This window comes from Rana temporaria, chromosome 6, assembly GCF_905171775.1.
Source record: "Rana temporaria chromosome 6, aRanTem1.1, whole genome shotgun sequence".
In the NCBI taxonomy this organism is placed as follows: domain Eukaryota; kingdom Metazoa; phylum Chordata; class Amphibia; order Anura; family Ranidae; genus Rana; species Rana temporaria.
Window position 1 is genome coordinate 104,263,376 of NC_053494.1, and position 288,358 is coordinate 104,551,733.

At 44.6% G+C, this 288,358-nt stretch overlaps 1 protein-coding gene across 3 annotated transcripts; it reads left to right on the plus strand.

The window, feature by feature from the left end:
* The first annotated feature begins 8,711 nt into the window (after positions 1–8,711).
* On the plus strand, positions 8,712–224,748 carry VPS16 (VPS16 core subunit of CORVET and HOPS complexes). Of its 3 annotated transcripts, XM_040357099.1 has the most exons (24): positions 8,713–8,887; positions 26,473–26,561; positions 28,340–28,437; positions 29,269–29,397; positions 32,212–32,356; positions 32,447–32,562; positions 35,124–35,246; positions 49,213–49,268; positions 52,199–52,288; positions 53,496–53,590; positions 59,681–59,757; positions 68,146–68,277; positions 69,054–69,181; positions 72,068–72,103; positions 72,361–72,469; positions 72,547–72,681; positions 97,036–97,144; positions 117,402–117,499; positions 120,520–120,627; positions 134,497–134,574; positions 165,153–165,322; positions 191,511–191,607; positions 211,602–211,705; positions 224,536–224,748. In XM_040357099.1, exons 1-24 carry the CDS (start codon positions 8,838–8,840, stop codon positions 224,678–224,680), a joined length of 2,517 nt encoding a protein of 838 aa, XP_040213033.1. In that variant the 5' UTR covers positions 8,713–8,837; the 3' UTR covers positions 224,681–224,748. The 3 variants fall into 3 exon arrangements, with proteins under 3 accessions (XP_040213035.1, XP_040213033.1, XP_040213034.1); XM_040357101.1 differs by lacking the exon at positions 211,602–211,705 and having other exon boundaries at positions 8,712–8,887; positions 224,536–224,651; XM_040357100.1 differs by lacking the exon at positions 26,473–26,561.
* Positions 224,749–288,358: the final 63,610 nt, after the last annotated feature.

The following is a 288,358-nucleotide window of genomic DNA, read 5'->3' on the forward strand; positions in this document are numbered from 1 at the left end:
TTTTCACCTTAATGCATCCTATCCTATGCATTAAGATGAAAAAACTTCTGACAGTGCCCGGCCCCGCACCCTCCCCCCCCCCCCACGTTTTACTCACCTGAGCCCGTTTGTTCCCTCGATGGAGACGCACTGTACCTCTATGCCTGGCGCTTCTCCTAGGGGGTTTACTAATTTGCCTAGAAGACGATGAGCGGGGCCACGCTGTGCGAAACGAACTGCACAGTAGAGGGAAGTATGATATGTTTGTTATTTAAAAAACAAACAAGGGTTTACAAACCCTTTAAGTTTTCTGCCTGCCTTGTTTTGAAAATGTTTTCTCCCCAGCAAGCGTGCCAGATCTGGGGTCAAAATGCACTGTATAAGCTCTGCGACAGGGCAACAGGCTATACATGTAGTTTCCTGGTTTACAAGGGAAAAAGATAGCAGCGTGGAGCCTCCCCGACTGCCCTGACTACACAGGGAGCTGCGGCAAGATTGTTTGCCACTTGGTGTCACCCTTATTCTGAAAGGGGTACCATTTATTAGTGAATTTTTATACAAGCGTGCCACTTTTTAGACACCTCTTTCAATTAGGAATTGGCGCATGTGGCACTGTACACCCCCAACGGCTTGTAAATATCCGACTTAGATGGGGGAGAGAGCCTGCTTGAGGTCCAGTGAATTGCTTGCAGTGAGATGGAAGGATAAACTGAACAATTTCGGTCTGTCTTCCATTCACGCAGAGACGGCAGTACAAACTGTAACAGGGACTGGTGTTGTTGAGAAGCCCCTCTGTGTCCACGAATACAACCTTAAAATGGGAGAGGTGGACTTGAACGACCATACTTAATTGCCCGTAAGGCCAGACTCCGGTCAAAAAAGTGTCTGTATACTTATTCCAATTGGCTTATGTACTATACAAAGCGTTAGGAAGAAGTGGATCCTTCCTAAAATTCCAGGAAGAGATCATCACAGCCCTTTTGTATCCAGAAGGTACTGTGGCCCAATTTCTCAATCAAGATGCAGTGAGCCAGCTGCATGAGAGGCCTTTTCCGGATGTCCTCTCTGCTACCTCTACCCAAAGAGCACCCCAAAGAAGATGTCGTGTGTGTGGAAAGCGCGGACATAGGTGTGACACATGTTATTTTTGTCCCTTCTGTCCTCGCCAACCTGGTCTCTCCATCTGGGACTGTTTCCGTCGCTACCACACACTAGTGGAATATTAGTATAGAGTACAACATGGCACAGTCTAGGGCACACTTTCACACAGGGTCTTGAAAAATGTTAGATGGCCATCGCATTTTGAGAGACCCTAAGCTGGAATGTTTATAGTTACAATAAAAGTGTAAACAAAAGAAAAAATAAATATAAAAAATAATTTAAAAAAAAGGCCGAAAATAGTTGTCGTTTTATTGAGTTAAAGGGGTTGTAAAGACAAAAATATTTCCCCCTTAAATTAAAGTCTGACAGTAGCTGATGAAGTAAAAAGTAATGTTTTGCATTATAATTAGTTTGATACCTGTTGAAATCGAGCTGTTTTATTCACCTCCGTCACTCCTGAATCATTATTCTCACTGACTTCCTGGTTTGCGGTGCGCATTCATTCTTGCTACATCACGGCCTAATGGGAACTACAGTTCCCATTAGGCTTAGCCTCTATGCCTGTGAGGGATAAGAGAGCATCTTCACGCAGGGCTGTAGTCATAGGGAGGGAGTGAGCACATTCTGCTTTCCACCATGCAAAACGGCTCAGATGCTGGTGGAAAGCAAGAAGAGGAGTGACAGGAAATGGCATTTTCAAACCTGGATTACTGTATTTTGGTGCAGCGAGTAGCACTTTCGCCTAGCAGCAAAAGGGTCGCTGGTTCGAATCCCGACCACGACACCATCTGCCTGGAGTTTGCATGTTCTCCCTGTGCATGCGTGGGTTTCCTCCGGGTCCTCCGGTTTCCTCCCACACTCCAAAGACATGCTGGTAGGTAAATTGGATCTTGTCCAAATTGGCCCAGTATATATGTATATCTGTGTGTATGACTGTGTGTCCCAATGCGTGTCACGATCCTACGGGGTAAAATGACTGCACCAGCCAAGCAGACTCTGGCTGGAAAAAGCGCCCAGAGGCGATTCAGTTTGCATGAGTTGCGCTATATAAGTCATTCATTCATTCATTCATTCAAAGGGAAAACAAGGTAATTGATATTTAAATGCTCTAGCTTACAGCAATCAATCTAATAAAAAACAAACCTTTAGTGTTCCTTCAATGTTCTGTTCTTACTGTTTTTTTACTTTATACTGCACTGTAATGTTTTATTGTTACTTTTGTTAACCATGTTTTGCTTTGCAGATACGCCATTTTACTGTACTGTATACTATTATATTGTAATGCTTTATTGTTACTGTGTTTTATTGTTAACAATTTTTTGCTTTGCAGGTACGCTATTCAGCTGCAGCACTGATTTGTTTATTTTGACAGCAACTGGGTTTGCTCTCACAATACGTAAAATCTGCGACTCCAGCACTGCAGGAGGTGATTTCACCACCACAGTTAAAAAAAAATCATATATGGCGAAGCATAGGGGCTTGGTTTGGCTATCAGCCCCTATGCTTCGCCATATACAGTCACATCAATAAATATTGGGACATCGACACAATTCTAATCTTTTTGGCGCTATACACCACCACAATGGATTTGAAATGAAATGAACAAGATGTGCTATAACTGCAGACTTTCAGCTTTAATTTGAGGGTATTTATATAAAAATCAGGTAAACGGTGTAGGAATTACAACAGTTTGTATATGTGCCTCACACTTTTTAAGGGACCAAAAGAAATGGGACAATTGGCTGCTCAGCTGTTCCATGGCCAGGTGTGTGTTATTCCCTCATTATCCCATTTACAAGGAGCAGATAAAAGGTCCAGAGTTCATTTCAAGTGTGCTATTTGCATTTGGAATCTGTTGCTGTCAACTCTCAATATGAGATCCAAAGAGCTGTCACTATCAGTGAAGCAAGCCATCATTAGGCTAAAAAACAAAACAAACCCATCAGAGAGATAGCAAAAACATCAGGTGTGGCCAAATCGACTGTTGGAACATCCTTAAATAGAAAGAACGCACCAGTGAGCTCAGCAACACCAAAAGACCCGGAAGACCACGGGAAACAACTGTGGTGGATGACAGAAGAATGTTGGCCAGATCAAGAACACTCTCCAGGAGGTAGGTGTATGTGTGTAAAAGTCAACAATCAAGAGAAGACTTCACCAGAGTGAATACAGAGGGTTCACCACAAGATGTAAACCATTGGTAAACCTCAAAAACAGGAAGGTCAGATTAGAGTTTGCCAAACAACATCTAAAAAAACCTTCACAGTTCTGGAACAACATCCCATGGACATATGAGACCAAGATCAAATTGTACCAGATAATGGGAAGAGAAGAGTATGGAGAAGGAAAGGAACTGCTCATGATCCAAAGTATATCATGGTGGTGGTAGTGTCGTGGCGTAGGCATGTATGGCTGCCATTGGAACTGGTTCTATCATATTTATTGATGATGTGACTGCTGACAAAAGCAGCAGGATGAATTCTGAAGTGTTTTTCACAGTGGAGATGGACAATGACCCGAAGCAAACTGCGAAAGCAACCAAAGAGTTTAAGGGAAAGAAGTGGAATGTTATGCAATGGCCAAGTCAATCACCTGACCTGAATCCGACTGAGCATGCATTTTAGTTGCTGAAGACAAAACTGAAGGGAAAATGCCCCAAGAACAAGCAGGAACTGAAGATAGTTGCAGTAGAGGCCTGGCAGAGCATCACCCAGCGTCTGGTGATGTCTATGCATTCCAGACTTCAGGCTGTAATTCACTGCAAAGAATTTGCAACCAAGTATTAAAAAATGAAAGTTTGATTTATGATTGTTAATCTGTTCCATTACTTGTGGTCCCTTAAAAAGTGGGAGGCACATATACAAACTGTTTGGATGTAAATACCTTTAAATTAAAGCTGTAAGTCTGCAGTTAAAACACATCTTGTTTTTTTTATTTCAAATCTATTGTGGTGGTGTATAGAGCCAAAAAGATTAGAATTGTGTCGATGTCCCAATATTTATGGACCTGACTGTATTTTTTACTCTTTTTTTGGCACAGATTGCAATAAAAAAAAAGCTGTTTTATTGAGTTAGTGTTTTATTGATACTGTGTCTTATTGTTAACCATTGTTTGCTTTGGAGGTACGTCATTCAGCCGCAGCACTGATTTGTTTATTCTGACACCAACAGGGTTTTATCTCATGGGCGGATCACCCCTATGCTTTGGCATATATTTTTATTCACTTTTCTTGGCAGACATTTCTTCATCCACATTGATTGATGTGAATGTAGGAATCCGTTACTTTTTTTCGTTCAGCCCATTGGAAAAATTAAAGCACCCCTGTCCCCCGGTGCTCGTGCACAAAGGCAAAACACAAGCATTGGTGTCATGCCAAGCTATTTGCTGAGAGACATGGTGAGTATTTTGCAGATCTCGCTTTTTGTCACAAAGTTTTGAAAATTGAAAAAAAGAAAAGAAAATGAGAGCGGACCGATGCTACAGTAACATGTTACACTCTGAATGTGGGTGTAACATGTTAGGGGAGGTGAACTTATTCTTCAAAATTTTAATGCATTCACCAATGCCCTATTCACACTGTGCTCAAAGACAACCCATTACTAAAGGATTCTTACCCGCCTGTTCACAATATTTCTGACATTGTACACTGAGCTGTGCGAGTGCTGCTCAGTATAACATTTTGGGATATGCCAGGGGGAATTAACGTGCAAGGGAGTCATGTCACTCAACTGTGGCCAATCAAGATGGCCAAAAATCCAAAACCCAGAAAACTAGGTGAGGATGTTGGTGCTAGTGTGGAAACTGCATGTTTTGCACTGCTGGAGTGAAGGTCAAAATAGTTTTGCTTTACGGTGCTATTAAACCCAAAACCAAACATTTATTATATTTCAGCTTTCTTATGCCGGGTACTGACAGGCAAACATGTACGATGAAACCGGTCCGTCGGACCGTTTTCACCGTACATGTCTGCCCGGGGATTTCTGTATGGTGGCTGTACTCACCATCATACAGAAATCTGCGCGTAAACAATACGCGGGGCGTGTCCGCACCGTCGCCGCGACGATGACGCGGCGACGTGGGCGGGCCTGCCAGTTAAATGCTTCCACGCATGCGTCAAAGTCATTCGACGCATGCGAGGGATGGCGGGCGCTCGGACATGTACGGTAGGTCTGTACAGACGACCGAACATGCCCGAGAGGACAGGATTCCAGCGGGCTGTTTTAAAACAAGCCCGGAAATATTTGCCCGCTGGGAAAAGGCCTGGCGGGCAAATGTTTGCTGGAATCCTGCCCGCTCGGGCCTACACACGACCGAACATGTATGCTGAAACTGGTCCGCGGACCAGTTTCAGCAGACATGTTCGGTCGTCTGTACGGGGCCTTACAGTACCTCATTCATGACTATATGTGTCTCATTCTTGCCCATATGTGCCTCATCTATGCCCATCTGGGCCTCATCCATGCCACATCTGTACCTCAATAATGCCACATCTGTGCCTCAATAATGCCACATCTGTTCCTCATCCATGCCACATCTGTTCCTCATCCATGCCACATCTGTGCCTCATCCATGCCACATCTGTGCCTCATCCATGCCACATCTGTGCCTCATCCATGCCACATCTGTGCCTCATCCATGCCACATCTGTGCCTCATAAGTGCTGATCAGTGCTCATCAATGCCTCATCAGTGCTCATCAATGCCTCATCAGTGCTCATCAATGCCACATCAGTGCTCATCAATGCCACATCAGTGCTCATCAATGCCACATCCATGCATCTGTGCCACATCAGTGCTCATTCATGACACATCAGTGCTCATTTATGCCACATTAGTGTCACTACAGTGCTTATCAGTGCCCTACATTTCCTCACAAAGTGTAAAAGGTAGTCAGGAAATGTGATTTGTAATTTCATGTCCCTTGAGAATCTGACTGTGCCCCTTGTATGTTGGGCCTTTGTATGTGGCCAGGCTGTGTTAAAGTCTCACACATGTGGTTTCGCCATACTGTATAATGTATTTTTTTTTGGGGGGGGGGGATTTTGCTATGTACATGGTATGTTTTAGAAATATCTTAGGCGTTTTCATTGTCCTGGTGCTCCAGGGCCTTCAAAAGTGCGATAGGTTGTCAGGAAATGATATGTGTAATTTCTGCTCCTAGAATGCCTGGAGGTGCTACTTGCATGTTGGCTTTCTGTATGTGGCCAGGCTGTGTAAAAGTTTCTGGAGGAGTAGCAGAATGTGTTTTGGAGTGTAGTTGCAAGTATGCCTATACAGTTTGTGAGAAATAACTTGGTAATATGACAATGTTGTGAAAAAAATATAAAAAAATATTAATATTGCAAAAAAAAAAACCATAGCTTCAAAAAACGTACCATGCCTCTTACTAAATACATTGGAGTGTCTACTTTCCAAAAAGGGATCTTTTGGGGGGTATTTGTACTTTCCTGGGTTTTAGTGTCTCAAGAAATAAGATACATTGTGATAAATTTTCAGTGATTGCCAACATAGCTTGTAGACTCTCTAACTTTCACAAAGACCAAATAATATACACTGATTTGGGATATTTTTACCAAAGATATGTAGCAATATAACTTTTGGTCCAAATTTATAAAGAAGAATTACTAATTTGCTAAATTTTATAACCGAAACAAAGAAAATGCATTTTTTTTTAACAAAATGTTTGGTCTTTTTTCATTTATAGCGCAAAAAAAGCCCACAGGTGATTAAATACCACCAAAAGAAAGCTCTATTTGTGTAAAAAAAGGACCAAAATTTGGGTACAGTGTTGCATTACTGAGTAATTGTCATTCAAAATGTGAAAGTGCTGAAAGCTGAAAATTGGCCTGGCTAGGAAGGGCGTATAAGTGCCCAGTGGGTAAATGGTTAAAGGCTATAATTTTCTCTTCTTTAACCCTTTTAAGACAGGGCACTTCCCCTTCCTGCCCAGGTAAGTTTTCAGCTTTCAGCACTGTCGAATTTTAAATGACAATTGCGCATTCATGCAACAAGGTACCTAAACAAATTTTTGATCATTTTGTTCCCACAAATAGAGCTTCCTTTTGTGGTATTTGATCATCACTCTGGTTTTAATTTTTTGCTAAACAAATAAAAAAAACAACAGAAAATTTTGAAAAAAATATAAAGTTTTGTAAATTTTGTAAATAAGTATGTATTTTTCTTAACTGATGAGGTGGCACTAATTATGAGGCACCAATATGCAGCACTGATAGGCTGTGTTTCGTCACATATGGCGACCCATCACATTTGGCTACCCGCTGGAGTGTGCATGCGCGACGCCGCCATATGCGTTCAAACACTTTTACAAATGCTAAATTCTCATCGAAAAGCAATTACTAAAACGTTCAAAAAACTCCTTTTAGCTAAATTCTCTAGCTATATTGTTCGGCTACCCATCACATTTGTAAAAGTGTTGGAACGCATATGGCGGCGTCGGGCATGCGCACTCCAGCGGGTAGCCAAATATGATGGGTAGCCATATGTGACAAAACAGCAGCACTGATGGGCACTCATAGGCGGCACCGATTGGCTCTCATAGGTGGCACTGATAGATGCTCTGATATGCAGCACTGATGAGGAGGCACTGGCAGGCATTACTGATGGGCAACTCTAATGGGTACTGATTGGCACTTATAATGGGCACTGATTGGCAACCCTGATGGTCATGTGTGGGCATCCTTGCAGGAGGGCTACGCTGATAGTTAATTAGCGCAGACCCCCCGTCAGGAGAGCAGCTGATCGGTTCTCCTCTACTCGCATCTGTCAGCGTGCGTGGAAGAAAACTAATACACGGCGCTTCCTGTTTACGCTGTGATCAGACACATGGTAAAGAGTCTATATGAGAGGCTTTTTACTGAGATCGGTGATGCGCTGTGTCAGACTGACACACCACACCAACGATCGCTGCGCGCCCCCGCGGCTTATACTGCTGGATGTCATATGACGGAAGCAGGAAGTGGTTAAATTACAAACATGTTATACTTACCAGCTCTGTGCAGTGGTTTTGCACAGAACAGCCCAGATTCTCCTCTTCTCGGGTCCCTCGCCGGGGGCACCTGGCCCCTCCCTCCTGCCAAGTGCCCCCACAGCAAGCAGCTTGCAATGGGGGCACCTGGGGAGGTGCACTGCCGAGCCTTTGCCCTTCATGTCTATTCACACAGAGCTGTGACTTGGCCCCATCTCCTCTCTTTTCCCATTGGTTTGCAAGGTGGTGATTGATAGCAGCGGGAGCTATTGGCTCGGCTCTCGTGCACATCACTGGATTACGATGGGGCTCAGGAAACAATTGAAGGGGCTGTTGCAGAGAAGAGGAGGATCTATTGTGGCTGCTCTGTGCAAAACCTCTGCACATAACAGGTGAATATGACGTTTATTTGTAAATAAAGTCTTTAATATCACTTGTAACTCAAGTCCTGAGTGCTTTTCATGGGGAAGGGGCTGCACCAAAATCTTGTGCTTTCATTATATATGATTCCGATATCCACCAGGAATCTACGCTATGGTACTAAATACTTCCCATTTTATATACACAATGAATAATTTCCACGTGCACAGACGCTGCACATTGTAAACACCAATGACTTTCCCCGCCCTTCCCTCACAAGGCGGAAGTGTCCTCCTGTCACCTGAGCGGACGACTTCCGGGTTGCTCCGTGTCACATGACAGCTAGAGCATCTGCAGGATTGAATGCTGCACAACGATTTGATGTAAATCTGTGAAAGCTGGTGTCACCAGACATGGATTTCTGTACCGCTAACTGGTACCCTCTGGGGGACGTGTATTACCGGTCAGTATATGTGGCATTTGTTTAGAGACAACTGAACCTTTGTTACTGAAATACAGCTAGGCGTTTTGTACAGTAAGATACAGGAGTCTGTTTTACACTGCCAAGTGCTGCAGCGAGGCTTGAAGGCTAGGTGGGCATTTGTGGAAATTTTTCATGTTACACTCATATTTAGGGAGAAATATGGTCAGAGTCTACGGCCTCCCTACCTACCAGAATCGTGGGGTACTTCTCCTCATAGTATTTTGTAATCTTTGCAAATGGAATATCTGGGAGTAGCCACAAGTCCTATCTGCAACCACAGCAGAGGGACTCAAAGGAGCACAAGAGTGGCGATGTCTCCACACTCCAAGCACATTGGTTCTTTTCAATGATGTCGCCACATTTGAAGTCCATTGATTACTTCCCTATTGACATCACCACACTTGAACTCCATTAATTACTTCTTCTGGTGACATCACAGTATTTGTAGTCTATTGATTATTTCCTCCGGTGATATCACTGCACTTGTAGACCATTGAGTACTGTCTCTGGTGACATCATTATGTAGCGCTTGGTTGCTACTAGTAACTAACATCCACCATATCACCCCGCTGCCAGACCCCCATCTATCACCTCAGAAACAATGCGCAGTCATTTGCATTGTTTTGTTTTTGTTTATTGGATGCCCATAGAACATGTTGCCATTGTATTTAGTGAACATTGGTAAATTGGTTTAGCCTTGAAGAACTGATGTACTTCTAACATTTACAGTCTCTTCCCCTGCATATCACCATGCAGACTATTGCTCATCCTCCTCTGCATTAACTCCTGCAGACTGTTGCTCCCAGGACTTCTCTCCTCCTGCACAGACTTCCACTGTAAAACTATTAGATCCAGTCCCATCATCTTCATTATGACTAAAGAGACCACTCTGAATAATCCCAGATGCTGGCTGTATTTGCTGAGTGATCACTAGGCCAGAGGTCTCCAGTACCCCTTCCCGGAGGCCTAGTGAATAAACAACTTGTACTAGTTGGTGGACTACTGATCCCAGGTAGCCTGGCTTGCAAATCCTGCACCCTCAGGCCACATCAATTTGACACAATTCCCCACAGCCTCTCCTCTGTTCCAGGACTCCCCATCAATGACTGTGTAAAGATAAGGACTTCATCCATGACCATGCAAGGATGAAGTTCCCTCCCAGACTTCCTGGCATGCCTCAACATCCAGAACTCCACTGTGGTAAACTCGCTGACCTTTTCCTGCCCCAAGTCAGTGATGGAGAACAGCCTCTCTGCTTCAGGACTCATTTATGACCGTGTAAGGATGAAGTAGTTCCCTCACAGCTCTCCCGGGCTCCTCCGTGCTCGGCGCACTCCCCCCCTGATGGGGGCTGCCACTTCCCACGGCCAGCAACTCCTTCCCAGTGAGCTGCTACCTCAGCTTGTATGGGAGGCCCGTCCCCTACCAATACCAAGTGGGGATTGGTCAGGGCTCCTCACATAAGCTTCCTGTCACTCCGGCCCTGCCCCTCTTCCAGGACAATCCATTGAAAGCAAGGGAAGCGCCCAATTACTGAAGCACAGGCGGTCACACCCACTTCCTGCCCCCAGATCAAAACAAGCAGGCCTAGCCTGAAGTATAGGCCTACCTAAATTTACCTGCGCTAACAGTTTTACCTCACAAAAATTCTACACTAGCACCTACCTATAGTAGAGGGTGCTACAAATACATTTGCAGTCAATTGATTTCTTCCTCCAGTGATGTTACTGTACTTGTATTCCATTTATTATTTCCTCTGGTGACGTCACCGCACTTGAAGACCATTGATTACTTAATCTGGTGACATCACCACACTTGCAGTCTATTGATTTTTCTCCTCCAGTGACATCACCACATTTGTAGTCTTATTGATTTGTTCCTTCAGTGATGTCACTGCACTTGTAGTTAATTGATTATTTCCTTCTGTGATGTCATCGCACTCCAAGACCATTGATTACTTTCTCTTGTGACATATCTGCACTTGTAGTTCATTGCTTTCTTTCTCTGGTGACATCACTGCACTTGTCATCCATTGATTTCTTCCTCTAGTAACACCACTGCAGTTTTAGTTCATTGATTTTTTTCCTCTGGTGACATCACCGCACTTGTAGTTCATTGATTACTTTCTCTTGTGATTAATTTCTTTCTGTGACATCACCATTGATTACTTTCTCTTGTAACACTGCTGCACTTGTAGTCCATTGATTTTTTCCTCTAGTGACATCACCACACTTGTAGTTTATTGATTTCTTCCTTCAGTGATGTCATTGCACTTGTAGTCCATTGATTATTTCCTCCGGTGGCATCATCGCACTTGTAGTCCATTGAATTCTTGTGGTGACATCACCAAACTTATAGTTCATTGATTTCTTCCTTCTGTGATATCACTGCACTTGTAGTCTGTGGATTACCTCCCTACCCAGTAATGGTAGGTATGTGCACCCATACAGACATGGAGCTAGGGGAAGACTATTTAGGAGTCTGTACATTGCACCCACGATGAACTGATTGTGGTTGCAATGCTCTGCAGGCTCCAATGCAAAAAACAAATAAATGCACATTTTGTCTTTTCTCAACATGGGTGCATTTTATTAACTTTTACTAAAAGGTGAGATGTGCCTCTAAAATACTCCAGCACATAGGAGAGTCGGACTGTGACTCTTCCACACAACACAGTAGCCTGGCTCTCCAGGGGTGTATCATGCACTCTTCCCCCAACACTGCTCCAGTCAACAGCACCTCTTATGGCGAGAGATCGCTGTTGATTAGAGCAGTATTCAGGGAGTTTGGGGTGGTCCTGCTAAGTGACAGAGATCCGGGCTGCTGCTTTGTTTGAGAGAGCCTCAGTTTGACCCTCCTAAGTGCTGGCAGCATGGGCTGTTGTAAGCTTTGCTGCGGCACCTAGCATTGTTAAAACAAAAAACAAAAGAAAAACCTGCATTCCAGAAATAATGTGGGTTCAAGAGGGCTTAAACCCTTCCATACAGGGCATTTTCACCCCCTTCCTGCCCAGACCAATTTTTAGTTTTCATCGCTGTTGCACTTTGAATGACAATTGCGTGGTCATGCAACACTGTACCCAAATTAAATCTTTATGCTTTTCCCCCCCACAAATTAGAGCTTTCGTTTGTTGGTATATGATCGTCTTTGTGGTTTTTATTTTTTGCGCTATAAACAAAGAGCGACAATAAAAATAAAAAAAACACAATATTTTTTACTTTTTGATTTAATAAATATAAATAAAAAAAAAAATGTTTTTCCTCAGTTTAGACCGATACGTATTCTTCTACATATTTTTGGTAAAAAAAATCGCAATAAGCGTATATTTATTGGTTTGCGCAAAAGTTATAGCGTCTACAAAATAGGTGATAGATTTATGGCATTTTTATATATTTATCTTTTTACTAGTAATGGCGGCAATCTGCGATTTTTATTGTGACCGTGACATTGCGGTGGACACATCGGACACTTTTGACATGTTTTTTGGACCATTCACATTTATACAGTGATTAGTGCTATAAAACTGCACTGATTACTGTGTAAATGTGACTGGTGGGAAAGGGGTTAACACTAGGGGGCGCTGAAGGGGTTAATATGTTCCCTAAAGTGTGTTCTAACTGTAGGGGGGAGGGGACTTACAAGGGGAGGAGACCGATGTGTGTTCCTCTGTACTGGGAACACAGCATCGGTCTCCTCACCTCTGACAGGAGGTGGATCTGTGTGTTTACACTCACAGATGCACACTCCTGCCGTAATCACCGGCAATTGCGGGTGCCCGGCGGACATCGCTCGCCGGGTCACGAGCGGTGCCGCAGGCGCGTGCGCGCGCACCCTAGATTACCGGGAAGAAAGGACGTCATATGACGTCCGCCTGGATCTAGGGAGGGTTCCTGCCGGCGTCATTTTATAATGGCCCGGTAAGGAAGGGGTTAGAGTGGATGTAAACCAAAAAAAAAAAAATAATTTGGATGTCACAATTTTGGGTATAAGATTTCCTATTATCTGTGCCTAGTCTTGCCACACAGAGTTAATCCAGCTCTGAGCAATCCTCTTTTATTGTTCAGTAAAATAAGACGGTTTAAAAAAAAAAAAAACCTTAGTCCGTTCCGCCCCCTTGCTGTGAGTGACAGGTTATTTACATATCTCATGCACTAGCCTGAGACAGAGGCACATCCTGTGTAAAAAGTTCACAATTCACATCCTTCTCCCTTCCAGCTCTCCCAGGATTGGCTGCATTTACTGTGTTTTGACTGGATGTTTCTCATCATGGGGTGTGATCCACTGTTCAGTGTGTCGAGGAAATGCATGTATATTGCAGTGAAAACACAGAACAGAAAGCAGAATATACACAGACAAGTGATCTGATTTAGGTTAGATGTATCTAGTGAGAGCTGATGATTGTTATATTGCAGTGTGTGTGTCTGAGGTCACCTGATCACAGTTGCAACATCAGGTTATTTACATATCTCATGCACTAGCCTGGAGACAGGCATTATTTTTTAAATTCCCACACCCACTCCTTTTCTGAAGTCATGTGGTTACTTTTCTGGATTTTGACTGGATGTTGGGGATCATAGCAGAATTCAGTGTAAGGAATACACAAGAGAAAATGCATGTTGACAAGGGGAGTGTAGAGGTGGTCTACTGGCATCACGACTCCAGACAACAGACCCACCCACAGGATCTTCAGTTTTTCGGGTCTCATAACAGACAGAGGGGAGACATTTGACAGGTAAGGATACATGTAGGAGGCATCTATATCCTTATAGATCAGCACTATGGCAGTAGGATGAGAGTGGCTTTACATCCACTTTAATGTTCTAATCAAATTAATCCATTTTTTTTGCACAAGATAGGTAGTACAGTGAGCCTTATTCAGTTCATGGGTACCCCACCTTTTTAATGGGATCATGCATAAGAGTAATCTGACACAGGTTTGTAATGCATTTCTGAAGAATTTAGAAGGCATTGTTTGAATTGTGAATGGGATCTTTTACAGTTGTATACTTTTTGCAAATGACTCCTATGAGAATGCCAGGTGATGCAGAAACAATGCTTACAGTTACAGGGAGTTTACCTTCATATTACATTTTGATTGTTCAATGATCTTAATGTAAACCTTTACCAAGATTTACACAACGCGTTACAGACACACACATATATATATATATTACATTCACATCAGTCCTTTCCCTCAAGGAGCTTACAAACTAAGGTGTCTTAAGCCCCATACACACGGGCAGAATTTTGGGAGACATTTGCCATTTAACCACTTCCCGACGGCCGTACGACTATTGACGGCCGCAGGGTGGTTCTAAATCTCTGAGCCGCCGTCAATTGACGGCAGCTCATTTCCGCGTTCCCCGCGCGCGCTCCCGAGCGTGCAGCGGGGAACTGCTGTGCTGGCCGTGTCCCTTGGACACAGCCAATCACAGATCGCCGTGAACGGCCAATCGGAGCGGCCGTTTCCTAGGCGATCTGTGCGGCCAATGAGAGATGATCTCATATGTTTACATATGAGATCATCTCTCATTCCCGGCTCTCGCAGACAGCGGTGCTGTCAGGGGAGAGAGGAGACGGATCTGTGTCTCTTGTACATAGAGACACAGATCGGTCACCCCCCCAGTCACCCCCCTTCCCCCACAGTTAGAACACTAATTAGGGAACACACATTTAACCCCTTCCTCACCCCCTAGTGTTAACCCCTTCCCTGCCAGTCACATTTATACAGTAATTAGTGCATATTTATATCACTGATTGCAGTATAAATGTGAATGGCGCCAAAAATGTGTCAAAGTGTCCGATGTGTCCGCCATAATGTCGCAGTCGCAATAAAAATCGCAGATCACCGCCATTGCTAGTAAAAAAAAATAAAAAAAAAATAATTCTGTCCCTTATTTTGTAGGCGCTATAACTTTTGCGCAAACCAGTCGCTTATTGCGATTTTTTTTTTTTTTTTTTTTTTACTAAAAATTTGTAGAATATGTATAGACTGAGGATAAAAAATGATTTTTTTTTAAAAATTGAGCCATTTATTACAGCAACAATTAAAAAATTTTAATTTTTTTTTTTAAATTGTCGCTCTATTTTTGTTTATAGCGCAAAAAATAAAAACCGCAGAGGTGATCAAATACCACCAAAAGAAAGCTCTATTTGTGGGAAAAAAAGGACGTCAATTTTGTTTGGGAGCCACGTCGCACGACCGCGCAATTGTCAGTTAAAGCGACGCAGTGCCGAATCGCAAAAAGTCCTCTGGGCAGGAAGGGGGTTTAAGTGCCCAGTAAGGAAGTGGTTAAAGAAAAAACGGCTGACATTCTACCCGTGTGTATGTTCTGTCGGACGTGCAATGCTGGAAAACCATCAGCCAACCAAATCCCGATCAGCGCTATTGGTGGAGAGCGCTGATTGGAGTGTTCTGGCAGGGGGCCGTCCCCTGTCAAACACTATAGCTCAGCAGGGGGATTGCTGGACTAAGATTGCATGGTTAGTACATTGGCGCTGACCGAAGCTGACAGTTCAGGTTGCATGAAAAAAACCTGTAGTGTGTACTGGCTTAAAGCGGATGTGTCACTAAAAAAAAATATTAAAAGCCAGCAGCTACAAATACTGCAGCTGCTGACTTTTAATATAAGGACACTTACCTGTCCTGGAGTCCAGCGCCGTCCGCAGCAGAGGGCTCGTCTCTGCGCCTCCCCCCGCCATCCTCAGTGAGGGAACCAGGAAGTGAAGCGCTCCGGCTTCACTACCCGGTTCACTACGGCGCATGCGCGAGTTGCGCTGCGCCGCTGATTGGCTCCCGCTGTGCTCTGGGAGCCGAGTGTTCCCAGAGCACAACGGGAGGTGACGTCATGCCCGGAGAAAACCCGAAGCTCTGTGGCCGGAAGTGGGTGCAAATACCAGTCTTTAGACAGGTATCTGCACCCCCCTCCCCCAAGAAAGATGTCAAATGTGACACCGGAGGGGGGGGGGGGGTTCCGATCAGCGCGAGTTCCACTTTAGGGTGGAGCTCCGCTTTAACTCCCTTCATACATACCAAGTGGCGGCGCGGGGCCAATTTAGATAAGGGAGCTGCCATTGCTGATCTGCTTCAGAAATTCTAAAGACTTGCAAATTATTTAATGTAAACAGAATTAGAATGCAGAGCCGTTTATAGCATCTTCATGGGCCCCCTGGAGTCTGGGTCACTGGGCAGCTATCCTTTCTGCTCTTATTATAATTCCCCACTGGCTTTACTCCACTTTTCCTGTGTTCCTCTGTGTTAAAGGGGAGTTCCAGCCTTTTTTTAAATTTATTAAAAGTCAGCAACTACAAAAAGTGCAGCTGCTGGCTTTTAATAAACAGACACTTACCCGCTCCACGGTTCCAGCGATGCGCCGGCCGGTGCTCCGCTTCTCGCCCCCCCTCGCCGGCCGGCGTCTTCATTCCTAGTGTGGGCACCCGGCAGTGACAGCTTTCGGCTTCACAGCCGGGCACCCACTGAGCATGCGCGGGCGGCACTGCGCATGCGCGAGCGGCGCCGTCCGATTGGACAGGCGCTCGCCTACAGGGAGGGGCTGCAATAAGGCGATTAAGCTATTCGCCTTACCAGCCCCTCGGCGGAAGGAGGAAGTGGGACAGGAAGTCCCACTCCTCCTGAAGCCCCCACCCCCCCCCCCCCAAAAAAAAATTACATGCCAAATGTGACATGTAAGGGTGCAAGGAGTGGATTAAGCGGAAGTTCAATTTTTAGGTGGAACTCCGCTTTAAGAGACATTGGCTGCTAAAACTAGGTCATTGGTTGCTTTCATGTCTTGTTTTATTGTGTTGGAGTTGCACAGTGATGTAAATATTAGGATATTAACCACTTAAGACCCGGACCAAAATGCAGGTAAAGGACCAGGCCCTTTTTGCAATTCGGCACTACGTCGCTTTAACTGACAATTGCGTGGTCGTCCGACGTGGCTCCCAAACAAAATTGGCGTCCTTTTTTTCCCACAAATAGAGCTTTCTTTTGGTGGTATTTGATCACCTCTGCAGTTTTTATAAACCTCAGTTTAGGCCGATACGTATTCTACCTATTTTTGGTAAAAAATATCGAAATAAGCGTTTATCGATTTGGTTTGCGCAAAATTTATAGCGTTTACAAAATAGGGGATCGTTTTATTGCATTTTTATTAATTATTTTTTTTACTACTAATGGCGGCGATCAGCATTTTTTTTTTCCAGACTGCGACATTATGGCGGACACTTCGGACAATTTTGACACATTTTTGGGACCATTATCATTTTCACAGCAAAAAATGCATTAAAAATGCATTGTTTACTGTGAAAATGACAATTGCAGTTTGGGAGTTAACCACAAAAGGGCGCTGAAGAGGTTAAGTGTGACCTCATCTGTGTTTCTAACTGTAGGGGGTGTGGCTGAAGGTGTGACGTCATTGATTGTGGTTCCCTATATTAGGGAACACACGATCGATGACCGCGCCACAGTGAAGAACGGGGAAGCTGTGTTTACACACAGCTCTCCCCTTTTTCAGCTCCGGGGACCGATCGCGGGGCTCCAGCGGCGATCGGGTCCGCGGTCACGGAGCTTCGGACCGGGTCGCAGGCGCGCGCCCGTAACCCATGGCTGGGCATTTAACAATCACGTACAGATACGTGATTGTGCCCAGCCGTGCCATTCTGCCGACGTATATCGGCGTTAGGCGGTCCTTAAGTGGTTAATATGTATTTATTTGAGGTACTTGTATAGCGCTGGCAATTTACACAGTGCTTTACACATAGACAGTATATTGTACATTCACAACAGTTCGGCCCTCAGGTGATTTGAACATGAGCTCATTAACCTACTGACATGTCTTTGGAGTACTCGAAGGAAACCCGCACAGGGAGAACATACAAACTCCTTGCAGGTAGTGTCATGGTTGGGATTCAAACCAATAATCCTATTGCTGCCAGACAGAGGTGCTAATCACTAAGCCACTGTGCTACCCTTATTTCATGTATGACTTTAAAAAAAAAAAATTTATTATTTCACTTGCACGTGATTTTGTATTTTAAAGCGGAGGTTCACCTGAAATTTTTTTTTTAAAAAGCCAACAGCTACAAATACTGCAGCTGCTAACTTAAAAAAAATGGACACTTACCTGTCCAGGTCGCCCACTACGTCGGCAGCCGCAGCTGAGCTACCTCTCGGCTCTTGGCTTCCCCCGCCACCATCCTCGGTCAGGGAATCGCGAAGTCAAGCGCTGCGGCTTCGCTGCCTGGTTCCCTACTGCGCATGTGTGAGTTGCGCTACGCCGTTCCCACTGGTCCCCACTGTGTTCTGGGAGCCGTGTGTTCTCCAGAGCACAATGGGGGGGGGGGGGGGTTTGATGCGGTGGGGCGCCGGAGTCTATACCAGGAAGTGGTGCAAATACCTGTTTTATACAGGTATCTGCACCCCTTCCCCCCCTCAAAGGTGTCAAATGTGACACCGGAGGGGGGGGGGGGGGAGGCTTCCGAAAAGCATAGGTTCATTTTTGGGTGAACCTCCGCTTTAAGTGAATTTATTGGGTGAAGATTTTCAACACTTTTAGTAAATCAGAACAAAGTACAGTTAGGTCCATAATATATATTTGGGCACAATTTTCATACTTTTGGCTCTGTATGTCACCAGATTAAAATGAAAACAAAACAATCCAAATGAATTTGAAGTGCAGCCTTTCAGCTTTAATTCAAGTGGTTGAACATAAATATCAAGTACAAATTTTAGGAACGGCAACCATTTTTATACACAGTCCCCCCCCCCCCCATTTTCAGGGGCTCAAATGACTGGTCAAATGAATATAATCATTTAAATGTTCATCTTTAACCACTTGCTTACTGGGCACTTAAACACCCCTCCTGCCCAGAGCAATTTTCAGCTTTCAGCGCTGTCACACTTTGAATGACAATTACTCAGTCATGCAACACTGTACCCAAATTATTTTTTTGTCTTTTTTTTCCCACAAATAGAGCTTTCTTTTGGTGGTATTTGATCACCTCTGGGTTTTTTATTTTTTGCGCTATTAATGAAAAAGACCGAAAATTTGGAAAAAAAATGATTTTTTCTTAGTTTCTGTGATAACATTTTGCAAATTATTAATATTTCTTCATAAATTTTGGCCACAATTTATACTGCTACATGTCTTTGATAAAAATAACCCCAAATTTTTGGAAATTATTTGGTCTGTGTGAAAGTTTTAGAGTCTACAAGCTATAGTGCAAATCATAAAAAATTGTCACATCTGATCACACCTGATGTACTGAAGGCCTATCTCATTTCTTGGGACCCTAACAAGCCAGGAAAGTACAAATGCCCCCAAAATAACCCCTTTTTGGAAAGTAGACATTCCAAGGTATTTATTAAGAGGCATGGTGAGTTATTTGAAGTTGTGTTTTTTTCCCACAATACTTTGCAAAATTAAGATTTTTATTTTTCATTTAAATTTTTTTTCAAAATTGTCATTGTAATAGCTTATTTCTCTCACATGGCATGTGCATACCACAAATGACACCCCAAAATACATTCTGCTACTCCTCCTGAGTAAAACGATACCCCATGTGTGAGACTTTTTCACTGCCTGGCCACATACAGAGGCCCAACATGCAGGAAGCGCCATCAGGGGTTTTAGGAGCATAAATTGCACATCTAACTAGTTGACTACCTATTACACTTTTGAAGGCCCTGGAACACCAGGACAATGGAATTACCAACAAAGTGACCCCATTTTGGAAATCTAATACCCCAACGTATAATCTATGAGGCATAATGAGTCTTTTGAACGGTTTATTTTTTTCCAGCAGTTTTTGGAAAATGTGGAAAAAAAATGAAAACGCATTTTTTTTACACAAAGTTGTCCATTGATAAGATATTTCCAACACATAGCATGTACATACCACAAATGACACCCCAAAATACATTCTGCTACTCCTCCTGAGTAAAACGATACCCCATGTGTGAGACTTTTTCACTGCCTGGCCACATACGGAGGCCCAACATGCAGGAAGCGCCATCAGGGGTTTTAGGAGCATACATTGCACATCTAACTAGTTGACTACCTATTACACTTTTGAAGGCCCTGGAACACCAGGACAATGGAATTACCCACAAAATGACCCCATTTTGGAAAGCGAACACCCCAACGTATAATCTATGAGGCATAATGAGTCTTTTGAATGGTTCATTTTTTTTCCAGAAGTTTTTGGAACATGTGGAAGAAAAATGAAAACGCATTTTTTTTACAAAAAGTTGTATGTTTCTAAGATATTTCCAACACATAGCATTTAGATAGCAAAAATTACACCCCAAAATACATTCTGCTACTCCTCCTGAGTACAACAATACCACGTGTGAGACTTCTACATAGCCTGACCACATACAGAGATCCAACATGCAAGGAACACCGTCAGGTGTTCCAGAGACACATAGTATGCACATACCAAGAATTACACCTCAAAATACATTATGCTGAGCAAAGCGTAAACAAAAGATTACCTGTGGTAATAGTAGCGCAGTTCTACAGCAGGATAGCACTGGTCCAGGCAGCAGGCAGGGACTTGGTCAGCAACGTCCAGGCAGGGATACTGTCCCGTCAGGGTTAGTGCAGGTGGTCAGTTTATGCAACAGGCAGAGGCATGATGGCATAGGTCCTACAGGCAGCAGGCAGAAGTAGGGCCTCGTTCAGGACAGAATGGGGACAGGGGTAGAGGCTTCTCCCACCCAAATCTCTTTGAAGCCTCCGGGCAACCAGACCCTAATCTAGGATGAGAAAACAAAAAAGTTTTCTTCATCCAGAAAAACTTTTCTGGCGCTCCTCACATATGTGAGACCCCTGTGTTCCCACTAGTTCAGTAGCAGGGTACAAGATCAGTCCATGAGGCAGGCAAAAACATGGTCAAACAGTCCGAGGTCAGTTCCAGATCAGGCAGAGGCAGTACAGAATCGTTAGGCAGAAGAATGGTCGAAAAAACAGTCCAGGGTCAATTCCAAATCGGGCAGAGGCATTACAAAATCGTTAGGCAGAATCGTGGTCAAAAAACAAGCCGGGGTCAGTTACAGAGCAGGCGGTGGCATAAGGGGTGTGAAGGTGTGTGAAGGCAGGAACGGAGGATTAATACTTTAGTTTGGTGTGGTAACGGCGAAAACAGTCAATTATACAGAGGCCTGGTTGGGAAGGACAATCCACACAATGGAAAGATGTGTCTCGTCTGACTCCATCACTGGCGCATACCTTGCATTTTTTTTTTACGTCGTCGGCCTGTTTCTGTGGGAGGGATTTTATCGGGAAAATGACGTTCGGCGAGACGACTTAAAACATCAGATCGGATGGTTTGGGGTGGGCCGTTCGGGAAAATAAGGGCAGTGATAAGGTCCTCTTGGTAGCCAAGGAACTGTTTGGGGTTTTGGGTGGAGTTGCTGTAAATTACATAAGAATTGTATATGGCCAATTGAAAAAAATAAATGGCAACTTTTTTGTACCAATGGTACGTTCTTCTTGTAGCAAGATGGGGTTCAAGCATCTGGTCGTTGAAGTCGACCCCCCCCATAAACAAATTATAGTCCTGGATGCAAGTGGGCTTTCGGATGGTGGTGCCACGCCTTCTGCGGGTTTCAACGACGGTATCATTATGGATGGAAGATAGCATGTACACGTCTCTTCTGTCCTTCCACTTCACCGCCAGAACCGCATTGTTACGCAGACTTGCTGATTCTCCTCTTTTCAGCTTTGTATTCACCAGGCTTTGAGGAAAGCCTTTCCTGTTGTTTCGGATGGTGCCACAAGCCGGGGTCTGCTTCCGGTGCAGGTTGTGGAACAGGGGAAGAGAGGTGTAGAAATTATCTACGTATAGATGATAGCCTTTTTCCAATAGGGGGTTAATGAGTTCCCAAACAATTTTGCCACTTGATCCCAAGTAGTCTGGGCAATTAGGGGGATTGAGCTGGGTGTCCTTGCCTTCGTATACTCTGTAGGCATACAGGTATCCTGTGACTCGGTCACACAATTTGTAGACCTTCACGCCATAGCGGGCTCTTTTGCTGGGGATGAATTGCTTTATTTGTAGTCTGCCACTAAATTTAACAAGCGACTCATCCACACAGATGTGTTGGTCCGGGGTATATAATTGGGGGAATTTTTCTGAAAAATAATTCAGTAAGGGCCGAATTTTGAAAAGTCTGTCATGTTCTGCATGATTTCGGGGATGGCTCTGGGTATTGTCGTTGAAATGTAGGAATCTCATTATGGCAAAGTATCGGGATCTGGGCATTACGCTGGAGAAGATGGGCATGTGGTAGATCGGGTTTTTGGACCAAAAGGCACGGTAAGTGTTTTTTGGGTTGAGTCCCATACAAAATGTTAGGCCTAAAAAATTTTTAAACTCCTCCACCGTAAGGTCTCTCCACTGGAAGGGACGGGCATGGTATGACGTGGGATTATTTTCAATAAATTGCTGTGCAAATAGGTTGCACTGGGCCACAATTTCGGATAGCATGTCCTCTGTAAACATGAGGTTAAAATAATTGATTGGTGAAAAATTCTCTGTGTCCACTTGGATTCCTGGCTGGGCCGTGAAAGGGGGAATGTTGGCTTCTCCTGAATTAGGAGGAAGCCACAAGGGGTTCTGAAGGGCATAGGGAAGGCTGGCATGGGTCCTGGAAGTTTGTTGCCGAGGCACTGCGGTGCTGGCGGATGGCCCTGCAGTGCTGGCGGATGGCCCTGCAGTGCTGGCGGATGGCCCTGCAGTGCTGGCGGATGGCACTGCGGTGCTGGTGGATGGCACTGCCTCCTCACTAGAACGCCTTCGTTTAGCCGGCCGGCTATCTTCCTCCTCTGAGTCACTCAGTGTTCCGCTACTGAGGGCGGGCTCATAATTGACGTCCAACTCAGAATTTGAATTTGAAAGGGACTCTGAATGAGAGAGCTCCCCGTTGCTCTCGTCGGGGGCAGAAATGATTTGGAATGCCTCCTGAAGGGAATAGGACCTTTTGGACATGGTTGCTGATGCAACTGCACAGGTGTGTGCTAAGCCTTCACTGATGGGCACTGATGAGGTGGAGAAGATCGGCACTGATGAGGTGGAGCAGATGGGCACTGATTGGCGGAGCAGATGGGCACTGATGAGACGGCACAGATGTGCACTGATAATGCTGCACAGATGTGCACTTATAATGCTACACAGATGGGCACTGATTGGCACAGGTGGGCACTGAGGTGGCACTGATGTGGCGGCACAGGTGGGCACTGATGTGGCGGCACAGGTGGGCACTGATGTGGCGGCACAGGTGGGCACTGATGTGGCGGCACAGGTGGGCACTGATGTGGCGGCACAGGTGGGCACTGATGTGGCGGCACAGGTGGGCACTGATGTGGCGGCACAGGTGGGCACTGATTGGCAGCACAGGTAGGCACTGATAATGCTGCACAGATGTGCACTAATAATGCTGAACAGATGTGCACTGATAATGCTGCACAAATGGGCACTGATTGGCACAGGTGGGCACTGATGTGGCGGCACAGGTGGGCACTGATGTGGCGGCACAGGTGGGCACTGATGTGGCGGCACAGGTGGGCACTGATGTGGCGGCACAGGTGGGCACTGATTGGCAGCACAGGTAGGCACTGATAATGCTGCACAGATGTGCACTAATAATGCTGAACAGATGTGCACTGATAATGCTGCACAAATGGGCACTGATTGGCACAGGTGGGCACTGATGTGGCGGCACAGGTGGGCACTGATGTGGCGGCACAGGTGGGCACTGATGTGGCGGCACAGGTGGGCACTGATGTGGCGGCACAGGTGGGCACTGATGTGGCGGCACAGGTGGGCACTGATGTGGCGGCACAGATGTGCACTGATGTGGCGGCACAGGTGGGCACTGATGTGGCGGCACAGGTGGGCACTGATGTGGCGGCACAGGTGGGCACTGATGTGGCGGCACAGGTGGGCACTGATGTGGCGGCACAGGTGGGCACTGATGTGGCGGCACAGGTGGGCACTGATGTGGCGGCACAGGTGGGCACTGATTGGCGGCACAGGTAGCAACTGATTGGCGGCACAGGTGGGCACTGATTGGCACTGATGAGGTGGCAAAGGGATGGCACTGTATGTTCAACACGGATGGCACTGGGATGGCACTGGGATGGGCACTGGGATGGGCACTATAAACGGGCACTTTTCACAGTAATTCACAGTAATCACAGTAATCAGACCTTCTCTCTCCTCACACGCGCTGTCTGTGTGAGGAGGGAGAGGCGGCAATGAGAGATGATCTCATATGTTTACATTTGAGATCATCTCTCATTGGCCACACAGATCGCATCGCAAACGGCCACTCTGATTGGCCGTTTGCGGCGATCTGTAATTGGCTGTGTCCAGGGGACACGGCCAACACAGAATTTCCCCGCAGCGCGCTCGGGGAACGAACAAAGAGGAGGACGTCAAATGACGTCCTCTTGGATTTTGAGGTCCGCGCTGAAGCCGTCATTCGGCTATAGCGCAGGCCTGAAGAGGTTAATATTTTGTTGGGAATGAATGCCTGAAATCTGGAACCCATGGACATTATCAAATACTGGGTTTCCTCCTTTCTGATGATTAGTTAGGCTCTATTTGCAGTAGGGGTGCAACGGATCAAAAAACTCATGGTTCGGATCGTTCCTCGGATCAGAGTCATGGATCGGATTATTTTTTGGATCAGCAAAAAAAAATAAAAAATCAAATGCCGCCATCTTGCTATACCCCACACTCCTGCACAGTAATGATAGCGTGAGAAGGTGCAAGCGGACATCTTGTTACACCCACCGGAGTTTTATATTTCACAGTTAATTTCAACACAAAACTGAGATTTTATGCTTAAATACAGTATTTGTAAATCCGACGGACTGTTTAAATGTGAAAATCAGAGGTGTTCTGTCACATTAGCAACCATGGAAGGTCAGCAGGTTTGCTGCTGCTTTTAAAAGTTAACATCTAAACTAGGGTTGTCCCGATACCGATTCCGAGTATTTGCGGGAGTACTTGTACTCCCGCAAATACCCCCGATGCCTGGCCGAATACTCACCCGCCGCTACGCCGCATCCCCGCTGCCGCCGCTGCCGCCGCTTGGTTAATACGAGCGGGGAACATTACAGCTTTCATTTGAATAGCTGTAGTGTTTCCCGCCGCGCCGCGTATAGACACTTCCCCTTGCTCGGGTGAACTGTCCAATCCCGAGCAAGGGGGAGTGTCTATACGCAGCGTGGCGCGAAACACTACAGCTATTCAAATGAAAGCTGTAATGTTCCCCACCCGTATTAACCAAGTGGCGGCGCGGCAGCATGTAGGTAAGGGGGACATGGCTTCATATTTGGGGGGGACATGGCTGCATATGGGGGGGACATGGCTGCATATGGGGGGGACATGGCTGGATATGGGGGGGACATGGCTGGATATGGGGGGGACATGGCTGGATATGGGGGGGACATGGCTGGATATGGGGGGACATGGCTGCATCTGTGGGGGGACATGGCTGCATCTGTCTTGGGACATGGCTGCATTTGGGGACACATTTAAAAAAAAGTATCGTTATTCGGTATCGGCGAGTACTTGAAAAAAAGTATCGGTACTTGTACTCAGTCCTATAAAAGTGGTATCGGGACAACCCTAATCTAAACAGTCCGTCGGATTTCCAAATACTGTATTTAATAAATACAGTATTTGGAAATCCGACTGACTGCAAAGGGGTGGGTGGCTATTCTTTAGAGCTGTAATTCCTAAACCCTTCCTCCGATTTGGATGTACATACCCTTAAATTAAACCCGAGAGTGTGCACTTTTAGCCCATATCTATTATATAACTATAGCTTGAATATGTATTGGTAAATACCTGAAAAAAATTAAACTGTTCTTGTGCCAAAGTGCTCATTTATACTTGCTTCGGCTTCAACAGACATTAACGGCTAGTTTGCACTTCCTTCAAAACAAGGCTTCAGGCAGGCTTTGTTAAAGCTCTCTGGACTCTAGTCAAAGCTCCTGTCGCCCAATATAATAGTTTGCTTACAGTTCTGTTTACACCTTGCTTTTGCTTCAAAAATTATACCCCATGTAGCTTTAGTAGTGCTTCAAAGTGTCTTCAAAGCCTCCATAGAAGTCTATGACAAAGCCTCATTGAAGCTCCACCAAAGCCTCATTGAAGCTCCACAAGCAAAAGCAAGGTGTAAACAGGACTGTAAGCTAACCATTTTATTTAGTGACGGGAGCTTTGACTGGCATTCAGAGAGCTTTAACAAAGTGTGTCCGAAGCCATGTTTTGAAGCACGTGTAAACTAGCTCTAACTGTATCTCCTAAGTGGGTCCCATGTCAGAGGTTTTACCCTTTGTGTCTTTCAATATACTTTAATGCCACTGACTTAATGGGATAGTGTTTAGTCCTATAGCCTAAGATTCAAATATAAATACTATGCACAACTGTTAAACTAGCTTTATAACCTGACAGAACTACCTTTTTAAAATGTAAAGGTTGAAAATATAAATTGTTCTTAGAATATTGGTAATTTGAATGTATTGTTTGTTTTTTGCCTGCAGTAAGTTTGAATTGTATCAAATGGAATGGAATGTCAGAGAAGAATTTAAAGATTGTCTTGTGGCAGTTGGTCCATATGGAGGATCAATAGGTATATATATATATATTTCTTACTTTTGATATACGGAGAGGGGAAAAAAGTATTTGATCCCCCTTCTGATTTTGTATGTTTGCCCACTGACAAATTATCAGTCTATTATTTTAGTGGTAATTTATTTTAACAGCGAGAGACAGAATAACAACAAAAAATGCATAAAAATGCATAAAAATAAAAAAAAACATATAAATTGATATGCATTATAATGAGTGAAATAAATATTTGATCCCCTATCAGCAAGATTTCTGTCTCCCAGATGATCTGAGATTGGGGCACTCTCTAAAGCAGGGGTCTTCAAACTACGGCCCTCCAGGTGTTCAGGAACTACAGTTCCCATCATGCCTAGTCATGTCTGTGAATGTCAGAGTTTTGCAATGCCTCATGGGATTTGTAGTTCCGCAACAGCTGGAGGGCCGTAGTTTGAGGATCCCTTCTCTAAAGGCTGGGTATACACTGATACGACACGACAGATGTACCACTATCATCCCACTTTGCCCTGCTACATCTGTCCTACATCGGTCCCACATTGGTCCTACTTCCATCCGACTTGAATGAACAAGATAAGATTTTGCTCCTACTTTGAGATAGTACGACTTGTCCTTTGACCAATCAAATCAATCCAAGAGTGACATAAATTCCTTTTAGGCTGTGTTCACACTGGTACGACACAACAGTCATATTACTTTGGATCCCACTTTGCCCTGCGACTTGTATCCGACTTTAATGAACAGGGATCCGTCTTTGATCCCCAACAATACCGGGCACTGTGTCTGGTATGAATCTTTAGGAAGATCTCCACGCCAAATAAAAAAAAAACGGCATGGGTTCCCTCTTTGGTCTGGTATGGATTTTATGGGGAAGCCCCTACGCCCAAAAAAACGGCATGGGGTCCCCCCAGGGGCGTACCTAGTGTATTTGGCACCCGGGGGAAGATCATATATCTGGCACCCCCCACCCTCAAATGTAAAAACACCCCACTGTGCCCCCTGCATACCTCTGCATCCTTAAATATCTCTGTCACTATCATGTACATTACACAGCACCCTGCACCTCTAGACCCCTTTACATTACACAGCACCTCTAGACCCCTTTACATTACACAGCACCCTACACCCCTTTACATTACACAGCACCCTGCACCTCTAGACCCCTTTACACTACACAGCACCTCCAGACCCCTTTACATTACACAGCACCCTGGACTCCTTTACATTACACAGCACCCTGAACCCCTTTACATTACACAGCACCCCACACCTCTGGACCCCTTTACATTACACAGCACCCACAGGTTTTTGACTGCCTCAAAGCTAAGTGGGGGGGTCTTCCATGCTCTCGCAAATTGTCAACCGAGCTGCAGTAAAAAGATGCTGGACACAGTAATTCCATGATAGGCTTACCAAGGAGAGCTACATAAGGGTCCCTTTTAATGTTAATCTGAAATAGATTACGAAGGAGAGTGTATACCCTAATCCACAGTAAAATTTAGGATTTTCTTTTACTTTTGGTGATAACGGAGGCACAAACAGCCTTATGGGTGTTCTAATGTCTCTCTATCCAAAAATTCAAAAAGTTTTGCTGTTATTTATACTTATTATATGAAGTCCCTTACAATTGTCAATAGTAATATGAAGCTTAGAGTGCATGATACTAGATAAGACAAATAAAAGCTTGATCTGACAATAGACCGTGCAATACATTCATTTGTCACAATTCTGCAAAGGCTGATTTATTACTAATGAGTATTTGTTTTTATCTAACTTTTTATCTAGCCTTGATGAAAAACTATTTGACAAAAGAGAAACCGAGCAGTTCACGTCCCATTTTAGAAACGTACTCCGCATCTGGTGTTCTTTTAGCCACAATTCCGGTGAGTGATAAATGGCACACACAGTTTTGTTGGATTTTATTGTTAAAAAAACATGAGAATGGAACAAAGTAGGCCATAGTAGAGTAGTTGGAACCAGGATTAAATAGACATTTTTTGTATTATCAGCAGTTCAGTGTTGGTTTTTCTTAGCTCAATGCAAGTTTACTATTGTGTTTTATTGCTGTTGTATCCTTTCCAGCAGAGTGTGTGACACATTGTGCTTTTTGATAATAATCTTTTTATGATGTTCGCTGTTGTACTGCATCCTTTTTATTTGCTGTTACACATGGTGATTGATGTTTAGGAGAATTGCTGGTTTATCTTTTTTTTTCTTTGCTTTATATTTCATTGCAGATTTGTATGATCTGTACAAAAAAATGCAGATTTTGAATTAATTTAGTATTTGATGAATGGGCTGCATGATTTCCTGATCATAGGACAAATCTTTATACATAAAATTCAGAGAAATAAAAAAAAAAAAAACGGTTTCTGTACATGCAGTAATAATGTTGTGGCCAAAAGATAGAACCACTGGGTGCAATAGAGGATGCAGGAATCTGTCACTAAAGGAAGGGGCAGATGTGAAGACTGTCTGTAGGCTGAAGCTGCTAAATAGGACCAAGATCCAGGGGACGGGAGGTGGGATAGGTACTGAAAGCTGTTTTTGTAGGGTTTTTTTTTTTTTTTTTAAATTGGTGACAGGGTTATTTTCAAGTGGCTTTTCGTGTTACATGATTACATTTGTATTGTTTTATTTAACATCTATATTTGTAGATGTCCACTAATCTACAAATTGTACAACATTGTGCTTGGTATTCTTTTTAATTGTAGTGGAAGAGTGGACAAGTGGTGCACCTGGGATGGACAGTATCTGAAGATCTAATGTGTATTCAGGAAGATGGAACTGTATTAATATACGACATCTTTTGTGTATATAAACGCTCTTTTAGCCTGGGAAATGTAAGTATGTGATTTACACTTTAATTGTATGTCACTGTGTTCACATCAGAAAAGTACAGTAGACCTTTTTTATGTAAAATAACTTGGTGCATTATTTCTGCAGTGAAAATGTGGGAAACGCAATCTGGCACAAAGATCCCCTTATCTGGTATACGTTTAACCACTGATAAAGATAAATGTTTACAATACAATGGAAAAAAGCAATGTCCGAGGCTGGCCATCAATATCAAAGAGGATGGGGGTTAGATGTACAGGAATGATCCAGTCATCCTCTGGGTTTCCACTTGATTGTTATGTCCATAAGTGTGCTTCCTTGTTTTTGACTGAGTGGGCACTCATAGGCGGCACTGATGGGTATTTATGGGTGGCACTGATAGGTGGCTCTGATGGGTGGCATTGCTGGGCATCACTGATTTTGTGTGCCATAATGATGCCAATCAGTGCCCATTTGTGGGCACTGATTGGCATATGTTGGGCAATAATTTGCACATGTGGATGGCCATGGGGGATGTACCTGGCCATCCACATGTTGGGTGCTTCCCTGGTGGTCCTGGCGGCTTCCCTGGTGGTCCAGTGTGGGCATCTGAGGGGGGCTGCGCTGATAAACAATCAGCACAGACCCCCCCTGTCAGGAGAGCCACCGATCGGCTCTCCTCTACTCGTGTCTGTCAGACGTGAGTGAGGAAAAGTCGATTAACGGATCTTCCTGTTTACATCATGATCAGCAGTGATTGGACATGGCTAATCATGTGGTAAAGAGCCTCCTCGTGTCAGAGTGATGCACCGCTCCACCGATCGCCGCGATGCGTGCCCCCAGGGGCGCGCGGCGGCTGTTATCCTGATGGACGTCGTATGTCCAGTCAGGATAACCCAACCACCACCCGGCTGTCATTTTGCTATAGGTCGGGCGGTAAGTGGTTAAGGAGGTATATTCCGATGCAATAGAGGAGGTCTTAAGCCCCAAATATTTGGCAGTGCGAGTCCATCGCAATGGCAAATCTGGGTCAGCCAGAGCCCCCGCCTCTCATTAAATTGGCAAAATAAGGGACTTGTCCCAGTTGACTCTTCTACCCAAAAAAGTGGAATATGAGGAAATTAAGGCCAGCGCTTCCTTAAGGGAAGTACCTGGGTCATTCAACAAAAGAATCATGTCATTATAACGCTACTTTTTCAACAATGGGACCAAACGTTCTACCTTTAATAAGTGGGGCGTTAAGTATGGCTTGGGCGATGGGTTCCCTCATTAGTGCAAATAAAGCTGGAGACAACGGGCACCCTTGCCTAATCCCCCCTACCAATGGAAAATGGTGCAGATAGCTAACCCCCCCCCCCCCCCCCAATTTAATCTGTGCTAAGGGAGCTTTGTAAAGGACCTTATTCTAATTACAGAAACGTGCCCCAAAGCCCAGTACCTCCAACACAGTGGACATGTATAACCAATCGACTGAGTCAAAAGCTTTAACTACATCTAGCAGGATAAAACCCGGGAAGCAGACTCATTTAGGGGGAGCTGCAAGTGTGTAAAAACCATGCGAAGGTGAAAGTCTACTTTTTGATGAAGGGGGGAAAAAAAACTGAACTCTCCATGTATGTTGTATACATTACAAGGTTTATAACGAATGCCTTCCTTTGCAGGAACTAAAACATTTGCTTTCATTTCCTTAGACTGTTAAGTAGGGTGGTCTGTCTTCTAAAATGTATATTTGTTTCTAGGTGCTGAAAAAGAGAAATGTATGCATTCCTATAAATGTGCAATACCCTTGCCCAGTATATCGGCAAGAATGCAAGGCTTACTGTAGCGAACCTAAAGAAGTTAGAAATGACTGGCATTTGACTTCCTCTCTTCATACTTCAGGGCAAATCAATGAGCCAGTCGCACAAGTAGGATGTAAAATTTGTGGGAGAATTTTGTATGGAGTTTGCAGGACATCCCCAGTGTTGTCATGGTGGCAAGAAAGCAACATATGATTTCAGCTTGCTGGTAAAAAGAGGTTATTTTTATTAAAGCGGAGCTCCACCCTAAAGTGGAACTTCCGCTCATCGGAACCCTCCCCCCTCCAGTGTCACATTTGACACCTTTCAGGGGGGAGGGGGGTGCAGATACCTGTCTAAGACAGGTATTTGTACCCACTACCAGCCACACAGTCTGCGGGTAGACTGCGGGCAGAACGTCAGATCGCCCCCCCCCCCCCCATTGTGTTCTGGGAAACACAAGGCTCCCAGAACACAGCGGGGACCAGTGAGCATGGCGCAGCGCGACTCGTGCATGCGCCTTAGGGAACCGAGCGCTTTACTTCCTGGTTCCCTCACCGAGGATGGCGGTGGGGGCAGCAGAGTGACGAGTGATTGCTCGTCTTCTGCTGCCAACGTTGCTGGACTCCAGGACAGGTAAGTGTCCTAATATTAAAAGTCAGCAGCTGCAGTATTTGTAGCTGCTGGCTTTTAATATTTTTTGTACGGCGGAGATCCGCTTTAAATGACAAAATGATGTGTTACTGTTTATGTATGTTTTTTATACATTTTATTTGCAAGAATTTTAAATTTTTCTTTTACTGTGCATTTTGTGGCTATATATTTGGACTTTAGAAGAAGGGGCTATACCCTGAAAATTTGGCCTGAAAAATATAGCTGTTAGTAAAAATTTAAAAAAGGCAAAGACCGTAATCAATTATGATGTAATTTTTTAAAAGTGTCAGAATTATTTTAATAATCATAAATTGTTTACCAATTGGTTTGAGCTTCATGTTGATCATTAGATGTGGAAGTGGGAAGTTACATATTTTGGCTTGTAATAATATGTCTGTCTCTTTACAGGAAATTAAACAGAACCAGATTCTGGAAGCCAAGGTGTTTCATTCTGAATATAGAACTGGAATTGCAGTATTAACGGGAGCTTTGAACTTTACTCTGACTTCAAATATTGATGACGTAAAACTGCGCCGGATGCCAGAAATGCCAAGTAATGTGCAGCTGTGTGAGCATTTTTACTGATCAGTCTTTTATATGCATTGGGAAAGTATTTACATTGTTTATTTTGTCTGTTTTGCAGATCCTAAAGTTCTACCATCATGTTGGACTATTCTTTTTCAGGACAGAATAACATTAATTTTGCTAGCTATAGGCAATGATTTGTACCTGCTGGATAACACGGCATGCTCTCTTGTAGTAAGTAAAACCATTTTTTTTAAATCAATATAACCTTTTACTTGCAACTTATCAAGTTGCCATTGGTTCTTCATTATCCTACCACAAATTGAGGCATGTTGTATTGCTTAAACTGCAGGGGAATAAAAAAAAGATTCTATTTCAAATATTCAAACGTTTTTTATTCAAAGTGTTTATAATGCTGAAAGAAACATGGAGGCTCCACCAATAATTTATCATCCTTGGGCCCCATGCACACGGGACGCTGTTAAACTCGCGTTCAGAGGCAGTTGGACACTTTTTTTTCAACTGCCCCTGAACTCATTTAATGTTATCCTATGTGTCCATGTACACAGTTTTGTTTATTGACGTTTATATGCAGTTGTGTTTAACCTAGTTTTTCTGAAAGCAAAAAAATGGGTTCAGACATAAATTTGCCACGATTTCGTTTATAAGCATTTTTAAAGGTGACCTATTTATTTATTTTTTTTACATGGGAAATTTCTAAAATAATGACACATGATGAAAAACCATTAAAAAAATCCACAACTTGTGGCAAGTGGACAATCCACAACTTGTGGCCAGGTGATGTGGCAAGTGGACAATCCACAACTTGTGGCAAGTGGACAATCCACAACTTGTGGCCAGGTGATGTGGCAAGTGGACAATCCACAACTTGTGGCAAGTGGACAATCCACAACTTGTGGCAAGTGGACAATCCACAACTTGTGGCAAGTGGACAATCCACAACTTGTGGCCAGGTGACGTGGCAAGTGGACAATCCACAAGTTGTGGCCAGGTGACGTGGCAAGTGGACAATCCACAAGTTGTGGCCAGGTGACGTGGCAAGTGGACAATCCACAAGTTGTGGCAACGTGACAATCCACAATTTGTGGCCAGGTGATGTGGCAAGTGCAGAATTCACAACTTGTGGCAGGTGACTTGGCCAGGTGACATGGCAAGTGGACAATCCACAGCTTGTGGCAGGTGATGTGGCAAGTGACACGCTAAATACAAGTACACTGCTGCTCTCTCAGCTGCTACTCACTCTGGTCTCACAAAATGGCTGAAATAGTTGAATAATACTTTATTTTTATTTTTTTGAGCTTGGGGAGGGTCTTATGATGTTTCTTAACTAAACACTTGTAGACTAAAACGCTGCTAAAATCACAGCAAAACGGGCGTTTCTAAATGCCGGTTTTAGCCTTTAAAAACATGCGTTCAGCAGAGTTTGCACCGGCGTCCCCTGTGCACGGGGCCTTAAAATGCTGGTTGCATGGCAGTGACGCTTTCCCTGTGTCTTCAAAACGTTGTGCCTTTTGAGCCCAGAACAAATATAATAAGCATTTTTGACCTTTCTGATACGCCAAAATTGTTTTGGGACAGTGACCCAAATAGTGATTCAGAAAGTATTGAATGAAAAAAGTCAGCAACTTTCTCACAACTCCTAGTATTTTCAGAGGAGTTCTTGGTTTGAATCCCAACCACTGCACTACTTGTGCCTGCGTGGGTTTCCTCTGGATACTCTGGTTTCCTTCCACACTCCAAAGACATGCTAGTAGGTTAACTGGATCCTCTCTAAATTGGCCCTAGTATTTGTATGTATCAATGTGAGTTACGGAGCTTAGATTGTAAGCTCCATGTGGCCAGGGACTTAAGTGAATGTACAGTATACTGTATATGTAAAGCGCTGTGTAAATTGTCAGTGCTATATAAATACCTGTAAGAAATAGATAATAAATAAATGGTAGCACAGAGGTGAAGGGCGAAATTGGCATTTTGTATTGTTTTCTCAAAATCGGAGCAGCTTAAAGGGTTTGTAAAGGAATTTTTTTTTTTATCTTAATGGCTTCCTTTACCTTAATGCAGTGCTGTTTTCACGTCCTCATTGTTCGTTTTTGCTCTCAAGTTGCTGTAATTCTTCTCTGATCTCCACACTTCCTGGTTGTCTGTTTCCTGATGACCACAGTGCTGGGAGCTTTCTCTCTGTGGTCACTAACTTCAAGGAGGTGTGATTACTGTGTGTCTAGTTTCTAGCTTCGTTTTTCAAACCATCACTGCTCTATGGCTCTGTATGCTCTGTAAGGCAGAGAGGCAGGAAACATGCAAAAACGAAACTAGAAACTACAGGTACATTATATAATAGATTTTTATCTATTTTTAATCGTTTTTAAAAGGAATCAGTTAACTATTATGTCTCTATACGCTGTAAACGGTCATTTCAGCAAAAAACATTTTTTTTTATTTACAACCCCTTTTAAGAGGTGGACATTTTTGTCTTTTTCAACCTCCTACTTTTTGTTCCAAATCAGCATTTGTGTTTGCATTTTTCCAAAAATATGCCACATTCTGTCAGTACTATTAAAAGGCAGGTCACCATTTTTTTAGCACAGCAGTTAGCAGGCATTTTAAATGTGCCAGAAATTGGTTGTCGTTTAAGTTCATAAATGTAGCACATTGCAGCGGACCATTTTTTTTCTTTTTTTTTTTTTTTTTCTTTTATTAATATGCAATAAATGTATGCTGGTCCATGGCATCCTAAAGAAAGTTTCAGATGACTCTTTTTTTTTTTTTTTCAACAGACTCTTCCTGGAATGAGCCCAATGTGTGGAGCATATCTTAATTTTTCTGTTTCTTTTCATCATAAGTATCTTGCAGTCTTTACAGATAGTGGATACATTTGGATGGGAATGTCTTCACTCAAGGTGAGAACAGTATTTGGAAAAAAATTATAGCAATGTTTATATTATGAAAGATTTTTCTGTTATGTGGTAAATGATTAAAGCCCAACTATGTGTTTGGATTTCCTGCAACCAATATTCACCCTTTAGCTTTCCCACTGGAGCACTCCAGCACCATTTTATTTTTATTTTTTATTTATTTTTCTTGCATAACAAACAAACAAAAACCAAAATCAAAACACTGATCTAAACAGTAACAACATCAATACATTAAATGCGTCAACATATAAATGAGCCCAAGACATTCACAAATACATAAAAGATATTCAGAAAAATTCTGCCATTTTCAGGAATATTCAGTACCCAGAAGCACCCATAGGCACGTAAAGGCGCTCAGAGGCACTCAGAATGGCCCAGATGTACTCAAAAGCACTCCAAAGCACTAAAAAGTACCCTGAATCACCCAAAAACAGAAACCCTCAAAAATAATTAGAAATACCCCAAAATACTGCGGAGCAGCTGGTATATAAATCTTTTAACAGGTCTCCCCCCACCCCCCCCCCCAAAAAAAAAAACACCCCTAGTATTAAACAAGGTATCAAATTGAAGTTAGAATGGAGATTGACATTTTCTCCAAATCCTTTCAAATTTCCAGAAGGTGTTGCGAAGAAAAAGTGTGTTTTTCAAACAAACCCCTGCACTATTTAAAACATGCATACATACCTTTTACAGGTGTCTTTGGTCAGGTAACATCACAGATCCTTTTTGCCCTCCATTACTACAGTGGTGGACAGATCCTAAATGCTGAAGACAGGAGCGCCACACATTCTCCTACGAGTCCAGGAAAGGAGTGCACCCTTGATTCCCTGGACTCTTATAAAGTGGGCTAAATGATACTGGGAACACTATCTTGTGGGTCTGGCCTGTAATGTTTACTTTGGGCACTGGATTCTACGTTCGGTGTTCAGCTTTTGCTTCTAGTTCAGTGTGTGTAATTGACTGCAGGGGGCTCTATAGGTCCAGGGCCATTTCCTATCATTTATAAGCACATTATGCGGTTTTAAAGGCAGGGGATTTTGATGTTCTTCACTTTATTGTACCCCTTGTCATTTTGTTTCTAACGTTTCTTGGCACAAGCAATTTAAACTTGGCATCTTTTTTTCGTCCTGGGGGATGAGGTAACTGCATAGTACCTAGCAGATAATGCCCCCCCCCCGTTTTTTTCACCCAAAATGCACAGAGCACGTTGCTGCACTCCTGGGGTTGGATGTGTTCCATAGATGGCCTGCCCTACAAGAAACTGTAACCTCTACTCGGGGTGATAATGTCTGTTCCATTGTCCCAGAGTATTTTCCTATTATAACTCTGCTCCCATTATCTGACTTCGACTCACTTTCAAGCATGCAATATGTGGCCTGTCTGACAAAAGTAGAATTCTCTGCAACTATGTTTTAATTCTTTTGAATCTGCACCTCTAGAACCTTTGGTTTTCTGAGACCAGAAACTCCAACGTCCTCTATGCCCCCTGATCCTGTTGAAGGAAAGTATTGAGGACTCTTAAAAGCAGGGATTGCAGAGGATTTCCCCTCCCCTGCATCTTATGAGGTACAAGCCTCATGCTTAAATGCTTTCTACTCTTGACATCGATTGACACGGAGTACACTAATCTTAGCCTAACAGTACCTGACTCTACACAGCCTAAACAAGCTCATATGGGCACTCAAAAACTGTCTCAAACTTTATACACACACATTGAGGACTGGCCCAATCCTGGAAGGGTATTCACTCCTTCTAAGATTTTTGCTGAGATTTATTCTATTAAAAATAAATTGACTTTTTCAGTGGTGGGTCCTGATCCTGCCATTTTAATTCTTAATTAACATCTTACAGTTCTTTTCAAGGATCTTCCTTCCTTTAAGAATTATGTTGCTAGGGGTCTGGAAGCCCTGATAAATGTCTTCTTTTGTCCTTCTAAATCTTGCTCTGCTTCCAGCAATTGCTGCTATTTGGCAGACTACTGTTAACCGGACATGACATCAGAATGCACAACATGAACTTGTCTTTGAGGAACTTGTTTTCCTAGAACATTTATAGCTGATGACCTCAGCATTCTTGTTTTGTGTTGATGCTGTAGAGCAGTGGTTCTCAACCTTTCTAGTGCCGTGACCCCTTCATAAAATTTCCCAAGTTGTGGGGACCCCTAACAGTAAAATCATTTTCGGAGCGTGGGTTGTAGGCACCCGGGGGAAGACAAGTAATTTGTGCCCCCCAGCCCACAGACATTTAGCGCTCCCTGAGTCCCTTTCACTCATACAGTATTCAAACCCCTTATGGTATATTTTACGATGTACCACTCTTTGTTCCCCTTTCTTTCCCTTTTATCTCTCTCTATCCTAATTTTTTGCTTTTTTTCCCCCCATCCCTCGCTCTAGTCTTTCTTGTTCTGTCTCTTATCTCTTATTCTTTCTCCCCCTTTTTCTTTGCTCCTCTCCCTCTTTTCCTCTCCTATCCATGTATTCTCTAATTGTATTCCTTTTTTCACTCCTTGGTGGGTGGGGGGGGGGGGATTGGTGGCATTGCTGCCACAGAGTTCGGACAAGTGGCTGGGGGGGGGGGAGTTCTGATCAGCCAACTTAGTTGCTCTTGATCAAGGTTATCTGCTAATCTGAGAACTGTGGGGACTTTTAATGGCAACTTTAATCACGGGTAGTGTTACTCACTGTGTCTCTGACTTTGTGGTGTCTCGTAACAGTGCCACCTATGCCAAAATCAGGAGATAGGGTCTCTTCCAGTCCCTCCCACTTCACAATCCTCACCAGTCAGCTGACTTCTGGTCTCTGCCCCCCACCCATGCCGTGAACTGAATGGGCAGCTGAAAAGAGGCTGAGTGGGTGGCCACGGGCTCCAGGAACAGCCCAGCTGGACTTCCGCAGGCTCCAGGGACAGCCCTGCTGGGCAGCCGCAAAAAGGTTGGGAGAGTGGTGCGGGCTTCAGAAACAGCCTAGCATTCGGTGACCCCTGGCAAATCGTCATTCGACCCCCAAGGGGGTCCCGACCCCCAGGTTGAGAACCACTGCTGTAGAGTATGGGATCGGCCAAGTCTCTAAAATGTCCCTTATGTTTTTGCATATACAGGATTTTGTGGCTAAAAGTTGAGTCTGCTAAAAGAGTCTTGTACTTTAAGAGGTATAGTGAGCCTTTTGAAGACTCAATTTTTTGCCTCAAATTTTTGGAAATTGCGGAAAGCGTGATCAAGGAATATAGGTTAGTGTAACGTCTCCTATAGCAGTCCCAGTTCCTATAAGCCAAACAAACCTAAACTACTGGTATGTGGCTGCCCCCAGGGATGCCATGTTCACTGACCAGGAAGTACAGGTGATGGGGGGGGAGAACAACAAAAGCATTGTTGCTGTAGTTCCAGGAGTGCAGTTGTCCGCAGGGGATGGTTTGGACAGGTATCCCGCAGGATGTGCAGATGGGCCAGTGCAGGCAGAGACATGGTCAGCAAACCGACAAAGGATCAGTCCCAGGCAGATGATCAGAGAACAGTGACTGGTTGCACTATTAGGGCTTGCTCACATGTGAGATTAGGGTTGCCACCTCATCCCTTTTAACCTGGACACACATGAATTACACAGGTTCTGAGGCTAATTTAATGCAGATGAGGCTCCAAGTGAGTTTAATTACCACCTTAATCAGCCACAGAACCTGTGTAATTCATATGTGTTCGGGTTTAAAGGGATCAGGTGGCAACTTTTTTTTTTTTTTTTTTTTTACTTATCTTTTATTTTTATTTTCTCCAACGAATACCATACAGTTGACTTAAATGACTTCTTCCAATAATATTACATTTTCAAATACATAATTCACATAAACTATCCTACTCCAGATCCTTATCTATACAGTATTCATTCCTATTACTCCCTATTTCCCCACAACCCCCCCCCCCCCCCTCCCCCAAAAAAAAAAAAAAAAAAAAAAAAGAGGGAAAAACCCCCTCCCTCCTTCCCTCCCGTCCTCTATGAATCCTCTCCATTCCCCTCCATAAGCCTCTTTCCTTCTTCAGATCTCGTGAATGTATTCCATCCTGACCAAGTATCGTTATACTGTGTCCTCCTATTCTGCGCTGAGAGCACCAAATCTTCCATTGCTCCTACCTCTTGGATCCTATTGAGCCACCCTGAAATACAGGGTGTCCTTGTATCCCTCCACCTCAACGTGACTTCTGCCCATGCTGCATTTATCATGTGGCACACCACTGATTTTCTATATTTTTTCCAAGATATTTGTGAACTATGCAGTAAAAAGAAAGCGGGGTCATCCGGTATCGAATCTTCAATACATTTTTGACTTATTCTTCGTACCTCCTCCCAATAATGCCTCATTTTATTACAGGACCAAAAAATATGTAAAAGTGTACCCTGTTCTCTACCACATCTCCAGCAATTTCCATCTACCTGTTTGTCAAATTGGTGTAACCTTTCTGGAGTGTAGTACCATTGTGTTAAGAGCTTATAGTTCGCTTCTTGCGTCTTTGAACACACCGAAGAATTGACTGCCATAAAGATTATCTGTTTATGTTGGGTTGGGTTGGGGTGAAAATTCTCCCCAGATCCCTCTCCCATTTCCGAATACTTGGCATCACAAAATCTTCTGGAGGTGCGTTCAAAAACCCATACATTTTCGACAACACTCCAGATAATGGTTCTACTTCATTACAACATCTCTCCAATAATGTCAATTGTCTTTGAAATTCCCCTATCCGTCCCAAAGATCTTAGAAAATGGCTTACCTGCAGTGCCTGCCACAGTGCAAGTTCATATGCACCTCCTATTTCTGTTAAATCTCTGATTGAGGACCACTCACTTGATTTTGTAAAGTCTAACACCTGACTAAGGCCCTTTCTTCTGAACTTTTCACCTATAGCCTGCTCCAACCCTGGAGTAAAATTAGGGTTTCCTATTACCGGTATCAATGGTGATTTACCTGGTGTGTATTTCTTATCTCCACATATTTTAGCTGAGATTTGCAATGTTGGACCTATTATAGGATGTCTCTTTAGATATCTAGGGAGTGCCGGATAGCACCATGCTGCTCTAGATAACGGGATCGGGCTTACATATTGCTCTATATTTACCCACCTTTTGAATTCTCCATGTCTACACCAGTCTATCAATCTGGTCAGGTGAGATGCTCTGTAGTAATTTATTATATTTGGGATTGCCATCCCTCCCACCTTTTTAGGCATTCTCAATAGTTCCCTTTTAATTCTAGGTTTTTTCCCTGCCCATATAAATCTCATAAACAAAGTATTTACCTGTCTTAAAAAAGTTATCGGTATAGAAATTGGCAGGGCCTGGATCATATACAGCATTTTTGGTAGGATACACATTTTTACTATGCTTCCTCTCCCAAACCATGAATGCATTCCTTGTCCCCATTTATCTAGCAGTAATTTCATTGCATTATATAGTGGAGAGAAATTCAGGGCAAAGATGTTCTTGATATTTGATGTTATATATGTGCCTAAGTATTTTAGTACTGACACCCATTTAAACCTAAAGTTCTGTTTTATTGTATCTCCTATTACTCCCCGACTCTCTACACTCATCGCTTCTGATTTGGTATTGTTAATCTTCATATTTGAAACTTTCCCATACTGCTCAATTTCTCGTAGAAGGTTGGGGAGTGACATATGGGGATTAGTTACTGAGAAAAGCAGGTCATCCGCATATGCTGCAATTTTATGTACCTGTCTTCCCATCTGTATTCCCTGAATGTCTACATTTTGTCGAATTCTGTTTAGTAAGGGCTCTACTGTGAGGACGAACAACAGGGGCGACAGTGGACATCCCTGTCTTGTACCATTTTTAATTTTAAAGGGAGATGAAAGTACTCCATTAACCCTTACTGAGGCCCGTGGGTTTGTATATACACTCATAATCCATCTGATCATGCAATTTCCCAAACCCACCTGTCTCAGTACTTCCTCTAAAAACCGCCAGCTCACCCGGTCAAAAGCTTTTTCTGCATCGGTATTAAGAAATACACATGGAATTTTCTTTTCTCCTACATAATGTACCAGGTTAAGGATTTTGATCGTATTGTCTTTAGCCTCCCTCCCCGGCACAAATCCCACCTGATCCATATCTACCAGCTGCGCTATCCATGGTTGAAGCCTAGATGCTATTATTTTTGAAAAAAACTTAAGTCTGCGTTTAACAGTGAAATAGGTCTGTAACTACCGCAGTCCGCCGGGTCCTTCCCCTCTTTTGGGATCACGGTAATATGTGCCAGAAGGGCTTCCGGAGGGAATGCCGCCGTACCCCCCAGTGCATTAAAAAACTTTGCCATCTGTCCGTTCAATAGCCCGGAGAATTCTCTGTAGTAACTCACCGAGAATCCATCCGGGCCTGGGGATTTCCCTAACTTAACTTTTTTTAGGATTTCCCCTACTTCTTGCGTAGATATAGGTAACTCTAATTTCTTTCGGGCCAGTGAAGGTAATCTGGGCATACCTGCTCCCAGCAGATATTCCTCTATCCCCGACTGTGTGTCCCCTTCTGATGACAGGTTATATAGGGCTGAATAATATTCCTCAAACGTCTGCGCTATCTCTCTTGGTTTTTTTAACAGTTTCCCCTCTTTCCCTTTAATTTGAGGGACATAAATTGTTCTACTCTTCTCTTTCAATTTCCCTGCCAGCAGCTTACTGCATTTGCCCCCCATCTCATATTTAGCCTTCCTCCCTCTCTGTATACTTGCTTTAGCTTTAAATCGCATAATCTCTGATATCTGCCTCCTCAATTGTCCTAATTCCCTCCCTACCTCCGCTGATAGTTTTTCCTTATGTTGAGTTTCTAATCTCTGAATTTCTTCCAGTATCTCCTTAATCTGTTTCTCACGTTTTTTCTTCAGGTAGGACCCATGTTTTATCAGGATCCCCCTGATCACAGTTTTATGTGCCTCCCACACTATTCCTGGATCGCTACCTGGTATATCGTTGACCTGGAAGTATGCCGCAATCTCCCTAGTTACATCCTCCTTAACTTCTGGATTTTGCAGCAGGCTCTCATTCAGCCGCCATCTTCTATCTTGGGCAAATACCGTGTTAGATAGGGAGAGGCACATACTAATCGGGGCGTGGTCTGACCAAGTTATATTTCCAATTGTAATTTCAGATACTGAAGTAATCAGATAATGAGGGACAATAAACATGTCTATGCGTGTATATACCTGATGTGGAACCGAAAAAAAAGTATAGTCCTTTTCATCTGCATGAAAAGTCCTCCACACATCCACTAATTGTACCTCGCATAGTTTCTTTATTATCCCCCTTCTGACTCTTCCTGGAATCGACGAGACCTCTGAGGATGCGTCCATTTTGGGCTCTAAAGTAATATTGAAATCTCCTCCCAAAATTAATTTCCCCTCTGAAAATTCAACCAGATCTGTGAGCACTTTCTTGATGAATACGTCTTGTTTAATATTTGGTGCGTACAGCGTAGCCAGGGTTACCTTGACCCCTCCTATACTCCCCTTTAGGAAAAGGAACCTGCCATTAGGATCTAAACGTTTTTCTTGTAAAGTCCACGCTATTCGATTAGAGATCAAAACTGATACTCCCTTAGACTTCGCCTCCTGATTCATCGCATGATATACGCATGGGAAGAATCTGTTCTGTAGGAATGGCAGGCTCCCTCCCCTAAAATGGGTTTCCTGTACAAAAGCCACATCTGTCCCCCATCTACTTAGGTCCTTTAACATCATTTTCCGTTTTTCTGGAATATTAAGTCCCTTAGCATTCAGGGAGGTTACCTTTATTGTCCCCATCTCAATATTACTTAAGGGGACAAATAGAGGAAAGGGAGGGAAGAGAGGGAGACCGCGAGGAAAGGAGAGGAAAAAAAATAAAATAAAAAAAATTCCCCACTAGAAAAAGGGGGGATAAAATTTAACCCCAAAAAAAAGAAAAACTACCCTGGTACCTCTGTACCTACCTCCACCCCCCTTTCTATGCCCCTAAGGGAGAAACCACCCAAGGCTGGATCCTTCTCCAGCGATCACCGTGGGTGTGTACTACTATAGGGGGATTTGACGGAATGGTCAAGTGGCTCCCACCCAGCTCCCCTCCGCCCCCCCCCCGACCCTCTTTGTCCTGTTTTTCTATCTCTTTTTCTTTCTTTCTTCCCCATTCCATTCTCCCCTTCCCTTTCCTTCCCTCCCCCGTCTCTCCTACCAGTTATTCTTATTTTGCCTTTTCTCTCACTTCATTACTTTCTCAGTCTTTCACACTTTCCGGTCAACTTAACTCCAAATTATCCTTATTTATTTATTTTAGTACTACTAAACTCCAAAGGTCCTATGTCCTCCTCTTCGAGGGGATCCCCCCTCCTTTCCTTACCCCATTGACCAATAAAGCTGACCACTAAAACTTACTCATACTGGTAAGGTGAGGCGGGGGCTCATTTCAGGGAAAGCATAAACTTAAAAAACTGTACGCATAAACGGCAATGGGGAAGAAAATCAAAAATAAAAACCACCTTCCTCCTGCCATCCTATCAACCGCTACGGCCTAGCTATCTTCACTATCTTCACTACCCCTACCCCTCACCCTGGCCACTTCCCCCTTATCTTATTATCTTTGTTACCATGTACCCAACATATATCAAACCGGGAACCCAGAAAAACCGCCTATCCCCCGGGCGTTGCCCCTCCCCTCTGTTCTCTCTCCACCCCCTCCCTCCCTCGGCCCTCCATGTTTAGTGAGAGAGAAAAAAAAATTGTGCTTATCAATCTCTACTGTCCAATTTCCTATACACAAGTTCTCTTAACTCAAACCTATGCATTCCTGTGTATACTGTGACTCAGTGGCATTTTGTGACATTTTTGTGCAAAAAAAAAAAAAAAGACCATAAACATACAAAAAACCTACTACATTTTACCCCATGGTTCTATTCCCATGGGGCCTAAAAAAAACACTGCAAATTTTCCCCCAGAGGATCCCCGCTGCTCCCTCCCAAAGGGGCGCAGGGGGGAAAATATATACCCCCACAATCTACTACCCCATAATATACAACCCCCCCCCCCCCCCAAAAAAAAAATAATAATTTAAAAATTCAGTGTTCGTCTCGTGTCTCGGACCCTTAGTTCTAATCTTCTTCTTATCTCAATTTTTATCTTCATTTCTAGTCCTGTGAATTGTGCTATTGTGTCCCAAAAAAAAAAAAACTCCCTCCAGTGAGAGAGAGAATAAATAAAAAAATAAAAAAAGCAATTTGGTGGGCCAACCAGTGGGTAGGGGACGAAACAACTTCCAAAACCTGGGAAAAAAAGAAAAAAAGGAGGTGTATTTCCTCCCTTCCCCTCCTCTCTTCTCCTTTGGAGGGGGCCCCACCCGGGGAGAAAAAAAAAAAAAAGAACGGGGGTCTCTTCTTCTGATACTCCTCAATCTTTATCTTCCCTGATTTTCTTAGTCTGGGTAACCCCGGTAATTGCTGTAGCCAATCTGGTACCTCCATAGGTTCCATTCCCAAAAACTTGAACAGGGCTGGGAGGTCCTTATGCTGCTGTAAAGGGAAAGACTCCATCCCCTTTCTAATTGATACCGATATTGGGTACCCCCATCTATAACTCCCCCCCAGCCCTTTTACTTTGTCCAATAAAGGGCGCAACATGGCCCTTCGTTGCAACGTTGCCTTAGATAGATCAGGGAGGATTTTTATTTGCACCCCTTCAAACACAATCTCGCCGGCTTCCCATGCTGCTCTGCTGACCATCTCTTTATGAGCATATCTATGGAAGCACCCAATTATGTCCCTAGGCCTGTCCAGGTTCACTGAACGGGGACCCAGTGCTCTATGGAGTCTTTCAAATTCAAACCCTTGAGGGGGAGGGGATCGCACCAACTGGTTACATAGGCCATTTATCATTGTCTGCAGAGTCTCCTTCTCCACCGTCTCAGGGACCCCTCTAAATCTTAAATTCCTTCGTCTGCTCCGGTCCTCCATTTCCTCCAACTTCAGCTGCATGTCGTCAACTTTTAACATATATGTCTGTTCTATAACTGAGACCCGTGCATCTATGTTTGCCAACAACTGTTCATCTCTATCCAATTTATCTGATATCTGCATTACTTCTTCTCGGACCACCTCCATATCCTTTCGGTGGGCTTCCTCCATGCGCTTCACCAGGGTCTCCATATCAATCTTAGTCGGCATAGCCAATAACATAGCTTTCAGCTCTTTCAGCTCTGACCCCTGGTCTCCTAGTGAGGAGTTTGTGTTAACTGTCCCGCCCAGGTCTCTCTGAGCCTGCAGGTTTTCACCTCCTCCTCCGCTCCCCCTTACCTCTCCTCCTCCGGTCAGCAGCATCACCGTCCCCCCTGTCGGCTTCGTAGAAAGAACCGCCGCGGGCTTGAGCGTCTCCTCACACGTCACGACTACACATGACCCGGTCTCGCGATGCCTGTTTGCAGCCGACCTTGTCAGCGGGAAGTAGCGCTGGATCTCCGGCTGAGACAGGGGGATCTGCTTAGGCTGTCTACCCGATTCGGACGGCTCGAGTGTCTGCGGCTCCAAGGACGGCTCCTTATTCCGCTCCTCTCCAGGTGATTCAATAGCCTCCTTTTTCCTCCTCATTACCCGATCTCCCGTTCGTGCCTGATCCCCCGGTACCCTCTATCCAGGAGGGTCTCTTGAGAGGTGCGATATTCACTGTCCGTATCGCCGTAGCATGCAGCAAATTTTCGGGTATTTTTCAGGATTTCCAGGTGTTGTGGGATAGACACTTCATCTAGTCCTGGTCAGGGGTGGAGGAGCGTGGCTGTAGCTGTGGAGCGTGTCTGTCTCTACTCCACCATCTTCCGGTCACACCCCCCGATACACAAATTCCGTGCAGGTGGCAACTCTATGTGAGATTGGGGGGTGTCAAAACCTTGTGGTTGAGCTGCGGTTTAACAGCCCTTAACCACTACCCCCTTTAGCTGCAGAGGCAGTGGTTGGCGGTGTACACATGCCTCGGCTATGCTGCTGTGTGCCACAGCTGCGGCAGGCATTCTACCCAGTGTATGCCCACCAATCATAACCCATTTAAAGTGATTGTAAAGTCATAAGTTTTTTTTTATCTTTATGCATTAGGATAAAAAGCCTTCTGTGTGCCGCAGCCCCCCCCCCCCCCAACTTACCTGAGCCCATCTTTGTTCAGCGATGTCCATGATCAGGGATACTGGGAGTGGTGTGGCTGTGACCAGGGACACTGGGAGTGGTGTGGCTGTGACCAGGGATACTGGGAGTGGTGTGGTTGTGATCAGGGACACTGGGAGTGGTGTGGTTGTGATCAGGGACACTGGGAGTGGTGTGGCTGTGATCAGGGACACTGGGAGTGGTGTGGTTGTGATCGGGGACATTGGGACTAGTGTGGCAGTGATCAGGGACACTGGGAGTGGTGTGGCTGTGACCAGGGATACTGGGAGTGGTGTGGCTTTGATCAGGGACACTGGGAGTGGTGTGGTTGTGACCAGGGATACTGGGAGTGGTGTGGTTGTGATCAGGGATACTGGGAGTGGTGTGGCTGTGACCAGGGATACTGGGAGTGGTGTGGCTGTGATCAGGGACACTGGGAGTGGTGTGGCTGTGATCAGGGACACTGGGAGTGGTGTGGCTGTGACCAGGGATACTGGGAGTGGTGTGGCTGTGACCAGGGATACTGGGAGTGGTGTGGCTGTGACCAGGGATACTGGGAGTGGTGTGGCTGTGACCAGGGATACTGGGAGTGGTGTGGTTGTGATCAGGGATACTGGGAGTGGTGTGGCTGTGACCAGGGATACTGGGAGTGGTGTGGCTGTGACCAGGGATACTGGGAGTGGTGTGGCTGTGACCAGGGATACTGGGAGTGGTGTGGCTGTGACCAGGGACACTGGGAGTGGTGTGGCTGTGACCAGGGACACTGGGAGTGGTGTGGTTGTGATCAGGGACACTGGGAGTGGTGTGGTTGTGATCGGGGATACTGGGAGTGGTGTGGCTGTGATCGGGGATACTGGGAGTGGTGTGGCTGTGATCGGGGATACTGGGAGTGGTGTGGCTGTGATCGGGGATACTGGGAGTGGTGTGGTTGTGATCGGGGACACTGGGAGTGGTGTGGTTGTGACCGGGGACACTGGGAGTGGTGTGGTTGTGACCGGGGATACTGGGAGTGGTGTGGCTGTGATCAGGGACACTGCGAGTGGTGTGGCAGTAATCGCGTATACTGTAACAATTGTGGTGGTGATTAGTGACAATATAACTGGTGTAGAGGTGATCAGGGTCGCTGGGACTAGTGTGGTGGTGATTAGGGATACTGACTGTCAACATTGGTCTGGTGTGTGTGTAAAATATATATATATAAAATTTGTGTGTATTGGGTTGGACCCCCTTTTGCCTTCAGAACTGCCTTAATTCTTCATGGCATAGATTTAACAAGGTATTGGAACATATTGAATTGATGGCATCACGCAGTTGCTGCAGATTTGTTGGCTGCACATCCATGATGCCATCCATGATCTCCTGTTCCACCACATCCCAAATGTGTTCTATTGAATTGAGAACTTGTGACTGTGGAGGCCATTGGAGTACAGTGAACTCATTGTCTTGTTAAAGAAACTAGAGCTTTGTGACATGGTGCATTATACTGCTGAAATAGCCATCAGAAGATGGGTACACTGTAGTCATAAAGGGATGGACATGGTCAACAACAATACTCAGGTAGCCGTGGGATTTAAACAATGCTCAATTGGTACTAAGGGGCCCAAAGTGTGCCAAGAAAAAATCCTCCACACCATTACACCACCACAACCAGCCTGAACCATTAATACATGGCAGGGTGGATCCATACTTTCATGTTTGCGCCAAATTCTGACCCTAACATCTGAATGTCTTCACTGAAATCCAGACGCCTCAGCTTGGGAAACTTTTTTTCAATCCTTCTATTTTCCAATTTTGGTGAACCTGCACGAATTGCAGCCTTAGTTTCCTAAATATAGCTGGCAGGAGTGGCACTCTGTGTGGTCTTCAGCTGCTGTAGCCCATCTGCTTCAAGGTTCAATGTGTTGTGCATTCAGAGATGGTAATCTGCATATATTTTGTTGTAACCACTTGTGGTTATTTGAGTTACTGTTGCCTTTCTATCATCTCAAACCGGTCTTGCCATTCTCCTCTGACCTCAGCACTGCATTTTCGTCCACACAACTGTAGCTCGCTGGATATATTCTCTTATTCGGACCATTCTCTGTAAACCCTAGAGATGGTTGTGCGAGGAAAATCCCAATAGATCAGCAGTTTTTTTTAAATACTCAGACCAGCCTGTCTGCCCCCAACAACCATGTTCAAAGTCACTTTTTAAATCCTCTTTATTCCCCATTCTGATGCTCAGTTTGAGCTCCAGCAAGTCGTCTTCCCCTCGTCTAGATGCCTAAATGCATTAAGTTGCTGCCGTGTGATTGGCTGATTAGCAATTTGTGTTACCAAGCAATTGAACTGGTGTACCTAATAAAGTGGCTGGTGAGTGTATATTCTAGGCGGGAATCTGTGCACAAGAAACAAAAGACTCTTCTTCTTTACTTTCTATTAAATGGAGTCCAGTAGAAATGTTGCAGCACACTTCAAAGGTGTATTTTAATTTAACTAGTATCATGTAATTGCACAAGAGTTTTGGGCAGATCATGCCCTTTAATCATTTCATGCAGGCCTTTGCTTTAACCGTTCTGGGCAAACTTTGCCCTTTGACCCTTTCGGGCAGACCTTGTCCTTCAACCTCTTGAGGCCATGTCCTCTGTTTTCAGGCATAGCCAATGATGTATACCGTGATAAAAAATATTTTGTCAGTCACCTGCAGTCTTGGGTAAACAGTCATGTTGTTTGTGCAGGTTTCTTTCAAAGCAAATGTATGCTAAGCATTTTGAGTTCTAAAGTCAGTCTTGTTAATGTCAAACTGAATTCCCTTTTATTTATTTTAGGAAAAACTTTGGGAGTTTACTTCAGACACTCGGCAGGCACCCAAGCAAATGGCCTGGTAAATGCATCTCTATATATTTTATTTAGTGTTTTGTGTAATAATATACCTAACAGCCATCTAGGGTTGTAAAGGTAGAATCTATGCATTATTATAAAAAGCTTTGTGTGTGCAGCAGCCCACCTGAGGTCCAGCGATGTCCACAAGTGTCTCAGCTGTCTGAGATTCTCCTTCCCGACTGGCTGAGACACAGCAGCGGCGCCATTGGTGCCCACTGCTGTCAATCAAAGTCAGCTAGCCAATCAGGGGAGAGAGGGGGAAGGGCCATTCCGTGTCTGAATGGTCACACAGAGCTGTGATTCAGCTTGGGTGCACTGAACGGGGGAGAGGGGTCAGGATCACAGAAGAGGGACCAGAGAAGAGGAGGATCTGGGCTGCTTTGTGGCAAATCCACTGCAACAAAGCAGGTAAGTATAACATGTTTGTTATTTTTGCAGGGGAAAAAAAGCGAGACTTTACAATCGCTTTAAATGTCCATGTATTAAAAATAAATAAAAAAAAATCCTTATTTTGTATATGCAGCTGCAATGCTTTGCAGACTCTCCAGTGGATCGCAGGTGCAGTGCACAGGCTCCTACAGCCACTGGTCTGTTAACAAAAGTAGAGTTAGTCTTTGAACAGAAGCTAATATGAGCTTTCTATCTTATCGTACAGGACACAGGCTTGATATTCATGGACCCTAGGTTATAGGCTAGCACCTCCAAGAGGAAGTAAACCCCTCTTTGTTCCCTGCAAAGTAAAAGCATAATGGGCTACTATGCACCGCATAGTAGCCCATTATGTGCCACTTGCGTGCAGAAGAAGCCCACAATGTCAGTGATGGTCCTCTCTCTCAACACATCCATCTTCAACCCCTCGGCCGTGGACTACGGCTCTGCTATTGGCCGGAGTCGCGGGAGCTGAAGGTCACGGCACGGGCCCTATAGAAACGGCACCGATCGTGCCGTCTCTTTAGTGTGCATGCGCCGACTATGTCGGTGTCGGCTTCTATGGCGATTATCTCCTAAACCATAGAGGTTTAAGAGGTATTTCTAGTACCTACAGGTAAGCCTTATTACAGGGTGTACAACCACTTTAACCATTATAAAAGCAAACCGGAAATGGCGCTTTGAAATTTTCACCTCCTGAAGATGCCAAGTACGGTGAAATGTACGTCGGAGCGGGGATTTATCACTACCAAAATCCCATGTGACCTCTACCCAGGCCCAGCATTAAGAACGAGGCATTTACACATATTTCATCCGCACGTGCTGTAGGATGGGCAATTGCCAGGACGGGCACTAATGCATGTGAGTGCAACATCTTTTTAAGCTTGTTTTATACCATTTTCAATAAACATACTACACTATAAGTCCTTCTTTGTGTCCCTGGTGGAGTACATACATTTTTCCCTAGCCAAGCCTGAGACATCATTGGAGTGGAATGGTGGAAATGCAGAAACTAACGTGTCGCACACAAAGCATTTTTTGACCTCCTGTAACAAGGGGTCAAACAATTCTGGTGAGTTGTCATCTACCCTCTGAGCACTCGTGGTGAAGCTACCAGAAGACCTATATATGTGGAAGCACTTTTTAGAATTACTGGTGTTGAGCACAGTCACATTGGAATTTAATTTTGCAATATGAATGCATGCATTTTATGTGTACATCTATAAGGTGTGCACTGCTACCAGATTTTGCACAGAGATTTGGATTAATGAGGAGTTTCTTGGTGAAGCACCAATACCTTCATAATATTTTCAGTATATAGAAGTGTCACATATCACTTTAAGGGGCAGCTATTCGCTATATATGACCAATTAGAGCACCATCACATGTTATTTGTTTGTCAAGTGTATTTCTCTTGTAGGGAGCCATTCCTCATTCTTTACAAAAGACAATACCCTCTTTTCTTCATAAGGTGGTGCCAGCCTTCCACATCAACAAAAATATAATCCTTCCTTCTTTGTTCTCTGCTCCAGAGCACCCAAAGGAGATTGCTATTTACTGTCTGGATGTCCGGACTGGGGGCTGTAGAGAGACCTACAGGGTTTTGTTGAAGAATTTCTTTTGGGCAGTAGGCATCCCGCGATTCTGTTTTGCGTGATTTTACACCTGTCATGGAGTATTTCCTGGGCAGAAGCTTTCACCAAGAAAAGCATACTTGCTACATGCTGAGACGATCCCTATAAGAAGAGGGCTTGAGCAAACTGGGAATTGCAGAGTCAGAGTCTCTCAGTACTAGAACTTCAACAGCCAAACTATTAGAGCCAGTGACAATGAGGCAGGAAGGAGCACAGGACCTTGTGAAAGAGTTGCGCTATGTCCAACATCCCCCTGGGCCAATTTGGTCAAGTAAGGATCCCTGGCAGGCCTTCCCTCTCTCTATCACTCTCTCTATCCTTGAAGCAGATGAGGTAGGAGTTTGAGAGGGGGAAATATATAAATCAGGTTTAACTGATTTCATGGAGTAACCAGGGCTAGAGTGGGGAACTGCAGCTCTCTAGCTGCTGCAGAGCTAAAAGTCCCATCACGCTGCCTCTGGCAGTAACTGTCATTTTTCCGATCATGCCTGCCCAGAGAGGGTCCACTCTCCAAGATCTATCCGTCGGCAGATTAGGAAGTCCAAGCGCCAGTTTTCCACATTGGTAGTGTCTACTACAGACAGAACTGAACAGTCTGACTTCTGGTACCTCCTTGAAGCAGGGTAAGGTTAAAAAATAAATAGAAATGATGGGCCCTGTTTACATTCAATGGGAAGAAGATCGTGTGAGACTTCCAGCTCTGACAGTTTACTGTGCCACTTTATGGAAATGCTACTGTAATCTGAGTGTGTGGTTACTACCGCAATGGCACAATAAATATTATTGTAACGATCGCCAATTTGTGATTTGCCAATAAGTGATTAATAATCTTTTTCTAAAAATGTCCCATTTTTCTTTTTCTTTTTAGGTGCATCAGGCCACAAAGTAAACAAATTGCAGTTGTAGTAATGTGGGACAAAATGCTCCTTGTAGCTGGAAAAGGAAATGATGGCATACAGTATCCTTACTTTTAATTGTATCTCACTGATTTTATATAATGTAAGCCCTGTTAAATTGGAACAGTTTTCTAACCCCACTAAATGCCAATGTATGCTTTGGAATAGCTGACTTTTTTGGATGTGTTTTTATCAAGCAAAACTTGTTGGTTGCATTTCCCCAGGAGCCCTCTCCATACCAAAGCATCTTTACTTCTTGCCAAGCCCAACATTGCTCTCTTATCAAGTCACAGTCAGAAGTAAAGTCTCCTGTTCTTTATTCCTCATTGCAGCTTTTCAAACTGATTGAGACTAATGCTTAGGGCTGCAACTAACGATTATTTTCATAATCGATTAGTTGGTCGATTATTGTTTCGATTAATCGACTAATCTGATTATATTAAAGTGTGGTGTACAATTTAGTTAATATGTAAATATAAAAAAATAAATTTAATTCTTAAATATCTATACGCAGTGGTAAATATAAATAACCAACTACAGTAATTGTAACGCTTTCTATTACCTCCACTTTCTCTGGGTTCAGATGCTGATCTTCAATGCACAGAGTCTTTAAAGTGATATATATTTTTTTTAATTAAAGAAACTTGTCATATTACCTGCTCTGTGTAATGGTTTTGCACAGAGCAGCCCAGATCCTCCACTTCTAGGGTCCCTCACCGATGCTTCTGGCTCCTCCTGCCTTCAGAGTGCCTCAATAGCAAGCTGCAAAGTATAGTATAGAGCACCCCCTATAGCAGTGAAGGCGAACCTTGGCACCCCAGATGTTTTGGAACTACATTTCCCATGATGCTCATGCACTCTGTAGTTTAGTGGAGCATTATGGGAAATGTAGTTCCAAAACATCTGGGGTGCCAAGGTTCGCCATCACTGCCCTATAGCAAGGTAACAAAAACTTCTGCCTTTAGAACCACTCACTTCCTGCCCAGGACTACATGTCCCATGAGGCATTGCTCCTCACACTTTCACATTCACAAATTCTCAGGCACTTAGTGACATGTATGGATGGTGTACTGAACTGTGTGTGTGCTGCACTGTATTTCCTGATATGTAAACAAATAATGCATTCTATATGCAGGCTAACTAATCAACTGGCCGATTAATCGATTATGAAAATAGTTGACAACTATTTTCATAATCGATTTGTTGTCGATTAATCGATTAGTTGTTTCGGCCCTACTAATGCTGTTTAAACCTTAACAGTCGATACATGTTTTCATTGGATGAAGAAACCTTCATGGTTCTGGAGCTTGATGGTGTCAGACTTATTTCTCATTCCACACATGAATTTCTTCATGAAATCCCAAGTATGTATATTATCAGTGCTAACATTATTATTAGAAATGCAAGATGTGGCTACAGCTTGAAGTCTATGTGTATACATATAACTGCTATTTGAAGTATCCAACCAAGTACTGAAGCTATAGTTGTAAGATTTTGCATTTTTTCTGGGGCACAATGGAGATATAGCTGAAAAAAGGCAGTCTATGGTTAAAATGTAAGAGGCATAAGCACATGACATACTAAACATCCATTTAATGGAGCATTTCAATTTTGTTACTTATATCACCCTTTCTCAAGCAGGGTTCTGGGAAACTGTAGGGTTTCTCCAGAGGTTGCTAGAGGTTTATTTAGCAAAAAGCAGTAGTAGACCTCATGGTGTCTGCATAGCTAGGGGCCATCTATTGGCAGAACCAGTGTCATGGGACCAGTTAAAACTCTCCTTTCAACTCTTAGATAAGTAACCACTGACATTTCTACTCTGACCACCAAGGGGTCGTTTCTGCATTGCCCGTCAAGGTGTTAGTATAACGCATTTATCTAACTGTCTGCTTTTCTTTTTATATTCATTATCATTTGGATTCATTTAAATTTTATAGTTGTGACTTAAACTGCCTTTGTCTTATAGGGAGAGAGGTGTTAAAAATGACCCACCTTTCTTTAAAAAAAAAAAAATGTATGTAATTTACTGATCACTGGTCTTGGGAGATAGGGATATGCAGCTACTTTCAAATGACTGGACACTGGCAAACAAAAGCTGTAAGGCCAGCCCCAGCATTAACCCTCCCACTCCCAGCAAAACTTAGTTTTTTGCCTTTCTCTGCTAAGCTAAACCTTTTGTTTTTGTTATTTTATTTTTACTTTTTTTTTTACAAGTCTGTAGCTATTCATAGCCACTGTGGCTTCCACTTGGCAGCTTTCCAGATTAGATAACTCCTCAGGTGTGTCTGTTTCCTGCCAGAAAGAAGCCGCCAGCCAGCCTTTAATGTTGATTTAGGCACTGTATCCTGCATGGATGCTCCCTTAAGCATGCTGTGCAATGTGTTGCTTTAGCTTGGGCTCCAGGGCCATGGCACTACCATCTAGGGCGACCCTGTCCCTAAAGACCCCCTTGAGGGTGAAGGACTTTCCCTATCTCGACTGTTGGGACCACAAAGCATTGCAGTAAGTCTGGATTTGGCCTCTTTTTAGTGAGCAAGAGGTATGGCCACTTCCAGCATCCACATGTGATGTGGGACTGCACTGTCTCAGGTGGGATTTCACAGCTGCTGCTCTGTTTTAAAATCGTGCCATTTTTTTCCTGAGGTGCTCATGCGTGATTCTGGGAGGTGCCTTGATCCCGCCAGGATCAAATCTGTGAAAAACATATTCTAAAACTAGGGATGTCCCGATACCGATACTAGTATCGGTATCGGGACCGATACTGAGCATTTGCGCGAGTACTTGTACTCGCGCAAATGCTCCCGATGCTTAACCCGATACTTTTTTTTTTTTTAAGTGACGAGTGGGGGCGGAGAGCGGGGTTTAAAAGGGGCGGAGAGCGTGCTAAGAGGGGCGGAGAGCAGGACTCACTGTGGCGCTGTATGGGTTCCCGTGATTGTGCGGATGCTCCTGAGCACTGAATGTCCCTGGATCCATGTGTGCAGGGTATGCGTTCGCCCCATGGTGAAGTGTCCTTTCCATGTAATCTCCGAGCAGCGAGCACCATATAGTGCAGCTGTCGGAGGATGAGTTCCTGCAGAGTGCAGACAGCAGACTGAGTAGCGGCGGGTGAGGGGTCCTGTGACATTGTACAGGCTCTTGCCGGTACAAGCGTCCCCTCGTACACCAGAGAGGCCGCAGTGCAGTGAACAGAGGTGGGGGAGGTTATTATCTTTAGCAGCGGAGAGCCGGTGGAGGAAGCATTCATCATGCAGCAGTGACACCGAGCAGGTCTGTTGTGCAAGTTACAACACAGTAACAAGTGGATACAGGGGTTGGGGGCATGGCTTACTGTGTGCTGTATTGGTCATGAGTGAGATGTGTGCTCTATTGGTCATGAGTGAGATCTGCAGGATTTACACACACCAACCCCCTCCCCATCAGCTGTCAAAGAGGGATCCATTCCTCCATCCTAGACATAACACTACAAGGCAGCTCTCCTCCACTTCTACAGCCAGGATCCATGCAGGAGAAGACACACAAAGCACATACAATGCACACACATGACACATGTTACACACACACACACTACACAAGTTACACACACACATGTTAATGTTACACACACACACAATACATGTTACACAATACACGTTACACACACACACACAATACACATGTTGCACACACAATACACATGTTGCACACACAATACACATGTTGCACACACAATACACATGTTACACCCACACAATACACATGTTACACCCACACAATACACATGTTACACCCACACAATACACATGTTACACCCACACAATACATGTTATTAGCGTTGTCCCGATACCGTTACTAGTATCGGGACCGATACTGAGCATTTGTGCGAGTACTTGTACTCGCGCAAATGTCCCGATGCTTCACCCGGTACTTTTTTTTTTTTTAAAGTGACGAGAGGGGGCTGAGAATGGGCGGAGAGCAGGATGGACAGCAGAGCAGTCCTCGGCAAGTAAAATTAGCCAGTGCCACTTATCAGTGCCATCTACCAGTGCCCACAAGTGCCACCTATCAGTGCCAGCCACCTGTCAGTGCCGCCTATCAGTCCCCATCTGTCACATGACATTAAAAAAAAAAAAAAAAAGTATCGGTATTCGGTATCGGCGAGTACTTGGAAAAAAGTATCGGTACTTGTACTCGGTCTTAAAAAAGTGGTATCGGGACAACCCTATCTAAAACCCTAAAATTAGTGTAATAAAATATAAGCAGCGCTGTAAACAATGTAAGATGAAATATCTGTTTTCACAGGTATTCAAAAATATGCTAATGTTCATAAACATCACCATGTGACAAAAGTGAATATGTGCACAAATTCCCAAAAAAATATATAAATGTGTTTTAAATATTGATTAAATATAAATCCATATATCACATCAAGTATGTTTGTGAAAAAATAGCTTCCAATCTTCCACCACACCCGGTGTCAGTGAATCCTCTCCCGTCAGATGCAAAACTCATCAACTCAAATTGCCTTACACTCTCATGTTCGGCATTTAAATGTGTACAAAAAGACCTCACTGGTAGGTATAGCAGATAATCCCAGTTCCAACCAATTCACTGCCAGAATGCTCCGCATGTAAATAAAAGAAGTGCTCAAAATAGCGTTTTTCAGAAAATCTTTTTTCAGAATCGGGAAAAAAAAAAGCTTTTCTCCTGCTACAGCTCCTTCCTCACCAGCTTCACAGTGTAGGGGGGGGGGGGGGGCTGCTGGACCAAACTGGATTATGTGAAAAAAGTGCAAAAAAAAATAAATGCTAATCAAGAACTGTACACATCAGAGTAGTGCAGGATTAGCAAAACCGCTAATAATCATTGTAAAAGCTTTAAACATAAGTAAAATATCCATATAAGTAGTAATTATTTTAGTCTTATGCAGTTAGCCTCCTGACAGATTAAAATATGCAAAGCAATTTGGACTGTTGCTGGCAAGAGATAACCCGGTATTAAAGTAAAGATGTTATGCTTGTATCCTGTGTTTATACTGTTGCTCATGTGTACTGCGTTGGTAACATCCTGTGGCGAGTTAATATCCTTGCTAACTCTATAAAACAAGTGAAATTACAAAGGGTGTGTCATCTGAAGTAAACGTATGGTCTTGAGACAATAGGGTTATGAGAAAAAGTTTGTAAAACCTTTTGGGATTCTATCTCTTAGTGCAATTGCTTCAGAAAATATGATTTGATTACCCTGTTTTTTTTTTTTTTTTACTACAACAAACCGTAATTAGCAGGCCCTCCGGCATCTGACGTTTTGGTCTAGAATGTGCATACCACACTCCGTCAACACAGTACAAACTTTATCTCTGAATTCGGACCACACAATCAAATAGAATAATGTTTTCATGTTCTACTCTGTATTTCACCTAATTGTTCTATAAAAATTGTTTTGTATAACATAAGTGTTATTATTTAAATTGTCTGTAAACTTCTGACATGAAATAGGAACAAGGCAAATATCCCTCTATAGTGTGTACTTGTATCAGTTAAGAGCACTTTACCTGACACCAAAAGAAAAAAGGTGACAGTAGAGGGAGCTTCAGCTGATTGACAACCTCTGTTCTGTTCTGTTCATGTGCTGTGTGAAGGAGGGTGTGTTTCTTCCCTCCAATCGGCTGTCAGAGCTCTCTTCACTGAGCTCTGCAGTGTGCACTTTCAGCTCTCCAGCCCCCCCCCCCTTTTTTTCCCCAGATGGCTCTGGCAAGCTTTAAATTCTGCAGTTTGAATAGATGTAGAATAGAAACGGGTACAACATTTATTCCATCGCTGTGTATCAGAGGTCAGTCACTTCACTGGGTAAATGTAAGGATTTACAACCACTTTAAGTAATGTTGCTTTGATTTGTGTGCATTGTTTTGTCATATTTTGTACAAAAAAAAAAGATGCTCCCTCCTGCCTCAATGGATCTCTCCATTGCTCCAGATCTGCAGTACTGCCCACTTTGGAAAAACACTGGTTTTGTCAATTTGAATAATTTATTGAAAAAGTAAAAAAGGAGTAGCATAGAGTTGCAGGCATCCATCAAACCTATCAATTTGAAGGTTATAACAGAGCTTCTGATGCTGGCCATAGGCATAACGAAATTCAGCCTGTTCTGCAGGAATTTTAATCAGTGTGTGGCTGTCCAAGGGACATGTTGGAAAACGTGGACCGCTGCCGGGGCTTAGATCGGAGGTAAGTAATACATAATGAGCTTGTATGCATACTAGCTCATTATGCCTTTGTCTTGCGTGTTGTTTTTTTTTTGAGGAGGGTTTACTTCTTCTTTAAAGTGAGTTTTGTGTTTTACTAAGTGTTAAAGTAAGCCCTGGTTCACATTGATGCGAGTTGACAAATTGCATGCCAAATCGGCGGTAATGGCAGCGTCCGAATCATTTGCGGCACTGCACCAATTTCCAAAAGTGGTTCCTGTACTACTTTTGGCGATTTCGAGGTGCGATTTCCATTGACATTTTGTGTAGAAAAACCCACACAGATGTTTCTGAAATCGCCCCCGAAATCGGGGACTAACATGCGGGAATAAAATCATGCAAGTTCAGCTGAACTCGCACAATTTCATTCCCGCAGTCAGTGTGAACCAGGGCTGAAACTCAACTCTAAAGGTAAAGCTTTGACGAGGATTATGGTAAATTTTGAAAAGTTAATTGTGCCTAAGCAGTGCCCTGAACTACCCAGACTGGCATTCCTCAAAATTAGCACACTTTCCAGTATTTGAGTGCGTCTAGGCACTCTTGTGCATACACCTTCAGTTTTATATCTCTAGTTTGAGATCTAAGGTGCTACTGCCTCTGACTGCTAGTATCTGGATAATTGGTATGAGATTTGGTGATCTAACTACTGTGATGTTCATTGTTGGCCTTGCTGAAGGCTCTGACATGAGGAAGCAAAAGCCCTGATGCTAACAAGATGGCCGCCCCAGACAGAGAGAGACAGTGCAAAACAAGTCATTGTAAGTCCTTTAACGAAAATATCAACTGCATGGAGACCACAGGCAATATTTATCACAAATCAATTGTATGCATTTGCAGGGGGCACAGCCTCCAGAGTTCAGTTCTTCTTTAGGAAAATATGTATGTTACGTCTCTTTAAATATATATTATAGCATCAGCTGCAATGAGGTTTTAGGGCTTTGATAAATACTGACTGCCCATTTTTATTGCCTAATAATGGTGCAAAAGAAAATGTAATGCCTTAACTGTTACAACCTTGTTAAAAGCATTTTTGCCTATACCATTTTTAACCAAGTTTTATTTTTTTTTCAACTAAGTTTTTATTATGAAATCATTTAGCATAGCATGTAGCTATATAGTTCAATGCACACGTATGTACAGAGCGTATGTTTTTCAAGTAGGGCCCAGTGGATTTCCTTTTTAGAAAGTTAAACACCATGGCTAATTTTATTTTGTATTTTTTTTTTCTCTATAGAGGCAACAGAAGAGATTTTCAAGATAGCTTCGATGGCCCCAGGTGCACTCTTAATGGAGGCACAAAAAGAATATGAGGTACATGCTCCTGTCTTATAAACATTTTGGACTTTTCTGTTTTCAATAGTTTTTATTGTTTTAGTAAAGCAAAAAAAAAAGGAGCAGTTGGTAGAGCAGCGAACAATCCTTGCTTTGCTCCAGGTGTGTTGTATAGAAAATAAACAAATGTGGGGCTTAGTAGAGATTACTGAAGACCTAACATGCAGGTTATGTCTGCAATGTGGCCCTCCAACATATTTTAACTATAATATAAAACAGGACAGTAACTAATACTGAAATACGGTCAGAACAGAACATACTCTACGATGCAATCGTCCTATTAGCCACCTAGTACGTTATGTATATCCACTTAAGCCCCGGACCAATATGCTGCCTAAAGACCCAAGGGGTTTTTACAGTTCGGGACTGCGTCGCTTTAACAGACAATTGCGCGGTCGTGCGACGTGGCTCCCAAACAAAATTGGCGTCCTTTTTTCCCCACAAATAGAGCTTTCTTTTGGTGGTATTTGATCACCTCTGCGGTTTTTATTTTTTGCGCTATAAACAAAAATAGAGTGACAATTTTGAAAAAAAAATGCAATATTTTTTACTTTTTGCTATAATAAATATCCCCCAAAAATATATATAAAAAAAAGTTTTTTTTCCTCAGTTTAGGCCGATACGTATTCTTCTACCTATTTTTGGTAAAAAAAATCGCAATAATCGTTTATCGGTTGGTTTGCGCAAAATTTATAGCGTTTACAAAATAGGGGATAGTTTTATTGCATTTTTATTTTTTTTACTACTAATGGCGGCGATCAGCGATTTTTTTTCGTGACTGCGACATTATGGCGGACACTTCGGACAATTTTGACACATTTTTGGGACCATTGTCATTTTCACAGCAAAAAATGCATTTAAATTACATTCTTTATTGTGAAAATGACAGTTGCCGTTTGGGAGTTAAACACAGGGGGCGCTGTAACATTTGTGGTTCACTTTGTGTGTGTTTGCAACTGTAGGGGGGTGTGGCTGTAGGACTGACATCATCGATCGAGTCTCCCTAATAAAAGGGATCACTCGATCGATGCGCCGCCATAGTGAAGCACGGGGAAGCCATGTTTACATACGGCTCTCCCCGTTCTTCAGCTCCGGGGAGCGATCGCGACGGGGCGGCTATAAACGAATAGCCGCGCCGTCGTCCCGGATCGCTCCCCGAGGCTTAAGGACCGCCGCATGTACGGGGGGGGGGGGGTCCCGATCCGACCCACGTCAAGCAGAGGACGTATGGGTACGTGCATGTGCCTGTCCGTGCCATTCTGCTGACGTATATTTACATGAGGTGGTCCTTAAGTGGATATACAAGCCAAAGTGGTCACTGAAACGCAACATTGCTAAAGTATACCCTCAGTAAATTAATCCAGGTGGCATATATATGTAATAATTAACATTCTGTCAGCAATTATTTATTATAACTGTGCCCTATAGGGGACCCAATTCCCAACAATATACCCATGAAAGCCTGGGTTAACCAAAGAGAGAAGAATCGAAAACAACATAAACATGATGCCATATATAGGTATGGAGTAAAGAAATGTAAGAGAAAAAGGTGAATCCATCCGAAAGTGAACAACGTTGCATATCAGGGACCTGTAGGTATGCAAGCTAGGGGGAGCATATTTTCTGAAAGAGTTTTTCACGCAGAATTTTTTTTCGTTCAGCATAATCCACGATAGTTTGCATTTCATCAATGCTATGTCTATAACGGGGCTTTCCCAAGCTGACGCAATGGCAATTTTGGCTGCAAGGAATATAAAATATATTGGCGTCTGAGTATATATATTTTATATATGGTAGGGATATTTTCCACTGGTTTATTCAATAGGCCAACACTAGCGTCCTTATCAATATTGACCATACTGATCGAGAATATAAATGAATGAACCCTCATCCAAAAGCGACGAACCTTAGGGCACGTCCACCACACATGTAGTGGTGAACCCACCTGTCCACAAACCCTGAAGCATGAAGCTGAGGTTCCTGGATACATTTTGGAGGGGCGCTTTGGTACCAAGTACCACCTAGCAATATACATGGTATCCCACCTCAATCAGGGCAACATTTAGAATACCTTAATGGATTTGTGTGCTCCATTTGCAGCAGTCCTCTGCCTCAGGGCTTATGTCCAGATCCCTCTCCCATGCCATCTGATATGATGATTTAGTAGGAGGGAAAAAAAATCTGTTTATAGATCACAGAGATGTCCCCCCCAGAGGGCAGCATCCTGTACGCACCTGTGCTCAAACAAGGTGCGTTCTGTCAGGTCAGACCCGTCTGGGCCTCCATTGGGACCCACTCGGGGCAATGATGGCTGTGAAGTTGGCGTAGTTGGGCCAACTGCACAGCCATATAGTCCTTCAGAAACTCGGCACCCCCATACCTCCTAGATCTTTGGGAGCATACATCGTGGCTCGAGCTATTCTGGGACCTTGGGTACCCCAGATGTAATGGAGGATTTTAGATTGGAAGTGGCACGTGGCAGCAATGGGGACCTGGATAGGCAGAGTTCGGAAGTAATATAATAACCTTGGTAGGATTGTCATTTTAACCGATGCGATTCTCCCCATCCAAGATAAATTCGCAACAGACCATGCCTTCACATCTTCCAATAAACGAGCAAATGGGCGAGTAATTGGCTTTGTGCAGTGAGGAATACGTTGGAAGTCAGTCGGATGCCTAGATAAGAGAGAGATGACTGTTGCCATGAGAAGGGGAATTGAGATTTGATACTCTGGAGCGTTGAAGTTGGAAAATTGACATTCAGTGCTTCTGATTTATCATGGTTGACTAACAGCAGGAAATTTTCCCGAATCGGTTTAGGAGAGACAAAAGATTTGGTAGCGGGGGGATGTGATAAACAGCAAAGGTCATCTGCAAATAGAGCACACGTATGACTCTTCCCCTCTGCTTTCTATTCCCAAGATATCTGGGTTGTGTCGGATCGCTATCGCCAACGTTTCTATGGCTATCACAAATAATATAGGAGATAATGGGCATCCAACGATATGGGTATCAAATCTGATCTATGGCCCTGCAACAGTATCTGAGCCGAGGCCGAGGGTGAACTGTATAACGAGTGCATCAAGGCCAAGAATGAAATTCCACCTAGTCAGCACCCGAAAGATGAAGGGCCAAGAGAGCGAATCAAATGCTTTGTGGATGTCAATAGGTAACAACATCCCCATCCTATGTAATCCACCATCCCATGACGAATGTAGCAAGGATATAAGGTCAATTGCTCTCCTGACCTGATCAGCTACCTGCCTATATGGAAGAAAGCTCACCTGATCAGAATGGATATAGTCAGCCAGGAACGTCAACATCGTGTTCGCCAAAATTTTTGTGAATGGCTTCAAATCTGTATTAGGGATGTGGGAAACATTTGTACTTTTAAATCTTTTCTCCTCCTGCTGACCTTCATTTCACTACAGGATACCATAGTGGAGGTCAGCAGGAGGCAACAGTGAGAGCTGTGGGGGATCCAGGAGATAAACACTTCCAGAACTTTCTAAACAATGTTTTGGTGGTATGGGCTGTGGAAAAACTAAGTATTCCCTTTATTATTTTGCAGGTCCCCCTGTTTTGGAATCATTTATTTCATGACAGGGTCACTTTAACTAAAATGTATCCCCCCCCCCCCCCCCACTTAAAAAAATGTAATAAAAATATTCTCCAAATATATGTCTAAGATGTAAACTTATCCTTATTAGAGTGGATGTAAACCCGATTCATGAAATTTAAGCGGATAGGCGGGACTGGTGGGCACAGATAGATGGCTATGATAGGCTGAACTGTTAAGGAGGCACTGGCAGGCATTACTGATTGGCACCTCTAATGGGCACTGATTGGCAATCCTGGTTGTCATGGGTGGGCATCCCTGGTGGGCACAGGTGCACTCGGAGGGGCTGCACTGATAATCAATAAGCGCAGACCACCGCCCTGTCAGGAGAGCATCTTGCATCTGTCAGGGCGAGTGGAGGAAAAGCCGATACGCGGCTCTTCCTGTTTATGCTGGGATCAGCTGTGATTGGACACAGCTGATCACATGGTAAATAGCTTACCTCAGAGGCTCTTTACCGAGATCGGTGATGTGGTGTGTCAGACTGACACACCACTTTAACGATCGCCGCTCTGCGAGCACGCGATCGCGGCTTATCCTGCTGGACCTCATTTGACGTTCAGTCAGGATGACTTAACCACTTTGCACACATTATTGTGTTATATGATGGGCAGGAAGTGGTTAAATCTTCACATGTTTATTATCTTTACTTGACACAACATCGTCTTCTGTATTTTACCAAAAAACTGGGTATTGTGTTTTGTGTGCACTAAAATTTATTTAAGTGTAATTTGTCCTAAAAAATTGTGTTTGATATACAGCTGTGCAAAAAGTGTTCGACCTAAAAATTGAAACATCCACAATTTTATTCTTTAAGGCCTCTGATTTCATAAAATATTATGTTTTTGGGGGGTTCAAATTTTCTAGCAAAGTTTAACATGTATGTGAAAAATGTCAGTGGTTAAGTTAGCGACTGATAAATGTGTGCAGCATAGGTTGAAGGGAATACTATGAGAGCCTGAACAGGTGTAGGTCTTAGTATAACGTCTGATGTTATATGTAGAAATTTGTTAACGAGAGATAGGGAGGAGTTTTACGATTAGGGTAAAATTCTCACTTAATTTCATAAATAAAAGAAGAAAGAAGTCCTGGATGGCCGCACACCGTTGAAGGCATCTTTATTAAATATTGTAAAATCCAAATACAGTCACTTCAAATGTAGAAAGAACAGGACAAAACCGTTAACACGTTTCACGCCCTAAACTGGTGCTTAGTCATAGCTAAATGATTTAAATTTGAGTGTGTGTGTGTGTGTGTGTGTATATATATAAAGAAGAAAAAAATTAAACAACCAATTAAAAAAAACGAATTGTCAAGGAGTTGCCTCCCCACACAATCAAATCTTGAAAAACCCAAAATGGGAAACGCCGTAGGCGGAGGAACAGAAGACATCCAGTGTGAAAGTCTAATAAGACTAAAAATAAAAAGTATAATATGAAAATATATAATGGTTGTCTTCATGAACAAATGAGAAATAATAACTGAAGTAAATATGTACCGTACATATAAGACATAATAAAACGTGTGATATAGCATAACGTGACATAAATGCGAATACATAATTATATAGACATGATATGGTTGTAAATGTTGCTGAATGTTTTCAAAGAGGTTTACTAATAGAAACAGTCAATAAATATATAAATCATGATTCTATGCAAAAACTATTAAAAATACAAATTTTTATATAAACCAGTCTTATAGGAATAGAGTTATTATTCCAAAAAAAAAAACATTCACCGACATAAATGCAGAAATGAAAAATATGCAAAAAAACTCTCTTAAATAGGAACAAACTCGTAAGTACACGCTTCGCCTTATCAAGAAGAAATCAAAAAGACTGTATCTGATTGAAAAAGCATATAATGTCGTGAATGTGTAAAGAGAGAAGGACCCTGAGCATTATTGAATGAGATGTAATATGAGTTTGATTTCTATATATGAGCAAGCGGACTATATAGAATGACAGTATTATCCATTTAAAAAATAAATACAAATAAAAGAGAAAATGGATAATACTGTAGACACGCCATTACGAAAAAATGATTCATGTAGCATTTACTTCTTGGAATCCATCTGCCCTTCGCTCAAACATGCAGGCAGAAGGGTATGTTTTACATGAGAAAGCTCCTCCTCTCCTCTATCAGATGAAAGAAAAAAAATGTCCATTAAGACTCCTGGGATGTATGACATAATTTTGAACTTAGCCAGTAACCAGGAAGCAGCTGAAAAAAAAAGTTTAACCACTTAAGACCCGGACCAATATGCAGCTAAAGGACCAGGCCACTTTTTGCGATTCGGCGCTGCGTCGCTTTAACTGGCAATTCCCCACAAATAGAGCTTTCTTTTGGTGGTATTTGATCACCTCTGCGGTTTTTATTTTTTGCGCTATAAACAAAAATAGAGCGACAATTCAGTATTTTTTACTTTTTGCTATAATAAATATCCCCCAAAAATATATAAAAAAACGTTTTTTCCCCTCAGTTTAGGCCGATACGTATTCTTCTACCTATTTTTGGTAAAAAAAATCGCAATAAGCGTTTATTGATTGGTTTGTGCAAAATTTATAGCGTTTACAAAATAGGTGATAGTTTTATTGCATCTATATTAATATATTTTTTTTACTACTAATGGCGGCGATCAGCGTTTTTTTTTTCGTGACTGCAACATTATGGCGGACACGTCGGACAATTTTGACACATTTTTGGGACCATTGTCATTTTCACAGCAAAAAGTGCTATAAAAATGCATTGTTTACTGTGAAAATGACAATTGCAGTTTAGGAGTTAACCACTAGGGGGCACTGTAGGGGTTAAGTGTGACCTCATATGTGTTTCTAACTGTAGGGGGGCTGGGCTGGACGTGTGACGTCATTGATTGTCTTTCCCTATATCAGGGAACAGACGATCAATGACACTGCCACAACGAAGAACAGGGAAGGTGTGTTAACGCACACCTCTCCCCGTTCTTCAGGACCGGCGGACCCGATCGCCGCCGGTGTCCCGCGATTGGTCATCGGAGCTGAAGAACGGGGAGCGCGCGCCACCCCACGGCTAGGCTTAAGGAATCGCGTACAGGTACGTGATTGTGCCCAGCCGTGCCATTCTGCCGACGTATATCGGCGTTAGGCGGTCCTTTAAGTGGTTAAAACAAGTAAATATAACGATACGCTCCTATCTATTTACTAATGCTAGCAGCATAATAATAATGCTAGGGGCATAAGAAGAGAAAGGATTGAGAGGAAAAGAAGAGATTAGGAGGAAGAGAGAGGTTCCTGCAGGCTAGGTAATGCTCTATGAGAGCCAGGAGTGCCCAGATTTGTCAGGTGCAGGGTCAGGAAAGCATATGACCACCGTGGGGCCCACACTTTGAGAAATTTGTCATAATGGATACTGGTCATCTTCCCCTGAATCATCATTGGTGTAGTCAGAATGCTCTTCAGTTCTGCGAACCGGACTGAGGGTTTATTTCGGGCTCTGGTTATAGCACATTTGGTGGCAATAAAAATGTATGGTGGCCAATTTCTGTTGATTGGAAAAGTGGCCCAGGGTTGTGCAGTGGAGAAGTGCATGTCTGTCTATCTTTGTGGAGCCGTGTCATCGGAAGACAAAAGACCCTCGAACAGAACCCCACCAATCGGGGGCAGGACTACCAGATGTGGATCTTGTCCCCACGCAGGCTACATCCCTGGAAATATCTAACACTATATGATGGGTTTAAGTGGGCAATGGGGGGTTGGGATGCAGTTCCAACAGAGGAGGACTTTGTAGGCCGCCTCCAGGGTGACAGTATTAAAGGAGCATTTGGCTATGCTTGACCAGGCATTCCTCCAGTCCTCAGAACCGCAGAAATGGTGCCACGGGCTCCTGGGGAGTGTAGGCAGATATGCTTTAAAGCGATTTTATGAAATGGGAAGGAAGAGTTGCGTCTGCGGGTGACTATTCAGTGGCAAAGCTGCATGTAGTGGAAGAACACTGAAAGGGGCGCCTCTTTTGTCTCACAAAGTGAGGGCCAGGATGGGAAAGAGCAGGATCCCAAGAAGGGAAAATCTGTGGGCAGGCCACCATCAGAAGGTTGTTCTAACCCAGGCAGTAAGTGGTGGTTATTTAGGAGAGGGAGGAATGGTAACATCAGGTTACTGGAGTACCGGACAGAGTCCCAGAGGCATAGACTGTATAACATAAGTGGGGTCGGAGAGGGAGGGTACTATTGGGAAAGGGGTCGGAGGAAGGCCGAGATCGCGATGGGGTGCAGTTAGGGATCTTTAGGAGCACCTGCAAGGGGGGGGGTACCATAGTGAGTTGAGAAATGTGGCCCATAAGAAGTCTACTTTCAGTAAAATGCTGTAAGCTTAGAATCCTTTTCATTTTACACACGCTTGATGTCGGTCTTATTAGCGTGTTATTGTTGGGCTCTAATTATTTCCATTTTTTTTACATTCAGTCTTTTTTATTAAACACAAAGAGGTATTGCATCAGATCATTAAAAAGCTGTGACAATAAAACCTCTCAAATACTCTGCCTAAACGGTCCATATAGTTGCACTGAGAAGATTGAATAAAGATAATAAATGTGGTGTTCTGGTGCACATAAAGTGCAAAGCCTGTATGTTTTACTGCATATGGAACACTTTTCAGGTAGTCTGCATATTGGACCCCCTTTTCAGATTTTTTTTTTTTTTAATGAAACCGTTCTATAATAAATTGTAGTAATGTATCTTATTTTATGTATTTATTTATGCTTGTTTAGAAACAAAGCCAGAAGGCCGATGACTATCTCCGTGAAATAAAGGATCAAAACCTGCTTCCTGTTGCAGTAGCAAAGTGTATTGAAGCAGCTGGTTATGAATATGCACCAGAAATGCAAAAATCTTTGCTTAGAGTAAGTTGTACTAAAAACGCTTATTTTTTTAATTTTTATTTTAAATACATAGACCATAATATTTGCGTATGAATGCTTTTTGAATTTGTATACAATCAAATCGCTGGAGGTTATGCTGTCAGAACATAAAACTTTTTTTTAATTTTTTTTATAATCGAGAGATTACCAATAATAATTAGAATTGGCATTCCAATCTAATCCTTAACATTTTTAATGCAACCTTTTGTATTGATACAATGCCTGGACCAATCATAAATTAGCCTTGAAGAACCTATAGACAGGTGGGATGTACAGCATAATTTGTGAATTTGTTCGTTTTTTTTGTTTTTTTTTTGGTATAAACCTCTCCCCTAGTATCATGCAATTATATTGTAAAAAATAATATTCAAAACCTGCTATTGGAGAAAATATTATGTTTATATATTCTTGTCTACATTTTAATTGTAAAGCCCAAAAAAATGGGAGAGAAAGAGTCATGGCTGCATGTCTCTTAAAAGTGGTCTGTAATGTTAGTCTCTACTTTTGCTTATCCTATTGCATTGCATTATTTTTAGCAAGAGAAATGTAAAGAATCCTAGAATACACCCTTTCCTATGGACACGCTAAATGGCTTAAATTAAGCCTCTAAGACAAATAGTTTTTGAACCACCTTATTTAAGGTGGCTAAGAGATTGTACAGAATGTATGCCGTATAGGTATTGAGAATTGTTTTATATATTTATTTTATCTATTGCATGTAATACAAATTAAACCTTTTTTCTTATTTTTACATATAGGCAGCCTCCTTTGGGAAATGCTTTCTTGATTCCTATTCACCTTCAGATTTTGTGACAATTTGCCGTGATCTTCGTGTTCTCAATGCTATTAATGACTACCAGATTGGAATCCCTCTGAGTATCACACAGTATCTTTTCAAATCAATAGTCTGCTGAATATTGTAAAATAAAACTTTGTTGCCAAGTCCATTATAATTAACCCTTTTAAATTAATATTAGAAATTAGATCAACTCCATACAATTTTTGTTGTATTTTAGAAAGTATTTAGTCTTCCAAAGTCTATCTACAACAAAAAAAAAAAGAAGAGATTTTGCTTAACCACTTTAACCCCCTTCCTGGCCAAGCCCTTTTTTGCGATACGGCACTGCATCGCTTTAACTGACAATTGCACCGTCGTGCGACGTACCCACATTTTTTGCTCTATTAACAAAAAAAGCGATATTTTTTACTTTTGCTATCATAGCCCCCCCCCAAAAAATAAAAATAAATTATATATATATACCGTATTTATCGCGGTAAAACGCGCTCCCGCGTATACCGTGCACCCCTAAAGTGGCCCCCAATCCTGTGGAAAAAAAGTTTTTTTGTACTTAGTTTTGGTGTCTTGCGCGGCGTCCATCGGCGGCCTCGTCGGGTCCGGCGTTCTTCGGCGGGTCGGGTGTCCTCTTCGGCGGGTCCGGCGTCCTTCTGCGGCGTCCTCGCATCCTCCCCGCTCGTTTCCCGTGCCGAGTTTGAATACTGCGCCGACATATACCGAGCGCAGTACACTCGTGTATCGTCGGGCAGGCTCGGCAACTGTCGCGCTGACGTCCTGTACGCTCAGGTCGTCAGTGCGAGAGGCGCCGAGACTGCCCGAAGATACACGAGTGTACTGCGCTCGGTATATGCCGGCGCAGTATTCAAACTCGTGGCGGGAAAGCGGGTATCGGCGTATATCGCGCACCCACGATTTTGCCTTTTCTTCCACAGTTTAGGCCAATATGTATTCTTCTACATATTTTTGGTAAATACGCAATAAGCGAATATTGATTGGTTTGCGCAAAAGTTATCGCATCTACAAAATAGGGGATAGATTTATGGCATTTTTATTAATATTTTTTTTTTATTAGTAATGGCGGCGATCTGCATTTTTTTTTTATCGTGACTGCGACATTGCGGCGGACACTTTTGGCACTATTTTGGGACCATTGGCATTTATACAGCGATTAGTATTACTATAAAAATACACTGATTACTGTGTAAATGTCACTGGCAGGGAAGGGGTTAAACACTAGGGGGCGATCAAGGGATTAACTGTGTTCCCTCAGCATGTTCTAACTGTAGGGGGGTGGGCTCACTAGAACATGAGATCACTGCTCTCCCAATCACTGGTTGCTAGGCAGAACAGGGAAATGTCTTGTTTACATAGGCATCACCCTGTTCTTCCTCTCCATGACACGATCGCGAGCCACCGGCAGACATCGAGTCAGCAGGACCCGTGAGCACGCTCCCGCGGCTGCCGGCGTTTTGTACACCCGTGCCACTTTGCCGAAGTATATCGGCATGAGCCAGTCGGCAAGTGGTTAAGTTAGAATTTTTTTTAATTGATTGCTTAGGGAGGCAAGTCACAGATCTTTCTCAAACATTTGCATGACTTTCTTAGTTGCTTCAGGTGCAGGGGTCACAAATACATAAAAAAATCTTCCACCAATTTATTTGCTAAATGTTTCATTTATGCTAAAAGAAAGTCATTTGATTCTATTTGTAAATTGGTTGAAAAACCTCTGGCATGAAAATAGCGACAACTCTTTCTGGTTGAGAACTTGGCCTTTACCTATCAGCCTGTTGTGCTGCACTATTGGCTAGGAAAGCAGGCCAGCCTAGTGTGGAATGGGATGAAGTTTAAACAGGTTCTTGGCCAGGAAAGGTATACCAGAACATCCTTGGGACCCTGGGCACCTGGTTGATCAGTAGCTAAGCTGACCCGATGTGCAGGCACTATGAAGTGGCTGCTATTTTGTAGCAGTGGCTACAGTAGTAGTAGTAGTTTAGAAATTGTATACTTTCCCATATTCTGCAAAATTAAAGTGGCACTACACTGTATCTGAGCACCACAAACTAATAATTTTTGATTATTTTTTTAATATTCAACGCAAACTCACCCATCCATGTCTCCATGGTTTAATTTGGTACCATTTACTTCCTGGAATTCATCTGCCCGTAGCTCAGGCATGTAGACAGGAGGGTGTGCTTAGCTGAGAAAGCCCTTCCTGAAGACTTCTGGGATATATGACATAATTTGCCTAGGCCTGGAAACCAGGACGTAACTGAAGAAATGTAAAAAAAATTTTTTTTCAAGAAGTTCTGCTTTCATAGCATGTTACATCCATATCCAGGGTGAACATGTTGCTAAATAAGCAGCCCTTGTGCATTTTTTATTATTATTATATTTTAAGGCTGGGTTCACACTAGGAGGAGAATGTGATTGTCTCTCTCTGTAACCGATTTACATATCTCCGATGCGGCTCCGGTGCGAATTTGCACAGGCGCCCTGTGCGTATTTTGGTCTGTTTTAGGTCTGAATTCAGCCAAAATTTTGCACTGAAATCAGACCTGAAACGGTGAACCAGGACACACTGGACCCCTGCTGGGAGCTGCATCGGCATTAGGTGTGCACAGAGCCTAAAGGTGAAGTTATCCAATAAAACAAATTCATACAATATACGTTCCTTTATAAAATAGACCCACCTCTGGAATTCTAAAGCAGCCCATACATGCAGCGAATTTGTTTACGGCAACCACTGGTCATTGTATTCTCCTGGCGGGGGAGGCGAGAATATAGTGATTATTGCTAGTGGCTTTATAAGCCGCTAGCATTAATCTTATTTAAAATCCGGATCGATTGATCATTCAACTTGGTACATTCAGCCTGCCCATACATGGTTAAAATCTTGGCCATTTCCTGCTGAAAATGGTGTTACATTGTGGTTGTGGTTTTCCTTTGAATATCAAATTATCTTTAACCTTTCTGCAGATATAAGCAACTCACAATTCCAGTGCTACTTGATAGGTATTGTTCCGTTTCTTTATATAGTGCATTTAGATTTACCTTAACATATCCCATATATCATTATAGTGAACCTAAATATTTTGGTAATACCAGATGTTCAATCTGGATCTCAACACTGCATAATATGTTAGCACTTTATAAAAATAGATTAAATTCAAATTAGCACACTCATAATGTCTGGCAAATGTTGATGTGTGGTTTCTTCACTAAAGTAGACTAATTAAAAACTAACTGCATCTTTTCCTGTATTTGGACAGGTTAGTTTTAAGAAGACTCTATCCTCTTGCTGTAAAAATTTGTGAACACTTAAAACAGCCTGACTCTCAAGGAGTGAGCCGAATTCTAGCGCACTGGGCATGTTACAAGGTACATTTTTTCTTTTTTTTTTTTTTTGTGGTATTGTCTTTGAAGCATTTTGTCTGTAAAGCCTGTGCTATGTTTAGGTTCAGCAGAAAGAGAAAACAGATGAAGAAGTAGCTCAGGCCATCAATCAAAAGCTTGGCGATGCTGCAGGCATTTCATATTCAGAGATTGCTTCAAAGGCATGTGACTGTGGCAGAACAGAATTGGCTATTAAAGTAAGTATATATCATTGTATTTTGTATGTAAAAATGTACAGCTCTTCACATAGAGAGAATATTTAGGCCTCATGCACACAGGACGTTTTATTTACCTCTCCTAGAAGCCAGCAGTGTTTTTGCAGAAAAAATGCCTGGAGCTTGTAAAAGTGTCTTAAGCTTTTACAGGCATCCAGCTCTTGAGCGTTCATTTCATTGGCCAGAATAAATATTTCTGGTCATTGAAATTAAATAATGCTCCAGCACTAATGTTGAGAAGCTGTTATCAGCTTCTAGTAGCTGTTAGTATCTTCACATGTCTTTTCTGCCCAAATTCTGCCGCTCCTGAACGCCCTGGCAGTGTTTTTTTTTTTTTCTTGCCTCCAACAGCCTCTAAAAGCCCCTGCCACTAAATGCTGTTAATGGCCTGTGTGTGCATGGACACATAGGCTAACATGGAGGGGCATTTAGAGGCAGGAAAATAAGACATCTGACACCCCTAGAAGCAACTGTAAAAACAACCTGCATGTATGAGTCCTTTCAGGGAAATTACCTTGGTCAATGTATGTATGTGAAAACGTTTGATGAGTGTGGCCAAAGTACCCTTAAAAAGGAAGTATACCCTGATGGGTTTTACTTCCTCTTTGTTTCCCTGCAAGGATAAAGCATAATGGGCTAATCGCATGCATTATGTGTCACTTACTTGAGATCGAAGCCTGCAATGTCACCGCTGTCCCCTGTTCCACAAAGCGTCCATCTTTCACCCTCTTTCTTCTGAGTATCGCGGCCCCAGCAATGTGATTGGCCGGAGCCACGATAACGTCACTCCCGTGCATGCGCGTGGGATCCGCCAGTCACGGCACAATCTCCTTTAGAAATGGTACGATCGCCGTTTTCTAAAGTGCGCCTGTGCTGTTGTCTACAGCGCATGTGTTATAGACATCGGCGCCCGTCTCTTTTGTAAATATCTCCTAAACCGTGGAGGTTTAGAAGATATTTTGAGCACCTCTACAGGTAAGCCTTAATCTAGGCTTACCTGTAGGTAAAAGTGGTTGTAAAGGGTTTACAACCACTTTAACCTTTTGGACAAAATAAATCTTGCCAGGCAGGACAGTGAAAAAAACGTTTTACCTGTATGCACGTTTTATTTCTGCCACAAACTGCACATGCACACTTCTCAACTCCCCATGATGAGATTTACTGATGACTTACCTTTTCCGTAAACATTTTTAGAAAAGACTTCACCCATTTTGCTTAGCTTTTCCCTACTGGAGTTCTATAACAGGGCCTATATGTACCGAATAGGTATGTTTGGAACATATAGTGAAGCATGCTTTTTGTGTTGTCATAGCAGAATCTTGACCATACTTTATATATTTTGTATGGATGGTTATACTTTCTTTTGCAGCTTTATACATGAGTTCTTCCTAACAGGGATTGCTTATTGTGCTGAATTTGTCAGAAATGTTTCAGAACAGTGATTTCTCCCTTCAAAACACTGTACTTCTATTTTGACTGTACTTCTTGGTCTGACCACGACCCTCTTATCACTTGCAACTCCCTCCACCAGAAACCCAGTTTCTCTCAGTGGACAATGAAGAGCACTTTTCTCTCTCTAAATGACATAGTGTAGGATCTTATCAATACAAATCTACAGAATATTTTGAGCTGAATAAAGATTCCCTCTCCTGTACTGTCAGTTTATGGGAAGCATAGAGGTAGGTCATACAAGGGTCACATTATACAAATGGCTTCCAAAAGGAAGAGCGAGCGGCACCCAATTATCCCAACAACTGGAACAAGGTTCTGCTCATGCTACGGCTAACTTTAAAGGTGTTAGGCTAAGCTTGGACTAACTTGAACCTCTGCCTCAGACACAGCAGAACATCGGATAGTTAGATGGACCAGGCAAAAAACGATTTTAGGGAAACCAGGCCAACACTATGCTGGCCAATAGATTATGAACTTTCACCCAACAAATTTTCCCGAGTTCCCTCAAAACCAGTCCCGCAATCGTAACAGCAACATGCTCTTGGTTCTAGCAGAGTTCCACTACCATCTAGCTAAAGCATGGGTCTTCAAACTATGGCCCTCCAGTTGTTCAGGAACTACAATTCCCATCATGCCTAGTCACGTCTGTGAATGTCAGAGTTTTACAATGCCTCATGGGATGTGTAGTTCCGCAACAGCTGGAGGGCTGTAGTTTGGGGATCCCTGAGCTAAAGTATACTAGGCCCCCCAACACACCTTATCTCCTATGTTTCCTAAAGAAATTTTCCCTCCCACATCGTACTACCACACAAACGAACCTTATGAATGCAGAGACGCTCCTTTTCCACTTCATTTTTGTTTGTACATGATTTGATGATCGAAACCAGCAGAGCTTCCCCTCCCCTTCCCCATTAGCATTCAGATTATGGGCTTGAGTCTACAACCTTATTCACTCCTTCATTAGCACGAACATTAGCAAAATCCCTATGAGGCCCTACTGAATAAACCTATTCCAGATATTTTTAGATTGGAATGGATACTAGCTTCTCATATATTCACAGCATCTAGATTAGTCATTGCTAAAGCGTGTAAAACCCATAACCTCAGTTTTGAGGCAGTGAAAAACAAAGTAACTGACATTACGTATTTATCGCGGAATAACGCGCTCCCGCGTATACCGCGCACCCCTAAAGTTGCCCCCGAAATTCCTGTAAAAAAAAAAGTTATATGATTTTATTACTTACAGTTTTGGTGTCTTCCCAGCGTCCATCGTCCGGTCCGGCGTCCGTCTGCGGCCTCGATGGTGTCCTCCCGGCTTCTCCAGCACGCGCCTCAAGTCGAGTCCCCGCTTCCCGCGCTCAGTTCGAACGCCTCCGCCGACCTATCCTGAGTGCAGTACACTCGGGTACATTCGGCAAAACTCTCGGCGTCGCTCGCGCTCACGCTCTGTGATGTTTATGCGTGAGCACGAGCGAAGCCGAGACTAGCCGAATGTACCCGAGTGTACTGCACTCGGTATATGTCGGCGCAGGATTTCAAACTGAGCGCGGGAAGCGGCTATCGGCGTATATCGCGCACCCACGATTTTCCCCTTATTTCAAGGGTAAAATAGTGCGCGATATACGCTGATAAATACGGTATATTAAATGAGAAACTTGCATCCATTTTAACCAACACATTACTGAAATTCACCTACGTTTCGCAGCTTTGGATATACACTCAGCGACTGTCCTTAAACCAATCAATTTTATCTATTTGATACAAAAAATGAAATAGGAGAATGTACTCCCTGGGACTTCTGTACCTGCTATTTCTTTTCCATTTACCCACTCCTTTTTCTTCTTTTATTTTGAAAAAAAGTATTTTGCAAAAGAAGAATCATACAGAACATCGGATAGGAAAGAAACACTGAGCAGTAGATACACAGCAGTACAAACAACAGTGCAAATATCATTCTGACCTAACTGAGCTAGTCAGATTCCTGTCCCTATTCTGCAGTGCAGTGTACTAGCTTTTTTTATTTTTTTAAAACACAGTAAACATAAAACCAAATAATAAGAGAGATTAACCCCCCCCCCCCCCCCCCCGGAGAGAAAAAACAACCGTGCCTCTCTACTAAAGGGACTGAACCCCAGCCAGAAAAGAAACACCCCCCCCCCCTCCCCAAGGGATGTCAACATGCAGGTTCTTTTGAGTAATAGGACTAAGAAAACCGAACCCATCCATATTGTGAATAGCATGCTCACCACCGCTTCCTTTGACTGGAAGCTGTGCAGTCTACAATTAAAACTTCCTAATCACATGCAACAGTCTATGACCCCTCTTCCCTACAGCGTGTTCTTAGAGTCCACCCACCTAAACCATACCTTCCTAAACTTTTTGGGAGCCCCTCTAGCTTTGTAAGTCATCCTATACAGCATCACGTCCACATTTACAATTTGTATTCACATCCACAGTGTCAGCTGCTCGTCATGAATCCAACGTCTAACAATGAGTTTCCTTACTCCGAAAAAAAAGAATCCTAAGGAACAAATTGGTGTAAATATTCATCTCCTCCTGGTCAAAAACCACCAGGAGGCAACTTGGTGGAGAACAGATATTAGGCAAGCCAAACTTATCTGAAATAAATTCAGTTACCTGCGACTATAGTGGTCTCACCTTTTGGCATTCCCATATATATATATATATATATATATATATATATATATATATATATATATATATATATATATATATATATATATTAAAAAAAAAAAAGTGCCCTCCGCTCCCATACATTTATGGCAGATGGCAGAATCCCTCCTGTGCATTCGGTAAAGTCTAACTGGTGTATAATACTGCTGGTGAAGGTAAACAAATTGGATCATTTTATCCATAGAGAAGATAACAGATACGTGTCCAGAACCTCCTGCCACAACTCTTCCGACTTCAGGACAATCGTCACCCAGCGAGCCCTGGCCCTAAAAGTTGAGCCCATTACTCCCGGACCCACTGCCCCATAATATCTGGAGATTCTCTATTTTGTACCCTAATTCACCACCCCCAAACTGTGCGATCGCTGCATGACGTAGCTGCACATAGCGAAAATGCCAGGTCTTAGGCACTCCAAATCGGTCCCGCAATTGGGAATAAGTATATAGACGATCATCCTGACAGATGTGGTGTAAGTACTTTATGTCATATTTTGCCCACGTGTCCCCCCCCCCCCCCTTGTAACCGGCAACTTCAAGACTGCTAGAGATACCCGGGGACCCTCGAACCCCACAAAAATCCCACAATAATGAGTCGATGTGCCTGAAGATCCGTATTGACACAAAAAACGGAGAGTTCGAGAGGATATAAAGGAACTTAGGAAGAAATATCATCTTAAACAGATTTATTCGTCCCATCAAATCGGTAAATTCTGCCATCTCTGTACCTTCTCCCGAAGATTCCCAATAATCGGTGACAAATTGATCTCCAGGAACCTTCAAATAGGAAGCTGAATCTCAATCCCTAAATATTTGAAAGATGTGGACAAAGGAATGGGGCAGTCAGACGGAATCACCACTGTGTCATCAATAGGGAAGAGGGACGATTTTGTCCAATTTATTCGGAATCCGGAGTAGTCTCCAAATTCCTGGATCAGTTGGAAGGCTCCCGAAAGCGAAGGTCCTGGGTCCTGCAGATATAGCAACATGTCATCCACATAGAGTGACACTCGCTCCTCAAAAACCCCAAGTCTCAGACCAGTCAGATTGAAAGTAGATCGTAGTTTAACTGCTAGGGGCTCTATGGCCAAAGCGAACAGGAGGGGTGAAAGTGGGCACCCCTGCCTGGTCCCCCGAAATATAGGGAAGGGGGTCTGAAATAATGCCATTAACCCTTAATCTGACCAGCGGGTCCGTGTACAATAGCCGCACCCAGGAGATGAAAACAGGGCCATAAGACTCCAGAAGGTGGAACAAAAATGCCCACTATGAGTCAAAGGCCTTTTTTGTATCTAATGAGGCTACTATTCTAGTCCTGGAGTTGTCGTGGACAGTCTGGAGGTTCACAAAGAGTCTTATAACATTCATCTGTGCACACCTTCCCTGGATAAATCCTGTCTGATCCGCATCTGCCAATTTTAGAATAATAGTTTGTAATCTCCCAGCAAGTATTCTGGCCAGGATTTTAGTATCAACATTCATCAGCGAGCTCGGAAGATAGGAGTCGCACTTCCGGGGTCCCCCCCCCCCCTTAGGGATCAGAACAACCAATGCTTCCCTCATGGAGGGAGATAGTCTACTGTCCAACCTAGCTGCATTGAACACTTTCAGTAGGCGAGGAGCCAAACCACACCGAAAGGTGCAGTACCATTCCGAGGGGAGGCCATCTAAACCCGGAGACTTCCGAGGGACAAAGGAGGCAATCACCTCCTCCACAGTAATTCCGGATTCTAGAGCAGCACTTTGGTCTCCTGTCAACATAGGCAGGTCAATGTCGGTCAGATAAGTTGCCAATGCCTCCGTTCTCGGAGGAGCACAGGACCTATATAGTTCCTCAAAATTGAGCAAGCGTTTTTAAAATATTGGTCAAATCAGACTTCCACCCTCTGTTTGTCATACACTGACTTAATATACACAGGCACATATTCTGGCCGTGCAAAGAATGTCCAGGAGTCTGCCATTTTTTTGCCCAAATTCAAAGATGCGCCTGCGTTGAGCAAGGCTAAGTTTTTTTTTTTTTGGTACGATCCGTCAGAACAGTCTGTTACTCCCTGGTTCTCGTCTGCAAAGTTGTCAATCTCTCACTAGTGGGGCCCCCTACATATTCTCCCTTTGCTAGGGTTACCTCTGTCTCCTTAAGCTGAACTGTGGAAGCCAACTGTTTTTTGAACCCATGCACCTCTGCTATAAACACCCCTCTCAACGTGGCCTTAAAGGCTTCCCACTGAAGAAGGGAGGACCCAGAATTGCTGTTTTTGGCCCAAAAATGTTTAATAGCCTCTGCATACTCAATCTGCACATATTCCTCTTGGAGCCAACTAGCCTCCATCCGCAATTGACGTATACCCGGTTTAGGCCCCAGATTGAGTTCCAACAACATGGGAGAATGGTCAGATAGGGCTCTAGGCAGATAAGAAACCTTCCTGACCAGCTCCATACCCTCCTCTTCAGTCAGGATAGTGTCTATTCTGGAGAGCGTCTTGTGGGTTTCCGACTAGCTGGAGTACTCCCTAATATCAGGATGATGAAAACATCCACCCCGCGAGGGGAGTTGGGGTGCCGGATGTCGCGCCCCCCCCCCCACCTATCCAGAGCCGAGTCTGATACTGAATTGAAATCACCTAAAATTAAAATCCTCCCCTCCGCCACCTCATATGTGGCTCGTATCATGTTATCCAGATGAGCTAGCGAAAACGGAGGAGGCACATACAAATTTACAGACGTTAAAAATCTGTTCATCACCTGCACCACCAGTATAACATACCTTCCCTTAGTGTCAGTCCGAACAGCATGTATAGATATGGGCATAGCTTTGGTGACCAAGGTGGAGACCCCCCTCACATAGGGGGAGTAGCTGGCATGATAAGCTCCTGCAATATGAGCCCTTTTTAGGGAAGAGATCCTTGGCGCTCTGCAGGAGAATTAAGTGTGGTTTATACTTTTTAATATAATCAAAAATCAATGAGCGTTTAAATTTGGTGTTGAGGCCTCTGATATTCCAGGCCAAAATCTTAAGATTCACTTCCATGACAGAGAGACTTGAGCTAGGGGGCCCCAACACAAACAACAAAGACAAAACACTCAGGGGAAAAAAGTACCATGCAGTAGCAGCAGAAGTATCCAAGGAGAATAGTCTCTCATGGCCATCACTGTCAGCTCCATTACTCTCCCGTCCAAGCCTTCTTCCATAATACTTCCTCAGGGGGGTCGAGAAGAAGCTTGATCGGTATCCAGCCACTGAGAGGCTTCAGTCGGATTAGTGAAAAAGCATGTTTTTTTCCATTCTCCACAATGCACAGCTTGGCAGGATACAGCATACTGTAGATCAGGTTGAGATCCCTCAATCTCTTCTTAATGGGTTGAAAAGAGGCCCTCTGTTTCCGAGTAGTCGCTGAGAAGTCAGGATAGATCGATATTCAATAGCCGTCGAACATCAACTCAGTGCCCACTCCAGCTCCCCGCAGGATATTCTCCCGGTCCCGGAAGTGCAATATTTTCCCTGTCATAGATGTGGGGGGGGGGGGGGGGGGGGCTCCCGTTGGTTTTGCTCGGCCTTGGATACGGTGTGCCTGTTCAATGGCAAAAATGTTTGAGCACATGGCTCCTGACACTTTCACAATCGGCCATTTCTCTAGAAATGCTTCTGGATGTCTCCCCTCCACCCCCTCAGGGAAACCCACCAGCTTGATATTGTGCCTTCTCATGCGGTCCTCCATGTTCGCCATCTTTAAGTGTGTTCAGAAAGAGTTTTTTTATTCACCTGTGGAGCTGTGTCCAAAGGCCTGACATTGTCTTCCAGGGAAGCAATGCGACGATCAGTATTCTCCAGAACTCCACTCTGAGCTCCTCAAAACGGTCAATCAGTTTATTCTGGCAGCCCTGTATGGCAGGCATTATCTGTGTCAGGCATTGGCGTAAAATGAAGGATGGATGGCCGCACTCCAAACCAAACAGGTTGTCTTTATTTAAACGATCAGCAAAAACATACCAGATCACAGCAACAGAAACAGGAGGATAACCGACGTTTCGCACTGACTTAGTGCTTATTCATGCCATGAATAAGCACTAAGTCAGTGCGAAACGTCGGTTATCCTCCTGTTTCTGTTGCTGTTGCTGTGATCTGGTATGTTTTTGCTGTTCGTTTAAATAAAGACAACCTGTTTGGTTTGGAGTGCGGCCATCCATCCTTCATTTTACGCCAATGCTTGCCTAGTGCACTGCCAGCACCCTTGGAATCCTACACCTGTGTATGACCCTATAGCAGACCCACCTTGAGCGGTGATTTTCCTTCTTCTATTATCTCCCCACTCTCGCCGGCCATTCTCCCGGTGTTTTTGGCCAAGGGGGCCCGTATTTTGCCATCCCCAGAGGCTCTCCGGGGGTCCCTGCACACTGCCCCGGCAGTACTGTGCAAAATCGAGTGCCACTGACCCAGGATTAGAGCAAGATTAGTGGTCTGCCGACGGAGCTCTGGTCCTTACATGCCGCGCGCTACCCACTCACTTTTCTTCTTTCTGTTCTACTCCATGTGGTATTTTCCATTCTTTTTTTTTGAGCTTCTAGCTCTTTGTCTCTTTTACCCTTCTTATCCCACCAAGTTGCTGCATGTACACACTATGATAGTCCCGTGAGAGAAATAATTTTTTAATGGATGCACTTTCATATCACTACCTTCTTTCTTTCTTTTTTTTTTTTTTTTTTTATGCTGATTTGAACCCGTATTATAGGTTACTTTGTTACTTTTCTCCAAAACATTTGGGGAAATAATTTTTCTAGCTGGACTTTCAATTCTTGTGACTTTTTATAATTTGTAACTCATGTAGACGTAGTGTAGACAACTTGCTGAAGTTCAAGCAGAGTTTCTGAATGTGTAAGAAAGAGGATTTAAGTGACTTTGAATGTGGCATGGTTGTTGGTACCAGACGGGCTGGTATTTAAAAAACGACTGGATTTTTGCACAACCATCTCTAGGATTTACAGAGAATGGTCCAAAAAAGAGAAAATATCTAGTGAGCGTAGTTGTCAGACAAAAATGCCTCGTTGATTTCAGAGGTCAGAGGAGAATTGGCAGACTGGTTTGAGACGATACAAAGGCAACAGCAGGGTGGATTTGATTTAAATCAAGTCAATTTAAATCACTAGTAAAAAGGCTTGATTTAAATCGTAACTTTTTAAAGAGCACCTATTATCTTTCTCCAGCAGTGGCTCCTCCTCTGACCCTCTGTTGACTTACCAACAGTCCCATTCAATGGGATGGCTGGTGTTTTGGTAGTGACACAACAAGGTAAGGGACTTGGCAGCAAGTGAGTGGATGACCACTAACAGGCATTGCCATGATTTATATGAAATTACAGGTTTTCTTTAAATGTAAGGACTCATTCTTGCTGGTACTGTAGTTAGAATCTTTAATATTTGCAAACAAAATGAAGGTTTCCTATTTTGAAAAATTAAGCTGTCAGGTTAGTAAAACGGCGATATCAGAACTGATTCAATCATACAGTTTGTAGTGTACTTAGATTTACAAAACAATGGGATAAAGGAATATTCTGGGAACCTTGTTTTATCTCATAATTACTGTGAAATTGTGTGAATGCATTAATGCAGTGCATGTTATCTCAGCTTGCAGAGCTTGGATTCATTGAATGAGTTTACCATAAATATGTAAATATTGGCCCTTATAGAGAGATTTGGTACATTTTCCGGCCTCCGGATTAACTGGGACAAGTCCCAGATACTCCCGTTGGGACAGCTACTCACCCACCAGAGACGGGGCCCTACTCCCCCTGCAGAGAGTTAGTGTTATCAAATATCTGGGCATCAGGACATCTAGAGACCCGGGGGACTACGTCTCGCTCAACGAGTCCCACTGTTTGACATGCTTAAGCAGAAGACACAGATTTGGGCGCGTCTTCCACTGGGGGTCATAGGCCGCATAAACCTTATCAAAATGGTCCTGTTACCCAAAATCCTCTACATGCTTTGGCATTCCCCTGTTTATCTTGTTCTTAGGCATTTCAAGGCGATTGAAACTCTTTTGAAGCCCTTTGTTTGGGGCAACAACAGGCATAAACTCCCGTGGCATAAACTTAAACACCCTACTGACCTGGCAGGTCTGGCCCTGCCTGACTTTAACCGATACTATCTTGCTGGTCAACTCTCTCAAATATTCCATGTGGACAAAACGGATAGAGACAGGTTTTTGCATTTCCTATGTCTGGGGTGGGCCGGTCGAACGTTAGACCCCTTGGTGGCGATCGCAGGGGGGACTGAGAGAGGATGTGGGTCAGCTGACTGTAGGACTCTTTTGCACCAGTACAGGAGAGTGTGGTCCATAGCTTCTGCAAAACTGCGCATACCGCCCCTAAATACCTTCACCCCCTTATGGCATAACTCGGTCCTCCCTGAATTTACTCAGATCCTAGACGCTGGGTGGTGGAGCTCTAGAGGCATTTTGTATTTGTCCCACATTGTTGCTAATGGTAGACTGAAATCCCTGCCTGTCTTGCAGTCGGAGTTTGACAGGACCGCTATGACAGAAAACATACAGCTGACAGAACCGCTATGACAGAAAACATACAGCTGACAGAACCGCTATGACAGAAAACATACTGCTGACAGAACCGCTATGACAGAAAACATACTGCTGACAGCACCGCTATGACAGAAAACATACAGCTGACAGAACCGCTATGACAGAAAACATACAGCTGACAGAACCGCTATGACAGAAAACATACCGCTGACAGAACCGCTATGACAGAAAACATACCGCTGACAGAACTGCTATGACAGAAAACATACAGCTGACAGAACCGCTATGACAGAAAACATACTGCTGACAGAACCGCTATGACAGAAAAACATACTGCTGACAGAACCGCTATGACAGAAAACATACCGCTGACAGAACCGCTTTGACAGAAAAAATACCGCTGACAGAACCGCTATGACAGAAACATACTGCTGATAGAACCGAAACACGCCATGACAAAAACAAAAACCTGCCAGCGTGACCCGTGGAGACGTGGGTGGACCGCCCCCCCCTCATGCTGCCAAAGTGACCCCCTAAGTGGGTGGACAACCCCTCCCCTGCTGCCATCGCGAGTCGGGAGAAAAGGTGGGCAGCCCCCCCATTCTGCCAGTGTGATCCCTGAAAATGTGGGTGGACAGCCCTTCCCCCTGCTGCCAGCGTGACCCCTGGAGATGCGGAGGACAGCCTCCCCCCCATGCTGCTAGTGTGACCCCGGGAGGAGTAGATGATGGGTCCCCCATGCTGCCAGCGTATGCCTGGAATGGGTGGGTAGATGCCCCCCAAGGCAGCAAAGGCCATGGAGGAGTAGAACATACTACGACAGAAAACACAACCCTCTGAATGCCTACCCAAGCATGAAGACATGCAGTCCTGGAGGGACCCCAGCATGTGAAAGAACCTGACGACCCCCCGGTGAATAACTAGTGAGCGCAAGAGACCTGCTGCGCAACCGAACACTGAGGACCTGTGTACCCACAGACCGTGGTGGGTAGTCCTGCAGGTGAAATGAAACAGAATGCCTGGTAAGATTCGACGTGACAGGCGAGAAGATTGAGGTCAACACTCATTAGGAAAATGATAACCTCAGCACGAAAGGATCTGTAGACGTGACAGATCCCGAGATGCGAGCCCTAGCCCACTGGACCAGGAGCAAACCTATGAAATAAGATGAGACATGGAAATGGATGAAGAAGAATCGGCTACTGGTATGAGCTGAACCTGCGTGACACCGACGTACTGAACCTGCGAAACACGCCATGACAGAAACACGCCATGACAGAAACACGCCATGACAGAAACACGCCGAACATGACGCTGACAGAACCGCTATGACAGAAACATGCAACCGATGAAACCGCTATGACAGAACATACTACTGACAGCAGAACATGCTGCTGACAGAACCGCTATGACAGAAAACATACTGCTGACAGAACCGCTATGACAGAAAACATACCGCTGACAGAACCGCTATGACACAAAACATACAGCTGACAGAACCGCTATGACAGAAAACATACTGCTGACAGAACCGCTATGACAGAAAACATACAGCTGACAGGACCGCTATGACAGAAAACATACAGCTGACAGGACCGCTATGACAGAAAACATACAGCTGACAGAACCGCTATGACAGAAAACATACTGCTGACAGAACCGCTATGACAGAAAACATACTGCTGACAGCACCGCTATGACAGAAAACATACTGCTGACAGAACCGCTATGACAGAAAACATACTGCTGACAGCACCGCTATGACAGAAAACATACAGCTGACAGAACCGCTATGACAGAAAACATACTGCTGACAGCACCGCTATGACAGAAAACATACAGCTGACAGAACCGCTATGACAGAAAACATACCGCTGACAGAACCGCTATGACAGAAAACATACAGCTGACAGAACCGCTATGACAGAAAACATACAGCTGACAGAACCGCTATGACAGAAAAACATACTGCTGACAGAACCGCTATGACAGAAAACATACCGCTGACAGAACCGCTTTGACAGAAAAAATACCGCTGACAGAACAGCTATGACAGAAACATACTGCTGATAGAACCGAAACACGCCATGACAGAAACAAAAACCTGCCAGCGTGACCCGTGGAGACGTGGGTGGACCGCCCCCCCCTCATGCTGCCAAAGTGACCCCCTAAGTGGGTGGACAACCCCTCCCCTGCTGCCAACGCGAGTCGGGAGAAAAGGTGGGCAGCCCCCCCATTCTGCCAGTGTGATCCCTGAAAATGTGGGTGGACAGCCCTTCCCCCTGCTGCCAGCGTGACCCCTGGAGATGCGGAGGACAGCCTCCCCCCCATGCTGCTAGTGTGACCCCGGGAGGAGTAGATGATGGGTCCCCCATGCTGCCAGCGTATGCCTGGAATGGGTGGGTAGATGCCCCCCAAGGCAGCAAAGGCCATGGAGGAGTGGATGGACGCCCCCCCCCATGTAGACACATCCGGTTCATCTACCCCCACCCCAGCACCATGGGAACCAGAGCCTAACCATCACCAACCTCAGACCCCCGGCCGACCGTGCTGCCACTCTGCCTCCGGGAGAAACAGGTGGCAGGTCCCTGCTGATGCAGGACAGAACCCTAGCAGTGGCTCAACAGGATGGTGTGTGTAGGTGGACGGACCCCCCCTCCCCCCGGCGCGATGAGCCAGGAGAAGCGGGCGCCATCCTAGATGCCAGATAGCAACCAGGCAACGTGGGTGGGCGGATGGACGGAAGGTCCACCCCCTCCCTCGGCGTGAGCAAAGCACTGCAACGAGGTACACTGCTGCTCTGAGCTCCGGGAGGCTGCCCCCTCCACAATGCCCGATGCGCCCGGAGAAAAAGCATCTATGCAGCCGCCCCCCCCCCCCGGCGCGAGTACTGGGAGACGCGGGCGGGCGGCCTCCATGCAAGAAGGAGCCCTGGCCACGTGGTTGGGAAGATGGATGGACGGAACCCCCCCCCCCCCCCCGGCGCGAGCACCAGGAGGCGTGCGGGCGCTGCTGACCGTGTGAGTTTCCTGAAGCCGGCGTCTAACCGGGAGGTCATCAGGAGAAACGGGGGGGGGGGGGGGGGCGGCTGGGGGAGCAGCGCTGAGCTGACGGAGGAGGATGGGGTACAAACCCGGCCTGCTGGGGATCCTGAGGAGAAAAAGGGGGTGAGATGAAGCCAGGTGGGACACCCCCCATAATACCACCTCTCCCGTGGAGGATAAGAACCGCCACGAGACACCTGCTGCTGTCACTGCTCTGCACGAAAACCGGAAGTGACGTGCGATACCCAGAAATCCCACCGACGCCGGAGATTAGAGGGGAGGAGGGATAAATAGCCCTCTGACTCCTCCTACAAACACAGGCTAGCCTGCGGCTAGCCTTAACACATGTACCATCTCTCTTTTTTTTTCAATAAAAAGACTTTGATTTAAAAAAAAATATGTAAATATTGCAGAATATACAGCATCATGCTACATAACTATTTCATGCTGAATATACTAAATTATTAATGTATCTTAAATAGGAAACTATCTTTAGATAGATTTTTACGGCAAAATAATTTTATTAAAATGAATTTTATAAAAATCTAAAAAAAATCCAATTTTAACCACTTCCCGACTGCCGCATGTAGATATACGTCGGCAGAATGGCACGTACAGGCACATTGGCATACCTGTACGTCCCTGCCTAGACGTGGGTCGGGGGTCCGATCAGGACCCCCCCCCCCCGCTACATGCGGCGGTAGGATTCCTGCGGGGAGCGATCCGGGACGACGGCGCGGCTATTAGTTTATAGCCGTTCCGTCGCGATCGCTCCCCGGAGCTGAAGAACGGGGAGAGCCGTATGTAAACACGGCTTCCCCGTGCTTCACTGTGGCGCTGCAATCGATCGAGTGATCCCTTTTATAGGGAGACTCGATCGATGACGTCAGTCCTACAGCCTCACCCCCCTACAGTTGTAAACACACACTAGGTGAACCCTAACTCCTACAGCGCCCCATGTGGTTAACTCCCAAATTGCAACTGTCATTTTCACAATAAACAATGCAATTTAAATGCATTTTTTGCTGTAAAAATGACAATGGTCCCAAAAATGTGTCAAAATTGTCCGAAGTGTCCGCCCTAATGTCGCAGTCACGAAAAAAATCGCTGATCACCGCCATTAGTAGTTAAAAATTTTTTTTTTTATAAAAATGCAATAAAACTATCCCCTATTTTGTAAACGCTATAAATTTTGCGCAAACCAATCGATAAACGCTTATTGCGATTTTTTTTTTTTTACCAAAAATAGGTAGAAGAATACGTATCGGCCTAAACTGAGGAAAAAAATTAATTGTATATATGTTTTTGGGGGATATTTATTTTAGCAAAAAGTAAAAAATATAATTTTTTTTCAAAATTGTCGCTCTATTTTTGTTTATAGCGCAAAAAATAAAAACCGCAGAGGTGATCAAATACCACCAAAAGAAAGCTCTATTTGTGGGGAAAAAAGGACGCCAATTTTGTTTGGGAGCCACGTCGCACGACCGCGCAATTGTCTGTTAAAGCGACGCAGTGCCGAATTGTAAAAACCCCTTGGGTCATGTAGCAGCATATTGGTCTGGTCCTTAAGTGGTTAAATTACATTTTTTTTTTCTTCCCTTTCAAAAATAATCATTACATTTTTTTATTTTTTATCCACCCTGTGGAACAGTAACTCAAATAGCCACTCATTGCAACCAAGGTATGAAGAATACCATCTCTGAACACACAACGCATCGAACCTTGAAGCACATGGGCTACAGCAGGAGACCACACCGGGTGCCACTCCTGTCAGCTAAGAACAGGAAATTTAGGCTACAATTCACACAGGTTCACCAAAATTGGAAAATAGAAGATTGGAAAAACATTGCCTGGTCTGAGTCTCAATTTCAGCTGCAACATTCAGATGTTAGAGTCAGAATTTGGCGTAAACAACATGAAAGTATGGATCCATCCTGTCGTGTATCGATGGCTCAGGATGGAGGTGGTGGTGTAATGGCGTGGGGGAAATTTTCTTGGCACACTTTGGGCCCCTTTGTACCAATTGAGCATAGTTTAAAAGCCACGGACTACCTGAGATTGTAGCTGACCATGTCCATCCCTTTATGACTACAGTGTACCCATTTTTCTGTGGACTACTTCCAGCAGGATAATGTTACAAAGCTCAAATCCTCTTAAGCTGGTTTCTGGACATGACAATAAGTTGACTGTACTCCAGTGGCCTACACAGTTACCAGATCTCAGTCCAATAGAGCACATTTGGGATGTGGTGAAACAGGAGATTCGCATCATGGATGTGCAGCTGACAAATCTGCCGCAACTGCGTGATGCTATCATGTGAATATGGACACCTTGTTGAATCTATGCCACTCAGAGTTAAAGCGGTTGTATACTGCTGAACGTGTTCCCCCCCCCCCCTGCATGGTAAAGTCATAATGTGCTAGTATTCATTGCATACTAGCACATTATGTAAAACTTACCTTAAAACAAAGCTATTCTAGCTCTGCGATGTCAACGCTGCAGGGGCTCCCATCTTGCTTCCGGGTTCACAGGCTCTGTGACTGGCCAGAGCTGTGATGATGCAGTTCACGGCACAGGGTTCTGAAGGAAAAGCACGGGGGTGGCCGTTCCTTCAGAGCGCATGCGCCAGTGATTTCAGTGGCTGCATTTAGTGTAAATATCTCCTAAAGGGTGCTACCTATAGGTAAGCCTTACCTATAGGTCAGCTCACTCCCAGGCATGCACAACCAGTCTCTGCTTTACATATTGTATCTACTAGACCTCCTCTCTTCTTGCATAGCAAGCCACATAAAAAATTGATCCATTCCCAGGGTCGTCCACTGATTCTACTAATAGTGTCTACCACTCCCATCTAAAATGGTTGAATTGGAGGGGGCATATCCACACCATATGAAAAAGGAGCCTTTTTTAGTGTTGCACAAGGTTGGGTAAAGTAGTTATTCCTGCACTACAGTGGAAACTGTGTGCAGAGGGTAAAGATGCGGCAACTACCGTATGGTCCAACCACTACCCACAGTGAGACATGGAAAAAATAAAGAGATGGTGTTGTACTCCAAAAGCATAGAATGGTGTAATTGGTAAAATGTATAAATAACCAAAATAGTATAATTGATAAATGAATGTGAAAATGGACTGACTGAAAGATAAAAATGCTATAAATGCCAAGATAAGGTGCATCCAAAGGTGTACTGAATGAATGTGCAAACAGTGCAGATAAGGTGACTCGGTGCATAAATAAAATCACAACGTAAAGATAATATATGCAGTCGCAGAGGAAATCGCAGGATGGTGTTATGCTCCAATCAAAATGAATGACTGGACATAACTGATATACAACAATGATGGATGAATAAAACAGTGAACTGAATAAGAGTGCAAATATATACAAATAGGTGACTGTATAATGTAAGTAAAATCACATCATATGAATGGTGGATGGAACTGCAAGATTGTCCAATTGTTACAAAGTGTAAATGATGCAACTGCGACTCAGTCCAAGAGGTGAAGAAATTGCAAGGTGCAAATAGTGTCGGGTGCAGAAATAAAATCGCAACGTAAAGATAATATACGCAGTCGCAGAGGAAATCGCAGGATGGTGTTATGCTCCCATCAACATGAACGACTGAACATAACTGATATACACCAATGATTGATGATGCAACTGCGACTCAGTCCAAGAGGTAATGCAATTTAATCAAGAAATTGCTAAGTGCAAGTGAGTGAGTGAAAAACTTGTATAGCGCAACACATGCAAACTGAATCGCCTCAGGGTGCTTGGTATCCATTTCCTACTATATTTTGCCTTCAGCATAGATGGGCTTTGAGTTTTTTTCTGAAGGCCTGGTGATTCACTTCCATTCGGATACTGGTTGGTACGGCGTTCCACAGTCTAGGTCCTTGGACTGCAAATCTTCATTCTCCTTTGGATTTGTATCGGGCCTTGGGTATTTGGAGTAGATTTTGGTTGGTAGATCGGAGAACATGATTGGGGTTGTGACATTTTAATTTCTCAACTAGATATTGGGGCACACTTCCTTGAACATATTTGTGCGTCAGGCAGAGCGCTTTAAATGTAATTTGGTCTTTTACGGGCAACCAGTGGAGGGCCCTGAGGGAGGGAGAGATTGATTCCCAGTTTTTTTTTTCCTGTTACAAGTCATGCCGCCGTGTCCTAGACTTTTAACTTTGGTGCTAGGGGTGATGGTTTGTCCCAAAATGGATGAGGGTATCCAAGTTGTCATAGTGCAAGTGAAGTGCTGGGTGCTAAATGACATCAGCAGGTGGCAAGGTGACTTGTTGGTGAATCTTCGGTGTATGGTGACACCCAAAGGTGTGCTAGCAAATAACCTTACGGCTGCAAGGTAAGCAGCATTCAATAAAACCAATGTAATCACTCGGTAGTAGAAGGGATAACTCCTATCCGTCCTTCCAGTAGTGTGGCGCCTAGGGGGTTAAGGCTTCCTTCCAGGCTGGGTGGTCAGCAAGGTAAGACAGCTCCAAAGTGTGTCACCAGGCAGGGTAGAGAAAACATAGAGGAGGCTCTCTAGTGGAATATGTTTTTAACACTCAGTGGTTTATTCAAACATATAACAAACGGGGCCAGATTCACGTAGAACTGCGGCGGCGTAACATATCGTAGATACGTTACACAGCCGCAAGTTTTCATCGCAAGTGCCTGATTCACAAAGCACTTGCAATGAAAACCGCCGGCGTAAGCCCGCGTAATTCAAAGGGGCGTGTGCCAATTAAATAAGGCGCGCTCCCGCGCCGGACCTACTGCGCATGCTCCCTTTTGAATTTCCCGCCGTGCTTTGCGCGAAGTGACATTTTTTCGATTGGCAACGTGCGTAGCGTACTTCCGTATTCCCGGACGTCTTACGCAAACTACGTGAATTTTTAAATTTCGACGCGGGAACGACGGCCATACTTTATACAGCACATACGTGTGCTGTGTAAAGTTAGGGCCCCCAAAACGACAACTAACTTTGCGACGGGAAACGACTAGTAGCGAATGCGAAAAACCATCGTGGATCGCCGTAACTCCTAATTTGCATACCCGACGCTGGTTTACGACGCGAACTCCCCCCAGCGGCGGTCGCGGTATTGCATCCTAAGATCCGACAGTGTAAAACAATTACACCTGTCGGATCTTGGGTCTATCTATGCGTAACTGATTCTATGAATCAGTCGCATAGATACTCTATACATAGATAGTATCTGAGATACTCCGTCATATCTCGGCTGTGAATCTGGGCCAGGGTGCTCGCATTTAAAACGGTAATGTAGTGTATATCAGAAATGAGCAGCGAGCTCACACTGTGCAAACGTCACTTACGGTATCCTAGTGTCTGACATGTATCGTCACTGTCACATGACTTCTCCAATAATTAAATTGCATTACCTCTTGGACTGAGTCGCAGTTGCATCATATATCATTGGTGTATATCGGTTATGTTCAGGCATTCATGTTGATGGGAGCATAACACCATCCTGCGATTTCCTCTGCGACTGCATATATTATCTTCACGTTGCAATTCTATTTCTGCACCCAGCACTCTACTTGCACCTTGCAATTTCTTCACCTCTTAGACTGAGTCGCAGTTGCACCATTTACACTTTGTAACAATTGGACAATTTTGCGGTTCCATCCACCATTCATATGATGTGATTTTACTTACATTATACAGTCACCTATTTGTATATATTTGCACTCTTATTCAGTTCACTGTTTTATTCATCCATCATTGTTGTATATCAGTTATGTCCAGTCATTCATTTTGATTGGCGCATAACACCATCCTGCGATTTCCTCTGTGACTGCATATATTCTTATCTTTACGTTGTGATTTTATTTATGCACCTTAGTCACCTTATCTGCACTGTTTGCACATTCATTCAGTACACCTTTTGGATGCACCTTATCTTAGCATTTATAGCGATTTTTATCTTTCAGTCAGTCTATTTGCACATTCATTTATCAATTATACTATTTTGGTTATTTATACATTTAACCAATTACACCATTCTATGCTATTGGAGCGCAACACCATCTCTTTATTTTTTCCACCAGGACAAGGTTGTTCTGAAGCTTAAAGCGGAGTTCCGGCCACAATTTTAAAAAAAAAACTTTTTAAATATAAATACCCCTGTAATACACAAGCTTAATGTATTCTACTACAGTTAGTCTGTAAACTAAGGTCCGTTTTGTTAGGTTGTTACAGCATTTAGATACTTTATAAAACAGAAATTGACTGGGGCCATCTTAAGTGTGGGCATCATGAAGCCAGACTGTATGACTTCCTGGATTTCAGCCTTGCAGTTCTCACACAAGCTCAGTGTTGTACAAGCAATGTAATGGTTTCAGATCAGATTTCAATAGCAACGGGAGTGTCAGAGGAAGTTACCGCCCCTTATCTATGCAAACCTCTCCTCCCCTCTCCTCCCCTCCCCTCTCCTCCCCTCCTTCCCTCTCCTCCCCTCCCCTCTCCTCCCCTCCTCCCCTCCTCCTTCCAGGAACCAGTAAATATACGAAATAATTTGTTCCTGTGCAGATATATCTACATAACAAGATTATATATATATATCTCTTGTTATATATGTGGTGTGTATACATATACCAGACATGTGCACTGTCAATAAATTCATTTTGTTTAGTTCCGTTTCGCATTAGCCGTTATTTCGTATTTTGTGCCCGAAACTCAATTCAGATTCGTACGCTCATAATGGGCACAGCAGGAGTACAGCCACAGGAAGTCAGCACAGAACAGGGATGGTGGGAACCCTTCATGAGGGATTCCCACCATCCCTGTGCTGAGTTCCCGGGTCTGTACACCCGCTGTGCCCATTATGAGGAGTTCCCACCATCCCTGTGCTGAGTTCCCGGGTCTGTACACCAGCTGTGCCCATTATGAGGGGTTCCCACCATCCCTGTGCTGAGTTCCCGGGTCTGTACACCAGCTGTGCCCATTATGAGGGGTTCCCACCATCCCTGTGCTGAGTTCCCGGGTCTGTACACCAGCTGTGCCCATTATGAGGGGTTCCCACCATCCCTGTGCTGAGTTCCCGGGTCTGTACACCAGCTGTGCCCATTATGAGGGGTTCCCACCATCCCTGTGCTGAGTTCCCGGGTCTGTACACCCGCTGTGCCCATTATGAGGGGTTCCCACCATCCCTGTGCTGAGTTCCCGGGTCTGTACACCAGCTGTGCTCATTATGAGGGGTTCCCACCATCCCTGTGCTGAGTTCCCGGGTCTGTACACCAGCTGTGCCCATTATGAGGGGTTCCCACCATCCCTGTGCTGAGTTCCCGGGTCTGTACACCAGCTGTGCTCATTATGAGGGGTTCCCACCATCCCTGTGCTGAGTTCCCGGGTCTGTACACCCGCTGTGCCCATTATGAGGGGTTCCCACCATCCCTGTGCTGTGCTGCATCAGCCCCGGCACCCCTAATCGGCCCCGTCACCCCGCATCGGCCCCTGACACAGCACCCCGCATCGGCCCCCGGCACCCCGCATCGGCCCCCCGCATCGGCTCAGGCACCCCGCATCGGCTCAGGCACCCCGCATCGGCTCCGGCACCCCGCATCGGCCCCCGACACAGCAACCCGCATCGGCCCTGGCACAGCACCCTGCATCGGCCCCAGCACAGCACACCGCATCGGCCCCAGCACATCTCATTGCCCCCTGCCAAATTGCATCACATCGCACCAGCACATTGCATTGCCCCCCCACCAAATAACATTGCCCCCCCCAAATCGCATCGCCCCCCAACAAATTGCACAACATCGCACCAGCACACAGCATCGCCCACCACCAAATCGCATCGCCCCTCGCCAAGTCGCATCGCCCCAGCACATTGCATCAACCCAACACAGGGCATTGCCCCCCGCCAAATCGCATAGCCCCCATCGCACCAGCACATTGCAATGCCCCCCCACCAAATCACATTGCCCCCACCAAATCGCATCACCCCAGCACATTGCATCGCCCCTCGCCAAGTCGCACCGCCCCAGCACATTGCATCAACCCAACACAGGGCATTGCCCCCCGCCAAATCGCATAGCCCGCTTCGCACCAGCACATTGCAATGCCCCCCCACCAAATCACATCACCCCAGCACATTGCATCGCCCCTCGCCAAGTCGCACCGCCCCAGCACATTGCATCAACCCAACACAGGGCATTGCCCCCCGCCAAATCGCATAGCCCCCATCGCACCAGCACATTGCAATGCCCCACCAAATCACATTGCCCCCACCAAATCGCATCACCCCAGCACATTGCATCGCCCCTCGCCAAGTCGCACCGCCCCAGCACATTGCATCAACCCAACACAGGGCATTGCCCCCCGCCAAATCGCATAGCCCGCATCGCACCAGCACATTGCAATGCCCCCCCCACCAAATCACATCACCCCAGCACATTGCATCGCCCCTCGCCAAGTCGCATCGCACCAGCACATTGCAATACCCCCCCACCAAATCACCGCGCCCCCCACCAAATTGCATAACATCGCACCAGAACATAGCATCGCCTGCCATCACATCGCCCCAGCACATTGCATCACCCCCCCACCAAATCGCATCACCCCAGCACATTGCATCGCCCCTCGCCAAGTCACATCGCTCCAGCACATTGCATCAACCCAACACAGGGCATTGCCCCCCGCCAAATCGCATAGCCCCCAGCACATTGCAACGCTCCCACCAAATCGCATCACCCCCAGCACATGGATGCGCTTTACGGGCACAGTGAAGCAGCGTTGGGCACAGTGGATGCGTTTGATGGGCACAGTTAGGCAGTGGATGCGTTTGATGGGCACAGTTAGGTTGCGTTTGGCACAGTGGATGCGTTTGATGGGCACAGTTAGGCAGCGTTTGGCACAGTGGATGCGTTTGATGGGCACAGTTAGGCAGCGTTTGGCACAGTGGTTGCATTTGATGGCCCACGTGAGACAGAGTTTCATGGCACAGTGAGGCAGCCGTTTCATAGCACAGTGGCTGTGTTAGCTGGGTGCTTTCTCACACACACTACACCCCTCGTCGTCGTTCTCCCCCCCCCCCCGCCCCCCTCCGCCGAGTTCATAACTATTGCGGTGGGCGGGGCTGTTAACCATGTCTCCGCCTCCGCCCTCCCGCTCTGCTCTATCTCCCAACACTGTCCCCCGCCCCCCCCCCCCGCCGAGTACATAATTAGTGCAGCGGTGGGCGGGGATGTTAACTATGTCTCCGCCTCCGCCCGCTCTGCTATATATGCCGACACCAACACTCGTCCCGCCCGCCGAATACATAATTAGTGCGGTGGGCGGGGCTGTAAACCATGTCTCAGCCTCCGCCCGCCCGCACGCACGCTCGAGTTTTTTTTTTACTGCGGCTGAAGTCCCGCGATACTTCTGCCTCCTGGGCTCGATAACAAGCATCTCCCCAGGAGGCATAGCAGCGCTGAATCCGCCGCGGCGGGAGAAATAAACTTATCGGCAGAGCACAGTGAGTTTTTAAAATAAAAATAAAAAACATGCCAAATCTATTTAAGGGGGCAGTATTAAAAGGGATGGTTCAAAGTGGTAAAATAGGGTGGAACTCCGCTTTAAGGCCTTCTTCCTCTCCACGGTGGTCTCTACCTTGCACCTTAACCAGGATATTGTCTTTCCTTCCTTATATCCTGCTACAAAGCATCTTTAGGTATTTCCATGCATTGTTTGGACAGTGTGCGTGCTTGCAGAGTTTACTTCTCGCCTACTGCTTCCTTTTCTCTTGGTGTTTCTGGATGGCTCATGCAAGGGTCTTCCTGCATGTCATTCCACGGATTAGAAGGATAGGGTGTCTATCTTCCCTGTAAGAGGGCACATTCTGCCAGATCTGTAAGTGCTTCATGGGCTTTTCAGTGCCAGACATCTGTTTTCCATATTTTCAAGGCTACCAGCTGGGCTTCTGGTCCTACGTTTGTTAGGTGTACCAGGCGGATGTTCAAGCCTCTTCTGATGCTATAAGTGGTGAAGAAGCTACAGGTTGCTCTCTGAGACTTTGAACCATTTGGTTGTTATGCCAGAAAGTTTTTTTTGTTGCTATGTTGCCCAATTTTCAATCCAATCCAGCATCTGTGGGATGTGCTGAAAAATGTATCTGATCCATGGAGGTCCAACCTCACAAATTACAGGACTTTGAGGATCTGCTGCTGATAGCTTGATGCCAGTGGCAAGGGTCAGGGCTGTTTTGGTGGAAAATAGGGGGACCTACTCAATATTAGGTAGGTGGTCATAAATATATGGCTGATGTCATACAATTGTAAAACTGGAGTACAGTTTCCTTTGTATGCCTTCACACAGGTTTTTGCACATTGATACACACTGCATTAAGACAGCCTATTCAGTTGGGCTTAAATCATAATTGCCATAGTGGAGTTTTGTGTTTAGGTCTACTATATATGTGTATTGGGACAGTAGTCAAAATGAATAGCAGTGCACGTATACTGTGTGCTACTGTAAAAAAGGTGAAAATTCAGCCAGTGACTTATGCAACAGAAGAGTCCAGAATAATCACACCATAATAGCTGAGACTTTAGTTGATTGATATTCCAGTTTAAAAAAAATATTGTTTCATTGTGTTTAATGTGTCATTTCAGCTGTTGGAGTATGAGCCAAAGTCAGAGGATCAAGTGCCATTACTTTTAAAGATGAAAAGAAGTAATCTTGCACTTGGCAAAGCTATTGAAAGTGGAGACACTGATCTTGGTAAGTGACAATAATATAGTAGTGTTTTATCCAACATTTATAATATCATATTTCTCTTTCGTTCATGGACGGACACAGCTCCAAATATTCTTGACAGTACGGTTATTTTTTTCGTCTATCAGGAGAGGACTAGGCAGAAATGTTAAACAGTTAAAAAACATGTAACACAGCAAAGTCGAATAGCTCCACCCAGGGGGCGGGCCCTCTGGTCATAACCCCTCACCCTGCAGTCAGAAGCTCAGCTCAGTTTTTTTTCTGCCTAGCATAGAAGGACCTGGCTCCCTAGGGGCCCATTGGTCCTGGAGAACTTTTTTTTTTTTTTTGTATTTTTGATCCTGAGATCTACTATCAACTGCCGGCTGGGTGACAGGCAGGATCATTTAGATCCTTGTAGTCTCCGCCGTCCGGCCATCGAGCGTGAGCAGACCTTTAGCTACACACAGGGTCGGCCACGGCATACCCCATTGCTCCAGGTGTGGCCGGTGAGCTATATGCTCCGAAGCTTGCTTATGACCGTGCTACGGCTGTCCGTGTCATGGTGGGCCATAGCCGACAGCCACTCCATACTGCTCGGCAGTGGGTCTGTCAGGAACGCATCCAGCGGTCCCAGCGGGACAGGTAAGTACGGTTCCTCCTGTCCTGGTAGGATGGAGCAGCTGGGCATTCCTGGGGTGGTCGTTTAGGGGGTCTCTCGCCCTCCCTATCCCTTCCCCCCTCCCCATGCATTGCTGGGCCTGCTGTTTACCGGGGGTCCCTGGAGGGGGGATCCGGGTCCTGAACTGGGGGATGCGCGCTGTGTGGGGGTCTGCTAATGGTGTGGGTGGTCTGCCATAAGGGGGGCCTCCGCTTAGAGGCTCTGCGTTTTGCGGCCTTTATTTTACCTCAGAATCGCACCGGTGCCATTTTCCTGTAGCCGCATTGTATCTATTATAATATAGTTGGCGGGCATTTTTTGTAGCCGCGCTGTTTCTAATACAGATTACAGCCGGCGGCCATTTTCTTGTAGCTCACGCTTTTTTCCATGAGGCAAACGGCGGCCATCTTGTCGTGGGTTTAGCACTGATTTTGGCCTCTAGCGCTGAAAATGCTTATTCTGAATGGCGCGAACGGCAGATCAACTCAGAGACACCTCAGGCAAACACTGTGCAGGGAGATAGACCTCAGCGCTGAGCAGTGCCCGGGTCAGGGCGGTGAGTTCCTCTGGGATATACCCCTCGGTCTATAGCAGCAAGGGAGGGTGGGCTTTTTTAGTATACCTTGACTTAGTCCCTGAGTGGCTGTCAGGTGAGCGAGGTCAGCATGACGTCAGAGGCTGGCGCTTCTTCCCCAGAAATTCCTGTGACAGCAACTGGTGCCCCAGCACCTTCAGTACCTGTGGACGCTTTGTCGGCGGTCCTGGAGTCCTTTGTTGCCATGGTGGAAGCGGTGTGTGGGCGTAAGGGAGGTAAAAAGTGCCCCCTCCCCCCACTATTATCTGGGGAAAGCTCTGATTCAGACTCTGGCCTGGCCGTGGCACAGGTCCCCTGTTCCGATGTATCAGAAGATGCGGACCAGAACCCTTCGGACAGTGAGGAAGACACTGTCTGGGGCAGCGCAGGAAAAGGCGCTTGTTGGAGCACTTATCGCTGCAGTGCGGGAAACCCTCAAATTGGAGGATGCGGCTGGGGCATCTACTGAGGTGTCCGTCCGTTTTGGGTCCCGCAAGTTGACTCGCACTACTAAAGTTTTTCCTTACGTGACTTATTTTGATAAGTTTATAGACAAGGTATGGGAACAGCCACAGAGGACCTTTGCGGTCCCAAAATGCATGGTGGTCCGTTACACTTTTGAGGAAAGCCTTTTGAAAAAATGGGCATCTTTCCCGGTTGTGGACCCCCTGGTGTCTAGGTTGAACAAGTTCACCACAATTTCGGTAGAGGGGACCCCTGCATTTAAAGACCCTACTGACAGGAGGTTCGAAGCGGTGGCCCGGTCCATGTTCACCATGCTGGGGTCAGCATTGCGACCATTATTGGCTGCGGCCCTGGTGTCAGACTTACCCAGTGGGCAAAATTGTTGAACCGCAAGCTGGAAAAGCAACAGGCTTCCCGGTCTGTGGAGTTGGCCGACCAGTTGGTGCATGGCCTTGCGTACATCTGTGATGCAGCCTTAGATACAGCTCCCTTGTTCTCCAGAGCCTGAGCCTGATTTGGCTAAAATACTGGTCCAGATTTCCAAGAAGGTCTGGCGGATTTACCCTTCCAGGGAGAGAGGCTATTTGGAGCCTCGATGGATGACATTATTAAGAATGCCACTGGGGGTAAGAGCACGTTACTCCCACAATCCAGAAAAGGTAAGGAGCCACACTGTAGGCCAGGGCCCTCCTTTTCTGCTCAGAAGCGGTATTTTGGTCAGTCCGGGCCCGCAGGTAAACGTTTCCAGGCTGACAAGGGGCCAGCTGAGGGACAAAAGCATCCCTGGATTCGCAAGCAAAACAAGCCTGCGAACAAATCTGCGACAGCATGAAGGTTTGCCCCGCCCGACTCTCAGTGAGGGGTCGCCTTTGCGAGTGTGCAGCTCGATGGACCTCCCTGCTTTCTGACCAGTGGGTTTGCGAAGTGGTTTCATCAGGGTACAAGATAGTTTCTTTCTTGTCCACCAAACAGATTCTTTCCCTCAAACCTTCATCTTCTTCCGGCTCGTCGGAACGCCCTATTGGGGGCAGTGAGGACCTGCTGAAGCGCGGGGTAATAGTATTTGTGCCGCTGCCGGAAAGGTTTCAGGGATTCTACTCCAATCTGTTTGTAGTCCCGAAAAAGAACAGGGTCCGTCCAATCCTGGATTTTAAGGCCCTCAATGTCTTTGTGAGGGTACGAAAGTTCAGGATGGAATCAGTTCACTCTGTGGTCGTTGCACTCCATCCGGGGGATTTTCTGGCGTCCTTGGACATCAAGAACACTGTCATGGACCTTGGAATGTGGAAGTATTCCTCCTTGAAATCTGTTACACAGTGTGGGGTCTTAAGGCCAGGCGGCTCCATTGTGCTGTGTCTGGCTATTGTGTACATTGATTGCCCCCTGGGGCTTCTGTCTCATTACACATAACAGTCCCTCCATTCAAGCTATCGGACCAATCCCTGCTGACTCATTTTCAAGTCCTCATTTTCAAGTCCTCATTTGCATGGCTAAAGAGGACCTGAAGGAGGACTACATGTACTTTACAATTGATCAATAGGAAAGTGATTGTTGGGGGCGGGATGTTCCAAATTATGTTTAAAAGTGTGTTGTGTACTTCCAATAAAGCTCTTCTTGTTTGAACTTACATACAGCCTGCCTGGTGTTTGTTCTAATGGATTCCGAACGGCACATAGCTGTAGTTCGGATCCCGGAACCTTGGATGACTGAACCATCAGACGTTGCGATCTGCAAGCTGACTCACTAGTAACAGAGGAGTGTCGGGAGAGCGGAAGCAAGCGAGCAAGGGTCTCGTTACATTGGTTGGCAGCGGTGGGATTTGCTCTCCAGTTACTGGGACACTCCAAACCACCACAGTCAATGACCAGCTATGCAGCATGCAGGACAGCCACGCTGAAAGACTTACTTGAGAGCCGTGGAGGGACCGGTGGGACAAAAGAACAAGGCCAACCTGATCAGTGAGCTAGCCGAGATGGATCAGAGGGATGGTGATGCAGGACCCTGGTCAGTTGAAGACTTGTTTCAGCAACGAGTTCGAAAGCGGTTGGCATTATATGGTGCTAACCCATCAGAGACCGCCATACAGAATGCCATTAGAGGCATCCAGCTGCAGGATGAGCGACAAGAGAGAGAACGAGAGCAACAAGAGGAGCTGGAGATCGCCTACAGACAGCTGCTAGACTCTGCTCAGCAGCAGGGTGGGGCTCCCTTTGCCTGGGACTATCAGGAAATATCAGCTGACAACTCTGAAATCCTGGCTGATGAATAGTCAGTGGAAAATCTGAAGTTTGCCATTCCCAAAGCTGAAGTGCTGACCGCGGGGCTGAGCTCTGCTAACCTCTGCTCAGTACCTATAGCATCTTCTGGGTTCCATGGACAGGAGATGGTGAACCTCTATCCCCAGACACCAGTTGCAGAGACAGGGGATTTAAATAGACTTTTCTGCTGAGGAAGAACAACCTGATGAGCCTCCAGCAGATGAGCTGGTATCAAGGCCACACTTCACTGTGCTCTGCCCAGCACCAAGGGCAGTATCTGTGGAGTTACAAGGAACTTCCCCAGCTGAAGCGCTGGTCATCGGACAGAGGGTTCAAGACCTCTGCCCCACCCCTGTGGCAGTTCCGGGGGCTCTGGGTGAGAAGGTGGTGATCACTTTCCAGCAGCAGATACAGGGGGAGAAGGGAGAAGAGGTGTTTATTGTCCCTCCCCAACAGTTGGCCAGGGTGGAGAAGGTGGTCTTTCCTCCCCAGCAAAGATCCGTGCATCTGGGAGACAGTACCACAAACATGTTGTCCCAGCAGCCAGATGAGGGACCGGAAAAGGAAGCAGCCAGCTCACCTCCCCAATGGCAGCCACACAGTTTGGGTGTGGCGGAATCCAGCCTCCTTCCCCAACGGTTACCCAACGGTTACTGCTTAGGATTTGCAAGTATATCTGTGATGGGGGGGAGGGGCCAGTCTGTGATGGGGGGGAGGGGCCAGTCTGTGATGGGGGGGAGGGGCCAGTCTGTGATGGGGGGGAGGGGCCAGTCTGTGATGGGGGGGAGGGGCCAGTCTGTGATGGGGAGGGCCAGTCTGTGATGGGGGGGGCCTGTGACGTACATTGGAAGCTGCAATGTGGAGGATATGAGTCATAGCACCAATATGACACTCGGACCTCCGCTGGAAGAAAATTTTTCTGAATGGACCCCCTGATCTAGACCCTGCGATATTAATGGGTCATATAAGGCAAGTTGTAATATATAGATAGGCCACCGGGTCTCACTGTCCTTTCCAAAAACCGCTCTCTAAACTTTTACCAGCCACACGGTTTGCTCTTTTGGATGTTATGGAAAGAAACACAAAGCCAACTCCATAGTGTAGTAAATCATAAAAGAAAAAAAAATTGCTTTATCTATGTTAACCACTTACAAACCGGAAGATTTTCCTGCTTAAAGCGGTGGTTCCCCTAAAAATTAAATTTTAACATTGCTTTTCCCAAATAAATTACGATTAGAATCGGCCGGTTTTATTAAAAAAAAAAGGTCCGTACATACCGTTTGTTATATTCGTTCCCACCGCCACTTCCGGGTACGATGCTGGCGGTGGGCGTTCCTAATTGATGGACAGGCATCCGACCGACGCATACATCGCGTCACGAGATGCCGAAAGAAGCCGAACGTCGGTGCGCATGCGCCGTATAGAGCCGCACCGACGTTCGGCTTCTTTCGGCATCTCGTGACGCGATGTATGCGTCAGTCGGATGCCTGTCCATCATTTAGGAACGCCCACCGCCAGCATCGTACCCGGAAGTGGCGGTGGGAACGAAAATAACAAACGGTATGTACGGACCTTTTTTTTTTAATAAAACCGTCCGATTCTAATCGTAATTTATTTGGGAAAAGCAATGTTAAAATTTAATTTTTAGGGGAACCACCGCTTTAAAGCGGTTGTATACCCGCTGTCTTTTTTTTTTTTTTTTAAACCTGAAAAGCAAAAGCCATAATCGGCTAGTATGCACCGCATACTAGCTGATTATGAAATACTTACCTTGGAACGAGGTGAGAGGAACTTACCTGGTCCACGCCGAGGGAGATGTCATCTTTCCTCGGCGTGTCTTCCGGGTATCGCCGCTCCAGCGCTGTGATTGGCTGGAGCGGCGATGTCGTCACTCCCGCGCATGCGCGTGGGAGACTTCTCTCCGGCAAGGTCCGGCGGCTGCCGGCCCTTTAGCCGAGGATCCCCGCTGTGCATGCGCCGCTGCAGTCAGCGGCGCATTGCGGGGGGAATATCTCCTAAACCTTACAGGTTTAGGAGATATTCTTTAACCTATAGGTAAGCCTATAATAAGGCTTACCTGTAGGTATAAAGTGGAAGTACAGAGTTTACTACCACTTTAATGACCAGGCCATTATTTGCAATACGATACTGCGTCGCTTTACCTGACAATTGCACGTTTCCCCCCCACAAATAGAGCTTTCTTTCGGTGATATTTGATCACCTCTGCTTTTTTTTTGTTCACTGCTGTTTAAAAGGCCCCACCTTACCCCTTGTCCCGCAGTATTGCTTGTGTTTCTCCCACAGCGAAAACTTTGTTTTTGTTTTCTCTGACCAGAGACTTATGCCGCGTACACACGATCATTTTTCAGCATGAAAAAAAAAACGTTTTTCAGCATATCGAAAAAACAACGTTTTCCCAACTTCATCATTAAAACGATGTTGCCTACACACCATTGTTTTAAAAAAATGATCTAGCAAAGCGTGGTGACGTACAACACGTACGACGGCACTAAAAAGGGGAAGTTCCATTCGCCTTTGGGCTGCTTTAGCTGATTCCGTGTTAGTAAAAGGCGATTTGCGCTTTTTTTGTCTGTTACAGCGTGATGAATGTGCTTACTCCATTATGAACGGTAGTTTTACCAGAACGAGCACTCCCGTCTCATAACTTGCTTCTGAGCATGCGTGGGTTTTTTACGTCGTTTTAGCCCACACACGATCATTTTTTACAACCCGAAAAACGACATCGCTTAAAACAACGTAAAAAAATGCAGCATGTTCGAATTTTTTTTTTTTTGTCGTTTTTCAGAACCTGAAAAATTATGTGAAGCCCACACACGATCATTTTAAATGATGTTTTTGAAAAACGTTTTTTTCATGCCGAATAATGATCGTGTGTACTCGGCATGAGAGTCAGGTGGTCCCACTGTGAACTAGGTTTAGGAATGCTGGTGAGGGCTGCACTAACCTGCCGCCTCAGAGCTTCTCACAGGTCGCCACTACAGCATTGTGTAAACGGTTTGGTTGTAACTTTGTATCCCCCGCTGTTCAGCAGCCCGGGTCTCCTCCTGTCTTCCCCTGCGTGCAGCGGGCGCTATTTTTCTGAAGTCCAAACATTGCAAGACACCAAGGGGAGGACTTGGCGCGTGCCAAGCCTCACAGAAACACACAATGTTTTTTAGGTTAAAACTTTCTGTAAGAGCAGGAGGAGGGTGAAGCGTGCCCAGCATAACTCAGGAAAGGGGGCTGTAAAGCATGGAGGACCCACGTGGCTGCGGAGGCTGAAGTATTCCTGTCTCACAGGGCTCAACAAGCTGCACCTTCCTCATCTGCTAGCACTAGTGCCAGTAGAAACTGTGGTAACTGCGGGGAAAGATTGTCTAAATCCCACACCAAGCCATTTTTGTAATAGGTGTATTAACAAACTGGCTGGAAAAGAGGCCTCAGGATTAATGAAAGATTTTCTTAAATCTGTTCAAGAGGAATGTTGGCCACTATTCAATCTTTCCGCACCTCTGTACCCACACCTCAGGTGGTAGACTCGGAACATCTCACCCCTAAAGAGGGTAATGGCCCTGACCTCCCCTCCCCCTTCCTTTGGAAAAAGTTTGGATCCCAGAAGAGGTGTGTGGGCATGCTATGGTGCCGTACACACCACCTACTTTGACAGCTTCCTAGTGGGTACAGCAACTTGGAAGTGAGTGATTTTTGGCCACTATCCTCTTCTCATGCGACCTTGAGGAGAGAAAAGAAAGCCCTGTGGCAAAGGGAAAGACAACAATGGTGAGTACTTCCCTTTTTTTCCTTAGGAGATTAGAGGCAGCATCCCTAATGGCAGCCTGGTGGTTTCTGGGCATTGAGATAGGACTCCCTCTCTCAATACAGGTGCTACTATCCTTGCCTTTGGGTCTGGGAACAAATAGCCCAGAAGCTTTAGCTAGACCAATGTCCACAGCTCCCTTTTACCTCAGGAAATGCTGTGGCTATTGCAATATTAAGTTGCCAACCTCTCACAATAAATCCATCAATAAGGATAAAAATAGTGAAGAGTTGAGACCTGTTAGAAACAAATGGTCTCTTATAGGCTATTTCTGGCACTAAACAAGGTACACATTCCTAAAGGGTTAATTGAAGGGATCTGAAGTGGTCTGCAGGTACCTGGTGATTCCAGGAGTAATAGCACAGATTTCCCCTGGTCAGCAATGCACACCAAGTAACCTGAATATATTAGGCCGACTGCTATGAATCTGGCATGTAGCTGCAAGAGGGTTCATTCAGAGGTTGCTGGCTTTTAAAAACCTGATGCCTAGTTTTTTCCGCATATGGGTGGGGGGGGGGGGTGAGTTGGGGCGACGTCACAGCAAGGGGTTGCTTTATGGAGGGGTATCATTGTATTGATTAACTTTTTCCATGAGAACAGGGTAGGGGGGGCGGCTGACTTCTATTTTAGTACTATAGCTGTCCTCGTGTAAAATAATAGGATACCTATTAGGGTGCGGATTGCTTTAGCCAACGCCAGTTGCTCCACAAGGCTAAGGAGACAGATGTTGATTGTCAGAGGAATAGGTATGGTAGTTCATTTCTGGATAAAGTGGGTCACCTCCCTCCAATACTCTTGGACCTGCAGGCAATCCCAGAATATATGTAGGGGGTACCAGAGCATCTCCAGCAAGCGGCCGACGAGGTTGGGTATATGCAGTTAAAGCGTTGGGGCGTAAAGTATATTCTGTGCAGGATTTTGAATTGGATTAACTTGACCCTAGTTGCAACCAATGATTGAAGCAGGTAATACCACATGGCCTCCCAGTCTTCACTGTCCAGATCCTGCGCCACAGATCACGCAACCCATCCAATACAACCTGAATGGATGGTATATTTGAGACCATGGCTTTGAGAGTTCAGCATCGTTCAGTAGGGCTTTGAGGTCCATCCGGAGCTGGACCAATTTAACCACTTCCCTACCGTAGGACGTCATATGACGTCCTTGACTTTAGGGGGGGATATCTGAATGATGCCTGCAGCTACAGGCATCATTCAAATATCCTTCTTTTCAGACAGCGATTCTGCGCACCATAAGAATGCTCATAGTGGCGGTTCCGCCGCTTGATTGTTCTTGTAGGCGGCGGGAGGGGACGCCCCCTCCCGCCGCCATCCGGTGATTCTCTGGGCTCTCCCATGCCATCGGAGGCCCAGAGAACGAATTGGCCGGATGAGGATAGAGATTTCCGGTGACCAGATTTTTACATGAAGGAGAGAAGTGCCAGAATAGGCCCGGTATGGAAGTGACAGAGCTGCAGGAGGAACCTGAAGAAGAAAGGATTCAGAAGTTGAAATTTGTTTTTCAGTCAGTCTGTCAAAAGTGAGCAACCCAGAACCATTGCAGATATCCTTTAAGTATTTGATTCCCCTGCCGGTCCATAGTCCCAGGTCTTGTAAAGAGTGAAATTCCTTCAATTTGGGATTACACCAGAGCGGTGTACTAGAGGACCATATGGCTTTAACCAGGTTAGGTTTTATTACTACTGTATGGCAAGCCTTAATGACTGCTTTCATAGCCTGAGTTAAAGATAAAAATGCACAGCATTTAAAGTTGTTGGCAACCTTTCTGTCGGTCTTAGGACTGTACCCTGTTGCTGATCAGAAGAACGCAGCATCTAAAGTTGCTAGTGAAATTACTGTTGGTTATGACTATACGTGGTTGCTAATCAAAAATGCACAGCATTTAAAGTCTGTTAGCGACATTTCTGTCAATCTCTCAAAGTACCATGTTGCTAATCTGTTATGACCGCACCGTGCTACTTATCAGAAAGGCACACCATTGAGAAGGTACCCTTTTCTGTTTTCCATATTAGTTATGTCAAGCATCAGCAATACGCAGCACTGAAGTTCATGTCCTTCTGTCCTTATACAGTAAAACCTTGGTTTGCAAGCATAGTTCGTTCCAGAAACATGCTTGTAATCCAAAACACTTGTATATCAAAGCATTTTTTTTACAGGGTATAAAAGAGAAGCGAGGCACCTCTAAGTGTACCAAGAAGTTGCTAAATGTTGTACCTTCATTAATGCAACCATATTGCTACACTTCGAGGCTCCTCTCTTCTTTTCTATACTCAGTTGTGACATGACGCTACTCTTATATCAGGACATAGCTTGTATATCAAGGCACAATTTATTAAAACATTTTGCTTGTCTTGCAAAACACTCTCAAACCAAGTTACTCGCAAACCGAGGTTTAAAATTTTCTGTGTCTTTTCTGTTATTTACATTTTGGCTGCGCATCAGAATACTCAACAGTGAACACTGTTTGCGTCTTTCCTATTTATATTTATTATATAGCCATACCTTGTTGCACTTTTGAGATTCACGACTCTGAAGTTCATGTCTTGTATTTTCTGTGATGGTCCACCTACCTGCACTTAAGAAATACACAACATTGTTGTCTATGATCTTTATAATTGTGATATTAAAAGGGGTTGTAAAGGAAAACATTTTTTTTCATAATAAGCATCCTTTACCTGCAGACATTCCTCTTTTCACTTCCTCATTGTTTTTGCTCTGAAGTTGCTCTATTTCTTCTCTGTTCTGTTCACTTCCTGCTTGTCTGATTTTACTGACCACCGTGATTGGAGGCTTTACTGCGGTGGTCAGTAACGTGCTCACCCCCTCCTGGGAATTACATCTGTGCGGCAGGACGCTCTCTACGCGTTAGAGACTTCAAGGAGGTGTGAATTACTGGGCGCGCCGCAATTCATACTGGGAAATGTAGTTCTTACATGAACGAACGATGCAAACCAGGAAGTGAATGAGAGAACAGAAACTAGAATTCCGGAGGTGATATAGATGAAGGAATTTAATAGGTATTTACTCGTTTTTTAACAGAATCATTACACTATTCTGTCTGTCTACCTTGCAGATATTTAATTTTAGGCAAAACATTTTTTTCCTTTAGTGACCCTTTAATTATACATGTATCCCTTTTTAGTTTAGACCTTATTTTCCCGTGAACACGGAAAGAGCCAGGAATTCTGGCTGCCGGAACTTCAGATGTCAGAAGCATTGCTTGTGCTTGTAACCCGGTAGGGATGTATGACACTGCAAGAAGTCTATAAAATCACCTTTTTTAGTAAGGACTTTGGTTTATAGGAGTATTACCTGAAGATGCAGTATCAGAAATGATCTGGTCCATATACCTAACTCAACAGGTTTACAGTTCTATATGTATTCATAGCACAACTGGTCATAGAAGACCAATGTGAGTGTTCTGCTCCTGCTATAGAATTAACCTCCTATAGTAGGATTTTTCTTGACGTATCCCTCATTAATACCAAAAGGCACCCAGCGGTGTTTGAGTGTATTCTGGTTCAGACATCAAATCGGACACCTGATATTTACTGAATAGGTACAATCTGGTGTTTGTTTACCAAGCTTCCTTACGCTTAATTTTAATGCAGTTGTGTGCTGGTGTATAGGGAGTCTGGGTATATAAAGCACTTTCTTTATCGTACATCACGGGACACAGAGCGGCATTCATTACTATATGGGTTATATGGAGTACCTTCAGGTGTAGACACTGGCAATCTCAAACAGGAAATGCCCCTCCCTATATAACCCCCTCCCATAGGAGGAGTACCTCAGTTTTTCCGCCAGTGTCTTAGGTGTTAGTCATGGTTTAGCTTGCCTCCACATCCTTGGGATTAGGTGAGCTAACCGGTTCTGTCCAAAAAAGCCTCAGCGCTAAAGTGGTCAGTAACCGGACCCCAAACCCTTGGGGTATAGCCCATAATGCTTTTCTTTTTAGAGAGCTGGACCCTGGGCCCAGAACTTAGAAACCTTTGGGTGCCTAATGTTTCTGTTGCCAGAGTGCTATATGGGCCCAGGACAGTGGATCCTTCATAGGAACCCAGGGCCTGAAGGTCTAGACATCCCCACGGAGATGGGGGAAGATTGGGCCTCTTGCTTGGCAAAGTCCTGCGGCATGGAGCAGGTAAGTGAGGGGAAAACTTGCGGAACTTGGTTCTTAGCAGGTTTTTTCTGGGGGGTCACAGGGGACATGCCTAAAGTTATGCACTGCATCTGGCAAACTAGTCACATATCATAAAGATAGGATGGCTCTATATGTATTATTCCCCATAAGATGTGACCTCCCTTGTAGTGTTGGAAAAGCATTGAGTGGGGCCTGTGTGATATAAAAGTATATGTGTGTGTCAGAGAGCGGTGCTTACCTGCAAGCCTCCAGGCGATGCTCCATTCAGTCTTCCTCCTCACGGCCTGCAAAGCAGGCAAAACGCTGACCTCCTCATGGTTCCAGGCTGCAGGCTGCAGTTTGCTGGAGCAGAGAGGTCCCTTCCTCCCAACCCCACCCCCCCCCTGTCGGGAGGGGCATTTCCTGTTTGAGATTGCTGGGGGGGAAGGGCGGGTCAGTGGCTTAAGGAAGGGGCGGCCCTTCCTTGTTTGTTCCATATAGCTCATTCAATACTTTGGAACTGAGGAGGAAAGACCAGAACGGCAAGCACGGGGCGCCGAGGACACACAGTGGCCAGAAAGAATATTGCAGTCTTCAGAAAGACTGTTTTCAAGCCTAGGAATAGGCTGTTTCTTTTCCATCTCATAGTTTTTCTTGCAATACTACTCAGGGGGACAGAATGTTTTTTCTTTCCTAGATTTGAAAAAAAAAAAAAAAAAGTGTCATCTAGAGGAGAGGAAGCATTTTTTTATCCCCCAAACAGGTGTTTGGGCATTTAACTATTTATAAGTCCCAGGTACCAATAAGTAGCAGGTGTACCTCGGTATTGTACCATGGCATCAAAAAACAAGGGTACAAGAGGTGGGGATTCCCCCAGAGAGTCTGAGGTCTCGGACAAAGCTATGCCGCTGCTTTCCCCACAGGGAGCCTTGGGGCCATCGGGATCTGGGGCTGGAGCTGACGCGGGTCAGTCCAACCCTAAGATGGTCACGGAGGAGGTATTACTCACCTCTTTAAAAGAGATGCAGAAAAGCATGGGTAAAATGATAGCCGCAGCTATGCGGGGCAGTAAGCGGAATAGATCTCCGTCGCCCGAGCGCGGACCCTCAGAAGAGGAGGTCCTTTCCTCAGGGGAATTGGACGACCTCTTGGACAAGGACCAAGTAGGTTCAGGGATCGAGGATCCGGATACAGAGGAGTCTGGGGCAGTCTCCCTGAGGGAGAGCTGGTGGATTCAAGGATTGTCGGACTTGGTCCATAGGGCATTCAACTTGCCAGTACCAGATCTCCAGGTATCGACGGTTTCAGCTTTGGGCTCACTGAGGGCGCCTCAAAGCAATGCTGTGTTTCCGATCCATCCTCTATTAGAGGGAGTTTTGTTCCAAGATTGGAACAAGCCAGATAAGATCTTCTTACCACCTAAGAAGTTCTCTGTCCTATATCCTATGGAAGAAAAATTTTCCAAAAGATGGGCTACTCCTGCAGTGGACGCAGCCATCTCATGTGTTAACAAATCGTTAACATGCCCTGTAGAAAACATACAGGTGTTCAAGGATCCAGTTGATAAGCGCTTGGAAGCACTACTTAAGAACTCCTTCACTACTGCAGGGGCAGTAGTACAGCCAGCTGTGGCTGCGATTGGGGTCGCTCAAGCATTATCGGATCAATTTAAGCAGATGCTTAAACTTATTCCTGCCCAGCAGGCAGAAGAATTTTCGGATGTCCCTAAGGCCATATGTTTTACGGTAGACGCAATCAAGGATTCTATCCAGCAAGCGTCACGTTTATCGTTATCCCTTATCCATATGAGAAGACTCTTATGGTTAAAAAGCTGGGAGGCTGAGCCCCCATGCAAGAAGCTCCTGGTAGGGTTCCCCTTCCATGGAGGACGACTCTTCGGAGAAGACCTAGATAAATACATTCAGACCATTTCAAACGGCAAGAGTACTCTCTTGCCAACTAAGAAGAAGGTTCAGGGGCCTGCGTTTAAACGACAGTATTCCCCTGGGCAGGGGCCCTCTAATGCCAAGCAGTATCGACGGCCTCCTGCAAAAGCAAACTTCGGCTTCAACAGCAAATCACAAGGACAGGCTGTTAGAGGCAAAAGGCAGTGGTTTCGCAAACCAGCAAAACCAGCCCCCAAGCCAACCTTATGAAGGGGCGCCCCCACCCACGAAGGTGGGGGGAAGGCTGCGACTCTTTTCAGAGATTTGGGAAGCCAGCATTCCCGACGAGTGGGTACGGTCTTCCGTGGCCACAGGCTACAAATTAGATTTCCTAAGGTTTCCTCCTCCTCATTTCCAGAAGTCGAGGATTCCAAACGATCCGGAAAAGGGAGCCGCATTAAGATCGGCATTAGATCATCTACTTTCCCAGGAAGTAATAGTAGAGGTACCAGTCCTGGAACAGGGGCTGGGTTTCTACTCCAACCTATTCATCATCCCAAAATCCAATGGAGATGTCAGGCCAATTTTGGACCTAAAGATGGTAAATGCATATCTAAAGATCCGCTCATTTCGGATGGAATCCGTGCGGTCAGCAGCTGCCACACTCCAGAAGGACGACTTCATGGCGTCCATAGACATAAAGGATGCCTACCTTCATGTTCCAATTTATCAGCCACATCAAAGATATCTACGCTTCATGGTGGCTTCGCGTCACTTCCAATTCGTGGCGCTTCCCTTCGGGTTGGCTACGGCCCCCCGGGTGTTCACGAAGGTCCTAGCTCCGATCCTAGCCAAGCTAAGGATCCAAGGGGTCACGATCCTAGCATACCTGGACGACCTCCTAGTCATAGACCACTCGTCTCCCGGCTTGGAGCGAGCAGTGGCCCTCACGGTCCAATACCTCGAGAGGTTCGGCTGGGTCCTAAATCGAGAAAAGTCAGCTTTCCAGCCCACAAGGCAGTTGGAATATCTCGGCATGAGATTAGACACAGAACAACAAGGAGTGTTCCTACCTCTGAGGAAGGTAAAAGCCATCAAGGAATTAATCCTACTGGTTCTAAGCACTCGCATCCTACAGGCAGCCATCCTGTCAGCATGGAGCAGAAGGCCACAGGCCTTGGATATCCCGTTGCCGCTCTTATCAAGAGTCCGACAAAGTCTGTGTTGGTGGTTAGACCCTCAGAATCTACTGAAGGGGAAGTCTTTCAGCCCAGTGGCTTGGAAGATAGTGACCACAGATGCCAGCCTGACGGGCTGGGGAGCAATTTTGGATGGTTGCACTCGCCAAGGTACTTGGGCAAAGCCAGAGAAGCAGTTGCCCATCAACATCTTGGAGCTCAGAGCTGCTCGACTAGCCCTCAGGGCTTGGACGTCAAAATTGCAGGGGTTCCCGGTGAGAATTCAATCAGACAATGCCACGGCCGTGGCATACATAAATCACCAAGGGGGAACCAGGAGTCAAGCCGCTCAGAGAGAGGTGAGCTTGATTCTCCTATGGGCAGAGGCGCATGTGCCCTGCATATCGGCAATATTCATTCCAGGAGTGGACAACTTTCAGGCGGACTTCTTAAGCCGCCAGACTCTATGGCCGGGGGAATGGTCTCTGCATCCACAAGTCTTTCAAGCACTCTGCCAAAGATGGGGAGTGCCGGACGTGGATATCATGGCATCGAGACTCAACAAGAAACTAGACAGGTTCATATCCCGCTCAAGGGATCCGATGGCCTGCGGAACCGATGCGTTGGTTTGCCCTTGGCATCAGTTCAAACTTCTTTATGCGTTTCCCCCGCTCCAGTTACTACCCCGCCTGCTGCGCAGGATCCGGGTGGAACACATACCAGTCATCCTGGTAGCTCCAGCATGGCCCAGAAGGGCATGGTACTCACTCATCCTAAAGATGGTAGTGGGAGACCCTTGGACTCTTCCTCTACGGCCAGACCTGCTATCGCAAGGTCCGATCCTCCACCCTGCCTTACGGCATCTAAATTTGACGGCCTGGAAGCTGAATCCCTGATTCTCAGGGGTAGAGGTCTGTCTCAGAAAGTAGTCTCTACCCTAATCAGAGCCAGGAAACCGGTCTCTAGGGTGATTTATTACAGGGTCTGGAAGGCCTATGTAGGCTGGTGTGAGTCCAAGCGATGGCTTTCTCGCAAATTTACCATCGATAGAGTATTAAGTTTTCTCCAGCTAGGAGTGGATAAAGGATTGGCATTAAGCACAATCAAAGGACAGATTTCTGCTCTGTCAGTGTGGTTTCAGCGGCCGCTGGCCACCCACTCGCTGGTTAAGACCTTCCTTCAAGGGGTCTTACGTATTAGACCTCCAGTTAAATCCCCGCTTTGTCCGTGGGATTTAAATCTTGTTCTGTCAAGTTTACAGAAACAACCGTTTGAGCCGTTGGCTGAAATTCCTTTGGTTCTACTGACAAGGAAGTTAGTATTTTTGGTTGCCATAGTTTCCGCAAGAAGAGTTTCGGAGCTAGCGGCCTTATCCTGTAAGGAACCATATCTTGTTTTTCATAAGGACAGGGTCGTTCTCCGCCCTCATCCTTCCTACCGAAGGTCATATCCAGTTTTCATTTGAACCAGGATTTGGTATTACCATCCTTCTTCCCTAAACCTACTTCCAGAAAGGAAGGGTTGCTGCATACCTTGGATATTGTCAGGGCCATGAAGGCCTATCTTAAAGCTACAAAGAAGATCCGGAAAACAGATGTGCTGTTCATTCTACCGGATGGGCCCAAGAAGGGGCAGGCAGCTGCAAAGTCCACCATTTCTAGGTGGATTAAGCAATTAATCACTCAGGCCTACGGCTTGAAAGGGTTGCCTCCTCCAGTATCATTAAAGGCTCATTCTACTAGAGCCATGGGCGCCTCCTGGGCAGCACACCACCAGATCTCTATGGCTCAAGTTTGCAAGGCGGCAACCTGGTCTTCTGTCCACACGTTTACAAAATTCTACAAGTTGGACGTAAGAAGGAATACTGATACTGCCTTCGGGCAGGCAGTGCTGCAGGATGCAGTTTGAGACCCTCGGATTCCGGGGGCTCCTCTTTTTTGAGTTAAATTTAAAATTTAAAATTATTTTTCTCAACTAAGTTGGATTTATTATGATTTGAGTATATCTCTAAATTAAATCCTTTTGTCTTGGAGATGTTCTCCCTCCCCTCATTGTAAGCATTGCTTTGGGACATCCCATATAGTAATGAATGCCGCTCTGTGTCCCGTGATGTACGATAAAGAAAAAGAGATTTTTAATACAGCTTACCTGTAAAATCTTTTTCTTGGAGTACATCACGGGACACAGAGCTCCCACCCCTCTTTTTTGAGGACCATTTTGGGAGGCATACTGCTTGCTACAAAACTGAGGTACTCCTCCTATGGGAGGGGGTTATATAGGGAGGGGCATTTCCTGTTTGAGATTGCCAGTGTCTACACCTGAAGGTACTCCATATAACCCATATAGTAATGAATGCCGCTCTGTGTCCCGTGATGTACTCCAAGAAAAAGATTTTACAGGTAAGCTGTATTAAAAATCTCTTTTTCACAGCTGACATGCCAGCATTCAGATGTCAAGGAAGTCATAAGGTTGGTGTGCTTGGGCACATACCTGTCCAGCCTTCTAAGCCCAGGGAATAACCTTCCTTATTCTAGTTCCCTTAAGTGGGCTTTCCTTTACCCATCACTATGAAAAAGGAATAAATGATAACTTTAAGAGGAGCTGCAAGGTCGCACTGTCAAGGAATCCCTTTTTAAATTATTCTCTTCAACAGTGTTATGCTTAAGCCAGACCCTCCTTGGAGATCAAAGTTGTATGCTTGTTTCACAGAGCAGGTTTTTGGTACTTTTAGCAGCCTCCTTGGTGATTAAAGTTGTATCTTTGTTTCACAGAGCAGGTCTTTGGTCCTTTTAGTGGTCCTAAAAAGTGTTACAGACCTGTTATATATTCCCAATTGCTAGATGATTGAGACAGTCAAACTGTGCTCATCTACTAATTTCACAGGTTTTCTGATTCTATCTTTAAAGCGCACTCCACATAGATCCTGCATCCGAAGCGGAGAAGGCAGGGAAATCGGTGGAGAAAACCTGCTGATCAGCCTTCTGATCCAGCCAATATACCTTCATCAGTCCTAATGACATGGAGGTAAAATGTGCTGCAGAACCTGACATTTGGCAGGAAGATCTTGCAGCCAGTGGTCCCACCCTAAGTTACAGTTGTATTCAAAATTATTCAACCCCCACTGAAATTGATTGTTTTGGCCAGTTTGACATTGATTTTGATCATTCAGTCATCCTGCTTACAATTAAATCAAAGAGGCATGTGTAGGTCAGACAAATATAACATAACATTTATAATGAAATAACCACAAATGTCTTTTCTGTCCTCACATCATTATCGGTTTTATTCAACCCCCAAGTGACATTCAATCTTAGTACTTAGTACAACATCCTTTTACAGTTATAACAGCTTTTAAACGTGAAGCATAGCTTGACACAAGTGTCTTGCAGCGATCTACGGGTATCTTCGCCCATTCGTCATGGGCAAAAGCCTCCAGTTCAGTCACATTCTTAGGCTTGCGCACTGCAACTGCTTTCTTGAAGTCCCACCAGAGGTTCTCAATCGGATTTAAGTCTGGAGACTGCGATGGCCACTCCAAAATGTTCCAGCCTTTAATCTGCAATCATGCTCTAGTGGACTTGGAGGTATGCTTGGGATCATTGTCCTGTTGAAATGTCCAACGTCTCCCAAGCCTCAGGTTTGTGACGGACTGCATCACATTGTCATCCAATATCTCCTGGTACTGAAGAGAATTCATGGTACCTTGCACACGCTGAAGCTTCCCTGTACCTGCAGAAGCAAAACAGCCCCAAAGCATGATTGACCCCCCGCCATGCTTCACAGTAGGCAAGGTGTTCTTTTCATCATAGGCCTTGTTCTTCCTCCTCCAAACATAGCGTTGATCCATGGGCCCAAACAGATTTAATTTTGTTTCATCAGTCCACAGAACACAATCCCAAAACTTCTGTGGTTTGTCCACATGACTTTTGGCATACTGCAGTCGACTCTTCTTATTCTTTGGAGACAGCAAGGGGGTGCGCCTGGGAGTTCTGGCATTAAAGGTAACCATCCTCACTTGCGATCTGTTTTCTTGTAATTAGTGTGTGTGTGTGTGTGTGTATAAAAGGTCAATGAGTTTCTGGACTCCTGACAGACCCTTGCATCCTTCATCCAGTGCTGCACTGATATTTTTGGATTCTGAGTCATGTGGAAAGCAAAAGACTTGTCAAAGGAACTGCGGGAAAAGGTAATTGAACTGTATAAAACAGGAAAGGGATATGAAAAGATATCCAAGGAATTGCGAATGCCAATTGGCAGTGTTCAAACTCTAATCAAGAAGTGGAAAATGAGGGGTTCTGTTGAAACCAAACCACGGTCATGTAGACCAACTAAGATTTCAGCCACAGCTGCCTGGAAAATTTTTGGGATGCAAAGAAAAATCCACAAATAACTTCAGGTGAAATACAGCACAGAGACAAGCCTCAAACCTTCTGCCACAAAGTCATTTGGAGTGATAAGACCAAAATTGAGCTTTTTGGCCACAGCCACAAATGATACGTTTGGAGAGGAGTCAACAAGGCCTATGATGAAAGGTACACTATTCCTACTGTAAAACACAGAGGTGGATCATTGATGTTTTGGGGATGTGTGAGCTCCAAAGGCACAGGGAAATTGGTCAAAATTGATGGCAAGATGAATGCAGTATGTTTTTAAAAAAATACTGGAGGAACATTTGCATTCATCAGCCAGGAAGCTGTGCATTGGGATGTACTTGGACAATCCAACATGACAATGATCCAAAACACAAGGCCAAGTCGACATGTCATTGGCTTCAGCAGAATAAAGTGAAGGTTCTGTAGTGGCCATCTACGTTTCCAGACCTCAATATCATTGAGCCACTCTGGGGAGATCTCAAACACGCAGTTCATGCAAGACAGCTCAAGTATTTACAGGAACTGGAGACTTTGCCAAGAGGAATGGGCAGCTTTACCATCTGAGAAGATAAATATCCACAAATACCACAAAAGACTTCAAGCTGTCATTGATGTTAAAGGGGGGTAATACACAGTATTAAGAACAAGGGTATGTAAACTTTTGATCAAGGTCATTTGGGTAGTTTCTGTTGCCATTGTGATTTAAAAAGAGTAAACACAGTTGATTGATAATAAATGGCTTCACCTATACACTGTTCATTCGATTTACTGTACACTTTATTTTCAAATCTAAAATGTTTCTTTTTTTTTTTTTTATCTTCATCTGTGTCTTGTGCCAGAGGTGAAATATTTAAATATATCCATCTAAAGTATTGTAAGTGACAGATACACATGTACTTTGATATAACAGATGATTTCATTCTTTTTAGTGTACACTGTGGTGTCATACATGAAACATGAATTTAACCGTGGAGATTTCTTCATGACCTTGCAGAACCACCCAGTTGCTCTCAGTTTATATCAACAGGTGAATAGATTTTCAATTTACATGGCCTTTTTAATCTATCAAGAATTATAAGGCATTGTTTCCCTTTTGCATTTTGCAATAACCAATAATTTTGTTTCAACACTTAAAGTTCCAACATTTTACTACCCACTCTAGAGGATACATAGTGTCAGCTGGTGACTTGACAAGCTGTGGCTTTCCTCCTCTTCTTGTCTGGTGTTAACAGTGGCTGGTCCTTCTGATGCACACTGCTGTGTAGTGATATGTGTATGCCATGGCAGGAATATGATTGTCAGTTCTAGGAGTGCATGAATGCATAAATAAGAAAACAAAAACAAAAGTATGTATTTTCTTTTTTGCCTTGTTCCCAAGACAATAACATGCTTAAAATTCAAATTAGCCAACCCACATTTCAGGGTTATAAAGAAGCAGACCGCTAGTGAGACCAGTGGCATCCTAATTATCTGGATTCAGGTCATTCATTTTGTATTGACCTGATTTTGTGTTTAGAAATCTTGGCGTCATAATTATGTATGCTGAGGAGAGCTACAGGCAACTGTGCTAATTAAATTGTTAGCAACATCACAGGGGCAGATATTGCTTTTCAGATTTTTGGTTTTTATTCGCTCTGGTTAATACACAAGAGTGCAAGTTTTCGACACAATAAATGCAACTTTCTTATAAAGATGGCTAGAAATTATTGCATTTTACTCTGTGTCAAACACCAGTATATAAGATATACAAAGATTAGAGGGAAAGACTCTAAGGGCCAGATCCTCAAAAGAGATACGCAGGCGGATTTGCTATTCCGCCTGCGTATCCCTGTTTCTATCTTTGAAACTGATCCACAGAATCAGTTTCCAAGAGATAGACAGAAGATCCAGCATGTGTAAGGGACTTACACTGCCGGATCTTAGGATGCAGTACCGCATCCGCCGCTGGTGGCATTTCTCGTCGAAATGCCGCCTCGGGTATGCAAATTAGCACTTACGGAGATCCACGAAGCTTTTCAGCTTCGTTTTTTCTCCGTAAGTATTGGCTTGCAATCGTAAAATTAGGGCTGCTTTTACAAAGTGTAAAGTTAGTACACCTTGTAAAAGCAGACCCTTCTTTCCAGCGACGCTGTCTTTTTTTTTTTTTATTTATTTTTTTTCGCCGCAACTCGTTTTTTTTCCCGACGCAACTTTTTTGACCCGGCGCGATTCACGAAGCTCGGCGTAACGTAATTTCGCGCTATGCACGTCGGGAAAATGACGTCACGAGCATGCGCAGTACGTCCGGCATGGGAGCGGGCCTAATTTAAATGGGACTCGCCCCATTTGAATTGGTAACGCCTTACGCCGGCCGGATTTAAGTTACACAGCCGAAAATTTCTAGGTAAGTGCTTTGTGGATCGGGCACTTAGGTAGAAATTTTCAGCCAGTGTAACTTAAATGGGAATATTTAAGTTACGGCGGCTGGCTGTGGATCTGGCCCTAATTTCCTATCAATTTGGAACAGTACAACATAGACTTTGAAGCCTACACCCCTAAGCTCTAATTTGATGTTTAAATGTGAATGTCTAAGTTTTAGATAATTTTAAATTGCGATAGGTTTCTGACTATCTTAACCACTTAAGATGCGTGGTCGTGCGACGTGGCTCCCAAACAAAATTGGCGTCCTTTTTTTCCCACAAATAGAGCTTTCTTTTGGTGGTATTTGATCACCTCTGCAGTTTTTATTTGTTGAGCTATAAACAAAAATAGAGCGACAATTTTGAAAAAAAAATGCAATATTTTTTACTTTTTTCTATAATGAATATCCCCCAAAAATATATAAAACATATTTTTTTGTCCCTCAGTTTAGGCCGATACGTATTCTTCTACCTATTTTTGGTAAAAAAAAATCACAATAAGCATTTATCGATTGGTTTGCGCAAAATTTATAGCGTTTACAAAAAAGGGGATAGTTTTATTGCATTTTTATTAATTTCTTTTTTTTTTACTACTAATGGCGGCGATCAGCGGTTTTTTCGTGACTGCGACATTATGGCGGACACTTGGGACAATTTTGATACATTTTTGGAACCATTGTAATTTTCACAGCAAAAAATGCATTAAAATTGCATTGTTTGCTGTGAAAATGACAATTGCAGTTTGGGAGTTAACCACAAGGGGGCGCTAAATGGGTTATGTGTGACCTAATTTGTGTTTCTAACTGTAGGGGGGTGTGGCTGTAGGTGTGACGTCATCGATTGTGTTTCCTATAAAAGGGAACACACGATCGATGACAGCGCCACAGTGAAGAACGGGGAAGCTGTGTTTACACACAGCTCTCCCCATTCTTCAGCTCCGGGGACCGATCGTGGGACTCCAGCGGCGATAGAGTCCGCGAGTCCCGCTGTCACGGAGCTTCGGACCGGGTCGCGTGCATGCGCCTGCGACCCCACGGCTGGGCTTAAAGAGCCACGTACATGTACGTGAATGTGCCCAGCCGTGCCATTCTGCCGACGTATATCGGCGTGAAGGGGTCCTTAAGTGGTTAAAGTGAACTATTACTTTGGCTATACTTGGTAAAATAACAATTTTGCTGTACTGCAGGCAACTTAACACACTTGCCTTTTTCTGCTGCCCTAAACCACTACTGAAGCCCAAGAAAAAATACATTATATCCAGGCATGCGAACAAGTGATGATCCCCCATGCCAACCATAATTCAGAAGCCAGGGCAAGAGCAGCTAACGTTTTCCTTGGGAGTAATAGAACTGCTTAGCCCTGTGCAAGCTATAATATTAAAAAAAAAAAATGTTTTGTGCGGAATAGTGGAGTTGCACAGGGAGGGCCCGTACAAGCCATGCTTTCTAGTAGGGTTGTTAAACTGGACCTTAGACATTGTTTGTCCCCCTACCAGTCAAAAGTTGCCTTTCTGGCAGTCAGGGGTTTATTGCCTTTCGCACAGAAAGGTAGTTGTACTATTGATTTGAAGAGGAATTGGTAAAGATGGGAGTGGAGGGGGCAGCATGACCCTTAAGTGTTAAATATATTTTTAATTCTGTATTGACAGTTCTGCAAACATCAAGAACCAGAAACTTTAAAAGATTTATACAATCAAGATGATAATCATCAAGAACTTGCAAATTTTCATGTACGAGCTAGCTACAGCACCGAAAAGGTATTCCATTTCTGCCTTTTTTTATTGTAAGGGTTATAGATCTTTCTGTATTCATAGTTTGATAAATGTGAAATGTTCATGGGATATATGCAGGTAGGTACACTACATGGCTTTCTTTTTGTTCATACTCGCTTCCTTTACCCACTTAGCCTAGATTATAGTCTATTTTGCCAGACTGTACTCCTCCATACAACATAATAGCGGTTATACTGATAAACCGGTGAAAGAAGTCCCGCAAAATACTTAACCAAATCCCATATCACAAGTGAGTGTGACAAGATAGGGTTTTGAGGCCTTGGACGAAATTGAACGCACAGCCATAAAAGTTGCGGGACCGCGTCCACATCTACTAGGTCAATGTATGTCCAAAGAGGAGCCGACTCTCCAGCATATAGCTATTTCAAGGGTACAATTTGCGCTGCTTTATAATAGTACATCAGGTTCAGAACTCCCAAACCCCCTGCACGCTTGTTTATATAAAACTGCCTGATTCAGTCTTGGCCTGGTCGATCCCCAGATACATTTTAAAGATTTGACGTTGCAAGGAATGCAGTATATGTGCGGTGGGGGGGACTAAAATCGGTAGAGCTTGAAAAGCATACAGGAGTTTCGAGAGAGGGGCCATCTTTATTGAGTTGATGCGGCCCATCCAAGAGATTTGTCCCACGGTTCCAGTAAATGGGTAAGTGATCTGATAAGAGAAGGGTAATTAGCCATATATAGTGAACAATAGTTAGATGTTAAGTTGATCCCCATATATGGAAAGGAGGGTGACCAGTGTAATGGGAAATTCATTGTTGAACTGAGTCCGGCAATGAAATGTTTAAAGCACGCAACTTAGTCTGATTAACTTTGAAGTTCCGATAAGGAGGTGAAATTGTGCAAAAAAGAAAATTTAAATTAGGAAGACTGGTGTAAGGGGACGTGACATACATTAAGACGTCATTGGTAAAAAGCGCCAGTTTATGATGCACTCCAGCCAATTCCAAGTGGATATGTTCCGCCAGAGGCTCGAGGAGCGGGGACAAAGGGCAGCCTTAAGGCGTACCACGTAAAACAGAAAATTTTGAGGATTCGTACCCCATATATTTGACGGAAGCCGATGGCTGGGAATACAACTTATTAACCCAACATAAGAAAGGATCAATCGGACCCCTATAATGGAGGACTTCTTTCAGCTATGCCCATGATGAAGTATAAAACGCCTTCTGGATGTCCAAGGACAGTAACATGAGGGGTATAGCCCGATGAGCTAGATGAGTAAGAAGAAGAAGAGTACAGCATATATTATCAGTGGCCTGCCGAAGAGGAACAAAACCTGTTTAATCTTTTGAGACCAGGCGATGCAAGCAAATGGCGAGTACCTTGATTAAGAGTTTCACATCTATGTTAATAAGGGAGATTGGGCGAAAATTTGCCCACGGGTTTCAGAAGCATCATTATTGAGGCTGAAACATGTCTGCAGAGAATTTATCATCTTTCTTTAGACTATTAACCACTTGCCGCCCGCCATATAGCAAAATGACGGCTGCAAAGTGGTTTCAACATCCTGACTGGACGTCATATGACGTCTTCAGGATATTGAGCCGTTGCGTGCCCCCGGGGGTGCGCATCGCTGCAATCGTTGTTGCTGGGTGTCAGTCTGACACCCCGCAACACCAATCTAGGTAAAGTGTCTCTGACGGAGACTCTTTACCACGTGATCAGCCGTGTCCAATCACGGCTGATCACGATGTAAACAGGAAAAGCCGGTAATCGGCTGCTCATCTGACAGGGGGGTTTGTGCTGATCGATTATCAGCGCAGCCCCCCCCCTCCGAGGATGCCCACTTGACCACCAGGGATGCCCACCACAGGTATGCCACCCTAGACCACCAGGGATGACAATCAGAAAATAATAATGGATGCCAATCAGTGCCCACAAGGGGCATCACTGATTGGCAGGCATTATTGTTTGGCACTGATTGGCATCCATTAGTACAACACATTACAGTACATTAGTGCCACCTATCAGTGCCCATCCATGCCCAACCATGTCGCCTATCAGTGCCGCATATTAGTGCCCATCATCTGAGCCCATCAATGCCACCTCCTTGGTGCCCATCAGTGCCGCCTTATCAGTGCCCGTCAGTGCAGTGCCCATCAGTGAAGGAGAAAACTTACTTATTTACAATGTTTTGTAATTGAAACAAAAAAAAGAAGGCTCTATTTGTGGGAACAAAATTATAAAAGTTTAGTTTGGGTACAGTGTAGCATGACAGCGCAATTGTCATTCAAAGTGCAACAGCGCTGAAAGCTCAAAATTGGTCTGGGCAGGAAGGTGTATAAGTGCCCTGTATGGAAGTGGTTAAACATGGTTATAAGATGAGGGACCACGATATCCGGTAGTTTCCTATAAAATAAGGTCGTGAACCCTTCTGGCCGTGATACATTTTTTATTTGCACTAACATACGTTTTTTTCAGGACAAGTTTTTGGGGTATGTCCCCATCTTCAAGGTCCCAGTAGTACTGATATAAAGTATGAGAGAAAGCCACAAACTCAAGGCAGGGACAGGAGAGCTGATGAACAGCAAATGGAAATAGGCAGAATACAATATTGTAGATACTTGATGTTCACTAATCCATTTGAAGATTGTAAATTACCCTTAAAGCTGTGATTCTACTTGCACTGTACTGGCCCAGAAGAACCTGGTACACAGACATACTCTGACTTCTAGCAGGCAATCCCTGGCCTCTTTCCAACAGGCCAGATCTGCCATCTCAAGACCCTCTATTCAACCCTGCTTTACAGTTTCTGGTTTTAACACCATGGCTGTTGAGTCCCAGGTCTTTAAGGTTAGAAGGATTTCTGAGTGTGTGATTCCTACCTTGTTGAAAGCAAGCAAGGGCACTTCCAAGAAGATCTATGTCCATAGCTGGAGCTCTTACTTTGCCTGGTGTGAGCGCATTCATTTCAGTCCTGAAGTTTATAAACCACTGTATGTGTAAACGTCTGCGCTAAGTAATAAAGATACAAACACTGTAAAATAATGCAAAAATATATAGATGCCCTAACTCATTCCATCAATGTGTTAACATAAAACTAATATATATATATATATATATATATATATATATATATATATATATATATATATATATATATATATATATATACACATACATACATATATATATATATATATATATATATATATATATATATATATATATATATATATATATATATATACATACATACATACATACATACATACATACATACATACATACATACACACATACACACATACACACATACACACATACACACACACACACACACACACACACACACACACACACTGAGAACTAAATTAAAGGGGTTGTAAAGGTTTATTTCTTTTTTTAAATAACAAACATGTCATACTTGCCTCCTCTGTGCAGTTTGTTTTGCCCAGAGTGGCCCGAATCCTGCTGTTCTGAGGTCCCTCGGCGGCTGTCTCGGCTCCTCCCCACAATAGCTAAGCCCCTCTGAGAAGATCTCTCCCGAGGGGGTTAGCTGGCGGGCGCGCTCCAGTGTCATACAGTCGACATCCATAGACGCCAAGTGTATGACTCGGTCCCTCCCCCCAGTGGCCGTGTCATTGGATTCGATTGATAGCAGCGGGAGCCAATGGCTGCAGTGCTATCAATCTATTCAATTAACGCAGAGACTCTGTGGAGAAGAGGACGCTGGGGGATGCGCAGAGCAGATGAACGGGCTCAGGTAAGTAAAATGGGGGGCCCATGATGGCCAGGTGTTTTTTCACCCTAATGCATAGGATGCATTAAGGTAAGGTGAAAAAACACGAACCTTTACAACCCCTTTAATAAATGAATAAAACTGTCAAGCAAATTCAAATATAGCAATAAGTAAAAGTGAATCACCTACCGCTTATTAACCGTTTTTCAGTATTCATCCACAATGAAAAGTAACTTTGTTCATTTAATTAAATTGATAGCTCATGAACTATGATTGATAATTGATATATATATATAAAAAAAAAAAAAAACATTTCATTAATTCATTTTTTTTTCAATGAATATACAGACAAAGTTCATAAGGCACTTTGCAAAATACAAAAAATATAAAATGAAATTGTTTGGTTTATTTATTATTTTAGAGTCCTTAAGATTACACTGTGCCTTGCATTCTGACCTTCCTGCAAACAGGTCTTGATCAGAATCTAGCACCCTTAAAGAGCAGTTATGGGCCTCATCCATTATTTTTTTTAAAGCCTTTGACTTCCTAACCCCCTGGTAAAAAAAAGAACAAACTTTATTTAAGGTGTTTTTTGTGTTAGGCCTCCCTTTGCATCACCCTGTAATTCCATGTAACCGTAATTTGTCTCTGTCTGCCCTGCAGAACCACCCTTTGATCCCATGAGAGATATTGCTTTAGATATTCTTGCTGGCAAAGTAGCCTTTTTGGTAACCATCACGTTTGTCAGACTAGTCTCTAAAATGGTGGTTCTTTCCTCATACTTCACAATAGTAAGATTGTATTACTCCCAAGACTATCCTTCCTTACAAAGGTGATTTCTGTGTTCCAGCTGAGGAAATTGTTCTTCCATCTTTCTACCCTGCTGGTAGACATTCAAAGGAATTCTCTTTACATTACCTGGATGTAGTCAGAGCCATTCGATCACAGGTGTCAAACACAAGGCCCGCGGGCCAAATCCTGCCCTCCAGGCCATTTCATGTGGCCTTCACACCTCTTCTGCAGCTGAAAACGAGCTCCATCCCTCCTCTTGACCCTTACTTTCTGCTTTCAAGCAATGCATCCAGCTTCTTCCCAGCAGCAGTATAAGGTAAGGGGGTGCACTGTAATGCACCCCCTTACGTAATGGAGAGTGGGAGACTCAACTTCTGATGGTGGGGTGGCTCTTGACATCTAATGTAAAGGGGAAGCGATGCACTGGACATCTAATCTTACAGATACAACTGGTCCTTTTGAGGGCAATCATAATGCTGGTGTCGCCCACAATGAAATTGAGTTTGACACCCTTGCATTAGATTGTGCCTAAAAGCTCCTGCTTCCATTAGACTAAACATTAAGATTCTCTATATGTTCTTTCCTCAGGACCTCACAAGGAGCACCCTTCTTCAAAATCACAATTGCACAATGGATAAGCAACTTGATTGCAAGGGTCTTTTGCCCTTAAACAAAAACCTTCTCCTGCACTGTTAATGCCCTCCCCATCAGACCTGTTGGAGTATCCTGGGCCTTGGGGCACCAAGCCTCTGTTGCCCAACTGTTTAAAGCGGTGGTTCCCCCTTAAAAACAACTTTTTTTTATTCCACTGCTCCCCCACATTACAATCGAATTAAGGCTCTTATTTTTTTTTTTGCTGCTGTACATACCTTGATACAGCATCTTCACCCGTGCATCCGGGTTGCGAGTCCCGCGGGAGTGGGCGTTCCTCACATGCTGTTGATTGACGTTTTTCCCAAAAACGAGCTCTCCCCCCCCCGTCGCGTAAGCCACGTCACGATTGGCGAAAGGAGCCGAACGGCGATGCGCATGCACAGTATAGCGCCGACTCGCCGTTCGGCTCCTTTCGCCAACCGTGACGCAGCTTACGCGACGGGGGGAGAGCTCGTTTTTGGGCAAAACGTCAATCAACAGCATGTGAGGAACGCCCACTCCCGCGGGACTCGCAACCCGGATGCACGGGTGAAGATGCTGTATCAAGGTATGTACAGCAGCAAAAAAATAATTAGAGCCTTAATTCGATTGTAATGTGGGGGGGCAGTGGAATAAAAAAAAGTTGTTTTTAAGGGGGAACCACCGCTTTAAGGCCACCACCTGGTCTTCTGTTCATACTTTCTTGCAGTGCTACTCTGAACTTGGGTATTTAACTTAAGTTTATTAGGCCTGGTGGCACAGTTCTTGCCCACCCTTTCTATTTATTGCTTGGGGATGTCCCATGGAATTAGTTGTCTGTGTACTATACTGTACGTCTAGGTGGGGGATTGTGTCCTCCAAAAGCTTTCCAGTGTCCAATCACCTGAAGCTATGAGCCTATACCCCATGTTGTATGAATATGTTGCTTATGTCATGTGCTGTACTCCAAGATCTGGAATTTACAGGGAAGTTAAAATTCCTCTTTTCTTGTTTTGCATAGGGTCAAGGCAGTCTTGAGACCAAAACGTTCCTCTTTATCCAAGGTGGTCTCTTCTTGCCACCTCAGTGAGGACCTTTTTCTCCCTTCCCTCTTTCCTACTCTAAAAAATGACAAGAAAATTGCCCTAGACTGCTTAGATGTGGTGAGGGCTTTGTACGCAAGACTGAGTTCCTCTTTGTTTTGCCTGTAGGTCCTCCATTGAGGACACCCTGCTTCCCACACGACTATTACCAGGTGGATCAGAAAACGTTTTTCCAGGACCATCACCCTTAAGGAAAGGGGTTTCTCCCTTTCCCATTAAAGCGCATTCCACCAGGACTGTTGGTATCTCTTCAGCTTTTCAACATCAAGCATTTGTATCCCAGATTTGCAAGGCCACAGTTGGATATTAAGGCCTGGGCTCAAGCAAGTTTTGGTTGCAAGGTATTTTAAGTTGTTATCTGAGTGTTTTCAGATTCTTAAAACATTGTGTTTTTTTGGGGCTTGTTGGCAAGGGGTGTAAAGAGTGAAGTAAGTGACGTGCACCAAAAAAAAGACTAACAAAGTCTTTGAAAGGTTGAAAGGGTAAAAATGCTCCATGCATTCCTGAATAAGCTGAAAAGGCAGACTCCGTCTCCATCGCTCTGTGCAGGGAACCACCTCTTCCGTAGACGTTGAGTGCGATGCTTGAACAACACTGAGAAGCAGAAAAACAGAGGAACACATAAGAAAAAATAATAATAAAAAAAAATAATTAAAAAAAACAGTCAAGTAACTGGTATATAGCCAACATGAACAGGGTGTGAGCCCTGAAATTCCTATAAAGAATACCCGTAAGCAGCAGGAAGCTTCGCAGGTTAAGAGGGGGATGAGTCCAGGCCTAAAGGCTCTCCATAGACGCCTGCTAGGGGAGAACAAGTAGGTAAGTGTCCCATCCAGGTTTAGTTGTGCGTTTTGGCGTTCCTATCGGTAACCATTTTCCATTCGGGATCAGACCGCGACACAGATTTGGTGATGGTTTTTGAAACAACCGCATCCTCCGGGAGAATCCCCCACTCCTCCAGCAGGGAGATACCCTTGTCCAGTGATTCCACAATGTGTGTGCGGCCCTCTTTAGTGACAGACAATTTGACGGGATATCCCCATCTGTAATCAATCTTGTGATTTCTACGCACTTTAGTGATGGTATTCAAGTTTCTTCTTTTTTGCAGAGTATATTGGGATAAATCCGCAAAAAACTGCAGGTTCTGATATTGAGAGGGAATTTGCTCTCTTTTGCGCCTGACTGCCATTAGCTGCTCTTTGGCGTGAAAAAAATGAAAGCGTAGGATAACATCCCTGGGAACCTGTTCAGGCAAGAAGGACGGTTTGGGCAGTCTATGTATCCTGTCAATGGTGAGTTCCAGGTCAGAAAGGTCAGGGAGAAGCGCCTTGAACAAGGAGGAGGCAAAAGAGCGCAGATCTGGTTGCAGAACGGACTCGGGGACCCCCCCCACTTTCATGTTTCATCTGCTTCTGTCTTCTATATCTGCGAGCTTAGCTTTTATCTACTCCGTATCCCCTTCTCTTTCCTTATGCGAATCAACCAGGTCGTTAATGGTGACAGCATATTCCCCCATTTTGTGCTCAATATGCTCCACTCTAACCTCCACTGCCTGTATATCCGAGTGGAATCTGTGCATACACTGCAACATATCAGATAACAGCATGTCTTTCAAAACATTGTCTATCACAGGCTGGTGAGCAGTGGGGAAGGATTCAATGCAGTTTGGCAGCTCACGTGTATCATCTCCTGAATCAGCTACAGGGCTGGCTGCCTGAATGGATCCCTCCCTGTCCATTTTAAACTTTGCCTTGGCCGGGCTGCCAGAAGTTGGGGAGGGAGAGGGAGACTGCATAACGTCAGGGGGACAGTTGTTCTTGGGTCCCCTGGCTGACCCAGAGCGATTGCTATGTGCTGTGTGTACTGGTGTGGACGCTGCCTCGGCGCCATCTTGCCTACCTCCATGCTGGTGGGGGGAGAAGAAGTCCGTCAGCCGCTGGGGCCTCCTCTGCTCCTTGCGCTTTCTGCACATGGTCTCAGGGGTCTCCAGAGCTGGAACGCCAGGTGAGATGCCTGAAAAGTGTGTCCGGTGGGTTGCTGTTTGCCGTTCGTTCCCCACAGACGACGGAGCTCCGGGACTAAGCTGCCATCCGGCTCCGCCGCAAGCCACGCCCCCAGTATATAGGGGTGTAAAGAGTGGAGCTTACAACAGCGTTGCCTCACTTCTGATTCCGGTCCATGGAGCGCATCTCATTCCTGACTTCCTGATTTTTTTGTTTTGTTTTGCCTTTATTACCAAGTGGACCATGTAAGTGTGTTTTAAGGTCTTAACAATGAGTCACACTATAGGGTTTATGTCTTACGAAATTAAAATCTTTGATTTAACACCAAACAGTACTTTTTTTATGGCCTTTTAGTGGTCTCGCTTTTATTAAGTGGGAGATCTTGAGTACCTTTGCACTATATCACATTAATCAGTGAAGCGGCAGCACATCCACTGCATTGCTTTTTGCTTACCAGGAGGCAGCTGCAACACTACTCCTCGTGTCCAAAGCACGGAAGCATTTCCACACATTTTTTGAAGTCGAAATGACAGTTTTTTTTTGTCCATTGGTGACTAAACAGTTGATTCTGTTTCCACCCTTTATTCATGAGAAGTGAGGAAGATGAACCAAATCAAACAGTGGATGCCTCAGATAACAGCTTATTGAAATTCTGTGCCCACAATCCTGTTACCTTTTTTTTATCCTTTGTAAAAGAGATTGCTCAAAGCAATGACTGAAAATGGATAACTGGCATTAGGAACACGTCCAGATAATAATGATAAATGGCTCATTATCTAAGTGGTCTAAGGTTGTGTCCAGTGTGGCATACAGCTCTGTCGAAGGATTAATTCTGTTTAACTTGTTTCTGAATGATCACTGAGTGGCACTACAACTTGAGGTTGAAATTTTGTTTGATTTCGGTATTTGCTGATAATACCAAAGTGTGCAATGTAAAAAACTGGAAGCAAGGTATAGCAACTTTGCAGAAAGACCTTGATGAATTAGAGTTATATGACCCGCTACATGGCAGATGAGGTTTAATATTGAAAAATGAAAAGTTATGCACACTTAACCCCCTTAGCGGTAAACCCGAGCGTGATTTTTTTTATGCTGGGATCGGTATCCCCGAGTCACGTTCGGGGTGGATGTGCAGAGCCTGCAGCAGCGTTCCTTACCTTCTTCAGGCGATCCAGCGATGATCTCCCATTGCTGTGATCGCCACCGAGACCCCCCGCCGCGCCGTCCATCGGTCATCTGACTTCCTGGTTCCGTTCCCTGCACCGCAATGGTGCATGGGAGCGGAACTGGGAGGGAAATTCAAATGTATACACAAACATATAAAAAGGAGGTGATACAATGTAATCTGAGAGGATTACACTGTATCACCTTGGAATCTGACACAGTGCCCTTTCAGTGCCTCTTGCCATTGTCATTTATGACAAATAAAACCTTTGAAAACCCTTTAAAAATGGCATCAAAAAAGCGCTGTCCTACAAATGCGCTTTTGGATCAGCTGAGCGGCAGCGCCACAGAGTTGATCGCAGAACAGAGCGACAGTGAGTCGTGGGGAGATTTGTCACCTGACTCCGACACCGACACTGATCCAGAAAGTGACAACGACGTTGATCCCGCACCTGACCTAAGTGATGTGCGCACTTGGTGCCCTATAGACAGCGATGCGGACCAGGCAGCGCCCCGAGGTTCCGATTCACTGGATCTCCTGGGATGAAGGTTGATGTGGAGAGTGACAACCCTCTGGCGTACCTGAAACTTTTTCTTTCTGAGGAGGTAATTTTAAAAATTGTGACAGAGACCAATCGATACCACGATCAGCAATCGGCTACGCTGCGTGCCAGATTTTCCAGATCCAGAAAATGGGAACCGGTCACTGAGGAGGACATCTGGAAGTTTCTGGGACTCATCATCCTTCAGGGGGTGGTGGGCAGAAATGGTACTGGACCACCAATAAGATGCTGGCCACTCCATTTTTTGGCACTGTGATGTCTGAGTATCGTTTTTCACTCATTATGAAAAACTTGCACTTCGCCAACAACGAAGAGTTTGATGAGGCCACGCATCCTGCGCCCAAGCTAAAAAAAATCTGGGAGGTGTGCCAGATGATTGTCGCCAACTTCCAGCGGACCTACGTGCCAGAAAGGGATGTCAGTGTGGACGAAAGTCTGATGGCCTACAAGGGACGCCTGAGTTGGATCCAATTTATTGCGTCCAAAAGAGCGCGCTTTGGCATAAAATTTTATATGCTCTGTGAATCTTCCACCGGATATATCTGGAATGCGGTCATTTACACCAGGAAAGGTACCAAGTTTAATCCCAGGTACAACCGCTATGGGATGGCCACATCGTCTGTCCTTTCACTGCTGGAACCATTACTGAACCAGGGATATTGCGTGACAACGGACAATTTTTATACGTCACCGGAACTTTATGAGGTTTTGCTCCTCAATAAAACGGATGGGTATGGTACCGTTATGCCAAACCGGCGTGACATGCCATCAATTTTTGGCAAGAAAAAACTAAAAAAAGGAGAGATGGTTGCCTTTCAAAAGGGTAAAATGATGGCAATGCGATGGCGAGACAAAAAGGACGTGTGTCTCATGAGCACCGTGCACAGCACCTCCACTACCATGGTCCGCACAAAACACAGAAAAGATGTGCTGAAACCGCAAGTCGTGATCGACTATAATCACACGATGGGAGGTGTCGACCGAGCCGATCAGGCAATGACATTTTACCCGGTGATGCGAAAACAGAAGAAATGCTATAAAAAGATTTTCAGGCATCTCCTTGAACAATGTCTTTGGAACGCTTATATTCTTTATAAAGCAATGACGAACATACTTCTTGTTCATTCGGACTTTATATGGAAGGTGGCTGAGCAGATTTTTATCAACCACCCGACGCCATCAGTGTCTGGTAACAGACCCGGACGACGCTCTGTTGACGTTGGGAATCCAGAACGCCTGACAGGTCGTCATTTTGTAGACTTCGTACCGCCAACCGCACGAAAGTTAGCGCCTACCAGGATGTGCGTCGTTTGCTGTTCCAAGAGGGATGAAAATGGAAAACAAAACCGAAAAGAAACAAGGTACTATTGCCCAGATTGCAACGTCGGACTTTGTCTAGTTCCATGTTTCAAACTGTTTCACACTATGGATGTGTATTGAATTTCTTTGTTTGCCAAATTTCATTATTTTTCATTGCTTTATTGAATAAAATAATATTATTGATTAGATTATAATTGATGTGTTTGTGTTTCAAATTTATCACATCTGGAATGTCTACTAGAGTCTTGTTTTGGTCAGGTTTAAGTAAGTAATTACTAAGAATTGCAGGCCTATAATACATATCACCAAATTTCCATGAAAAAAATTGTACCGCTTTTGGAAAGTAATTCCAGACAGAATCATACCGCCAGGGAGGTTAAGGACTTGCAAGCATACTCCTCCTTTTAGAGGAACTTCTCTGGGGAATTTGGCAATGGAAAAGAATTTGGGGGTCCTTGTTGAACACAAAACGATCAATAGCCTGCAGTGTTAAGCTGAAGAAAACAAAGGAAGAAGATTTATCTCATGCAGAAAAAGGGTATCATCTTTTCAAAAGATGCATTGATAATTCTCCTTTAATAAACCACTAATTCCACCTCAGCTTAAGTATACAGTTTAGTTTTGGTAACCATCCACAGGAAGGATGTCCTTGAACTACAAAGCGTTCAGAGAGGAGCAACAAAATTAATAATGGGGCTGGAAGACCTTATTCACCCTTGAGAAGATGTGCATTAGGTGGGGGTGGGGGCGGTGCCGTGTATACATGTATCAAACAGGACTGTAGTATTTAAAAAAAAAAAAAAAAGTTTTTTTCTCTAAGGTCCCTGAAGAAGACACTAGGCCAAAATTTGAGATTATACGAGAAGCGGTTGAAGGATCACTAAAGGATTTTTTTTTTTTTTTAGCTAAATAGCTTCCTTTACCTTACTGCAGTCCTGGTTTCATGTCCTCATTGCTCGTTTTTGCTTTGATGTTGCTGTAAAATTGCTCTGATCTCCACACTTCCTGGTTGCCTGTTTCCTTATAACCATCTTAGGCCTCGTACAGACGGGCAAACATGTACGATGAAAACGGTCCGCCGGACCGTTTTCAGCGTACATGTCCGCCCGGAGATTTCGGTATGATGGCTGTACATACCATCATACAGAAATCTGCGCGTACACGATACGCGGCGACGAGGCCGCGAAAATGACGCGGCGACGTGCGCGGCCCTGGCAGTTTAATGCTTCCACGCATGCGTCAAAGTCATTCGACGCATGCGAGGGATGGCGGCTGCTCGGACATGTACGGTAAGTCTGTACAGACGACCGAACATGTCCGACGGACAGGATTCCAGCGGGCATGTTTCTAAACAAGTTTAGAAACATTTGCCCGCTCGAAAAAGGCCCGGCGGGCAAATGTACACTGGAATCCTGTCCGCTCGGCTGTACAGACGACCGAACATGTCTGCTGAAACTGGTCCGCGGACCAGTTTCAGCAAACATGTTCGGTCGTGTGTACGGGGCCTTACTGGGAGCTTTTCACAATGGTCTAAGCCAGGGGTCTCAAACTGGCGGCCCTCCAGCTGTTGCGAAACTACAAGTCCCATGAGGCATTGCAAGGCTGACAGTTACAAGCATGACTCCCACAAGCAGAGGCATGATGGGACTTGTAGTTTTGCAACAGCTGGAGGGCCGCCAGTTTGAGACCCCTGGTCTAAGCTGTCATTACAGTGTGTCTAAAACTTAACAGAACCAATCAGATTCATTTTAAAAACAAAACACTGCCCTGGATTTGTTTGTTTTTGTTCTGTGGGTCTCTTTACTTCACATAAACATGAAACCAGTTTAAAAACGGAAGTGAAACTACAGGCACATTATATGATTGAATTTAATCTATTTTTAATCATTTTTAAAAGGAATCAGTTAACTTTTATGTCTCTATACCCTGTAAACAGTCATTTCAGCAAAAAAATGTTTTTCCTTTAGTGATCCTTTAATTGTTAAACTGCTTAAGGGGGGTCTTTATTATTGGGGTAGTTTAAAATGTGCAACTCCCTTCCCCTGGTAGTGGTATCAGCTGATAGATAAATTCAAAGAAACTAGATGCCTTCCTTGGTGAACACAACACATTAGGGTTTGGGAATTCTTAACGACTCAAACTCTTATATATACACACGCACACACACACCTGTGTCTTTTTTTTTTATGTAACCATGATGGTAAAACTTGCAAAACATGATTTCCTATGCTCTAATATGTGCAAGGCTGTACCATAATTGGGTCAATATTGTTGACTTACATTCCTATTCAAGTCGATTAAATGGGGCACTACACTACACAGAATGCAGAACATATCTGAAAATGTACACAAAGGTGTATGAGTTATTGTTGACCTAAAATCATGCATCTGGCATAATTGAACCCTTAGAGAGGTCCTTGGGACAGAATCTAAGGGACAGTGGTATTACTGGGACTTTGGTAGATAACACATTATAAAAACTTGTTGTTCTGTTTGATCATTCTTAGCATGGTGTACAATATCCTAACAATCACTTGTTGGAAAGGATTCAGGTTTTCAAATTTTTGCTAAATATTTTTATTTTGCAGAGTGTTGAGGGCCGTGTTGCAGAGCTGCAGAATGCTGTTGATGAGTACAACAGAGCAAAAAATGATTGGGCTGCCAAGGTAAGGGTACAAATTAAACACACTCAGATAATGTGTGTGTGTGTGTGTATGTATATGTATATGTATATGTGTGTGTGTGTGTGTGTGTGTGTGTGTGTGTGTGTGTGTGTGTGTGTGTGTGTGTATGTATATACAGTGCCTTGCGAAAGTATTCGGCCCCCTTGAACTTTGTGACCTTTTGTCACATTTCAGGCTTCAAACATAAAGATATAAAACTGATTTTTTTTGTTGAAGAATCAACAACAAGTGGGACACAATCATGAATTGGAAAGAAATTTATTGGATATTTCAAACTTTTTTAACAAAGAAAAATTGGGCGTGCAAAATTATTCAGCCCCTTTACTTTCAGTTCAGCAAACTCTCTCCAGAAGTTCAGTGAGGATCTCTGAATGAGCCAATGTTGACCTAAATGACTAATGATGATAAATAGAATCCACCTGTGTGTAATCAAGTCTCCGTATAAATGCACCTGCACTGTGATAGCCTCAGAGGTCCGTTTAAAGCGCAGAAAGCATCATGAAGAACAAGGAACACACCAGGCAGGTCCGAGATACTGTTGTGGAGAAGTTTAAAGCCAGATTTGGATACAAAAAGATTTCCCAAGCTTTAAACATCCCAAGGAGCACTGTGCAGGCGATAATATTGAAATGGAAGGAGTATCAGACCACTGCAAATCTACGAAGACCTGGCCGTCCCTCTAAAATTTCAGCTCATACAATGAGAAGACTGATCAGAGATGCAGCCAAGAGGCCCATGATCACTCTGGATGAACTGCAGAGATCTACAGCTGAGGTGGGAGACTCTGTCCATAGGACAACAATCAGTCGTATTCTGCACAAATCTGACCTTTATGGAAGAGTGGCAAGAAGAAAGCCATTTCTTAAAGATATCGATAAAAAGTGTCGTTTAAAGTTTGCCACAAGCCACCTGGGAGACACGCCAAACATGTGGAAGAAGGTGCTCTGGTCAGATGAAATCGAACTTTTTGGCAACAATGCAAAACGTTATGCAAAACGTTATGTTTGGCGTAAAAGCAACACAGCTCATCACCCTGAACACACCATCCCCACTGTCAAACATGGTGGTGGCAGCATCATGGTTTGGGCCTGCTTTTCTTCAGCAGGGACAGGCAAGATGGTTAAAATTGATGGGAAGATGGATGGAGCCAAATACAGGACCATGATGGAGTCTGCAAAAGACCTGAGACTGGGACGGAGATTTGTCTTCCAACAAGACAATGATCCAAAACATAAAGCAAAATCTACAATGGAATGGTTCACAAATAAACATATCCAGGTGTTAGAATGGCCAAGTCAAAGTCCAGACCTGAATCCAATCGAGAATCTGTGGAAAGAACTGAAAACTGCTGTTCACAAACACTCTCCATCCAACCTCACTGAGCTCGAGCGGTTTTGCAAGGAGGAATGGGCAAAAATTTCAGTCTCTCAATGTGCAAAACTGATAGAGACATACCCCAAGCGACTTACAGCTGTAATCGCAGCAAAAGGTGGCGCTACAAAGTATTAACTTAAGGGGGCTGAATAATTTTGCACGCCCAATTTTTCAGTTTTTTTATTTGTTAAAGTTTGAAATATCCAATAAATTTCGTTCCACTTCATGTTTGTGTCCCACTTGTTGTTGAATCTTCAAAAAAAAAAATAGTTTTATATCTTTATGTTTGAAGCCTGAAATGTGGCAAAAGGTCGCAAAGTTCAAGGGGGCCGAATACTTTCGCAAGGCACTGTGTGTGTGTGTGTGTGTATGTATATGTGTGTGTGTGATATATATTCTCACAAAAGTGAGTACACCCCTCACATTTTTGTAAATATATTATATCTTTTCATGTGACAACACTGAAGAAATTACACTTTGCTACAATGTAAAGTAGTGAGTGTACACCTTGTATAACAGTGTAAATTTGCTTTGCCCTCAAAATATCTCAACAAACATCCATTAATATCAAAACCGCTGACAACAAAAGTGAGTACACCCCTAAGTAAAAAAGGTCCAAATTGGGCCCAAAGTGTCAATATTTTGTGTGGCTACCATTATTTTCCAGCACTGCCTTAACTCTCTTGGGCATGGAGTTTACCAGAGCTTCACAGGTTGCCACTGAAGTCCTTTTCCATTTTTCAATGGTGACCTCACAGAGCTGGTGGATGTTGGAGACCTTGCGCTCCTCCAACTGACGTTTGAGGATGCTCCACGGATGCTCAATAGGGTTTAGGTCTGAAGACATGCTTGGCCAGTCCATCACCTTTACCCTCAGCTTCTTTAGAAATGCAGTGGTCGTCTTGGAGATATGTTTGTGGTCGGTATCATGTTGAAATACTGCCTTGCGGCCCAGTCTCCGAAGGGAGGGGATCATGCTCTGCTTCAGTATGTCACAGGACGTGTTGGCATTCATGGTTCTCTCAATGAACTGTAGCTCCCCAGTGCCGGCAGCACTCATGCAGCCCCAAACCATGACACTCCCACCACCATGCTTGACTGTAGGCAAGACACACTTGTCTTTGTACTCCTCACCTGGTTGCCGCCACACACGCTTGACACCATCTGAACCAAATAAGTTTATCTTGGTTTCATCAGTAGAGATGGCCTGCCAGTTCGCCCGGTGGTCGTTTTGCGGCGAACTTTGCGTGTTCGCGGTACGCCAAACCGGCGGACATCTGTCGATATTCGCGGCGGTCTGCAATTTTACATGGGTAAGAACTTTGACCTATGACACATCCATCAGGTGGTGCAGGACAGCCAATTGAGACATTTCAGCACATGGACATACCCCTACCTTATAAATAGACCTGATCTGGCGACCATCTTACATTCTGCTTTTTGTCGGTGTAGGGAGAGGGTGCAGTTTGGAGCAGGGACAGGCTGTATTCATTCAAATAGCTATCTAAAAGGTCCACAAAAGTCCTTTAAAGGACTGGTATAGGTGTGCTACTTGCTGTGCAGTATATAGGTGTCTAATACATTCATTCATATATTTTTTGTCAGTGTAGGGAGAGGTTGGCGTTTCCAGCAGTTTAGCGACACAAATCGCTAACAGGTCCACAAAAGTCCTTTCAAGCACTGGTATAGGTGTGCTACTTGCTCTGCAGTATATAGGTGTAATATACTCTTATAATATACTTTCGAATATAGAAAGCATATTATGGTGGATTTGTATTGTGCAGCGTTGTGACTGGCGGTGTATTTGGTTACTGCTGGATTTTTGCCGCTTTCGCTGCGTTACCTCTGTTACACACATTAAAAAAAAATCCTGAAATTCTGCGTTACCTCTGTTACACACATTAAAAAAAAATCCTGAAATTCTGCGTTACCTCTGCTACACACAGTGACAACATTTCCTGAAAAAAAAGTCTCATAACTGGTCCGATAAACCAGTGGCCCCCCAAAACGACAGATTAAAGCGGGGTGTTTACCTTCTTCCACATATACTGCGCTTCTCTAAAGACTTTTGTCACAGGGTCATTTAAAAAATGACACGCAGAGGAAGAGGCGGGCCCTTCCGCAGGGGTGGTAGGGGTAGGGCAGGAGCACCAGGCCGGAGCCAAAGTGGGAAGTGGCACAATGTTCGTTCGATTACGTCAAAGGACGCACCAGACTTGGTTGAGTGGCTCGCCACCAACACCACCACCACCACCACATACCCTCCGCTTGAGTCACAGGAATTATTTTCCGATCCATCAGAAGACATTTCGGATGTGCAGCCATTCTTGGCATTGGATCAGGAAGAGGAGGTAGCAACAGCCGGCACTCCGCAGTCTGACGACAGTACTCAGATTAGCCCAAGGAGGTTGGTGCCTGCTGTTGCTGCCTACTCCGTGATCTCTATTGTTAGTGATGGGGAAGGTGACGTCGATGATGACGTGTCTACAGATGTCACGTGGGTGCCCACAAGAGAGGAAGAGGAGGGGAGTTCAGAGGGAGAGATGGACCAGCATATAGGGAGGAGAAGCAGGCCGAACTTGCATTGCACAGCAGGGACAAACCAGACTCCTAATGTATCAGGAGCGAGCCATCAACCATGTACGGTCACATCTGGCGCTCCCCGGATGCCGGCCCATGGCTCCGCAGTGTGGGCTTTTTTTAACGTGTCCGCTGCAGACAATAGTGTTGCCATCTGCAGCCTTTGCAGTCAACGCATAAGTCCTGGTAAGCCCAACACTCACCTAGGGACGACCGCCTTAAGAAGGCACCTGGCTACCCATCACCGAGCCCAGTGGGAGCAACGCCATCAGAACCCACAAAGCCACACTCCAGGCTCTCACCATCCAGCCTCTTCTCCTTCTCCTTCCACTCTATGCTCACAATTGTCCTCCACTCCACCTTCCATTATGCCTTCCTCAGCTTTTTCTGCAAAAAGGCAGGCTTCCGTGGCCCAAATGTTTGATCGTAAAAAAACGATGACGCCGGACAACCCTCTTACCCAACGGTTGACCGCTGGCTTGTCAGAACTGATAGCCCGCCAACTTCTGCCATATAAACTGGTGGACTCGGAGGCCTTTCGAAAATTTGTGGCCATTGGAACACCACAATGGAAGGTCCCATAAAGGAATTTTTTTTTCACAGAAGGGCATCCCAGAGCTATGTGGCCATTGTCATTGATCAAGCCATCGAGGAGCAGAAAGATGAGGAAGTCGCAATGCTGGATGAATGCTGGATGAATTCCCAGGGGGGGGCTACTCCACCTGAGACAAGTCAACAACAGGAGTCGGAGGAGGATGGTCCGGGGCGGAGGAGGAAGAGCAAGAAGAGCATGCTTTAAACCTTTCTGGGATCCCTGGTGTTGTCCCTGGATGGGGGGAGGAGAACGAGGACGACATTATCCTGGATAATGAGCAAGAGCCAGGCTGGTACAGCGCTTCCAGTTTAGTGCAAATGGGGGCCTTCATGCTCCAGTGTTTTAAGAGGGACCCCCGTAAAAAGGGAAAAGGGCAAGGACCAGTACTGGGTGGCAACGTACTTAGACCCCCGGTACAAAAAAAACATGGCGGAAATGTTACCACCATCACAGGGCTATCAGAATGCAGCACTTCCAGGCCTTGCTTCAAGAAATGCTGCATTCTGCTTTTGCGTCCGCTGGCAGAGGAATTTCCACTCCCAGAGAAACAGTTTCGGGTACCAATCCAACAGCGCCTGCAAGAAGAGGGCGGTTTGAAGATGTCTTAGTCACTAATGATATGAGATCATTCTTTCAGCCGACCCATCGACAGCTGTCCTCCGGATCCAGCATCAGGGAAAGCCTAGACCGACAGGTGTCCGACTACATAGGGTTAACGGCCAATGTGGACGCACTGAGAAGTGATGAACCCCTGGACTACTGGGTGGGCAGGCTTGGCCTCTGGCCAGAGTTCGCACAATTTGCAATGGAACTGTTGGCTTGCCCCTCATCCCAGTGTCCTGTCCGAAAGGACGTTCAGCGCAGCAGGGGGGTTGTGACCGATAAGCGCACTCGCCTAGCTCACAACAGTGTTGACTACCTCACATTTATAAAAATGAATGAAGCATGGATCTCGGAAGAATTCAACACATGTGACCAGTAGACCGTGTTTCATTCAAATTCTGGTGAACGCCTGTGGGCTAATTTTTTGGGCCTGTACTGGCCGACACTTCTGTTTCCGTTGAATGCCTAATGTACGGCCAGCCACAGAATACAAAGTTGTTTGCTGTCCGGTGAACACCTGTGGCCGTGGGCTAATTTTTGGGGCCTGTAATGGCCAACACTTCTGTATCCGTTGAATGCCTAATGCATCACCAGCCACAGAATACAAAGTTGTTTGCTGTACGGTGAACGCCTGTGGCCGTGGGCAAATTTTTGGGGCCTGTAATGGCCGACACTTATGCCGCGTAAAAAATCTGTAAAAACAGTGTAGCGCTGGAAATTAAATCATAATACATACCCTAGCTCAATCGAACTAATTGAATAAATAATCTGTGACAATCAAACCAATTGAATGAAAAGTTGTGACATTTTCAAATAGCATAAAAAGTCCATGAATATATTCAATCCAATAGATCCACAGGTGAAAATCTAAAGAAAGAGTTTAAAAAGTTCAAAGAAGATTGTGAACATCCAATGTGTGATAAATAATTCCACAACGTGAAGCCAGCCCGTCACCTGAAGGTAAATTAAAGGCTTACCAGAAAGCCTGTGACCGCCCTTCTCAGTGGAGTCAGACAGGCTAATAAGATGAGTGAGTCCTGAGGAACAGCTAAGAGAATCATCCGTCTTTCACGTCCTCAATGGCTCCAGACTCCAGCTCACAGGTCCTTCCAGGGGTATCACAGGTGTGTGTTCAGATGAATGGAGTACACACTCAGAGTGAGAGTGGATAAGCAGCAATGGAAATAAAGCAGAAAAAAAATTCCATAGTGCAGGCATTTTAAATAATAAGGGAGATTTATTGTAGCGTTAAAAATACAAACTCTCTCTGTCAAAGAGAGATGATAAATATCCTTGCAAGGAATAAAAACAAGTAGAAAAGAGCAGCTCCGTTTCTACTTGTTTTTATTCCTTGCAAGGATATTTATCATCTCTCTTTGACAGAGAGAGTTTGTATTTTTAACGCTACAATAAGGCCCCTTTCACATGGGGCAGTGGAGGTGCAGTGACGGTATAGGGCCGAGATTTCTAGTGCCGATATACCGTCGTATTTACCGCGTTATTCGGTCTCTAGCGGTGCGGTTTTAACCCCCGCTAGCGGGCGAAAAAGGGTTAATACCGCCCGCAATGCGCCTCTGTAGAGACGCATTGCGGGCGGTATTACCGCGGTTTCCCATTGATTTTAATAGGAAGGAGCGGTATAGGAGCTTGAAACACCCCGCTCCTATACTGCTCCAAAGATGTGGCTAGCAGGACTTTTGGAGCGGTCTTGCTAGCGCTCCGCTTCAGTGTGAAAGCCTTCGGGCTTTCACATTGAAGCCTCCAGGGCACGATTTTTTTCAGGCGGTATAGTAGCGCTATTTTTAGCGCTAAACCGCCTAAAAAACGTGTCAGTGTGAAAAGGGGTCTTAATATCCCTTATTATTTGAAACACCTGCACTATGGAATTTTTTTTCTGTTTTTATTTCCATTGCGGCTTATCCACTCTCACTCTGAGTGTGTACTCCATTCATCTAAACACACACCTGTGATACCCCTGGAAGGACCTGTGAGCTGGAGTCTGGAGCCATTGAGGACGTGAAAGACGGAAGATTCTCTCAGCTATCCCGCAGGACTCACTCATCTTATTAGCCTGTCTGGCTCCCCTGAGAAGGGCGGTCACAGGCTTTCTGGTAAGCCTTTAATCACTTAAGGACCGCCTCCTGCACATATACATCGGCAGAATGGCACGGCTGGGCACATGCACGTACCTGTACGTGCTGAGCTGTTGTCCAGCAGCGGGTTGCGGGCCCGCGACCCGGTCCGAAGCTCCGGGACCAGCGGACCCGATCGCTGCTGGAGTCCCGCAATCTGTCCCCGGAGCTGAAGAACGGGGAGAGACGTGTGTAAACACGGCTTCACTGTGGCGGCGTCATCGATCGCGTGATCCCTTTTATAGGGATACATAATCAATGACGTCACACCTACAGCCACACCCCCCCTACAGTTGTAAACACACATGAGGTCACACACAACCCCTACAGCACCCCCTGTGGTTAACTCCCAAACTGCAACTGTCATTTTCACAATAAACAATGCATTTTAAATGCATTTTTTGCTGTGAAAATTACAATGGTCCCAAAAATGTGTCAAAATTGTCCGAAGTGTCCACCATAATGTCGCAGTCATGAAAAAAATCGCTGATCGCCGCCATAAGTAGTAAAAAAAATTAAAATGAATAGAAATGCAATAAAACTATCCCCTATTTTGTAAACGCTATAAATTTTGCGCAAACCAACCGATAAACGCTTATTGCGATTTTTATTTTTTATTTTACCAAAAATAGGTAGAAGAATACGTATCGGCCTAAACTGAGGAAAAAATTTTTTTTTATATATTTTTGGGGGATATTTATTATAGCAAAAAGTAAAAAATATGGCATTTTTTTTCAAAATTGTCGCTCTATTTTTGTTTATAGCGCAAAAAATAAAAACCGCAGAGGTGATCAAATACCACCAAAAGAAAGCTCTATTTGTGGGAAAAAAAGGACGCCAATTTTGTTTGGGAGCCACGTCACACGACCGCGCAAATGTCAGTTAAAGCGACGCAGTTCCGAATCGCAAAAAGGGGCGAGGTCCTTTAGCAGCATTTTGGTCCGGGTCTTAAGTGGTTAATTTACCTTTAGGTGACGGGCTGGCTTCACGTTGTGGAATTATTTATCACACATTGGATGTTCACAATCTTCTTTGAACTTTTTAAACTCTTTCTTTGGATTTTTACCTGTGGATCTATTGGATTGAATATATTCATGGACTTTTTATGCTATTTGAAAATGTCACAACTTTTCATTCAATTGGTTTGATTGTCACAGATTAGTTATTCAATTAGTTCGATTGATCTATGTATTATTATTTAATTTCAAGCGCTACACTGTTTTTACACATTTATTTTTTGCACTTGATATTAAAGTTTTTAGTGTTTAGCTGCAGGAAGCACTCTGGGACCATTAATATTTAATAATTTTTCACGTAATTTTCACCTATTTCTTTACTTGGCGCAAATTTTCCCTTCCCCTTTCCCCCTTTTACACTTATGCCGCGTACACACAATCATTTTTCGGGTTGTAAAAAAATTATGTTTTTTTTAATGTCATTAAAAACGATCGTGTGTGGGCTTCAGAGCATTTTTCGGGTTCTGAAAAACGGCAATTTCTTTTTCGAACATGCTCTATTTTTTCACGCCGTTTTTAACGTTGCCGTTTTTCGGGTTGTAAAAAATAGTCGTGTGTGGGCTTTAACGACGTGAAAAATCCGCGCATGCTCAGAAGCAAGTTATGAGACGGGAGTGATCGCTCTGGTAAAACTACTGTTCGTAATGGAGTAAGCACATTCATCACGCTGTAACAGACAGAAAAGCGCAAATCGTCTTTTACTAACACAAAATCAGCTAAAGCAGCCCAAAGGGTGGCGTCATCCGAATGAAACTTCCCCTTTATAGTGCCGTTGTATGTCACCGCGCTTTGCTAGAGCATTTTTTTTCACGATCGTGTGTAGGCAAGGCCGTTTTAATGATCAAGTTGAAAAAATATATATTTTTTTCTAGAGCCTGAAAAACGTTGTTTTTTACAACCCGAAAAATTATCGTGGGTACGCGCCATTACTTCTGTATCCAGTGAATGCCTATTTTACCACCAGCCACGGAATACAAAGTTGTTTGCTGTCCGGTGAACGCCTGTGGGCTAATACTATATGTACTCTCAAAGTACCTGAGCTATATTGCCTCTCATACATTTCTATTAGTTGCCAGTACAACTTGTGTATTATATGTGTATCCTCAAAGTACCTGAGCTACACTATCTCTCGTATGCAATTAATACTTGTTACTACAAATACAATTTACTACGTGCTTGACAGAAGAATAAAATACTTATAGGCCTCATCCTAATTGTTGAACATGTTAGCTCTAACTTTTCTATGCTAGGGGTTGATGCTATTTCATAGCATCTCCACTAGTGGCCTAAATACATCTTTACATCCTAAGGTTGATATGATGTAGAGAACCCCCAAACTCCTGTTGCTAGGAGTGACGCCTGGGGTCCCTTACTGATAATCACCTGCATGTAGTAGTGTATTGGGATATTGACCTTATTGAACTAATTTTAAACGCTAAGCCTTGGTCGCATGTTGTAATGCGTCCATGCTTAGTAGCTCAACGCCTTTCTTTATGTGACACAGAGATGATGTATCGATCCCCCAAACTCCTGTTGCGAGGAGTGACGCCTGGGGCCTAATACTGAGTTGTCGCATAGAGAATTGCATTGAATTCCTTGCTAACCACAGTTGTGGTTCACTCCGTTCACCAGTGCTGTTACAATGCCTAATGTATCACCAGCCACAGAATACAAGGTTGTTTGCTGTCAGGTGAATGCCTGTCGCTGTGGGCTATTTTTTGGGGCCTGTAATGGCCGACACTTACTTCTGTATCCGGTGAATGCCAAATGTACCACTAGCCACAGAATACAAGGTTGTTTGCTGTCAGGTGAACGCCTGTGGGCTAATTTTTGGGGCCTGTAATGGCCGACACTTACTTCTGTATCCGGTGAATAGCTTAATGTACCTCCAGCCACAGAATACAAAGTTGTTTGCTGTCAGGTGAACACCTGTCGACTAATTTTTGGGGCTTGTAATGGCCGGCACTTGCTTATGTATCCGGTTTTTCACTTAATACTTCTGGTAAGTCAGTGTCCATGTTGTGGGACTATTTGTGCACAGCTAGTAAGTATTTTGTGGCTGCAAATATCACCTGAAGGTTTTTAATATTCGCCTGCCATTAAAGTCAATGAGGCCTGCCGCGAACTTGCGGTTCACGGACATTTGCGAAAGTTCGCGGTTAGCGTTCGCGAACCGTCCCGTCGGATGTTCGTCCATCACTATTCATCAGACCACAGGACATGGTTACAGTAATCCATGTCCTTAGTCTGCTTGTCTTCAGCAAACTTTGCAAGCTTTCTTGTGCATCATCTTTAGAAGAGGCTTCCTTCTGGGATGACAGTCATGCAGACCAATTTGATGCAGTGTGCGGCGTATGGTCTGAGCACTGATAGGCTGACCACTCACCCCTTCAACCTCTGCAGCAATGCTGGCTGCACTCATATGTCTATTTCCCAAAGACAACCTCTGGATATGATGCTGAGCATGTCAACTGTTTTGGTCGACCATGGCGAGGCCGTTTCTGAGTGGAACCTGTCCTGTTAAACCACTGTATGGTTTTGGCCACCATGCTGCAGCTCAGTTTCAGTGTCTTGGCAATCTTCTTATAGCCTAGGCCATCTTTATGTAGAGCAACAATTCTTTTTTTCAGATCCTCCGAGTTCTTTGCCATGAGGTATGAGAGAGTGAGAGCGATAACGCCAAATTTAACACGCCTGCTCCCCATTCACACCTGAGACCTTGTAACACTAACGATTCACATGACACCAGGGAGGGAAAATGGCTAATTGGGACCAATTTGGACATTTTCACTTAGGGTTGTACTCACATTTTTTGCCAGTGGTTTAGATATTATTGGCTGTGTTGAGTTATTTTGAGTGGACAGCAAGTTTACACTGTTATACAAGCTGTACACACACTACTTTACATTGTTGCAAAGTGTACTTTTTCTGTGTTGTCGCATGAAAAGATATAATATTTTTACAAAAATAATTAAAGGGGTGTGCTCACTTTTTATCTCACAAAAGTGAGCACACCCCTCAAATTTATTTTCTCTTATCGTCCATGGACGGACACAGCTCCTTTAAATCTTGACAAGTGGGTTATGTTCCCTGTTTACAGGAGAGGACTAGGCAGAAACATGTTAAATAGTTAAATACATGTTACATTAACAGAGTTGAACAGCCCCGCCCAGGGGGCGGTCCCTCCAGACATAACCCTCCTCACTGCAGCATGCAGCCTCAGTTTCGTTCTGCCTAGCAAAGGAGAAGGACGTTTGGCTCCCTTTGGGCCCAGCGCCCTGAGAAAAAGATTTCATTTTATTTTTATTTTGTCTTTTTGACTTCTATCAACTGTCGGCTGAGAGACAGGCTGGATATTATAGATCCTTGTAGTCTTCTCAGTTCGGCCAGCGAGCGTGAACACACCTCTGCAAAGAGGCTGGGTCTGCCACGACATGCCCCATGACTCTTGGGGTGGCCAGTGAGCTTGGCTCCAAGGTCCGCACATGACTGGGCTGTGGTGTTGTCTCACTCACAGTGGACCGGGCCGACAGCTACCTCCATTGCGGTTATATGCCTGTCTGGATTGCGTCAGTGAGTCGTCGCGTGGACGGGTAAGTACAGTCCCTCCCTCTTAGGGGGGGTGGTATTCTCCCTTTCCTGCTCCCTTTTTTTCCTCTGCTGTTTTACAATTGCTGTCGGGGTGGGGGGGGGGGGCACCTGGGTGAGGGGACTGTGCGCCTGGCCTATGTGTATTTTACTGCTGGGGGTCCGCTTTTCTGGGCGTTTTGGGGTGCTGGGCAGCCTTTCTAGGTGTTCCCCTTTTGAAATGCTGTGTTTTGCCGCCGTTCTGGCGCCATTTTTTTGTGGATTTTCGGTTTCTATTGAAAATCCCATTGGTGGCCATTTTGTTGTAGCCCGCCATGATACAGCATATTTTGGCGGTCGGCCATTTTCCTGTGGCCACGCCAGGCTCCATATACTGCGCTTGGCGGCCATCTTGCCTAAGTCTATGGCCTCTAGTGTTGATTCCTACAGCACGCAGCGCCGTTCTCCTTACACAGCACCTTACAGCTGCCTCACGATTTTCTCCTCACACACAGCAGGTGTGCGGGACACGGGCAGCGGCGCTGGGCAGTCTCCTCCAGTGTGGTGAGTCCCCTGGACCCCCCGGTCAGCGCAGCAGGAGTGGTGGGGATTTTCTGTTCTGAACTGGGCCCTGGGAGGTTTTTACTTAAATAATTGAGTCAGTGTAGCTTCAGTTTGTCTGTAAGGACAGATGCTGCATGCACCTACATGTTATACACATTATGTAAATGTCTTAAGCTACGGAGCAGTATCTGAGTCCTTCCCCAACATGATTCCCACAGAGGCTTTATTATTGGTCCTGGACACTTTTGTGCCAGGGTGGGGGCGGAATGCGGACGGGGGTTAAAAAAAAATGCCCCCCTCCCCCGTTATCCCCTGGGAAATGCTCTGTAATGGAGCCGTGGACCAGATACCTGGGTCGGTGCAGGATAAGGCATTATGGGTGCGCTTCTCACTGCGGTCCGGGACTCTCTTCAGCTGGTTAGTGCAGCTGGGTTTCCGCCAAGGGCTCTGTCTTTTTTGGTTCACAATTCAGACTGCTCTGTGTAGGTTTTTTCCTTGTGTGCCCTTTGATAATTTCTTAGATGCGGAATGAGGAAAGCCGCTGAGTGCTTTTGTAGTCCCTTACCGCCGGGCAGTTTAGTGCCCCTTTGAGGGGAGCCCTTACAAGAGGTGGGCTTCTTCTCCAGTGGTGGACCCTCCGGGCATGTATAGGTGACCATTCTCCCTATTGCAGGGGACCCCCGCTTGTATGGATCTGACTGATAGCAGATCCGAAGTATTGACCCTTTCCATGTTTCCATGCTGGGGACTGACGGCCTATTGTGGCCACTACTCTGGGGTCTCATTTACTCACGGAGTGAGCATTTTGCACCAGACAGCGGAGGAGCGCGACTCTCCCCCAAATTTATTGGGCTAGCGGACCAGCTGGTCCAGGGCCTCATATAGGTCTGTTTCAGAATGGTTTTATGCACACGGTGGTGTAGTGGTTAACTCCATTGCTTGGCAGCAAGTGAGTCATTGGTTCGAATCGGACACCAACACCAATCTGCCAGGAGCTTGCATTGTCACTCCCTGTATCTGCGTGGGTTTCCTCCAAGGGTGTGGCATACACCTACATAATATTCATACACACTAGGTGTGTGTATTAATTAAGGGCAACCCTCCAAGGCCATCAAAGGCACAGCTGGGGGTCTAATCCGTCCCTAGGTGCATATGCGATCACGCCGGCACCCAAATCCTGCCAATGTATGTAGCCTTCCCTCCCTGTTTCTAGGTGGGGGGGCAGCTTGCAGGTTCACAATTCGGTAAAACCTTCCTGCTCTCCGACCAGTGGGTCTGCGAGGTGGTCTCTTCGGAGTACTAGATAGGGTTTCCTCCTATCCACAGAACAAAGTTCTTTCCTCGTGTCTTCCTCTCCCGGCCCGTCGGTCTGCCTTGGGCAGTGTGGGACTTGCTAAGTAGCGGGGTAATTTTACCTTTCCTGCAGGACGAACCATTCGTTTTGGTAGCTGTACTCCATCCGGGGGACGTCCTGGCGTCCTCGGATATCAGGGACGCATACATGCATGTCCCGTTTTGCGCATGCCACAGTGTTCTTTCTGTGCTTTATGGTGAGAGAGGGTCTCTGTCAGCCTGTGGCCCTCCCTGTCGATCTGGCGCCAGCACCATGGGTTTCCAGCTAGGACCTCGCACTTATCCTAACTTTGTTGGGACAGCGAGGCTTTGCCTTGTTGGCTACTTGGACGACTTTCTCCTGAGAGCAACTTCTGTCTCGGACCTAGTGGATGTATTATTCCCATTTGGACCCTCCGAAGATTTGGGTGGGTGTTAAACACCGGAAGGTGTAGCTCAGTGGCAGCAAGCCCGCCTTCCATGTGTGCGACCCAGGGTTCAGATCCTGGGCATGCTAGGTTTCCGACTCAGCGTTGGAGTATCTAGGGTTGATCCGGACTCCTCAGTGGCGAAGGTCCTTTTTTCCCTGGAGTAATTGCAGACTCTTCAGTCTGCGGTGAAGGTATTGGCATCACGCAATCGGTCTTCTCTCTGGGCACCTACTGGTCCGGGGCCTGTGGGTAGCCTCCTTCAAGGCAGTACTGTATGCCCAGTTCCACACTCGGGTTTCCCGGGGGGGGGGGGAAATACTGTCCAGGTGTTAAAAATCGCTTGTCTCTGAAATCATCAGATTCCGGTGCGCCGCCTAGTCTCAGAGTCTTTCTGAGTTGGTGACGGATATCCCCGACTCTTCGGTCCGGGAAGTTTTTTTCTTCCTCCCAGATGCCAGCCTCAAGGGTTGTGGGCCTGGGGTGTCCCATTGGGTCTGAGTCGCTGGACTTGCGCGGATCTGCGACCACACCTCCCTGTATGTGCCCGCTCTCGTCTGATCTCGGTAGTTAGCCAGGGTCGGGCCTGGCTAGTGCCTGGGTGGGTGACGGCCTGGGTCCACCAGGTGCTGTGGACCCTGTCTACCGGTCTTTGTCCTATTTTAGGCGATCAGGCTATGTTTCTCCTCGTGGTCGAGGAGGTTGCAAGGTCGTCCGATCTGGTTTCAGCCGGACAATGCCGTGGTAGTGACTTCGGTCTACCTTCAGGTATACCAGCAGGCGGGCTACTGGAGTCGCCAGATGCTGGACCAGGGTGTCTGGTCTTTGTGCTGGGCTCCCTTGCAGGTGAGCCTAACAGGGCATGGATCACCTAGCCGCTCGCCTCCACCGCAAGGGTGTCAAAGCTAGTGGCCAGGTCTAGTGATCTGGTACAGACGCGCCAGTCACGCTGAGGTAGGCTGTTACACAGTGGCCCTGTGGGGTCTGTATTGGCAATTTTTTGCTGTCCCGCCATGGTAGTGCTTCCTCGGCTGCTCCACTGAGTGGAGGTTTAGGAGATCCTGATGCCTCTAATCGCTCCAGCTTGGCCTCGGCGTCCTTGGCTCGTCTACCCTGGTGGTTGCCAGGGCGGGAGGTACCTCTGTCTCGAGGTCCCATGTTTTATCCTGTTGTACAGTCACTGACTTGCTCAACATGGCTATTGGAAGCCAAACTTTAAGAGACCAGGGTCTATCGGACTCGGTCATCTCCACAATGCTGAGGGCACGGTAGTCTTCTTCCGGAGGATCTACCGTCACGCCTGGCAGGCTTGCATCTCTTGGTGTAAAGAGATGAAGTGACGTCCACGGACATACTCGGTGTCCAGGGTCCTGCTGTTTTTTACAGCTTGGAGTGGATCTAAAAGTTGCTTAAAGCACCGTTTGGGGGCAGATTTCAGCCTTGGCTGTGTTCTTTAAGTGGCCTTTTTTTGCGGCCCGTTCCCTGGTGGGTCCCTTGTTTGTGCAGGGGGTTTGTCATATACTTTCCCCTCTTGGCCCATCTCTCCCCCCATGAGTTTTGACTCTGGTGCTCTCGGTTCTTCTGGAACCTTCCTTTTGGTAACATCAGAGAGATTTTCTCTTGACACTATCTCAGAAGGTGGCCCCTTTAGTGGCCTTTACCTCTGTTAGAGGGGTTTCTGAGTTGGCGGTCTTGTCTTACATGCCGCCATGCTTGATCCTCCATAAGGATTAGTTGGTGGTGCACCCGCGACCTTCCCTTCTTCCGAAGGTGTTTTCGGCATTTCGCAGGAATAAGGACATTGTTCTTCCATCCTTCTGTCCTCGGCCTGCGCATCCTATGGAGGTTGCCTTTCATACTTTAGGCCTGGTACGTGCTTCGCGGGTGAACCAGCCTGCTACGGCTCCGTTTCGGAGTTCTGACTCTCTTTTGTGCCGGTGTCTGGTCCACAAAAGGGCCTGGCGGCCTCGTCCACCACCTTTTTCCGGTGGATCAGGTAGGCTGTTACACAGGTCTTTGCTCTTAAGGGGCGGGCCCCCTTTCCGGTCACGGCACTTTTGACCAGGGCAATTGGTGTTTCCTGGGGGGGGGGGGGGGGTTTCGACATCATGCGTCGTTCTCACAGGTATGCGAGGCAGCGACTTGGTCGTCCGTTCACGTTTTTTTCCCAGAATTTACATGGTTACTGTGAGTGCATCTTCTGATGCTTCTTTTGGCCGCTAGTTTTTTGCAGGCGGCTATTTAAAGTTGCACCTCCTCCGTTGAGGAGCTCTGCTTGTTTTGGGGTGAAATTAAAAATGGTTTTACTGATGTATTTCCCACCCCTCGTTTTTGACACTGCTTGGGGACGTCCCACTTGTCGAGATTTAAAGAGCTGTGTCCGTCCATGGACGATAAGAGGAAATAGGATTTTTTGTACTCACCGTAAAATCCTTTTCTCTGAGTCCATGGACACAGCTCCCACCCCTCTTTTTTAGGTTTGTACTGCTTGTTACGAACTGAGGCTGCATGCTGCAGTGAGGAGGGTTATGTCTGGAGGGACCGCCGCCTGGGCGTGGCTGTTCAACTCTGTTATTGTAACATGTATTTACCTATTTAACATGTTTCTGCCTAGTCCTCTCCTGTAAACAGGGAACATAACCCACTTGTCAAGATTTAAAGGAGCTGTGTCCGTCCATGGACTCAGAGAAAAGGATTTTACGGTGAGTACAAAAAATCCTATTTTTGTAAATATTTTATTATATCTTTTCATGTGACAACACTGAAGAAATTACACTTTGCGACAATGTAAAGTGGTGAGTGTACAGCTTGCATAACAGTGTAAATTTGCTGTCCCCCCAAAATAATGTATATAATGCACTATTCCCTGTTAAAATCTGTGCTGTGGTTCCGAAGCAATGTTGTCTTTTTAACCAGAAATGGGAAAGCAGTCTCTACTATGGAGTTATGGAGTACTATGGAGTTTTCACAAAATGAAAAACAAAAGTTTCTTGCTAAAACAGTAGTAGTCAAGGCAATAATGCAAATGATCGCATTCTGTTTTATGTATATTTTAAACAGTGTCCCAACTTTTTTGGAATTGGGGATGTAGATTTACACTTGCCCCTTCCCCTCTCCAATCATAGTAGTCAACAAAGTAAGCCCAGAATGTGTTAAAAATGTAGTGCCATAGAGACACCCTTTATTAAATATTTATGTGTGATATAAAAATATACAAAATAGGGAAAATGTATATATAAAACCAGTTTTTAAGCTTGACACTGAAAGGAAAAGTCCAGCCTGAGCTCATTCGGCTGGGCTTCTAGGGGTCACAGGAGTGCAATTCGTTTTGCACTTTGGTGACCCGTCACCAAGATCAGTCTACGTCATCCTTAATTCAAAAGTCAGCCGCTCCCTGCCCCTTCACAGCGCTCTAGTGAGCGTGGAGGAGCAGAACAGGATGGCTGCTGATTGACAGTCAGCAGCTCTCCTCTGGGGGAGCCAAGAGAATCGCGGCCATCGGCGGTGTTCGATGGCTCGGTTCTCGGTGCAGAGACGCCGGGGGACAGAAGTCCACCTAGGTGGGTAAGCCAAACCCATACTTCTTTGAAAAAAATGTAAATAAATTGACCAATAAAAAAAAAATTGGTAGCATGCCTAATATATTTGCTAATTAACATCTTCCTGAGCTTCAAATACACAAGTTTCATCAGTAACTTTGTGGCTTAGGTCTGCAGCAATGGATCATGAGAGTGTGATATGCTGGAGGGCAAACCCCTTGGTCATAACACAAATCGGATTAAGTCAGGGCTAGAGAAATCCCAGTCGCCAGGTCGCCATGACGACTAGAAATAGCATCCTGGCGACTTGGCTTGGAAGGTGGGCAAAAAAAAAAAAAAAAAACTTTTTTTTTTTGTGAAGTCCCCAGCTCTTCCTTGTGTGAGCTGGCGCCATCTGGTGGTGGCCGTTGGTATTACAAGTTAAGCATTACAAGTTAAACAGCAATTCTAATGTAATTTTTCACTATTTTCACTGCCATCTTCTTCCCTCTAATTAGAACCCCCAAACATTATATATATTTTTTATCCTAACACCCTAGAGAATAAAATGGTGATCGTTGCAATACTTTCTGTCACGCCGTATTTGCGCAGCGGTCTTGCATGGTTTGAGTTACAGAGGAGGTCTAGGGCTAGAATTATTGCTCTCGCTCTACCAATCGCGGCGACACCTCACATGTGTGGTTTGAACACCGTTTACATATGCGGGCGCTGCTCACGTATGTGTTCGCTTCTGCGTGCAAGCTCGTCTGGCTCCTAACTTTTTTAGCTGGCTCCTAGATTCCAAGCAAATTTGTCAAACCCTGGATTAAGTTCTGGTGCAAGGCACGACACAGTTAAAAATCCTTAGAATCTTTATTTGAAATCCATCAAGACATAATACAGAGCAAAGTTGAAGTGTTTCAGCCCCCTCCTGGGCCTTTGTTGTTGTGACAAATTTTTCACTGGTGACATTTTTTCCCCTTTTAATGTCTATGATTTCCAGCCGGTGGTCGGTACAGCACCCACTTGCATCTACAGGCATTTCCAGGAATGTGTGGGTTGGGAATATTCTGCTTCTATTCCAAGCAGAACCCTCATGATCCCCCACTTGATGAGAGCACTGGAGGAATACCAATGCCTGTCAAATCTAACTGTAAATCAGCTGTACCAAATCTTTTGCTAAGCATTCTTTTTATGGAAAACTGCTATCATCACCTATTTGGAAATACAACTTCCTTCCCATCTGGCAGTTATACTCCTGTAATTGTCCTCTTTTAGAAAACCTTCTACAAGACTTGAAAACTTTAGACGGATTGCATTTTTGCTTTAAAAATGCACACCCTCTCAAAACTACTATATGTTTTCAATGCTGTTCCTTTTTTTATTTATCCAAAGCTTTCTTTGTCTCTTGGCAAAATATCTTTTGAGCATTTATATGGTGGCACACGGCTCCTAAACTAAACCTTCCACACCTGAAAGAATACTTTTGGGGATGCCAACTCACAATACTAGTATATTGGAACATTCACTCAGTCCAGAAGGATTGGATTGGTCTGGAAACAGGCTTTCATGCATCAGTCTCTGGAGTCCCTACTGTGGACCAACCCAAAATCCAAAACGTGTGGATTCATGAACACCCTTCTATGGGCCCTTTATCTATTTCATCAGTTACTGGTCCCCTTATTCTCATTCAAATCAAATTAACCTAGACTTTTTGCCTGGTATGTCCCAGATCTTCTTGCCAGCAAAATTGCCTCCACGTTAAACTGATGGCATGTCAGTTCTTTAGGTTCTTCAAATTCTTTTGCTGCATACACACACTAACGGACCAAACTTGCGCAAGTCAGAACCTGATGATTAATAATAAAGTACATAAATGCTCTATGAATGTTAGCACACAGAAAAACTGATATAATATGCACTTGCCACATCTATACTCACAAGTTTTCACCCAGTTTCCAGTAGATGCTGGCGATGGGATGAGAGCATTGTGGCAATGCTGCCTTAAATCAAAATATAAAAAACTGACACCAGACTTAAAGGAGTTGTAAAGGAAAAAAATGTTTTGCCTAAAATGAATGTCTGCAAGGTAGACAGACAGAATAGTGTAATGATTCTGTTAAAAAACGAGTAAATACCTATTAAATTCCTTCATCTATATCACCTTCGGCGTTCTACTTTCTGTTCTCTCATTCACTTCCTGGTTTGCGGTGCTCGTTCATGCAAGAACTACATTTCCTAGTATGCATTGCGGCACGCTCAGTAAATCACACCTCCTTGAAGTCTCCTAACACATAGAGAGCGTCCTGCCGCACAGATGTAGTTTCCAGGAGGGGGCGAGCACGTCACTGACCACCGCAGTAAAGCCTCCCTTCACGGTGGTGAGTAACAATCAGACAAGCAGGAAGTGAACAGAGCAGAGAAGAAATAGAGCAACTTCTGAGCAAAAACGAACAATGAGGAAGTGAAAAGAGGAATGTCTGCAGGTAAAGGATGCTTATTATGAAATATTTTTTATCCTTTACAACCCCTTTAACGACATAGTGGAAATGGTGGAATTAAAATGGTGAATAGAGCACAGCTTTAGTTTCAGTTTAAATAGTTTGAGCCAGCTATTTTGCTCAAACAAACCCACCTCTGACTCCACCAATCGGAGGAAGCTTAGTATTCATTGACAGAAGACTAAGCTGCCTATGAATGGCTGAGCACCTCTCAGACCAACGCTATTTTGTTCCAGGCGTGAGACAGGAATGTCTCGTTTTGCACCCAGAACACAGTGCTTGTTCTGCTTCGTGTTATTGAACTGTTGTATAACACTAGTCAGACGGCTTAACAATAATTCAGAAGTCAAGAAACGTGAGACATCAGATCTGTATGTATTTTTTTTTTTCTGAATAACTTTGTAAAACTACAACATAAGCATAAACAAAACATATGTGTCAGCACATTAAACATTACACAGCAGCCTCAGTCCATCAGTAAGAGTACTTACAGACAATTCCATCACTAGTCCAGGAATGTATTGAGAGCTTCTCTGCATGAGTCTGCTTAGATCCAGGAGCAGGCATGAAATGGAGGAAATACAGTTCCAGGTTAAAGGTTACTGCTTCTCTGAGGAAAATACAACTTCCTGTAAGCGCTGGCAAAATAATAACGAACTCTGACCACTAGATGGCAGCAACGTCAAACTAACATTGCACATATTTGCTATGAATAATATAGGCAGAACAGTGCTGTATACTGTGTGTAGCCTCAGCTACAGTTTATACAGTACACCCTGACACTCATTAGTGAGGGAAGTAGTTTGTTTGGACCAGCTTGACTCGAACAAGCCATCTAAACTGAAACTAAAGCTGGGGATCAGCTTTAAATCCAAATCTGGACTCGTTACACTATAAAACTACTACACATATTGCAAAAAAATCAAGAACTTTTTGAATATAAGGTGGCAAATAAACATGACCAAACCCTGCCAGAACCAAATACCACCCTAGACCGCTGTGTACCCACTAACATAAAACAAGCTATTCCATTCTGGACAATGAGCTGCGTACAATGAGCTGCGATTTGTCCCTCCCCTCGGTACTACAGGAGTTGCAGAAGTTGGGGGTAGTGGACAATTTCAAAGTGAACTACAGTAAATCTGAAATCCTTAATTTCTCTTTCGTTCATGGATGGACACAGCTTCCTTATACTCTTAACTTGTGGGTTATGTTCCGTCTACTAGGAGAGGACTAGGTAGACATGTTAATGGTTAAAACATGTAATCTTTAGCACAGCTGAAACAGCCCCACCCAGGGTGCGGTCCCTCTGGTCATAACCCCTCACAATGCACTAAGCAGTCCTCGCAGGGATGGGTTATACCTTTCCTCCTGTCTTGGCAGGATTGAACAGCTGGGCCTTCCTGAGGGGGGTTGATCTGGGGGTTTCTGGTCCTCCCTTTCTTCCCTTCCTGTGCCTCCCTCCTCCCCTTGCATGGGCCTGCTGTGACCAACCTGGGAGTTGTTTTCACTATCCTGCCGGGTGTCCTGGGTCCGCTGTCTCTGTGGGGGGTCCTCCGTGCTGGGGCCACTACGTTTTCTGGCCTTCTTGTACACCTCAGGTTACCTCTGCGCCGTTTTTTCATAATTCAGCGCCATTTTCTTGTGCCCACGCTGCTGCTATTAGAAAGGTCAGGGTGATGAGTTCCCTGTGATACCCCTCTGGTCAGTACAGCTAGAAGGGTGGGCCTCTCTTATCTGTGTACCTTGACTATAGTCCCAAGGCCGGTCAGGTGAGCGGGTCAGCATGACACCAGAAGCTGGCGCTTCTTCCCCAGACATTCCAGGTGTGACAACCGGTGCCCCTGCACCTGCGGTCCCTGTGGACACTTGGCGTGACTGGAATCTTTTGTTGCCAGGGTGGAAGCGGTGTGTGGGCGCAAGGGGGGTAAAAAATGCCCCCACCATCTCCTGGGGATTGCTCTAAATCTGACTTGGGCCCGGCTGCGGCCCAGGGCCCTGGTTCTGAGATATCAGAGGATGCGGACCGAGACCTTTGTGACAGTGAGGAAGACTTCAGGTCCGGGTCAGCGCAAGACAAGGCACTAGTTGGATCTCTTAATACTGCAGTGCGGGATACTCTTAAATTGGAGGATACTGCTGGTACTTCTGCTGATGGGTCGGTCCCTTTTGGGTCCCACAAGCAGGGCCGCACTGCTAAGGTGTTTCCTTATGTGACCTTTTTTGATAAGTTCATAGACAAGGAATGGGAACGGACACAGATGACCTTTGTGGTCCCTAAGCGCTTGGCGGTCTGTTACCCTTTTGAGGAGAGCCTTTTGAAAAAGTGGGCTTCTCCTCCGACCGTGGACCCCCCGGTGTCTGAACAAGGCAACCACAATTCCGGTTGAGGAAACCCCTGCATTTAAGGACCCTACTGACAGGAGGTCTGAAGTGGTGGGTCAGTCCCTGTTCTCTATGCTGGGTTCAGCATTGCGGCCTATTTTGGCTATGGCACTGGTGTCTCGGACACTTACGGAATGGGCAAGACTATTGCATCAGGAGCTGATGAGTATCATGCTCCTCCAGGCTGCATAGAACTGGCTGACCAGTTAGTGCATGGACTCGTGTATGTCTGCGATGCTGTACTGGATGCTGCTCGCTTGATCTCGAGAGCTTCAGTATCTGCGGTGGTTCTGCGGCGCCTGATTTGGCTTAAAGTCTGGTCTGCAGACCAGGCCTCCAAGAAAGCTCTGGTGGATTTGCCTTTCCGGGACGGGAGACTTTTTGGTTCCTCCCTGGATGACATTATTAAGGATGCCACTGGGGGTAAGAGCACGCTCCTCCCCCAATCCAGAAAAGAAAAAGAGCCACGCTACAGACCAGGGCCCTCTTTTTCCGCACAAAAGCAGTATTTTTGTCAGTCAGGTCCCACAGGAAGGTGCCCTCAGACCGACAAAGGGCCTGCTGGGGGTCAGAAGCGTCCCTGGGTTCCCAAGCCAAACAAGCCTGCAGACAAATCTGCAACAGCATGAAGGTTTGCCCCCCCCCCCCAACTCTCGGGTGGGGGGACATCTGCGCGAGTTCTCGGCTCGGTGGACCTCCCTGATTTCCGACCAATGGGTCTGCAAAGTGGTTTCATCAGGGTACAAGATAGTTTCTCTCTCGTCCACAAAACAGGTTCTTTAACTCCTTCCGGCTCGTCGGGACGCCCTATTTGGGGCAGTGCAGGACTTGTTAAGCTGCGGGGTAATCATACCCGTACTACTGAGGGAGAGGTATCGGGGTTTCTACTCGAACCTGTTTGTGGTCCCGAAGGAGGACGGGGTCTGTCCGATCCAGGGCCTCAAGGCTCTCAATGCCTTTGTAAAGGTTCGGAAGTTCAGGATGGAATCAGTTCGCTCTGTCGCCGCTGCACTCCATCCGGGGGATTTTCTGGTGTCCTTGGACATCAAGGACGCATACTTGCACGTCCCCATTTATGTCGGACATCAGAGGTTCTTGCACTCTTGCGGTCGGGGAAGACCACTACCAATTTGTGGCTTTCTTGGCGCAGATGCCAGGCCAAAAGGGTTTTTACCAAGGCGCTTGCCCCAATCTTGGCCCTGCTGAGACGGTGAGGAATCGCTATTGTGGGCTAGTTGGACGATCTGCTTCTGAGAGCTGCTTCAAGCTCCGAATTAGAGGAGGATGTGGCCATAGCCAGCCAGACGCTCCGAGAATTTAGTTGGGTGCTGAATTTCTAGAAGTCAGTGTTGGTACCGACTCAGCTCCTGGAGTATCTGGGTCTGATTCTAGACTTCTCAGAGGCAAAGGTTTTTCTTCTTTAGACAGCAGTGAAGCTGTTGGTGTCCCGCAGGTGCTCGTCGCTGCACTTTTGCATGCGAGTCCTGGGTCCCATGGTAGCCTCCTTTGAGGCAGTACCGTATGCTCAATTCCACACTTGTGTCTTGCAGAAGGAGATCCTGTCCAAATGGGACAAATCTCTGTTGTCCCTGGATTGTCAAATCCGGGTAAGCCAACTAGTCAGGACTTCCCTGGTCTGGTGGCTGAGATCTCCGGCTCTTAATGCCGAGAAGTCGTTCCTTCCCTTTCACTGGACGGTGATCACGATGGACGCCAGCCTGACTGGTTGGAGGGGGAGTCTGGGGTGTTCAGTCGACACAAGGTCGTTGGATCAGGTTGTGCCTCTCCACATGGTCGCAGAGCCTACAGGTGCGTCCAGTCAGGATCCAGTCGGACGATGCCACGGCGGTGGCGTATGTCAACCATCAGGGAGGAACAAGAAGCATGGGGGCAGCTTCAGAAGTCGCTTGCATCTTGAGGTAGGCAGAGAGGAGTGTTCCGGCTCTCTCAGCCATATACATTCCGGGCGTGGACAACTGGCAAGTGTACTATTTAAGTCACCAGACGCTGGACCAAGGAGAATGGTCGCTACACCCGGACCTTTCTCACCAACTTTGGCTAAGGTGGGGCGAGCCAGACGTGGATCTCCTGGCCTCTTGACTCAATCGAAAGGTGTCAAGATTTGTGGCCAGGTCCAAGGACCCTTGGGCGGACGTGACAGATGCGTTGGTGGCTCCATGGGGACAGTATCGGCTGATATATTCTTTTCCCCCACTGAAACTGCTTCCTCGTCTGCTCCACAGAGCGGAGTCCGAGGGGATCCCCATGATCCTAATTGCCCCAGATTGGCTTTGGTGTCCCTGGTACGCCGACCTGGTGAAACTGGTGTCGGATGCTCCCTGGTGACTGCCGTTGCGGGAGGATCTTCTGTCTCAAGGTCCCATTCTTCACCCTGCTTTACAGTCACTGGCTTTAATGGCATGGCTGTTGAAACCCAGGTGCTGAGAGACCGAGGCCTGTCGGATTCGGTCATTTCCACCATGTTGAGAGCACGGAAATCTTCTTCTAGAAAGATTTACCATCGCACATGGAAGGCCTACATCTCTGTGTGAAGAGATGAAGTGTAATCCTCATACGTATTCGGTTTCTAGGATCCTGCGGTTTCTGCAGCATGGTGTGGATCAGAAGCTTGCCTTGGGCACCATTAAGGGACAGATTTCAGCCTTGGCTGTTTTCTTTCATCGTCCTTTGGCATCCCACTCACTTGTGATTACGTTCGTTCAAGGATTCCGACATGTGGCTCCTCCGGTTCGCCCACCGATACCTCCGTGGGATTTTAACCTGGTGCTCTCGGTGCTTCAGAAGCCTCCTTTTGAGAACATCAGAGAAATTCCTCTTCTGACACTCTCTCAGAAAGTGGCATTTTTAGTGGCCATTACGTCTGTCAGACGGGTTTATGAGTTGGCGGCCTTGTCTTGTAAGTCCCCCTACATAGAGATAAAGCGGTGCTACGCCCACAGCCTCCTTTTCTTCCGAAAATGGTTTCAGCCTTTCATCTGAATGAGGACATTGTACTTCCATCCTTGTGTCCTCGACCGTTGCATTCCCTAGACGTGGTACGTGCTCTAAGGGTGTATCTGTCTGCTACGGCTCCATTTCGGAGGTCAGACTCACTGTTTGTATCGGTGTCTGGTCCAAAGAAAGGCCTGGCGGTCTCGTCGGCCACCATTTCCCGATGGATCAGACAGATCGTGATTCAGGCTTATGCCCTGAAAGAGCGGGCACCTCCCTTTCCCGTCACAACGCATTCGACCAGGGCAATTGGTGCTTCCTGGGCTTTCCGACATCAAGCGTCTGTCTCACAGGTGTGTAAGGCGGCGACCTGGTCACCTGTTTACACATTCACAACATTTTATAAGGTTGGTGTAAGTGCATCTTCGGATTGCTTGCTTTGGCCGCAAAGTTTTGCAGGTGGCAGTTTAAAGTTTACATCTCCTCCGTTGAGGAGCTTTGGTGTGTTGGGGTGAAGTTTGGTTTTTGATTGCTGTTCCCACCCCTCGTTTTTCTGATACTGCTTAAGGAAGTCACACAAGTCAAGAGTATAAGGAAGCTGTGTCCATCCATGGACGAAAGAGAAAATAGGATTTTTTGTACTCACAGTAAAATCCTTTTCTCTGAAGTCCATGGATGGACACAGCACCCACCCCTCCTTTTGTTGAGTTTGTACTGCTGACGAACTGAGCTGCTTAGTGCAGTGTGAGAGGTTATGAAAAGAGGGACCGCCCCCTGGGCCGGGCTGTTTCAGCTGTGCTAAAGATTACATGTTTTAACCATTAACATGTCAGCCTAGTCCTCTCCTAGTAGACGGAACATAACCCACAAGTCAAGAGTATAAGGAAGCTGTGTCCGTCCATGGACTTCATAGAAAAGGATTTTATGGTAGTACAAAAACGTATTTAATTACCAGAGATGTCTGTACGACAACTTTCAACCACGTTTTCTTTTAAAACTGGTTCCACTTCCATCCGGTATCTTGGAATTCACATACCTGCAGACACATCCCAGCTTTTTTCCAGAAACTTTACTCCTTTGGTCCTTGGAGCCCAGGCATATTTGTCCACTTATGAGTCCAGACATCTTTAATGGCTTGGTAGGGTAAATGCCCCGAAAATTGATGTTCTTCCTCGGTTCCTCTACCTATTCCAAACAATCCCTACCTTGAAATTCCAGAAATTACACCAGATGTTTTCTAAATTCATCTGGAATGCAGGCTTTCCCAGAATACAATATAAAACGTTATACTCCCAAAAGTTCGAGGAGGAGCTGGAGCCCCAGATGCATCAATATATCATAAGGCAGCAGTAATTACTTGAAAACTGGATTGGTTCTATCACTCATCAACTAAGCTCTAGAGAGCCACATAACCCAATTGATCTCTACGCCCTCCCGTGGACCATAGTATCATAGTCCAGGTATCATAGGGGCTTGTTTCCCCCTAGTGACCTAACGCACCAGACATTCCAAGTCTGGGACCACTTGATATCCGAGGTAGTCTTTCTAAACCCCTAGGACCTACGGCCCCCTTTTTTGGGACCCCGGCCTTCCCACCTGCTTTGCACGGGGAGAGGTACGGACCATGGTGAAAAGAATACCATAGGAGACTTGCCCAAGTTCTTCGAGCAGACCCGTCTTTAATGGCAGGGACCCCTTCCAGGCCACTTTCTTGACACTATGCAGTGGTTCCAGAGACGGCAAGTAACTTCCTACATTCATGCACTCCCATTTATTCCAGATGCTCTAGCTGACCCAATGAGATTCAAGGATATGCTTCTGCTGGCAGACCCTCCAACACACATGGTCTCCCAACTTTACTCATTATGGTTCACTGCTTGACCTCCCGCCTTACACCCAGTCTTGTGAGCTAGAATTAAAGGGGTTGTAAAGGTAAATGTTGTTTTTTCACCTTAATGCATCCTATGCATTAAGGTGAAAAAACATCCGACGGTACCGCCCCCCCCCCCCGAACCCCCGTTTTACTTACCTCACCCCTCGAAAGTCCCGCGCGCATCCTTGTGATCCTCTTCGGTTCCCAGCCTAGCAGTTGATTGGCTAGGCTGGATGGATTGATAGCAGCGCAGCCATTGGCTGGCGCTGCTGTCAATCACGTCCAATGACGCGGCGTGCTGGGGCCGAGTGATAGTCGACGGCTATGACCGCCGCTGTATCACGGGAGTGCGCCCGCAAAAGCTTTCCACCATGCGAGCTTGCTCGCATGAAGGTGGAAAGCTTTTGTGAGGAGGAGCCGAGACAGCTGCCGAGGGACCCCAGAAGACCGGATTCTGTGCAAAACGAGCTGCACAGTGGAGGTAAGTATAACATGTTTGTTCTTTTTAAAAAAAAAAAAAAATTCTGCCTTTAGTGTTCCTTTAAGCCACTCAATCTCCCTAGCAGATTGAGAAAAATGTTTTATCCTGATGCACAAGCTCTCTCTACCCACTACGAATCGGCAAAAAGGGTTCAAACTGCTGACAAGATGGTACAGATGCCTTTTCGACTATACACCACTTCCACCCGACATTACCAGATACCTGTTGGCAATGTCTGGAATCTAGGGGTACCATGTCTCCTATGAGGAAATGTTGTCACCAAATCTTTGACTTATACTGCAGGCTGATGGCGACCTCTATTCAACCCTCACCTGAGGTAGCCCTTTTATCTGTGCTTCCTGAAACTTTAAAATTCATAAAAAGATGTACTGCGACACTTCTTGGCTGTGGCCAGACTGGTGATTCCCAGACACTGGAGATTGACCACCATGCCTTCCCCGGGGGACTGGGCTACTGAAGTAGACCATATTCAGGACCTAGAATGTCTGTTGGCTCAGGAAACTGGTAGGGTTGAGCAGTTTTTTATCATCTGGACTTAGTGGACCATGTTTCGCTTGAAACGGGTGCATCCCAGCTACTACCTCCTGTGCAATGCCTGGTAAGCCTTAAGAACACAGCACTCAGCCTGTGAAGTCTCTGTAAAATCTCCATATAGTTTATGCAAAAAAGCAGAAAGCTGTTGCTATGAAAGTCAGCTGAAACATAGTTTTATTATTGGACACACTATAGGCAGCAGCTGGCATGCGATACACAGATAGCAATATAGGAACAAAAAAGCCGCGCCACGAAATCCGGGATCCCTGAGGAGTTAAAGGCCGTGGCTGGGCTATAGCCAGCTGATTGAATTGCTTGCCCTCTGGTAAGCCGCCTATTATTCCGGTGGAGGGTTCACTTACATTGCTTACATGTCACTTGGTGGTGTGGATCTTAGGATTTATCTCTGCAGTAAATTAACCCTCAAGTACCGTATTTATCGCGGTATAACGCGCTCCCGCGTTCACTGCGCACCCCCAAAGTTGACCCGAATCCTGTGGAAAAAAGTTTTTTTGTGGTTTTTGTACTTACAGTTTTGGTGTCTTGCGCGGCGTCCATCGGCGGCCTCGTCGGGTCCGGCGTTCGTCTGCGGCTTCGGGTGTCCTCTTCGGCGGGTCCGGCGTCCTTCTGCGGCTTCGGGTGTCCTTCTGCGGCGGGTCCGGTGTCCTCTTCGGCGGGTCCGGTGTCCTCTTCGGCGGGTCCGGCGTCCTTCTGCGGCGTCCTCGCGTCCTCCCCGCTCGTTTCCTGCGCCGAGTTTGAATACTGCGCCGACATATACAGAGCGCAGTACACTCGTGTATTGTCGGCAATGCTCGGCTACCCGCGCTGACGTCCTGTACGTCCAGGACGTGAGCACAGAAGGAGCCGAGACTGCCCGACTATACCCGAGTGTACTGCGCTCGGTATATGTCGGCGCAGTATTCAAAACTCGGCGCGGGTATCGGCGTATACCGCGCACCCACGATTTTGCCCTGATTTTCAGGGCAAAAAAGTGTGCGGTATACGCCGATAAATACGGTATCTATGTCCAGTCATCTAAGGGATATGGTCATTTCTTCATGGACTTTTATTTAGTGATTTCTATATGATTTATATGGACTTCTCTCACTCATCATACCTTCAGAGTTTGCTATCATTAATGTTTTAAATTTCGTGGCGCGGCTTTTTTGTTCCTATAGTTTTATTATTGCACGTGAACAGCAGTCAAAAAGAAAACCAACACTTTTTGGCCGTCAGGCCTTAATCATGGCCAAAATGCGTTGGTTTTCCTATTTGTCTGCAGTTCACATGCAATAAAATAAAGTTTTAGCTGACTTTCATAGCACCAGCCTTTCTCCTTTTTTGCATGAACTCCTCAGAGTTTATCTCTTGGGCAGAAGGAGACTCTGATGCAAATACCTTGTAGCCTGGATGTAGTATTTCTTATTTCTTATTCCCTATCTCTCTGTCCCCCCTCCTATGTACATTCTTTACTTCCTTTGCGTATATGCTCCTTTAACAGCCCTATGAGCAATCGTTCCATAACTCTTTCACGTCCATTTGTGACTAAGTAGCAATCCCTTCAGCAATTACACTTTTCTATGGACTCTTGATCTGTTCTATTATTTGAAAGATCATACTTCTCACTTGTGTATGATACCTTATGTTTGTATCCATGTATGCAAGACTTCATTGTTTACTTTTTTCAATAAAATAAGATTGAACTAAAAATACAATTCTTAAGCCTTTTTTTTTTGTAACTTGGTGTTGCATGTTTCTCCACAACAAGTCTGCTCCACCAGTGTTGTAATCCCTAGTGAAGTCACCACACTGCTGGAGTCTTCAAGACACCCAATTGATGGAAAGCCAGTAGGGAAGAATTCACATCATTAGGCAACGACGTGGGCACATGAAGAAAGACCTTGCAGATTTTGTCAATTACTAGGGCGATTAGCTAGAGGAGGTAAGGAGGTATTGTTTTTAGGTGGTGTTTGGAGAAGACTGCTCCCTATCTGTTCTTCAGCTTTAAGTTCACATTCTGCTTTAGTAACACTAATAATCATTACTTAACTGTTCTTTGGTAATTTTCACTTATTTGTTCCTGAATGCACTTTGTATTTTACAGGTAACAGAGGATCAAATTAAATTGCTAAGGATTCAGCGTGTACTACGTGAGCAGCTTAATAAGCCTTATCTGAACTACTCTTTACATGAAACCGTCTACAACTTGATACTTGATAACATGCAGAAAAAAGCTGAACAGCTTTATAAAGAATTTAAAATTCCTGAAAAAAGGTAGTTTCAGTGTTGTACTAATCATGTTTTTTGTTACATGCCGAGTATCATTTACAAAATATCATAGTACAAACTACTTGGATCTTATGTACCTGGGGATGTACCAAAATAAAACATACGGTTTATCAACTCAATGAATGCAAAAGGATAGATGTAAAAAAATGATGCACAAGTTTTTATAAATCTAGGAAAATTAAAGAGGGATGAATGGTATCTTGCTGTCCTAAAACAGACGGTAGTGGCAAGTTGGCCTATCATAAGCTGAATCCAGAGAAAAAAAGATATGGGTGAATTTCAATGTGCATATCTAAGAAGGTGGTTAACCAAGTTAAAAAAAAATTAAATCTAGGTTCTGAATAAAGATAGGGTTTGTTGGGACCCCAGAGACCCAAAGAAGCCAAGGGGAGTGGGTGGGGGCTGGTGGACTGTATCGGTACTAGATAAATCAGTTATACAGAAGAGTATAGTAAAAGTAAAAAAGTTCAATTTATTAAAAAATAAACATAACATAAGGGGATTAAGGAGTACACAATATTTTAAAATTACAACAGTAGTAGTGTAAAACAGATTATACGACCAGCCAACACATCATAGAGATGGTATAAAAGCCCTAATCGGCGGGCAGCGATGAAGAGGAGGGGGTCATATAGATCAGGATCTCTACTAGTTTTGCTACTCATGGTAGCTTCGTCAGGAGATATTGGTCTAAAAAAATGACAATATATGGTTATTAACATTACAGGTTATGTACACATGGGGACATATGCACAAAGCCACTCAGGTAAAGAACACACATATATACAATCATTGAGAAATGTTATACAAATAAAGTTCAAGGGGACAATACAAAGACTGCGCGGCTTACCTGTGCACACAAATTCACTCCTTGGGGGAGCCTGAGCCCAGCGTGGAGAAAGGGATCTCACACGGGGTGTAAGGTGGTAAGGATGCCCCCAGCAAGGTGAGGATCTGTGGTGACTGTATATGGAGTAGTAGTTAGTATAGGCTGGATGAAATCTTACTTATAACTAAAGTGAGAGGGCCACCGTGATGGAAGTGGAACAATGAAGGCAGTGGAGAAGGTGAAGGAAGTGGAGGGTTAAATAAAAAATACCATTACCCAACGCATATTTGGGGAAATTAAATATCAATTAGATCCCCGAGAGAAGAAAGGGGAATTTGATCACCAAAACAAAGAGAAGAAAAGGGGGGAGGGGGAAAGGGGGGAAAGGAAAGTCTGTGTGTGTACGGGAGAAGAAAAAGTGCAAGGAAAAGTTGGGAGGGCAAAGAAAAGGAAAGAGAACAGGATAGGAAGGGAAAACGGGGGGGGGGGGGTAGAGGGGAAGAACCACCAAGTAAAGAAAGAAAGGGGGCGGGAAAAGAAGTGATGGAATGGTGGGGAAGGGAGGGGGGAAAGGGAATGGGAGAGGGAGGCAAGTAGCAAAAAAACAAGGAAGAGAAAAAGGGGAGGAGAAGGGAACAGGGGAAAGGAAAAGGGGGGGAAGAAAGGGGAGGAAAAAAGGGGGGGAAAGGGAAGGGTAGAGGAAATGAAAGGACAAGTGAGGGGGGAAGGGAATGAAGGTAAGAAGGAAAGGAGAAAGAGGAGGAAAGAGAAGGAAAAAGGAGGGTCAAAGGGAAGGGGGAGAAAAAAAACAAGGGGGAGGGGGGAAGTTAGGGGGTTGAAATTAACGAGGGAATGGGGAAGAAAGAGGGACAGGGGGGGAGTGCGGGGACAGGGGGTGAAAAAATTCAATCAAATGTGCTGGGTGCTGCTAATAAAGATGGATGTGACTGTGAGGAAGGTATGTGAAGATAAGTCGGATGGTCATACCTGTATAACATATTCAAAACTTTAGGGCCCTAGGACCTAACTGATAGTAGGCAGGGACCAGAAAGGAACCGCCAGGAACAGCGCTGGAGGAAACCACTTGAGGGATACCAGCGGTGAGGTTAAATAAGTTTAAGACCACCTATGAGATGGAAGTTTTAATAAAGATAAGTGCACATAGTCAAGGGGTCAGTAGAGAAATACCAGAACATGGGTTAGAGTACTTACTTGTGGTAGGTATACCGTCAAACGTGTCCCAGGGCCGGGTGTGTATCACCCTGAGCACAGGAGCCCATGTCTTTATATCAGGCCAAATAGATGGTGTCACAAAACGGCGCAGCGGCGCCTAAAGATGACGTCACCACGTTGCAGTGACGTCATCACGGCGCTGCGCCATGTGTAGTATATTGTATACAGGCTAAAGGACCTGGGAGGAGTGATCTAGTGGGCGGTGGCTAAAGCAAGCAGCTGGCCGTGGGTATTAGTTACAGGCTGTAGAAAGAATTATACAGGTAACATAAAAGTACAATATGTATTAGAATTATAGAAGGTATGAAAACATACCCTAACAGTTATATAAACAGTAAATGGGGCATTTGAACATAGAAATGCACCAAGAATTCTGAGCAAACAGTTCAATTTAAATGAACACAGATAAGGAGGATCAAGTATATACAATGTGGTGGTAACCAAATAGTACACTTTCAGATCATGACAACTGTTAAATAAATTAGAAAAGCAGTTGCAAGCATATGTTAAGAAACATCAGATAGTGACCAAAAAACAACAAAAAGAGGGGCAAGGGAGGGGAAGAAAGAAGGAAAAAACAAAAAAGAAATGTCAGCAGGGCCATCTATGGTATACCCAGTATGCCTCTGGACACTACAGAAAAGATTTAAATGAGTTAACCTCATTTAAGCCAGGAGGTATTAAGGCATTAAGTCGTTCAATCCACAAAGCTTCTCGTTGTAGAAGAACTCTATCACGGTCACCGCCCCTCGGATCTATCTTTACTATTTCAAGTATCATAAATTGGACTGCCAACGGATTGTACCGATGGTGAAGTCCTATATGTCTACCGATAGTAGTGAGCTTGCCACTGGTAGAACAATAGAGATGTTTACCGATCCGTTGGCGTAGTTCTCGTATCGTTTTGCCCACATAAAAGGCCTGGCAAGTACAACGCATAAGGTAAACAACCCCAGTGGTCCCACAATTCCCTGAAAAATGGGGGGAGAACCTTTCTCCATTGGGTAGCTGGTGGCATTGTCCCTCTAAGATCCATGGGCACCTGGGGCACTGCCCACACCGTGAGGTGCCTCTCGGGCCCGAGTGGGAAGGATCAGTTATTTGGTAGTGGCTGCTAATTAGTCGATCTCTGAGTGACCTGGCGCGACGGAAAATTAATTCCGGTCTTTCGCGGATGTATTTATTGAGGGTATGGTGATCTGCCAACATGTGCCGGTGTCTGTCTAGGATATTTCACAGCTGTCCATGGTGGGCCGATAATTGAGTAATAATAGCTGTTGTAGGTTCTGGCCTAGTGTATTGAATTAAAAATTAATGCAATTCCTGGAGCGAGAGCACCCAGTTATTTTGGTGCAAATCCCAGACGAGAACCACCAGTTGTTTTGCTAATTCTTGCGGTTTGTAATCATTTCTGCAGCAAAAGCACAGCAACAACCCAGTGATACAAATATGCATACATACACACCTACATACGCTACTAATCCTTTCCTAGCAAATGCACTAGTGTTGGAATAGGGATACACAAAAAAACTGTTATTTTCTATTGCATTTGGTTTGTGATTTACATAGCGAACAAGACTCCAGGCAGAAAAAAAATATTTCTGGTCCTGGCAGTATTCCTCTTTTGGTTATGGGGTTTCTAGTGTTGTGCCTTGGCAGAGCCTTTTGGAGTCCCCCCGATCAGCTTGTGCTGCTGACCTTTTGTCTTGGAAAGTTTGGTAGCCATTCCTACATGAGTGTAGCCCCCTTTGTGTTTTCTAACTTTATCAGTGTCTATGAGAAAATTATTACAGGTACTTGTATAGCGCTGTTGATTTGGGGCATACTCAAACGGAAGGTGGAGGAGCACAAGGTCTCCAACATCCACCAGCTTTGTGATGTCATGGAGGAGTGGAAGAGGACTCCAGTGGCAACCTATGAAGCTCTGGGGAACTCCATGCTCAAGAGGGTTAAGGCAGTGATGGGGAAAAAAAATATTAAGACTTTGGGCCCAACTTGGACATTTTCACTTAGGGGTGTACTCACTTTTGTTGTCAGCGGTTTAGACATTAATGGCTGTGTGTTGAGTTATTTTGAGGGGACAGCAAATTTACACTCTTATACAAGCTGTACACTCACTACTTTTAATTTTTTCAGTGTTGTCACGTGAAAAGATATAATAACATTTTAGAAAAATGTGAGGGGTGTACTCTTGTGAGATGCTGTATATAAAAAATGTGTACTTGCTTGACCAATTTTTTACATTGCCCACTTACAGTATTTGTCAGGAAAGGGTTCGGTGGATCGCAGTACCAGTGTCCACCAGCGGGTGTCTTCCTACACTCAGGACCTGTAGTGAGAGTACTCACCTGCTGGTGGCACTGTTGGATCCTTGGGCCATAGTACCGGTGTCCACCAGCGGGTGTATCCCGGCAGTGTGGAGCAGACAGCACCTCCTGCGCTCAAGTGTTACTTGAGGCCAATTAGACATTCACATAAATACCTGGCTGATGATTGCTTTCATTGCTTTGGTATCGTCCTTGTGCCCTGATCCGTACCTGCTGCCTGATAATCTGAACCTGTTACCCGAGTACCTGATTCTGTCTCCCTGTCCTGATCCCTACCCTGTTCCACCTGTTACTAACAAAAACAAAAACAAATCTCCTGCGCTCCGGTATTTTTGGAAGATGTTTAAGAGATGATAAAATTCAATTAAAAAGTATCTTCCTGAGTCTTGCAGCCCTCCTCAGAATCGTGGGAATTCATGAGACTAAAAAAGAAAGAAAAAAGAAAAAAAAAAAAAGGGAGAACTGAGGGCGCACCGACCTAGTGTGATACTGATTGATAAGTTTTATTAAAATTGTAAAAACAAATCATTATACCTGTTACTATCCATCCTCTCCCTGTCCTGTTGTTCCTTACCCCATCTGCTGATCTCCCGTTGATGACCCTGGCTTGCGTTTGTGCTTCTGGAACTGCCCTTTGTTTATCTGCTGATCCTCTGGTATTTCCCATTTATTGTACATATCTGTCTGCTGTTATTTGTGGGTCTCTGTTGGTTGGTTGTCATATTGGAGGTGGTTGTATTTATATTTACTTAAATCATTATGTTTTCACTTACGTGTGTTTTGGTGTTCCTCTGTAGCTAACCACACAGTTCTGGTCACACCTGGTACATGACAGTATTCCACAATAGTATCTATTTTCCTATTTCATACGGGAAAGCTAAACTAGTCTTGTACAGACATTTTGGCTTAAAAATTGCATTTATTTGAGAGATGTTACCACAAGAAAACTGCTATTTAAAATACACTGATCAGGGCTTGGCCTGGAGGAGGTCATGGCATAGCACGCTGTGACGCTGGGGGAGGAGCCTTACCATGGCGCTGGAGGTGGGCGGCTGCGAGGGGTTTGGGGGCTCTAGGTGAACAGAGGGCTGGTGGATAGCGGCATGAGAGGCCGCGGGAGACGCCGGCATCATCAACCCCCCCCCCCCCAGGACTCCCCCGGACATCCCAGGACATTGGGCCCGCGTCACCGGTCACCACTGGTGAGAGGAGCGGAGAGCAGAAGCGAGTCGGCGGAGGGACAGAAACCCTGCAACAAGAGCGTGGAGCATCTATGCCTGGGAGATCATCTCCATCCCCCCCCCCCCCTGGGTCTTGGGACATTCAAGGAGAAGCACAGGGGGAGAGGTGAGCAAATTTTAAATACAAGCCTAAAAAGGACTGAAACTGCAATATTTCACTGCCACTATAAGCTGTGTTGAAATGATGGTGAAATGCTGGAGTAAATGTTCTTGAGTGGGAAAAGGCATGTCTAATTGAAGGGCAAGTTAACCTGAAAGAGGATATTCAGGGCTAGTAAAAAAACGACTGTGGTATTGGACAGCGTTATCTTTTATTCTAGCACCAAGGTACTATTACAGGGAGCAGATGGACTGTGGAGTATGGAAAACATGTAAATATATATCTGCTATAATGAGCCTGTAGTAAGAATGGTGTACTACCGAGTATGGTGTAAGGGGAATGCCAGTAGCATGGACCGCTTGCATAGCTGAGCCAATGCCTTTAAATGTGTTGTACAAACTGATATAAATTGGACAACAGCCCTGAGTGAGTGAAATAAAACTGCATAGCTCTGGGAACAGAGTACTATGCAAGAAGCTGCCCCTATCTGTCGAACTGATTGCAATACCTTGGGGAAAGTGTGATACTACTTGGAGACCCTGATACAGAGACATTGAATCAGTACAAATAAATGCATATACAAAGGAGAGGAGAGCAATTAGATAAAGACGCTAAGGGCACTAAGTACCAGTGCAAGTTCTAAAAAGAGCCTTAAAGTGGAGTTCCAACCACAATTAGCATTTTTTAAATGTATGTCCTTTCATCCTGCGTTTTTATAATATAAATCTGGTCACTTACTATTTTACAATCCGCCGCCGCTCCGCATAGATATTCAAAAAAGATAGTTTATAAAACTATATCTACACCGTTGTCATTTTTCTTGTGGGCATTGTGAAGCCTACAGGCACTTACTTCCTGGAAGTCTTGGATGGGGAGTGATAATTGGACAGCGCACTGCATCCTGGGAAATGATGACACACAATTCCCAGGAGCATTAGAGGGAGATGATGTCAGAATCCTAGGTGGTTTCAAAGGCAGATTTCGTGGGACCGCATAGCAACAGGCATTTCCAGATGAGTAAAAAAAAAAATTCTTTTTTTTTTCTTTTTTAGTCGTAAGCTACAGTTTAAAGCAAAATAGTTTTTTTGGTGGAACCTCCACTTTAAATAAAGCTTAGCCTATGATTTGCATGCGTGTGCACAAGTGTATAGGATATAGATTGCATATTTCCATATTCTGTGAAATAAAAATCACAAATGGACTGAGGCAGTACACAAAACACAGACGTGAATAGAAATAGTGACAGAGTATATGAATGGGCAGAACGTGAAATAAACCAGAAGATAAAATATTGCCGCCCCGTCCTCCTGGGGGAGATCCTATTTTTTGTTTTCTGGAGAGTAACAAAAAGCCTGAACGGAGTTCGAAGCCCTGGCCTTTCTTATCTCACCTCCCCCTGATCATTACTGCCAAAATTTTACTTTCATTTTTTTTTTTTCTGCTTTGTGCTTGCTATCCTTTATCTCTGGTATCTTCCCCATTATCCCTACTAGGATGAGTACGAGATCTACAAAAGTAACCAGTGCAACCAAAGAGACAAAAACAACTGAACCTAAAGCGGCAAGGGAAAGTCTTAATACGAGCAATATACAAAAGTATCTAACAAAAGAAAGCAGCCCTATAAGTCCTATACTTGGAAAATCGCAGGCAACTAAGGAAAAAAAAGAGCTAGCGAAAAAGAAGGGAGAAGTACAGGAAAAAGATAAGGCAAGCACCAAAATGGAGAGCCAAGCAGGCAAAGGAGAACAAAGTATACAAACTCAATTGCCAACAAAATTAGAAGTGGCCAAAATGTTCGAAGGACTGGAAAAGAGACTTGAAAACTCCTTTAAGACCGACATCGCAACAATGCGAGCAGACTTGGGACATCTTCTTAAAAGGGTCGAGGATGCAGAGCATAAGAACGATAAACAAGCACGGGAAATACAAAAGTTAAAAAAACAAATTAAAAAATCTACATATAAACCAGAGGGAAGTAGTGTATGAAACGGAAAACCAAGAAAACCAATGCAGGAGGAGAGGAATTAAGGAAAACCATGAAGGAAATATGTAATCCCCAATTAGATAGAGGAGTAGAACAAGAACTTAAAATAGACTGAGTACATAGGATCAGGAAACCTCCATATTTGAACACAGAAATATTGCGGGATATTATTGTACGATTCCAGAAATATGAAGAGAAGGCGGAGATATGGAAGAGACTAAGATTTACCACCTTTTAAAATACAAACGAATCCAGTGCTCATGCGCGTGGGCACGGGAGCGGTAATGGAGTGACGAGCTCCGCACACCGCCGACTTTAATCGGCCATCATACCTACAGGAGGACAGGACGTCCATCCATATTAGGCTGCTGGGGTAGGCAAACCTGTCATGCAGCATCAAGCCTCAGGACAATCAAGAAAGAGGCAATATAAGCGGAGAAATCAGCAGGGACAGACGCGGCGCCCCCTCCCTGTGCCGACTCCTTCTCCCAAGATGGCGCAGCACAACACAAGAGGCACTCGCAGCAATGCACAGCAATTGCCACCTGCGACATCAGAGGCTGGATCCCGTGACCCCTTCTCCTCCATGTCATCAGAGGATCGAGGTGAGATGTCGCTGTCCATGCCATCATCCCCAGAGGAGACACTGAAACTGCTTGTGCAGTCTGACCTGTCTGACATCACAGCTGACAGGAATATGGCTGAGCTGACGAGTGCGGTGTTAAGCCAAGCTAGCTCTGCTGAGTGCAACCCCTCTTCCTCTCCTCACCCAGACCATTATGCTGGGGATATAGCACTTATTAATAATTTTTCCACACTTCTACAACAGGAACTATCTAAAGCCTGTTCTATCATTACTACTGAAATCAAACAAGATATCCAGGGTATTGGCCTTAGAATGGAAACAGTAGAAAACAAAATGGAAGGGGTGATTGCCAGAGCTAACCACAATACTAAGGAGGTGGCTATCCTGCACGAATTACTGGATGAGGCCTATATGAAAATCGAAGACCTTGAACAGATCTTGTCGCTATAACGTGCAACTTAGGGGTTTACCAGAGTCACATACTGACTTGGAAGGAGCAATTAATACCCTCATGAAAGAACCGATTCCTAATATTCCAGCACATCATATGGAAATCGATAGAATCCACAGAGCCCTGACAGCACCTAGATCAGATGGTCTCCCTTGAGACGTAATTATTAAACCGCATTTTTATGTGTCGAAAGAGAATTTGATGTCCGCTTCCAGAAATCGACAAAATTTGATGCTTTTTGGTAAACCAATCCAACTGTTTTGCTGATCTGGCCCCCTCAACAGTTCAGAAGCGACGCACCCTGAAGCCATTGCTACAACAACTACTAAGTTGTCAAATAAAATATCGCTGGTCTTTCCCTTTCTGGCTTTCATTCACATACAGGCAAGGCAATTCACACTCCTTTTACAAATTATCATGATGGAGAAGATCTTTTGCTGAAGTTGGGCATCTTATCTAAAGACTGGTCGACGTCTACACAGCCCGCCCAGCCTAATCGCCCTTTGTCCCCCGTCTGGACTTCTCCTCGCAGCGCCCGAGATAGGAAGGACTCGCCGACCACCTGAGATGAAGCGGATCATCCATCCTACATCTACTACTTGTATGAGAGAGAAGCGTTTTGTTTCATCGGATCACCATCTTTATAGATTGCAGAATCGCCCCTTGACGTGGTTTGCAAACTTTGTGGTACCATTGTTCTGTATTCAGTTTTTTATTTATTTATTATTGATTTTGTCTCCTCTCTCATTAATATTTTTTGAATTTTATTTATTTATTTATTTAATATTTTATTTTCGACCATACAATCGAAATGTTATGAAATTTGTTTTGATTAAATGTCGAGTACTCCTATAGCTATATTGAAACACAGGGAATTAAATACCTTGACCCTCGGCGGGTCAATTTGACGACGAGGTATTATTGAGCACTCTGGTAACATACAGGGCTGCTTTACTGTAAAAGCAATTCTGTACCTGACCTTCTGTTATTTTGTTGATGTTCGGTATTAGAGTTGGGGTGGACTCGCAAGCCACTTTAGTGACCTTGTCCCTTTCTTTAGGATGGAGACAACCTCACACTTTTTTTTCCGGGATGGTTACCTGGAAAGGGCTTCGTCCCACCTATATGTTTATTTACTTGTACGTTTGCACTTTGTGCTAAAAGGTAGGTATTGCAATCCTCCTTTTCTCTTATTTTCTGTTTTTTTTCTATTTTTTAGTTTGTTTGATTATTTTATCCCTATCTCCGTGCTCTTGCTCCATTTTGAATAATTTACTCATGAATCAGAATCTGGGATCTCAGCTCCATTATCTTAATAGTAGTATTATACCAAAAAGTGACTGGGAAAAAACCCTGGGAATCAATCTCACCTTCACTGAGATCCCTTCATTGGTTGCCAGTAAAGGACAGAATTGTTTTTAAAGCACTCTGTCTAACGCATAGATGTATCCATGGGAATGCTCCCCATTATCTATGTGAAAAAATAAAAGCTCACAACTCCAATCGCGTTCTGCGATCCACCAGCCAAAATCTGCTCCAGATACCGAAAGCCAATTACAAGTCCAAAGGAGAAAGAAGATTCGCGGTCCAGGGTCCCAGACTATGGAACGCTTTACCAACCAGCATTCGGTTGGAGGAAAACCACTTAGCATTCAGGAGAAAGCTCAAGACGCATCTCTTTTTTTTTTTTTTTTTTTTTTTCTTTTTTTTTTTTCCTTTTTTTTTTAAAGCATTACAGATTTGACATTTTTAAACTATTAATTAATCTTTTCCCGCTTAACCAATCTGACTATATTCCTTACTAGTATACCCTAATTTAATTCCCCCCCCCCTTCTTCCCCCCCCCCCCTCCCGGATCTGTGTGTCATTCAATCTTCTTTATGGTTTCTCAACTATCTGCTTCTGTCATTCCCTGGACGAACTTTTCTGAGGATTTGAACACTTTCCATTTTTCCCAAACCACCCTGTATTTGTCCTCTTCTCCTGTCTCTCTGCTGGCAAGATACTCCATCTCTTCTATGTATTCCACCCTTTCTATCCACTCTTTAATTGATGGCCTCTTTGGGTGTAGCCAGTTTTTTGGGATCAGAGCCTTAGCTGCGTTTAACAAGACTGGGATCAGAGTTGTTCCGTATTGTTTTTTTGTTTTTTCGGTTCCGTGAAACAAACAGGGCAGCGGGCTACATAGAATCGTCTCCCCTGTTATTTCTGCAATATATTTCAAGATTTCTTTCCAATATTCCTGAATTCTCGGGCAGTCCCACCATATATGTAGCGTTGTTCCCTTTTGTTTGCAGTTTCTCCAGCATAGCTCTGAATTTCTTGGATGAATCTTACTCATTCTTAATGGGGTCAGGTGCCATCGCACCATTAATTTGTAGTTTGCTTCTATGGTGGTAATATCCGCGGCATGATTATATACTGCACCTATCATTTGTGTTTTATCGATTTTTTTACCAATATCGTTTTCCCATTTTTCTAAAAAGGGCAATGCTTCCGGAGTCTCTAGTTCTGTTAATATCCCATATGCCTTTGATATACCGTGTGTCAGAGGCTTAGCCATGCTGCATATTTTTTCTATTGGGTATAGTGTCTTATCTTCCCTAATTGGTTGTGGTAGTGTACTCACAAAGTGTTTTAACTGCAAATACTCCCATTCACTCATGCTTTGTTCCCCTTCCCCTATTTTTATCTCTTGTCTTAATTTAATTTTCCCCTGTGTTACAATGTCTTTTAATTTTTTCTCCCCTAAGTGCTTTCCAAAACGTGTTCCATTGCCTGGTGGAAAAAAATTTGTGCCTGCTAGTGGGATTAATGGGGAGTTATACTCCCATTTTTCCCGTCTAAATATTGTGTCCCATATTCTAAATACATTCCTAGTTATGTTATGTGTGTTTGTGCTCAATTCCCTCATTTTCGGTGGTATCCATACATTTCTATTTAATTGTGTCCTACTTAATATTTCTTCCATACGTACCCATTTTTTTTTTGTGTGTGCATTTGTCCATTCTACCAGCCTGGCTAAGTTTACAGCAAAATAATATCTTTTTATATCGGGGAGCCCCAACCCCCCTCCTTTTTTTTTCATGCTCAGTAATGAGTAGCTTAATCTGGCCTTTTTACCTGCCCATATATATTTCAAAATTACTGTTTTAATTGTTTTAAAGAAGCTTTGCGGAATTTTTATTGGGAGCATTTGAAGTTTGTATGTTATCTTCGGTAATATCATCATTTTAAACGCGTTAATCTTACCTATCCAGGAAATATATTTTTTTGCTAGGTTTTTCAGGTCTTGGTTGATGTCGTTGATTAGGGGGACAAAATTGGCCGAGTAGAGTTTTTCAACTGTAGGTGTGATTTTTATACCTAAGTACGTTATAGCTCCTTTTTCCCATGTAAATGGAAACTCTTTCTGTAGTTCTTCAACTTCTTTTTTTTCTATCCCCAGATTCAAAATTACTGTTTTTATCGGGTTTATTTTAAAGTTTGAAAGATCACCGTATCTTTTTATTTCCTTTATGACGTTCGGGAGAGAGACTCTAGGTTTGGTCAAATATAGGAGTATGTCGTCTGCATACGCCGCCACCTTATGTTCTTCATCTCCCACTCTCACCCCCCCTATCCCCGGGTTTCCCCGGATTTTTGCTAACAACGGTTCCAGAGCTATTGCATATAGGAGAGGTGAGAGCGGGCACCCCTGTCTGGTTCCGTTTTCCATGTTGAACACAGACGACATACTCCCATTGACCTTCACCCTTGCCGTCGGGTGGCTGTACAAGTTCTTTACCCATTTCATGAACCTTGGTCCCAAGCCTATATTTTGTAAAGTTTCCATCATAAACCCCCAGTCGACCCTGTCAAATGCTTTTTCGGCGTCTAAGGACATGAGTACGGCTGGGGGTTTCTTTTTTGGATCCTGTTGTAACAGTAAGAGAGTCCTTATACTGTTATCTCTTCCTTCTCTGCCTGCTACAAAGCCCGCCTGGTCTGGATTTATTAATTGCGGCATTAAACTTTTTATCCTAGTTGCTAATATTTTCGCGTATACTTTCAGGTCTGCGTTTAACAATGCTATTGGTCGATAGCTGGAGCACAACGTTCCATCTTTTCCCGTTTTAGGGATAATAGAAATGTTTGCCAATAGAGATTCTTTTCTTATTTCCTCTTCCTCTCCTATTTTGTTAAAATAGTTACACATCTCTGGGACCAAGAGTTCTTTAAATGTTTTGTAATATTTAATCGGCAGGCCGTCAGGGCCTGGGCTCTTACCGCACGGTGTTTCCCGGATGGCTCTGTATACCTCATCTTGAGTTATTGGGGCCTCTAAGGATTCAATGTCGTTTTGGGGAATTTTAGGTAATTTCACTTCTTCTAAGTATTCCCTGATTTTCCTTTTTCTCATGTTTTCTTGCTCTTGTGTTTCCTTGGTTCTTATTGAATATAGTGAGCTATAAAAGGTCCGAAAAGATTCCGCGATTTCAGACGTCTTATATTTCATAAGGCCATCTTGGTTTTTTATTTTTTCTATGTAGTTTTTTTTTTCCCTAGATATTCTAGCTAAATGTTTCCCTGGTTTGTTCCCCCATTTATACCTCTCCTTTCTAACGTTTTTAAATATGTCTCTCGTTTCGACCTTCATCAGTTCTCTGAGCTGGGTCCTCTTTATCACAATTTCTTGATATGTTTCATTTTCTCCTCGCTCTTTATGCATTTGTTCCAGTTCAGATAGCTCAGTTGTTAATTTTTTCATATTTAATTTTCTTATCTTTTTTTTCCCTGCTCCAATTGAGATTAGTTTCCCTCTGATGTAAGCCTTGTGGGCCTCCCATACCGTAGCTACCTTTACTTCAGGTGTATTATTAAGGGTGAAATATTGATCCAAATCCGTTCTCACTGTGTTGTTTACCTCTATGTCCTCTATAAGTTCTTCATTTAAGTTCCATGATCCTTTTCTTTGCTCTATTTCTTTAAATCTAACTTTCACCGTTACGGGAGCATGATCTGAAATTGTAGTTACCCCTATTGAAGTCCCAACCACATCCTCCAGTAACTCGTGGTCTACCATCATATAGTCCAGTCTTGAGTATGTTCCATGCACGGAAGAATAGTAAGTGTAGTCTTTTTTATTTGGATTTGTAATCCTCCAAGGATCTATTAAGCAGTAGTTGTTCATTTTTTTTCTTAATATTCTAAGCTGTTTAATATTTCGCCTCTGGGCCCCGGACGTACTATCCAATTGATAGTCCATTGAGAGGTTGAAGTCTCCTGCTAGTATTACATGTCCTGATTTAAAATCCATTAAAGCATTCAAAATCCCCCTCAGATATTTATGTGGTTGGCTGTTTGGGCAGTATATATTTGCTAAAGTGTATTTTTTTCCTTGGAGTACCCCTTTTAGGAACAGATAACGACCATCTGGGTCTACCTTTCTATCTTCTACTGTGAAAGAGATATTCTTACCTATTCCTATGGCAACCCCTTTAGCTCTCTTCTTTGGGGAGTCCCCATAATACCAAATGGGAACTGCCCGAGAGTACAATCTAACATTAGAATCCAACATTATGTGTGTCTCTTGCAGGAAAACTATTTCAGCGGAATACCTTTCAACTTCTCTTAGTACCATGTGCCTCTTTTCAGGGCAGCTGAGACCTCTTACATTGTATGTTAAGAAATTTATGTTTGTCATATATTTTTTTTTTTTTTTTTTTCCCTCTTTCTCGGGTATGTATGTTCTTTCCTGCTGCATGTCACACAGATCCGGGTCCCTTTCCCCCCCCTTCCTAATCCTCCCCCCCCCCATCCCGTCCAAACTCCTCCTCCCCCTCCCTTCTCCCTCCCCCCCCCCTCCCCTCCCCTCGTACCTTGCCCTCTTGTTCTTCATTTGGGGCTTTCTCCTCTCCTCCCCCTCCCCACCTTCCCCCCCTTCTATCCCTGACCTTCTGGTCATTTAGAGCTTTTTCTATTTGGCGCTCCTGGCGCTCTTTTGCTCTTCAGGCTGAGGTGGAGTTCTATTTTAGCCCGGTCTCCTATCCCCCACTACTGGGGAACTGGTGAAGAAGCACTCTCTGGGTCTCCCCTCTCCCCGGTCCCTCTCCGATAGCTTACTAAATTGACCCGCCCCCTCTCGCTCCCGCCCACAGCCCCCCCCCCCACCGTTCCCCCCCTCCCCGATCAGTAGAGACTATTGATTTTTGGGCATTGGAATGCCCAAACTATGGCAAAATTCTGGTGTTTCCTCTGTAAACCTCAGTCTTGCCGAAGCACCATTTTTCCTGCCTATTAGGCACGCTGGAAATCCCCAGTTATACTGGATATCATGCTCCTGTAGAACACGTAGCAATGGTTTTAAGCTTCTTCTTCGTTTTAACGTCTCTTGCGACAGGTCTTGAAAAATTTGAATATTATGTTGATCGTATTCTAACGGCGATTTCCCTCTCAGTTTTCTCCATAGTTGGTTTTTCTCTTCCCAACTTTCGAATCGAACTATAATGTCCCTTGGGTATTCCTGTGACCTCTCTCTCGAACGTCTTATCCTATGCGCTCGTTCTATTCTTAGGGGGGAGGTTGTTTCTCTCTCTAATAATGGGTTACATATTTTCCTTATTATCTCTGGAAGGTCCTCAGCCTGTGTTGTATCTGGAACTCCGCGTATCCTAATGTTCTTTCTTCTATCTCTGTTTTCCTGATCTTCTAGTTTGTAAGCCTGTTCTCGTTGATTCAGTTTTAATGATTTTATTTCATCTTCTAATTTTTTGACTGAGATTACATTGTGGTCAACTTTTTTCTCCACCTCTTCCACTCTTTCCAGTATATGCCCCATATTTCTCTCCATTTTTTCCATTTGCGATTTGAGTGAGCGTTCTAGGGCAGCGAACATTCCTTCCATTTCCTTTTTTGTTGGCAAAAGTGTCATGTCCTGCGTTTCTTCCTTATTTCCCTGTACGGGGTCTGTTTCTGTGTCTTGGTCTGTTGTGATCTCTGAAAGTGACTCTGAGAGTGTTTCTAAGTCAGCCAATATATTGGTAGCTCCTTTTTTCTTATCCTTTTTCTTATCCTTTTCTGCTTGTCCTCCTCTACCAATTAATGATTTTTCTAAATGCTGGGGATCTCCGTTTGTCGCGTGTGTCACAAATTTGCACATCGGGCCTGGGCTTTGGCTTAACCGGGGGGCCTTTGGAATTGCCCCTCCTTTCGTTACCTTTCCCCTTGTGGTCATCCTTCACCCCACTTGGACTTACAGTATGCCTGCTTATTTTACCTGTGTTTCTTATAGTCCCCAAGTTGAGGCTACTACCATTTATTAGACCTTTATAGAAAATCACTTTTTGACCTGTGGGGGCCGTGGTGGCCTATGTGTTCCCTTTTTTTGTTTTTCTCTCTTTTATATATGACTACAGGACCTAAAAGGGAAATTCTGGGCGTCGCCCCCCAAAATGATTACGCCGTTTTTTTTTTTTTTGCTCTAATGAGCAGCTCATAAACAGCTCACTTATATGGCTGTATTAAACTTCTTTTTTGCCAATGCGTAACCGAGGGTTTTCCTTGTCTTAAAACTGTTAATTTCCGAAACACGGGTAAAGTACTTACAGGGGAGTGTAACTATAAGCTATGAATTTTTCCCGTCCAGCTATCCAGTTTCAGAACATGTTCTCAGTGTATCGTGATCTCTCCACGCATAGACTTCCGGTGTGTAGTATACAGTTCAGCTGGTCGGTTACTTGTAACCCTTATACATAAGTGTCCACTGCTATCTGTACGCTACCTCTCTGTCTGTAACTTTCTTTGGTATTTATGTCCAGTGTCTCTTTAATTTTTGTTTTAAACAGTTTTGTACAACTTACAATCTCTTTTGATGTTTCTCCTACACCGATCACGTTTGTTATGGCATTTCTCTTCTTACCAATGCATAAAGGAAAATTGTAGCAAACAGCGCATTTAATGGCCCTTCTTGTATATCGGTTCCAGGTGTCGGTCTCGCCCCGTGACCTTCTATTACACGGTCTCAGAGCTCTGTAATATAATGAGTTTGTACTGTATGCTATATGATGAGTTTGCACTATATGCTATATTTTCCCAGAAAGATTACCATTTTTAGTCCCGTACACGGCCAATTCATGTGTTTACTGTAAAAAATCAGATACATTGTGCGTTATATTATATTTGCTGTCCTCTCGAGGGGTTCCAGGAGTGTTCCACATAATAGGGTCTCGCTGACTCTTAGTTGATTTGTCACATAGGGAGGGGAAAGGTAACAGGGGAGAAGCCACCCAAAAAGCAATATGATTTCAGGCACAAGAAATAGCATCAATAGCATTAATAGGCATATATCCCTTGTGTCCCTTGTTGCCTGCCTTGTATCAGTCCTGTTGCCTCCTCCAGTGTGAATGTCCCGTTGGTATATGTAAATATATGTAAATATATATATTTTGGTTCTGAGTTCTTAGTTCATGGTAAAGCACAATACATTATACTCACCACTCTGATGAGTGTAGTATACTCACGATTCTGCTGGTACTGATCGTTTTCCAATAAAAGGAGTGCCAAACAGGGACTGCTGCAGTATAATTCTGGTCTTACCCTTGTCCTGCCCTCCTGTTGCTGTAATCGGTGGGGCCAGGTATGGACACAGTATTTTCTTGCTTGGTAAGGTGGATTACATGAGCTGCAGAGCGGCTTTGTGCGTTGTGCTGCTTGATGCTATGTCTCCTTTTCTATAAGTGCAGATATCGGTGCTATAATACCCGGCTTACTGCTGCCCAACACACGACCTCCAGCACGGGTGCCCACAAAGTCTGCATAGCGAGGGGGACATGAGAGGAGCGCAAACAAAAACAAACAGCAAAAAAAAAAAAAAAAAAAAAAAAAAAAAAAAAACTTTCTGCTGACACGAGGGGGCTCCGGTCCTCGCTCACCTCACTGCGATCTCTCCCCGCTCTGCGCGTCGAGGCGTCTCCGAGTCTCGCTCTCGCGATACCACCTGTCGCCGCCGCCGTTCAGGAAAGGAAGCCGCGAGGCACCTGCTCGTATTGCGGGTGTTTGAGGATCTCCGCTCAGCCTGACCGAGAAGGGGGGGGCGGAAATTCGACTCGGAGACTACATCTCCAAGCCGGGGGAGGGAGGGAGGGCGACCCGAGAGGGAGAGGTCCGGCTCCTACTCATCTCCACGATCAGATCGGGGTTGGAGAGCGAGGGTTCCCTTCTAGCTACTCCTCCATACTGACCGGACCATTCCAAGACTCCTCCCTCCAAGACGCATCTCTTTTGATATCAAAAGAGACAGGAACAACAAGCGCCCAGAGGCGATTTAGTTCGCATGTGCCGCGCTATATTTTAAATTTTTTGATGCTATTAGACAAGGTGATCCCCTTCCTGCTCAAGAAAACAAAGCTTATATACATGTTATCCCTAAAGCAGGTAAAGACCTAGGGCTCTGTGCTAACTACCGTCCTATTTCTTTAATCAACACAGACTTAAAAATTATGACAACAATTTTGGCTTCAAGACTTAATTCTTTTTTGGCTCAATATATACACCCAGACCAGGCGGGATTTGTTCCAGGACATCAGACTACTGATCAAATTAGAGTTATTGATGTCATATCAGCAATCCATTCTGATTGGTATGCGAGGGGACCACAGAGGGGTATGCTTTTGTCCTTAGATATGCACAAGGCATTTGATTCCCTATCTTGGGATTATCTCTTCTATATTTTACATAGGCTGGGTTTTAAATCACAATTTTTGACTATACTTCGAATGCTATATGAATCCCCTTCAGCATCCTTGATGATAAAAGGTTACTCCTCCGATCCCATTTTCATCCATAGAGGTACACGACAGGGTTGTCCTTTGTCGCCACTTCTCTTTGTTTTGGCCCTAGAACCATTGGTGATCAAAATTCGTTCGTCTTTAGACATCCTAGGTATTAAGTGTGGCACCAGTGAACATAAATGTGTCCTTTTTGCAGATGACATCCTAATGCTTGACAGGGAACCCCACAAACTAGGGGTTTCCAATAACATGTTGACTGCTGAATCCGAATTCATTTCAAAAAGATGTATTTAATATACAAGCAAGCAGATGGCTGCAATGCTTGGAGAACATTATGTGTACATACATTCAAAATATGTGTTCTACCCAGGCTGAGAGAATCTAACCAATTTATACATTTTGAAAAGGGGGAGGCATTCTGAATGTGGCTACATTCAGAAGACAAATGGTCATTTAGCATCTACATGTCACTTCCAGAGTTCCCTGGGAAAAACCCAGAGATAGGCCTTTTCACAGCTAAAGGTGTGAATGGCATTTGTTCAGGAATAGGATGTTGAACTGGTCACATCCCATTCCTGATATGTCAAAATATAGGCTATCAAACACAGTAAGAAATACATTGCTACACAATAGATTTACCTAACCACTAGCCGACCGCCCACCGCCGTTCTACGTCGGCAAGTTGGCTCGGCTGGGCGAGAGCACGTAGTATAACGTCCTCTCTCCCAGCCGCCACTAGGGGCGCGCGCGCTCGCCCCCGACTCCCGTGCGTGTGCCTGGCGGGCATGATCGCCGCCGGGCACACGCGATCGCTCGTTACAGAGCGGGGACCGGGAGCTGTGTGTGTAAACACACAGCTCCCGGTCCTGTCAGCAGGGGAAATGCTGATCTTCGGTTCATACAATGTATGAACCGAGGATCAGTGTTTCCCCCTAGTGAGGCCACCCCCCCCACAGTAAGAACACACCCAGGGACATACTTAACCCCTTCCCCACCCCCTAGTGTTAACCCCTTCACTTCCAGTGGCATTTTTATAGTAATCCAATGCATTTTTATAGCACTGATCGCTATAAAAATGCCAATGGTCCCAAAAATGTGTCAAAAGTGTCCGAAGTGTCCGCCATAATGTCGCAATACCGAAAAAAAAATCGCTGATCGCCGCCATTACTAGTAAAAAAAATATAATAAAAATGACATAAAAATACCCCCTATTTTGTAAACGCTATAACTTTTGCGCAAACCAATCAATAAACGCTTATTGCGATTTTTTTTTAACGAAAAATATGTAAAAGAAAACGTATCGGCCTAAACTGAGGAAAAAAATTGTCTCTCTATTTTTGTTTATAGCGCAAAAACTAAAAACCGCAGAGGTGATCAAATACCACCAAAAGAAAGCTCTATTTGTGGGAAAAAAAGGACGCCAATTTTGTTTGGGAGCCACGTCGCACGACCGCGCAATTGTCTGTTAAAGCGACGCAGTCCCGAATCGCAAAAAGTACTCTGGTCTTTGGGCAGCAATATGGTCCGGGGGTTAAGTAGCTAACAAACACAACTAATAAATATATATATACAGGTGGTTCTCAAAAAATTTGCATATTGTGATAAAGTTCATTATTTTCTGTAATGTACTGATAAACATTAGACTTTCATATATTTTAGATTCATTACACACAACTGAAGTAGTTCAAGCCTTTTTATTGTTTTAATATTGATGATTTTGGCATACAGCTCATGAAAACCCAAAATTCCTATCTCAAAAAATTAGCATATCATGAAAAGGTTCTCTAAACAAGCTCTTAACCTAATCATCTGAATCAACTAATTAACTCTAAACACCTGCAAAAGATTCCTGAGGCTTTTAAAAACTCCCAGCCTGGTTCATTACTCCAAACCGCAATCATGGGTAAGACTGCCGACCTGACTGCTGTCCAGAAGGCCATCATTGACACCCTCAAGCAAGAGGGTAAGACACAGAAAGAAATTTCTGAACGAATAGGCTGTTCCCAGAGTGCTGTATCAAGGCACCTCAGTGGGAAGTCTGTGGGAAGGAAAAAGTGTGGCAGAAAACGCTGCACAACGAGAAGAGGTGACCTGAGGAAGATTGTGGAGAAGGACCGATTCCAGACCTTGGGGGACCTGCGGAAGCAGTGGACTGAGTCTGGAGTAGAAACATCCAAAGCCACCGTGTACAGGCGTGTGCAGGAAATGGGCTACAGCTGCCGCATTCCCCAGGTCAAGCCACTTTTGAACCAGAAACAGCGGCAGAAGCGCCTGACCTGGGCTACAGAGAAGCAACACTCGACTGTTGCTCAGTGGTCCAAAGTACTTTTTTCGGATGAAAGCAAATTTTGCATGTCATTCGGTAATCAAGGTGCCAGAGTCTGGAGGAAGACTGGGGAGAGGGAAATGCCAAAATGCCTGAAGTCCAGTGTCAAGTACCCACAGTCAGTGATGATCTGGGGTGCCATGTCAGCTGCTGGTGTTGGTCCACTGTGTTTTATCAAGGGCAGGGTGAATGCAGCTAGCTATCAGGAGATTTTGGAGCACTTCATGCTTCCATCTGCTGAAAAGCTTTATGGAGATGAAGATTTCATTTTTCAGCACGACCTGGCACCTGCTCACAGTGCCAAAACCACTGGTAAATGGTTTACTGACCATGGTATTACTGTGCTCAATTGGCCTGCCAACTCTCCTGACCTGAAAAGCTTAAGGCCGCTACTGAAGCATCCTGGGCCTCCATAACACCTCAGCAGTGCCACAGGCTGATTGCCTCCATGCCACGCCGCATTGAAGCAGTCATTTCTGCAAAAGGATTCCCGACCAAGTATTGAGTGCATAACTCAACATAATTATTTGAAGGTTGACTTTTTTTAAATTAAAAACACTTTTCTTTCATTGGTCGGATGAAATATGCTAATTTTTTGAGATAGGAATTTTGGGTTTTCATGAGCTGTATGCCAAAATCATCAATATTAAAACAATAAAAAGGCTTGAACTACTTCAGTTGTGTTTAATGAATCTAAAATATATGAAAGTCTAATGTTTATCAGTACATTACAGAAAATAATGAACTTTATCACAATATGCTAATTTTTTGAGAACCACCTGTGTGTGTATATGTATGTGTGTATATATATATATATATATATATATATATATATATATATATATATATACACACACACACAGTACACACACATAGTCATATATATATATATATATATATATATATATATATATATATACATACATACACAACACATCAGAAACGCATGCTTTGACAATCGTGAATAAATGTTTAATTAAATAAATGGCTATTCCATTTACCCGATCATGCTGATCTCTTCCCCCATTACTACCCTCCCTAATTTAAATACTATCCTTACGTTATTTTCCACAGTTTCGGGTCTTACTGTTAATCAGGAAAAGTCACAAGCCTTGAGTATTTCATTGGACGATACCACGATCTCCTCACTAAAACAATCATACTCTTTTAATTGGAACACTGATTCCCTCCCATATTTGGGGATCAACATCCACAAAAAACCTGCCTAACTTAACTTTCAGCAGTTAAGTTACACTGGCGGAAAATTTCTACCTAAGTGCCCGATCCACAAAGCACTTACCTAGATATTTTCGGCTGTGTAACTTAAGTGCCTCCGTCGCAAGGCGGTCTTCTCATCCAGGGGGCGATGACAATTTAAATGAGGCGCGCTCCCGCGCCGGACGTTCTGCGCATGACGTCATTTTTCCCAACGGGCAGCGCGCGAAATTACGTTACGTCGGGCTTTGTGGATTGGGACGGGACAATAAAGTTGCGTCGGGAAAAAAAAAAGTTACGCGGCAAAAAATAAAATTTGAAATTTAAAAAAAATAGCGGCGATCGAAAAAAAGGTATGTTTTTACAAGGTGTTACTAGTTTACACCTTGTAAAAGCATCCCTAATTTTACACATGCAAAACGTAACTTACGCAGAAAACACAAAGCTAAAAAGCTTTGTGGATCTGCCTAAGTACTCATTTGCATACGCAAAGCGGCATTTCGACTCGAAATGCCCCCAGCGGCGGATGCGGTACTGCATCTTAAGATCTGACAGTGTAAGTGTCTTACAGATGTCAGATCTGCTGCCTATCTTTGGAAAAATCCTTTTGAGGATCAGATCCAAAGATAGGCACAGGGATACGCAGGCTGAACAGCAGTTCCGCCTGCGTATCTCCTTTGAGGATTTGGCCCTATATTCCCAGAACTACCCTGCTCTTTTAAAAAACTAAAAGCTGATCTAGACAAATGGTTATTCCATCCACTGTCATGGTTAGGCAGGTTATATTCTGTAAAAATTAATATTCTCCCAAAAATACTATACTATTTCCGCGCACTACCAGTGGCATTAGTTCGCTCAGACTTAAAAGCTTTTCAGTCTAGAATTATTTCCTATATCTGGGGGAACAAACGACCTAGAGTTAACAAACACACACTACTTACTCCTAAGGCTAGCGGGGGTCTAGGAACTCCCGATTTCCTTAAATATTACTATGCTGCAATATTGGCGCAATTGACTAGATCGCATTCTTCTCGCCCCTGCCCTATTTGGATGGAACTGGAAGCCTGACTTGTACTTCTCAACAGCATTGTCCCTTACTTGTTTGGAGAGTTCCTTGGTCTTTATGGCAGTGTTATGTTTGGTTAGTGGTGCCTCTTGCTTAGGTGTTGCAGCCTCTGGGGCCTTTCAAAAAGGTGTGTATATGTAATGACAGATCATGTGACACTTAGATTGCACACAGGTGGACTTCGTTTCACTAATTGTGATTTCTGAAGGTCATTGGTTGCACCAGAGCTTTTTATGGGCTTCATAACAAAGGAGGCGAATACCTACGCACATGCCCATTATCATTTTTTTTATTTCTGAAAAATAGTTTTATGTATATATTTTTCTAATTTTACTTCACCAATTCAGACTATTGTGTTCTGATCCATCACATATACCGTAATTAGGATTAAAAAAATATTGAACTAAAGGCTTCAATGTAACAAAATAGGTAAAATGCTAAGGGGGCGAATACTTTTGCAAGGCACTATAGGTGCTCATCAATTTACAAATAGAAAAACATTCTCCCTACTATTGGGGACAATTTTTACTGTAGTAGGAAGTTCACTTGTTATATATGTATATATACAACACAAGTCTATGCAGTTAGCTTTTATTCTTGTTATATGTTCTGTTAAAAGTAATTTTTAATCTTTTTGGTATGAATACATTTTGTGTGGTGTAAATTTCCCCTTATTTTACTTGTGTATTCCTTGGGCACCCCAAAAGTCAATTTATTTCCCCCTTTTTGTTTCAGTATTTCTTATGACATTAATTAGGATGTGGTTCCTGTGTCCTATTTGTATTGATATGGGATATTTAGGGGCCTAGGGTTTGCGATGGAACTGGGCCCCTGGCCTGGGTCTGGTCTTGAAGATTGAGAAATGACAAATGGAACCCTTCTTGGCCTCAGAGGCTTAGACTTCTTTTGCTGAGGCAAATAAGACCCTTTACCCTAGGTGATATCCTGTGTGAGAGTAACCAAAGACTCAACAAAAAGACCTTAACCACCAAACAGCATGCATAACAAGTGTTTTATTTTTATTTTATATATATATATAATATATATATATATATATATATATATATATATATATATATATATATATATATATATATATATAATTGACCAGCATTTCAGCCAAAGAGTTATTTGCAAATTCACCCACAGGGGACACATTCAGGAAACAAGATGTACAATGTTGACTAATCTGTAATTTACACACAGTAGTGTAGGGCTGTAGGCATATGCTCTAAATGCACTACAAGTACAGGATCAATAAAGATTTTAGCAGGATCCTTAGACATCTGTTTAGTCCACTCTCTCCTAAGGTTTGACATACAGACATTGCAGCTATGTCAGGTTATATAGCAGAGCTTGCTACCTAAAACAATGCTACGTTTATTAACACCTTCTCAAGCCTTCTCAAATGGTACTGGTCTGTAAAGTGCGTGAATAGTTTATCAGTAGTTTTTCCAGTCACCATGCAAAACAGATTGAAGCAAGGAGTACTCCAGAAAAGTGTTTGATAGTCTTTGGGTTTTTGAGTCATCCCCAGACTACTGACAACGCTAGTAGTAGCTATGACTATTGTTCCAAACCTATGGTGAAGTGCTCTGCATTAATCAAAACCAATATGGTATCTCTAAGCCTGGGAGATAAGTCACTAAGGCAGCTGGCTGCAGCTACTCAGGAGTAAATTCACCTATCAAGGATCTTCATTAGACAGAGCTGCAGCAACAGAAGGCTCAGATGCTACCACAGCTGCAGGCACGTCTGACACAGATACTCGAGGAGAAGGCATAGACCTATGCTTACGGCCTCTACGTTCTGAGTCTACAAACATTGTTGCAATTTGGCCTATAAATAAATTTAGAAATACAAAAGCGCGCTTCTCTAGATATAGCAGGCCACACCTGACTAAGCTAAAGAAGATCAGAACAGTGTTTTAACTCTGGCAAGGAATGGCTATCCAGGCTGCCAGTGTTAGTTTCTTGAGAAAAGGGACTGCAGGCTGCCCTGGAACTGTTAATGAATTGTGAGTTGTAGAGACCCAATTCAGTGGGACTTCTTCCCTTACAGTTGGGATGCAACATGTTGTACTGTGTAACTATTTGATAACACCAGGTTAAAACTGTGGATTCTCACAAACCAGTTGCTGGGAGCAGGAAAGGTTGCAGGTGGCACAAAGAACCAATTGTGGTAGAACCACATATTTTGCAAATAAGAGCTAAGGCAGGAAACAGCTACCTCACACTGAAATGGCAGGAACAAATTGCAGAGTACATGTGCGCAACCCTCCAGCTAGTTTCACTGCATTTATTCTCCAGTGTGTTAACCATTCAGATGGAAATTTACCATTTAGTGGTTCCAGTAAACATGGTAGCCCTTGATGCTTGGCCTACTCCTAATTGAATCTTCAGAGACTGGGTCACACCAGAGGCTTTAGTGGATGTGGCTAGCTAACACAGTACAGTCACAAGTCTGGACAGTGCCACAAGCAGATCCCAGTGCCAATCTGGATAGCTGGATTACGAGCCCAGCTCAGCAGCCCATGTAGTCTTGCTTGAAGAAACAAATTGTATATTATTAAATTGTATATTTATAGTAATGTATTCTTTTATTGTGTAATTTAATTAGAACTTGTGTGGAGAGGAATATGTAAACTGCTGGCTTCCTCATGAAAATGCTAGTTGTCATTTCAGTTCTTGCTAAGTGACTGGCCAATGACTAATCCAAAGTTTGGACATCAGTGTCTACGTGAGTCAGTGACTGAAAGAACTGAAACCATATGCACAGTTCTGTATAACAGCCAGGTATCTATCATATTCAGGAAAATGGCAATGGCATAATACTTATTTCTTAGAGTACAGGTTTCTTGTAAAAATTTGTTTTTATTATTTGGAAATGATCTGTTATGCTGATGTAAAAAAAATCCTGTAGATTCCGAACTTAACTTTACCAATTTCCTCTCCTCACTAAAGCATGAAATATTATTATTAATATTAATATATTCATTAGGGATTTTTTTCTGGTCAGATGAAGATAACATGTCTGTTTTCTCAGGTACTGGTGGCTGAAACTAACTGCTCTGGCAGAGAAGAATGATTGGGATGAGTTGGAGAACTTTTCAAAAAGTAAAAAATCTCCCATAGGATATTTGGTAATTGCTTTCACTTGCTATCAGTATTATTAGTTTACACATGTTAAGACTCATAAAAAGGTTACATTTCAGCTCTAGCTTAGATGTGTTTAGGTTTCAATCCCCCCTCACTTTCTGTCAGTAAAGGAAGTGTTGGAAAATCTCTCCAACCGTATCACCTACTAAAAGACATATTCGGAAGAAGGGTAATACATTCTAACACTGTTTTTTGTTTCCAATAATTATTTTTACTAAACAATTTCAAATGTGGTTTGATGCCCACGATACAGTTTACAGATGTATATTCAGAGTAAAGCATGGACTTAAGTGAGACGCACACAAATGGCGAGAGTGTAAAAAAAACATAGTAAAACCAGGCAGGGTAAGATGATAGCGGGCTGGGGGTCCCTTGAGGATTCCCTAGCTGTAGACTATGCAGGTAGGGAATACATGTTGGGTGAGTCTTTTGCGTTTGCATTTTTTTTTTAACTAGGAGCTTGAAAAGCAGTGAAGTGCTCTTGCAGACTGTCAGTGTAAGCTGCCTGTATGTACCTGGTACAAACAGGCAGTTACACACTGACAGGAAGGGGGTTGGATGTGGGGGCTGCTGCATCTGCAACATGTTATACCCTGAATATGGGTATTGCGTGTTCCGAAAGGTGAGCTTATCCTTTAAAGCGGTTGTAAACCGCATAAACTTTTTTTTTTTTCCCCCAAACCTGCAATGCAAAAGGCATAATAGGCTAGTATGCATCGCATACTAGCCTATTATGAAATACTTACCTCGGAACGAGGTGTGTACCACTTACCTGGTCCACGCCGAGCAGGATGTCATCTTGCTCCGGCGTGTCTTCCGGGTATCGCCGCTCCAGCGCTGTGATTGGCTGGAGCGGCGATGACGTCACTCCCGCGCGTGCGCGCGGGAGATTTAAAATCGGCAGGGTCCGGCGATGCCGGTCCTTCAGCCGTGGAGTCCCCCCTGCGCATGCGCCGCCCGCATTGCGGGGGTAATATCTCCTAAACCGTGCAGGTTTAGGAGATATTCTCCTTACCTACAGGTAAGCCTTGTTGTAGGCTTACCTGTAGGTAAAAGTCCAAATAGTGGGTTTACAACCACTTTAAAAACTGAGGTTTTAGTTGCATACTTTTTGCAAATGCATGTAAAAGCCACTCTGATTCACCAAGGCTCCTTTTATAAAGGGTATTCCTAACTCTTAAGTTTCAGAGTCTCTAAGTTGGGGAATTCATAGCAAGGAGTAAATTAAGGGTAGGTATGCCTGGAGGAAGCCCATTCCTGTGCAGAGATGCTTTACAAGCCCAACAAGAGAACAATTGCAGCTGACGGTGTCCGGTGTATCCCCACACCAAATCCATCAAGCAAGCTATACAAGAATGGAAACCACTCAATTTTTTAACTAGCTTTTGAAGTAAGGTGCACATGGAAGGGAATTGCACAGCACAAACAAACAGATTTACCAGAACACTTACCAGCTAGCCTGCAAATAATGGCACTGTCTAAACATTGACATTAAAAATAGAGGTTTTAGTTGCATACATTTGTATATGTGGACACTGCACTGCCTGGCCAAGGCCTCTCTGTAAGGCCTCACTCCCCCCCCCCCCCTTGTGTCCTGAGAAACACACGGCTCCCAGAACACAGCGGGGACCAGTGAAGACGGTGCATGGCGACTCGCACATGCGCAGTAGGGAATCGGGCAGTGAACCCGCAATGCTTCACTTCCTGATTCCCTCACCGAGGATGGCGGTGGGGCAGCGAGAGACGAGCAATTGCTCGTCTTCTGCTGCTGACGTCGCTGGACTCCAGGACAGGCAAGTGTCCATTTATTAAAAGTCAGCAGTCATTTTTTTGCGCCAGAGCTCCGCTTTAAATCCTTCACACCTAAGGTTAAAACAAATCTAAATGCCTAAGCATAGTTTTGCAACTTTGACATGTGTTAGTAAAACTGAACATATCGTCACAATTACTTAGTGTATCCAGGTGAATTATACCTGGGTTTTTTTTTCAGGACTGATTGGGCTTTCTTTTGGTGGTAAATGGTAATGGATATCTCATCATTTTCTCAAGGAGTCTTCCAAGACAGCCCATAAGACATAGGGCTCATCTTACTAGGACAGGAAACACATTAACCCCCACCGGATAAAAGGGCGGTCCTCCAGGCTATATGTCAGTATTAGTGTTTCCTCTGGACAGGGGGGTGTAACATGTTTCCAGGAACCTGTTTTCCCTAGGTCTCAGGAGCGATGTTCCTGTTTCTATCAGGGAGGAATTTCCTACCTTCTCCTCTGTCCCAGAGTGGCACCTCCACCGGGGGAGTAGGGCGTTGCTGCTATCTTCTGTTCTCAGTGCCTGGGGAAGGCCAGGACTGCTGCAGATGTCTGTAGCCCCAGTTCAGTGCGGGCTGCCTGGTCCAGAGCGGCATGCTTTCCCGCTCACAGCCTGGCTATTTGTGCAGGGAAAATCAGTGAGAGCCACGAGCACATGGGTGGGGGCGGTGCCTCTCTCCTGCACATGGATGGTATGGAGTTTTGGAGTGGCTTAATTTACAACCTGGGGTCATTTGTTTTTTTTTTCAGGCCAAGACTCAGGACAAGGCCCAAGCACAGCCACCTAAGAGGAAGTGTGCAGTTTGTGGAGGCATATTGAGCTCCTCATGTCGTAAAACAGTCTTCTACACTTGCATAGACAGCCTAGTTAAAGATGACCCACCAGTATCTTGTCAGAAGGTGCTGACTTCAGTTAGGGATCAGCTAACTTCAACATTTATCTCCTTTAAATCCCTGATTGGCAAGATACATGTCCGCTCACCGGGTCCAACCCCAGATAGGACTCCAGCCGTTTCTGGCGCTCTGCCAGAGTGCAGAGTGCGAGGATTCTGAGGAAGAAACTAGGTCTCCCTGTTCTTCTCATGAAGAATCTGGGTCAGACGGAGGGCCTAAGAATAGAGAATCCAGGGGCTCGAGGTACAAGCTGTAACTGGAGGATGTTGATGACTTGTTGAAGGGTTTCGATGCGACTCTTGAGATAGAGGAGAAGGTACAAATGTCTAAACATGACTTTATGTATGAAGGACTGCATAAGAAAAAGGCCTTCCCACTCCTCTTTCGGGCAGTTGGTTTTCTGGCAGATTCTTCCGCAGAGTCTGTTAGAATGACAGCTAGGACCTCGGCCTTGGTGAATTCGGCCAGAAGAAGTCTCTGGCTTAAAACTTGGTCAGATGACTCTGCTTCTAAGTTGTGCCTATGTGGTCTTCCCAGGCGACCATCTTTTTGGCCCTGGTCTGAAAGAGGCACTAGAGCGCACGGCTGACAGGAAAAAGGCCTTTCCCGAAAAAGAGCTGATGGCCAGAAAAAAAATTGTGGCCAAAACAGGCAGCAGGGTCCAAGAGAAAAAGACAACGGGCCCAGTGGATCTCACTCAGAGAAATCTCAAGAGCTGGACCTAGTGACCAATGGGCACAAGCCGGAATTATCTTCCCAGCTGCCAGAGAGATTGCTGGTCACCATCCCTCCCCAAGATTGAGTAAAAGCGACTGCTCTGGGCCTCCAGATTGGAGACTTATTAGATCAGAAAGTCCTGATTCCGATCCCTTGGTCAAATCAGGGCAAAGACTTTTATTCCCATATCTTTATCATCCATAAAGCCTTCGGGAGAGTATCGTCCTATCCTGTCTCTACACAGCTCGATCAGGTACAAGAATTTTCACATGGAAACAGTGTTTTTAATCCAAAATTTGCTTCATGGCTACGTTTGATTTGAGGGATGCCGATTTTCACATCCCTATTTAGCCAGCTTTCAAAAAAAATTGAGACTTGCCGTCAAGATGGGGTCAGAGATCTGTCACTTTCAATTTCAAACCCTACCCTTCGGGTTGTAATCGGCCCCACGCATCTTTACAAAGGTCTTGGGAGAAGCGATGGCTCGTTAAGGCTAAACGCGATTACAATCATCCCTTACCTGGACGGACTCCTAGTGGTGGCAGAGTCATACCAGAAACTACAAGACCCGACCATACTGCTTAACAGAGAGACGTCTTCCCTGATTCCGTCCCTGAAGGTGACTTATCTGGGATACAATATTTGTTCAGTAAATCGGAAGATTTTCCTTCCGCAGGAAAGTCTCAAAGATGATTCAGATGATTTCAGCCTTGCAGACCAATCACTGAATCTCACTCGGAGATATCTCAAGAGCAGTGGATCTGATGACCTCTTGCTTTCCCGCAATTCCATGGACAAGGTTGCACCAATGACCACTGCAACTGTTTCTACTAAGAAACTGGATTGGATACACAAGTTCCCTAGAGATGAGGGTTTGGATACCCTCCTATTCTGGAAGAAGCTTGAGGTGGTGGAAGTTGCAATTTCACCTGACAAGGGGTTTGCAATGGTCCATTCCCCCAAAGATCACAACAGATGCAAGTTCCTGGAGATCAGGAGACCATCTAAACACAGTAGCACAGGGACGATGGTCCCCCAGGGAAGCAAAGGCTTTTTCGAATCAGAGGGAGCTTCTGGCCGTACAGAGTGTGACACGTACCTTGGGAATGAGCCTGACGTGCAGAGGGAGACCTCTCATACCGCCCTGGTTCCGGGATCACTGGGGTTGAGACAGTGACCGTAGGAGCACAGTTGGGTATGAGTGCCTGCAGAGTCTCTGAGATTGGAGATGAAGGCTAATGAGAAGGGCTGGAGTGCTGTAGGTGCGGGTCAGCTGGATGCAGATCAGCGGATGCAGGTCACCGGACGCAGGTCAGCGGATGCTGATTAACTGGTTAGCAGGGTGCTGGTCAGCAGGTCTGCGGACGCAGGTCACTGGACGCAGGTCACCTGATGCAGGTGCTCCTGAGAGCAACATGCGCATGCAAGTGCAGGCGACAGCAAGAGAGGAGTCAGACAGGCCAGGTCATACACGGAGGATCAGTACAGACAAAAAGCAGCAGGCAAGGAATGGTCAGATTTCAGGCTGGATTCGGCAACAGAGGATCTGGCAGACAGGTAAACAGAGCAGGTCAGGACTGGAGATGGCAGCGGAGTCAGAAAGTCAGGTCAGAATGGTGCAGGTTCAGGATCGGGTCTCCGGATAAGATGCAGATCAGACAACAAGGACACGGTGCTGCTGAGGGGTTTAAATAAGGCAGCCTGTTGCCAATCATTGGAATCAGTCTGCACTGTTAACCCTTAGGTGGCAGATCCCTGACATTGCCCCCCCTTATGGGCAACCTCCGGGTGCCCAAAAGAGCTCTTTTTTGAGGGTGGCTTCGGAAGAAGGCATGGATCAGCTCTTGGGCATGCACATTCTGCTTGGGTTCCCAGGAGTTCTCTTGTCCATACCTCTTCCACTTGACCAAGTATTGTAGTTGGCTACTTCTTTTCCTGCAGTCTTATGATAGCCTCCACCTCATATTCCTTGTCTCCATCAACCATCACGGGTTCAGGTGGCCCCGATCCTCTTTCTGGGAAGGGATCAGGTACTGTGGGTTTCAGCAGGGACGCGTGGAACATCGGGTGGATCTTGAGTGAATCGGGTAAGATAAGTTCATAAGACACTTCATTTCGTTTTTTCTTGACTGAAAAAGGCCCAATAAACTTTGGTGCCAATTTCTTCGAGGGACAAGCCATTCTAAGATTGGTAGTAGACAACCATACTTGGTCACCTGGTTAGAGACACAATTCGCCTCTTCTCTTTCGGTCATATATTCTCTTATTAGTTGCCTGTGCCTTGACCATAGTCTCTTGTAACAATTTGTTGTTGCGACCCTGGAATTTAACAGTGTTCTGTACTGCTGGAACCGGAGATTCAGGGATAATGTTGGGTAAGACAGGATGGAACCCATAATTTGCAAAAAATGGAGACTGACCCGTAACTCAGTGACTGGCATTATTGAAGGCGAATTCTGCCAACGGTTATAGTGCTACCCAATCGTCCTGAACAAATGTGGTAAAGCATCGTATATATTTCTCAAGAGTCTGGTTCGTCCTCTCGGTTTGTCCATTTGTCTGAGGATGGTAGGCAGAGGACATAGTTCAATTTTCAGGGCCTGGCATAGTGCCTTTCGAAAGCTAGAGGTGAACTGGACCCCTCTGTCAGACACAATGTTGGTTGGAATTCCGTGTAGCCTTACAATCTCCCGGATGAACACCTGGGCTGTTTCCATGGCAGAAGGGGTCTTTTTCAGGGGTATGAAGTGGGCCATCTTGGAGAGGCGGTCAACCACTACAAAGATGGCTGTATGCCCTTCGAATGGGGGTAACTCGACTATAAAGTCCATGGCTATCATACTCCAGGGACGGTCAGGGACTGGTAACGGTCTTAGAAGACCCCAGGACTTGGTCCTAGCAGATTTGCTTTGGGTACAAACAACACATGACTGCACATATTCTTTGCAATCCTTCTCAAGCCTGGGCCACCAGAACATGCGCTGAATCAGGTTAAGGGTCTTGTGGACCCCGAAATGGCCAGCCAAGGGATGATCGTGACACAGGCTCAGAACTTTGGTCTAGAAACTTGCCGGTACAAAGATTTTGCTGTCTTTCCAAAGTAACCCATCCCTGGGTATCAAAGACACTCCTGGTGGACTGGGCATTCCTGCTGAAACTTGCTTTACGTTGGACATCAGATCTGTCTGCACCAGCAAAAAGTTGCCTTCGGATAGAATAGTATCCGGAACTGAGGCATCTTTTGGATCATCGAACATGCATGAGAGCGTCTGGCTTGGTGTTCCTTGATCCTGGCCGATAGGTGATGTGAAATGAAAATCTGGAAAAGAATAGCGCCCACCGTGCTTGACGCGGCTTCAGGCGCTTGGCAGTTCTCAAATACTCCAGATTTTTGTGATCCGTATAAATAAGTATGGGATGTGCTGCGCCCTCTAAGAGATACCGCCACTCTTCTAGTGCAGCCTTAATGGCCAAAAGTTCACGATCCCCCACATCGTAATTTCTTTCGGCTGGGGAGAGTTTACGGGAGAAAAAAGCTATGGGATGCATGAGATCTTTGAGGCCTTGACGCTGGGAGATAACTGCCCCTACCGCTGTTTCCGAAGCATCTACCTCGAGTAGGTAAGGTAGTGCGGGATCTGGGTGGCTCAGGATGGGAGCAGAGGTAAAAAGTTCCTTCAGTGTAGAAAAGGCAGCCTGGGCCTCAGAGTTCCAGTGGAAACGGATGTTCTGCTTTGTGAGCTGAGTAATAGGGGAAATGATTGCAGAGAATCCTTTTATAAATCTCCTGTAAAAATTGGCAAAGCCAACAAAACGCTGCACCCCTTTCTTGTCTGAGGGTGCAGGCCAATCCAGAACAGCTGTTACCTTTTGTGGGTCCATCTTGAACCCCTCCGTGGAAATAACCAAGCCCAAGGACTGAATACTCTGCCGCTCAAATTCACACTTTTCTGGTTTGGCATATAACCCATGCTGACGGAGTACCATCTTAACGTGTTTCCGGTGTTGATCCAAGGATGTGGAAAAAAATCAGGATATCGTCATGGTAAACGATTACAAAGATATCTAGCCAGTCTCTGAAGATATCGTTTACGACGTGCTGAAAGGTGGCAGGGGCATTGCACAGGCCGAAGGGCATCACCAAATACTCATAGTGGTCGAACCTGGTACGGAAGGCCGTTTTCCATTCGTCCCTTGCACGGATACAAACTAAATTATAAGCCCCTCGAAGATCAAGTTTAGTAAATACAGCAGTAGTTCTCAGTCTCTGGAACAGCTCGGGCACCAGGGGTAAAGGATACCGGTTCTTAACTGTCACTTTAGTTCCCGGTAATCCACACAAGGACGTAAGGAGTGGTCTTTTTTCTCCACAAAAAAAGATTCCGGCCCCTGCTGGAGAGGTGGATGGCCGGATGAATCCCCTCTTATGGTTCTCGTCTACATATTCCTTTAAAACCTCTAGTTCCCGTTCAGACAGGGGGAAGATCCGCCCAAAGGGGATCTCGGCTCCAGGCAATAGCTCAATTGGGCAATCGTGTAAACGGTGAGGAGGAAGAGTCTCAGCCCCCCGTTTGCTGAACACATCTAAAAACTTGTGATATGGCTTGGGTACTTGTGAGAGTAACTCTGTATCAGATTCCAGGCATAGCAGCGGGCCCGACACCTTAGGAAGTGAGGGCAAGCAATGTTTTTGACAGTAAGAGGACTGGAACTTTATTTCCCCGGTGACCCAGTTAACTTGCGGATTGTGGTCCTGGAGCCATGGTAGGCCGAGGATGACTGGGAACAGGGGAGATGCAATCGCATCGAGTTTCAGAAGGAACCATCTGCCAGAAAGATGGAGAGTCATTGTGCCCTGTGCTGGAGTGGACTGTTGGTTGGCAAAGTTCAAATCAATAAAGCAACTACATGCTCCAGAGCTATAATTGCATTAGCAGGCACAGTCCTTCCTGGGAACTGGAAAGAGATGCAAAGGGCCAGGTGAGTAGTATTGGCAGAGGGTGCTGGTTGGCTGGTAGGGGAGATGGACAAACATCTTTGAGTTTTTACTGGACATGAATGTACATAGTGGCCGGCCCCCCACAGTACAGGCAGAGATTAAGCCGTTTCCGGCGTGAACGTTCCTCAGCAGATAATGAGGGTCTTTTTAAACTGACTTGCACTGGTTCAGGAGAGATTGGCACAGATCTATCTGAGACAGGTCTGTTGGCAGCAGGATGTGTGGTCATGACCACACGGGGTAACATCCAGGTGGGACGAGTCTGTTGATTTATTTTTTCTGCACTGCGTTCCCGAAGGCGCCGATCTATCTGGATAACCAATCAAATTAGGCTCTCCAAAGAGTCTGGTATGCCAACTCGGGCCAGTTCATCTTTTAATCTTTCAGACAGGCCTAGGCGGAACTGGTGCCGTAAAGCTGCATGATTCCATTTAGGGTTGTCCCGATACCACTTTTTTAAGACCGAGTACAAGTGCCGATACTTTTTCCCAAGTACTCGCCGATACCGAATACCGATACTTTTTTTTCAATGTCATGTGGCAGTTTGACAGATGGGGACTGATAGGTGGCACTGACAGGTGGCTGGCACTGACAGGTGGCACTTATGTGCACTGATAGGTGGCACTTGTGGGCACTGATAGGTGGCACTTGTGGGCACTGATAGGTGGCACTTGTGGGCACTGATAGGTGGCACGTGTGGGCACTGATAGCACTGACAGGTGGCTAGCACTGAAATGCTGCGAAAAATGACACTGAATTTATAAAAAAAAAAATGCTGCAACACCCATCTTGGTACACCCTGCACTCCGCTGCAGCAAGCTGCAGCAGACATATTGTTACATCCAGCCCATATAGCTCAGGCTGGGTGTAACAAGATGTCTGCTGCTGCTTACTGCAGCGGAGTGCATGGTGTACCAAGATGGGTGTAGGGACGTTCAGCCGCTGACATGTTACTCAGACCCCTCCCCCTACAGTGCAGACCCCCTCCCCCTTACAATATAGACCCACCCCCTACAATACAGATTCCCCCCTACAATAGACACCCACCCTCCTACAATACACCCCCCCCCCACTTCAGACCGTAATGCTGTGCACCTCGGCTGCTCAGATGACCAGCCGGCGGCATGGCGGTGACAGGGAGGCAGTGACACACAGGCTGAAGCCTGGCTTTGCGGGGGTCCGTCGTCACACCCGGGACCCAGCTGCGGCTCTGACAAATCTCGGCTGTGACTGTCTCACAGTCACACAGCCGAGCAGACCGCAGCCGCCTCCCGCCTCCCCCTCCTCTGTGTATACTACAAGTGCTTGCAGCATTTCAAACTGAGGTCAGGGGTCACAATCTGCAGATTCTATCCGACAACATTACTACTATTGCATACCTTAGCAAGCAAGGAAATGTGAGAAGTCTGATCCTTCAATTTATAGCGCCGGGGATCTTATGGGCAGAAGAGAATCTGGCCTCAATCACAGCAGTACACCTGAAAGGGATGCAAAACTGTCTGGCAGAGTATCTCAGCTGCTACTAGGTGTGTCGAGACAATTGGTAAGGAACTTACTGACAGATGAGGATCTCCCGAAGTAGATCTTTTCACAAATTAGGGCAATTGCAAGACGGAGAAGTTATTTTCCCTGAACCCAGCAGTTCAATCTCTGGGGATCGATGCTCTAGCGAATCCTTGGCCATTCAACCTCTGCTACGCCTTCCTGCCTATTGGGCTAATTCCGGTAGTCCTTCTAGAAGAGACAGATCTCATCTTAATAGTCCCCTTTTTGCCCAAGAGGCCATGGGTTTTCCCTGCTACAGACTCTGGTTTTAGAGTCTCCACTCAGCCTCCCAAAGAGACAACACTTATTGTCTCAGGGTCCAGTGTCGCACCCGCAGGTGGCATCCTTAAACTTGATGGCTTGGTATCTGAAGAGAAGATACTAAGCTTCCAGGGATTTTCGGACAAAGTGGTCAAAACCCTGGTTAATTGCACGTAGCCAGTTACAAGAGCTATATATTCCAAGGTTTGGAAGAAATGTAACTCTTGGTTATCTGAAAATCAAAAATGAACTCACAACGTTCCACCAATTTTGGATTTTTTTTAGGAGGGTGTCGACGAGGGTCTTTCCTTTAGTTCGTTAAAGGTACAGACGGCGGCTATTAGTGTTTTCCTTCAGTATTCTGTCTTGGAAAATCCCACTATAGCTAGATTCTTTAAATCAATATCTAGATCTAAACCGGTAGTTGTTAGAACATGCCCTACCTGGGGCCTGTCTCTAGTCCTTCGGGCTCTGGTAGATTTCCCAATTGAGACCCTGAAAGATACTTCAGTTAAATCTTACTCTAATGACAATTTTCCTTGAGGAAATTACCTCGGCTCATAGGGAAAGTGGTTCCTCACAATCTTTGAGGATCGAATTGTGTTAAACACATCCAGGGTTTTTGCTTAAGGTAGTCAGTACCTTCCACAGATCCCAGGATATTGTGCTACCAACCTTTTGCAGTACGCCAAAGGGCGAGAAAGAAAATAAATTTAGTTTCTTAGATGCCGGAAGAGTTCTTCCCTTCTACCTAGAAGTCACCAAAACCTTTAGGAAAACAGATGCTTTGTTCTCTTTTCGGGAACACACAAATGAAAAGGGGGCATCCAAGGCCATCTTAGCCAGATAAAGCAGACTATTGCTGAATCCTACAGGGTTATGAAGGTTTCTCCACCTGTCAACCTTTGTCAATGCGTATTCAACAAGAGCCTTGTCTGCGTCTTGGGCTGAAAGGGCTGGAGCCTCACTGGAACAAATATGCAAGGCTGCCACCCGGTCCAGTGTTTTTACCTTTTTTACCTTTTGTTAAACATTATCATCTGGACCTCCTAGCTTCTCAGGAAGCAGTGCTGTACAGTGATGTGGATGCATTCAAATGTTTTTTGCATTGCAATACTTTCCCTGATCTGACCATATAAAAGGCTGCTGGGAGCGAAGTTACACTGCATCACTGGCTGTCGGAGCTCTGGACTGTATATAATGTGTCCTCTGTTTATCGCCTACACATGAGCGAGGCTCAAGGGTTTATGACTGATCTGGAGAAATATTTTTTGTTTTCTCACAATCTTAATAAATCCTGCTCTGAGTCCTGTAGCTTAGAGCTTTGGGTGGGATAAAGCCCATATTCCTAGGTCCACATTTTACATGGTAGCCACAAAATGTTTTTGTTTTATGCAGAAAACCCCTCCTGTGTTTAAATTGTGTTTAGTTTGCTGCCTTGCTGAATAAATGCCTTGCTGAATATATATATTTTTTTGCCAGTGGGTTTGGCAGTTTTCCCATCGGAAACTGCGGGGGAGCATACACACGGCCGGGATTCCCGGGCCAAAAGCTCTCCTCGCAGTTTTCCCGTCGGAAAACCTGGTCGTGTGTACGGGGCATTGTAGTCCTTTTTGATTTTTTTTATAAAATAAACTTTTTGTATATACAATATTTTGCATTCTGTCTTAAAATTAGCCTTGTGGTGTCCTTCAAGTTACAAAACTTAGAATAAAATGTATCTACCTTGGAAAGCTTGTTACGTGTACCTTTTTAAAAAGCATCTTCACTAGTGATTTTTTCCTTTTACAGCTTCCCCTTCAGTATAACCAACATAGCAAAATGCATTCAGTCCCTTTACGGAGATCTTCACTGTGCAGCCCTGCATGGCACTGCACAACTTTTGCTTAAAAATAAGCCTTGCTAGGCCCTGAACATGGATACTGCCAATTTCATGAAGAGTAAAACCGTTTTGCAACGTCTCGGGAAGCCTGAAATTCAGATATTTTTTTCTAGACTGTAAATCTTTATGCAGTATATATGTGCGTATGTGCACACACATGTATGTGGTGGGTGAGGGTGGATTTTGAAAACTATTTGTAGTCCATTGAGAGGTACAGGAATTCTGTTACACTCCACTTCTGCCTATATGGGATAAGGACACAGAAGGGTATAAAGAAGATAGTTAGATCTGTTCATTGGAGTGAAAGAAAATGCATCCAAACTCCTAGGACACTAACAAAAACTTAGGCAAGTTTGGTAGTGGAAGGGTTTTACAGGGGCTGGCTTACAACTTTTGTTTTTCCAATGTCCCAACCTCCTGTAAGTGGCAGTATAACCTAACTGTAATAGCATTTCAGTGTTCTTCGTGGGGACAATAAGTCGTGGGTTAGCTAATAACCTATTTTACATAGTAGGTGAGGTTGAAAAAAGACACAAGTGTGATTAAATGTCAGTAAAACGTTGTATATCCCTGTATGTTGTGGTCGTTCAGGTGCTTATCTAATAGTTTCTTGAGACCACTGCCTGTGGAAGGGAATTCCACATCCTTGCTGCTCTAACAGTAAAGAACCCTCTACGTAGTTTAACCACTTAACCCCCAGACCATATTGCTTGTCAAAGACCAGAGCACTTTTTGCGATTCTGGACTGTCGCTTTAACTGACAATTGCGCGGTTGTGCGACGTTGCTCCCAAACAAAATTGGCGTCCTTTTCCCCCCACAAATAGAGCTTTCTTTTGGTGCTATTTGATCACCTCTGCGGTTTTTAGTTTTTGCGCTATAAACAAAAATAGAGCGACAATTTTGAAAAAAAAATAATATTTTTTACTTTTTGCTACAATAAATATCCCCCAAAATTATATAGCGTATACAAAATAGGGGGTATTTTTATGGCATTTTTATTAATATTTTTTTTTTTTACTAGTAATGGCGGCGATCAGCGATTTTTTTTTTTTCGGTACTGCTACATTATGGCGGACACTTTTGACACATTTTTGGGACCATTGGCATTTTTATAGCGATCAGTGCTATAAAAATGCATTGAATTACTATAAAAAATGCCACTGGCAGTGAAGTGGTTAACACTAGGGGGCGGGGAAGGGGTTAAGTATGTTCCCTGGGTGTGTTCTAACTGTGGGGGGGGGTGGCCTCACTAGGGGAAATGACTGATCGCTGTTCATACATTGTATGAACAGACGGTCAGGCATTTCTCCCCCTGACAGGACCGGGAGCTGTGTGCGGCTGGTCGGCAAGAGGTTAAGGTTAAACCTCATTTCTTATTTTAATGATATCCACGTGTCTTGTTAAACTCCCTTTCGTGAAAACTTTTTATCCCTATTGTGGGTTCACCAATATGGTATTTGATATCCCCTCTCAAGTGTCTCTTCTCCAGAGAGAGTAAGTTCAGTGCTCACAACATTTCCTCATAACTTATATCCTCCAGACCCTTTATTAGCTTTGTTGCCCTTCTTTGCACTCTCCATTTCCAGTACATCCTTCCTGAGGACTGGTACCCAGAACTGGACAGCATACTCCAGGTGCGGCCGGACCAGAGTCTTGTAGAGCAGAAGAATTATTGTTTTTATCTCTGGAGTTAATCCCCTTTTTAATGCATGCCAATATTCTGTTTGCATTGTTAGCAGCAGCTTGGCATTGCATGCAATTGCTGAGCCATCTACTAGGACCCCCAGGTCCTTTTCCATCCTAGATTCCACCAGAGGGTCTCCCCCCAGTGTATAAATTGCATTTGTATTTTTGCCACCCAAATGCATTATTTAAAATGTTTCTACATTGAACCTCATTTGCCATGTATTTGCCCACACCATTAATTTGTTCAGATCTTTTTGCTTCTGTGGAGAAGTTATTGCCCTGCCTAGCTTAGTATGAATGAATGAATGAATAAAAAACTTATATAGCGCGGCACATGCAAACTAAATTGCCTCTGGGCGCTTGTTGTTCCTGTCTCTTTTGACATCAAAAGAGATGAGTTTTGATCTTTCTTCTGAAGGTCAGGTGGTTTTCCTCCAACCGAATGCTGGTTGGTAAAGCGTTCCATAGTATGGGACCCTGGAGCGCAAATCTTCTTTCTCCTTTGGACTTGAATTTGGCTTTGGGTATCTGGAGCAGATTTTGGTTGGTGGATCGTAGAACGCGATTGGAGTTGTGAGCTTTTATCTTTTCGCATAGATATTGCGGAGCCTTCCCATGGATGCACTTATGCATCAGACAGAGTGCTTTAAAAGCAATTCTGTCTTTTACTGGCAACCAATGAAGGGTTCTCAGTGAAGGTGAGATTGATTCCCATGGTTTTTTCCCAGTCACAAGTCTGGCAGCCGTGTTCTGAACGACTTGCAGACGAGAGATTTGGTACTTTGGGAGTCCGAGGTAAAGGGAATTTGCATAGTCCAGTCTGGAGTTCACAATTGTTCCCACCACGACTGCTACGTCTTCTTTAGGAATAAATGGAATAAGTCTGCATAGTAGGCGCAGCAGATGGTGAGATCCGCTGACTACTGACCCTATTTGTGCGTCCATTGTCATGTAGGTGTCGAAAATGACCCCGAGACTTTTGACTTTGGAACTAGGGGTGATTATTTGGCCCAGAATGGGTGGAGGTGTCCAAGTTGTTGCTAGTTGATTCTTACGACTGGCGTGAAACAGTTTAAGATAACTCTTTTGTCATCCAGTTTTCTATCAAAGAGAGGCATGTCTCTAGACTGAGATGATGATCCTTTTTGTTGCAAATGCGAAAATACAGTTGCGTGTCGTCTGCATATGAGTGATAAAGCAGTTTTTGGCTACTGATGATTTCAAAGAGAGGGCGAAGATAGATGTTGAACAGCACCGGTGACAGAGGGGATCCCTGAGGGACTCTGCATGACACCGTGCGTTTTTCAGAAGTGAAAGGTCCCAATTTCACTGTTTGTGATCGGTTTTCCAGAAAGGAGGAGAACCATGATAAATCACCTTCTGCCACTCTGGCTACCTCAGCCAGCCGAGTCAGTAACAGTTTGTGGTCTACCGTGTCAAAAGCTGCGCTTGGGTCCAACAGAACTAGAAGACAAGACTCTCCTTCGTCTGCGGCCTCGAGGGCGTCATCCCATATTTTGAGCAATGCTGTTTCTGTCCCGTGTCCGGGGCGGAAACCCGATTGAAATGGATCAAGTAGATTATGGGTATCCAGATGCTGTTGCAGCTGTTGTACCACTACTTTCTCCATTACCTTGGAGAGAACGTTAAGGCCTGTTATGGGACGGCGGTGAATTGGGTCCTTGGGGTCTAGGGTGGGTTTCTTCAAGATGGGTTGGATTGTGCCCTCTTTCAACTGGCCTTCCTTGACTGACTGGTTTTTAAGCTGCGTGATGGGCGCTGCCAGGATATCGGCACATTCCTTTAGCAGTTTGGTGGTGATGATATCATTAGGCGCTGTGCTGTTTTGCAAAGTACCAATGATATTTTTAGTGGCATCGATGGAGATGGGTTCCAGAGTCAACTTTGTTGATTGTAGTAAATTTATATGGGTGTTGTGTGAATGATTGAGGGGGATATTGTTTTGCTGAATGCTTTCCCGAATTCTCTCAATTTTATTGATGAAGTAATCCGATAATTCATTACAGAATTCTTGGGTATCTGAATTGGGGGCTTCAAGACAGTCTGGATTCATGGTCTGAGTGACCAGCTTGAAGAGTTCGCGGGGGCGGTTTATTGCGTTGGTGATGGCATTGGAAAAGTGATATTTTTTGGCTTTGAAGATTTCTTTGTGGTATTTTCTTGTTATTGCCTTGTAGATGGTGAGGTTTTCCTCTGAAGCGCTTCTTTTCCAGGCGGCTTCCGCCCTTCTGCGCTCTTGCTTTAGTAACGACAGCTGGTTGTTGAACCAGCCGGAGTTGTTTTTCCGGATGCAGGTTTTGCGTTTTGGTGCTATTAAGTCGGCTGACTGTAATAGGGCTGTATTTATGGCTTCCAGTGTTTCTGAGGCTGTTTGAAGTGGTTGGATTGTTTTTATTTTATTCCCTAATGTAGATTTGAAGAGTTCCGAATGGAGCTTCTTCTGAGATCTAGTCCAGAGTGTTGTCACTGGCTTAGGTGTTTTTATTCATAGGGGAATTTTGGAAATTATGAATTTAATTGCATGGTGATCTGTCCATGACAACGGTTCATTTTCCAAAATGTTTATTTCCAGATCTTGTCTGAAAATTAGGTTTAGCGTGTGACCTGAAGCATGTGTGGGCCCACATACTAGTTGCTGTAGCCCTAATCCTTCCAGGTGGTCAATACAGGCGTCGGCAACGGGATCCTGTGAGGAGTTGGCCCAAAGATTGAGGCCCCCGAGCAGCAAAAGGTGTTTGCTGTTAAGGGTATAAGTGGAGATAAACTCCGTCGATGATGGTAGAAGCTGCGATTTTGTGCCCGGGTGGTCTGTAGCAGAGAAGAATATGGACGGTCTCCTGGGGGTTTGTTTGGAGTTGCAGAGTAAGGGTTTCCATGAATGGAAGCGAGTACTGAAGGGCTGGTTTGGTGATTGCAAGGTGAGTCTTGTGGATCACTGCCAGGCCTCCCCCTCTTTGCCCCACTCTGTTTTCTGTTGCAATGCGATAATTTTCTGGCACCAGTTCACTTAGAATGGTGTTAGTCAGCTGTGAGCCAGCTTTCTGTAATAAAGAGGCAGTCTAAATCGCATTGTAGGATGAAGTCGTGGATTTCTTGTCGGTGTTTTACTGCCGATCTTGTGTTGACCAAAGCACATAATATGCGCTTAGGCTGGGATAAATGCTTATGATATTTGAATGTCGGTCGTCGCTTAATTCTTAAAAGTTGCTCACTCCTTAGCGCTTTTTTCGTGACAACTGATAAGTTTCCGGCGAATAGTTTTAATTCCCAGATGGTTTCTGCAGAGTAACTAAGTTTACCCATGGTCGCAGAAAAAAAGCCGGGAGAGTTCTATTGATTGGCGGGAGATGGTGATGGGTGGGAAGAAATCCAAGTGGGACGCCACTCGTCAAATCCTCCCTCCCCGTTTTGATCTAGAGGAAGGCAAAAAACTCCAGGGGTGCTGGCCAATCTGCAATAACTGGGGAAACAAATTCCTTCCTGACCCCACAACAGGCGATCGGGAAACCCTGGATCAAATACTTACGATTCACTAATTTTGAAAGGAATGGTGCATTGGCAGGGGAGGTGGGGGTGAATGGTATTGCTATTTGTGCAATAGTTTGGGTGTACCAAGATGGCCTCCGACCGGGACTAGGCCCGAGCCGGGGGCTAGGGTACTTGGGACAGCTGGAGGGTGAGCGGTGGAGCTCCTGGGGGACCGTGAGGAGTCCTGTGGGGGCTGGGGCTATTATTGGAGGGCGATTAATCCGTTTAGGCCAGCTGAAGCGGTCCGTACTATGCCGCGGCTGAAGCAGCGGACTTTCCTAGATACCGCCGCCGTATGATCCGCAAATACAAAGCTTGCACTGCTTACTCCATCCTCCAGGTCGGTTATGAACAAATTAACAAATTAAACAGGATTGGTCTCAGCACAGAACCCTGGGGGACCCCACTACTCGCCCCTGACCATTCCGAGTACTTCCCATTTATCACCACCCTCTGAACTCGCCTTTGTAGCCAGTTTTTCATCCATGTACTCCCCCTATGGTCAATGCCAACGGACCTTATTTTGTACAGTAATCATTTATGTCAAATGCTTTAGCAAAATCCAGATACACCATGTCTACGGGCCTTCCTTTATCTAGATGGCAACTCACCTCCTCATAGAAGGTTAATAGATTGGTTTGGCAAGAATGATTCTTCATGAATTCATGCTGATTACTGCTAATAGATAACGTTCTCATTACTAAAATCTTGTATATAGTCCCTTATAACCCCCTCCAAGAGCTTACATACTATTGATGTTAAGCTAACTGCTCTATAATTCCCAGGGATGTATTTTGGGCCCTTTTTAAATATTGGTGCTACATTGGCTTTTCTCCAATCAGCTAGCACCATTCCAGTCAGTAGACTGTCAGTAAAAATTAGGAACAGTGGTCTGGCAATTACTTGACTGATGTCGCGTACACACAACCATTTTTCATGATGTGAAAAATGAAACTTTTTTTATGTCATTAAAAACGATCGTGTGTGGGCTGCAGAGCATTTTTCATGACGTGAAAAATGGGCATTAAAAATTTAAAACATGCTCTATTTTTTTTCACGTTGTCGGTTTTCACGTTGTCGTTTTTCACGTCGTAAAAAAATTGTCATGTGTAGGCTTTAACGCCGTGAAAAAAACGTGCATGCTCAGAAGCAAGTTATGATACGGGAGCGCTCGTTCTGGTAAAACTAGCGTTCGTAATGGAGATAGCACATTCGTCACGCTGTAACAGACTGAAAAGCGCGAAGACAGAAAAGCGCGAATCGTCTCTCACCAAACTTTTACTAACACGAAATCAGCAAAAGCAGCCCCAATGGAACTTCACCTTTTATAGTGCCGTCGTATGTGTTGTAAGTCACCGCACTTTGCTCGAGCATTTTTTTTTTCACGATCGTGTGTAGGCAAGGCAGGCTTAACATGAATCGGGTTGAAAAAAAGTAGTTTTTTCTAGACTATTAACCTTATGCTGACCGCCCACCGTAGTTTTATGGCGGCATATGTGCGAAATCACATAATATAACGTGGTTGCATTGCAGCCACTAGGGGCGCGCGCCCTGGTGCCGATGCAAGTGCAGGGCGCAATCACAGCCGGGCACCCGCGATCGCTCGTTACAGAGCGAGAACTGGGGTCCGCGAGAAGCTGTGTCCTTTCAGGGGGAGAAATCACTGATCGCATGTTCATACACTGTATGAACAGCGATCTGTCATTTCCCCTAGTCAGTCCCACCCCCTTCAGTTAGAACACAATGAGGGAACATAATTAACCCCTTCCCTGCCAGTGACACAATGAACACAATGAGGGAACATAATTAACCTTCCCTGCCAGTGACATTTTTACAGTAGTTTTTTACGAAAAATATGTAGAAGAATACGTATCAGCCTAAACTGAAGGAAAAAATTGTTTTTTTATATATTTTTATTCATTTTTTTTCAAAATTGCCGCTCTATTTTTGTTTATAGCGCAAAAAATAAAAACCGCAGAGGTGATCAAATACCACCAAAAGAAAGCTCTATTTGTGGGGAAAAAAAGGACGCCAATTTTGTTTGGGAGCCACGTCGCACGACCGCGCAATTGTCAGTTAAAGCGACAGTGCCGAATCGCAAAAAGTGGCCCTGTCATTGACCAGCCAAATGGTCCGGGGCTGAAGTGGTTAAAAATGGACGTGTGTACGCGGCATGAGTTCCCCAAGTACCCTCGGGTGCAAGCCATCTGGTCCCAGTGATTTATTAATGTTACGTTTCCCAAGTCTATATTTAATTCTGTCCTCTGTTAACCATGGAGGTGCTTCCTGTGATGTGTCATAAGGATAGACACTGCAGTTTTGGTTACTGAAGCCCCCCGATTTTCTTGTGAAGACCGAGGAGAAGAATAAATGTAATACCTTCGCCATCTCCCTATCCTTTGTAACCAGATGTCCTTCCTCATTCTTTATGGGGCCAATATGGTCGGTCCTCCCTTTTTTACTGTTTACATAGTTAAAGAATTTCTTGGGATTTATTTTTCTCTCCTCCGCTATGTGTCTTTCATGTTCTATCTTAGCCGCCCTAATTGCACCCTTAGATTTCTTGTTGCATTCTTTATAAAGTCTGAATGCTGATGATGATCCCTCAACCTTGTATTTTCCATAATTTCTTTCAGCCGTTTGTTGAAATTTGTATGAAGGAAAAAAACAAGTCCGAAGCAAAGAAATATATTGCTCGCGTAAACCCTGAACAGAGGGTCAAGGCTCTTCTTTTAACTGGGTAAGATCATTGGGAAAGTACATACATTAGGAGCACTCAACCCCATTTTTTTACTTTTACCATTTTATTTGTCGTTTCTTTATGCTAGTTTCAAATAAGGTATGGTAAGGTTGTCTTACATGTTTGATTTCATTGTTTCTGTGGTTGCTGGAAAATATTTTTGATGCAGGCTGCCAAATTAATCATAGTCAACCACTAACTAAAGATTCTCCTTTGCATTCTCACTAACTGGGTACAATATAGAAAGACCAGTAGCCAATATAGTGGAGAAAACTTGCACTAATTAAGAAGTGCTTTCCTAAGGTGTATTTTCTTTTTGAAAATCTTTGGCCTAAATGCATTCTGAGTCATGCAGTTCCTTTTTTGCCTGGAAGCTACGGAAGCAAGTTAAAAATCCTGGGTCTTGCATTTGTGCTCTCAACAAGCATTACTCTGCAATATTTGCACAGGATTCCTTTATTGTATAGATGCCTCTAAGTAATTAATTAGAAAATTACATAGAAAAGGAAAAATGTCCTTCAAGGCGAAGTTCACCTTTTGTTCTGCCCCCCTTTTTTCCCCCTAAATTCCAATCTAAATTAAGCGTATGTAGAATAAATAAACATTTTTTTTTGCAAAAGAAGTACATTTAATGCTAAATTGGTACATAGGCGAGCTGGAATTTAGAAAAGAAAAAAAAAGTGAACAAAGGGGAACTTGGCCTTTAAAGCTGAACTTCTATCCCCAGCCTGTAACCGAGTTGCATTTTTTTCTTTGTGGGGGGGAAGGGTGGCAATACCATTTTATTTTGGTACCCACTCCCTCAACCCTTACCTAGGCAAGGATAACATCACTCGTCCTACCCCCTTCTCCAGGGGAGGCTGCAGAATGAGCTTGCCTGCACCACACAATCTAAAGCATACATCAGCATGTCACAGCCGGCTCTCAAATCCAAGGTGGTTGGGCTGGTTACCCTCAGCGGTGAGAAAAAATGGTTGCAGGAATACAGCGCTGGAATCCATGGAATGATTTTTAGATGTCAGCAGCTATAGTATTTGTAGCTGCTTTTAATTTTTAAAACACTTAGTAAAGTTTGTAAGATAGATATTCCTGGGCTCCTATAGAGTCTAATATATCGATAATAAAAGGTGCAGCAAACACTGTATGGGCCAAACACTACCCACAGCAAAGTATAGAAAAAATCAAGAGATGGTGTTGCGCTCCAATAAATATAAGATTACTGTGCTAAAAGTAAAACTGTCACTATATATCAAGCATGAGTGTAAAGGAATTGGCCAGGTAATGGTATGGTGGTGGCTGCTAGTACCGCCTCAACCAATAACAATCACCTAGAGCGAGGAGGAGTATTTTGGTGGACTTTCTCGGTACTGATAACAAACAAATGTTTGAGTAAAAAATGATTTATTACACATAAAACTATACATGATTAAAAACACATGAGCCAAACCTCACAATGATTACAGATCACAGAATGGCCAAGAAAACCTCTATCGGTTTCGCGGAAAAAAACACTTCTTCAGGAGGATTATCTGTGTGGTGGATAATACAATACAATAACTAGCAGAACCATAAATAACATAAGAAATACATAGACAACCTGTATATCCATTATGTATTTCTATGATCATTGCAAGTAACACAGCTCTGCTCACCAGATTGAGGCCATGGACAAACCGAAGGCTCACAGGAAGACCCTCTGTGGCAAACGAGGGGGGAAAAAAATATACCACTCTCTGATACATTCTAAATGTTTTAACATTACTATTTTAAGGAAGCAATAAAAGTAGGGGCAAGGGCACCACGTGAAAGCATGGGACCGAAACTGTGCAGGAGGGGGGGGGGATTAAAGGGAGGAAAATGTGAGGAAATGGTTAATCCCAACTTGCATTGACAGACCTGGCCCAACGGCCAATGGGTTTAGTCGATGCGCAGTTGCCTCGCGGCACTCCACAGTGTGTGGATGTGCTGACCCCGTCTCGTCAGACGCCGGCGGGGTTGGGAAGCTCACATAAGGACTCCTCACGGAGCCATTATTGTGAGCCTTGAATGACTCTCCCTGGGCATACTTCACCGGACGGAGCACTTTAGGTAAGCTCGGACCAATCATAGACCTGCTTCTGGAATTTATTACCTTTTATAGTTATTCATTGCGTAACTTTTTTTCTGTTCCTCCTCAGCTCCAACCCTACTCTGGGTGCAGTGCTGGGCCTGTGAGTGTTATGTGGCTACGGCATTGTGCGGTTGATTACCCCCTACTGCTTATCGCCCTGCACACACTTTTAAGCCCTCCGGTAGTTTACAATCTGGTTGCCCCATTATATCTAGCTCTGCATATTTCCACTGGTAAGATCTATGGGCCAAATTCTCAAAAGAGATACGCAGACTTAACTGCTGTTCAGCCTGCGTATCTCTGTGCCTAACTTTGGAAACGATTCTCAAAAGGCTTTTTCCAAAGTTAGGCAGAAAATCTGACATGTGTAAGACACTTACACGGTCAGATTTTAGGATGCAGTACCGCATCCGCCACTGGGGGCATTTCTCATTGAAATCCAGCTTTGCGTATGCAAATGAGGACTTAAGTAGATTTTCAAAGCATTTCAGCACTTTGATTTCTGCCTAAGTTCCGAATTTGCCGGCGCAAAATTAGGGCTGGTTTTACAATGTGGAAAGTTAGCCAAACCTTGTAAAGGCCCATTCCAGCGACGGCATTTGGTATACATTCCTGAGGGAGAACTCCACGGCAATTTTGAAATTCAAAACCGGCATGGGTTCCCCCCAGGAGCATACCAGGCCCTTAGGTCTGGTATGGGTTGTAAGGAGACCCCCCCACGCCGAAAAATTGACGTAGGGGGTCCCCCTACAATCCATACCAGACCCATATCCAAAGCACGCTACCCGGCCGGCCAGGAAGGGAGTGGGGACGAGCGAGCGTCCCCCCCCCCTCCTGAGCCGTGCCAGGCCGCATGCCCTCAACATGGGGGGGTTGGGTGCTCTGGGGCAGGGGGGCGCACTGCGGGCCCCCCCACCCCAGAGCACCCTGTCCCCATGTTGATGAGGACAGGACCTCTTCCCGACAACCCTTGCCATTGGTTGTCGGGGTCTGCGGGCGGAGGCTTATCGGAATCTGGGAGTCCCCTCAAATAAGGGGGCCCCCAGATACCGGCCCCCCACCCTAAGTGAATGGATATGGGGTACATCGTACCCCTATCCATTCACCTGTAGGCAAAAAGTAAAATGTAGTAAACACACAACACAAGGCTTTTTAAAATATTTTATTATTCTGCTCCGGATGCCCCCCCTGTCTTCGTTATTAGCTCAATTACCAGGGGGGGCTTCTTCTTCCACTCTCCGGGGGTCTTCTTCCACTCTCCGGGGGTCTTCCGCTCTCCGGGGGGGGCTTCTCCGGACTCCGGGGGGGCTTCTCCGGACTCCGGGGGGCTTCTTCCATCTTCTCCCCTCTTCCGCTCTTGACTCGGCGAACCCCGGTTCTTCTGCAGCTCTCCGGTGCCTTCTTCTTCAGCGCTGGCTGCCTGCTATGTTTGTGTGTTAGCTCGATTTCAAACAGGCAGCCGGCGCGGTCTTCTGTGACGCCAGGGTCTTCTGTTCTTCCGATGTTGCCTCGTCGCCTGTTGTCGCTGTAATGATGGAAGCGCGCCTTGCATCACATTTATATAGGCATCACCGTCCCATCATGCTCCGGCAGGTACCCACGTGGTGGGTGCCTACCCACGTGCACCCACCACGTGGGTACCTACCGGAGCATGATGGGACGGTGATGCCTATATAAATGTGATGCAAGGCGCGCTTCCATCATTACAGCGACAACAGGCGACGAGGCAACATCGGAAGAACAGAAGACCCTGGCGTCACAGAAGACCGCGCCGGCTGCCTGTTTGAAATCGAGCTAACACACAAACATAGCAGGCAGCCAGCGCTGAAGAAGAAGGCACCGGAGAGCTGCAGAAGAACCGGGGTTCGCCGAGTCAAGAGCGGAAGAGGGGAGAAGATGGAAGAAGCCCCCCGGAGTCCGGAGAAGCCCCCCCGGAGTCCGGAGAAGCCCCCCCCGGAGAGCGGAAGACCCCCGGAGAGTGGAAGAAGACCCCCGGAGAGTGGAAGAAGAAGCCCCCCCTGGTAATTGAGCTAATAACGAAGACAGGGGGGGCATCCGGAGCAGAATAATAAAATATTTTAAAAAGCCTTGTGTTGTGTGTTTACTACATTTTACTTTTTGCCTACAGGTGAATGGATAGGGGTACGATGTACCCCATATCCATTCACTTAGGGTGGGGGGCCGGTATCTGGGGGCCCCCTTATTTGAGGGGACTCCCAGATTCCGATAAGCCTCCGCCCGCAGACCCCGACAACCAATGGCAAGGGTTGTCGGGAAGAGGTCCTGTCCTCATCAACATGGGGACAGGGTGCTCTGGGGTGGGGGGGCCCGCAGTGCGCCCCCCTGCCCCAGAGCACCCAACCCCCCCATGTTGAGGGCATGCGGCCTGGCACGGCTCAGGAGGGGGGGGGGACGCTCGCTCGTCCCCACTCCCTTCCTGGCCGGCCGGGTAGCGTGCTTTGGATACGGGTCTGGTATGGATTGTAGGGGGACCCCCTACGTCAATTTTTCGGCGTGGGGGGGGTCTCCTTACAACCCATACCAGACCTAAGGGCCTGGTATGCTCCTGGGGGGGGAACCCATGCCGGTTTTTTCTTTGAAAATTGGCATGGAGTTCACCCTCTCAGGAATGCATGCTGAGCGACGCTGTCATTTTTTTTTATAATTAATTGTTTTCCCGGTGCGTCTTTTTTTTTCACCCGTCGCAACTTTAGTGTCCCGTCGAAATTCTCAAAGCCGACCGGCGTTAATTACGTTCGCGCGCTGCACGTCGGGAAAATGACGTCACACGCATGCGCAGTACGGCCGGCGCGGGAGCGCGCCTCATTTAAATTTTAAACGCCCCCAGGAGAGGAGGACCGCCTTACGACGGCGGCACTTAAGTTACACAGCGTGTAATTTCTACCTAAGTGCTTTGACGATCAGGTACTTAGGTAGAAATTTTAAGTCAGTGTAACTTAACTGCTGAAATTTAAGTTACGCACAGTTTTTGAGAATTTGGCCCAATGTTTTTTCCATGGTGGATGGGACAATCCCAATCTTGATTGCATAATCACTTATTTCGATCTTTTCTACCTTTTATGGTGCTGATCGTAGATCTAGGAGAGGTGCTAAAGTGGCATCGGCAAGTGGCAAGGTGACTTTAGGTGGATCCTTGGTGTAAATGACACCCGCAGGTGTGCTAACTTTCTACCTTACAGCTGCAAGGTAAGCAGCATTCAAAGAAAACCGTGTGGTCACTTCTGGGGCAAGAGGGAGATCTCCTATTCATTCTTCCTGAGGGGTTTTCCAGTGTGTGCGACGCCTTTAAGGCTTCCTTCAGGGCTGGGTGAACAGTAAGGTGGCCGCTCCAAATGTCAAACCATAAGGGTAGAAAATAGAGAAGATGCTCTCTGGTGCAGTATGTTTTAAAACTTAGGGGTGTTTATTCAACATAAAACGAACAGCTACTCACATTGGATGAAAACAGTGTATTCCTTTATGTGTTCAGATTATTGTTGTACCTACTGTTATTTTAAGTATTTATACACCAGTCCCTTTATTTTCTTTTTTGCTCATTAACCTATCACTGGTTCACTCATTCATATTTAATCTTACACTCATGCTTGATGTAGTGACAGTTTCATTTTTAGCACAGTAGTCTTATATTTATTGCAGCGCAACACCATCTCTTGATTTTGTTCTATACTAGAAGTAGTATGATCAAAGATAATGTGCTATACTTCTCCTGTGTATCACAGGAGTGAAGTTCATTCTGTACTCTTGTGACCCATTTTCAGCTGAAAATCTACAGCTGGTAAACCACAAAGACTCGAGGAGGACTTTTGAAATTGCATCACCAGATCTATATCTTAGTGGGTTATTTACAGTATATTAAAAAATGGAATACATGAGTTCAGCTGCCCACTCCTAAACACCACTTGGTTGAAATATTAGGAATTGGTTTGTTGGCATGCCTTAAAAGCCTAAGCCTTTTAATTTGCCTTATTTATGGACAGGCAGTGTGCATATTGTTGGCTGCTGGAACATTTTAAATTATTGTGAAGAATTTTGAAGAAATTAAGATTATTTCTGGTTCTTTAAATAGAGAAATTCTTTCTCCACTTGGCAGTTCCTTGGGCACATAAGGTTGGGCAGCGAGAGCACCTTAGGCCAGGAGAACTGTCACAGATCACTGCCCTGAACCCCTTTTTGTGCCAGGGAGTAATTTTGCCAGCACCACATAACATGACAGATTCATGACAGTTTCTACTCAAATTTGTTCATGATACCAAAGCCCAACAGGTATATCCGCCCTATTTTGGATCTAAATTCCCTCAACAGATTCCTTCAAATTCCAAATCTGCGTGGTCAGTAATTGAGATGGGGAAATACTTGGCATCAGTGGATATCCAAGATGCCTATCTGCATGTTCCCATTTACCCACCTCATCAGCGGTTTCTGAGCTTGCAGTGGCAGACAATCGCTCCCAGTTTATCGCATTGCCCTTTGGCCTATCCATAGCTCCCAGTGTGTTTACAAAGGTCTCGGCACCTCTGTGACCCTGCTCAGAACTCAGGATATTCAGGTCACAGGCTATGTAGATGAACTGAAAGACTCCTCTCCTGGTCTGTTGTCAGAAAAGGTGCAGAAGACAATTCAACTATTCCAGGCCTTCGGCTGGCAGATCAGTTTAAAAAAAAAATCTGCTCTCCAACCTTCTCTTCACCTGAAATTATTGAGTCTTTTAAGCAAAACAAGAACGGAGATCCAAGAGAAATTCCACATTGAGATTCTCTTTTAGCGTTCTAGAACTCTCCAACTAAAAAAATTGTTGCCGTGGACAAAGCAGACTATTACCCTCAAGTTACCCATGCTTCTTTCTAACCAAGGAAGAATGTCCTTCTCTTGATGAATCACCACTCCACCCCTAACTTGAAGGAAACAAACCAGATTCTTTCGTGGACAGAAACTCACTTTCCAGCAATTTCCGATATCCACATCCTAAGAGTGGACAAGCTAATTTATGCCTTCCCTCCAGCGCATGCTACACAAAATAAGGGACGATAATTTTTTTTTTTTTATTATTATTATAATTATTTCTTATTATAATTAGAATAGATAGAACTTGGTACACAGACATACTCTGACTTCTAGCAGACAACCCGTGACCCTTTCCCAACAGGCCAGATCTTCTTTCTCAGGGTCCTCTATACCATCCTTCTTCTCAGTCTTTGGCTTTAGCTGTTGAAATCCAGGTCTTAAAAGAGAGGCATTTCTGAGTCTGATTCCTACCTTGCTAAAGGCAAGAAAAGCCACTTCAAGGGAGCTCTATTAATCATACCTGGAAACCTTATTTTGCCTGGTGTGAATGCAGTCAATTAATTCCAATAGATTACTCTGTGCCCTCCTTTCTGGCCTTCCCGCAATCAGGTCTTTACCAGGACTTTCCTGTAAGCACCCTTAAAGGGCAGGTATCTGCCTTATATAAACAAAAAATATCTCCACAAAGAGTTGTGGAGAAAAAAGACGGCCACATGAGTGACACAAATATAAAAAAAACTGTGACATAAACACATGTATAACTGACAATCGTCCAGACGCCAGCTATTCCATGCACAAGTGTCTAAACCGCAGTAACAAGCCGCATGACCAACTAGAAATCCCTGTATGTGATATATGGTTTATCCACTTGTACAGAGGTCCCTGGGTGCTCGAAGAAAGGGAGGAGAGGAGGCCACTGGAAGGAAGGGAGGAGAAGAGGAGGAGGAGGAGGGGGGGGGTGGAAAGAAATGGGAGATGAATACAGTCTGTAGAAGACCATTCAAAAGAAAAGAAAATTGCTTTAAGTGTACTCCAGGCCCGATATAGTGATTGGTTTGCGCAAAAGTTATAGCACCTTTAAACCAGGGGATAGATTTATGATTTTTTTTTTACTGGTAATGGCGATTATCTGTGATTTTTGTCAGGACTGCGATATTGCGGCAGACAGATCGGACACTTTTGACACTATTTTGGGACCATTCACATTTTATACAGCTAACAGTGCTATAAATATGCACCGATTTACTGTATAAATGTGACTGTCAGGGAAGGTGTTAACACTAGGGGGCAATCAAGGGGTTAAATTTGTGCCCTAGGTAGCGATTCTAACTGTAGGGGGAGGGGACTGACTGGGGGAGGTGACCAATCTGTGTCCCTTTGTACAAGGGACACACCATCGGTCTCCTCTCCCTGACAGAACGTGGATCTCTGTGTTTACACACAGAGATCCACATCCCTGGCCCTGTAACTGCCAATCGCGGCCATCGGCACCCGAGTGACGCGGCGGGCACCTTAGCGGACGGAAGGTCCGAGGACGTCATATGGCAGAGCCACCTTGGGGACGTCCTATGTCAATAGGCGGGATGGGAAGTGGTTAAGCAGAAACCTCCTTCTGCGCTGCCACGTACTCATTCCAACAGATTGGTGGAAGCTTCCTGGATGTTTCTGCACCAAGCCTCTGTAGCCCAACTGTGTAAGGCCTCCACCTGGTCTTCCATATTCATACTTTCTCATAGTTTTATCAGGTAAATGTCCAATCTTCCGCAGTACTCACAGCGGTACTCTTAACTTGGGTCTTTTGACCCCTGTTGTTTTTTGAACCAGTTATATACAAATATGATGTTTTAACATATTAACCACTTGACCACTGGGCACTTAAACCCCCTTCCTAACCAGACCAATTTTCAGCTTTCGGTGCTCTTACATTTTAAATGACAATTACTCATTGTTTGCAAAATTTTGAAAATTTTTAATTTTTCTTCAAAATTTATACTGCTACATATCTTTGGTAAAAATAACCCAAATTGGTGTTTATTGTTTGGTCTTTGTGAAAGTTATAGAGTCCACAAGCTATGGTGCCAATCTCTGAAAATTGATCACACAAGTACTGACGGCCTATCATTTCTCCCATCCCATTTTGGAAAGAAAACGCTCTAGCATATAATCTATGAGGCATAATGAATCTTTTGAACATGTTATTTTTTTTCTAGAAATTTTTGGAAAATGTGGAAAGAAAATGAAAATGCATTTTTTTTAACACAAAGTTGTCCATTTATACAATATTTCTAACACATAGCATGTACATACCAAAAATTACACCCCAAAATATATTCTGCTACTCCTCCTGAGTATGGCGATACCACATGTGGGAGTCTTTTTCACAGCCTGGCCACATACAGAGTGGAAACAAAAAACAAACAAATTTTGCGCTGTCTACAAAAGGTGCGCAGCTACAAAACCAATAGACAAATGGAAAAACAGTATACAAAATATATAAATGTAGCGCTGAAGTGCAACTAATGAAGAGTACACCAAACTAAATACAATGTACATATATAGGTGATTAAATATTGAAAAGTGCACCAAACTGAATAAAATGTACATAAATAAGTGAATATATGTCAAAAAAAATCTGTATAGATAGTCTTTGTGACAAGTGATATTTCAAAAAACGAATGAAAAGTGCTCACTTGATCGAATTGTGAAAACACCAGGATATGGGGAAAAACCGTCACCAACTGAAGAGAGGCTTACCGGACAGATTGGACCCTAAGGACCATACGTTCGCAGGGTCAATCAAGCCTATGTGAATCTGATAAACCAATCGAATCCTGCAGCTGTCAAACTGCCTCCAAGGACTCCAAATGGCAGTAACCAAGAGTGAATGATATACGCATATGTAGAATGACTCCGCAGAAGGTCAAAGGACAAGGCAAATCGGAGAATAACCAGAAGAAAAAAAAAAGAAAAAAAAACACACAGCCTAAGACTGTATTACGCATGTATTTAATGTAGGTTGGAAACACATTATATGTAGAAATATGCGCTGATCAGATAAAAAGTGGCAGCAGTAGGATACCCGACATGTTTCGCAGCCTCGTGCATCGTCTGGGGTGTACCCTCACTGCTGCTTTCCACAAATATATACACATTGTGATCGGGTCATCTGAGATGTTCGGCCAGTGAGTGACCACTTCCGGGTTAACTTTCGAGACTTCCGGCTTGCACTTCAAGCCTCAGTCTGGGATAAAGAGAACCTATAATAACCCTTTATTAAGTTTGGTATGTATAGCAAAAAGGGTCTTCCCCATATAACATTCACTTTTTATCTGATCAGCGCATATTTCTACATATAATGTAAGTGTTTCCAACCTACATTAAATACATCCGTAATACAGTATTACGCTATGTGTTTTTTTCTCTTCTGGTTATTCTCCGATTTGCCTTGTCCTTTGACCTTCTGCTGAGTCATTCTACATATGCGTATATCATTCACTCTTGGTTACTGCCATTTGGAGTCCTTGGAGGCCGTTTGAGAGCTGCAGCATTCGATTGGTCTATCAGATTAACATATGCTTGATTGACCTTGCGAACGTATGTTCCTTAGGGTCCAATCTGTCCAGTAAGCCTCTCTTCAGTTGGTGACGGTTTTTCCCCTATCCTGGTGTTTTCACGATTGGACCAAGGGAGCACTTTTCATTCGTTTTTTGAAATATCACTTGTCACAAAGACTGTATCTATACACTTATTTATGTACATTTTATTCAGTTTGGTGCACTTTTCAATATTTAATCACCTATATATGTACATTGTATTTAGTTTGGTGTACTCTTCATTAGTTGCACTTCAGCGCTACATTTATATATTTTGGCCACATACAGAGGCCGAGTATAGCTGAGCATGGCTGGGTATGGCCGAGTATGGCTGGGGGTGGATGGATGAGTATTGCTGAGTATGGATAGCTGAGCATGGATGGGTGGATAAGTATGACAGAGGGATGGCTGAGTGTGGATGGCTGAGTGTGGATGGCTAATACAGAGGGGTGGATGGCTGGGATGAGTGCTGCAGTTGTCACTGAGCAGCGCTGTGGGCACTACACATCCAGCCCACAGCGCTGCTGCATCCGATCTCTCCCCTCTCCTCTCACACTGTACGGAGAGGTGAGAGAGGAACCAGACATGACGCCGGTTTGTTTACATGTGATCGCTTCTTCATTTGACAGAGCGATCACCTGGTAAACGGCCGCTGTCAGATACTCCCGTGTGTGTGCCCCCAGGGGACACGTGGGAGTGTGGTTCTTGGAGGACTTCAATGTATGCCCTCCCAGAGTTATCGAGCTGCACTGTAGCCGTCATTCGGCTATAGTGCGGTTGGCAAGTGGTTAAAGCTGAACTCTAGGCATACAGTTTCACAGATAAAATACATACTGTATATGGGGGCTGGTTTTATCTGCAAAAGAATTTAAATTTCTGTTCATCCCTTTCTGAGGTCTCGCTCCCATCTCCTCCCACAGCTAGATGGATAACACCAGTTACCTTAAGAAATACAGTGGTGTCCTCTCTACACCCCCAGTTTGGCTGATTGGACAGTGAAAAAGCAGCAGTTATGAGGTCATCCCTCTGCTTATTCTGCTCTATCTTCCTATGAGCAGATTTTTTAAGCCCATTGCTTCTAGAACACTCTTTCCCTCTTTCTGTCAGAGTTCTTCTTCATAGGCTGTTACCAAGTCAGATTCAGACATTTACACTAGTTGCGTTTAGATATAGTAGGAAAAGGTTAAACCCACATTTTAATTGCTGCATCACCATTGATGACAATCACCCCTTTATTTGTATTTGAGTTGTCCCCAAAGCAGAAGGTAAGGGTAAATCTTCCAATGGGGAAGTTTTTGAGGGGAAACTCTAGGAGGAGATTTCCTGTTTCTCTGGGACAGAAAGTGAAGGAAATTTCCCCAATGGTAGACAACAAAAATTAAACCAAGGTTTTTTTTAACCCCATCCTACTCTATCCAAGTCTAATTAAAGTTTTTTGGCTTAATGATTTACTGATGAATACGAGCTGTATTATGTGTATTGTATAAATGCCTGGAGTTCAACTATAAAAGCATAGGGGCAGATCCACATACAAATAGATGGGCGCAGCGTATGTGAGATACACTACGCCGCTGTAACTTACTTTTGGCAGGTTCGAATCCCCAAAGAATTTGTGCCTTAAGTTACGGTGGCGTAGTCTATCTCTGGCGGCGTAAGGGCGCGGAATTCAAATCGGCGATTAGGGGGCGTGTTTCATTTAAATGAAGCGCGTCCCCGCGCCGAATGAACTGCGCATGCGCCGTCCCTAAATTTCCCGCCGTGCATTGCGCTAAATGACGTCACAAGGACGTAATTTTTTTTAACATAGACGCGAATTACGTCCATCCCAATTCACGGACGACTTGCGCAAAAAAAAAAAAAATTCTAATTAAACGCGGGAACGACGGCCATACTTAACATAGCAAGTCTAACTATACGCGACGAAATACCAGCTTTAACTATACGCTGAAAAAAGCCGACTAGAGACGCCATAAAAAAATGCAACGGCCGCTCGTACGTTCGTGGATCGTCGGAAATGGCTAATTTGCGTACCCGACGCGGAAAATGACGTGAACGCCACCCAGCAGACGCTGAAGAATTGCATCTTAGATCCGAAGGCGTACGAAGACGTACACCTGTCGGATCTAACCCAGAAGCCGTTGAGGATTCAAAACAACAATATGACGTGGGAAATTTTAAAGTACGCCGGCGTACTCGCTCTGTGGATCTGCCCCATACTTTTCAATTTGTTACTGCACTGAACGTTTATTGATGCAATGACATGCTATACCTCCAGTCATGACTTTATTATTACCTTTCCTACTGTTATTTTTTTAATTTAACAGAGATTTGGAACAAGCTGCGGAAGCTGCCATTGAACATAAAAATGAAAATGAAATGAACATGGTCTTGTCAAAATGCAATTCAGCTGCTGATTCTGTTGCAGCAGAGAAGATTGAACGTGCTAAAGTCTTGCTGCTTAAAAAATAATGCATGCTTTGTCTGTCTCTAGTTTTATAATCTACTATACTTGGGGGGGCTTATTTATAGCAAAGCGAGAAGATTACTATACACTGGATGCCAGTCTTCACTCCGCACCACAACCTGCATTTTACGTGCCATTCAAAACCTGCAGATACCGTCTAGATTTTTTTTTCATTATAGTTTCTGCTGCCTTTGAAGCCCTACAGCAGGGGGGGATACAGAACATTTGTAAAGCACATTGTTTTATATATGTGCAGTATTGCTGTGGTAAGGCCGTACCTTTGCATTATAAATGGAACCCTAATGCCGCGTACACACGATCATTTTTCGGCATGAAAAAAACTGTTTTTTTAAAAAAAATTCATTTAAAATGATTGTGTGGGCTTCACGTCATTTTTCGGGTTCTGAAAAACTACAATTTTTTTTCCGAACATGCTGCATTTTTTAACAACGTTTTAAACTATGCCGTTTTTCGGGTTGTAAAAAATGATCGTGTGTGGGCTAAAACGTGCACATGCTCAGAAGCAAGTTATGAGACGGGAGCGCTTGTTCTGGTAAAACTACCATTCGTAATGGAGTAAGCACATTCATCACGCTGTAACAGACAGAAAAGCGTAATTCGTCTTTTACGAACACGGAATCAGCTAAAGCAGCCCCAAGGGTGGCGTTGGCTGCATGGAACTTCCCCTTTATAGTGCCGTTGTACGTCACCGCGCTTTGCTAAAGCATTTTTTTTTAAAACGATGGTGTGTGGGCAACGTCGTTTTAAGGATGAAGTTGGAAAAACTTTGTTTTTTTTCATGCCGAAAAATTATCGTGTGTATGCGGCTTAAGGCTCTATTCTCACCTACTGCATTTTATACTGGTGCACTAATAATGCATTACAAGAATATTTTCACCAGTTTTTCAAAGTATGTATATGAAAGGTTTTGTATAGCAAAGTCAGCGTGAAAAATCCAGGTGTTTAAAAGACCATAAAGCATATTTTGCATTTAGCTAATGAAAACTTAGCTGACACTCATCTACAGTGTTTTGAATAACTTATGTTCTTTAAGCATGGCGCATATATGTTTATGGATAAAGTCTTTTATAAACTCTTATGCACCATTGTTCACCTAACTCTACTTCAGAGTAAGAGACATGTCACATGGGCGATCTCGACACTGGCCACATCTTGCCAGTGTTAGCCCTCTTACCAGTCGTTTTGGCATGTGACTCATGTGACATCAGCTCCAAACTTAATAATATTTTTCCCTCTTCAGGTTCAGAACACCTAATTGCCATGTAACATAAAGGAAAGAGTAAATTAATGCAGATCCTACTTCTTTTTTTTTTTTCTCATCAGTCTTTACCATACATCCATGTATACATCCATACATCTTGTATAGAGTAAAGATATTACCAAGGAATATCCAGTTGTGTCTTTAAAAATGTTAGCTTGCACGTACAATAAATATGAATAGAGAGAGAGAGAGATATGAAAAAATCCTTCTAAACGAATATTGTACAGTTTTTGAAACCATAAACCAAAATGAAAACTCCAAATCAATAAAGTCAATACCGTTACTGAGCAACCACTAAAAGTGTGACATAAATTAATAATATGGTTTTATTATAAATACCTTCACCCCTGTTGATTAGACAAGCACTCACCCATTCCAAGACTTGTTATTGATGGAGTTTAAATACTTTTATAAACTGTTAATTGTCACATTTTAATGATTCCTCAGAAAGGGTTTTGATTTGATTTTAGATGTATTGTCTTGGTTTTTGGGAGTACTGCAATACAGTATGTCCCATTATATGTCAAAAGAAAAAAACAGAATATACGTTTGAAGCCATCTGTTTGCAAAACCATAAAGGATGCGTTTGTTTCCATTCAGGTTCCACGTTGGCTTCCTCAAAGGCTTCAGAATTTGAAATGAATACTTTTATTTATTCTGTTTTTCATTACTGGCTAATATTACAAATGATAAAAAAAAAAAAAACATGTGAACTCTAAAGTACTAGTGCTGTTTGATGTATGGGAGAACTCTGTTAGGGCCTGTGTCAACAGGCTTTTACTCACTTCAAACGTGTATTTGCATTTTTATAAAAGTCTATAAAAATGCAAAACATGCTTAAAGCAAGTCAGAAGAAGGTCAAATGCATCTGTAAATGAGTTCTGAATGATCTCATGACCAAGAGGGCATGTTATCCAGCTTCCAGGCACTTGCGCGGCTGTAACGGGCGCAGCTTAAAACCTATCCACTGATAGTTGTTACAGATTACTAATCTCCTGTGGACTGGCTTGTTAACAGAAGGTCCATATTGCTCAGTGCCTATCAAGGTTGGGACAACTGTTTTTTTTTCTCTCTCTACAATCCCTATTTCTCTTATCGTCCATGGACGGACACAGCTCCTTAAATCTTGACAAGTGGGTTATGTTCCCTGTTTACAGGAGAGGACTAGGCAGAAACATGTTAAATAGTTAAATACATGTTACATTAACAGAGTTGAACAGCCCCGCCCAGGGGGCGGTCCCTCCAGACATAACCCTCCTCACTGCAGCTTGCAGCCTCAGTTTCGTTCTGCCTAGCAAGGAGAAGGACGTATGGCTCCCTTTGGGCCCAGCGCCCTGAGGAGAAATTTTATTTTTATTTTACTTTACTTTTTCTTGAAGAATCTTCTTTCAACTGTTGGCTGAGAGACAGGCTGGATAATATAGATCCTTGTAGTCTACTCAGTCCGACCAGCAAGCGTGGGCACACCTTTGCAAAGAGGCTTGGTCTGCCACGCCATACCTCATGACTCCTGAGGTGGCCGGTGAGCTTTGCTCCGAGGTCCACATATGACTGGGCTGTGGTGTTGTCTCACTCACAGTGGACCGGGCCGACAGCTACCTCCATTTCGGTTGTAGTTCTGTCAGGAATGCGTCAGCGAGTCCTCGCTTGGACGGGTAAGTACAGTCCCTCCTGCTTCGGTGGGTTGGTACGGCTGGGCATTCCTGGGGTTCGGGGGTCCCTTCCCCTTACTTCCCTGCTCCTTTCCCTTGCTGCATTGCTAACATTGCCGCTGTCAGGGGGGAGGGGGCCTTCCTGAGGGGACTGTTATCTGGCCTGTGGTTTTTTTTTTTCTTTTTTGTATTGGGCTTTCCTGTGAGGTAAAAAGCCCTGTGATGAGCACAGATGTTTATGATTATACTTCAGCAGACGCTGACTGATTGGTGACACCTGTAACGGTTTTGCTTTTTATGCTGTATCTGTGTCTTATCCTTAAATAAAACAGCCCTAGGAGGCTTTTCCTGTTTAAACACGGGTCCCTGCAGAAGTTACCTCACGGTTCTTTTCGTCACAGGCAGCGCTGGGCAGTCTCCTCCTGAGGTGATTCCCCTGGTTACCCCTGGTCAGCGCAGCAAGTGGGTGAGAGGCCCTGAATAGGGCTCTAGGAGCTTTTGTCTATTTGTATGGACAGGTGTGCATATTATAATACACACTATGTAAATATTGGAGTCAGTATCTGGGTCCTTCCCCACATGCTGGTGGTGGCAGCAGGTGTTAGCACCTGGGATTCCCACAGAGTTTTTATTGTTAGTCCTGGACACAGTTTGTGCCAGGGTGGGGGTGGACTGCGGGCGGGCGGTAAAAGAGTGCCCCCTTCCCCGTTATCCCCTGGGGAATGCTCTGTTATGGAGCCATGGACTAGGTACCTAGTTAAAAAAAAAAAAAAAAGGCAGAATAAGGCATTTATGGGTGCGCTTTTTACTGCTGCAAGGGACTCTCCTAAGCTGCATAGTGCAGCTGGGTTTCCGCCGAGGGCTCGGTCTTTTTTGGATCACACAAATCAGACCGCTGTGTAGGTTTTTTCCTTCTGTGCCCTTCTTTGATAATTTCTGAGATGCGGAATGAGAAAAGCCACTGAGGGCTTTTGTAGTCCCTCACCGCCGGGCGGGAACACCCGCTTGTATGGATCTGACTGATAGAAGATCCGAAGTACTGACCCGTTCCATGTTTACCATGCTGGGGTCTGGCTTGCGGCCTATTGTGGCCACTACACTGGGGTCTCAGTGGTCGCTGGCGCTATTTTTTGGGAGGTTTTTCAATTACATTGAAAACTCCCATTGGCGCCCATTTTGTCGTAGCCACGCTATGGCGCAGCTTACATTGTGCTGGCCATTTTCCTGTGGCCGCGTTCTGAACGCTCGGCGGCCATCTTGGAGTAGTCCTGACCCCTAGTGCTGTATACAACTCGGAGTGAGCATTTTGCACCAGACAGTGGAGGAGCACCGACTCTCTCCTGAGGTTATTAGCCTAGCGGACCAGCTGGTCCAGGGCCTCATATAGGTCTGTGATGCTTCATTGAATGCTGCGCCCTTGTTATCCAGGGCGTCTGTTTCAGAATGGTTTTATGCACACGGTGGTGTAGTGCTTAACTCCATTACTTGACAGCAAAAGAGTCATTGGTTCGAATCTGCACACTGACGCCAATCTGCACACTGACGCCAATCTGCCTGGAGCTTGCATTGTCGCTCACTGTGTCTGCGTGGGTTTCCTCCGGGTACTCCGGTTTCCTCCAAAGACATGTGTGCATACACCTACATAATATACATACACACTATGTGTGTGTATTATTTAGGGGCAACCCTCCCAGGCCGTCAAAGGCCCAGCTGGGGGACTAATCTGTCCCTGGGTGCATAAGCCGATCACGCCGGCACCCAAATCCTGCCAATGTATATAGCCTTCCCTCCCTGTCTCTAGGTGGGAGGGGCGGCTTGCAGGTTCACAATTCAGTGAAACCTCCCTGCTCTCCGACTAGTGGGTCTGCGAGGTGGTCTCTTCGGAGTACTAGATAGGGTTTCCTCCTATCCACAGAACAAAGTTCTGTCCTTGTGTCTTCCCCTCCCGGCCCGTCGGTCTGCCTTGGGCAGTGTGGGATTTGCTAAGCTGCAAGGTAATTTTACCTTTCCTGCAGGACGAGAGTTTTGGGGTTTTCTATGGGCCTCAGGCCCTAAATACCTTTGTGAACGTCGGGTAGTTCCGCATGGAATCCATTTGTTCGGTGGTAGCTGCGCTTCATCCGGGGGATGTCCTGACGTCCTCGGACATCAGGGACGCATACATGCATGTCCCGTTTTGCACATGTCACAGTGTTTTTTTCTGTGCTTCGTGATGAGAGAAGGGTCTCTGTCAGCCTGTGGCCCTCCCTTTTGATCTGGCGTCAGCACCATAGGTTTTCAGCTAGGAGCTCGCACTTATTTGAATTTTGTTGGGACAGCGAGGCTTTGCCTCATTGGCTACTTTGACGACTTTCTTCTGAGAGCAGCTTCTGTCTCCGACCTAGTGGATGGGTTATTCCCATTCAGACCCTCCGAAGATTCGGGTGGATGTTAAACGTTTAGGCCAGAAAGTGTAGCTCAGTGGCAGCAAGCCTGCCCTCCATGTGTGCGACCCAGGGTTCAAATTATGGGCATGCTAGGTTCCGACTCAGCGTTGGAGTATCTAGTGTTGATCCAGACTCCTCAGTGGCAAAGGTCCTTCTTCCCCTGGAGAAATTGCAGACTCTTCAGTCTGCGGAGAAGGTATTGGCATCACGCAATCGGTCTTCTCTCCGGGCGCCTGCTGGTTCGGGGTCTGTGGGTAGCCTCCTTCAAGGTGGTACTGTATGCCCAGTTCCACACCCTGGTTTTCCAGTGGAACTACTGTCCAGGTGGTAAAAATCTCTTGTCTCTGAAATCATTAGATTCCTGTGCGCCACCTAGTCAGAGTCTCTCTGAGTTGGTGACAGAGATTCCCGACTCTTCGGTCCGGGAAGTTGTTCCTTCCTTCCAGTGGTCGGTGTTTACGATGGATGCCAGCTCACGGGTTGTGAACCTGGAGGTTCACAAAACTGGGGGGTCCAGTCGGCCCTGAGTCGCTGGACTTGCGTGGACCTATGACCACACCTCCTTGAATGTGTCTGGTCTCGGTAGCTACCCAGGGTCGGGCCTGGCTAGTGCCTGGTGGGAGACTGCCTGGGAATACCAGGTGCTGTCTACTGTTCATTGTCCTACTATTTTAGGCGATCAGGCTATGCTTCTCCTTGTGGTCGACCGATCTGGTTTCAGCCGGACAACGCCACAGCTTCAGTCTACCATCAGGTATGCCGGCAGGCGGACTACTGGAGTCGCCAGATGCTGGACCAGGGCGACTGGTCTTTGTGCTTGGGGTGTTTCGGCTCCCTTGCAGGAGGTGAGCCTCACATGGCATGGATCTCCTGGCAGCTTGTCTCCGCCGCAAGGGTGTCAGTTAGTGGCCAGGTCTAGTGATCTTGTACAGACGCGTCAGTCGCGCTGGTGGCCCTGTGTTGTCTGTATCGGTGATTTTTTGCCATTCCTCCATGGTAGTTGCTTCCTCGGCCGCTCCACAGAGTGGATGCTGAGGAGATCCCGATGATTCTAATCGCTCCAGATTAATCTCGGCGTCCTTGGTACGCTGATATCGGGCGCCTGGTAGCGGAGGCACCCTGGCGATTGCCAGGGCAGGAGGTTCCTGTCTCAAGGTCCCATACTTCCTCCTGTTGTACAGTCACTGACTTGCTTAACATGGTTATTGGAAGCCAGACTTTAGGTGACCAGGGTCTGTCTGACTCGGTCATCTCAACAGGGCACCGTAGTCTTCTTCCGGAGGATCTACCGTCGCACCTCTCTTGGTGCGAAGGGATGGAGTGACGTCCACGGGCGTACTCTCGGTGTCCAGGGTCCTGCTGTTTTTAAAGCTTGGATTGGATCTAAAAATTGCTTAAAGCACCGTTTGGGGGCAGATTTCAGCCTTGGCTGTGTTCTTTTAGTGGCCTTTTTGCGGCCCGTTCCCTGGTGGGTCCCCCTTTTTTTTTTGTGTGCAAGGGGTTTGTCATATACTTTCCCCTCTTGGCCCATCTCTTCCCCCATGAGTTTTGACTCTGGTGCTCTCGGTTCTTCAGGAACCTTCCTTTGGAAACATCAGAGAGATTTTCTCTTGACACTATCTCAGAAGGTGGCCCCTTTAGTGGCCTTTACCTCTGTTAGAGGGGTTTCTGAGTTGGCGGTCTTGTCTTGCAAGCCGCCATGCTTGATCCCCCATAAGGATTAGGTGATGGTGCGCCCGCGACCTTCCCTTCTTCCGAAGGAGGTTTCGGCCTTTCATACTTTAGGCGTGGTACGCGCTTTGCGGGTATACCAGCCTACTACGGCTCCATTTCGGAGCTTCTGACTCTCTTTTGTGTCGGTGTCTGGTCCACAAAAGGGCCTGGCGGTCTCGTCGACCACCATTTCTCGGTGGATCGGGCAGGCCGTCATACAGGCCTATGCTCCTAAGGGCGGGCCCCCCTTTCCGGTCACGGCACTTTCGACCAGGGCAATTGGTGCTTCCTGGGTTTTTTTTTTTTTTCGACATCATGCGTCGGTCTCACAGGTGTGCGAGGCGGCGGTTTGCTCGTCCGTTCACGCTTTTTCCAGAATTTACATGGTTGCTGTGAGTGCATCTTATGATGTTTTTTTCAGCCGCTAGTTTTTGCCGGCGGCTGTTTAAAGTTGCACCTCCTCCGTTGAGGAGCTCTGCTTGTTTTGGGGTGAAGTTAAAATTGTTTTTACTGATATATTTCCCACCCCTCGTTTTTTGACACTGCTTGGGGACGTCCCACTTGTCAAGATTTAAGGAGCTGTGTCCGTCCATGGACGATAAGAGAAAATAGGATTTTTTGTACTCACCGTAAAATCCTTTTCTCTGAAGTCCATGGACGGACACAGCTCCCACCCCTCCTTTTTAGGTTTGTACTGCTTGTTATGAACTGAGGCTGCAAGCTGCAGTGAGGAGGGTTATGTCTGGAGGGACCGCCCCCTGGGCGGGGCTGTTCAACTCTGTTAATGTAACATGTATTTAACTATTTAACATGTTTCTGCCTAGTCCTCTCCTGTAAACAGGGAACATAACCCACTTGTCAAGATTTAAGGAGCTGTGTCCGTCCATGGACTTCAGAGAAAAGGATTTTACGGTGAGTACAAAAAATCCTATTTTTTTTGTTTATATGAAACATTGCTAATCAAGGCGGTCAACTAATATATCCTTCAGAAAAATTGTTATAAGTACAATCATGCATAGACTAACTGGTTCAAACTACATAAACTACAGTGTATAAACTAACATAAGTTTTAGCTGTGCAGTCACCATAGATGATTGGAAGACATTTGAATAATTTTTAATTAGAAAGGTTGTAGACTTCCTCAAAATTATAAAAATATTATAGTTAATGGTACTTGCACAACCCCAGATCTTACTATTTGAAGAACATCCTCTTGTACCATATTGAACATGGGTGCCAGAATTTGGAGGCTGTTTTGAGAATAGAAACCCAGAAGAACAGACATGTTAAGCCTAAGAGCAGACAAATTAAACAATGTAAATCAAGTAAAAACCAATAAAGGTATACAGTAGACTTACCAGGAGGGCAAGGCAAAATTTAGATATAAAGCAGGTGACAAGGAAGTGGGACTGAGACTTAAAAGTACATGAAAAGCAAACAGCCAGGATAGTAACATGACTAAGGATGGGCTCAGGTGTGTTCGCAGCTCCACATGCCCGAGCCCGCCAGGAAGCTTAAGCTGCATAATGCTAATCACAGGCAGTGAGACATTTCCTGATCTCTGCAGCCACGGGATCGGGATATGTCTCGCTGCCTGTGATTAGTGCTGCGCAGTGTAAGCTTCCTGGCGGGCTCGGGCATGTGGAGCTGCGAACACGCCTGAGCCCATCCTTAAACATGACTAGGATCAGATGGCAAAAGCTTAACTATTTTAAAGAATAAATTCACCTTTTGGGAAAAAATAATGCATATTTTTGCAGAAAAGAAAAGCTCTATTTGTGGGGGAAAAGGACACACATTTTATTTGGGTAAAGTGTTGCACAACCACACAATTGTCAGTTAAAGTAATGCAGTGCCATATTGCAAAAAATATCCTGGTCAGGAAGGGGGTTAAACCTTCCAGAGGTGAAGTGGTTAATAAGATGCACTGCAGCTTGAAAAAGACAGAGAGGACATTTATCAATATATCTTTGGCACAGGACATCCTGTAAGGGAATGTTAATAAACAGATGGTCCTTGGGAAGGTTTAACACCTTCCCAAAGACAATATGTTTATTAACATTCCCTTACATGATGTCCTGTACCAAAGAATGAGGAAATGGGTGCCATTGATAACAGCTAGGCAATATGATCAGAAGTGCAAAGCCCAAACTAAAATAAAAAGGAAAAACAGAGCCAAAATCTCAATAAAATAAACTAGATTAAAAAAAAAAAAACTGAAACCTAATCTAGAATAACTAAGTTGTGGCATACATTGTAATAGGGCTGGAATGTGTAGACTATTGTAGCACAATGCTTTTAACAGTCCTGAAATACCCCAAGTCATAGATGCAAGTGAAAAAGGTTGCAACATTTTTTGCAATAACATTTCGGTAAAACCAAAAGGTCCTGCAGTTAGGCAATGAATATTTATTGTAGTCTCCCAATGATCTTTCTATTTAATGCTTTTGGAATTTCCCCCTCCATAGGACACTTAAAGGGTCACTAAAGGAAATTTTTTTTTTTTTTGCTGAAATGACTGTTTACAGGGTATAGAGACATAAAAGTTAACTGATTCCTTTTAAAAATGATTACAAATAGATAAAAAATCAATCATATAATGTGCCTGTAGGTTAGTTTCACTTTTAAACTGTTTTCATGTTCCTGTGAACTAGAGAGACACACAGAACAAAAACAAACAAATCCAGGGCAGTGTTTTGTTTTTAAAATGAATCTGATTGGTTCTGTTAAGTTTTAGACACACAGTAATGACAGCTTAGACCTACAGTGAAAAGCTCCCAGTATGATGGTTATAAGGAAAAAGACATCCAGGAAGTGTGGAGATCAGAGCAGAATTACAGCCACTTCAAAGCAAAAACGAACAATAAGGACATGAAACCAGTACTGCAGTAAGGTAAAGGAAGCTATTTAGCTAAAAAAAAAAAATACTTTAGTGATCCTTTAAGGAATCTTAGGCCTCGTACACACGACCGAACATGTCTGCTGAAACTGGTCCGCGGACCAGTTTCCGCGGACATGTACGGCCTAGCAGACCGGTTTCCTGGCCTAGCGGACAGGTTTCCAGCGGACAAAAGTTTCTTAGCATGCTAAGAAACTTGTCCGCTGGAACCATGTCCGTCGGACATGTCCGATGGTTAGTACAACTCATCGGACATGTCCGCTGGTTATGACGTATAACCAGCGGCCCGAAATCCCGCGCATGCGTTGAATTGATTCAACGCATGCATGGAAGCATTGAACTTCTGTGTCAGAGAACGTCGGTGTCTTCTACGTCACTGCGTTCTCTGTCCGCAGGGATTTTGGTCTGATGGTGTGTACACACATCAGACCAAAACCTCCCAGCAGACATGTCCGATGAAAACGGTCCGCGGACCGTTTTCATCGGACATGTTCGGTCGTCTGTACAAGGCCTTAGTCTGTTTTTCTTAATTTTACAGAGCACAGTATCCTTTAACCCTGGTTTATATGCAGCCAGCTTCAGGTAATTAAACTTTGGTAAGAAAAAAAGAAGGAAAGCTGCAAAGGACATCCTCCATATAATCCCCTCTCTCACTTTCAACTAACTTCCAGTTTTTTGTTTGTGTGCCTAGGTGGTGGATCTCCTCTCGAGAGTAGCTTACCATTCGTATATGGAGGTTTTAACTTTTAAAGATTCTTCCATTAAGATACCTGGGTGCACCATAGCCACTGCGGCTTCTTTCTCAGCTTCTGAAATGGTTAACTCTTCAACTGAGCCTTGCGATATCATACCAGGACCTTGCCTGCATAAAGATGCATGGCTGGCCTGTAACATTGCTTCGGTCACTGGGTCTTGTGTGGGCATTCACCTTGGAAAGTGATGCATTGTGTTGAGTTAGCCGCAGGATGCTATACAGATCCATGACATTTGCCAGTGACTGAGCCCTGTTCTTTGAAGACCCATGCTAGGGTTTTCCTACCATGGAGGGCAAAGCTAAGATGGGGATTGTCCCTAGCATCCTGCTCCTTGAGAAAGAACCTCTGCTGCAGAGAGTCCAGACCAACAGTCCTTCCCTGTGTACTGTGTGCCCATCTCCTGGGGTATAATGGAGCGCTAACCGGTGATACTTTAAATTGTGTGTCAAAGCCATAGGTAGAAGTGCAGTCTTTGGTGTGCTTTTTTATTTAAATTTGGCCTAATTTTTACTGTGTAAAAATTGCCTCAATTTCTCCTGGGGTGAACTATGGCCTGCCCTATAGTACTGTTTAGGTCTTGATCTCCCAAGCCATACTGTGCTGGTGAACACCATCTTTGATTCTGGTGCATGGAGATGCAAAAGTGCCTGGCACAGACAGCATTCACTGTTCTAACCACGCTTTAGCAATTGTGAGTACCCCTCTGAACACATTGTAGCACCGCACATGGCAAATCTAGAGGCACACAGACACAGGTCTTGGGGCTTAGTAGGCTCACTCAGTCTGAACACTGGGTTAGTAATGTCCCTCTGGGTATATATGTACAGTAGTCTATGGTTATCTGGCCCCCTGCTCTGAAATTATGTGTGCATTCTTCCCAAAGGATACTTTTTCACTATACAGTGTGGTTCAATGGCCTGAGATGACCATATTGCAAATGGCCATCAATGCCTCCTGCTCTGCAGTGATACAGTGGGTAGAAAAAGAATACTGTATCACATGTCAAGATTTTGTTCAGATGCTTTTTAAGACTTTACTAGTGGGAGCTGGGTACTTGTCAAAATTGTTGGAACAACATGTAATGTAAAGTCGCTTATATAAACTGACAATATATGTGCATTGTACCTTTCTACCCAGCAGGTGGCACTGTAGTGTTATTACATTACCACAGACAATACATGTTATAACAGGATGTGTTGTCTGTATATAAGTGTGTGTACTTGTATCCTTGTTCCTGTTCATGATTAAGACATGCATTGCTAATCCTCCATGAAAGTATTCTCTGCATACAGCAAGCTTCCAAGTGCATGATTTAATAACCTGTTAATAGGTTATGGGCCCAGGTAAGGCAAGTCAGCAAGTGCTGTATACAAGCTACTGGAAGATGGCAAGCAGTTCAGATGTGAAGTTTGCAATTGCAAAGCTGAACAATGCATGCCAATTATCAGCTGTGGAAGTTTAAACTACAAATGTTTCTTAGCATGGATGACTTGTGGCAAGTGCTAAATTCAGACAAACCCACAAACGGATGACCGTGACAAGAAGGATAGACAGACAAAAGTAATTATAAGCTTATTAGTGGAAGATGTCCAGCTTATCCACATAAGAACAGAGAAAACGGCCAAAGGTATGTGGACTTTAGACTTGAACGCTCATGCAGATTTTGTAATAAACGGCAATCTGTTTTTGCTACGAAAGTTATACAAGATGAGACTAGAAGAAGGCCAGCAAATGTGTAATCACATGAAAGCTATGCTAGAGATCATAGAGCAGTTGTGTGCCATCGGAGAGGACATCAAAGAATCATATTGTTGCCCTGCTCCTCTGCAGCCTTCAGAGAAATATACTGCTCTTATTAAAGCTTTACAAACCAGACCCGAGCAGGAACTAACACTGGAAGTTGTCAAAGGGAAATTAATCAATTGACAAAAGAAAATACGCACCATGATGACAAAGCTCTTAACCACTTAAGACCCGGACCATTATGCAGGTTAAGGACCTTGCCCCTTTTTGCAATTCCGCACTGCGTCGCTTTAACGGACAATTGCACGGTCATGCGACGTGGCTCCCAAACAAAATTTAGTGTCTTTTTTCCCCCACAAATAGAGCTTTCTTTTGGTGGTATTTGATCACCTCTGCGGTTTTTATTTTTTGCGCTATAAACAAAAATATAGCTTTTTGCTATAATAAATATCCCCCAAAAATATATAAACATTTGTTTTCCTCAGTTTAGGCCGATACGTATTCTACTTATTTTTGGTAAGCGTTTGATTGGTTTGCGCTAAAGTTATAGCGTTTACAAAATAGGGGATAGTTATATAGCGTTTTTATTAATAATTTTTTTTTTACTAGTAATGGCGGCGATCAGCGATTTTTTTTTTTGTGACTGCGACATTATGTCGGACACTTTTGACACATTTTTGGGACTATTGTCATTTTTACAGCGAAAAGTGCTATAAAAATACACAGATTACTGTGAAAATTACAATGGCAGTGAAGGGGTTAGCCACTAGGGGGGCGCAAAGGGGTTAAGTGTGCCCTAAGGGAGTGATTCTTACTGTAGGGGGGCGTATCTGTAGGTGTAAAGTAACTGATCGTTGTTCTCTATAACAGGGAACAGACGATCAGTGATACTGCCACACAAAAGAACGGGGAAGGTGTGTTTACACACACCTCTCCCCGTTTTTCAGCTCCTGTGAAACGTTCGCGGGACACCGCGGGCGTGATCACGGAGCTTCAGACCCGGTCGCGAGCTGGCGGCGCGCGCTCTTAAAAGCGATGTACAGGTACGTGCCTGTGCCATTCTGCTGACGTATATCGGCGTTAGGCGGTCCTTAAGTGGTTAAGATATACAAAGGCACAAAGGAAAACAAAGCTGTTTTTTTTGCTGTAAAAGGACCAGTCACGGTCATGGCGTGTGCGTGCGTGTGAGGAGGACGCGCCGCGCTCTTGGGCGGGGGGAGTGAAGATCTATGGGATCGATAGGAGGAAGGACGGACCGTGACGAATGAGGGAGTGAGACAGCAGCCCTCGTACAGCACGCTGCGCGATACGCTCACCGGCTCTGCATGGAGCCGCTGGAACCATCTGTATCCCGCCGTGTTAAGGGCTGCAGATGGTGAGGAATTGTCCCGCTCCGCTGCCTGCTGCCCATGCTCATATAAGCAAACTGGAGAGGACGGGGGAGGCAGAGCAAGTAGCGGGAGGACGGCACCTGTCGGTCGCAGCAGCTCCCGTCAGGTCATAATCATAATCAACTCAGACACAGACGTGAGTATGCCGAGCCAGTGGACACGCTGAGCTCGGTTGGTTTTCTCCTACACCCCTCCTTTCAGTGGGTCAAGAACGAGAGGTACACTATGTATTATTATTTGAATACTATTGAATACTATTGAAGAAGACCAAGAAGGTCTGTAAACAGCATCTTATGTGAAACCCATTGTGAACTCATTGTGAAGGGAGATATATCTAACATGTTGAATATGATATGCTGCTTCTATCAAGTGCCAGGAATGTTGACATAGGTTACATAAGTTGCATAAAGGTAAAGAGCTTTGCAATGCTTGGTATAACACAGAACAATTAACCACACGTGAAAGGGGGGGCTAGTAGTGGAGGAAATTGGGAACCTAGAGACAATTAGCGGTTTCTTTTGAAGGACCCTCAATAAAAGGGATGGACAAGGACAAGGACATATTAAACTGACCGAATGGGACTATACACACCGTAACTGAAAAAATTAGAACAAGACAAGATTGGTATGGGTATACATGTTTGTATGTATGTACATATATATGCGCCTCTCCTTTTTTTCGCCTCCGCCTCCGTGTACTACTCTAGGGGCGGGTCTATCCCCCGGTATTTCTTTTTTTTTTTTTAGGCTGCTGACTGCTGACCGCAGCATTAACTGTATGCCAATTCTCCTTTTGGGAACCCCTAGGCATTCTCCGGTCCTGGTTTTCCTTCTTTTTTCTTTTTTTCCCCAGGGACCTTCCCCCCCCTCTTTTCCCAGGACATGCAACAATAGGAAAGGGACTAAAAAGGGAAGGAAACCTGAAGCTAACCTGTCCCCCCCTCTTTAATGGCCAAATATTGATCAGTAAGCAGGTGAATTCCGTTTGGTCAAACCCCTTGCAGATACAGATTATCTGCCTGTATCCGATCGGTCAACATTTTAAAACCGTGGATAAGCACATAAAAGGGGGAGAGGTCCAATAGATAAAAGAAGGGGAAGGGAAGAAAGGGGGGGAACAACGATCTCCCTTTAAATAAAGAAGACGGGGGAGAAATAAATCCCTTGGACATCTTGTGTAGAAACATTAAATAAAAGGGACTTTTTGTTAAAAACTGGAAAATATATAGGAGGAAGGAAGAAAGAATAGGAAAGAAAAAAACCTTTAAAATCTCCTATCTCACCCCGTCCGGCACACCATACTGGCCCATACCCCTATACGGAGTCTTGCATTAAATTGTTGGAAATAAGAGGTCAAGCTGGGGAAGAGAATCAGAAGGAGGGAGACTAATATGAGCAGAATGACGAGTAGATCAACAAAAGGGGGCCCTCCAACTACCCCAAGTAACATAACAGCAACAAGCTCAATAAGGCCATTTGTGACCAGAGGGGAAAGCCCGCGTGCCTCCGGTACCCAGGGATTAACAAAGCAACAACAAGTGAATAAAGTAAAAAAGACCGAAAATAAGAAACCCCAGAGTGATACTTCCAGGGAAACATCTATAGAGGAAGGACCTACAGGGAGTACAGGGAGTGGACCGGAAAGCAGCAGGATGGATGATCGAAGCGCAGACACTCAATCCCCCTCCAAGGGAGAAATGGCAGAGATGCTATTAAAACTGGAAAACGCGATAAAAGGCGAAATACAGAATCTGCGGACGGATTTTGGCCATATGCTCTCCAGAATAGAAACAGCAGAGGAACAAATAGAGAAACAGGCACAGGAGGCAAACACATGTAGAGCCCAGATGGACCAGATCCAATTACAACAAAGACATATTCTCTATAAATTAGAGGATCAGGAAAACAGAAATCGGAGACAAAATTTAAGGATAAGGTTCATACCAGAGAAAAGGGGTGAGGACCTCAGGATAATAACGCAGATGATATTTAATCCAATATTGGAAAGAACTGTAGAGAACCCAGTCGGGATTGAAAGGGTCCATCGAGTAGGAAATCCGAAAAGAGCGACCTCTGAGAGATCAAGAGATGTCATAATAAGGTTCCGATTTTATGAAGAAAAAGAGGCAATTTGGAAGAAGCTGAGGGGACAACCCCCGATAGTGTTTGAAGGGATGGACCTGCAGATATTCACCGACGTGGCCGCAGAAACTTTGGCAAGGAGATGGCTGTTAAAACCGCTCCTAAAACAGATGATGGACTCGAATGTCAAGTATAATTGGGGTTTCCCTGCCTGCCTAATTGGAACAAAAGATGGGAGATCTGCGACATTGAGATTTCCTGAGGACTTGAATGAATTCTGTAGGAAACTGGAGATTCGGGTCCCTGACATACCGGGTTGGGAGTAGGGGGCGGGGGGAGGGGGGGAGTGGAGAATGGAAGCTCCGCCCCCCCTTGTTTTTTCCCCCTCTCTCTCTCAATTTTTTTTTCTAGCCGCCCCCTTGTGGGCCCTTTTTGAGGCCCCCGGTTTCTTTTTATGCTTGTTTTTTGTTCGCTTTTTTCCTTCTGACCTCTTTTTGTTTTTTTTTGGCCTTCCTTCTGTTCCTTGGTTGGGCCTTGTGCCCCCCCCCCCCCTGCCCCGGGTGGAGAAACCGGGACGGGGGGGGAGATCCCAGACCCCGCCCGGAGCAATCTGAACCAAGACATGGAAAATGGTTCAGAGGTCTTAAATAGGCCAAATTGGGAGGGTGGGAGGGAGGGGAGGGAAGAGGGGAGGGGGGAGGGAGGGAAGAGAGGGGGGAAGGGGGGGAAGAGAGGGGGGGTGGGGGGAGGGAAAATACCCTATCTCACCAGAACAATCAAAAGAAAGCGTAATCTGAAGAAAAGAAAAATGTTAGACCTAGACTTAGGGAAGAAGGCAAAGAAGAAAAGGACAAAAGTACACCAAAGATGCCAGTAATTAAATGTCTATCATATAACGTAAAAGGCCTCAACAGTCCATCTAAGAGACATAAGGTGTTAAAGGAGCTGAAGAGGTATAGGACAGACATCGCTTTCCTACAAGAAACCCATCTTACACTAGGATCAAATATAAGGCTATATTCCCCCGATTTTCCCGTATGGTACTATGGAGATACTATCTCCAATAGGGCCAGAGGGGTAGCAATTGGAATAGCGAAGGGGACTCGATTTGTCTTAACAGACAGACTGACAGATCCAGAAGGGAGATTCCTCTTCTTAAGAGGAAAACTGGAAGAGGTGGAATATACTCTCGTAAATATATACGCGCCAAATACTTCCCCGATGAAATACCTACAGGGAATATTAGGGAAATTAAAAGATTTTGGGAGGGGAAAGATAATACTGGGAGGGGATTTAAACTTCTGTATGGACCCAAAAGTTGATAAGACACACCAGACATCTGAAACCCAAGATAAACAATTAAGAAAAGTAAAAGATAGCCTACATAGAAGCCAACTAGTAGACACATGGAGGATTTTCAACCCAAGTCAACGAGATTTTACATTTTATTCCCATGTCCATGGGAGCTACTCTCGGATCGACCACATTCTCGTTGAACATAGAATGCTGGAAATGGTGGTCGAGACGAGAATAGAGACCATGACGATATCCGACCATGCACCTATTAGTATATCCATAAATATTTCAGGTAATCAAAGACCCTATCAAAATTGGAGACTAAATGAGGAATTATTGATTGATGAGAAAAGTTTGTTAAGGGTGCAAAAAGAATTAAAAGAGTATTTTAAGACAAACGAGACAGACGAAATTTCGGCAGCAACATTATGGGATGCTCATAAAGCGGTGATAAGGGGGGTCCTGATATCTGAAGGAGCAAGAAGGAAAAAAGAAGAGAATAGTAAAAGGGAAAAACTAATAGAGGAGATTTTTAACCTAGAACAACAACATAAGAAAATGGGGAAGCAACGAGATTTATATTTGAATCTAGTTGACAAGCGGAATAAACTCAAAGAACTAATGGATCAGGACACAAGAAGGGAATTTAATTCAATAGCAAGGGAAAGATATAGATGGGGAAATAAAACAAGCAAACATCTGGCTCGGATGGTACAAAAAAAGAAATCAAGGAACCATATAGATAAAATCAAAAACGGGAAAGGAGAGGTCCTATACACAACAAAAGATATTGCAGAAACTTTTCGACTATACTACGAAAAACTATACTCGGTAGAACAAAAGAATTGGCAAAAAGGTGAGAAAGAAAAAAAGATCATAGCATTCTTAGAAGAATCAGGATTATCAAAAATCAGCCAAATAGACGCAGAAGGGATGGATAGGCCAATTACGGAAAAAGAAATTAAATTAGCACTAACAAGCTCAGCCTCAGGTAAAAGCCCGGGCCCAGATGGCTTCACAGTAATGTACTACAAAAAATGCAAGGAGATACTCCTACCGAGACTATGCCAGTATTTTAATGGTCTTGGAAAGGAGTATAATCTAAGTAAAGAGGCATCAGAGGCAACTATCACTATTATTCCAAAGGAGGGCAAGGACACGGGAAGTTGTTCAGGCTACCGGCCGATATCTCTGCTAAATACAGATTTAAAACTGTTTGCAAAGGTACTGGCTGGGAGAGTTAGACAAGAAATGACAAAACTGGTATACCCGGATCAGACAGGGTTTATCCAAGGAAGAGAGGGGAGAGACAACGGAGTAAGAACACTCCTGATTCTGCGGAGAATGAAGGCAATGGGGTCCCCAGGACTACTCCTGTCGATAGACGCAGAAAAAGCGTTTGACAGGGTAGACTGGGGACTTATGCTGTCCACTCTGAAGGGAATGGGGTTTGGACAGAGGATGATGGATTGGATTGCCACCCTCTATAAGTCACCTACGGCCAAAATAAAAATAAACGGCAGCCTCTCTCAAACCTTCCTAATGAAAAACGGAACAAGGCAGGGGTGCCCCTTGTCGCCACTCCTGTTTGTTCTATCACTGGAACCTCTGCTGGCCAAAATTCGTAATTGCCAAAAAATAAAGGGGGTCAAAATAGGAGAGGAGGAACACAAACTCGCTGCCTTCGCAGACGACGTCCTCTTCTATTTAGAGGAACCTAAAACATCAATTCCAAATCTATTAAACTTATGCAGCGATTATGGAGAAATTTCAAATTTTAAATTAAACATCACTAAAACGGAGATCATGGGTATAAACATAAGTAAGACAGACGAGCAACTCCTGAAAGCGAAGTACCAGTTTGCTTGGGTTAAGGAACTAAAATACTTAGGGATATTCTTAACCAAATCAACCAGGAAAACCTATGTGAGAAACTTCATTCCCTTATTAAACGAAATTAAGACAGAAATAAAAAGGGTGGAAAATAGAGCAATATCATGGATAGGACGAATTAATTATTGCAAAATGGTAATTTTACCAAAAATTTTATACAAATTCCAGATGATCCCCATAGCCCTTCCAAGAACATTCCTCTCTGCCCTTAGAAAAGTAATTATGAATTACATATGGAGAAATAAGAAACACAGGATATCACTCCAGACGTTAAAACAACCAAAAAAAAAGGGGGGACTTGCGGTTCCGGACATTAAGGGATACTATGACGCAGTTGTATTAACAAGAGTGGTGGAGTGGGCCAGATTCAACAAAGAAAAAAGGTGGGTAAGATTAGAAAATGAATTATCACAGGTGAGGTTGGATAAGATAATTTGGAACCCCCCCCCAATTTAGGACACTAGATAAAAACGTACACGAGATAACAACGAATGCACTTAAAATATGGGACACTGTTTATAGGAAAACCGAGAAGGTATATAACTCACCACTTATAGCACTGAAAAATAATGATTACTTTGCACCAGGTAAAACACAAGTAGGGGGAAACTGGATTAAAAAGGACACTGCACAATTAAGGGACATAATGAATGAAGGTCACATTTTAACACTACAGGAGTTAAGACTCCAAAAAAATATAATGGAAATTAATGAATGGAGGTACCGGCAGCTAAACCATTTTATCCAAGAACTCCCACACCCATTGAGGTCAGGAGATCAGTTATCAGAACTGGAAAAAATATGTACCAAAGAAAGTTCTAAAGGAACCACCTCAATGTTATACGGGATTCTACTAAAGATAGAGGAGCAGAGTATACCTCCATTCATTAAAAAATGGGAAAGGGAACTTGGGACACAACAGGATAAGGCTACAATAGAGAAAATGTTGGCTCTGACACACTCCTCTGCGGTAGACAGCCGTACTGCGGAGATGTGCTTTAAATGTATAACCGGATGGTACATGACACCAGATAAACTAAGAAAATTTAAAGGGGAACAGACAGGGGATTGTTGGAGGGGCTGCGGATCATTAGGAAATATGGCCCACCTTTGGTGGGGATGCCCTAAGGTAAAGAGGTACTGGGAAAAAATATTGTCCAATGTAGAAGAGATCACAAAGAAAAAGATCAAGATGGACCCATGGGTTGTCTTATTCCACGGAGGGCAAGAAGGTATAAAAAATTATAGGAACACCCTTGTACCACACCTATTGAATGCCGCAAAAAGATTAATTCCAAGGAGGTGGCAAGAGATGGAATGCCCACCAATCTGGGAATGGATCGATGCGGTTGAAGAAACCTATAAAATGGAAGAACTAAAAGAGGGAATAGAGGGCAATAATATGTCACAAAACACGAAATGGGACAACTGGAGAACCTTTAAGAAATCATGGAGTTACGCAGAAAAGTTAAGGGAAGACATTTAAAAATTAACCTAGAAAAAGTTGGAGAGAATTAGAGCTATAAGAGATTGTTTAAGGTGAGATAGGGGGGGCGGGGGGGGGAGGGAAGAGGGAGAATAAGGGGAGGAAATTGTAACGGTATATATTTTTTGTCTTTTTCTTTCTTTTCCTCCTTTTTAAGGGAAGGGGAGCAAAAGGATTGAAACAATAATAATAAATATAATAACAAAAAAAAAAAAAAAAAAAAAAAATTTCACATAAGAAGCAACACTAATGATGCGAAACCAAAATAGAGATGCAATGGGCTGGCACGCAGAACATGAGCATATAATGCACACTCTATGAGGTAGAGTCTGAAGTGAGAAAAAAAAAAAAAAAAAAGGACCAGTCACTGAAAAAAAGACTATCTGGAAAGCTAGAACTATTCTCAAAAGAAAGAGTCAAAGGAAACTGCAGATACCTCATGGAGTGGCACCTTTGTAACACAGAGCGGCAAGCCATGCAGCTGGTGCATAGACCCAGGTGCGACAAGCAGCTGGTGCATAGACTCGGGGGCGACAAGCCACATGACTAACGATGGGACCTTCTTCACAAACACTGATTACAGTGCAAAAGACAACGTTTTCCTAGCAAACGAAAAAAAGCATCATCTCAGAAGGTAAAGACCAGGGCTTCCTGAACTGCATTACACCACAAGGCGAGCAAAGTATCCTTGTAAAGAAAGTGCTGTATGTTCCGAAACTAGAAGGCAGCTTTCTATCAGTGAAAAGTCTTGCAAACAACGATCTCAGTCAAGTTTCAGGGTAATGAATGCACAGTTCACAATAAGGCCTCATGCACACTGGACATTATTATAATGTTATAAAAACGGCAGTAGCTTTGCAGTGAGTTTATCAATGTTTTTGCAATGGCGTTTTTAAACTTTTTTTTCAATGTGGGTTAAAAAATGCTGGTGAGACACGTTTTTGAGCATTTATCTGCGTTTTTTGACAGCTGAAAAACTCTCAGAAACCTCCTCTTAGTTTTTTTTTTTTTTTTTAAAGCCAAAAACCGCCATCTGAAGCCAAAAACAGCAGCTGTAAAAACGTCCAAGTGTGTATGAGGCCTAATAAGCAATTCCTTGCAAAAGGAAAACTGGATGATTAGCTATACAGGCTGATCACCATAGACCGGCAAGCCAATATAGTCTCAAATGACCTACACAGCAAATATATTCACTTATGGCACAGGCGGCTGGGGCACAGAAGTCCAGACACTATACAGGACATTATAAAGAGAATACAAGAGAATAGTGGAGTATACTTAAAGCGGAGGTTCACCCTAAAACAATTATATACTATTACATCCAGCATACTTCCGACATCTACAGTATGCTGGTTTTTTTTGTGTTTTTTTTGCTGTACATACCGTTTTATTGTTATTTCCCCCCAGGTTCCGATTCCCGCGGGACTGGGCGTTCCTATTCAGAGGTTAGCATAAGGCGCGTCACCAGTTTTCCGTAACTACCCGACCTGCGAGTCGGCTCTATATGGCGCCTGCGCAGTCAGCTCTACACGGCGGGCGCAGACGCCGTATAGATCTGAACAAATGCACACACACAGGTTTGGTTTCGTTCAGAGTGTTCTGAAAACTTAATGTATTATCGCAGTTTATATAGGACAAAATAAGTGTTGCAAACCAGTTCTGGTCACACAGTAAAAGTCGGTTCACACTAGGGCGACGCGACTTCCAGCGCGACTTTCAGAGGCGACTCCGACACGACTTGAGCATGAACCACAGGGCGATTTACAACACGACTTGAAGTCGTCTCCAGGACAGGAGACTTTCCAGTGGCCAATCAAACAACAATCAGCTCTGGGGGAGTGAGAGGTTTGCCTGAGAAATATATGTTATCTTCCTGGAAAGTCGCTTCAGTTAAGACAGTGATCAGACTTGGAGGCGACTTCCATTGAAATCAATGGGTACAAATCGCCTGCAAGTCGGATTGAAGTAGTACAGGAACTTCTTTTGAAGTCAGAGCGACATGAGTAGTGTGTATTAACACCGCTCCCATTCACTTGCATTGTTTTTCTCTGCAGTGCGACTTGGGTTGACTTGAGGCGACTTCAAGTCGGATCCCAAGTCGCCCCAGTGTGAACCGGCTCTTAAGTGTCCATTGTTGATCAAACAGTAAACAATATTACATCTAGACGTTCTCATATAATGTATTATAAATAATAAACAATAACTCCAGACAGAAGTGTGATAAGAAGGGCTTTAGTGTCACTAAGGAGAAGTTTCATGTCTCTAAGAACTGTTAAACAAGATAGCTTGTGAGGGGTGACTGAGCATTGAAGCATTTAAAGCAGAATACAAGTTAAATCCATTTTGCTAATATATCACAAAATGGATGCTGGCTTACAAGATGGAGTTGAGAAGGTTCATTCTCTTTCAATCCCCTCTTAACCACTAGCCGACCAGCCGCCACAGTTTTACGGCGGTAGGTCGGCTCAGCTGCGCGAAACAACGTAATATTACGTAATTTCAGCCATTAGGGGCACGTGCACTCCCCCTGCTCACCCCTGGTGTCGATGCTCGTGCCGGGCGGGCACGATCAATGCCGGGCACCCGCGATCGCTTGTTACAGAGCGAGAGTTTACACACACAGCTCCCGGTCCTGTCGGGGAGAAATGACTGATTGTCTGTTCATACAATGTCTCACCCCCCCTTCAGTTAGAGCACACCTAGGGAACATAATTGACCCCTTCCTCGCCCCCTAGTGTTAACACCTTCCCTGCCAGTGACATTTTTACAGTAATCAATGCATTTTTATAGCACTGATCGCTATAAAAATGCCAATGGTCCCAAAAATGTGTCCGCCGTAAGGTCGCAGTACCGATAAAAATCACTAATCGCCACCATTTCTAGTAAAAAAAAAATATTAATAAAAATGCCATAAAACTATCCCCTATTTTGTAGACGCTATAACTTTTGCGCAAACCAAACGCTTATTGTGATTTTTTTTTACGAAAAATATGTAGAAGCATACGTATCGGCCTAAACTGAGGAAAAAAAATGTTTTTTTATATATTTTTGGAGGATATTTATTACAGTAAAAAATATTCATTTTTTTTCTAAATTGTCGCTCTATTTTTGTTTTATAGCGCAAAAAATAAAAACCACAGAGGTGATCAAATGCCACCAAAAGAAAGCTCTCTTTGTGGGGAAAAAAGGACGCCAATTTTGTTTGGGAGCCACGTCGCGCGACCGCGCAATTGTCAGTTAAAGCGACGCAGTGCCGAATTGCAAAAAGTGGCCTGGTCATTGACCAGCAAAATGGTCCAGGGCTGAAGTGGTTAAATTATATATTTTATATATGATTTTTAACAACTATATGCAGAGTGCTCAGGAACCTATTTGGGTGCGTTTATAAGCTTTCAGATATATTGCATAAGGCAGTATATCCCTAGGGGGCCATTGGACCCTTTCCACTATGCACATACAACACTTAAAGCATAAGTAGAGTATTACTTCAAGATTAACCACTTAAGACCCGGACCATTATGCAGGTTAAGGACCTTGCCCCTTTTTGCAATTCGCACTGCGTCGCTTTAACTGACAATTGCGCGGTCGTGCGACGTGGCTTCCAAACAAAATTGGGATCCTTTTATTCCCCACAAATAGAGCTTTCTTTTGGTGGTATTTGATCACCTCTGCGTTTTTTATTTTTTGCGCTATAAACAAAAATAGAGCGACAATTTTGAAAAAAATACAATATTTTTTACTTTTTGCTATAATAAATATCCCCAAAAAATATATAAAAAACATGTTTTTCCTCAGTTTAGGCCGATAAGTATTCTACTTATTTTCGGTAAAAAAAAAATCACAATAAGCGTTTATTGATTGGTTTGCGCAAAAGTTAGTGTTTACAAAATAGCCGATAGTTTTATGGCATTTTTATTATTTATTTTTTTTACTAGTAATGGCGGCGATTAGCAATTTTTTTTCGTGACTGCAAGATTATTTCGGACACATTTTTGGGACCATTGTCATTTTCACAGTGAAAAGTGCTATAAAAATGCACCGTGCGACCTACGGCTGGGCTCTTAAAGGCAACGTACAGGTACGTGCCTGTGCCCAGCCATGCCATGCCATTCTGCGGATGTATATGTGCAGAAGGCGGTCCTTAAGTGGTTAAGATCATTATAATGGTAATCATGATATCCTTAAGCCAAGAGAAAATGCCACCAAATCCAAAGCCTCCCGCTCCAAAGGGGCTCCATGTTTTGGCAATGTCCCTGGCCTCATGTTGTAGCTTGTCTACCTCCTTTCTTTTTTATTTTGTTTTTATTTCTTTATTTATAAACAAGGGAAGGGGTCCACAGGAACCACCACGACATTTCAATCATCAGCATAAAAATAAAACAGAAAACAGCAATGCATACACAGCATGTTCAAACTAGCTTAGTCCATACATTGCAAATGTCCCACCTCCCTTTGGGGTGCAGCTGCCGGAACACAGCCAGCAGTGTATCTCCCCCACCCTCCTGTGCGTCACAATCTTAGTTCACAGGGTTAGTCAGGCCGCCATGGTCCCAGACCCCATACCTTTTTTTTTTCCCTTCATAGAGAATAGTAGCAAATAGAAAAGATAGAGTGAGAGATAGAGAGCGTGATGCCCTCAGCAGAAACAGAGGGAGGTGACCAGTAAGGAGAAAGCGAGAGGAGGGTGGAAGGGGAGTTCACGAACATGGACCCTACATCCCATTCACCTACGGGGCGGTCGCCCCACCCAAACCACCACCAATGTCCGATCTGGGGAACTGTCTACAGATGAGGTCAAATAGCTCAGGTCAAGGTGCCCCCGCTCCTAAGGGTTTGACCCTCATCTGAGTATGAGAAAATATTCCAGATTCGCCAGGTCTCAGTGAACGCCTCCTGCCTATCCTGACTCGTCAAAATGAGATCTTCCATCGCATTTATTTCATTAATTTTCTGCAACCACATGGCAACAGTCGGCGGGTGCGGCGACTTCCATCTAAGCGGGATGCAGGCCTTGGCTGCATCCAACAGATGGCGAACAACCGATTTTTTGTAAACTCGGGTAGGAGTGTCAGCTGCGTGAAGGAGGAAGAATGCCGGATCATCAGGCACCTCTCGCTCTGTAAATTTCTGCGTTAACCGTCTGACCTCGCCCCAGAAACTCCGGAGGCGAGGGCAGGACCAAAAGATGTGTAGCAGTGTGCCTTTGTCTTCCATGCATCGCCAGCATCTGTCTGACGTCGCAGGGAAGTTTGTTCAGCAAGGCCGGAGTTCTATACCACCCAGTCAACACCTTATAATTGGTTTCCGGCATCTTGGTACATATGGAGGACTTATGCGTGCGTGAGAGAATTACTTCCCTTTTTTGTCCGAGAAAGTGCAATGTAGTGTCTGCTCCCATTTAGTGAAGCACGGGAGTCGATAATCCGCCCCCGGGGTAATCAACAGCTCATGTGCCAAAGACAACGTATGCGGCAGAACCCCCGATCCAGCGCACCACTCCTCCAGAGTCGTGAGGGTTTGGTCTGTTGCGGGGGGTGGCACCATAGTACTCAGAAAGTGGCAGAGTTGCTCGGCTCTCAAAAAATCAAGACGGTAGCTGCCTCCTGGCACCATGAGCTCTGCCCTCGTCCTCCACCGCCCCGGCTCACTAAAATGGGATGCCTGGTGAAGACCCAGCTCCTTCAGAGCTCAAACTTCCCATCTCGCAACCCAGGCTCAAAAAGGGGGTTGCCTAGCACAGGGTGTAGTGGCGAGGAGCAGGAGCTCAGGGCCGCCTCCGTCATTAGTCTTGCACATATTGCGATGGTATTACCTATGAGCGGATGCCTCCTGATATCCCGCCGCATAGCGGTGTGACACCAAGGAGCCCGCTGCAGGGGGGCATCACTCTGGGCCTGCTCCAGCCCCGGCCAGAGCTTGGTGTCTCCGTGGCGACACCAATCAACCAACCGTCCCAGATGTATCGCATGATAGTAGGTGCGAACATCCAGCATTGCGATACCCCCATGCCGTTTGGGCAGTGTGATAATCTTCCTATTTATCCTGGGATGTTTCCCCGCCCACAGAAACTCTTTAAATGTCGTGTAGACCTGTTTGAAATAGTCCGCCGGGATGAATATCGGGAGGGCCTGAAGTAGGTATGTGAACTTGTGCAGGATCGTCATCTTTAGTATGCTGCTTCTCCCAAACCACGAGTGTAGTCCTTTAGACCACTTCGCCAGCAGCGCCTGAATGGTCTTTAGGAGGGGCGGGAAGTTAAGTCGGAAAATCTGGGATAGTTTTGGTGGGATGCGCCTCTTCGGTCCACTTTAGGGCAAAACTTGCCCTGAAGTTGGGAGAGCTGCTTCACCAGGATCCCTATACCCATCGCTACCGATTTACCCAAATTGATTTTTAGGTTCGACAGGTCTCCATAGCGTTTGAATGCCGCCATCAAATTAGGTAGGGACACCGACGGCTCCGTCAGTGAGAACAACATATCGTCAGCATATGCCGACACCTTGTATTGTGGTCTACCTCCTTTTTATGTTGGGCAATAATGTCATAATAATCAGGAACCTCAATAGATGTTATCAGAGAGTAACAGAAGTACACTTACCAAGGCCAAGATGCTGAGGGCGGCTCCCTTTGCGACCTGGCGCGATCTGCCCCCTGGAGTGAGGACAGGGGGGGAGACGCACCAGGAGGCACCGGTACAGATAGGAAGGTGGTGGTCAGGTGCGTGGAACAGGACCAATCAGGTAGTAGTCCGCTGGAAGTAGCCGAGAAGCACACCGGGGAAATCCAGGAAGTCCGGGAACCAGGATCGGACGAAGCAGAGGGTAATCCGGAAAACAGGCTGTGGTCAAGGAAGCACGGAGAGCCAGGATAGTCAAAAGTTCAAGCCAAAAGGTCAAGGGCAGGTGAGATCAATCAGTCCAGTAAGCAAGCCGAGGTCAAGGTTTAGAAAAAGCAGCAATCCGGGGAACAGAGCCGACGTCAGGTAATCAGGAACAAACAGGATACGTTTTCCAAGATCCAGGAATACACCAAACAAAACGCTGTGACAAGCCAGCAACTAGCCACAGGAAGGGGAGAGGTTTAAATAGCCCGCTTCAGGGCTCTGATTGGTCGGACGGACCGCGGGTCAGTGCGCGCCCGTGCACGCGCGGCGCTAACGGCCGCGATTGTGCCGTTCTGGAGGACAGAGAAGGATTGGTGCCCTGATAGATGTATTATGAACCCATGTGCAACACTCATACTTTCAATGGCCAGGTCATGGAGTTCTAATTGTTTCCCGATTGCTCTAGCTTCTATATTTAATTTGGAAATATAATCAGAATTATATTCCATTACATTATCAATAATACCTGTGTAATTATTGAGCCTCTTTATTAAATAAATTCCCCAACCTGTACTAGAAGGGGCCCAGGCCATATTCTTAATATGTTTGAGAGGATGCCTGGGGTATAAACTAGCTTTAAGAAGGTGTCCTCCTTTACTATTACCTAATACCCCCATTACTGGGACCAGGGCCACTAAATAACACCATCCCTGGGATTCTAAAGGGATCCGGGGATAACATCCTTGCAACAGATGTATGTATAATTGACAAGGGCTAAAGTCAACCTTTGGAAAATTCTCCTATGCTATAGTTGACAACAATTGTCCTACTATAGAGGTGGGTTGGCACTTAGGAATTCTAGCAACGTAGAATTAAATAAAGGGTCTGAGGCACGGAAGAAGGAGCTATACCGTGATGCTGCTGGAAATTTAAGTGCAGCATGTTGGCAAGCTGTAGCACCTCTTGTGGAATTGCCCAACTTAAAAGCACAAATCTGGGGAGCGGCTTCTACCCATGGCTTGGTACACAAAAGTGTTGTTTGAAAATGTTTTTGTGACATCAGTAAGACAAATAGGTGGGGTACACTTTTAGAAGAGGAGTAAAGCCTTAAAGGCCGCTATTAAAGGGATTCTAGTGGTACCCGGGTGGAGTTTACTACATATCCAACATTTGTCATATCCTGATTTCCTAGCATAAGCATATTTTAAACTCTAACAATAAAATTTTGTCGGTAAAACTTTCACAGATTTCTCTTTTCACTCTAGCATATCTTTCAGTGTGGCCAGGGTTAGTTCCTTTTCCACAGATGTATTTTATGACACCTAAATCTTCTGGGTGGTATATACTGTTAGTTATGATACATGTTGGGGGAAACACTAAAAGTGTGGTCACCCCCAGGAGTGTCCAAGGTTTCTCAGAATCCTGAGCAGTAAACAGTAATTTTGCTGTATTTCGAGGATTTACACCTGCTTCACCACCTTGTTCCGAAACTGAAGCTTTATCTGTGTCTTGTCTTGCTTCGCACAATCCACCTTGACCATTTTTTACTCGACTGGCATGGATCCAGGCTTAGGAATTCTCCACTAGGATGGCTGTCCGGGTCACCGCGACTTCTAGTGGTAGGAGGTCCAAAGGGATATTCCTGCTTCTTGGTCCTACTCCTACTTTGTCCTCTACTCGAAAGGGATGTGTTGGTTTCTGTGAAGAAAAAGAAGAGATGTGCGAGCAACATTTCTTTCAACATGGTCTAAAGTTTCAATTAACTTTCTGAAAGTTTTCCTCCCTTATCTGTACAAGAAAAGAGGGGGGTGGAGGCACCAACTGTGATAATCCTAATGTTGTGGAGAATGTAATTATAGTATATATTAGACATGTGCATTCGTTTTCATCCAAATTTCAGGTATTTTCATTATTGTTTTAATAAACGATAACGAAAGCACAGAAAACAAAAACCGAAAGATCCGACATAAACAAATGCTTTATTTTCGTTTTCATTGCGGTCGAATGTGCCTAACCTTAACTCTATTAGTCCAATATTATTCTACATAAAGAGAAAAGATTCGACATAGAGAGACATAAAGATTCGACATAGAGAGACATGAAGAGTAAATTTTTTTATTTTTTTTGTCAAATCTTCTTTTTTTTTTCTTCTTGGAACATTCGACAGACACCATAAGCCTTCAATGACAGATTCGACCTTAAAGCGGATCTCCACTCTAAAGTGGAGTCCCGCTGATCGGCACCCTCCCCCCCTCCGGTGTCACATTTGACACCTTTCAGGGGGGAGGGGGGTGCAGATACCTGTCTACAGACAGGTATCTGCACCCACTTCCGGCCCTACGATACGGGCAAAGGACGGGTTTTTTCCTTACCTTCCGTCCGTCCCCCGTTGTATGCTGGGAACACTCGGCTCCCAGCACACAGCGGGAGCCAATCGGCGGGCGCAGCGCGACTCGCGCATGCGCCGTAGGGAACCGGGCAGTGAAGCCGGAGCGCTTCACTTCCTGGTTCCCTCACCGTGGATGGAGGGGGGAGCAGCAGGGTGACGAGCGATCGGCTCGTCATCTGCTGCGATCACCGCTGGACTCCAGGACAGGTAAGTGTCCTTATATTAAAAGTCAGCAGCTGCAGTATTTGTAGCTGCTGGCTTTTGATATATTTTTTTAGTAGCACATCCGCTTTAATTGTGCCTAACCTTAACTTTATTAGTCCAATATTATTCTACATAAAGAGAAAAGATTCGACATAGAGAGAAAAGATTCAACATAGAGAGAAAAGATTCGACATAGAGAGACATGAAGATTCGACATAGAGAGAGAGACATGAAGAGTCGAATTTTTTTTTAACCACTTAACCCCCGGACCATATTGCTGGTCAAAGACCAGATCACTTTTTGCGATTCGGCACTGCGTCGCTTTAACTCACAATTGCGCGGTCGTGCGACGTGGCTCCAAAACAAAATTGGCGTCCCTTTTTCCCCACAAATAGAGCTTTCTTTTGGTGGTATTTGATCACCTCTGCGGTTTTTAGTTTTTGCGCTATAAACAAAAATAGAGCGACAATTTAAAAATTTTTTTATATTTTTTACTTTTTGCTATAATAAATATCCCCCAAAATATATATATAAAAAAAAAATTTCCTCAGTTAAGGCCGATGCGTATTCTTCTACATATTTTTCATAAAAAAATAAAATAAAGCAATAAACGTTTATTGATTGGTTTGCGCAAAAGTTATAGCGGTTACAAAATAGGGGGTAGTTTTATGGCATTTTTATTAATATTTTTTTTACTGCGACATTATGGCGGACACTTTTGACACATTTTTGGGACCATTGGCATTTTTATAGCGATCAGTGCTATAAAAATGCATTGGATTACTATGAAATGCCACTGGCAGGGAAGGGGTTAAGTATGTTCCCTGGGTGTGTTCTAACTGTAGGGGGGGTGTACTCGCTAGGGGAAATGACTGATCGCTGTTCATTGTATGAACAGACGGTCAGGCATTTGTCCCCTGACATTACTGGGAGCTGTGTGTTTACACACACAGCTCCCGGGCCTCGCTCTGTAACGAGCGATCGCGGGTGCCCGCCGGTGATTACACCCACCGGGCACGCGTGTCGGGATCAGGGACGAGAGGGGGGCGAGTGCGCCGGGCACGCGTGTCGGGATCAGGGACGAGCGGGGGGCGTGCGCCCCTAGTGGCCGCTTCAGGGAGCGACGTATAGCTACAGGCTCTCGTGCAGGGGAGCTGACCTGCCGCCGTATATACGGCGGCTGGTCGGCAAGTAGTTAAAGATTCTGTCAAATTTTTTTTTCTTCTTCTTCTTCTTAGAACATTCGACAGACACCATAAGCCTTCAATGACAGATTCGACCTTAATTTGGATTTTCGAACGAATGCATTTTTTTTACGAAAAACAAAATAAAAAAAAACGAATTTCGGGAGAAACAAAATAAATTTATTTTTCGGACGAAAACGAAATTACGAAACAAAAGTGTGCACATTTCAGTGTGCACATGTCTAGTATATACTTACAGGTTCACTATGAAATGATGTCCATCGAGGATGGGGGTTACAGGTTCTTGTCTGATCAAGATCTCCGGCTTCTAAGAGAAGGGGTGTTCTAGCCCAAGGGGTGGGAAAGGGTCTACCCATAAGAATCTCGAATGGAGACTACCCTGTGGCTTTACCGGGGTCATTCTGATCTCGGCAAGAACCACTGGTAACATTTTATCCCATTTATGGAAATATCCCCCTGTGGCTTTCCTAAGTTTATCATTGATGGTTCTATTCATTCTTTCCACTGTATTTTTAGTGCTCTCACTAGCTCCTGACAAAATTTTGATGTAAAGGCTGGGCCATTGTCTGAATTGATTTGTAATGGACATCCCCACCTAGGAATGATTTCCTGCGTGAGTATGCGCAGCACTGTCTGTGTGTCTTCTCTCGTGGTTTTGAATGCTTCCAACCATCCTGAGAATATATCCACTATGACCAAAAGGTATTCTTGCTTTGTCCCTTTCTTTGGCATGTGGGTGAAATCTATCTGAAGATGAGTGAAAGGTGTAGTAGGAAACGGGAGGTGTTCATGTTTCACTTGCGGTGTGTTTGGGTTATTCCTAATGCATGTGATGCATCATGACACATATGCTTTAACAAGCTTAAAGGGTCACTAAATGATTTTTTTTTTAGCTAAATAGCTTCCTTTACCTTGCTGCAGTCCTGGTTTCATGTCCTCATTGCTCGTTTTTGCTCTGATGTTGCTGTAATACTACTCTGTTCTGGACAATTCCTGGTTGTCTGGCTTCTTATGAGAAAAGTCATGGGAGAGTTTAGTTTTGTTTTCCTAGCCATGACTCTCTATGGCACTGTCCAGCACAGAGGCATAAAATAACATGCAAAGACTAAACTAGTTTCACTTTTGTTTTTGCATCTAGGAGGTACATTATATGATTGATTTGTATCTATTTTTAATCGGTTTTAAAAAGGAATCAGTTAACTATTATGTCTCTATACCCTGTAAACAGTCATTTCAGCAAAAAAAAAATTCCTTTAGTGATCCTTTAAGTAGGTTTGAGATAAAGAAATCTTTTAGTACAATTTCACATGTGTTCTGCCAACCCCTATGACCTACCCCATGGTATTGGGCTATAAACAAAGGTGCACTAGCTGCAGGGATGCATGGCTTCCCCTCTTTGAGGAAAAGTCCATTCTTGGCCTTTTCCAAATCATCCCCCGCCCAATCCCTCAAATCTCTGTGGCATGTGTCTGGAGATCTAATAATGTATGACCTAGCAGTGCTATTTCAGATATTAGTACTGGCATTTGGGTATGTGCTGGCTGCTCTAGCAGCTGATTCTGCAAATGCATTCTAATAACAGCAGAATCTACAAAACCCCTGTGTACATCAGGTAAAACCGTGGAAGTCATAAATGACCTGGGAGAAGTGTCCCGTTGAGCAATGTGTATACAGTCATGTTGTGACACTACCTCACCCTGTTCTCCTATTTAATCCCAAAAAGGCATTCAAATCCTAGTTTTGGGATTTGCTCCATATCTGCCCAATCTTTGAGCAGACGTGTTGGGTGTGAATATTTTAAGTAAAATTGTCACATTGCAAGTGGTGGGTAAAGTAGTAGGTCTGCTATGGGTAAATGATATTGCAATCCCCTACTATCCTCGCTCAGGATGCTAATGCTGGGAGGCACGCAGGCATGCCTTGAACTGGGACCATCCTTGGTGAAAAAAAACCTACAGGGCACAGTTCTCCACCATGTTATTTGGTGAGGACACCTATCATAGTCTTACAATTGTCCCTTGCATACAAATAAAACATTATTTTTTTCATAACGAGGAGGCCAAGTCTGGGTGCTACAACCACAGCACTTTTCAGATACCTTTACTTGGGCACCTCTATATATGTTTTTTATATTTCCGGAAGGGAGGTTCAGCCCTTGGTAACACCTTTGGTAACAGGTAAAACAAGAAGTGGTATATTATAAAACCAACTGTGGTGAACCCTGTCTCTATCCCATGTTCGTTTACTAGGGCAGGCATAACTGCTTGTGACTGAAGACACGTTCCATGTGTCAAGCTGGAGGGAATATGTCTGTGGAGGGGTCAGAATGGCTGGCAGACATAAAAGATCACATTGATTCCAAAGTCTTGTTTCATAAGAAGTTGCCCCCTGTGGACCACTTGTTCTTCTCGTTCTGGGGTCCTTTAAAGTTGAATTATTAATCCCAGCTATACAGAGCCAGAATTAGGTGGAATCTGTGAGTTGCACAGACCCATCAAGTGTCCGGGGCTGTAATGCAGCATCCTTGGCCGCCTGGTCTGCTTTCATATGTGAGTCTCAAATGCTAGGATGGGGCTGCCTCAGCAAAAACCTGGAAAGCTGAAAACAGCCAATCAATCTAACGTATTGCTTGTTTGGTTTACCTGCCGAAGTAAAACAAACTTTTGGCCCTTAAAATGAAACCAAAAACACTCTAACTCTATCTCTCGACTAGCTATATAAATATATCCACCGACCTTGAAAAAAGGATTCAACAACTCTAAATAGAGTGTCTTCTGGGTGCAAACTCAACCCGTTCTTTTAACTGGCCTCCAAAGAATAACTACATACTGTAGCAGGACCGATCTATGTGTAGGTGTGGACTCGCAGGTGGGCTCACAATGTAGTCTGGAGCATAATTGCGTAGACAACAAAGGGTACATAACCCTGAGGATATCATCCACTAGGTTAGTCACCGGCCATGAAGGATACATTTCCAAAAGATGGGCTGTGTCCACAAAGGGATGCCCTCTCCTCGTCCACCAGGACGCTAAAACGCATTCGCTAAACCAATCACTATGAAGTGAAGTAAGTAGCATCGGCACATCAGGTAAAACTGGTGCTTTCGGTATAACTAAACTATTAATTTCCCTCAAGTCCTGTACAAAGCAGTAAGTCATCGGCTTTCTTTACAAGGTTTATAGAGGTGTTGTAGGGTGATATCCAGTATCCCCTCTTCTATAAATGTATAAATGGGGTGTTAGCATCATTACAATCGCTCACTAATACGCAGATTAGGCTTAACCACTTAAGCCCCGGACCAATATGCAGCTAAATGCCCAGAGGTGTTTTTACAATTTGGCACTGCGCTGCTTTAACTGGTAATTGCGCGGTCATGCGATGTTGTACCGAAACGAAATTTGCGTCCTTTTCTTCCCACAAATAGAGCTTTCTTTTGGTGGTATTTGATCACCTCTGCGGTTTTTATTTTTTGTGCTATAAGCAAAAATTTTGAAAAAAATTCAATATTTTTTACTTTTTTCTATAATAAATATCCCCCAAAAATATATAAAAAAAAATTTCCTCAGTTTAGGCCGATACGTATTTTTCTACTTATTTTTGGTAAAAAAATCGCAATAAGCGTTTATCGGTTGGTTTGCGCAAAATTTATAGCGTTTACAAAACAGGGGATAGTTTTATTGCATTTTTATAAAAAAATAATGTTTTACTACTAATGGCGGTGATCAGCGATTTTTTTCGTGACTGCGACATTATGGCGGACACTTCGGACAATTTTGACACATTTTTGGGACCATTGTCATTTTCACAGCAAAAAATGCATTTAAATTGCATTGTTTATTGTGAAAATGACAGTTGCAGTTTGGGAGTTAACCACAGGGGGCGCTGAAGGAGTTGTTTCACCTAGTGTGTGTTTACAACTGTAGGGTGGTGTGGCTGTAGGTCTGATGTCATCGATTGTGTCTCCCTATAAAAGGGATGACACGATCGATGCAGCCGCCACGGGGAAGCCGTGTTTACATACGGCTCTCCCCGTTCTTCAGCTCCGGGGAGCGATCGCGAGGGGGCGGCTAGAAACGAGCCGCCCCCTCATCCCGAATCACTCCCCGACGATTTCCGACCGCCGCATGTACCGCGGGGGTCCCGATCGGACCCCCGACCCACGTCTAGGCAGCGACGTGCGGGCACGTCGTTCTGTCTGTCCGTGCCATTCTGCCGACGTATATGTACATGCGGCGGTCGTTAAGCGGTTAATAAGCGTTTAAAGTGTTATGTTCCTTCGAGATGACAAAGTTTATAAAAACTCCAATTTCTTTTTGCCCGAATGCCAAATGGCAATATTTTTCACAGAGATACTTTAATATGTGGCTGTTAATGTGCACAAATCAATTTTCCAAAACAAACTTCTTGTTAAGAGATATACCTATTTGGCATCCTGCCAATTATTTTTATTGAACCCACCCCTGATCCCAGGTCTCGGCTCATCCTGTTGGTCAGTTTTTTTACCTACTACTGTTTTTCAGAACAGTCAGTTTTAAAATACAGTACTGTCTTAACTAGGTTTCTCAAAACCTTACAAGACTCCCAGAGTCTTTTACTATGTGCTTCTAAAGCACTATATATATATATATATATATATATATATATATATATATGTTATACAGATGGTCTCAAATTGGCCCCTTCTAGGTTAGGGGTAGATAGACTTGTCTCTGCCCTGACCAGGTTGACCCTTAAATCCTGCCGACTACGCTAAAATTGTTGGAAGTTCAAATAGACTAAGATCTGACCCAGTTATTCCTTTAATCCCAGTACGGCCGTAGAGACCAGCTCTGAACAAATATACACACAGGAAAACGTAATGTATTATCGCAGTTTATATAGGACAAAATAAGTGTTACAAACCAGTTCTGGTCACACAGTAAGTGTCCATTGTTGATAGAACATTTAGCCGTAAACAATATTACATCTAGACGTTCTCACATAATGTATTATAAATAATAAACAATAACTCCAGACAGAAGTGTGATAAGAGGCGCTTCAGTGTCACTAAGGAGAAGTTATGTCTCCAAGAACTGTTAAACAAGATAGCTTGCAAGTGAGGGATGACTGACCATTGAAGCATTTAAAGCAGAATACAAGTTAAATCCATTTTGCTAATATATCACAAAATGGATGCTGGCTTACAAGATGAAGTTGAGAAGGTTCATTCTCTTTCAATGACATAACTCGTTTTGAACAAGAGGGGGATTACAATCAGTTCACAAGCTGAAAAAAAAAAGTGAAATCAAGGAACTTGGGAAAATTAGCTACTATCTGGGAATCCAAATACAGAGAGAAGATGAAAGTTATCTTCTCAACCAATCTCAGAAAGTCTCCGAAATCTTAAAACAATTCCATATGCAAAGGAAGTGAAAACTCCTATGGACCCAGGCTATCTAAAGAGCAATGAAGCAGAAAACTTGCTACCCAACAGTGACATGTATTGCAAAGCAATCGGTAAGCTGCTATATGTTGCCATTGTGACAAGACCACAGCAGTAAGCATACTATGCAGGAAAGTTGCAGCTCTCTGTCAGCGTGACTAGAACGCAGTAAAAAAAGTAATACAGTACCTCAAAGGAACAAGTCAGATGAAGTTACGGTTACCAGCAACATCAAATCCAAAACTGGTTGGATATGTGGATGCTGATTGGGCCGGAGACTGCACAGACTGCAAATCCACAAGTGTATTCATCTTCCAGTATGCGGAAGGAACCATAAGTTGGTCTAGTCAAAAGCACACAACTGTCACTCTATCTTCAACTAGGGGTCTGGCTCGACTCGGAACTCACATTTATACCACATGTCTTAAATATCGTGAAAAATGCAAGCTACTATATTCTATATTCCCTTCGGAAGCTATAAAATCTGTTTACCGAAGTGAATCGGAAAAAACTTGTACAAGCATTCATACGTTCTAGGTTGGATTACTCGAATGTTTTCTTATTAAATCTCCCAAAGAAATGGATTGCTAAGTTGCAGTTAGTTCAAAACCATGCCACTCGCCTGATCAAATGACTAAGTCACAGAGAACATGTTACAAGCTCCCTTCGAGAGCTTCACTGGCTACCCATTGTGAAAAGGGCTGAATTCAAGGCCCTCTACCTTGTTTTTAAGGCATATTGGAGTCAAGGTCCAATCTATTTATCGAGATTTTAACAAGATCTTTTACGTTCGGCGAATCAAAACCGCCTTATGCCTAAACCATATAATTTTGCAGCAGCTGGTGGAAAAACTCTCCAAGTCTTTGGTGTATTTCTATGGAATAATCTTCCTCAAAGTATGCAGAAAATTTAACTCGCTAACTCATTTTCGCTAGGTACTGAAGACTCACTTACTTTCCAATATATATATAGATAAGGGACGTGTGCTATCTACTACTAACCAGCTCATCAGCCCTCCCTGACTTGTTGCTGCTTATTTAAATGTGGACTGTTATTCTGCTTCTTCAACTTTTAAATTTTTTTCCCTCTTTAGATGATCCTCCTTATGCTATCTCAGTTATTTATTACTAATCTATATGTATGTGATATCTGCTATACTTATTTTTGAATGTCAGTATATGTATTTGGTCTGTCTAGCGCTTAGGCGCAGTTCATGAACTGTATTTGGCGCTTTACAAATAATCAAATCAAACTGAAGCAGAGTACATTGCAGCAGCACACGCTTGTCAAGAAGCAAAATGGACTGGTCAACTTTTTGTGGACATTGGGATAGACATGTCAAAATCATCTTCCATTTTTGAAGACAACCAGAGATGTATAAAATCTTACACAATCAGAAAGGGTCAATCCCAGAACCAAACACGTCAACGTCCAGTATCGCCTACTGAAGGTGAAGCAAGAGCAGTTCAGTGCTAGTTCAGTGGGGAGTAGGACGCTTCCCGACGAGTCTGCTCTCCCAGGGCTAGTCAGGCAGGTAGGCAGGTCCCTCCTAGCCCCCTGCGGCAGCAAGAACAGCAGAGACCCGCCGTTGTGCTCCCAGGACGAACCAATCCTCCATCCCCTTCCGACCTCCCTCTCCTGCCGCCCTTGGCAGCTCCTCAAGGTAAGGCCTGGTCACCATCTGGCCTCTGGTCTGGTCCGGGGATTGGATGCGGCCGTCCTTTTCAGGATAAGCCGCGGATCGATCCCGGGTAACGAACGACCAACACCCCCCTCAGTATACACCCCAATCGCATCCCCCTCCATCTCCCTGCTACCGCCCCCAGCATCTACCACCACCTGGAGCCCGAACAGCGCACATCGGCGGCTTCAGCCGCGGCCTAGCAGGACATCAAGTTTTTCGCTTAGCTAAAGCTTCCCCGCTATTACAGTATCCCCAGCCCCCCCTAGGCTTTTCCCCGTGGCCTCCCTGATTCCACCACCCCCCTCCACGTGCTGTCCCCGTACCCCAGCCCCCGGCTCGGGCCTAGTCCCGGTCGGCGGCCAGCTTGCCACCCCCATACAATTTAAAACACCATTCCACTCACCCCTGCTTTCCTCTCCTCAGCCTATTTTTTTTCAAACAAGCATGCATCAGTAACACAGGGGTACCTATCCCCAACCCATAAAACAAATTGATCCAGGGTTTCACCGATCGCCATTGAGGGATCAGGAAGGAATTTTTTCCCTGGTCGCTGCAGATTGGCATAGCACGCCTGGGGTTTTTCACCTCCTCTGGACCAATTCAGGGAAGGGAGACTTGACGAGTGACGCTTCACTTGGATATTCCTCCTCCCATCACCTCCAAAGCCCCCTAATCAAACATAATTTTTTCTGCGACCATGGGTTATCTAAAATACTCCGCAGAAACCATCTGGGAATTAAAACTTTATGCCTCTATACTTCCAGCTGTCATCAAAAAAGCTCTAAAGAGTGAGCAACTGTTAAGAATCAATCGACGATCAACAGTCAAAAACTACACGCAGGTACCCCAGCCCAAACGCATATCATGCGCTTTGGTCAACACAAGATCGGCAGTAAAACACTGACAAGAAATCCATGAATTCATCCTTCAACACGATTTAGACTGCCTCTTCATCACAGAATGTTGGCTCACAGCCGTCTGCAACACCATTCTTGGAGAACTGGTGCCAGCAAATTATCGCATTCATGCAGAACAGAGTGGGGCAAAGAGGGGGGGCCTGGCGGTGATCCACAAGATTCACTTCTCGATCACCAAACCAGTCCTTCAAAACACGCTTTAATTCATGGAAACCCTCACTCTACAGCTGCAAACAAATCCCCAAGACACGGTCCACATTCTACTTTGCTATAGACCACCAGGCCCAAAAACGCATCTTCTCACGTCGCTGACGGAATTCATCTCCACATATACCCTAAACATCAAACACCTTTTGGTGCTTGGGGACTTCAACCTCTGGGCCAACTCTTCGCTGGACCCCGTCGCCGACGCCTGCATTGACCATCTGGAAGGATTAGGTCTGCAGCAACTAATACAAGGCCCCACTCACGCCTCAGGACATACGCTCGATCTTATTTTTCAAACAAGATTTGGAAATAGACAACTTGGAAATCGAGCCGCAACTGTGGACCAATCACCATGCCATTAAATTCACAATCACCAAAAACGCCAGCCCAAAAAAATCGACAAAACCGGTGACAACTCACTGGACTAGATCACAGAAGAAGCTCCACTCGGAACTCTTCAAAACAACATTAGGGAAAAAAATAAAAACAATCCAACAAAAACAAACAGCCACAGAAACACTTGATGCCATCAATAAGGCGCTACTACAGTCTGCAGACTTGGTAGCACCGAAACGCAAAACTTGCATCCGGAAAAACAACTGGCTGGTTTAATGACCAGCTGACGTTGCTAAAGCAAAAGCGTAGAAGAGCAGAAGCTGCTTGGAAAAGAAGCGTGTCGGAGGAAAACCACAACATTTACAAGATAATAACAAAGAAATATCACAAAGAAATCTTTATGGCCAAAAAAATAATTTCTCCAACATCATCGCAAATGCCCTAAACCGCCCCCGCGAACTCTTTAAGCTGGTCACTCAGACGATGTGCCCTGCTTGTTTAGAAGCCCCCAATTCCGATTCACAAGAATTTTGCAATAAATTATCGGATTATTTCATTAACAAAATTGAAAAAATCCAACCCCCCCCCCCCAAATCACAAACCAAATACCCACATAAATCCGCAAAATTCACTCTAAAACCCATTTCCATCAATGCCACTAAAAACATCATCGGGACTCTGCGCAACAGCACAGCACCCAATGACATCATCCCCACTAAACTGCTGAAAGAAAGTGCCAATATACTGGCAACAGCTATCACGCAGCTCATAAAACAATCATTCAAGGAGGGCATGGTGCCCTCCTTGCTGAAACAAGGTACAATAAAACCAATTCTAAAAAAAAAACACCCTCGACCCCAAAGACCCAAGCAACCGGAGGCCCATTACAGCTCTAAATGTTTTTTCCAAGGTAATGGAGAAAGAAGTTGTACAACAGCTACAACTGCATTTAGACACCCATAAATTACTCGATCCGTATCAATCAGGCTTCCGTCCGGGTCACGGAACAGAGTATCATCCCATACTCAAAATATGGGATGATGTTCTAGAGGCCGCAGACGAAGGAGAATCCTCTCACCTGATACTGCTGGACCTAAGAGCGGCTTTTGACACTGTAGACCATGGACTACTACTGACTAGGCTAGCTGAAGTAGCCGGAGTCACGGAAGGTGTTTTACCCTGGTTCTCCTTCTTGGAAAACCGTTCACAAACAGTGAAACTGGGGGCCTTCACTTCTGAACAACGTACGGTAGCATGCGGAGTCCCTCAGGGATCTCCCTTATCGCCCGTATTGTTCAATATCTATCTCCGTCCTCTCTTGGGAATCATCAGTAACCACAAGTTACTTTATCACTCCTATGCAGACGATACACAATTGTATTTCCGCATCTGCAACAAAAAGGATTATTCTCTTGGATTAGAGAAAGCCCTTACTTTAATAGATAACTGGATGACGAACAGTTATCTTAAACTCAACGGTTCGAAAACAGAACTTCTCCTGTTTCGGGCTAACCGGAAAAGTCACCTCGCGTCAACCTGGACTCCCCCGCCTATTGTGGGCAAAACTATCTCCCCTAGCACCAAAGTCAAAAGTCTTGGGTCATTTTTGACACCTGCATGACAATGGATGCACAAATAGGGTCAGTAGTCAGCGGATCCCATCATCTGCTGCGCCTACTACGCAGACTTACCCCCTTTATCCCGAAAGAGGACATAGCAGTCGTGGTGGGAACAATCATCAATTCCAGACTTGACTACGCAAATGCCCTCTATTTAGGTCTCCCCAAATACCAAATCACTCGTCTGCAAGTCATTCAAAATACGGCCGCGCGATTAGTGACCGGCAACAAACCATGGGAATCAATCTCACCTTCACTGGGATCCCTTCATTGGTTGCCAGTAAAAGACAGAATCACTTTCAAGGCACTCTGCCTAATGCATAAGTGTATTCAAGGAAACGCCCCCCAATATCTATGCGAAAAAATAAAAGCCCACAACCCCAATCACGTTCTGCGATCCACCAATCAAAACCTTGTGGAGATACTCAAAGCCAGATACAAGTCCAAAGGAGACCGAAGATTTGCAGTCCAAGGACCTCGGCTGTGGAATGCGTTACCAACTACCATCCGACAGGAGTCGGACCACTTGGCCTTCAGGAGAAAGATTAAAACCCATCTCTTCTGAGGTCAAGGGGGTTTCCTTACCCATGAAATGACTACAGCGCCCAGAGGCGATTCAGTTCCCATGTGTTGCGCTTTACAAGTTTCTCATTCACTCACTCAAGGTGTTATTGACATTTAATACTCCCCATCAGAGGAGATAACTGGTGATGCACTCACCAAGCCTTTGTTGAAGGAACGTCATAGTTCTTTCCAGAAGAAGCTGAATATAATTTGACGAAGCACATGCTGTTGATAAAAGGGTGTTGAAAGAACAAAGGCATGTAATGTAAAGTCGCTTATATAAACTGACAATATATGAAGTGGATAAAAAAGTCTACACACCCCCTGTTAAAATGTCAGGTTTCTGTGATGTAAAACAATCAAAGATAAATAATTTCAGATATTTTTCCACCTTTTAATGTGACCTATAAACTGTACAACTCGGTTGAACAACAAACTAAGATCTTTTAGGTGGAGGGAAGTATAAATAAAAAAAATGAAATAATATGGTTGCATAAGTGTGCATACCCTTAAACGATTTAAATGATTTTATCACAGCACTCAGTGCTTTTGGATATGAGTCTATCATCATGGCACATCTTGATTTTGGCAATATTTGCTCACTCTTCTTTGCAAAAACACTCCGAATCTGTCCGACTGTGAGGACATCTGTGCACAGCCCTTTTCAGATCACCCCACAGATTTTCATCGGATTCAGGTCTGGGCTCTGGCTGGGCCATTCCAAAACTTTAATCTTCTTCTGGTGAAGTCATTCCTTTGTTGATTTGGATGTATGCTTTGGATCATTGTCATGCTGAAAGTTGAAGTCTTCAAATTCAGCTTTCTAGCAGAAGCCTGAAGGTTTTGTTCCAATATTGACTGGTATTTGGAACTGTTCATAATTCCCTCTACCTTGACTAAGGCCCCTGTTTCAGCTGAAGAAAAATGGCCCCAAAGCATGGTGATGCTGCCACCACCATGCTTCATTGTGGGTATGGTGTTCTTTTGGTGATGTGCAGTGTTGTTTTTGCACTGAACATATCTTTTGGAATTATAGCCAAAAAGTCCAACCTTGGTTTCATCAGACCAGAACACATTTTCTCACATGCTTTTGGGAGACTTCAGATGTGTGTTTGCAAAATTTAGCCAAGATTGGATGTTTTTCTTTCTTTCTCACTCTACCCAAGTTCAGACATATGACGAATAAGGGAGATTGTTGTCACATGTACCACACAGCCAGTACTTTCCAGGTATCCCTGCAGCTCCTTTAATGTTGCTGTAGGCCTCTTGGCAGCCTCCCTGACCAGTTTTTTTCTTGTCTTTACATCAATTTTGGCATGACGACCAGTTCTTGGTAATGTTATGCCCTGTACACACGATCGGTTTGTCTGATGAAAACGGTCCGATGGACCGTTTTCATTGGATGAACCGATCATGTGTGGGCCCCATCGTTTTTTTCTTATCGGTGAAAAAACTTAGAACCTGTTTTAAAATTATCTGATGGTTAAAAAAACGATAGAAAAAAACGATCATCTGTGGGGAAATCCACGCATGCTTGGAAGCATTGAACTTAATTTTTCTCTGCACGTCGTTGTGTTTTACGTCACCGCGTTGGACACGATCTGATTTTTAACTGATGGTGTGTAGGCAAGACTGATGAAAGTCTGCTTCATCGGATAGCTGATGAAAAAAAATCCATCGATCCGTTTTCATCGGATGAACTGATCGTGTGTACGTGGCTATTACTGTTGTGCCATATTTAATCGACTTGATGATGACTGTCTTTTTACTGTGTTCCATGGTATATCGAATGCCTTGGAAATTCTTTTGTAACCTTCTCCTGATTGATACCTTTTAACAATGAGATCCCGAACCATGGCTTTTCCTGTAGTATACAACTAAAAAAATTACAGAAAAGACCTACAGAACAGCCAAACTTCATTTGGGGTTAATCAGAGGCACTTTAATGATGGCCGGTGTGTGCCGACTCCTTTTTAACATGAGTTTGAATGTGATTGCTTAAAGCGGGAGTTCACCCATAAAACAATTTTTCCCCTTAGATGGATGCTCGTTTTGTCTAGGGGAATCGGCTAGTTGTTTTAAAATATGAGCTGTACTTACCATTTTCGAGATGCATCTTCTCCGTCGCTTCCGGGTATGGGTCTTCGGGAGTGGTCGTTCCTTCTTGATTGACAGTCTTCCGAGAGGCTTCCGACGGTCGCATCCATCGCGTCACTAGTAGCCGAACGTCGGTGCGGCTCTATACTGCGCCTGCGCACCGACGTTCGGCTTCTTTCGGAAAATCGTGACGCGATGGATGCGACCGTCGGAAGCCTCTCGGAAGACTGTCAATCAAAATAGGAACGCCCAGTCCCGCAGCCCATACCCGGAAGCGGCGGAGAAGATGCATCTCGTAAACGGTATGTACAGCTCATATTTTAAAACAACTAGCCGATTCCCCTAGACAAAACGAGCATCCATCTAAGGGTAAAAAGTATTAAGTACGGGTGAACCCCCACTTTAATTCTGAACATCCCCAGTTATAAGAGGGTGTGCACACTTATGCAACCACATTTCTCTTTCGTTCATGGACGACACAGCCTTAATCTTGACAAAGTGGGTATTGGCCTTTATTCAGGAGTGACTAGGCAGAAACTTATAGAAAGTGTTAAACACATCACACACCATATAGTACCGGCCAGGGGGCGGTCCCTCTGGGTATAACCCCTCTCTCTGCATATCACAGATCCATTTTTTTCTGCCTAGCTAAGGAGAAGACATGGCTCCCTTCGGGCCCATAGGCCTGCAGGTCTATTCCAAATTGAATTTTTTATTATTTTTTTTGATTGTTCCTGTAATCTACAATCAACCGCCGACTGGGTCACAGGCTAGATCCCAGATCCTTGTAGTCTTCCCAGTTTCGGCCATCGAGCGTGTGCCGACCGTAGCTATGCGCTAGGTCGTCCACCACATGCCCGTCGCTCTACAGGTGGCCAGTGAGCTACACGCTCCAGGGCTAGCATATGACCGGTCTATAGGGCCGAGTCGCAGTGGCCGGGCCGACAGTCACCTCCGTAGCTATGTGGAAGATGGTCTGTCTGGGATGCTTCCAGCAGAATTAATGCAGGAAGGGTAAGTAGTAATCCCCTGCTTCAGCAGGACATAGCTGGACATTCCTGGGGAGGTCGAGTAGGGGGTCGAAACCTTCCATTCCTCCCTCCCTTCCATCCTCCCTGGGCTCTCTGAGCTAGGCTGAATGCTGGGGCTGGGGGTTCTTCACCTGTGAGGGAACTGCGCTGTACATCTGCTTGCAAATGCTATAAGCTGCCATAAAATATTTGCTTATCTGTGTGTTCCCTCCATGCTGTTGGCGGCCATTTTGCTCCACACTGTTTGACCTCTATCTGTTAATCTGCAGCCATTTTTCCTGTGCTCCACGCTGTGTTTTGCCTCTGTTAATCGGCTGCCATTTTGCCTGTGGTCCAGGCTGGGTTTGGCCTCTGTCGCTCGGCGGCCATGTTTTAGTGGTCCGCAACTTGTTTGGCCTCTATCTGTTAATCAGTGGCCATTTTGCCTGTGCTCCACGCTGTGTTTTTGCCTCTCCCTGCCGCTCGGTGGCCATGTTCTTGTGACCCGTGGCGTTGTTTGGCCTCTATCTGCTGCTGTGTAGTGTATTTGGGGTTGATTCTGGACTCCTCAGATGCAAAAGTTTTTCTCCCTGTGGAAAGGTTGCAGACTCTTCTGGCTGCGGTGCGGCAGTTGACATTCTCATTCCGCTTTTGCATGCGAGTTCCTGGTAGCCTTTTTTGAGGCAGTACCGTATGCTCAATTTCACACTCGAGTGTTGCAGAAGGAAGTGCCCATCGTCCCTGGATTGTCAAATACGGGTGAGCCACCTAGTCAGGACCTCCCTGGTTTGGTGGCTGACATCACCGGCACTTCTGTCCGGGAAGTCGTTCCTCCCCTTTCACTGGATGGTGGTCACGACGGACGCCAGCCTTACCGGTTGGGGGGTCCAGTAGGCCCAGGGTCACTGGAATCCCACTTGCCGATCAATGTCTTGGAACTCCAGGCGATCAGGCTGTGCCTCTCCACATGGTCTTAGAGGCTACAAGGGAGTCCAGTCAGGATCCAGTCGGACAACGCCACGGCGGTGGCATATGTCAACCATCAAAGAGGAACAAGAAGCTCGGCTGCAGCATCGGAGGTCGCCCATATGCTGAGGTGGGCAGAAAGGAGCGTACCGGCCCTGTCGGCCGTATACATTTCTAAGCGTGGAAAACTGGCAGGCGGACTACCTGAGTCGCCAGATGCTGGACCAAGGAGAATGGTCTCTTTACCCAGAGGTGTTTTAAGCTCCTTTGCCAAAGATAGGGCACGCCAGACATAGATCTCCTGGCGTCTCGACTCAATCGGAAGGTACTGAGGTTTGTGGCCAGGTCAAGAGACCCATGGGCAGACGTGACAGATGCGTTGGTGGCACCGTGGAGTCAGTACCGCCTAATCTATGCCTTCCCTCCTCTGAAGCTCCTTCCTCAACTGCATCGCAGAGTGGATCCCAATGATGCTAATTGCTCCGGATTGGCCTTGGCGTCCTTGGTACACCGACCTAGTGCATCTCAGCGGTAGATGCAATGGGACGTCTGCTACTAGAGAGGACCTGCTGTCGCAAGGTCCCATACTTCATCCTGCTTTACAGTCGCTGGCTTTAACGGCATGGCTATTGAAAGCCAGATGCTAAGAGACCGAGGCCCTGTCAGATTCAGTTATTTCTACCATGAGGAGGGCTCGGAAGCTATCCTCTAGGAAGATTTACTATCGCACTTGGAAGGCCTACATATCCATTTGTGATGAAATTAGGTGGAACCTGCGTACTTATTCGGTTTCCAGAGTCCTGATATTCTTACAGGGGGGGTGGACAAAAACTTGCCTTAAGTACGATCAAGAGGCAGATTTCTGCCCTGACTGTCTTTTTTCAACGACCCCTGGTGTCTCACTCTCTAGTGAGACGTTTGTGCAGGGGGTTGGGCATGTCCTCTCTGTGCTTCAGAAACCACCATTTGAAAACATTAGGGAGATTCCCTTGTTGACACTTTCTCAGAAAGTGGTATTTTTTGTGGCTGTTACGTCAGTTAGATGTGTTTCTGAGCTGGCAGCCTTGTAATGCAAGGCCCCCTATCTGATCTTCCACAAGGATAAGGTGGTGCTGCGTCCGCAGCCTTCTTTTCTTCCTAAGGTCGTTTCGGCCTTTATCTCAATGAGGACATTATTATTCCCTTGCCATCTCTTTACATGATATCCTCCGAGACTGAAATTGCTGGTTGTCCCCAAGTTCATCATAGTCTGCTGTGTTATGTTTTGTCAGGCTGTCAGTTCAACAGTCTTTGAGGTAAGCTGCTAGACACCACTAGAGGTGTGTGCACATTGTAGCCCTCTTTCTTCTTTTTTTTCCGCTCAGTCAATAACTTTCTTGGTGACTTTCTCATGGAAGATGGTCCCCCATTGTCTCCGAAGAAGTTCTAGCATCATCTGCGGATATATGATTCCTTTTTATAGGTTTTTCATGCTATTCTTTTTTTTTTTTTTTTTTTTAAGTATATATTATCTATTTTTATAAAGAGTAAATTACATTTTACAACCAAACAAGGGAATAAGGGAATACATAAATTAAGCCCAACATCCCCCCTTCCCCACCTCCTAGCCCCCCCACCCCACCATCTCGTGACTCCACTTTACTAATTTATCCCAGATGCTACTTGAACTTTCTATATCTCCCTCAGGTTTTCCATATATCCCCTAGCTTTTTTGAACTCGATCCAATTTGCCCATTTGCCCCTGTGGTCAACGTTTTCCTCGTCCGCCCCATCCTTCCACTCCTCCTTCCTGTAAGTATCCTCCACAGACTCCATCCACTCCCACACTTGTGGGCTTTCTGCTTCCCTCCACTTTTTTGGTATCAGACGTTTGGCTGCGTTAAGTAGATGGGGAGTCAGAGATTTTTTATATGCTTTTATACTCTCTCCCCCCCCATGGAACAGAACTACCCATGGGTCTTCTATTATCTCTTTCTTGGTTATTACCTTAATCAGTGGCAACATTTTTTTCCAATAGTTTTTAATTACCGGGCAGTCCCACCATATGTGAGCCATTGTCCCCCTTACTGTACACCCTCTCCAACAGTCTGCTGACTACCCTTCTCTATATTTGCTGATTTTGTCTGGGGTAGTGTACCACCCCGTTAAGCATTTAAAATTCATCTCGGCAGTCCTTACGTCTATTGCAGAGGTATGGATCATTTTTATTATTCTTGTTACTGACGTTTTTCCTTTTGGGTGCTTCCAATTCTCTTTCCCATTTTAGGATGTATTTTGGGATCTCTAACTCTTCCTTTTTAAACAGAAACCTGTAAATTTTGGAGATGTTGCCTTTTGAGCTATCGGTAGTGCAGAGTTTTTCAATCGGTGTATATTCCTCACATGGTCGAAGAGGTAGCTGTAGGCGCTTAATAAAAAGCGCCAGCTGCATATATCGCCATTCATCCAGCCTCATGGATTCTATCTTTGCTTTAATCTCGTGATGTGTCATTATCTTACCCTTTTGTATTATATCCCTAACCTGAATTCTATTTTTAATTCAATTCCCTCCCACCCCTCCAGTCCTAGGTGCAAAATATTCATTCTCTTTAAGGTCCATTAGTGGGGAATTAAATTTTGATTTCAATTGTTTGTGTAATCTATCCCAAACCCGCAGTGCATTAAATGTTATTTCATGTGCAGAAGTGTCTAAGGTTCTATGTTGTGGTGGATTCCAAATTATTCGCCCCAATTGTGCCCTTGCAAGTGCGCATTCAATATTAATCCATCTTTTGTCTGGATTTTCTTTGGCCCACTCTATAACCCGTGCGAGAACCGTTGCAACGTAATATTTACTGATGTCTGGGACCGCCAGTCCACCCATTTTCTTATTCTGTTTTAATATTTGAGCAGAAATCCTCTGTTTTTTGTTTTTCCAGATGTAGTTCATCAGAAGGGAGTTTAATATTTTAATATACGTCTGTGGCAATGCTACTGGGACCATTTGAAATTTATAAATTATTTTTGGAATTAAGACCATTTTTACAACATTTATCCTACCGAACCATGAAATTGGCCGATAATAAATAGTTTTAATTTCTCATTTAATTTAGTTTAACAGGGGGATATAGTTGACTCTATACATTTTCTTTAGAGAGTTTACAAGTTGTATGCCGAGATAATTTATTTATTTTTTCCAGGAAAAATTGAATGCCATTTGAAGGTATCGTTTTTCCGCCTTAGAAATATTGACATTCAGAATCTCCGTCTTAGATACGTTCATTTTAAAATTTGAGATCTCACCATACTGTATAATATTTGCCATTAGAATCGGGAGTGTGTTTCTGGGGCTACTTATTAAGAATAGAATATCGTCCGCGAAGGCGGCCAATTTGTGCTCTTCTTCTCCAACTTTGGCTCCCAAAATCTCGGAATTGTTACGTATCATTGCCAAAAGGGGTTCCAGCGAAAGAACGAAGAGGAGAGGGGACAGGGGGCACCCCTGCCTGGTCCCGTTCCTCATCTCCAGGGGTGTGGATAAAGTCCCATTGATTTTAATCCTGGCGCACGGATGATGGTACAAAGTTTTAATCCGCCTCACCATCCTCGGGCCTATTCCTATATTTTCTAACGTTTGAATCATGAGCCCCCAGTCTACCCTGTCAAACGCTTTTTCAGCGTCCACTGACAGGAGTAGACCGGGGGACCCACTGTCTTTAATTTGCCGAAGGAGAAGGAGAGCCCTGACCCCATTATCCTTACCCTCTCTGCCAGGTATAAAACCCACCTGGTCCGGATGTACCATAGTTGTCATTATCCCCTTCATGCGTTCGGCCAAAATCTTAGCATACAATTTTGTATCTGCATTTAATAATGAGATGGGCCGGAAGCCTGAGCAGAGTGTATTATCTTTTCCCACTTTTTTTATTACAGTGATTGTTGCTTTCAATGCCTCTCGACTCATCTCATAGTCAGCCCCCAACCCGTTAAAGTAGTGGCAGAGTCTAGGTATCAAAATGGTCCTAAACTTTTGCAAATAAAAGGTCGTAAAGCCATCAGGCCCTGGGCTTTTCCCCTTAGCTGAGTTTTTAGGGCGAGGCCTACCTCCTCCTCAGTTATAGGCTCCTCCATTTTTGCGGTAGCTTGAGCATCTATCTTGGGCAAGTTTGCTTTCTGTAGCACTGCACTTATTTTGGCCTCTTTCTCGCCGGGTTTCCACTTCTTTTGGTGTACAGCGTATAAGCCTTCATAATAGTTTCTGAAAACCTCGGCTATATCTCTAGTTAAGTTGGCTAGTTCCCCATTCTTTTTTTGGATCTTTTCAATAAAATTTCTAGTTTTCTTTTTTTGTACCATTCTAGCTAAGTGCTTACTGGGTTTGTTCCCCCATATATATCTTTCTCTATCCCTTCTATTTAATAATCTCCTTGTTTCTTGCTCTGAAAGTGCTCTATATTCATCTCTTCAATGCATGGAGAGTTTCTCTCTTTTGACCCTGTGTTTTATGATCTTGTTCCAACTTATAAATTTCATCTATTCGAGTTTTTAATTTCCTGGTACTTTCTTTCTTTTTCCTTGCTCCCTCAGCAATAAAGATCCCTCTTACATACGCTTTGTGAGCGTCCCAGAGGGATGCCCCCGAGATCCCCTCCGTATCGTTCTCTCGGAAATAGAATTCCAGTTCCTTTTGGACTCTCCCTGCCACCTCTTTGTCTTCAAGTAAACTTTTATCCAGTCTCCACGCCGGTGGATTTGTTTTCTGTAGTGATGTAGTAATTTTTATAGTTATAGGGGCATGATCAGAGATTTTCGTGACCTCAATTCCTGTCAAGTAGTCTATGATCTATGAGGATATAATCTATCCTCGAGTACGTCCCGTGCACAGGGGAATAAAAAGTGTAGTCACGAGTTTTGGGATGTAGGGTTCGCCATACATCTATCAGTTGATTATGTGACATTCGTTGTTTCAGTTCTTTTAAATGTTCACCATTAGTCCCCTGTGCCCGGGACGAACTATCGAGCATAGGATCCATACAGCAATTGAGGTCCCCCATTAGCACCACATGCCTGTCCTTGAAATCATTTAATATGAAATCATTTAATATCCTTAGAATTTTACTTACGTATTTGACTGAATTCACATTGGGGGCATAGACATGTGCCAGGGTGAAATCCACTCCTCCTACTTTAATTTTCAAAAATAAGAATCTCCCTTCGGGATCGGTCAATCTATCTCCCAATGCAAACCTTACGTCCCTGGCAAATCCTATAGCAACCCAACGTGACCTCTTTGATATTGTATCTCCATAGAACCATGTGGGGTAGTTGGGGGAAAACATCTTAATGTTGGACTTTGATATTAAGTGGGTCTCCTGTACGAAGACAACATCCGCCTTATAGTGCTCCAGTTCCTTAAGAATTCTGAGTCTCTTACCATGAGAGTTCAACCCTCTTACATTATATGAGAGAAATCTAATATCAGTCATCCAAGGAAAATTTGAATGAATTTACCTCTTTCTTGTGGAGTCTCCGAGATGGTCTCCTCCCCCCCTCCCTCCCCCGGCACCCTCCCCCTCCCTTCCCTTGGCCCATTCTTGGCCTAGGGGCCGCTATTGGTATCCTCCTCTCCTATCGGCTCCCCTCCTAGTGGTGATGCTCAAAAGTACCCCCTGACTACCCTCCCGCCCGTCCCCTATCCCCTCCCCCCCCTGCTCTCCATCTAGGCAGCACTACTTTTTTAAGTTACCCAATCCGGCAAATCCGGAACTATTAAGTCCATTTTTTGACAGAACCCCGTCAACTCTTCAGGGTATCTCAGCCGTGCGGTTATTTTCCCCTTTAGGTCAATAAGGCATGCAGGGAACCCCCATTGAGATTTCACGTTCTGCAAACGCATTAGTTCCAAAAGGGGTTTCAGATGTCTTCTCCTTGTTAATGTTTCTTTCGATAGATCCGCGAAGATCTGAATCTCCTCCTCTTTGTATCTAATGGGGGGTTTCCCCCTCAGCCTACTCCGAATCTCCGCTTTATCTTCATAGTTCCGAAACCGAACTATAACATCTCTCGGACCCTTTCTTTCTGTCTGTTTGGGGTTCCCGACCCAGTGTACCCATTCGATTTTGAGGGGCTTTGCTTCTGCCGATTTGTCTAACAGGGGGTTGAATATAATATTCATGATCTTCCTTAGGTCTTCTCCTTTCTCTTCAATTAGCGCACGGATTCTGAGGTTCTGTCGCCTGTTGCGATTTTCCTGGTCTTCTAACCGATATGCTAACATTTTTTGATTATCTGTCAGAGCTTGTGTTTTTAATTTATTAAGTTCACAGTCTTGTTCTTCAATTCTTTTTTCCGTCACCTCCACTCTTTCTAAGAGTCCTCCTAAGTCCGTTCTTATCCTGTCAATTTCTGTTTTGATGACATTTTCCATCCTTAGCAACATCACATTCATCTCTGCTTTCGATGGCGGCAGTGTCTCCTGACCTATCTCCTCCAGTCGACTTTGCTCATGTTCACTTTCTGAGGTCATTTCCCCTTTAGAGTGGTCCGAGCTGCCTTCTCCTGTTTTAGTCTCGGTTTTCTTTTTTTCAGTTTTCTTTGCCATCCCAGAGCTTTTGGTGTTGCCCTCTTGGGTCATATAATGCTGTATTGAGCTGGTCCCGGCGTTACTTTTAGGCCCCTTTGGGGCAGCGCCTCTCGTGGACCTATTCATCTTGTTAGTGGGTCTAATTCTCTTCCCCAGTTTGAGGATGTTCTGATGTTTAATTCCAATTCTGATGCTGTTAACTCACCGGGAGTTGATAGGGTCCAGCGTGAATTTCTCCTTCCCTTCCCCCTCCCTCCCCTGCCCTCCTTCACCTCCTGGCCTCAGGTTGAGGGAGATGTTAATGGCTCAGTTACAGGGAGGACAGTTAATCTGGTCCTAACGAGGTAAGAGGAGAGAAAAAGAAAAAGAGAGAAAAAAAAAACTCAAAGAAAGAATTGATAGAGAAAGAGAAAAAAAAAAAGAAGATTGTCCATCCGCCTCTGTCTATACTCCTGGTGTAAAGGCGTTAGTTATAGGTGTAATGGATCGGTCACCCCTTTGCTAGTTGGGGTCCGCAGACACTTTGTAATAACTTTACTATTTTACTATTTGAGGAGATTGTAGTGTGTTGTCGTGTTGCTTTTTTATATTTTGAAGAGGGTCCAATCCAGCATGTACTTAAGCAGCGTTAGTTGCGAACTGCTGCGAAGTCTTCACCATATACCTTCAGTAAGCCCTACACCAATCAAGCAATACGGTACCGTTCAAGTGCAATTCACTTCATACGGGCAGACTATCCAACTTCTTTAGTATATCGTTTGGGCAAAAATTTAGAAGAGAGTAAGCAGGTGGGCCACTAGTTCTTTACCCAGTGTCTCAGTGGGTCATCTCTCAGAGCCCAATATTCCGTTACTGTTCGCATAGTGAGCACATCTTTGTATAAATTATCAGGGAATTGCTATTGGGTATTTACCTTGTTGTTCTAGAGGGTTGCAATCTTTGACAGGGAGAAGTACAGTTCCATTCAGAAAAGCCCCAAAAAAAACACAGACAGGGGGAAGATCAATCTCTAGGTTAGGTCTTTTAGCCAAGACAGATAAGTAGGAGTTTTAGGAGCAAATGTCTCACTAAGTTGATCAGGGTGTTATTCCCCCCGTTTATTTCACCAGTAACCTCTTAATTCGCATGGCAAAATGCTGACTGCAAATTGCAGATTGCTGATTTCAACTCTTTTTTTTTTTTTAAACAACACAGTCTCTGTGGGATACTTGCGGATAGGTATGTGCAGCTTTACAAACAGGTTTGCCTAATAAACTGCAATACAACCTCAGGGTGGGGGGTCGGGGAAGGGAGACCCGATCAATCTCGGCTCTGCTGAGCGCCTCACCAGACCGTTCCACCAGACCAGGTTTCCTCCAGGCTCCAGACGCCACTGCCGAATCACTTAGCTCAGGTAAGCCTCCAGGATGTCTCTGTGTGAGCCCCGTTGTCTCTCACCCATCGTGTCCTCCGCTCTGTTTGCTGGCCCCATCCCAGCCGTACGGCATTGAGTGCGCTCTCCGGGGACCAGCTGTTCAAAAAAAAAATTCTCTCCTGGTTGGCTGGCATGTCCCGTGAGGGCTCGTTTAACTTCGTCCCCTGTGGAAGTCAGGTCCTGGGCGGGGATGGAGCTCCCGCTCGATCCTCGCAGCACCCCAGCGTCTCAGGCTGGTGTCTGCGGGTCCTCCGATGGCATCAACGGAGGCTCCGAAGCCTTGGAGCGGGTGTCTCCAGCAACCAGGGGGCTATCCGGCACCTCCGACCACACGCACATCACGTCCTCTTTCTTCTGACACTTGTGCTGGGTTCCTGTTATCATCACTCTGAGATTCCCCCCCTATATCTGCCGGGCTGTGAGTCCATCTGCATTTGCTGGGCTATTAATCTATTGGCTGTGAGGTAAGCAGCTAGACAAGAGGTGGTTTGTCACTGAAGTCCTCATCCCTATCTTTCAACACTTCGCTTGGTTGTTGGGATCACCTAGTAGACTTTTTTTCGTACAGAATTATTTGTCTTCAACATACTTTATTTTTCATATATTTTTGCTTTTTCACTTATATTGTGTGCCCATGTTGTACTAGTCTTTTGGACTTCACTCCATTACGTATTTATTTATGTGTAGTGTATACGTAGATTATTGTTTTTCATGCATATACTTCACCTACCTCAGTTTGCTGTGTAGTTGGTTTATTACACATTTTTGATGTTCACGTTTCAAGCGTGTCACATTTTGCTATACCCATTTAGCGTACTTATACCTTCTCCCCCCCCCCCTCCTTCCTTTCCCTGGTCACACAGCACAGACACCATTACTTTTTTCAATGAGGACATTGTACTTCTATTCTTGTGTCCTCGTCCGTCGCATCCTAAGGAGGTGGCGTTGCATTCCTTGGATGTTGTCTGAGCGTATACTTGTCTGCTATTGCTCCGTTCCGGAGGTCAGACTCACTGTTTGTTTCGGTGGCTGGTGGTCCTAAGAAGGGCCTGGCAGTCTCATCAGCCACCATCTCTAGGTGGATCCGACAGATCATATACACACCCCTGTTAAAATGTCAGGTTTCTGTGATGTTTAAAAAAAAAAAAAAAAATAGATAAAGCTAAATTGTTTCAGAACATTTTCCACCACTTAATGTGACCTATAAATTGTACAACTCAATTGGGATGGACGGTGTAAATAAAATAAAAATAACTGTTACATAAGTGTGCCCACCCTCATAACTGGGGATGTAGCTGTGTTTAGAATTAAGCAATCACATTCAAACTCATGTTAAATAGGAGTCAGTACACACCTGCCATCATTTAAAGTGCCTCTGCTTAACCCCAAATAAAGTTCAACTGTTCTAGTAGGTCTTTCCTAACACTTTCTTAGTCGCATCCTACAGCAAAAGCCATAGTCCGCAGAGAGCTTCCAAAGCATCAGAGGGATCTCATTGTTAAAGGGTATCAGTCAGGAGAAGTGTACAAAATAATTTCCAAGGCATTAGATATACCGTGGAACACAGTGAAGACAGTCATCATCAAGTCAAGAAAATATGGCACAACAGTAACATTACCAAGAACTGGACATCCCTCCAAAATTGATAATACAAGACGAAAACTGGTCAGGGAGGCTGCCAAGAGACCTACAGCAACATTAAAGGAGCTGCAGGAATATCTGGCAAAAACTGGCTGTGTGGTACATGTGACAACAATTTACCGTATTCTCCATATGTATGGGGTAGGTTAACAGAAGTATTTTCTTCAGAAGAAAAACAACCAAGCCTGGCTGAATTTTTAAAAAACACATCTGAAGTCTTCCAAAAGCATGTGTTATGGTCTGATGAAACCAGGATTGAACTTTTTGGCCATAATTCCCAAAGATATGTTTGGCGCAAAGAATGCATGGTGGTGGTGGTGGCAGCATCATGTAGGCTGTATTCCTTCAGCTGGAACAGGAACCTTAGTCAAGGTAGTGTGAAATATGAACCTTCCAAATACCAGTCAATATTGGCACAAAACCTTCAGGCTTATGCTAGAAAGCTGAACGTAAAGAGGAACTTCATCTTTCAGCATGACAACGACCCAAAGCACACATCCAAATCAACAAAGGAATGGTTTTACCATTAAGTAGGCAAATATTGCAAAGTCAAGATGTGCCATGCTGATAGACTGTGCTGTAATAAAATGGTGCTTCAACAAAGTATTAGTTTAAGGGGGTGCACACTTATGCAACCATTAGTTTGTTAGTCGTTCAACTGAGTTTTACAGTTTATAGGTCACATTAAAAGGTGGAAAAAGTTCTGAAATTATTTATCTAATTGTTTTACATCACAGAAACCTGACATTTTAACAAGGGTGTGTAGACTATTTATATTCACTGTAGGAAGCGCATCAGTTTGCTGCATCCAAACATACACTATATTGTCAAAAGTACTGGGACAATAGTTTGGGGTGGAGGAACTTGACTGGCTTGCACAAAATCCTGTCCTTCACCCGACAGAACACATTTGGGATAAATTAGAGCGGAGACTGCGAGCCAGGCCTTCTCATCCACATCAGTGCCTGACCTCACTAATGTGCTTCTGGAAGAATGGTTAAACATTCCCATAGACACACCCCTAAACCTTGTGGACAGCCTTCCCAGAAGAGTTGAAGCTGTTATAGGGTGGGCCAGCTGAATGCCGAACGCTACGGACTAAGACGAGGATGCCATTAAAGTTCATGTGCGTGTAAAGACAGGAGTCCCAATACTTTTGACAATATAGAGTATACCAAGCACAAAAACTATCTCTTCATATAAAGCTAAAATGTAATTGTCTCAGATGGATGCAAAGGTGGTTACATCACACCACTGGTTGCAGCCTTCACCACCACTTCCACCTACAGCCTCCATAAGGTACTCAGGCGCTTCCTTTTGCCATGAGGATTCGTTACAATGTACTTTTTACGGACACCCTTACCCTTGACTCCGCACCCTGTTCTGTGGGTACTCCACAGGGGTACACCCTCACTTGAAGCTATGGCAGAGACCAGGTGAAAGGGAATCAATGCAACATCGCAGGTGGCGGCTATGCTGCTCTATATGGACATCTGAAAGGCATATCATTTCCTTTCTTGGGACTACATGTTTTTCACTCTTCATCAATGGGGGTTTAATAAGACCTTTCTGTCCTGAGTCTCGGCGATCTATGCCCAACCTTTAGCTGTACTGCCATGGTACATGGCAAGGATGCCCTTCTCTCCCATCTTGGCTTTGGAACCTTTGATGGCAGCCATTCAGATGTATCCAGATACCCGAGGTCTAGAATGAGCTGGTGTCCACCACAAGCTAATGTGAATTTTTGTGAATGACATTCTACTGTCTATATATCCTCCCCTCACACGTCCCTCCCAAACCTTTTTTTTTTAGCTGTTCTTTCAAATGTTGGCTACTTGTTACAGCTTCTGGTCAATGAAACCAAGTCCAAGGCAATACGTTTTCCCTACCCTCCGACCAGTTGCGAACTATACATGTCAACTATGCTTTTACTTGCCTCTTTGCTACCTTACCTGGGGATTTGGTGGTACCCACCTTTGATTTCTTGTACCAGGTACCCTCGCCTATTTAGAGACTTGGCCGCCCTCCTTGCTTCCTAGACATCTATGCTGTTATTGTGGTTCACCAGGATCCACAGTCTTCGCAATAATTATCTTGCAAAACTTTTATACTTTTTCAGGGTCCTGCCAGTACTGATACTGAACTAGGTATTACGCATTGAGCAATGCAAAATCCTGTTTTACCTGGCATCACCATTGACCAAGAATATCAACGTTGTTAACTTTTTCATTGCAGATTGGCAGTGCCCAATATCAAGCTCTACTATACAGCTGTGTAAAGCACCCCCCTGGTTTGCCTCCATGCTACCTCTGAATTGCCCACCAGAGTTCTGCTGGGGATCCTGGAGTGTGTCCCTCTTTTTTGTCTACAGTCTTATTTGGACTCCCCCAGCCCACGCATCCAGGATCCTACCCTCACCCACTGTTTACATCTGTGGGACTTGAAATATTTAAGCTCTTCCCATTTGCCTTCCCATCTTCCTCTTCCCATTTGCCTCTGTTGGGTATTCTACATACCCCACAGTTTCATCCTGCATGCAAAAACCCTTATGCCGCGTACACACAGTTGTTTTTTGTGATGAAAAAAACACAACATTTTTAAAAACATCATTTAAAATGACAGTGTGTGGGGAAAAAGTCATTTTATGTCTTCTGAAAAACGACACAAAAAATATTCGAACATGATGTTTTTTTGTGTCATAAAAAATGATCGTGTGTGGGCTAAAACAACGTTTAAAACGTTTTTAATCCCGCGCATGCTCAGAAGCAAGTTATGACGCAAGCTTGAATGGAACAGAGTGCCGCCGTACGTGCTGAACGTAACCGCGCTTTGCTAGAGCATTTTGAAAAAACGATGGTGTGTAGGCAACGTCGTTTTTTAAAATGAAGTTTGAAAAACGTATTTTTTTTTCATGAGAAAAAAACAAAGTTTTTTTTTTTACAAGACAGAAAACGACCGTGTGTACGCGGCATTAGTCTTTTACTGGTAGATGAGGAAAGGGGTCCTGTATATTTATGAGTTACTGGCTAGAGATGGAGTCAAATCTTTCACTTACCTTCAGGAGTGTTGGCACTTACCAGACTGAGGCTTATCACCACCTACAAATTGCACACTATGGGCCAGATTCACGTAGCTCGCCACATCTTTATACCGGCGTAGCGCATCTCATATGCGTTACGCCGACGTAACTCTGAGAGGCAAGCTGAGTATTCACAAAGCACTCGCTCCCTACGTTGCGACAGCGTAACGTAAATTGGCCGGCGTAAGCCCGCCTAATTCAAAGTAGGAAAGTAGTGGGCGTGATACATTTAAATTAACCGTGACCCCATGCAAATGAAGGGCCGAATGAACGGCACATGCGCGCGCATGCTCAGAATCATGTTGAATTTACTCCTTAAGATACAACGGCTCAATGCCTACGACGTGAACGTAACCTACGCCCAGCCCCATTCACGTACAACTTACGTAAACAACATAAAATCTGACGGCTGTTCTGTCGTCCATACCTTTGCATGGGATGCGCCTCCTATAGGTGGAATAACTTTACTCCGGACGTACACCTTACATAAACGGCGTATACTACTGCGACGGGCGCAAGTATGTTCGTGAATCGGCGTATCTTGGTCATTTGCATATTCAACGCGTAAATCAATGGAAGCGCCCCTTGCGGCCAGCGTAAATATGCGCCCAGGCTCCGACGGCGTAGGAAACTTACGTCGGTCGGATGAAGCCAAAATTTAGGCGTATCTTGTATTAAGAATCCGGCGCATAGATACGACGGCGCATCTGTGCACTTACGCGGCATATCTACACATACGTCGGCGTAAGAGCTACGTGAATCCGGGCCTTTATCCGTAGCCCTCATAATTGCTCCGGCCCACCAAAATGCCTAACCTCAATTGAAAATTGCTGTCATGAAGACCCACCTTCCAAAGGCCTTGTCTCTGAACTTTCCGCTTCCCTCGTAAACTCCATGACTTATGTAGCGAAGTGGGGGGAAGACTTGGGCACTCCAAATGGCACGAAACGGCAATTGTTTTTCCACTTCCAAATGCTCCCTGAACATCCTAGACCAGGAAAATGCATATAAGCTGCGCTGGTACATGACTCCAGACAGCTTGTCTAGGTTTGTCTCTGCTGCCTCTTCGATGTGCTTCAAAGGCTGCTGTGAACATTTGATGGGCCTGTCTAAGCAATCCGCTTTTGAACGCAGCTTTACTTGTTGATTGGAACTATCCTGAACACCTCTTTAGCATGTAACCCATGGTGTTCACAAAGGTCTTGGCCTGTGACTTGGATGCCCTGAGCAGGGGAAGCAAAAATGCTATCTAGACGACCTTCTTCTGAAGGATTATTTTTCTCTTGCAGCCATCAGAAAATGTTCATAGGTCAAATTCAGATTTTTCAGGCTTTTAGCTGGTTAAACAAATCTTCTCTCAAGCCTTCCCGATGTCTGGTCCCTAGAAATATCCCAAGCAAAAGATTTTCTACCACATGCTCTAAAATTGAAATCCAAGAGACATCCCACATTGAGATTCTTCATGGGAGTTCTAGGCCTAATGGTAGCTCTACAAAGCAGTACCATTTGCCCATATCCATTCAAGAACTCGCCATGAAAGATCTTGTCAGCTTGTAAAACAAAAAAATAATAAAAAAAAGCAGGGTCCTTCTCTGTTGGCTAATATTCCTGTCCAGCCATGCAAGGAACAAGAGACACAAGTCTCTCAGACTATGGAGGAATTTTCCATTCTCTAACATTAAATGGAACATGCTTCTCATTAACATCTTGGAACCAAGCACATTGCAGTTCTGCCTAGGACTGCCCCTTTCTACCATTTTATCCAATATAGTAGAACCTTGGATTACGAGCATAATCCGTTCCAGAATGCTTGTAATCCAAAACACTTGCATATCAAATAGAGTTTCCCCATATAAGTCAATGGAAATGAAGACAATTCGTTCGTTGACTTCTATGGCATGCAATACTGCACGTGGCCAGAGGTGGGGGGGCACCTGAGAGACTCGGAGCCTGTTCGGCTGCATTTGGGAACCGAGTATTTCCGAACGGTTCAGAGTGTCACCAGCGCCCCCACACAACTGGCCAAATGCGGTACTGCACATCGCAGAAGCTTTAATCCTGCTCGTGTTGCGAGCCAACACTCGCAGAGTCAGGATTAAAAAAAAAAAATTGCTTGTATTGCAAAACGCTCGTTAACTGCATTACTCGCAATCCAAGGTTCCACTGTACAGGCTTTATAATAGGGATAAGATCACAGGGGGAAATGCACTTTTTTAAATGTTAGAGAAGTAATTTGTTTTTTTGCTAAGGCCTACTAGCTTATTTATTGGACAGCAGAATTTTCTGACCTAAAAGCTTTAGGAGTGAGGGGTCATTCACAAGCACATCATTTGTGAGTCATGGAAAACTGTGTACTGTTTATGCAACATCATTTATGTTGTTTCCAGTAAGGGATTTTGGAGTATTGCATTACTGACTAGTGAGTTGGTAATTTTTTGAAACCACATACAGTCTACGCAAAATGTCATATTTGTTGGTACTCTTCCATGGAAAAAAAATCTACAATTCTCAATGCAAAAACTTGAAACTGGCAAAAATAATTGGCATCCGTCATTGTGTATTCCATATTTTTTCATAAAAAAACACTTTGCTTTTGATTTCTGATTCAACAAAATATTTTAAATAAATAATGAAACAAATCAAAACTAACCACTCCATTTTGGAGTTTTGTGTGGAATGTGTCAGATTTGGCCTTTTGTGTCAACTTTTTTGTGTCGCACCAATACAAATGAGAAATAAACAGAGGCCCAGATTCTCAAAGGGCTTACGACGGCACAACGCCATTTGCGCCGTCGTAAGTCCTAATCTGGGCCGTTGTATCTATGCGACTGATTCTTAGAATCAGTTACGCATAGATCTCCATTAGATCTGACAGGCGTAAGGCTCTTACGCTGTCAGATCTTAAATACAATTTTTTTTCCCGCCGCTAGGTGTCGCCTCGTCGTTTTCCCCGTCGTCTATGCAAATTAGCTATTTACGCGAGATTCCCGAACGTACGCGCGGTCGACGCAGTGAATTTACGATGTTTCCGTAAGCGTAAACTTACCCCTGCTATATGAGAGGTACGTTTACGAAGGTCCGTCGTATGCCATGTTAAGTATGGCGTCGTTTTCCTAAGCAAATTACGGAGCAAGTGCTTGGAGAATACGGCACTTGCTCCAGTAAGTTGCGGCGGCATAGTGTAAATGGCTTACGCTACGCCGCCGCGGATTCTACGAGAATCTGGCCCAGAATGCCTAAACATTTGTAATCACAACAATTTTCTGGGCGAAGTGGTGCATTATCTGACAGAAATGCAGGGGTGCCAATATTTTTGGCCATAGCTGTATGTTTGAGAAGATTCAGATCAGGGCTCATAGGTCACTTAGGAATAGTCCGTTTGTTCCCAACTCTTTCCTTTTCCTAGATCTTTTTTACACTGGGATGTACATTTTGCTCCAAAATTCCTTATTCAAAAATCAACAGATGGTGCATTAGATACCCATGTACATTGACCATGAAGTTCAGTTTGTATCCGTTTTTCTTGGCTTTGTCTGCCATTCGCATTATCCTTCTGTTCAATCTAGAGTCAATTTCCCTTTACAGGCCATGTCCATAGTGTTTGGGTAAATGCCCATGGACCAAGGATCAAGGGTTAGTTCACCTTTACAAAAAAAAACTGCCTATTAAGGTAAGGGGGTCCTGTGGCTAAAAAAAACAAAACTATGCAGCTCCCAGAGATGGCATCATCCTGCCCTGGCTTGTTGCTAGGGCATTGCTACGATGCACCAGCTGTTATTATTCTGTCTGCAATAATAGGAGCAAGCTGTCACCCCCCCCCCCCTTCACACACACACACACACACACACACACACTGCTGTCTCCTTCTTCACAGCATTTCTGAGCTCAGAGCTACTGTGAGGGGGTATGATTTACAGAAAGCACTTGCCCCTGTGATGGTTTAAGAGTAGCAATGGCTGAGTGTCTGCGCAGGAGAGGAGGTTCATATCTTGGAATTTATGGTCGGCTTTAGGAGGTATGTAAATGGTCCAACACCCATATCAAGGACATTATTCATCTGTGGCCAAAACTGCACAGTCTGTTTTTATCTACAGTTGTTCTTCACCAGCATAAGAATTATTTTTTAGTAAAGGTGAACTAATCCCTTTTAAATTAAAAGTCCAGGCAAAACCTAACCAATGCTAAACCTGCTGTGTGCCACATTCTAAACCTAATCTAACCCTGTAAAACAAAAATCACTGTACTTGCCTATCCTGCAGCCTATCCAGTCCTGCCCCAGCATCAGCCGCGGCTTTGCTGTGTAGGCTGGCGCAAAACACATTGTGATCATGAACCTGGAAGCCCTATAAGTAGAAACATGTACACATGGGCAACATGACTTCAGCCCCAGGAGAATTTACCCCCTTTCTTACCAGGCCATTTTTTGCGATACGGCGCTGCGTTGCTTTAACTGACAATTACGCTGTTGTGAAACGCTGTATCCCAAAAAAATCTGTTTTCCCACAAATAGAGCTTGCTGCTATTTGATCACTTATGCAGTTTATATTTTTTGAGCTATAAACAAAATAAGACAGGCTATCTTGAAAAAAAAGCAATGTTTTTTACTGTAATAAATATCCCCCAAAAATATATATATATATAAAAAAAAAATTTCCTCAGTTTGGGCCGATATGTATTCTTCTACATATTTTTGGTAAAAAAAAAAAAAAAATCGCAATAAGCGTATACTGATCTACAAACTATGTAATTTATGGCACTTTTATTATTTTTTTTTACTAATGATGGCTGCGATTTTTTTCAGGACTGCGACATTGCGGCGGACAGATCGGACACTTTTGACGCCATTGACATTTATACAGCGATCAGTGCTATAAATTGCCACTGATTATTGTAAAAATTTCAGTGGCAAGGAAGGAGATAACACTAG

Excerpts from the sequence above, each read along its gene's own strand:
- VPS16 (XM_040357099.1), top strand. The coding sequence starts at position 8,838 with ATGGATTTCTGTACCGCTAACTGGTACCCTCTGGGGGACGTGTATTAC. Across the intron at positions 28,438-29,268 it reads TTCTTTTAGCCACAATTCCG|TGGAAGAGTGGACAAGTGGT; the intron begins GTGAGTGATAAA and ends TTTTAATTGTAG. Across the intron at positions 32,357-32,446 it reads CCGGATGCCAGAAATGCCAA|ATCCTAAAGTTCTACCATCA; the intron begins GTAATGTGCAGC and ends TCTGTTTTGCAG.